Here is a 267,706-nt window from a genome sequence, read left to right as displayed (position 1 = left end):
AAGGATCTCAGTATCTAAATAAGGACATAATTCATGTATATGGATAACTTACCATAAGAAGATGTTTTTAAAACATTATGTGTAAAATTCTGAGGAAGTATAAGATTGGACAAGATTTGGCACTAGGCCTGACTACTTGATGGAGTTGGTATGTTGAATTAGGCCAAAATTATAGGTAAAATTCTGGGGATTTTTCAAGCAAAAGCAACAGCAGGGGCTGGGGGAAAGGGCAAGAAATATTTAAGGATTAGCCTTGAGAAAGTTATTGTGGAGAAAGTAAAGTAAATCTTACCCCTTTTCAACCTGCCCTACTTTGTGATAACTTTATTTCCTTTTCATTAACACTGTGAAAATATCGTTTCTGAGAACAGACTAATACGTGAAGAAATTCTAAATAGAAAGTGATTTTCTAAGGAGTACACAATAATTTTACTTCTTCAACTTGCCTAAGACAACATTGCAAATGTTCACCAGGGGCCTAAGGTTGCCCCCCAAATCATCTGGTAACACTACATTGGCCACCATTTGAAAAGCCCAGTGTACAGGAAAGATGACTGGGAAGGCATAAGAGGCCACTGGGATGGGACTTTGTCCATGGAGATAATAAGTCTAGACACAGGGTATCACTTCATACTCCAGCTGAAGCCCAAGAGGGAGAAGAAGTAGGAGTTTCAGATAAAAACATTGAATAAATAATCCTAAAACAAAGTGGCTTCTCAATGATTTCTAACTCAAAATTCTCAGATGGGGATGTCTCAACATAGTATTAATCTGCCATTTGATCAAAGGACCTATTCCACTTACTATGACTATATATCGACTCATTCGAAAACCTCATGGAGTAGAATAACTTATTAAGCTCACAGACTGTAGGAACAGAGCGTAATAAGGTTGTCTTGCCTCTGCCCTGTACTGTCTAGGCTATCTAGGTATTTTGCTGGAGGACTTGAAGCTTTTGACTGCATTCATCTGTCACATGTCTTGCAGCTGGATTCTGTTTGTTAGATGGAGACCTCAATTCCTCTCTACTTGGGCTTCACCTTGTGGTCTCTTTGCAAAAATCTAGTTTGACTTTATTACAATATGTTGGCAGAATTCAAAGGGCAAGTAAGCATCCTAAGGGAGAGAGACAAATGTAGGCTGTTACTTTTCTGTAACCTAGCTTTGGAAGTCATATAGTGCTCCTTCTGTCATGTTGTTACTGGGGAGTGTTTACAATTCCAGATTCAAGATGAGAAGGCGCATACCTCACTAAGAATAACAAGGTTCTAAAGAGTATGTGAAACCAGAAATATTGCCATGACCATATTTGTAGCATATACTACAGGGTCCTAAAGAATTCAGAGTCACTCTTGCTGTGACTCTGTTTCTTCCTTTTTTTCCCCTTTCCTTTATTCATTGTAGCTCTGTTTCCTTGAAAGAGGAAAAGAGGGAAGCAAAGGATTTAACAAGAAGCTTGGTTTATGATTAGTGAAATCATTTATAAAGTATATTACGAATTTTCAAAATTCAAATTCATTATAGATTAATATTCCTGGAGCATGGAAAGGACAAGTGACAAATGTCTTTGGAGATGTGATTTGTAATAAGTCATTGAGAGCTTTAACTGCCATGCTGAGAATTTAGGTCTATGCTGGCCTTGGGACTTTGTTCTGTTGGCAGTAGAGAAAGAGCAGCATGTCTTTGAACAGTGAATGACATAATCACTTAGGAAAATGCCTCATTTTGAAGGCTCTGGGCAATATGAATCACAGTGGGAAGTTCTGGGACAGAGAAAACAGGAGCACCTCTCTTAACTGACCTTCTCTTAACTGAAATGCTTATTAACCCCTGCTTTCAATGTCACAGGGCATTCTGGGTGCTGAGATGGTAAGATACACTCTAACCTTCTGTGTCTTCTGCTTTCCGAGAGTCAGGATGTTTGCTTCCAAATCTGTTTACGAACTTTAATTGTAATTACATAATTTAATTAAATATTTTAATAGTTGTTTTGTGAAAAGCAAACTACCTGATTTGGAAAGACTAAATAAGGGTTTAATAATTGCTGTAGAATTAAAAATGAGGGAGACAATGGTTAAAAATTGTGGGAAACGTGAAAATTGAGTGATAGTCTGTGGTCAGGTTTCTTTGTGAGAATCTTGCACTTTCAGAGTAGATAATAGCCAATAGCAGTGTGAGTCTACAGAGCTCTAATCCTTAATGGATTCAATTCCAATTCTGCCATTTGCTATTCTTTCTTTCTTTATTATTTATTTTATTGATGCATTATAATTATATATAATAGTGGGTTAATTATGCCATATTTGTTTATGCACATAATAAAATTTGATTAATCTCATTTCCCAGTACCTTGCCTTTCCCTCCCCTTCTCCCTCCCCCATTCACTTGCTCTTCCAAACTTATCTCCCATTCTATTATAGTTACTGTTGTTTTAATTAGTGCATTTTACACACACACACATACACACATGACTCACTGTGATATATTCATACATATATAAATAATAATTGGTAGACTTCATCTCCCAGCAATTCCCATGGCCTCTCTGTCCTCTCTCCTTCTTGATCCCCTTCCTCTATTGGTCTCCCTTCTATTTTTGAAGATTCTCCACCACTTTTCCTTTCTTTAAAAAAAAACAATTGTTTTTTAGTTGTAGGTGGACACACTACATTCATTTTATTTTTATGTTCTGCTGAGGATCAAACCCAGTTCCTCATGCATGCTAGGCCAGTACTGTATCTCTGAGCCACAACCCCAGCCCCTCTATCACCTTTTTTTTGGTACTGAGAATTGAACTCAGGGGCACTAGACCACTGAGCCATATCCCCAGCCCAATTTTGTATTTTATGAAGAGACAGGGTCTCCCTGAGTTGCTTAGCACCTCCCTAAATTGCTGAGGCTGGCTTTGAACTCACGATCCTCCTGCCTCTACCTCCTGAGCCACTGGGATTACAGGCATGTGCCACTGTGCCAGCTCTACTACCTTTCTTTCTTTTTTTTTAAATAGGGTATTTTAAAAATTTTAACTTGTTATATATGACAGCAGAATGCATTTCAATTCATAGTGCACCTATAGAGCACAAGTTTTCATGTCTCTGGTTGTACACAAATAGAGTAACACCATTGTGTCTTCATACATGTACTTAAGGTAATGATGTCCATCTCATTCCACCATCTTTTCAATCCCCATGCCTCCTCCCTTCCCCTCCCACCCCTTTGCCCTATCTATAGTTCATCTAATCCTTCCATGCTCCCTCTCCCAAACCCACTATGAATCAGCCTCCTTATATCAGAGAAAACATTCAGCATTTGGTTTTTGAGGATTGGCTAATTTAGCATTATATTCTCCAACTCTATCAATTTACCTGCAAATGCCATGATTTTATTCTCTTTTTATTGCTGAGTAATATTCCATTGTGTATATATATATATATATATATATATATATATATATATATATACCACATTTTCTTTATCAATTCATCTACTGAGGGGAATCTAGTTTGGTTCCACAGTTTAGCTATTGTGAATTGTGCTGCTGAACATTGATGTGTCTGTGTTCCTGTTGTATGCTGTTGTTAAGTCCTTTGAGTATAGACCAAGGAGAAGGATAGCTGGGGCAAATGGTGGTTGCATTCTCAGTTTTCCAGGGAATCTCCATACTGCTTTCCATATTGACTGCACCAATTTGCAGTCCCACCAGCAATGTATGAGTGTGCCTTTTTACCCCACATCCTTGCCAGCACTTACTGTTGTTTGTATACTTGATAGCTGCCATTTTGACTGGAGTAAGATGAAATCTTTGAATAGTTTTCATCTGCATTTCTCTAATTGCTAGAGATGTTGAACATTTTTTCATATACTTATTGATTGAGTGTATATCCTCTTCTGAGAAGTGTCTGTTCAGTTCCTTGGCCCATTTACTGATTGGGTTATTTAGTTTTTGTTTTGTGTGTGTGTGTGTGTGTTTGTGTGTTTAGTTTTTTGAGTTCTTTATATACCCTAGACCCTAAAGAGTATGCTCTATCTGATGTGCGAGTGGTAAAAATTTGCTCCCAAGCTGTAGGCTCTCTATTCACCTCACTGATTATTTCTTTTGCTGAGAAGAAGCTTGTTAGTTTGAAGCCATCCCATTTATTGATTCTTGATTTTAATTCATGTGTTATAGGAGTCTTATTAAGGAAGTAGGGGCCTAATCCGACATGATGGAGATTTGGGCCTACCTTTTCTTCTCTTAGATACAGGGTCTCTGGTTTAATTCCTAGGTTTTTGATCCACTTTGAGTTGAGTTTTGTGCATGGTGAGAAATAGGGGATTAATTTCATTTTGTTGCATATGGATTCCCAATTTTCCCAGCACCATTTGTTGAAGAGGCTATCTATTCTCCAATGTATGTTTTTGGTGCCTTTGTCTAATATAATATAATTGTAATTATGTGGGTCAGTCTCTGTGTCCTCTAATCTGTACCATTGGTCTACCAGTCTATTTTGGGGCCAATATCATGCTGTTTTTGTTACTATTGCTCTGTAGTATAGTTTAAGGTCTGATATAGTGATGCCACTTGCTTCACTCTTCTTGCTAAGGATTGCTTTAGCTATTATGGGTCTCTTATTTGAAACACTGGCCAGAGCAATTAGAACGACAAAAGAAATTAAAGGGATATGGATAGGAAAAGAAGAACTAAAATTAGCACTATTTGCTGACGATATGATTCTATACCCAGAAAACCCAAAAAAAGTCCATCAGAAAACTTTTAGAACTAGTAAATGAATTTAGCAAAGTAGCAGGATATAAAATCAATACACATAAATCAAAGGCATTTCTGCATATCAGTGACAAATCCTCTGAAAGGGAAACAAGGAAAACTACCTCATTTACAATAGCCTCAAAAAAAAAAAATACTTGGGAATCAACCTAACAAAGGAGATGAAAGACCACTATAATGAAAACTACAGAATGCTAAAGAAAGAAACCAAAGAAGAGCTTAGAAGATGGAAAGATCTACCTTGCTCTTGGATAGGCAGAATTAATATTGTCAAAATGACCATATTACCAAAAGCACTATACAGATTTAATGCAATTCCAATCAAAATCCCAATGGCATTTCTCATAGAAATAGAAAAAGTAATCATGAAATTCATCTGGAAAAATAAAAGATTCATTACTTTTCTTGATATTCCTTTTCTTTTCTCTCTCTTTCCCCTTCCCTCACCCTACCCCCCTTACTTCCCTATATGAGAGAAAACATTCAACTCTTGACTTTCTGAGCTAGCTTATCACTTAGCATGATATTCTCCAATTCCATCCATTTACCAACAAATGAAATAATTTCATTCTTTTTGGCTGGGTAAAACTCCATTGTGTTTATATACCACATTTTCTTGATCCATTCATCTGTCGATGGACACCTAGGCTGGTTCCATAATTTGGTTACTGTAAATTGCACTGTTATAAATATTGGTATGCATATATTGCTACCAATATTTACAACAGTGCAATTTTATGCTGATTTTAGATCTTTTTAGATCAAGTATTGGTATTGCTAGGTCATATGGTGGTCCATTCCTAGTCTTTTGAGAAATCTCCATACTACTTTCCAAAGTGGTTGTACTAATTTTCAGTCCCACCAATAATGTGTAAGTTCCGCCCCCCCCACATCCTTACCAGCAGTTATTGTTCTTTGCATTCTTGATGATTGCCATTCTAACTGGAGTGAGATGAAATCTCAGAGTAGCTTTGTTTTGCACTTCAGAACAGAAACCAAGGGGCAGAGGTGAAATAATTGTTGAAAAAGACTCAATGACATTTTTTAAATGTGTAAGAATAGGAGGGCAAGAATTTGAATTGACCCTGAAGTTTAAAGCTGATTTCTTTAAAAAAAAATTATCAGAAGAGAGGACCCAGTTTGAAAACGGGATGATGAAATCATCTTTATTTAAATATAATTGCTTTTAAACTTCAGTGTTCTCAGACTTGGTCCTAGACGCTTATCCTATCTTTCCCAAAACTCTCTCTAGGCAAATTCATTTCATAAATAATCATGTCAAAGTGTCTAACCACTGAACTTTAGTATTTGCAGCTAACTTTCACACTTTTCTTGAATGTTCTATAAAATATACATTGAATATAAAATTCAATATGTGCAAAGTTATTTATCATCTTCCTACTAACAGCTATTCCTTCTCCAAATTGTCTTAATTAATGATGCCACAGTTCACCCTAACATTCAGGCCACTTGTGATCTATAAATCAATCTAAGTATCTCTCCTTACTTTATTCTTCACATTCAGTTGATCTCTAAAACTTATACCATTTTTCCTTTTCATTATTATTTGAATTTGATCCTCCTGGCAATCTCATAGCTCATTTCTCTGCTATCATAACTGATCACTGTTTCCTTGCTTACATGCTTTCTCTCTTCTGATCCATGCCTTATGTTGCTTCCACAGTTGTATATATAATATGCAATATGCTGCTGATTACACAGTTGATTAAAACCCTTCAATAACTTCCCATCATCTACAGTCTCTGGTCCAAAATTCTATAGATGGTACAAAAGTGTACATGACACACTGAGCTCTTCTTCTTGCCTCTGTCTCCAGATTCACCTCTACCCCTTGAACTTATGATCAACATATGGAATTAGCATAAAAATAACCAAACCATCTAGAATTTATCATTTAGTAACTGTGCATGGTGAAATTTTTCAAGGCAGAATGTCTTTGCTAGATCAGTAAAGAACACCTTTATTTGCTTCAAGGAATCCTTCAAGAGAACAAACAAATGACTTTGATCAAACTATGTAAGTTCATTTTGACAAAGCTTACCTAGTGTAATTCCACAGAGAAAAATGCTTCATTAGGAATGTTTGAAGTATATATTTTATTCTAAGTATTTTGTTCATGCATTTATAAATATTTGTTTCTAGTTAACAAGTATATTTTACATTTTCTTTGAACCTAATTCTGTGATTATTATTATTTTCAATATAGTATGGATAGGAGCAAAGCTGTAATTTGGAATATTTTATCTATCAGGTAAAAAGAATTTGCCTAAGCATGATCTCTTGATTGCCCAAGCATCAAATTTTCATACAAACAAATAATGCTGCCAGAAGTGCCTTATACACAAAATTAGAAATGAAAAGGGAACAGAGAGGATATTAAAGAACTCCAAGAAAGTACTGTTCATCGCTCTATATTAATAAAATATGAAATAAGTGAATAGTAGTCTAAGAAAATATAAATTACCAAAGCTGGCCCTTGAAGAGGTAGAAAAACCTACTGTAAGTAAATCAATTTTCACGAATAAAAAAAAAGGTTGTCATAGAAGTATTCCTCAACAATGTGCAGGATCCAGATGGTTCTGCAAATGAATTATTTCAAACTTTCCAGGAACAAATTGTTTCTATGCTATATAAACTTGTTCCGAACATAGATAAAGAAAGAAACTGTCTTTATTCCTTATATGAAGTCAGCATCCATCTAACAAAGTGAGCATAAACTTCAGACCCATCGCTCTCAAAAAAAAAAAAAGTGCCATAAAGCTCTGAAATAAAAGAAAAGTTCAGTTACTTTAAATATTTTTAAGTGTTAAGGAAGACCTGGCAGATTAATTTCAGAAATCCAAATAGTTCAATAGTAGAAAACTTATTAATAGATCTGAAGAGGAAAGTCAAAAGAGGAAAACCCATATTAACAATTCTGTGAAAAGGAGGAGAAGGAGAAGAAGGCGGGGGGCAGAGGAGGCAGATAAACAAAGAAAATAAAATCATTTTGATAAAATGAACTAGGAAAATGTATAAATATTCCATGTTTGGCATAACCATCACCTTCTTTTGGAATGGGTATGAGATAGTTAAATAATACAATGCTGAGTCGACACAAGTTATCAAAACTCCATACATTATGTATAGTGGAGATTCCTGTTTCCACCCAATTCTACCCCCTCCTTTCCTCCTTCTAGAAATTCAGAGTGAGATGCAAAATGCTTCCCACAGTACTTCCCCAGAGCAGAGAGGTTATAGATACAGTACAAAGAGAGAAGGCAGGGAGCTCACACTACACAGATGGAAAAACCCCTTTTCTAGGAAGGGAGGCATCCACAAGAGGCATTTTGCCCAACATGTTGTCAGGGAGAAATACAACTGATGAAGAAGCAAATGCTGGTAGAAAGGCTGCTCATGCTCTTGAATTGACATTAACAGTTCTGGTGTTAAGAGGTGATCACAAAACAGACCATAGGGAATCAGAAGAGCGTGGGACAAAGGAAACCAGTCTTTGATCCAGTGAAATACAAGACAAGCAACCATCAGGAGCAGGACAGAAATCATTACTAAAACTGCCTGAATTCGATCTTAAATTGGTGAGTCTGAGTCCTAGTGAAAGAATCCATTTGATTTTAGGAAAAGAACCTACTCCTGGTTCCTTTAGAACTAGATAACTTTGGAGAAAATGTTTTTCAAGGTTGAGATGTTACCCTGCAGAATGAAGCACATGATCTGGACTAGCAATGCTCCATCTCCCTCCTCACCAGGATGGTTGGGTCTAGAGCACAGAGAGTAGAGGTGAGAATAATATCATTTCTTATGACACTCAAGGACCACTCTCAACATTTCAGCTTAAAACAAGGCCAGATCAGGAAAAATAATGCATGCTACATTAGTTAGTTTTTCATTGGTATGACCATGATACCTGACAAGAACAACTTAGAAAATAAAAAGTTTATTTTGGTTCCTGGTTTCAGAGATTCAATCCATTCTGGGCCAACTCCATTATTCTGGACCCATATGAGGCAGAACATTATGGTGAAAAGTTGTGCTGGAGGAGCCCTGCTCTGCTCATGAGAGTCAGGAAGCAGAAGGAGATGGGGGAAGGGGCCACAGGTAAAATGCACACTTCCAGAGCATGCCCCAGAGACCCACCTCCTCCAGGCATGCCCCACCTGCCTACAGCTACCACCCAGGTAGCTCATTCAATCTAGGGTGAACTGATTATATAAAAGCTGGTATATTCTATCTATCAGCTTTTACAATCTGATCATTTCACATCTTAATATCCTGCATTAACACAGGAGCTTTGGTGGTGGGGGGGAACACCTCATATACAAACCATAACACATGCCATGTTAAAGAAGTTGAACTTTATCCTGGAGGTAACGGGAAACTGTTGAGAGAATTTTCATGAGCTAAGGCAAACTCAGAATTACATTTTAAAAACATGCTCATGAAACAACAAGAACTGAGGGGGACAATAATAAATTCCAATTTAGGAGGTTACTGGATTCATTAAGGAAAAACACTGATCTAAGACAGTATCAATATAAATGGAAAGGAATTTAGATAAAAAATATTCAGAAAGTAAAACTGACATGTGCTGGGAAAAAAATCTAGTATGACACCCATATTCTGGGCTAGATGAGAGAAGAACAGAGAATTCATTGTTGAGACTTCTAGCAGGGAATGCAGAGGAAGGAGTAATACCTCATGTGGTGTTACTATACCATGGTATTATTATAATATGGTATTACTACAGTATACTACAGCTATTACTATAGTATACTATATAATACATATGTATGCACAGTATACTATATATATGCAGCAGACTATATACTATATATTACCACAGTATGCTATAGTAATACCTGCTACACATACAAGGGGTTAATACATCTTTATTGCATGAAGTATTAAAAGAGGAATTTTAGAAAGATTATTCTGGGAGCAGTGAGTTATGGGCCTTGGGTAACAAAGGAAAAAAAGAAAAACAAAAAGAATTCTATGGGGATATGACAATGAAAATAGAAAAAGCATGAATACTAGTGAATTTTCAAAAGACAAATTCCATAAACTCTAATGATTAATAGACTTAAAATGCATAAAGTCAAGAAAAATGAGTTAAGATGACTCCTACAGTCTGACTTTTAATACCTAGCTAAAGTGCTAAAGTCAAATGACTGGAGTCTGTAGATAAACAATATTATTAATTCTAATACGAAACTTCTATTTGAATTTTTAGTGTATGGCTAAATTATCTCCATTTGGCACAAAAATCTCATTATGCTTAGAACCATTATCCCCATTGGGAAAAAGAGTTTTCTTGCCCAGAATTAATCTGATTGCCAAATTACTATTTGTGCTGTCAATGTCTAAGTGCCATAGCTTTTGTTTCTAAGTTACTCTTCCTTCCTTATGGTGATTTAGTTTGTGTAGCTGCTCAATGCATAGAGATTTAAAGCCTGATGGTAACTTTTAGTTCAAGATGTTTGACCTTTTATCCACATTTAAATATCTGAAAAACACTTGGAAACCTCAACTGAAAGATCAAACAATATTCTATCACATAGGTTCCTGACCTTTCCACATTTCTGAGAAAAGGAATTAAGACTTCAGATTTTCTTAATACACATTTGAAACCAGGCTCATTGATTGAGGGCTTTCTGTTCTGCATTTTTCTCCTCTGCTTCAGCCAACACCAGTGTGAGATCTGTGGCTCTCCATCCATTACTTTCTCTTTTTTCCTTTAACCCCTATAAAGTTCAAGTGACTTTCAGTTGAAGTAAATGAATGAAAAATACAAGTTCAGATTCTGTTTAGGTTTAAGGCTGCATGACCAAAATGATCAGAATCTCAAGCTGGGAAACTAAAACATCAATAATCCTAACACTAGTTAGGAGAGTGTTCTCTTAAAATTTGGAAAGTCACTCTTGTTTTCATGTTAGTAAAATTGAAAATTTTCTATTTCTTCATTTATTCATTGAATGGTTGCTTATGGAGGTCTACTACATGCCATCTGTTTAGGATATATCAGTGAACAAAACTAAGACTTTTCACTCATGAAGCTTACACTAGAGTGGTGATATAAAATAATACGCATAACAGAGGAGGTGATTAGTGCTCTGAGAAAAAAAAGCATGTTGAGGGAGTAATACAGTGTGTGTGGGGGGGGTGAGGGTCAGGGGTTGAGGGGGAAGGGGGGTGGAAAAAACTGCTACATTAAATGTGAAGATCAAGCCGGTCTCACGGAGAAGCTGAGATAGGAGCATATACTTGAAGGGTGAAAGAAAGATACCCAGGGAAAGAGCACACCAAGCAGATGAAACAGCAAAGACTCCAGACTATTCCAGAAATAGTAAGGAGGCCAGTGTGAATGGAGTGGGGAAGGGCCAGTGGATAGGGAGAGGAAAGGAGGTCAGGGAAGTATCATGAAGGTGTAGATCAGCAGGCTTTGTGAGCCATTGTAAGGACTTTGGCCTTACTCTTTACCTGTTTTGTTTTTAATGTGGGTTTTGTTTGTCCTGGGTTTAGCAGAGGATATAGGCTATTACAAGCACAGGTATTTATAGGCACGCACACATACATTTTCACAAACTTGAGGCCCCTTTTAATCGGACTATGACTATGCAATCATCTGCTTTTCATTCCCAGAATAATTTTCTGCTAGTTAAGCTTCCTTTCACCATCTCTTCAAGGCATTCGTCTATTTCCCTCTCTTGGCAGTTGCAATATAGATCCTCTCTTTTGCCGAGGCCTACCTTGGCACATCTTTTCTCCATGATGTTCTCCCCAATTTCACCTACCCATTTTTGTCACTCAAGGTCTCATATTTGTTCACTTAAGGATTTTCTGTCTTGTATCATTTCTTTATTATATCACACATTACTCACTTAGAGTACATGCATCCCAAAGTCTGAGACCACATCTACTTCATCTGTATTTAATAACTTTGTGGAGTGTTTCTGCCCTCTCAGGCACTGTTTATACAGAGATGAGTAAGATTCCATCCTTGTCCTAGAAAAGTTCAATCTAGGGAGAGAATGACTGTCAAATCATCAATGATGATTCTATGTGATCAATGAATGTACAGCTATGATTCTGATAGTGTAGCACCCTGGACAGAGAGGGAAAGAGGAACCAAAATGCATTAGATGCCAGTTACTGAGCATATTCACACACATCTCAGTTAATCCCTAAAATAGTGTAGCAGACAGAAGTTATGAACCTCATTGTAGAAGATGAGGAAATTGAGATAGAGAGAGGTGAAGTGAATTGACCATGGTTCTTCAGCTCAATGTGGCCAGTCCTGAGATGGGAAGAAGGTATTTGATGGTTGTATAACTACCACAATTCTGCTTTCCTATGTTCCTTTACTAGTCCAAAAATCACAGCAACTAAGAAATACTTTTTATGTTGGCTAAATAAAATGGTGATTTCTTTCATTTGTCTTTATGTTGCTTTTCAAATATCAAAGGATACCCATAGCAAGCAAACTTTATTTTACAGACTTCAATTTTGTCTCTCTTCAGACTTTAATTTTTTTAAAAAATGAAGTTTAGTTGTAGTCATATTTTTTCTCACAGTTCCTATTATATATTTGTTTGAAGATCAGTTGTGAAAGGACAGTATCAATTTGGCATTCTAACTCTGCCTTCATTCATTATAAGTCACTCAGTTTAGTTGCTTTAGATTACTTCATTTGTAAAATTGAGAAACCAATATGAGGAACTAATTAATGGTAGAACTAATTAATATTTTTTAAACGTCTAGGCTGGGAGTGTAGCTTGGTGGTAGAGCACTTACCAAGTTTGTGTGAGGGAATCCCTGAGTTTGATCCCCAGCACTGAAAAATAAACAAACATCTGATAACATGAAACTAAAAATACTACTTTAGCAAATAGAATTCGGTTTTCATTCATAGAAAAAGATATAGAACACATTCATTAGACAATTGGGTGACATCTCAAGTAACTGTTATGGGAATAAATAAAGACCATCCATATGAAAACAAGCAAAGGCTATTTATTCAGGGGTTCTTTTAATATAGCAAGAGAGCCAATCACTCTTGTTTTGGAAGAGTGGGAAAGATTTAGGGTAGAAAAAGGGAAGATTCAGATGGGTCCTGATTGGAGGCTCTCAGCATAGAGAAGTTGTGAGTGAGCTAACCAGAAGTAGGCATCCTATGTGCTTGAGTAAGGGCACACATTTGGCTTTCTCTGGTTGGTCCTAAGCTGAGGGCAGGAGCAAGCATTAAGGAAGCTGTCAGGTATTAATCAAACCCTGGCTATTTGGGGTCAGTTGTTACAGAGGTGATTGTTTGGCTTCCTGGATCAATTGCTAGCGAGAATGATTTGACTTTCTGGGGCCTGACTTGGCTTCCTGGGCTGGTTACCTCAAATAGTGGACTGATTTCCTGGGTTAGTTGCTGCAGATTATGGATCAAATTTCTACTTTTATATATACCTTGACCATTGTTCATTTGTATATTAAATCTCTCATTCTATATCTATCAATAGTTGATTTATCAGTCTCTATGGTTTATAGAACTTTTCACATGCTTTAATGAATTGTTATTTTTAAATTCAGTTCCAGAATTATTTAGACCACTTTTTCTGAGCATTCACCTCATTAAAACTGACATAATTAATCCCAGAGGCTTGGGAGGCTGAGGCAGGAGGATACTAAGTTCAAAGCCAGCCTCAACAAGGCGAGCTCTAAGCAACTCAGTGAGACCCTGTCTCTAAATAAAATACAAAATAGGGCTGGAGATGTGGCTCAGTGGTTGAGTGCCCCTGAGTTCAACCTCTGGTTCCCCCCTCCCCCCAATAAAGAGAAAAACTGATATATTAATATTTTTTCTTTCTATTGTCAACTTTTTAGTTAAATATTCCAAATGTAACTTTAAATTTCTATCTTGAATTATTGGATGACATACACAAGTTAGAAAAGTCATTGTTGAGCTGATACTATGGTGCACACCTGTAAATTCCAGTAATTCAGGAGACTGATGCAGGAGGATTGCCAGTTGGAGGCCAGCCTGAGCAACTTAGCAAGGCTCTGTCTCAAAAAAATTTTTTTAAAAAAGGGATGGGATGTAACTCAGTGGCAGAAAGCCCCTGGGTCCAATTCCTAGAAACACACACACACACGCACACACACACACAGAGTTATTGTTGGATTCTTAAGAGTTAACATAGTTAATTATCATTTTCTTACCATTGTTTACTTGCAAATTAAACTTGCTATATATGTGTCATATTCTTTTTTGTTTTGTTTTGACTTTGAGATGGAGTTTTATTATGTTGCCCAGGCTGATTTCTAATTCATGACTCAAGTGGTCTTCCTGTAACAGGTTTCTCAGTAGCTAGAACTCTAGGCCACATGCTATCTTGCCTAGTTTGTGTTCATATCCTTTAAAGACTAACAGAAAAAATTAAAAACTATAACTGGAACTCAATGTTCTATGCATAAAACAATATAAAATTTCTGGGAAAGGAAACCACTTTTAAAATCTCCATGACAAAAGTCATAGCAGCCAATACAGAAAAGGTGATCCAGGAATGTGTGAAGAGAGTTGTAAGACTATCAATGTCCTGGCTTTAGTTCATTCTTCACTTGGTCACTGTCACAAAGCTGCCCCAAAAGACAGTGTGGACGGTGTTGTTTCCCTGCCTGGATAATTTTTATTAGTGACACACTGCTCCCTCATTCTCAGTTCTCGTTGTCAGGGGTGAGATGAGGCCCCCTCCTATCTTAGACAGTAGACAGAAGTCCAACCAATCAATGCATCAAATTTCATGACCCCAATAATTGGTTCAAATGGGCTCATGACCTAACTTCATCCAACTGAAATAAATTTCAGGGCCTTTAATAAGAATTCTGGAATCAAATACTCTCATATTTGGATGTGTGCCACAAAGGCTATAACCCCAAGGGCAGTTGAAAGCCATCAGAGGTGTGCAAGGCTGAGACTAAGCTCAATGAAGATGAAGCATAGACCAGCAGTTAAGGGAGAGAACCCAGACGTCTAATCCTAACAGCCTTTGAATCTGAGAATTTTCTATTTACAATTTTATAGTCTTTTTCTAATTGTAAAACAAACCTGGCAAAGCATAAAGACAATGGAAATAAGGCTGAAGAAGCAAATAATCCCATTGCCCATAATCCTTTCATTCAAATATGATGAAACTGAAATTTCAGAGGACAGAATTTCAATAAGCAGAGTTAACTGCATGAAAACATGCTCATAGCTTGAAAATGAGGGGTACATGTGAGGAGCAAACCAAAGGAGTAACACTATTTCATACTTAGCATCAATATCAATAGACAGAAATCACATGGAAAAAGGAACAATTTCTTTAGCAGAAGCACTCTGACCAAGATTGTTATTTCTTCCAGAAGCAGCAATATCTACACACCAAAAGGCAGATTTGGACTACAGACAGCATCAGACTGTGGCTAGCCCAAGTTTGAGTAGACAAATTTGCATATGGAATCTCATTGTCATTGGAAAACTGTGAAGCTGATAGCTAAAGGCAAAAAAGAGGTCACTGTTCTGAAGGGCAATGATCTTGGGAAGTTGTCTATTAGGAAATATACTTTTCAGCCTATGCAGACTACAAGTTTTCTTTTGATCAGAAAACTACTTTCACTTTGGGCCTTTGATATGCTCTCTTATTTAAATTAAAACTCCTGCCCCAGATAAATTTCAGAGTTTTAGAGACCAGAGCCTGATGTATTAGTTTGTGTGGGCATGTGTTTGTGTGTGTGTTAACCTGTAAAAGAAAAGAAATTTGTGTGTGTGTGTGTGTTTTACTGGATTAAAGAAATGAAAGTGAAGGGCATCTAGGTTGGTTCCACAACCTAGATGTGGTATATGGATATACCTGTGGTATATATTTATAGCTACTGTGAATTGTGCTGCTATAAACATTGATGTGTCTGCATCACTACAGTATGCTGTCTCTAAGTCCTTTGGGTATAAACTGAGGAGTGGGATAGCTGGATCAAATGGTGGTTCCATTCCCAGTTTTCCAAAGAATCTCCAGATTGGTTGCACCAATTTGCAGTGCCACCAGCAATGTTTGAGTGTGCCTTCCTCCCCACATCCTCTCCAACACTTATTGTTGTTTTTATTCTTAATAGCTGTCATTTTGACAGAAGTGAGATGAAATCTTAGAGTAGTTTTGATTTGTATTCTCTAATTGCTAGAGATATTGGACATTTTTTCATATATTTGTTTATTGATTATATATCATCTTCTGAGAAGTGTCTGTTCAGTTCCTTGGCCCATTTATTGATTGGGTTATTTGTTTCTTGGTGTTAAGATTTTTGAGTTTTTTATATATCCTAGAAATTAGTGTTCTATCTGATGTGCATGTGGATAAAGAAACTGTGGTATATATGTATATATATATATATATATATACACACACACACACACACACACACACACACATATACAATGGAATATTACTCAGCATTAAAAGAGAATAAAATCATGGCATTTGCAGGTAAATGGATGGAGTTGGAGAACATTATGTAAGTGAAGCAAGCTGATCCCCCAAAACCAAATGCCAAATGTTTTCTGTAATATCAGGATGCTGATCCATAATGGGAATGGGAGGGAACATGGGAGGAATGGAGGAACTTTATATAGGGAAAAGGGGAGGGAGATGAAGGGAGGGGGCAAGAAGGTAGGAAAGATGGTGGAATGAGATGGACATCATTACGCTGAGTACATGTATGAAGACATGAATGGTGTGACTCTACTTTGTGTACAACCAGAGACATGAAAAATTGTGCTCTATATGTGTACTATGAATTGAAATGCATTCTGCTGTCATGTATAACAAATTAGAATAAATAAATAAATTTTTTTAAAAGGGATAATATCCAATTTTGTACTGAGTTGGGTTAGGGTTAGGGAATTAAGATTAATATGGGGAAATATGAATATTCATAAGAATGTACTTGTGAAAATATGAGTGAAAACACATATAAATCTATAGGATCTGACACAGGGTAAAGTGTGAGTATATATGTTTAGTATATATGGGGGCACATCGACGAATCCAATATGTGATATAATGTTATATGTATGCAAATTTAACATTGAAAATAGAAAGTAAATGTCAAAATACACATTAAAATTCAGAAAAAAAGAAAAAAATGAAAGTGGACTGGACCAGTGTTATATAAATGAGCCAGAGACAGTTCCTGTGTAATTACCTAAAATTGCCCGTCTTATTTACTCTTTGCAGAAGGCTGGAACTATTAACCTAAAGCCTATCCATACCAAACTTAAATTTTCACAAGACTAATTGCTTTAAATATAATCCAAATAAACATAGTTTTAATTTATATCTTGCCTACTTTACATACTCCATGAAAATGCACCCAACGTCTGCTTATCATAGATAAGACAAAGCCTGTAGCTAAAAGATACCAAAACATTATTGCCTTTCAGAGTTCTCTGACCCAGAAACTCCCACCTTGCTGCTGAGCAACATCATCTAGACACAAAAGCCAGCCCCACCCCAAATACCTCTTCTTCTCTCCTGGGATTTCTGTTGCATTTTTCCTATTATGAATGATGGCCTCATGCTGGTGTTTCTGGAAGGGTTTTTTTTTTTCTTTTTCTTTGTGGGAAGAGACTTTTCTGTCATATATACTTGTCCAAGTACTGCCCAATAAAGTTTATTCTCCATTAATGCTTCTCATGGTCCTGATTATTTTTTGTTTAACCCTAAAATTTCTAAACTTACCAGAGCCAGCTGAGCCCCGACTTTCTTAATGCATTTGTACCATCTTACACGGAAGAAATGTGTTCTCAAAATCGTATTAATGAAAAAATTCCCGTTGCATGTTAATTCTAATATACTTTCCCTGCTCATGCAAGTTTTGAACCTACTGAGAGACAAAGGAGTCAAGTGGGTAGTGACCAAATTTCTGATGGAACTACTGAAAACTGTGGCATTCATATTTAGCAACAATGGCTTTTCCCAATGCAACACCCAGAGTCAGGGAGACAGATTTGTTCACTCAGACTCAGGAGGAGGTGGAGACCCACACTTCTCATTCTGGGGACAGATCCGAGCTGATGTATACTCCAGGCAGATGCACATAAAAAGGGGTTCAGTCTTTGTCCAAGTGCATCTGTCAAAGAAGCTACTGGGTGCTGAGAAGATGTAGGCCAAGAATTTCTGAATGGATGTCTCTCCAAGTGGAAGTCAATAGGAGCATTGGAAATAAGTGTTCTCTCCTAAGATTCACATCCTCTTGTGATTGTAACTTATCACAAAAATGGAAATGTTTTTGCAGAGAAAGTCTAGATCCAAGAGGATAGGATTTTACTTAAGAACCACCAAATGCTTATAATTATATGCATGAGGGAGTGTTATTATTCCTTCTGATAAAATGCATATTCAAGTGCTCAACTATATCAATGAAAATGAATAAATTTATCTCTATATGTTGGATAATAACATCCAAACCTAAAAGTATGTCAGCTTAACTGAATGAAACATAATGGACTGATAAAACCCTTAGTTTCTATGAAAAACTCATGTTGCATGCTAAGCTAGGAAAACAAACCAGTGTTTTTGATGAAAAATCACTTCTAGTGATTGCAGTTACTTTTGGCTCTTCAAATGAACAGTTCCATCTCAGTTCTAAGAAGAAGAAAAACTAGACTCCAGAAGTAGTGTCTGCCTAACACATAGAAAAAAGATGTCAGGGACACATTACCCTGAAAGTCTCCAAGGCAAGCTGTGTTATAACACTGGTTAAGTCTCAACCTTGATTACAAATTCTGTACACTTACATATCTGCCTGCCATGCTTCTATATTTTGAAGTATACTTGTAACTGCTTTTTCTGCAGAGCTGGGGGTTGAACCCATGGCTTCGCATATACTAGGCAAGCACTCCACCACTTAGCCACATTCCCAGTCCAGTCTACTTGTAAATATTAATCAGACTGAAACGAAGCACAGAAAACTTAAGTCATAAGAAATCAGAAGGAAAAGTTTTCAGCACATGAGAACAAGGGGTTATGTAAGGGTACTGTGGCTTTAACTGTAAGCCCTGAAACCCAGAGCATGTTGTGACACTGTTGTGACATTTATGAAGAGTTACACCAGACAATTTAGATTTCACTGTGACATATGCTGTATAAATTCTTTAATGTTTAGCTTATCTTGCACTAAACAGCAGAAGAATACTTAGTAAGTGCAAGTAGGTCAACATCACTTTAATTTGCATTATCAGTTCAGAAGAACATTTTACACTATATGTGTTGTGATAAAACACTGTGTCATTTCTGTCACCCAATGCAGAGTATTTTTAGGTCTTTGCACATTATGTGTAGAGATATTTGGTATTGCCTTTAATGTAACTTGCCATCTGTGTTCTAGTTTCTAAGCATTGGCAGAAGTGAGCTAAAAGCATTGGCCAAACTTCAAGGGGTTAAGATTTTTGCTAACAAATATGGACTATTTGATATGAAAACCATCATTGTTTGATATGTCAAATAAAACATTTGTCAATCAAAAGTCTTTAAGCACTGGGCTATGTGACATTTACTCTTTTATAAACCAACAAAGTCCCTGGTGGCATGCCTTTTTTCCTCTCATTTAAATAGTGGTAGGAGAACAAATCATACTTCAGGGCAAGTTGATAACTGCCAGTCACGATTCCTGCCTTGTTTACTATAATGAGGAGGGTAATAAATGCATCTGACCATTTCGGCTGGCATTTGCATAGATGAATGATTTGTCCAGTCAGTCGCTCTCCAGTGATTTGGGTCTTTTTGTCAGCACAAAGAGCATTCAGTCTCTCTGGAATTTACAGCAGCCAAGCTCTCATTAGCAAACATCCTTTACCATGAATGATTCAAATAATTACCACTGAAATAATAAACTGTTTCACAAAAACATTTTATTTGATGGCTCCAAACATCAACTTTTCTGAATTGTTGACATTCAAATAAGCCAGAGAGCTTCATTGTTAAGGAACAATAGTGCTCTTGTTAAAGGGTGGGCATTGTTTTACCTCCAATAGACCTTTAAACTTGGCTAGCTATCAAATGAGTCCCTCAAACTGCCAGCCAACATTCTGGGTAATCAGAGGGCATGTACCAGATGGAGCAGTTAAAACTTTACATATTCAAACTCTGGGAAATATTCTTTAGATTTTCTTTTTGAGGTTGCAAACCTAGAACTCCAAATTAATTAGCAGCTGCTACTTTGTATCTTTTTTCACCTTTTAGAGCCAAATAATATTAAATGTCCTCACTTATGCTGAACTATTCAAGTGCAAGTTCTTTGCTGTAATGGCATTCTATGTGTATAATTAAGTGTTATTTGATATAGTTTTGGAGTTCAAACAAATGAGCAAGCAACAATTATACCTTATTATGATCTACTCTCGTGCATAGCCATAGGGTTGCTCTCAGTGCATTACCAAATTCATAGCACCAGGCAGGCAGCAGTTCCTGTTATCAACTTTTTTCACCCTCTGCGCCATGCATAATTTAGAGAGTTTTATTAATTTTGAAATGGTTTAATGTATGCGCATGTTCTAAAGATCTAGGTAGATTGTATGACTAAGTTTAGCTTTCATAGAGCAATTGTTTATGCATGTAAATGTCTGAAAAATATTTTCTCTCAAATCTTAAAAAGCTATGGTTTCATTTAAATAGATTAACTTGCACATTGCACCTTCTTCCTTACCTGCAAGGAAAAATTCAGTAAGGGAATGAGTGGAATACATTTCTGTGCTTTGCAAATTTCCTCATTACTTTGCGTTCACTTTCAAATTTAGACACGTTATATATAGCAAGAATGGAAAACTGTCAACAATACTGAAATACCTTGATGTTCATACAAGATTACAACACGATATAGGAAAATCATGACCATCGGTAAGTACAATTTTAAAATGTTAACTCTGCAGATGATCTTAAAGATATTAATAATATCAACTAGATTGCATAGACCCTAAAGCCACACTCTCATAGAAGTTAAGGATGTCAAAATTACCCTTCAAGATGTGCCTGATACAGACGGCCACTTAAAATGGCATGCAATTTCTTAAGCTTCCATTTCTATCTCACAAAGATAGATGCAAATTGGAAACATAACTTGTCATACTTAAAATAATTTGCTTTATTGGGACGTTGTGTCCAAAATCTCAAGTTTCTCCTTTGCCACTAACTCAGAAGCTTTTGCTCTGAATGGTGTGGCTTTTTTGTTTCCCGTCCTGATGCTGCCTGTTCTGGTTGGTAATCATGGTCAAGACTACAGAGCCCATTTTTCATTTTGTTATTTGCCTTGTCAAATCAAAGGTCAAGAGATGATGAAGAAACCCCAAAATAGCCCAGGATTGGCAGATTCCCCCCCCCCAAGTTTTCTAATGGAATTTGGTGCTTATGAAAGTGAGAGAATAAAAAAATGGCTATAGCCATAAATCATGCAGGCAAGAGCCTTCCAAGCTTTGCATGATTTCACTGCCTGGTGCCCAGAGGCCCAGAAAAGAAAAGCAGGCGTCCTACCATTAATAGTGTCATTCTCACGATCTCAGGTCTAGGGGCACATGAGGACAGCCCCTGACATCGACTCATTTTTTACGATTGGAGATGTTGACAAAGAGTAAGTTCAGCCTTAACTCTTTAGCTGTGATCCCTTTCAGGCATGACTTGATGGACGAGGGGTAAAGAATCATAGAATGTTAGGGCCAAAGCAATATCAGGATCACAGTAAGCTTCAGAACTTGTACTTGAATCCAAGTCTCTTGACAGCTCAGACAGAGGTCATTCTCTTATTGAGACCATCAGATGTGCCTCAAAGGCCCAAACCTTATTTGTAACTTTTTCATTACAAATTTACACAGGTACATGCCCTAAACATACACGTACTTTCATGTTAATAAAAGTAACACATTGTATCATCAAGTGACAAAAGTGACTCTTGGTCAACAGTTCTTTCAGTGATAATGTCACTTCAGGTGCTTGGATAAGAATCATAGATGATAATGTTGTCAGTTCTTCCCCAGAGACCTGAATACGTATTGTGCTTTAAAAAACAGGGACTTTGTTATTTAATAATATTCCAGGGACTGCCTCTATCAAGTTTCTGAGATGCTTTTAGCCAATATCTTCAACTCATGTGGGCAAAGCATTATTTTCAGTGCCATTTGGAAGGGAAAGAAGATAGACCTGTAGTTCCTTTTGAACCAGTTAATGCAGTCTCTTGAGTTGTCTCAAAATACTGATGTATTTGATGTTGTGGTTTGGTTATAAGATCTAGGCAAATATTTGGTCTTTATTCAATGCCCTGATAAAAATAAATTTTGCTTTAAACTCTATTATGGGCTAAATTGCTTAATTCCCTCCTTAAATGCATATATTGAACCCCCAGTATTTGAGAATGTGACTGTATTTGGAGATAGTCTTTAAAGAAATTATTATGTTTAAATGATGATATTGGGTGGGTCTTAATTCAGTCTGACTGGTATCCTTAAAGTAGAGGAAATTTAGACACTAAAAGAGACATTGGGGATATGTATGCACAGGGGAAAAAAAAAACGTGTAGAGGCAGCAAGAGGACAGCCATCTGTAAGCCTGGAGGAGAGCCTCTGAGGACACCAGTACACTGCTGAACCCTCAAGCTGGGACATTAACTCTTTGGTGCAGTGAGGGGAAAGATTTCTGTTGTTCAGACTGTCCAGACTGGCATTTTGTTCTGGCAGCCCTAACAAGCAAATGTAGCTCCTCACATGTATAACTCCCTTGCTGGTTTCTCTATTTGAAATCTGTTTCCTCCCCCTCTACCTATTTTGCCTGGCTAGCTCCTACACACCCTTCACTCCTAATCTTAGACAGCACCTTCTCCAGGAAGACCACCTTCCTTGTGTATATGCAGGTCCAGTGCTTCTTCTATAGGTTTAATAGCATAATACGATTCTACTTCATGTGTGAAACTCAGCTCACACTCTGGGAAACTGCAGCCAAGGGCTACTGTTTGTCATTTGACCCTGCTTTGCCCACTATTAATGGGAAATTGCACTATATGACACTGTGGGCTTGTCTCTCTGTAAGGAAAGTTAGAAAGGTCCAAGTCATGTGCCCTACACTATGTTGGTGAAACATTTCTTAGAGTTGTTTTTTTTTTAAGACTTAACAGAGTTAAAGTAAGTTTAGGCAAGAAAAGTTGCAACCAAAATGTTGGCATAATGAAAAGCAAGATGTAACAACACACAAAGGGGAACAACAAAAGTCAGAAAAAAATTTTGGGACGTTCTACTATTAGATTACAAATGTAATATACACTTATCGCCAACTTTTAAAATAGAATAAATAATAATGTAAAAGTAGGATTGTCAAGTCCTATTAATGCTGTATTGACTATTGATCTATGAGGTGCACATACGTGAACACACATGTATACGTGTGCAATTCTCTGGCAGATTTTCTAGAAGCATTGGCAGGTTGTACTCTTGTTCAATTCAGTTCTGAGGCTGTCTATGTGAAGATAGTCAAATCTCCCAGGTCAACAGCTCAATCCCATAAAATGTTCCCACTTCAAATGTTAATCCAAAATTCTGGGCCACATATAGTTCTGACCAACAGCTTACAAATTGGGGTACCTATACCATTTCCTTGGGCTCAATTAATTTACTCACAGAACTCAGGGAAATGCTTTCTTGAGTTCCTTTTTTTTAAGGATAGAGATGAACACCAGATGAAGAGATGGAGGGGCTTCCACATCCTCTCTGTGCATACCACCCTCCTGGCACCTCCAGAAGCTCATCAAATCTTATAATCTAAGCATTTTTAATAGAGCTTGATTTCCTGCTCCTGTTCCAGTCACGAATCCTCTAATCAATTGGTCTTTCTAGCTGCTGACCCAATCCTGAGTCTATCTAAGGAACCCACCCTAAGTTACCTCATTAACAAACTCAGGAGTTATCAAAGGGGATCATTATGAATAATAAAAAAATATTCCTGCTCTCCAGGAAATTGCAGGGGTTTAGGCAAGCACCAGGGGCAAAGGTCAAACGTATTTGATATTATAACACACACATATGCTTGCACACACCTTTACATATACATGAATGACTATGCATACACATGTACACATGCATTTGAGGATGAGGCTAGTTGTAAAATTCCTAGAAAGCACTATCATCCATGAACATTTACCCAGTAAAGTAGCCTATATTAGCTGCTTTGAGATTGCTTTTTCTTATCCACTCTGATGTGGAAGCCTTCCAGTTGGGCTAAATTTAACAATAGTAAGGAATATACCTAACAGAGCCACATGCCTATGTTGAGTTCCCTGAGTGTAGAAAATGCTTCAACTGTATTTGCAGTGCCTGTCGGCACAGGGCATGGAACTTACGCCCAATAAATGTTGTACTTGAAGTGGAATGAGCTACGTCAGGGAGCAAAAGAGTATAGTGAGGTGAGAGAAGAAGATGACAACAGACTTTTTATGGGGGATTTACTGGGGATTGAACACAAGTGTGCTTTGTCACTAAGCTACATTCCCATTCCTTTTTTAAAATTTTTTTATTTTGAGATAGGTCTCATTACGTTGCTAAGCTAGCCTTAAAACTGTGATCCTCCTGCCTCAGTCTCACAAGTCTCTAGGACCACAGGCATACACACACCAGGCCCAGCTACCCTTTCTTATTCTTATGCATGCCTCCATTACATGCCTCAAACCCTACAGGTTTTTGTATTTGAACTTTTCTTAAATGATTGTGTTCATATTTATTTTTCATTTTGAAAGATATGGGTTTGAGCCCAACATTTCACTTAGGATGAAAAATTCTGGGTAAATATACAACCACAATCCTTAGGACAACTTCTGTTTGACTCCAAATAGTTATCATGAAATAATTACAGATGCTTTCTCCTGTTATGTGGAATAATTGCCTTTCCCACCCCCACCCTTGAACTTATTCACTAAGCTTTAATCATCACTAGAAATTTATTTATGCAAGGAAATAGCAAGTTATTCACTCAGCTCATTTTATTCACCATTGTCTTCTGATTTCTTCACACTACTTAATTTAGCACGTCAAGGTGAACCGATTAGTTTATCTCACCTTGACGGGGCTACAGTCCACTGGCAAAACATGTTTGTGACATTCTTGTTGGATACCTCCTTTCTAGTAATAACTATCTCCTGAATTATCATTGGTTGGTATTTCCAAGTCAGAATAAGTATGTGACCAGCAGGTAAACTGGGTTGATAATGAATCAGAACAAATAAGGGCATCAAAGAAAATGCCATCTCTTAGGACCACTGTGCACGATAAGGCATTGTTTCAGATCAACATCTGCTTTTACTCTTCACGATGATAAGAAAAGCCCAATTAGCACCCACGGTTTAAAAAGATGCAACTTTTTTATTTATCTAAGATTCTACTGCTAAAAACCTTGCCAGATTTACAATTCTAAAGACAACAGCTTTTTGTAAATGTGTTTTATTTGCAGTTATAATATCTATAGTTAAATCAGTTCATTAAAAATAGAGTTGTAAACTATCTCCCAAACTGCCATATTTGAGAGTTTAAAACAAAAATTATTTAAATTAAATTCTTACAATGCATTTGGGTAGAACTGTGAAGTCATCTAGTATATAAAGTAATGTCCCTAAATAGGAAATTCTTTCTTAATTAAGATAGAGGTTAGGACCATGTAATTTTACATTACATAACTAGTCACTCAGCCCAGGATTAAACACACGTTGTCCCTAAGTGCTTTGCCATGGTGGTATTTGCTATACTTCTCAAAGATTTTTTGCCTGTCTGGGTCTCAGGGCAAATGAACAACAGTATACAGTCAAATGAAGTCACACCTTCTTAAGCCCAGAAATAACCACATAACACCTTCCAGCTGCAAAACCTTCTGTCTGGGAGAAAGCTGGCTAAGTTTGCCTTTTGAATTATATTATTTCTTACAGCCCTACCCAGCTTCATCCTTTTCACAAGAAGTCTAAGGGGCATTTTTCTTTTAATAAGAGCTGAAAATATCCTAGAGTTTCCATGAGGCTGTGCTGTAGAAAAAGTTCTGTGAGTGAGGGTGTATGGGCAAGGTAGGAACTGGATTGAGAGCCAGACCTGGGTCCTACTCAGTTAATTGTGAGATTGCGGTTTGTCTCTTAATCGCTCTCTGCCTTTATGTCTTCATCGTTAAAATAGAAATGCTAATAGCCACCCTGCCTGCATAGTTGTTATAAAGATCAAATGAATTAATAAATGGGAGAGTGCTTTGGAAAAGTTAAAAGTGCCCCTCCAGCATTAGTTATTCCTATTTGCCTTTTATATTCTTTGGAAACCCCATTTATAATAAGGCTCTCCCGGAAAAGTCGCTATTTCTTGAAATCCCATGAAAGCTTTGTCTTTGTGTTATCTCTTATGAGTTCCTTTGGAAGTTCAGCAAGTTTCTCTGTTTCCTACTGTGCTGCACATATACTACTGCCCAAAGTGATTCCAGGGCCTGCCTGGCAATGGACCGCCTGCTCAGCACATAGACTCCTCTGTAAGGATTGGTTTAACTGTGATGAGATTTAAAATACAGTCATACCTTGCAGGCTGGGGTGGATGGTTCCAGGACCCCCAATGATACCAAAATCTGTGGATGCTCAAGTCCCTTTTATAAAATGGCAAAATATTTGCATATGACATACATACATCCTCGCATACACTTTGAATAATCTTTAGATTATTTGCAATAGTAATAGAATAGAATAAAAATGTAAACAGTTGTTCTACTGTGTTGTTTAGTGGATGACAAAGGAAAAATGATCTGTATATATTTAGTACAGATGTAATATTTTCCTGAGTATTTTCAATCTACAGTGGGTTGAATCCATGGATGTGGAACCCACAGACACAAAGAGCCAAATGTGCATAAACTATAGCATTTTTCTGATGTACATACATTCTTAAGTCACTCACATTCTTAATAGAAAATTCTAAAATGACAGTATTGCACAAAGAAAGGAGAAATATAAACTACCCCTAATACTACAACCTAAACATATTCAGTGTTAATATTTTGGTGTATATCATGCATACCCTTCAGGCCTCTTTTCTATGTATATAAAATACACATTGTATATATTTCTAAAATGTATGTTGTTATGGTCTGAATGTTTGTATCCCCAATGTGAGTGTATTTGGAACTAGGGCTTTTAGGAAGTAATTAACATTAAGTGAAGTCTTAGGTCTTTATAAGAAGAGACATCAGACAGCTCTCCCTACCATTCCATCCATGAGGGGTGAGAATACAGTGAGAGGACAGCCATCTGTGAGCAGGAGGAGAGCCCTTTCCAGGAAGCAAACCAGTGGGCACCTAGAACTTGGACTCCTCAGCCCCCAGAATTGTGAGAAATAATTTATATTGTTGAAGCCATCCAATCTATGATATTTTGTTATGATAGCTCAAGAAAATTAATACACATACATTAAACACATCTATATTATTTGGGTTATTTTTTTCACCCAACATTTTAAATGTTTTTCATGCATTCACTATTCTACAATGTTGTTGTTGTTGTTGTTGTTCTTCTTCTTCTTCTTCTTCTTCTTCTTCTTCTTCTTCTTCTTCTTCTTCTTCTTCTTCTTCCTCTTCCTCTTCCTCTTCTTCTTTTTCTTCTTATGTCCACAGATTTTTAACTGGTGCATTGTAGTTTCACAAAATGATGGGCTTTCTTGTTATGTATTCATCTATGCCCACAATATAACAATATAATTTGGCCAATATCACTCCCCAGAACTTCCCCCCTCCCTACCTTCTACCCCTTGGTTCTTTTCCTGATCCCCCTTTGATTTTCATGAGATACACCCCAACTTTCTTTTCCATTTCCCTAACTTCCACCTATGAGAGAGAACACAGGACCCTTAACCTTCTGAGTTTGACTTATTTCATTTAACATAATGGTCTCTAGTTCCATCCATTTTCCTGCAAATGACATTTCATTTTTCTTTATGGCTGAATAAAACTCCATTGTGTATATATATGACATTATTTTATCCATTCATCCATTGATAGCACCTAGGCTGGTTCCATAGTTAGGCTACTACAATGTAATTTCAAAGACTTTAAAATATGCCAAAATATGGATATGACCCAAATTCTTTAACAAGTCCCTATTATTGGGTATTGAAATGGTTGTGATTTTTGGCTATTATAAATAATACTGTGATAAATGTCCTTGGATATTTATCTTTTGGTGTAGTCTTCATTCCTCAAAGTAGGAATTCTAGGTCAGAAACTATGATATTTTTAAAGCTTTTCATATATTAAATTAAATATCCTCTAAAAAGTCTGTATTAATTTCTATTTCTACTGATGGTCAGTTCAGGTTGCCTATTTTCAAGAACTTTCACCATAGTAGGCACTATCGATTTAGTAGCTGACAATTTGAAGGTAAAAACAATTCATTGCTATTTTAATTTGTATTTTTAATTACTAAACTACTGAATTATTCATGTTCGTTTGTTTTGGATTTATTCTATAGGGACAAAAAGGAAAGAATCTCCTTCTTAACATATATTATTAGAACTATAAGCAATTATATTATTAAAACTAAAATTTCCCAATATATTAAATACTTTGTTTTACAATACGCATTTTTATGACATGCACATATCAGATATACTTAATGCAATCACCAATACTAAAGTTTTGACATCATTAGTACAATCTCACTGCTTTGCCTTTCATGATTCTTAGAAAACTGTAGAAACAGGGGATTTTTTATAGATTTTATGGAATTTGGAATTTTAGTTTCAATTAGCTTTAAAAATATCCCATAGAAATTCTTAAAATAGAACATCAAGGAATGCTTTAACATAGATCATATGCTGATAATATAAGATATTCAAAACAAATAAATTTAATTTTATTACCTGGGTTTTAAAAATATCTTTCTATTCATAAAAGAAGAGATACAAAGTAAGTATTTGTTAAAAGACTGAATAGATTTATGGCAAAATAATTTACTATCTTCTTTTTTTAAAATTTTTTTTAGTTGTCAATGGACCTTTATTTTTTATTTATTTATATGCAGGGCTGAGAGTCTAACCCAGTGCCTCACACACGCTAGGCAAGCACTCTACCACTGAACCACCAGCCCAGCCCCATAATTTACTATTGTTTAATTTTGAATAGAAGTAAGTAACATAATTTTACTCCAAATTAATGGCTATCATTCCATCCCTTCCTACCCCCAATGTAATATTCTTTTACATTTTCCTCTGTAATGATAATTTGATTCTTTTTCCTTCTGAGATCTGAAAGATCATCTTACTAGAAATTGAGTGGCTAATTGTTCAAGGAATTATTCTTGCAATTCTTTAACTCAGTGACCAAATCTTTGACTTAATTTCAAAGTAACAAGGGAGAAAATTAGGGAAATTATAGTTCACATAAATACCATATAAAGCTCCCTATTTGTTTCTTTGGTTAATCAGCAATTGCCATAGAAAATATGCCATACAAAATGTTTTCTTTGACTGAGACTAACCTTGATCTACCCTTCACTTTAGTCCATTCCCAGTGAAAATATTTTTTATAAAATTATTATCTATTTTGTGGTCTTTGTGAAGAGGAAATTGTTAAGAGATCTGTCATAACATTTTTAATACAGTTTAAAAAGAGTTAAAAGAAAATTTCTTCAAAAAGACCAGTACAAAAGTACTCCTACATGTACTAGGCTTTTGGATGCCTCAAATATTTTCATGAATGAAAGCCCTTTTGGTTATTTTCATTATAGGAGAAATTCTTCTATGGAAAATTCAAACCAACAAAGGAAGCTTAGATTGCAGTTCTAACATTTTTGAGAAGAGTTGACCAAACATGAGTCCTAAATTGACGTATTATGAAACACAATAAATAAGGTTTCAAAGGCTGGCTAACACTGCAAAGTTTTTTGAAACAGACCTCCCCATTATGCATCTATCTTTCTGGGAGTTCACAGATCATGAAAGGACATGGAATTTGAAGGCTTCTGGTTATTCTTACAATAGTCACAGCTAACAGGGAGGCAGGCAGTGAGAGCCAGTTACTTCCTGCAGAATTATCTATGATAAATTGTCCCTGTTGCCAACTTTTTTAAAAATGGAGAAGTCCTTATGTTGCCTGAATAGGCAGAGTTATTAAAATACTGCAACCAATTGTGAAAGGTTAATTGCTAATGGATAAACAATTCAGCTCAAACAATTTCTGTTGAATTCCTACTTTGTCCAAGGCACAAAGATGCTAGTGTTGGCAGTTGTGGCATGGGTGGTGGTGGTGGTGGTGATAGAGGTGGAGGTAGTGGTATGTGTGTGTCTGTGAGGGGGAGAGAGTTACAAAGAGACATGACCTAGTCCCTGTCCTCAAGTGTGGTAAATACTACAATGAAAGCATAGCCATGGACTGTGGGAGCAAAAAGGTGATAAACATACATTGCAAGGAGATATGGCTCATCTAGGAGGAGCCCAGTGGTTCTGGAATCAGGGTACAAGGTTCAAAATTAAGCATGGTGGAATGCATCAACAGGAAAAGGACAGTTTCAGAAAGAAAGAGACCTAATAGGTTGCCAAAGAGGCATAGCTAAGACAGACCAGATTAATTAATGAGAAAGAGAGACAAACAGAAAAAGAACAATAATCTGGACCAGCCCAAGGCATCCAGTGAGACCTAACTCCTCTCAGGTTTTTATCTGCAATGATCTACCCACTTAAGAGAACATTCTCTAGAGTATAAACTCTAAGGAGGTAGCCACTTGTGTGTGTGTGTGTGTGTGTGTGTGTGTGTTCATTACCCCACAAAATACATTTGGTATCAGTAAGCACACAAAAATATCAGCAGAAATAGTATGTGAACATACAGAATGGCTGACTTATGGACTCATAAGGGAACACTATGTTCAAGAAATTTAGGTTTGAGAAATATGTACCCTCTATGCAAGATGTCAGATGGTAGCATACATTAGTAAATAGTGTGAACATCAAGAAATGTGTAGGATATATTAAGATATTAGAATTTTTATTCCCCTGGGATTGTCATCTAGGACCCAACACTGAAACTAAAACCAAATCAATTATAGTAGCAACCCCCTTTTCGGGGGGCGGGGGGGGGTGCTACTATAAGAAACTTGCTTCTCACAGTTTCAATTATCCATTATCAACTGCAGTCCAAAAAATAATAATTGGAAAATTCCAGAAATAAACAATTCACTTTAAACTACATGCCATTCTGATTAGGGATTTCATGATGAAATCCTGCACTGTCCCACTCTGTCACTCTTGGGATATGGATTCTCCCTTTGTCCAGTGTGTCTGTGCTGGCTATGCTTCCTTCCTATTAGTCACGTGGAAGCTAAGTTGTAAGATGGATTGTTATGGTATTGAAATGCTTGTGTTCAAGTGACCTTTATTTTACTAAATTGTGGCCCCAAAGCATAAATGTAGTGATGCTGGCAATTCAGATAGGCCAAAAGAGAAGCCACAAAATGTTTCCTTTAAGGGAAAAAGTGAAAATACATTAAGATATTTTGAGAGAAGGCGAGAGAGAGACCACATTCATAGAGCTTTTACTACTGTAAAATTATTATAATTGTTCTATTTTATTATTAAGTATTAAAGTTAATCTTATTGTACACAATTTGTAAATTATATGTCTGCACATACAGAAAAAACATAGTTTTCACAGGATTCAGTATTATCCACAGTTTCAGGTATTCGTTGGGGAACATGTAATGTATCCCATGAATAAGAGGGGACAAATGAACTCCATATTATAAGAGATCAGAAAGTGATTCTAAACAAATACCTCATCAGAGCATATTAAACATTAGCCAAACTGCTTCTACTACTACAGAGGAGAATCACTGAAAAAGAATCACTGAAGTCATAAATCATCAGCTCAGTGGGGAGTGCTATGTGGGTATTTTTATTTTATTTCCTTCTTCCTGACAACTCTCAACTCCTCTGCCAAGTTAGGAAGGGGGTTTTAAGAGAATTGCTTGAGGAGACTGAGGTTGAATATAAGAAGAGATGACTTTGATTGTTTAGTTGGACATGTACATGTGAAATGAACTACCCTGGTTCCTTTCTAGGTAGAAAGCAAAAAGGGGGACATAAGGGTGAGGACAGAGGACTAAAGACCAGTGGCCTCACTCCCACACTTGGTGTGGTGAAAATGGCTGGGTTCTCCAGTGATCAAAAAGACACAACAGAAGGGAGTGGAGATTACATCTGGAATAAGAGAACATCAATGTCAATAAATAGTGGGATGTATTTTTAGAGATGAAAGCGAGGGTATTGGAAGATGAGCCAGGTGGGTCTCCAAGGTCAAGGCACTGTGCAGTAGGGAGGTGCAATATCCCTACAGAACAGCAAGAACCCTCCTTACAGAGAACCTAAAACACCTTTGTGAGATGAGAGGCACTCAGTGGATACTTGTCCCCCAGAGATCCCATGGCCCATTATCACCCTCTAGGCCAGATAAGCAGAGAGAGCATGAGAGGACCTTGACAACAACAAGAGATTCTCTTGCCTTCCTACTGTCTTCCACCCTGGGCCCACTCATGTGAAGGGAGAAGTCAGAGAAGCCAAGCCTCCTTATCAAAGCCAGGCCAGTGCTGGAGAGGGAAAAAGAGATGAACATTAAATTGGATCTGAGACTTATGTTTCCAATTAGAAGGGACTTTTCTTTTTAATTAAAAGAGACTATTGAAGACATTATTAGGAATCACGAGAAAGGAGGATCTAGCAGAATGCAGTTAAAGACTGTCAATCCCAAACTGCAACTGATTAATAAGTAGAAAGAATCATGGCCTTTCCTCTCTGGGGAATCAGTGAGGTTTTCAGCAAGCTAAGGTGGTGGTAGGGTGCTGTTATTCTAATTCTAGCCCAAATCTATATCATTCGTTATCCTGACCCTGCCATACCTGTTCAAAATGGCAATGATCATTCAATAAATGTTTATTGAACACAAACTATTAATCTGTTCTAGGCACTAGGTATGCAAGGATGAATAAGACAGCCATTAACTGTGCCTTGTATCACAAAACTACACTAAATGGTGCTGGGCTGGTCTTCTCCTTGTATAGGAGATTATACACTAGTCACATTGAGTTTGCCCTCATGTGTCTTCAGTGGTTCAAAGCTCAGGATTTAAAATGGAAAGACTTGTTGCCTTATATTCTATAGACATTGGGGCATTTGTAATTCTTTTCTGACCTCCTTTTTGTATCTATACAGTTCCAAGCAAGGCTGATAGGCTACAGCAGGGCTTACTTTAGGGCTTTTGGGCCATCTAGCCTCCGTCACAACTTCTCAGCTCTGCTTGTATAGCATGCAGGTGGCCAGTCAGTAAGAAATGGATATAGCTATGATGCACCAAAAAAAATTCACTTTTGAACCCTGAAATGTAAATTGTGTATGATTTCCCTGCGTTGTAAAGTTTTATTTCCCTTTGGAGTTATTTCCAACCATTAAAAAGCGTGCAAACTATTCTTAGCTATGGGCTATAAAATAAAAGTGGATGGTCACGTTTGGCTCACATCCATGATCTGCTGACCTTTAGGTAGAGGCATGACCCTTTATAAGCAAATTCACTTGCGAATACCTCACACAAAGCACCTGCCTCTTGTTGGATTTGTGAATTTCTCTTGTATTAAATGCCTGTGATGCTCATGATGAGAATGAAATTATAAATCCATAGGCTTTAGGTTTTATGTATTTTCTGGGTTGAATTATTATTTGGAAGAGTCTCTTTCCCACTTATTCAGAAGTTCTTCTTTGGTATATCTTCCTAGATTGTGGGGTTGCCATTTGATTAAAAAGTGTTCTGCTCACTTTGATGTTCTGTTGCATCAAGCCAACATAGCATTTCCAGGAAGGGACCATGTTCCTTCCCATTCAGGGACTTCCCTCATGCTGTCTTTTGGACTGGACTGTCCTCCCAGGGACCATCACCCATCCTTACTGAGTTAACTCCTTTTGGATCTATCATCAGTTCAAAACCAATTCCTTAGGGAAGCAACCGGTCATAACTATTTTTGTAATGGTGGTATGGTATGAATGTGTCCACCAGTGTTGATATGTTGAAAATGTAATCCCCAATGCAACAGTGTTAAGAGGTGAGACCTTTAGGAAGCGATGAAACGAAAGCCCTCATGGATGAATGCCAGTATGCTCCCCTTTCTTGACAGTCCCCACTTACTTTCTCATTCTCTTGACTTTCAACTTCTGCCATGGAGTGATGCAGCAGGGAGGTCCCCCCAGGATTCTGGCATTTTTATATTGGACTTCCCCCAAACTGTGAGAAATTAATTTCTTTTCTTTATAAATTAGCCAGCTCTGTGGTATTCTGTTATAGCAACAGAAAAATGGACTAAGATAAATGGCTTGACAAATAACTATCTTCTCATCTAGGCTGTAGGCTTCCCAAGGGTCAAGAGATCCAGGCTCTTCAGCTCACCATGGCTTCTAGTGCTACTGGTAGAACACTGATGTCAGCCTCTTCTAGCTGTGTCACCTCTCTAAGCCTGTCTTCTCTTCTGTTAAATGGGATAAAAAGTGTACTGCCTCCATAGGTGATTGTGAAGACTTAGTGAGATATTATATGTAAAGTGTACGGCTTAGTGTTTGACACACAAGTTATTCACAAAATGGTCAGCATTGTTGTTGTGATTGGCATTCAGTATTTGCTGAATTGAATTAATAACAAAAGACAATAGCATGGGGTGCCGACTATGCACCAAGTTTTATTAAAACAGTTTTACATTTATTATTTCATTTCATCACACTAAGAGGAGGGTACCATTCCTTGTCTCCTCTAGTGATAAGAATGCTGAAATACAGAAGCTAAGTAGCTTGTTTGGAGTTGTACTATAATTAAAGTGGGGAAAACAAGTTAAGGAACTTCTCAGATCCCAACATACATTATTAGTTTTCAATAGGTTTTTTGTAACTGTTTTCTTATCTTAAGCACTCTTTTTTCTGATTAAAACAAATTGGTGAGTAAACAGTATATAAGTATATACATCTTATATTAAAACATTAATTTTAAACATTTATTTACTTATTTTAGTTGTAGTTGGACACAATACCTTTATTTTACTTATTTATTTTTATGCGGTGCTCAGGATTGAACCCAGGGACTTGCATGTGCTAGGCAAGCACTCTACTGCTTAGCCACAACCCAGGCCAGAACATTAATTTTATATAGCTTTCTACTGAAAACAGTTCTTGAGAGCATTATCAAGTAATGAGGGGCCCTTATAATCATAGATATTATTAACTATAATTCAGTAAAGTTTGTCATTTGTTATTTGCTTTAAATTGTTAAGTTTTAAATTGACACAATATTGTACACATTTATGGAGCAAAGTATGATAATTTGATACATGTATGCAATGTGTAAAGATCAAATCAGAGTAATCAGCATTTCTATCTCCTCAAACATTATCATTTTATGAGTGGAATCTATGGACTCTTCTAGTTATTTTGAAATATGTCTCGGATTTTTGTATACTAGGGATACTCCACTGTGCTATAGAACACCAGAACTAATCCCTCCTATCTAACTATAGTTTAGTGTCCCTTATCTATCCTCTCTCTGTCCCCCTCCCCACTATCTTTCCAGTCTCTAGTGACTACTATTCTTCTCTCTTCTACCATGAGATCAATTCTTTAAGTTTTGCAAATGTTATTTGCTTGTATTGGACACATACAAATTTAGAAGATACCTTAAAATCTGCCAATCTTGAAGTGCATAAACACCATAGCATTGATGTAAATAAACCAAAATAGAAATTCTAGGAAAAGTTTGATTGAGAAAAAAATAGACATCTATATTTGGCTATATTCACATCTACCTACATAAACCAATAATTGTTTACTCATAAATATTTAATTCAGTAATACATATAAATTTGGATTCTTACTTTTGAACAGAGCTTACACATTGCTTGCTTACTCACTAATTTGACTTTAAAAATCTTTAGGCAAGTGTCCCACTTAAAGCATTTACCCAGAAAGCTAACAATTGTTTAAACAATTTCACTGGACAGTGTTAAAAGGTGTTTTCTTCTAAGGTTCATTTTTATTCATTAAATGCACAGAGAAATTCAGTAAGCAGAGAGGGCAGGAGCTTAGGTTCTTCAGTTGTACTGACATGGACTGAAATCCTGACATGGCCCAGTCAAGATATTTAAGATGCTGAAACCTCAGTGTCTCCATCTGTAAAATGGCATAAAAATTGTATCAACTTCCTAGGGTTATTATACCCGTTAATAGAAAAACACTTGTGAAAGGATTAATACAGTTAATTAATTTAATTTTCTTTTTATGGTGCTAGGGATTGAACCCATGGCCTCATGCTTGCTAGGCAAGTGTTCTACCACTTACTTATATTCCCAGTTCCCTAATACATGTTAAACTACATTAAAAAATAATTTTCAATCATGTTTATTGATGGCTCCTGAATAGTACTTTAGATAATTCTCATTGCTGAACCAAAACTCAGTAGGTGAACTGTTTTAAGTTAAATAACATAGTCAGTCTGGGTTTGCCATTTTGTCTTTCCCAAGCACATTCCAAATATGGATCACATAAGGCTTAGCCCAGGAAACTTAAAAAATTAGGAGGATGGTACTTGGAGGATTCTGAATCAGTAAGTAGGTCTGGTACTGGGCCAAGAATGCATGGCTTTAAATCCCAACTCACATCCCCAGGGACTCTGATAGACAGGTATTAGAACATTGCCCCAAATGCACTTTCAACTCTATAAAAATTTTCCCAGATTTTTTATTGATCAGATGAGCCTCCAGTAGATAGAAATGCAATTCCAAGAGCTCCTAAGTGAAAGAATAGTCATATTACAATGTCTGCAGCCTCATTCCAGAAAAATCCTTTTCAACTCTCTCAAGTTTTGGCCAATGTGAGAAAGTCCCGAAATGGCATGACAGAAACCATAGCACAGAGTACCTTACCCTAAGCATTTTCCAAGGGGGTCAGTTCCTCCAACCCAGGTGTTAACAGATCCTCCCACCCAGGTGTTAACAGATCCTCCCTATCAGATAATGGAGTTAAAATAAAGCAATACTCTATCCTCCTTGCATTTAGTTCTTTTGTATCTCTGTGTGTCATCTACTAAATACTCACTGCTAATTATCATAATCATAGGGTCAACCTCCCATGATATCAGCCTGTAATACATATAACTGTGGGACATAAATTTAGTCATAGAGTTTTAATTAATATGGCTCTTCAACACGTCCTGTGAAAAATGGCATATATGTTTTCTCCACCTTCATGTCTCTTTTGTGTGTAGTCATGTGTTTTGATCCCCTCTCAGGAGTTTTCCTTGGTGAAAGGGCCCAACTTTTCCCTTCTCTCCAGCACCTTCAGGCATGCCAGAGAATCACATGATATCAGATATAAATAACCAGACGACATTCATCTCTGTGGTGGCAGAGACGCTGCTGCCACATTCCTATTTCCTGGAAACCTGCCTTTGGTGTGACAGTACACTACAGCAGTTTGAAACGTGTTCGCAAAAACATTTCTGAGTGGAGCAGGGAGAGGAGATGGGGAAGTTAAGATGCTGCTGTGGCCTTCACACATCAGTTTATAACTTGCCTAAATATTTATTTATCATCATGTCAACAGGGCTGAAACATGAGCCAATAATTCATTTCAATTCAGATCAGTATTTTCTGAAGTGTTCTTTACAGGGAAAAAAAAAGTTGTTTTGTGATTCCTAACTTTTACTCCCAAAACACTGGGGAAAATACCTATTATTTACTGATTTAGTGGATTTTTTTTTAAAGGAAACTGTAGTAAATACGGAAATTCCCATTAAGCAAGCAGTGTATGTTTTGCCCACTGTTATATCCTCCAACTTCTGGCAATAGTAGGATATCTGCTCCCGACCCTCCCTATATGTAAAATAGTGAAGACACCCTTTTGAAAGAAGGACTGTAAGGCTAAACAAGACAGACAGGTCTTTGGAAGGTATTTGAAAGACCATTTTGGGTGAGAGAGTTTGGGGGAGATGGAAAATTCTTTTCAGCTAGAACACACATGAACAAAAACACAAAAACATGTGAGAGAGAAGTAGAGAGAAAGCACGTAACTATGTGAAGAGAACAATATGGGATTTGCCATGAGAGGAATTATGTTTTTCTTTCCCTTCCTTGTCTATGTCAACAAGGGGAAAATACATAACATATAAGGCTTAAAATAGAAATTTCTGGAGTGATTCCTTCGTTGCTTTTAACTTAGCATGGTCTCTAAGGTCCCATATGCTCCAGCCTCCACCTATCTTTCCAGCATCTGTCTTATCGCCACCGCTCCCTCCTTATTCATTTACCTGTGGGCCTTGGCATATACGGCACCATCTGCCAGAACACATTCCACTTCTCACTGCCCAATTCCTTTTCATCCCTTTCATGTCTGCTTAAGTGCCATATCCTCCTGGAAGTCTTCCAGACCTTTGAGCTGGGTTCCCTTCCTAAGTGTTCCCATTATGGTAGGTCCCATTTTTCACTGTATAACTGTGCAGTTGCCTCTATTGGCTGTAAGCTCCAGTGGCCAGAGACCACACCAATGCTGTCCACTGCTTCTGTGGCATTGAGCTCCTTGCAGCACAGAGCCAGTACATTCTTATTAAATGAATACTGAAAAAATGGGGGAAGGGAGGAAATCTGCAGCCTGAGCAAACAGAAAGGGACCATGTCAGCAAAGAGATGGTGGGTACATTGCGTCAATGTTGTCTTGGTGTTCCTAGTTCCTATAAGATCCTTTCTGTGGAGTACAAAATGGGAAGGCAAAACACTGAGGCAACTGAGTCTAAAATTATGTTTACAAAAGAAAAGAAAAAAGAATAAATGAGGTTATAGGTTTTTAAAACCAATGAGTATCTGTAGTTAATTACTTCTTACTATATGTTATGAAGAAATTCTTATTAAAGAACTGTCATTTAACATCAGATAAAAGTTCTTGTCCCATTTTTCAGTTTTATCCTAACTTATGAAGAAGAATGTGCTGGCCAACATAATTTCACACAATAATTTCTTTGGAAATTCATAATTCAGATCACTTGATTTGGGTTTACAGAGATAATCAAAAAGAGTTGTTAATTAATTTTAAGACGAGTGTTTGATCATGGAGCTCATTCCATTCAGGAACTATCTCTTCTGGTTTCTGATATTGTAATTCTGTCTTGAATCCCTTCTGCTCAGGGTGGTGTCCTAACAGACCATATGCTATCCTATTTAAAAAAAAAAAAAAGCAGGGCAAGCTGGGCACAGTGGCACATGCCTACAATTGCAGCACCTCAGGAGGCTGAGGCAGGAAGATCAAGAGTTCAAAGCCAGCCTTAGCAAAAGCGAGGTGCCAAGCAATTCAGTAAGACCCTGTTTCTAAATAAAATATAAAATAGGGCTGGGGGTGTGGCTCAGTGGTCAAGTGCTCTTGAGTTCAATCCCTAGTACCAAAAAAAAAAAAAAAAATGCAAGGCAGGAGTCTAGTTTAGTTAGTAGGGTAACCCAGCTCACTGTCTATTTACTGACTGACTCAACATTCTCAGTCCCATACAATGTTCACACTGTGGCTCTCCTACAAACAGGCTTTCAGTTCTATTAAGTGAACGCAATGGTCGTGAGAGATCTGACAAGAGTTCTGGCTGCCTTAAACTTGTAAAAATGCCACCTGATTCGTATATTCCCTTGCTCCCTAACATTATCTATTTGAATTTTGTTCCCTCATTTTTTTCATCTATAGTTAGAAATTTTCTTATAATTTTTTGCAATTTGTCCATCTTACCTAAAACCCTTATGGGTTATAACCATTATGTGTTTTCCTTCCATAAAATTGACCAAAGTCTTTGCAAATGAAAACTGATTATTCTGAGACTCAAGAAATAAAACTGGTAATAAGCATTAATTAGCTAAAGAAATTCATTTTCTAAAATCACCTATTTTATATTATCAACTGCTTCAGTGGGAAAAGATTGTGTCCAATAATTGTTTTGACTTCCACCAAGGAACCTAGCACATAGATATCCAACAAATACCCATTGGAACATTAGTCTAAGCATACTAGACACTAATTAAATATCCTTTATCAATTTATGATAATTTTCATCTAGGGAATAAGAGGTTGGCCAAAAAAGATTTAACTGATTTAGAAGTCACAAAGTTAAACTTCAAAAAATATATGGAGTTTTAAGAAATTAAAAGATAGAATAAAATCATTACACTAAAAAGATGCTAGTAATACATTAAATGACGTACCTTTGAAATTACCTTGTTTCTTAATTAGAATTCTTCAAGCATATCAACTGAACTTGTCCTCACTGTGAACCACACCCTAGGCAAATTCAGAGCATGGAAGGGAATTATTTTCTAGTTAATGGAGCATGTAAGTTTATTTTAATATTCAAGGTTATGATGGGTGAAATGTAAACTGAGAAGTTTTCTTTTTTATCATGGGTCATGGTAAAATAGCAGCACTTACTTTTATGAAATAAATGTCCAATTACCATAAAACAAATGGAAGGTCATTATATTTTACTTGGCTTTTGTATGCAGTCTGTGAAATGTGTTTCCTTACAAATTGGCATGCTGTAATACTTTGTATATGTGGGTAATCCAGGGAACTCAGCCTTATCTCTTCCTCATTATGAAATTTCTAGGCTCCATTCTAGCAGTGATAAGTCTTTCTCATCTCTGAACCCTTGCATAAACTATTCTCTATGCTTAAAATGACTTCTTTTCTTCCACCATCAATGAATCATTCCTTCTTCAAGACATTTCAAAAACTCATCTGTACATCTGCCTTCCCTCTCACTTTCTTCAATCATTTACATTTATGCATACATGAAGGCTGATGTCTGCAATGGCTTGGGAGTGGTTTAAGTGTCCCCAAGTATCCACCGTGTTTGAAGGCTTGGTCCACAGAGTATCAGTATTGGGAGCTGATAAGGCTTCCAAGAGTGGGTCCCAGTGGGAGGTACTCAATTCATTGAGGGTGTGCCCCTGGAACACAGTTCTTAAGGGACTCCTTGACAGTTCTTATGGGAGGGTTGTTATAAAGCCCTGAGTTTTCCTACCCACTCCTCTCTTCTTTCTGACTCAGGATGTGACCATTGGCTTCCATATGCATTTCCATTGTTGCCATATGCTTTTCATTGTGAAGTCTTCACTAGAACTAAGTCCATTCAGGCAACATGTCCTGAACCTCCCAATGAGATATATAAGCACTTTCTCTTTATAAAGTTAGCTGCCTCAGGCATGTCATTGTAGTAACACAAAGCAGATACATCTTGTCTTAGTTCATTTTGTGCTGCTATACCAAAATATCTAGAACTGGGTAATCTATGATGAACAGAAATGTATTGGCTTACACTTCTGGAGTCCAACATCCAGGTATCAGTGTCCAGCAAGGACTTTCTTGCTGCAACATCCTGGGAGAGAGTGAGAAAGGACAAGTTGTGGTAAAATTCACCTTTCTTTAATAGCACCAACCCACTCAGTAGCCTTCATAGCCTAATCAGCTCTTAAAGGTTCCACCTCTTAATATTATTATAATGGAAATTAGATTTCAATATGAGCTTTGTAGGAGACAAACATTTAAACCATGGCATTTGAGTTAGTATCTTAATTGGGTAGATAACCAAGTGGATCATTTTGCCTGAGATGTGATTGCTATTCTCAGGTCTCTACCATGTGTTTATTGAAAATCAGGTGGTAGGGAAGAAGGGGAAGAACTACTGAAGGTGGTTGCAGTGTGTGTGGCTCAATGCTAATTTATCACCCTTGCAACAGAATTTGTGTTATGTCAATATTAACTTTATACTTTAGCTATTCTTTGTAATTGTCTATTTCATTCGTATTTGCCTTTATCTGCCATAAATTGTATTTATTCATCCCATTTATGGGGCTCCTTTTGAAAACAATGCTACAATTATTATGTGCTTCTGTGAGGAGTTATTGAGAATACATTGGTTGATGATTCTACAGTCACAAACTCAATTGCCTTCAGGGTCCAGGCAAGTTACATAAATGTGCAAAGAGACACAGTGTTAGACAGAGAGCAGAGGCTATATAAACTGGAGGGTGCCTGCCCAGCCTAGGGGCATTCAAATGCAAAAATTCACAACACTTCTGCCAGTCCAATTTGGCCTTCCAGTCACTAGTTTGCAACCCCTGGTGCCCTTATTTCTTGCTCTGAGCCTGTGAGGGATGTTGGTGGTGACAGGGTGATTAGCTGCATTTTATTGGTGAAGGAATTGAAATACAGAATAGTAACTTTACAAAAGTCACATAGGAAATCAGTTTCATGCACACATCTTGTTCAAAGAGAATGGATTGCAAAAAGGTAAAATAAAAAGTATGACCAGAACCTGGCTATGAGCAAGACTAATTTTTTTAAAGAAAAATATTTTCTAATATTTAGAAGATTTTTGTGGATTTAATAATATTTTAGAACATTAATGCTGTAATGCTGTAATGAAAAACCGTGATTGCATGCTTTATATCCCTTTATGATCACACTCTCTCTCGCGCGCGCACACACACACACACGCACTTACAAAAATGCATTTTTTTTTTGTTTAAACTGTAATTACATTGGGAAATTTGGTATCTCATCCTTCCTGAGAGATTTTGACTAACGCAGGAGTTACCTTCCTTTATAGAAAACCTAATGTTAAGGGAAACATTTTCTCTTCCCTGATGTCCTACAGTTTCCCCCTCCCAGGATTATGCTTTATTTACTATTTATTATGATTAGCTTTGGGGGAGAAAGAAGGTTGGGTAACAGATCCTAGAATTCACTTTTAATGTGGAATGCTTTGAAATTTTTATTCACTTCTACTACAAGCTGAGAAGTAGGCAAAGCATATTCTGCAAATCAAGCCCGTTAAAATTCCACTGCAAAGCATGGACTTGACTGACTGCAAGTGGAGCTGTCAGCTCATACAGGCGTCACTGTCAGAGGGCCGTGTCATCTGTCAGTGTCGGTTCCAGCTCACTGTTCCACATAGAGGGAATGCACTGTTGCCTCCCAATTGATAACATGCTGCCAGAAGCATGTTACTTTCTCATCCGTCTTCTTGTAGCTGTCAAAAATGGAATCCATTAATTAGTTTGTTCTTGTGAATTTTAGTTGTTCTGAAGACATGTAAATTTCAAAGTAAGACAAATAAAAATCCCAACCCAAACCACGATGCCAATAAGGGCTCAAAATCCCAAAGTGGCAGCTATTACTGACAGTGGCAAAAACTGACCAGCTAAACTCTGCCTTAAGTGAATATAATGATGTGGCTAGTTTCCCATCCCTTTTAATGAGAGCAAGCTTCCCAAGGCAGCAAAGGGAGAGAGGAAGAGTTAGCGACTCAGGCAGGGGAGCCGCCCTGAACAGGGCTCTCTAACTAGTCAGGCAGTTTGACACAACTTAGGGAGTCTGGTTGCTGCTACTACTGCATGATTACCTTTTTGTATTTTATTCCTCTCCTGTGGCTTTCAAAAAAATGTTTGATGGGCTTTATTTTCCTCATTTTGGGGGTCCCACAAAGCATGGGCAATTCTGTAAACTCCATATACTTTAGACAGGGTGCCTCCTATGTAAGTTACGTCTGCACTCTAATATACAGAGCACCTATGAGTTGAAGCAATGTTCTATAAAATCTTGAAACAGATGTATTTGACAATCTTTATGTCTGCTACAGTATATTGAAAACATGAATATGGTTCAGCTTAACTGAAGTTTTTCCTTTTCCTTCTCTTCAAGTAAGCATTTATTAAGTGACTACTGAGTGTAATTCACTCTGCTAGTTACTCTGGGAAATTAAAAAAAAAAAAAAAGATGAAATACAGCTTATGTCCTCTAGAAGCTCACACTTTAGAGAAAGAGACGAACACGTACACAAAGAACCCAAAATGAAGATGGGCTATGTAGGAAATACTAAATAACAAACCACAGGAGTCTGAAAAGAAAGATGAGGTACATCCCAGGGAATCTGAGAAGGGCTCTTGAGTAAGCAATGCTTGAACAGAACTTGGAAGGAAGAGTCGATCTGCACAGGACTACTGCTACACTTTGAGTGTTTGTCTACCTCCCAACCAATATGATGGCATTAGGAGGCAGTGGTTTGGGGAGCTGATGGAATCATGAGGGCAGATCCCTTACAAAAGAAGCCCCAGAAAGCTGACCAGTCCCTACCACCACGTGAGGACACAGCAAGAAGGTGCTGACTCTGAGGAAGAGGGCACTCGCCAATCAGCATGTACCAGCACCTTGATCTTGGACTTCCCTGCCAGAGCTGGGAGAAATCAATTTCTGTTGTTTCTAGGTCATCCAACCTATGATATTTTGCTATAGCTCCTGAGTGAGCTAAGCCATAACATCCTCAATTTCCTTTCCTTCATATCCTATGTGGAGGAGAAAGGATACATGAAAGAAGTTGGTCTACAAATGACTGTAGGGTAGAACTTGCACAAATAGATATATGGAGGGAGCCGTTTTCCATCCAGAGGGGCCAGGAGGAGGCTGGCTCAGCACAGTGCGGGGTGGGGGGGGGGCCTGAGGGATGCATCCTCCCAAGCGTCTGACCAAAGCAATGGTGTTCTTTTTGAGAAATATGTGAGGAAATAGTTCATTAGCATCATTCCAGGATTGCATCTATAATTTGTAGTATAAATAAACAAACGATACAACTAGAACTATTTTTCTGAGATTTTTTTTCCCCTCTCTTCAGGTTCACTCATTGACAGCCAGGATATAATATATAATGGGAGAGTGTGGTCACCAGAAGGAATAAAAAATAAGAATGAATAAAAATAATTTAGCAGGATCTTTTTTTAAAGGATTCTTAAACATTTAAGAAATATGATTTTTTTTTTACAGTAAACAGCGTACTACTTCAGGATGATTTTAAGATCTAAGAAGGAAAGAAAGAACTTTGTGTGCTCATTGCTGAACTGGCACAAACAGAAAGAGTGTGTGGTTCATAACAGGAATTTAATCACTGTGTGTTGAATGCATTTTTTTTTTCTTGGTTTCTTAAAACCTATCCTCTGTACCTCAGTTGAGTCCCAGTAGTGAAACAAAGACTACTGCTCAGCCTCATGGGCAAACATGGGGGATAACTTAATAGTTTGAGATGAAGTTTTACTAGAAGAATAAGGGTTTTTTAAATTATGGATTTAAAATATGGAAATTAGTCAATTAGTTTGATTAAAATTGACTTAAAGGAAAGAAAATTTAAATCAATAGCTTAGAAAAATGAACAAATGCAAAAGAATCTTCCTGATGTTAAGAATGTTTCAAATGCTTGTGTTTCTTGCTATATAATGCTAATAATAAGGTTGTCCCTTAAAAAAGTGAGATGGCCAACTGTCTGGTTAATTCAGTCCCCTTTCTTGACAATCCAAATAATTCAGTCAGCAAGATATATTTTATATGAAGAAAATCAGTAATGGTATAATAAGCCAGGTAACTTTAACCTCTAAACTTCATCTTGGAAGATGAATATATATATATATATATATATATATATATATATATATGAATATATATATATATATATATATATATATATATATACACACGTGTGTGTGTGTGTGTGTGTGTGTGTATCTCACAGGCTTAGTGTATATAGGCCCAAAATGTTAACCTACTACATCACTAATAGCTGCAAGTGGCTTACTGACATGGGTCCAATAAACAGGAGTCAATATGGCAACCTCTCTGGACTAGATCAATAAGGAGAAAACTATATCCATGTGTGGAGTAAAGTTCAAAAGGCATGACACAGGTGTAAATTGAAGCACTATTCACACTATGCAACAATGCACCCCAAAGAATGGACACTGGTGGTTCAGAGTCCTGGAAGTCTCCTTCTAAATCATACATTAGTCATTTATCTGCTAGATAAAGAGGGAGAGGCCAAGGCAGCAAGGAGGGGAACACAGGGTATGAGGGAAGGGGTACTTTGGAAGCAGTAATTTCTCCCTGATACGAAAACATTTGAACAGTCTGTCATACTACTGCAATCAATGAAGAACTACCCATGGATATAGGCATGAAATCTGTTTTCCATCAAATAAGAGCTTCCATTGAGTGCTCAGTACCATTTGGAAAAAACATCCTAGATAGAAGGAACATGGAACCAACAGCCAAGTTGGAGTCTTCAGGAAATTGTGCTCTGGGTGTCTGTTGATAGATCCAGTAAAATCTGTGGTTGGCTTGGTTAGGATCAAATGGTGCCTGATGGGAGCAGTTGATATATATCAGAAAGAGAGATTAGCAAGTGTCCTTTAACCCACTGAGGTGTCATACTCTGCAAATCTTTCACATATCTCTGACACAGTTACTCTTCACATCAAAACCTAGTTCACTGTTAAGAATGATAAATTCACCCTGATAAGAATGGGCCACTGGTCATGCAAATGCCACCTGGAGAACTGATCTCAGTTGTCTCCACAGGTCAGAGGTCAAATCATTAACTTGACATTGATTTCATCAGAGTTAAGGGTCACTCAAAATTAGGCTGGATTTACCTGCTTAGAATTGTTCTTAAACATGAATACAGTTGTAGGTGTTGGCAACCATCTAAGCCCTTTCTGTTAGAGGAATCTCTTAGAAGCAGGTTATTGCTCATTTAATTTTTTAAATAATGAACATATTTATCCTTGGCTATGAACTCCAGTCATGACATAAGACAGCAATTTTATTAGTTGCCTATAAATAACATAGCAAGATCTATTAACCTAATTTCTACATGTAAGTTTCCTCCTCCTAATTGAATGCTTTTCTCTTTCATTAAAGTCAGCTTCCCGTGACCTTTAAATTCAGTTAGAAAAGTTAATCCTCTGGTTAATCTGGACCAATTGGTTTCTGAAACACCACTCAGTGACAAACCATTATTTCTAGCTCAGTTTTTAATTGGTTAGAATGTTATTGCTGCAAGATCCAGTAGCTGTCAGATTTGCCTGCTAGCCAGTCTGAGCTTTCTGGACATATTCCAAGTCATTAAAGCAACATCTCCTGTTCAAGCCAGGGATATTTATCCTGAACCCAAGTCCGATGCTCTCTCCTGCTCTTATTTAATTAAGGCCTAAGGAATGTTGGAGAGTCCTGCTGCAGACTGGGGACAAGCACACTTTTGAAAAAAAAAGAAAATCTGAAGTTCTGCTTTCTCATGTTAAATGCTATTTTTGAACAATTAGATGAAATTGTCATGCAAATCACAACTTAGTACTGATGTGAAATATGTATTTTCTTAGATACTTTATGACTCTTACTCCAGTTTGAAATTTTTACTTGTACTAAAGAGTCCTAAAGAGCACAGTCATATCACAGAGTTAGAATAACATAAATCAAAGTCAAATACACAACCTAGTGCAATTATTTTATTCTTACAAAGAATAGGTCTTGCATTTTCTTCCTGGTTGTCATATTAGTATTTAAAAAGATAACTAACAACAAACACATTACCATTTCAGTCATCCTTCTTTTAAACAACAACAAAATAAAGAGAGCTCATCCACATACATTTTTCCAGCTACGTATGTAAAGATAGTGTTGCCTGTGGGGTTGTCATCAGAATCCTGGATTTAGATCTAAGCTTTCTCCTGACTAAGCTGAGAGATTTTGAGTAAATTACTCAAGTTCTCTGTCTCCCAATTGCACTCTCTAAAAGATAATAGTAAATTACTATTTATATTACAGTTTTCTAAGTGGTGAGTATTAATCATAAAATGTAAACAAACTGTTCTGAAAACACTGATATTCGTGAAGTCAACTTTTTAATTGTATTTTTTTTCAATATATATATTTATTTATTTTCTTGTGGTACTGAGGATCAAACCCAGTGCCTCACATGTGTGAGGCAGGCACTCTACCACTGAGTCCCAGCCACAGCCCATGAAGTCATTTTTTTTTTTTTTTACAATGATGCCATACACTACAGGAACTCTTGGATTTATAGTAAGAATCATCTGTATTCACTGACATGGGAGAATCTTGCGGTAGTAGAGATTGAACCCAGGGCTTTGCACATGCCAGGCAAAGCTACATCCCCAGCCCAAAAGTCTTATTCTTCTTCATGTCTTAGCCCAATTCCCTGATGGGATTAACTGAGTGGTAACTAAATTCAGGTGGGATGTGGCTGGAGGAGGTAAGGCATTAAGGGGCGTAGCTTTGGGGTATATATTTGTATCTGGCAAGTAGAGATTTCTCTCTGCTTTCTTATGGTCATATGAGCTGCTTCCCTCTGCCACACTCTTCTGCCATATGTGCAGCCTCACCTTGAGCCCTGAGGAATGTAGTCTGCCATCTATGGATTGAGACCTCTGAAACCATGAGCCTCGAAATAAACGTTTCCTTCCTGCAATTGTTATGTTTGGGTCCTTTTTGTCACAGCAGTGAAGAAGCTGACTAAAACATCATTTTCCCAGCCGCTTTCCTCTATCACACTCTTCCACCATGATGTTCACTTGAGACCAGAGAAGTGGAACTGGGCATCTATGGGCTAAGACCTCTGAAACTGTGAGCTCCCAAATGGAAACTTCTTCTCCTCTAATTGTTCTTGTCAGGTTCTTTGGTCACAGCAGTGAAAAAGTTGACTAAAACACACAAAAGACAAAGTGAGCAAAGCTTACCTTAAAAATTCACCTTAAGAACCATTTCCTATTTTGGTACTTCTACCCAGAATGGGGAGAAGGTGATGTCATTGAACACAGAGGGAAAAAATTAGAGTTGAAATACCAGTTAGGTAGTAAATCTATACAAGAATAGATTCAACTGATAAAAACTAAAAATTGAGGAATTTGGGGGGGATTAAATGTATGTATTTACCTATATATAGTAGATGGATGGATAGATACAGTTTTGGTAAGAAATAACATTGTGCTGTTTTTTCTGTATCTTCTAATTTTATCACTTATGGAAGGAATTGTGTTAAGATTGAGACAGAAAGGATGGATCCTTATTAACCCTTTGCCTAAAGAGGAAAATTTCTAAGCATAAATTACCTGACAATTTAAATCAATTAAGGACAAAGAGAGTCATAAACCAGCACATGGCTGGAATTTATTGTAAAATTGCCTGGAAAACCAGAACAAAGAAAAAATGCTGATTTCTCATAGTAGAAGGAAAACATTCTTTTAATTGGATTAGATTATTTTTTCATCTCTTTGGATTTTAAAGACTGACCAGAACAATAAGTACCTCCAATAAATTTTAACCCAATCAATGTGACTTGAAAATTAGAGAAGAGTGCCATTCTCTACCAGACAGCAGGGATCAGTGAACTAACAGAGGCTGGTGTCAGGAGTACTGAATAGTGTTCATGGGGCAATATCTACTGGGAAGCCTCACAAATATTACAGAACTTCACAAATATTATTTTTAGGAAATAATATGCTGTATAGATAGATTTTATATGATGACTTTGACATGTCTATAACACACATAAACACATACAGAAATATATGTATAGCTACACATGTGTGTATATATATATATATATATATTTTATATATATATATTATATATATATATATATGAGAAACAATTGCAATAATTACAGTTCTTACCATTCTGATGTGAGGAAATGCATTTCACCACTAACTATAACATATGATATGGTAAAATATTATTTTTAGGAAAAGCTTTAGTCATCTGAATAGGATTAGTGGGTGGTGTGAAGAATACCTCGGGGCCAGGAATATTGGTTCTTAAATATCCCAAATCCCTTATGTCTATCACATGTTGCTGTTCAATAAATACTTTCTATAGGAATGAGTGGTGGTTCTGTTAAACACATAGCACAGCACCCCCGGAAAATAAGCCTTTCAAAAACTGTTAGCTACTTTATATATAATGAGATAATACTAAGACTGGAAATAATGTGTTCAATGAATAGCTTGATTTCTCTCCTGTCTTAGTGATTGGTATGTATTCTCCCTAGCATAGGGCACAGAAGAAGCCACAATTCAGTACCTGTCATTGGAAAGGGATAATAAAGTTGTGATCTCTGCAACCCAAATTTTAAAAGAATGACCAAGAACTCTGGACAAGGCTAGTGATCTGTGGCATGACCAGTGCCTGATCTGATTATAACTCTTTCCACTGAAGCAAAAATATCCTGATTAGTTGATTAAATGGAGGCTTGCATAGCCATTGGTTAGAATAGAAGTTGGAAAATCCCATTCCCCACATTTCTCTGGATTCTTGGAATCTGTTCTTGGGAGGATTTCCCTTATTTCTAGTTTTCTGTGGGTCAGGCAGTAAATATTCCAAAGAAGGATGGAAATTGAGAGGCCAACTATATTTGAAGATTACTAATTCAAAGAGAAGGAGCATCATGTCAGTACAGCTTTGTCTTAAGGAATAATAAACCTTGATCATAAACTCATTAGAAGCTTCCTTGTGACATTAGTTTAAAGGAGTTTTAAAACCACCTGGAAAGATGACTATTTGATTTTATGATAGAAATCTTAAATACTTAACGAGCATTGCATATCACAGAGAAATTTGGCAAAGTGATTAGTTCAAATGTACTCAAAGTGACTTATTTTATTTTCTGACTGGGGAGCCACAGGTGAAGTAGTGGACATTGTTGGGTCACTGACAATACTGTTGGTGCCATATAAGGCTCACTTGCATCTGCATACAAGAAACTGAGCAAAAACATACTTTATAATTCTTCATTGCAAACAACATCTCTGAGTCACTAGCTCCATAAGGAAGGGCAACGATGTGAATTATTCCCCAGAGTCTAGCTTTCTCTGGTTCAGGGAAAGGTGAGGGGGTGGCCCCCTGGGAATGTGCTGGTGAAATGTTCTGTCCTTCAGTTCTCATGGGGACTTCCACACAGGATACAAATGCTTTTCCTTTTACCCCTGTTGTCCAAGATTCATGAAGGTTTTCCTTTCTTCTTTCTCTTTTATTTTTCATGCAAACTTCATTTATTTTTATTTTCCTATTCTATCTCTTCCAGTGGAGTTAAAAAAGAAAACAAACAAACAAAAAAACCCTCACAACTAGCCAACATTGAAATAGTGGCTACTTTTTATTTCTTTGATTTGCCTTAGTCAATTGTAGAATGTAGGTAGGATTCTCCTACTCCTCAATAAGAGACTGAAAATTTCTGAAAACAATATTTAGCTTCACAATGTAACCCCAAATCTGCTATTCCTAGTCACCAAGATGCTGGTGGGGATGAAGATATGCCAGAAATTCCTGATTATCTTCACATCAAGAGCCCTAGAATAGAAAAAGTAAAGTATGGGAAAGATGTGCAGATTATTTGCTCAGGTGTTCACAGACTGAGTGTCCTGTTGGGGTAAAAAGGAGAGATTTTGAGTCTTCCAGAAATCCAATCCTTAGGTAGAAAGAGGGCCTGAAATCCCAGCTTCTAGTGCCCAGTCCTGGCATTAGTCCTTGCTATAAAACATTCCAGTTGAGCTTGTATTTGGTATTTTCTTGAATGACACAAGAGAAATTTGGCAAAGTGATTTATTCTGGATTTCCCTCTGATACATCTACAGAGGCCCTCAGAAGGCTTGGAGGAACAGGTGGTATGGCCCAGCTAAAATTCAAAAAATAAAGTCTCTTTTCTCTAAATGAATTTTCACAAATATGGTCAAAGGAAGAAAAACAAGCAAAAGATAGTTATCATCATATGATTTAACATCAGTCTAGCAAAAGCCATGCTGAGCTAATTGCATGTATATTTAAAAACTAATCATCTTAATTACATATTCTGTTGATGGAAGGATTTAAAAATTGATCTTTAAGGTCGGTCTTTTTTTTTCTTTTTCTTTTACCCTAAATATGAAAATATAAGAATGAATATACTTAAAGTTTAAAATATATAGCATTCATATCTGTCATATAGAGAAAGAAACCTACTTGAATAAGTTTTATAGGGACATCAACAGTTTATTTACTATATGCTTGGTACTGGCCTAAGAAACTTCTATGAATTGTTTCAGTTAATCTCTACAGTAAAGCTTCAGGCTTTATGTCCTCATTTTACAGATGAGAAAACTAAACCTTAGAGGTATTTAAAGGTATTTGATAACTGGCACAGGTGTTACAACACTTAATAGGATCAGGATTCAAATCTAAGTGCTAGAATTAATTGCTCAGGAATTCACACTTCCACATTGTCTCTTGAACCTCTAGTGCACTACAGGATCCTTACACCTTCAAGACCAGCCACACTGGCATTGTACTTATTTCTGGAACATATCCTAAGGGTATTTACATTATTGGCTGTTCCCTCTGCCTAAAATGATCCCTCTGCCTCGTTCTAATGCTAACTCCCTCACCTCTTTCTAGTCATTGCTCAAATGTCAACTTCTCAATGACACATACTCTGGCCTTCCTTTCTGAAACTGCAATCAACCCCCCTTTATTTTTCAATTTCTTTTTCCCCACTGTCTTTCTCATCCCCGATGCCTTTAAACATTCTATATAATGTAGTTATTTATTTATTGCATGTTTCTACCTGCTATCCCATAAGCACCTGGTAGGTATCTTTGCATTGTTCACTGCTTCATTCCAAGTGTGTTATCATCGTGCTGTAGAGCCTGTCTAGCTCAACTCAATACCTTATCTCCATTGCACACCTTTGTAATCAGTCACGATCTGAATTCTTTATACCTGTGTAGATTTCACTTGCCTAAAATTGTATGAAGTTCAAATATAGAGCAGAAAATCACATAAACCATATAACTGATCAACCAGTAGGGACAATTTGGAGAGTAAGAGGAGAAGCTATTAGTAATATGTCACAACCACAGTTAATAGACACCACTCTGGGAAAGCCAAGACTTAGGGTCACCCTACTTATAGGCAAGTGTGATCCAGGGAGCAAGAGCAAAAGGACTGGGCAGAAAAACAGGAAAAGAGGGAGAACACACACAATGACATGTCATTGAGCTGCCTCTTGCTCTGGGAAGCTGCTGCTGGGTTCTTGAGGTGAACTGGGGGACCCCTGTGTATCTCAGAAACGATGTGAAAAGAAGAAAGAAGGTAGTATTTAAGCCTGGGACCTTCCTTGCTGATCAACGCTTCTCCAAAAGGGTATTTCTAGGATGTATATATGAATGTGGTGAGTGGATCTTGTAGGACCCCTGCCAAAGGCCTCCTACAAGAAAGCCCTGGTCCTGCTAAGTAGTGAGAAGCATGTGGCCCAGACCTGATGCTGATTGCTGTCAGGCTGCACTGTGTGAACCTGGCAAGTCCCACTAAGAAGAGGAAAAAGAAAGGGTAAAGGTCACTGAAGAAATGACTGCACAAAGAGACCAGCCAGGCTGAAAGAATACAAGTGGTGAATAACAGGAACTCAATACAGTGCTTTAAGCTTTGAAATACAGGGTACTGCATGGACCACTGCCAGAGGAAAACAAAAAAGAGCCAAGAAAACAAGGAATCTGTCCAATTTGATAACTATGTTGGCTGTCACTTAATTTAATTGATCTCTAGATTTCTTTATACATTATACCAATCTTAAAAAATAAATTAAGAAAAAAAACAACTTTCTCAAATCCATGCACAGTCTCCCAGTATGGTATGTGGGGAATAATTTTGCTTTAAAGAGTTCCTTTCTTTTGACAGATTTTTTTCTCTCCATGGATAACATGGCTTCTTAATGGGGACAACAGCATAAAACCAGTATTTTCATGTCTGAGATACTGTATCTTTCTGCTGTGCCCCCACCTCCCTTTCTCTAGTTTGCCCTCCCTTTCTCCTACCCACTTCCAGGCTGCATATGATGAAGAGATGCCGCTGTGGTAGTCATAAAGGGTTCGAGCATGCTGCCTGGGCAAGAGCTATGATGCAGATTTTCCCCAAGGAGGAGAAATGAATCCCAAGTTTCCCATAGCATTTGGATTCTCAAGATTTCAAAAATGCTGCATCAGCATGGGCCAGAAACAACAAAGAGTTTCTCTATTTAGTAAACATAAAGTAAGTTTCAGGAAATCCATTGTGATAAAATTAAAATATGGAACCCAAGGGCGTTCTAAAGTGCTACCTAGAGGTTTGCTGTGGAAACTCTATGAGATATTGTTCCCCGAGCTTTAATATTATCAGAAAAATAGTGGGTCCTTGCAAGTAGCTGCATTTCTGCTTCTGAAAGGGTTATGGGAGGACTGAGGTGGAAGTCAGGTATGCAGTTTGAAAAGAGTTTTAGAGAAGTAGATGGATTTGGGACTTACACAAATCCCACAAAGATCTATTATTTATGAATCATCTGCATGTATCTGAACATGAGTGCCAGCTAGGAAGACTATAACCTCAATTTGGCAGAGTAAGGCTCCCAGGGCCCATGGAATGTGGCTGAGGATGAGTCCTGAGGGCAGAGACCTCTCATATGATGACCTCAGTCTTCCTAGGGCTGCCTAGGTGAGGGGACCTAGGCACACACGAGGATCACATTTTGGAAAGAGGCTTTACTGCCGCCCTGAAAGATCCATGAAAAGAGGGGAGATGAAGGTGGTGTTTGAATTAGGAGTTTTTCCCACTCCTTTGATATTTACCATCAACTTGCAAATAGTAGCAGGTGAGGAACCATAGTAGAGCTGATCTATGATAAATTCTCCTTATGCCTTTTCTTGACAATTGTATTAGTCATCTTTATATTACCATAACAAAATACCTGAGTCGTTGAGCTCATGGTTTTGGAGGTCCCAGTTCGTGATCAGGTGGCCCCATTGCTTTGGATTTCTGGTTGGAATGCCAGATGCCAATGGCAGAAAATATGTGATAGAGTAAAACCTCTTGCTTCACTAGCCGGGAGATCAACGTCCCACAATTCCCTTTGAGGGCACGCTGCCAACAACCTCAGGACTTTCTCCAAGATCCTTCTTCCTAGAGGTACACAACATCTTCCAATAGCATCAAACTGGACCAAATCTTTAACGTATGGGACATCTAGAGTACACTTATCCTAATTCAAACCAAAGCAACAGTTATAACCTAATCTTTTTTCAATCTTATGCCTACTTCATATTTTTTAAGTTCCATGCAACCCATCATACAAAGAATACAATTAGCTCAACATTACTCTGTGATTGACCTTTCTGAAACCCAATCAGCTGTGGTTCTCCTCATTTACCCTTATCCCTCTTACAACTTTCAGAATAAAGTTCAAACCCCTTAGGGTGGTATGTAGGTTCCTGATGATATGAATCCCACTTAACCTGTCCAACCATTTCATCTCAGACCACCCTGACTGAGCTCTCCTTTCCAAGCCATGAGCCCACACTTGTTTCTTCCACAACCAGTGTCTTGGCCAGTGCTGTTCTCCCTATATAGAAAGTTTTTCCTCCATATTTCTGCCTGAAGAAACTGTCAGGTTTCCAGTTCTGTCCAAGCTTACCTTCTCTCTATGGCATGCAATGGGCATGTGCTTGCAAGTCACAGGAGCTATAGAGACAAAGAAGGCTCACTTCCTGCCTTCAGGAAGCTCATAGCCTGGAAGGGCAGGCAGCAACCATGCAAAACCTAGATTTTATTTTAATATTTATGAAAGCATGGAAGAAGACAAATTTTCAATTGATTTCTTCTGTAGTGATGGCTGGGAAAGAATTCAAGAAAGTTAAGAAGAAGGAGATATTTCAGTTGAACCTTAATGTATGAGTAAATTTTTCCCAGTGGAAAAAGTATTATGGTGTAGTTATGGGGGGAGGGTGAATAAGCATTCTGTGAAATATGAAAATGAAACAAGAAGTTTTGCAGACTATTTGGGAATAATGAGAAGTGAACTTTGGCTGCTTGTAGACTGGTTAAGAGGAACACTGCAGTAGGGTATAAATAAATGAATAAATTATATATTTAACCATATCTTTTAGTGATAATTTCAGTGGAAAAAGAAAAGAATCAAGAGTGTGGAGAAGATGGCCAGAGAATTTCTCTCTGAGAAGGTGATAAAGGAGCAAGGGCTGGAATTAAGTACGGGAGTTGCATGGTGAATGGACTTTCTGGGCAGAGGGCACAGCAAGGGCAAAGGTCAGGCAGTAGGATCGAATTTTCAATGAGACCTGGATGTCTGAAGCTGAGTGAGCAAGAAGTGTGGAGGGAAATGAGGTCCAAAGAGTCTGATTATCGAGTCCACCTGACACTTTGCACCAGTCAGAATACATTTTCACCTTTGCTGGCAAAATCCCACATACCTATCCCCTTAAGCAAGTCTAGACCAATTTTAGCCAAGAAAAAAAATGTATTCACAATGTTAACACATTTCCCCCCCACAATCCTGAGGATCTGAAGTGATAGTATTTAAAATAGGACACTAAGAGAAATGGTTTGGAAATAACCACATCATGGGCTCTTGATCCAAAATCCTTTGGGAATGCTTTAGCAGAACTTGGGATTCCCATACTTATACGTAAAATTATATTTTTAGTTATCTGTTTACACCTTCCTCTGTGGAGAAGCACTGAAACTTCATCAAATTTCCCAAGTAGTCTGTGACATTCCCAGGATTAAGAACCCTTGAAATATAGTTTCAATAACTACTTCTCTTATATTCATATATTCTTTTTATATTCAATAAAGTAGGAATCAAAATGAACAGCTACCTTGGTCCTTCAAACGAGACCATCTTTTCTGAAGAGTAACAATTTAGCAAATAAGGAAAGAGAAAAAATCTATTTTTTCCCATTAATAAAGACATTATCATAGACGATAACAAGCTCCTGAGTGACTTTGGTGTACAGGGTCCTGAGATGATTACCAAGACTGAGAACCCTGTGACCCTCTTGTTAGTGTTGCATCCTCTTTCTATGCTTTTTCCTTTATAAAAATAAAATTAAATAAATAAAAATAAAAACATTTTGCTCTGATGGCACCAGCAAATAAATCCAAGTCTGCATAGGTAAGAAACTTCCTCCCCGGGTATGGCTACGTCTTCTTTCCCACACTGTGAACCATTACACTTTTTGGTTTTGTGTTCATAGTTTCCAATTCATAAGTCAGAGACAACCAGTAAATGACTACTTCAATAGACATGTTATAACAATCCCATCAGCAATATCAATATTGTAAACAAATGGCATATACTACTGAGTACATGTTTCTAAATAAATGCTTTTTATGCCTTATGTCATTTAATCACCAAACAGTCCTATAACTAGGTATTGCTATCAATTCCACTGCATGGATGGAAAAACACTGAGATTAAGAAAGGTTAATTTATATGTCCAATTTACACAACTGGCATGACAAACCTGGAATAGAAACCCAGTTCTGTCTGATCCCAAAGCCTGTGCTCTAAACCACAAATCTAGATGCCTACCCTAAGACAACTAAACCAGAGTGGAGTCTCCTCACGTTGCAAAGCAATTTTTCCAAAGTATAAATTTCACAGGTGTGTTGCTAAAGATGCTAACATGATCAATACTTGAAAATGCAAATGCAATCATTATATTATATTCACCTCAGAACACAAAAGCTTGATTGCATAAAAATGCTGCTTTTATTAGTAAACAGGAGAAGGTTGAAAGTCTCTGCAGTTTCTATATTGCTTTATCACTACTGGTTTAGTGTATGAAAATTTGATCAACGCAGCTTCTTAAGAATTCAGTTTCATTTATATTTCCAACCCCTACACATATGGCAATGTACATATCAGAGACATTAAGGACAATTGTATAAAAATGGAATAAAATGTTGTGCTGTAATTGTCATTTTTTATCCCACAGAATTTTGGGGGGAAATATATTTATGTGACTCTAGAAGCCATAGCTCAGCAAAATGCCATCAAATGAAATTTTTAAATCTGATATCTGATATCAAGTATCAGGAATTACCTTTTCAATGAAAAGCATCTCTCCTGGGTTTGCAGCACCAAAACAAAAAAAAAGTACAAGTCTATAATTTTATGATGTACGTCACTTAGGAGAAAAGGAGTAACTTTGTTCTTCACTTTCTTTGATGTTATCAAAACAAATCATCACCCTATTTGCCGCTCCCTTCTCCTTCGTGAAGGAGGAGACTGGGTCCATGATGGAAGATGTGCCTGTCTCAGCAATGGTCTCCCAATTTTTGCTGGCAATAGGAAGAATACATGTAAGTTATTAACTAATCTCCTTGTCAAACTCTTGCTGGAAAGCTCCCCAATTTTCCTTTTAAAGAATCTAGTGATTGGCCCAGGAATGTTTAAAAAATGAGACCCCTGGGCTGTGCTAGACCTGAGAGCATGCAGACAGAGGTGAGCCTTTGATCTCCTCCATGCTCATTCTCAGCTCAGACCACCAATGCCAGGAGTCAAGCAGATAATTTGCAACTTAGCACTGGAAGTATTTGGAAGGATTTTTCTGAAAGCTGCTCTAATCAAGGACCATGGAAATCAGGTGCAGACACATCAGTCAGGAAAACAGCTCTGAAAACTTCTGTGTATTTTTAATTTAGAAGCAGTCTTTGTCTATTGACTGCTTATGTGTTCACCTGATCTGTGGCAGTCCTCCCCACTCTAACCCAGCCCAGTGGGAAATTACTATCATCTTGGCTTGAAATCAGTCAAATCCGTGGAAATCACCATATGGTGTGGCTCCTGGTTTGTCAGGAGGTGTATGGAGAGCACCCTTCTCGTGTTTGCCTGCTGATGGAGCAGTATCTTATTGAGTCACAGCTGGAGATCAGAAGCACACTGCTCATGGTTAGTATATGGACTGCATTTTATAAAAGGCCTCCTATTGAACTCTCTTAATTTTTTAAGAAACCTAAGTTCCTTCAAATACCAAAGAACAAAGCTATATTCAGATATACCTCCATTTGTGCTCCTTAGAAGGAAAAAACCCACAATTTATCTTATGTTTTAAGATTAGAAGTTACCTAAAAAAATTACAGGTGAAGAAAGGATCCGTTAACTCATGGTGTCAATCAAAGAATGTCATCTTTCATGAATTATAGATTTTTACAGCACGGTTTCATCTTAGCTGCCCACCTGAAGTGGCAGGGAAGTTAAAAAAGAAATTTCTCTTTAGTGTATCTTTTTTTTTTTTTTCCTTTCCTATGATGGATGACTTTAATCACATTTCATCATTTCTTAGACTTTCAATTTTTTTAAAACAATTTAACATCTCAAATTTAGATGTGTCTTAAAATTTATAGGATACCTCAATTTAATTAACAGTTTTTTTTCTGTCTTAGTTTTAATGAAACATGGTTATTTCTGTGCTTGTCTTCTTTATCTAAACCCTTGGATATGCCCCAAACTTTCTTTTTTATCAATATGCTCAGAGCTATTTTGACAGCTAGCCCTGGGCATATTGATGAGGTAGAAATCTCCCACAGGGCTGTGGCTGAAGTGGCCAGTCAGCTACTTTCCCCAGGACTTTCTCTGAGTGGCCTTCCCTCTTTGCTCCTCATCTGGGGTCCCAGATAGTGACAGACACCTGCTCTCACCTGACCTTATTTCACTCCAGGCTACAGATGAACAGTTCTCACTATCTCATCTACTATTGATCACCATCACCAGCCCTTCCTTATTCTCAATGTATCAAATTGGCCTTTCCAGGACTTTGATAAATGGAATTAAAGTACATAATATAAGAACTAAAAGAACTGATGGAAAAATCTGTGTATGAAACCTGGTACAAGAATCCTCAAATAAAGACTATTTTTAAATAAATACCCCAGGGAATGATATTGACCAAATTATATTGTTATATTGTGTGCATGTACAAATATGTAACAATGAATTCCACTATTCTGTACATATACCATAAAAATATGGGGAAAATACACCAATAAAAAATATGGGGGAAAGTTTTACTACTAAAAACAAAACACAAACAGAAAACAGGCCCTAAAAACTTGCATATCAATCAAAATTTCTGGGATCTTCCTTGGAATTGTGGAGACTTTGTAGAGGATGGTTTAATGCCTGAAGACTAGATTAGGATTGACCTAGTACTTATACAATAACAGAAATAAAATAAGCAAAAATTTTTTTCTTCCCTAAATCTATAATGCAAACTGCTAGTACCCAGGCTTTATATCATAGCTTCCATATTTATTTGGCTATTTCATCTGCTCATATGATATTTCAAAATGCAAACTAGGCCTTTGGTCCTCCTGATTATAGTACAAGCTGCTTAAGTAGAACCACTGGTAAAAACAAGGGAGCCACTGGATGCGGTGGCATATGTCTGTCATGCCAGCTCTGCAGAAGGCTGAGACAAGAGGATCATAGTTTGAGGCCTGACTGGGAAACTTAGTGAGAAATTGTATCAAAATAAAAAATAAAAAGGGATGGAGATATAAGTCAGTGGTAGAGCACTGCTGAGTTCCATCCTTTGTACCAAAAAGAAAAAGGAAAAACAGAAGAATCAAGTGTAGAGCAGGTGATTAGGGAGGGAAAATGTTGATATTTTGATATGTGAATAGGACATTTAACTTGAGAGGGAAAAAGTAAAACTAAAGTAGGACACCAATAACAGGACAGGAGGCCTGTCCAAGCAAAGGGGTCTGGCCAGCATTGGTGCTGGAGGATGTGGCAGGAGCTTAGGAAGCTGGAGACCCAGACACAAGCCACCTTCACTGTTGTGTTGCCATAGCCACTGGAGATGATGAAAATAGAGAGGTAGAATATACAGAGAAAAAAGAGGACCAAGTATAGAACCTGGTTGGACAGCCACAGTTAGGAGCTCTGAAATGGAAAAGAAATTCGTGGAAGAAACTGAGGTGTAACTGAGGGCCTGAAATAGCAGGGTATCACATCATGCAAACTGAAGCAAGAGACACTCAAAAAAGGAGTGTTAAACATTATCAAATGACGCTGAGCAGTCAAGGAGAACAGCAGAAAAAAAAAGAGGTGGAATATGACATTTAGAAGGTAACTCAAGAGGATACTGTCAATAGAACAGTAGGGCAGAAGCCAGATTTTAAAGGTTAGGAAGTGAGTGGCTAATGAAGAAGACAGAGCATACAGACTATTCTTTCAGAAAGTTAAATTTTCTAGAAAAAACTATAGAGAACACAAACCATGTTTATGACATACACACTAACACCTAGTTGCAATTGTTACACCTTTAGTAAAATAACAGGTTCACTTGGTTTTTGTTTCAAGACATTTTAGGAGCTTCCTAGCTAGGTATTTCAATATACTCAGAGCTATTTTGACAGCTAGCCCTGGGCATATTGATGAAGTAGAAATGATCCCTTCTCTCACCAAATTAATCTGTTCACTATCTGTGCAGCAACTCTTCCTCATGGTCAGACCATCAGGGCTTGGAAATCAACCCTTTTCTAAGGTCAATGGGAGCACTCTGGTTTTGGCTTCCATCTTGCCCCTCAGCAGCTGCCCTCTAGAATTTACTGAAAACAATTCCCCTGCCAGGAATATTTGCCAGTGCTATATTTGTTGATTTAGGAAAGCTGTGGCAAACAACCATGATGCCATGTGTAGCAAATTGTCAGAATATAATGTGTCACCTAAAGCTCTCAACTGACTCAGGATGACAGAGTGGAGTCACCAAAAGCAGGGGCTTTAGAACATACCTGTCTCTGAGTGGCTCCTTTGGAGGCCCATCAAGCTTAAATTTTAAACTCATGTTCATTGTTCTCTGTGTTCATAGTTGACTTTATGTGTGTGCTCTGTGTAACACAACAATAAAATAAGCCCAAGGACCACTCAGCTGAGCTTACACCTCTTCTGAAGCCAGAAATTTACTTCACTGAAAAGGCTGTTATACATCGGACTAGCAACCTCATCCTCTGTTATCCATGTTATGTTTCCTCTGCGATGTATTTTCACCTTTAGAAATATTAATTAATGGAAAGCTTTGTCATAAAAACATGCAAAATGGATGTTTATAGAAGCTTTATTAGCAATGGCCCAAACTAGGAAGCAACCAAGATGTCCTTCAGCAGGTGGATGGCTAAATAAACAATGGTATAACCAGGAAACAGGATACTATTCAGCGCGAGTGCGTGCGCGCACACACACACACACATACACACACACACACACACACAAACCTCCTAAACAAAAAACAAACAAAACAAAAAACAAGCCATCATGTGACAAAAAGATAGGAGTAAACTCAAATGCATATTATTAAGTGAAAGAAGCCAATCTTGTGTGATTCCAATGATATAATATTCTGTAAAAGATAAAACTGTAAATAGAGTACAAAGATCAGTAGTGCCAGGGGCTAGAAGAGATGGAAGTAAGAGTGTGCAGAGCACACAGAATTTTTAGGGGAGTAAAACTCTTCTGTATGTGACTATTATGGTGTGTCTGTGTCATTTTGTATTTTTCCAAACTCATGAATGTGCAATACCAAGAGTGAACTCTAATGTAAACTACAAACTTCAAGTGACAATGATGTGTCAATGTAGGTTCAATATATGCACCATTATGCTGGGGTGTCACTGGTGTGGGAGGCTATGCACATGTAGGGTCTAGGGGCATATGGGAAATCCGATTTTGGTGTGAACCTAAAATTATTCTAAAATATAGACTATATAATATATGTATATATATCTTATATATAGACTATATAAAATATAGTCTATTTTTAAAAATAAAGTAGTGAATAGTGTTTTTAAAAAATGGAAAAGGTGATGTAAAGTTGTCAACAAGAGAGGCAAAAATCATGATTCAAGGCCATAGAGTCCTGGATCTCTCCATACTGAGTGCTGAGCCCACCTGTACAAGCTCAGAGCATTAGTTCTGTGCACTCGGTGTTGGTGGAGCTTAGGAGTTGAGCTCATGTTGACTGAGCTTAAGGAAACAATAAAGGAAATGCTAGTTTCTTAATTTGTCACAAGAAATCTACCTTTGCAGTGGATCAGGTAGGTGTTCAGCACAGTTTTTCACACATTATTCTATAGGAAAATTGACCTTGAGCAGAAGAGCAGGAGACCTAGCCTTGGATCTGCCTGGTTTTCACCTCATCTGCTGCTCACTGGCTGCAGGATCCCTATCAATTAAACTCTTCAAGTAACAGTGTCCAGATCAGTGCTGTTGGTGCTAGAGTATTTTCCATGAGGCGATTGTGAGAATTAAATGAAGAAATTCACCTAAAATGTTTACCACAATGAAAATTACATGCTCAATAGATAATATAGAAACAGGAATCATAGTGAGATTATTTGGTGACAATGAAATCAGAGAAACAGTGATTTGACAGAGATCCTTACTCCATCAGTATTTTCTTTTGGGTTATTTGTCATGCATAGAAAGAACCTCCTCTACCCATGGCTATAAAATTATTCTTCTATATTTTAATGTAGTATTTTATGGTTCTTTTTCTTTTTTTTTAAATTTTTTATTGTTGGCTGTTCAAAACATTACATAGTTCTTGATATATCATATTTCACACTTTGATTCAAGTGGGTTATGAGCTCCCATTTTTACCCCATATACAGATTGCAGAATCACATCAGTCACACATCCATTGATTTACATATTGCCATACTAGTGTCTGTTGTGTTCTGCTGCCTTTCCTATCCTCTACTATCCCCCCTCCCCTCCCCTCCCCTCCCCTCTTCTCTCTCTGCCCCCTCTACTGACATTCATTTGTCCCCCTTGTATTATTTTTCCCTTTCCCCTCACTTCCTCTTGTATGTACTTTTGTATAACTCTGAGGGTCTCCTTCCATTTCCATGCAATTTCCCTTCTCTCTCCCTTTCCCTCCCACCTCTCATCCCTGTTAAATGTTAATCTTCTTCTCCTGCTCTTCGTCCCTACTCTGTTCTTAGTTACTCTCCTTATATCAAAGAAGACATTTGGCATTTGTTTTTTAGGGATTGGCTAGCTTCACTTAGCATAATCTGCTCTAATGCCATCCATTTCCCTGTAAATTCTATGATTTTGTCATTTTTTAATGCAGAGTAATACTCCATTGTGTATAAATGCCACATTTTTTTTAACCATTCGTCTATTGAAGGGCATCTAGGTTGGTTCCACAGTCTTGCTATTGTGAACTGTGCTGCTATGAACATCGATGTAGCAGTGTCCCTGTAGCATGCTCTTTTTAGGTCTTTAGGGAATAGACCAAGAAGGGGAATAGCTGGGTCAAATGGTGGCTCCATTCCCAGCTTTCCAAGAAATCTCCATACTGCTTTCCAAATTGGCTGCACCAATTTGCAGTCCCACCAGCAATGTACAAGTGTACCCTGTTCCCCACATCCTCGCCAGCACTTGTTGTTGTTTGACTTCCTAATGGCTGCCAATCTTACTGGAGTGAGATGGTATCTTAGGGTGGTTTTGATTTGCATTTCTCTGACAGCTAGAGATGTTGAGCATTTTTTCATGTACTTGTTGATTGACTGTATGTCCTCCTCTGAGAAGTGTCTGTTCAGGTCCTTGGCCCATTTGTTGATTGGGTTGTTTGTTCTCTTATTGTCTAATTTTTTGAGTTCTTTGTATACTCGGGATATTAGGGCTCTATCTGAAGTGTGAGGAGTAAAGATTTGTTCCCAGGGTGTAGGCTCCCTATTTACCTCTCTTATTGTTTCTTTTGCTGAGAAAAAACTTTTTAGTTTGAGTAAGTCCCATTTGTTGATTCTAGTTATTAACTTTTGTGCTATGGGTGTCCTATTGAGGAATTTGGAGCCCGACCCCACAGTATGTAGATCGTAGCCAACTTTTTCTTCTATCAGACGGCACGTCTCTGATTTGATATCAAGCTCCTTGATCCATTTTGAATTCATTTTTGTGCATGGCGAGAGAAAGGGATTCAGTTTCATTTTGTTGCATATGGATTTCCAGTTTTCCCAGCACCATTTGTTGAAGATGCTATCCTTCCTCCATTGCATGCTTTTAGCCCCTTTATCAAATATAAGATAGTTGTAGTTTTGTGGATTGGTTTCTGTGTCCTCTATTCTGTACCATTGGTCCACCCGCCTGTTTTGGTACCAGTACCATGCTGTTTTTGTTACTATTGCTCTGTAGTATAGTTTGAAGTCTGGTATCGCTATACCGCCTGATTCACACTTACTGCTTAGCATTGTTTTTGCTATTCTGGGTCTTTTATTTTTCCATATGAATTTCATGATTGCTTTCTCTATTTCTACAAGAAATGCCATTGGGATTTTGATTGGCATTGCATTAAACCTATAGAGAACTTTTGGTAATATCGCCATTTTGATGATGTTAGTTCTGCCTATCCATGAACAGGGTATATTTTTCCATCTTCTAAGATCTTCTTCTATTTCTCTCTTTAGGGTTCTGTAGTTTTCATTGTATAAGTCTTTCACCTCTTTTGTTAGGTTGATTCCCAAGTATTTTATTTTTTTTGAAGATATTTTGAATGGAGTGGTTGTCCTCATTTCCATTTCAGAGGATTTGTCGCTGATATACAGGAATACCTTTGATTTATGCGTGTTGATTTTATATCCTGCCACTTTGCTGAATTCATTTATTAGCTCTAATAGTTTCTTTGTAGACCCTTTTGGGTCTGCTAGGTATAGAATCATATCATCTGCAAATAGTGATAATTTAAGTTCTTCTTTTCCTATTTTGATGCCTTTAATTTCTTTCGTCTGTCTAATTGCTCTGGCCAGTGTTTCGAGAACTATGTTGAACAGAAGTGGAGAGAGAGGGCATCCCTGTCTTGTTCCAGATTTTAGAGGGAATGCCTTCAGTTTTTCTCCATTCAGAATGATGCTAGCCTGAGGCTTAGCATAGATTGCTTTTACAATATTGAGGTATGTTCCTGTTATCCCTAGTTTTTCTAGAGTTTTGAACATAAAGGGATGCTGTACTTTGTCGAATGCTTTTTCCGCATCTATCGAGATGATCATATGGTTCTTATTTTTAAGTCTATTGATGTGGTGAATAACATTTATTGATTTCCGTATATTGAACCAGCCTTGCATCCCAGGGATGAATCCTACTTGATCATGGTGTACAATTTTTTTGATATGTTTTTGTATCCGATTCGCCAGAATTTTATTGAGGATTTTTGCATCTAGGTTCATTAGAGATATTGGTCTGTAGTTTTCTTTCTTTGAAGTGTCTTTGTCTGGTTTAGGTATCAGGGTGATGTTGGCCTCATAGAATGAATTTGGAAGTTCTCCCTCCTTTTCTATTTCCTGAAGTAGCTTGAAAAGTATTGGTATTAGTTCTTCTTTAAAGGTTTTGTAAAATTCTGCTGTATACCCATCCGGACCTGGGCTTTTCTTAGTTGGTAGTCTTTTTATGGTTTCTTCTATTTCCTCAATTGATATTGGTCTGTTTAGGTTTTCTATATCCTCCTGACTCAATCTGGGCAGATCATATGACTTAAGAAATTTATCTATGCCTTCACTATCTTCTAATTTATTGGAGTATAAGGATTCAAAATAGTTTTTAATTATCTTCTGTATTTCTGAAGTGTCTGTTGTGATATTGCCTTTTTCATCCCGTATGCTAGTAATTTGAGTTCTCTCTCTTCTTCTCTTTGCTAGCATCGCTAAGGGTCTGTCGATTTTGTTTATTTTTTCAAAGAAGCAACTTTTAGTTTTGTCAATTTTTTCAATTGTTTCTTTTGTTTCGATTTCATTAATTTCAGCTCTGATTTTCATTATTTCTTGCCTTCTACTTCTTTTGCTGTTGTTTTGCTCTTCTTTTTCAAGGATTTTGAGATGAAGTATGAGATCATTTATTTGTTGGTTTTTTCTTTTTTTAAGGAATGAACTCCAAGCAATGAATTTTCCTCTTAGAACTGCTTTCAATGTGTCCCATAGATTCCGATATGTTGTGTCTGTGTTTTCATTTATCTCTAAGAATTTTTTAATTTCCTTCTTGATGTCTTCTATAACCCATTGATCATTCAGTAACCTATTGTTCATTCTCCAAGTGATGTATGCTTTTTCCTTCCTTCTTTTATCGTTGATTTTCAGTTTCATTCCATTATGATCAGATAAGATGCATGGTATTATCTCTACTCCTTTATATTGTCTAAGAGTTGCCCTGTGACATAATATATGATCTATTTTTGAGAAGGATCCATGTGCTGCAGAGAAAAAAGTGTAACTGCTTGATGTTGGGTGGTATACTCTATATATGTCAATTAGGTCTAGGTTATTAATAGTGTTATTGAGTTCTATAGTTTCCTTATTCAACTTTTGTTTGGAAGATCTGTCCAGTGGCGAGAGAGGTGTGTTGAAGTCTCCCATGATTATGGTGTGGTGGTCTATTAGACTCTTGAACTTGAGAAGAGTTTGTTTGACGAACATAGCTGCACCATTGTTTGGGGCAAAAATATTTATGATTGTTATGTCTTGTTGGTGTATGGTTCCCTTAAGCAGTATGTAGTGTCCCTCTTTATCTCTTTTGATTAACTTTGGCTTGAAATCTATTTTATTTGATATGAGTATGGACACGCCTGCTTGTTTCCGAAGTCCACATGAGTGATATGATTTTTCCCAACCTTTCACCTTCAGCCTATGTATGTCTTTTCCTATCAAATGCGTCTCCTGTAGGCAGCATATTGTTGGGTCTTGTTTTGTGATCCATTCTACTAGCCTGTGTCTCTTAATTGGTGAGTTTAAGCCATTAACATTTAGGGTTATTATTGAGATATGGGTTGTTCTTCCAGCCATATTTGTTTATTTCTGTTACTAAACATGGTTTGTTTTCCTCTTTGATTATTCCCCCCCCCTTTACTGTCCTACCTCCCACTGTTGGTTTTCATTGTTATTTTCCATTTCCTCTTCCTGTAATGCTTTGGCGAGGATGTTTTGAAGAGATGGTTTTCTAGCTGCGAATTCTTTAAGCTTTTGTTTATCGTGGAAGGTTTTAATTTCATCCTCCATCCTGAAGCTTAATTTCGCTGGATACACAATTCTTGGTTGGAACCCATTTTCTTTCAGTGTTTGAAATATGTTATTCCAGGATCTTCTAGCTTTCAGAGTCTGTGTTGAAAGATCAGCTGTTATCCTGATTGGCTTACCCCTAAATGTAATCTGCTTCCTTTCTCTTGTAGCTTTTAAAATTCTCTCCTTATTCTGTATGTTGGGCATCTTCATTATAATGTGTCTAGGTGTGGATCTCTTATGATTTTGCACATTCGGCGTCCTGTAGGCTTCTAGGATTTGGGATTCTGTCTCATTCTTCAAGTCTGGGAAGTTTTCTTGTATTATTTCATTGAATAGACTGCTCATTCCTTTGGTTTGGAGCTCTGTACCTTCCTGTATCCCAATGACTCTTAAGTTTGGTCTCTTAATGTTATCCCATATTTCTTGGATGTTCTGCTCATGGTTTCTTAACAGTCTTGCTGAGCTGTCTATGTTCTTTTCCAGTTGAAATACTTTGTCTTCATTGTCTGATGTTCTATCTTCTAAGTGTTCTACTCTGCTGGTAGTATTCTCCATTGAGTTTTTAAGTTGGTTTATTGCTTCCTGCATTTCTAGGATTTCTGATTGCTTGTTTTTTATAACCTCTATCTCCCTGTATAGTTGATCCTTTGCTTCCTGGATTTGTTTGCGTAATTCATTGTCGAAGTGATCTTTCATTGTCTGATTTTGCTGTTTAATGTCTTCCTTGATACTCCAGATCATCTGAAGCATGTATATCCTGAATTCTTTATCTGACATTCCATCTGCTGCAGCTGTTACCTCTTCTAAAGTTGCGTTGACCTGCATTGCTTGTGGTCCTTTCTTTCCTTGTCTTTTCATACTGCTTGCGTATCTTTCCTGCAGGTGCGGGCGGCGGCTCTGCTCTCTCCTTATTCCAATTGGGGTGTCGTGGCTACCACGCCGGCAGGTCACTGGGCCTGTTCTGGGAGCTGGCGGCGGCTCTGTTCTGCCCCTACTCCAATTGGGGTGACGAGTGTACCACGCCGGCAGGCCACCGGGCCTGATCTGCCGGTCGGTTGCAGGTTTGCCTACCCTGCAGGCGCGGGCGGCGGCTCTACTCTGCCCCTACTCCAAATGGGGTGACGTGTCTGTCGTACTGGGAGGCCACTGGGCCTGTCCCGCTGGTCGGTCGCAGATCTGCCCACCTTTCGGGCACGGGTGGAGGCTCTGCTCTGCCCCTACTCCAATTGGGGTGTCGTGACTACCCCGCCTGCAGGACGCTGGGCCTGTTCCTGGCACGGGCGGCAACTCTGCTCTGTCACTACTCCAATTAGGGTGGTGTTTGTACCACGCCGGCAGGCTCCTGGGCCTGATCCGCTGGTCTGTTGTAGGTCTGCCTACCTTGGAGGCACGGGCGGCGGATCTGCCCTGCCCCTCCTACCACGCCTGCGGACCCCTGGGCCTGATCTGCAGGTTGATCACTGGTCTGCTCACCCTGCGGGCACGGGTGGCGGTTCCACTCCGCCCCCACTCCAATTGGGGTCACGTGACCACCACAACGGCAGGGCCTGATCCGGGCATGGGAGAAGGATCTGCTCTGCCCCTACTCCAGTTGGGGTGACGTGTGTACCACACTGGCAGGCCACTGGGCCTTACCCGCCAGGCTGTCACAGGTCTGTTTACCTTGCAAGCGCGAAGGGCGGCTCTGCCCTGCCCCTCCTACCATGCCCATGTACCACTGGGTCACGGGTCTGCCCACCTTGCGGGTGTGGGTGGCGGCTCCACTCCGCCCCCTCTCCAATTGGGGTCACGCGGTCACCACGCTGGCGAGCCGCTGGGCCTGCTCCGGGCGCTGGCGGTGGCCCGGCTCCTCCCCTCTGGCTCGAGGACAAATTGAGGAGACTCGGGTGACTGTGCCTCACCCCCCCTACCAGGAGACCAACTGCTTATGTCACCGCTGGTATTGATGAAGTTCTCTCCTCCGCCGCTTTCTGCTGACATCAGATCTCTGCCATGTTGGTATCCTATGCAAATGGCAGCATTTCGTTCCCCTTGCCGGGCAACCAAAACAACGGGTGAGTCCTGACCGGCCCTCAGCAGGACCCGGACCGAGACGCAGTTTCCGCGGGCTCCTAGCCCCGGTCCAGGGAAGTTCCGGGAGCCGGAACTCGGCCGCTCCGTGCTCGGTGTAAGCTCCTATAAGTGTAAGCTCCAAGAAGCAGTCCCCGCGGGCTCAGTTCCGGGAGCCGGAATTCGGCTGCTTAGTGCTTGGTGTATGCTCTGATAGTAGCAGGGTCCAAGAAGCAGCCTCCGCAGGCTCCGCAGCCCTGGGCCAGGGCGGTTCCGGGACGGTTCCAGGAGCCGGAACTCGGCCGCCCCGCGCTCGGTGTTCGCTCCGATAAGATCAGATTCTAAGAAGCACCCAGGCGCTGAACCCTAGCAATCTGTCTGCAAGCCGCAGGCGAATTGCAGCCTGAAATTACCTGTTCTATGGCTGAATGAGCTGCGGTCAGTCGAAAACAGGGAAGGTGACGTCAGTTTACCAACATGGTGGCTGCTGGCCTCCTCTGTGGTCTGACCGGTGTGGAGAACCGAGATGGACCGCTTCCTTCCCCCGTCTCGAACCCAGAATTCATCCCTGAGTACGGTGCTTGCGCGGCTGGCAGAAACTGCAGCGCTGTAACCCTGCGTCTCTATCCCAGCGCACGCTGCAGACTCTAGCCGCGGGGCGATTTGCTGAATAAGCAGTGTTACCCTCCGTGCGACAAACCTCTCGCGTTTGAGTCCCCGTAGCCGATCCTCGTGCGATGGAAATCCTTCCTCCAGGTTCCGGAGCACCCCACTATTGCTGGAAATTCCTAACAAGATATCCTTTAGCCATCCTGACTTGTCATACTCCCACACAGTGAAGCAGCACACGGGGGCAATGCACTCCCCTCGCCGCCATCTTCCTCTCCCTCGGAAAAGATTCTTTCCACGCGTAAGAAGATATGGCCAAAGACTCATTCCCAAGCTGAGGACTAGTAGGTGGCTTCTTAATCACATAAAAGGAGCAAAGGGACAGAAGCCAAACACTGAGTTCTGACTCTGGAAAAAAAAAATTTAATCATTGAGCCTTAGAGACCTCATCTGTAGAATGAGTAAACCAATACCTATTCTTTTATACCTCAGATTAAAACTCATATTGTAGAAATGCCTGAGATTTCAAACAGTATTGCTCTCCATTGTACGGTGGTACCATGGACAGTGTGAGGCTTAAAGGGCCCTTGTTTCCTGATTGGTCCAAGGGAGGTACCTCTTAATAACCTCAAAGGAACTTTAGAAGTTGTGTGAAAAGAATTTTATCTAGGAAATCAAAGATTGGTCTTGGAAAATTGGGAATAGTACTGGACTAATTAGGGACTTTACAGAAAGCATGGATGACCTTATCAGTACTTCCTGATTAGGAATGACTACAACCATTAGATCCTCCTGGATATTGGTGTAGGAAGGCACTGTACCATGACTGCAGATGAGAAACTATTTGCAGACTAATGCATCCAGGGTGGTTGCACACTTTGCATCTCTTGCTTACAATCAAAACTTCTCTTCCAGTTTCCACTCACTGCATGCATATGTGCACACACACACTTCATTTGCAATTATTGTGACAGCTATGGAATCAAGCTACTCAGAGGTCCTTCCAGAAAATCCCTGCCCTGTGGAATGTATACAGCCTCCAGTTGCAAAACTGGATTACCTTTGGAACTTTGAATCCTGTGTGATGTTCATGCCCAGGTCTAATTCTAGAGCTGGATCACAAGATGACCAGTTTGGGAGGGAGTGAGAAGAACTCATTATAATGCACTCCTTGTCAAGATTACAACTGAATTCTCTGCCTCACTGGCATCAAAAACCTAGAAGATGTTGCCTACTAGTTTCTTGAAAAACTCTGAAGGTTTTAAAGGTATCTTACCTGAATTATTACACTCAGAGTGAAAGTCATAGTTTATGTCTTGAGATGATTCCTTTCTAAACAGCCCTGTGTATACACAACCTTCTGCAGATTAAGAAATGCTCTGCCATTGTGTGTCCAACCTTGAAATTCTTTGTTTTGCTTTGTTTTGTTTGAGGTTTTTTGGGGGAAAAGAAAAAAAAATATATATATATATATATATAGTGTATAAACATATTTTACATATATAATTTTATGTAAATATATGTGAATATATATAAATTTATTTATATATAAACTTACTTATATATAAATTTATGAAAATATATACAAATTTAGTTTTTAAACGATACCGAAAAACTGATTTTAAAAAAGCCCATTAACTTCCCACCACATGCTTTTGAATTAGTTACCGCTATGAAAATGTAATATTCCGTATTGTTTGTTTGTTCACACAGTTCTCTGATGCCATATCTAGCTTTTCCAGCCTGACCTTTCCTAAGATTCTGCTGGCTCTTTCATTGGGATTTAAATGAAAGGGCAAAGCATTTTGCATGAATATAGAACAGAATAGGAATGCTATAAAATCCACTAAAGCAAAAGAAACTCAGGACAACTAATGGCATTGGTTGAGTCTACCTGCTCTCAGGGAACTTCCTGTCATACATCACACAGTAAATCTCTGGAGAATAGACTGTTTATCATTTGCTGAAGAAAAGAGGCTACAAAGAATCAAAGGAAACACAATTATTTGCATATCAAAATTAAAGATTTATGCACCACTGTTTGGGGCTTTTCTATTCAAAAGTAAGAGTTGAATTGTTAGTAAACTTGTATTTAAATGTGAACTAACCCCTCCTTCAAAAAATGTTCTTCTCTGTGAAAAATAATCCCCATACCCTATGCAAACAACATTCCTACCTTTTTAACGTCTAAAGCAATCTGGCATACACCTTAGAGTTTTCATAGCTATGTAAGTCCAGATTAGAGTCAGCTCCATATAATTAAAAGGACCAATCATCAGACCCAGACCAGGGCTCCATGTCCTATCTTTCTTTTGAAGTTCTCAGTGACTTTGTTACCTTTCTTTTCCTCTATTTTTTGTTTCCTTTTGTTCTTAAAAGTTATTTTGCTTTGCCAGCCCAGTGGCACACACCTGTAATCCCAGTGTCTGGGGAGGCTGAAGCAGGAGGATCCCATGTTCAAAGCCAGCCTCAGCACCAGTGAGGCACTAAGCAACTCAGTGAGAGCTTGTCTCTAAATAAAATACAAAATAGGCTGGGAATGTGGCTCAGTGGTCAAGTGCACCTGAATTCAATCCCCAGTAATGCCCCCCCACACACACCAAAAAAAGGTATTTTGCTTTGATAAGCTTTTAAGTTTCTGAAAAGTTCAAAAAACATACCATCACATTCCACCATCCAAAATATTTTTCTATTCCTTCTACTAGAATAAATAAAATATTTCAATGATAATTAAAGTCCCCTTTGTAGTTGCATATCTTTCCATTTTTTGTTGTTGTTTCTACTATACATATATGAATCCACAAATGCTATATGGTGTTATTTGATAGACTTATATTTGCAAAGATGGTTTCATATTGCATGTATCATTCCTGCATCTTGCTTTTTTAAAACAATACTATTTTTTAATCTTTTCACTAATTGTCATATATAGTCCCTTCTTTAAAACTGCTAAAGAGGAAGCTTTGGGGTTCATCTTTCAGCAAGACGAACTGAAAAATAAAACCCTATGTTCCCAGAGCCCTAGTTTCCTGATGCCTCCAAATAACAATACACAGGACATTTTAATTTGAATGAGTTTTTCTATCAATAATCATGGGAGATCCGGAAACTAAAAGTCAGAAACATGGAAAATCATAAAATTTCAAAAATGCTAGAAAATTCAGAAAATATAGTCCATGCTATGGTTCATAATATCCTGGCTAAACTGAATTGGTAGTTGAAAACCTTACTGGTATCCTTTTCTGCCTTATTTTTAGAAAGTAGAACTAAAAAAACTATCCCCCACATTGTGACCCAAAGAGAAAGATCCTGCTCACTCTGCTTCCTGGAAGGAGGCTCGGCCCAGACTCCTGTATGAAGGACACAAAATAAATGCTACTTTAAGTGGATGAGTTGCTCTTTGAGGACCTCTGGACAGGACAGTGGCCATTTCACAGAGGAGTTTGCTGTTAAGGAGACAGTAGTTGAAAGCATGGACCCTGGAATCTAAATGCCTAAGTTTAAATGCGGGGCCTGCCTCTGACAAGTTCTTTGAACTTGGACAAGTTTCTCTATTTCCATGAGTGTTATTTTCTTATCTGTAAAATCAGAATAATAGTATAGCCTAACTCAGATGGTTGTTTGAGTATTAAGAGCCAGCCTATAACATGCCCTAGGTAAATGTTAGCAGCTATTATTACTGTTATTGTTATTCAAGGTCCTGCGTTCTCATAGTCCCCACTTCGATTCACAGTCAATGAAGAGAAATGAGCCTTATACCTCTTCCTGAGAACTTGTCATTTAGATTCAGTCAATACTCTGGGTTATCTAGTGATATTCAGTTTTAAGGGCAAGCTGAGCTAAAAATCCATACATGAATATAGGTTCAAAAGTTGATATCTCACTTACATGCAGTCCCATATATTTTCAGGATTAAAAAATCAGCATCATTACCTTCAAGAAGTTTCGTGGATTCACACCAGAATGCCAACTAGGGAATCAATATTTTAGCAATAATGAAGCCTGAAAAGGTGGCCCCCAAGGAGCACCCTGACACCTGGAGGAGGCAGTTATTTGAGCCAGTTATTTACTGGCTATGAAGACAATGGTCAACAAAGAAAATGTTTATTAGAGGCTCCCTTAGTCTTACCAAACCAAGCCCACCTGTGTGGAATTGTGGTGACACTCCCAGAAGTAAGATGGTTAAAATAACAGTTGGGTCACTTGACAAATTATGGAAATGTATTCACCATGATTTTTCTTTATAGGAAGAGATTCCTATGATAATATCATGGTGAAAAACTTTTACAAATTCTTAGAAGTTTGGACTTCTTTGGAGTTTTCAAGTGGAGAAGCTACCTCTGCCCATCATGGACATCTTCGACAATAACCATTTCCTGTAACTCTGAAACTCATAAACAATCAAAGTCAATATGCAGAAGAAAACAAAAGACATGAGTTCTTGCCAGGCATAGTGGTACAAGCCTGTAATCCCAGCAGCTTGAGAGGCTGAGGCAGGAGGATCTCAACTTCAAAGACAGCCTCAGCAAAAGGGAGGTGCTAAGCAACTCAGTGAGACTCTGTCTCTAAAATACAAAATAGGGCTGGGGATGTGGCTTAGTGGTCAAGTACCCACCCCTGAGTTCAATCCCCAGTTCAAAAAAAAAAAAAAAGACATGAGTTCTAAAACAGAAAGGAATTTACAAGGCCATTTGCAATTTGAGAAATTATACAAATGGAAAAACAGAAGAAATTCTTGTTGTAGCAGCACATAAGTTAGGATTCAGGGAGCCACTTAAAAACAAAAAATAAATCTGCACCTGCCCTAAGCATATACTTTGAGAGTCAAAAGTTTTCTTAACTGAGTTCAATACACATCCTAGAACTTGAACTTTATGGCTATGATAACACAGAGATAGTGAAGTGTTAGGTATCATGTTGGATGCCTCTTCAGCCAGCTGTTTGATAATGGGTGGGGGGATGAGGGTCTGGGGGGCCTAAACCTACTTGAAGAGGTTGTTGACCACATTTGTGGTCCCACCTGCTGGTTAAAATTTTTATGGGAGGTAATGTTGTCGTGTGACTTGGGTTATAAACTGATTATTCATGAGGCATGTTCCTCAGATTAAGGGAAGTTTCAATCTTTAAGTTGCTTCCTGGAAAGTTTTGTTCTCTGTTAATAATTGGTCTCTCTGTTAACAGAGTTGATTCACTGTAATTAATCCCTCAACATCACCACATCTATCCTTCATAGCGTAGGTGTCAATGTCCAGCTGGACTTGAAACAGACTGAGAAAGATCACTTTATTATTATTATTTGAAGAGACACATGGTATAACCATGATAGGAATTTTCAATACTGATAAAATTAGGGTCTAGATTCTTTTAAGTCTTTTAAAAAATGTTGGTGTGATTTCAGATCACCATTTCCATATTTGCCAGTCTCATTGTATTTTAGAACATCAAACTCATTTAAGTAGATCAAATTTCTCATAGCCCAAGACTCATCTTCTTCCCTTAGCTGCTAAAACATTCCATTTTCATGTGACTTAACTTTGAAAGAAAAGTTACAGCCCATAAAAAAGGATTTTACTACAATGTGGAGTAAAATACATACTAATTATAAAATTCATAATAAACATAAATCCTGTGTATGAAGGACTTGGGTGAATTTGAGCCATAAGACAAAAAAAGAAGCTGATTTCATATTTGCTAAATATTAATTCTCTACTGAGCCATGAAATGGATTAAAGTTCTAAAAATAAATATTAATGGGGAGTTTCTGCCAATACTATCCAAGAGAATACATTTTAATAGTAAACATATCAAGTGAGATTTTTTTTCCTCTGGCATTAATATAAGCTAAAACTCCCTTTTAAAAAGAAATCCTTTACTAGTTTGAATTATTATAACCTCTACATTTGTTATCCTTCAAACATTGATTATTTGGGACCCAGAAAGTCTTCCTAACCTTTCAGTGTTTTGCAAAAGCTCTATGCACATCCCTGTCAAATTTCTGCATGTTGACTTAGTTTTGATGAACATCTTGGTAGCTTTAATAGAAAATTTTGTACGCTAGATTTTTCTCTGCCACTTCATGACATCATTTTAGATAAATTCATAAAAAGAACAATGGCCGAAATGCTTAAGATTCTACCACTTTAACAGAATTGTCATTCTCATTCTTGATTTACCCAAACAAAAAAAATTAATTCTAACTTCTAGAGGTAATTACAGAATTTATATATTCATAGAAAACCAGTGTACAAGTAGATGATATCACAATTTGATATTTATGAAATGCCAGTTTTCCATAAATATAGAAAATCAGCAATTATCACTGGAGCTGTTTATTAACATTTGGAAGAAAATAAATAACAAATGGGTTCCTTATTCATTAAAATTCTTCAATAATATAACAACTGTACCCGCCTTAAAATAGTCCTATGTGATATACATGTTTTGACTTCACAGCCTCTTACACTAGTCAGATTACATTTAAAGTAATACTTCCCAAAATATTCTCATTACCTTTTCCTTATATTTTCTTAGATAGCTACCAATTCTAACTTTTCTTTATTTGCATGTGTGTACGGGTGTGGGTGATTTCCAAACACAATTGTGTGCTGTCTTAGCCAGAATTGTGGGTGAGGTACTAAGATGGAAGAGCACAGATTTTCCCATAACTGAGATGTAGGTAGACATAAGCTGAGCTGGTCATTTTGTTCTTGTGTCAAGAGGACAAGGAGATGAGAGTGCTCAGGTGGACTGCTCTGCTGTCCTGAGGAAGCAACCTTCCAGGGCATAAGAATGGGTATGTTTACTTATTCACCATTTGAGCAAATAAGTGGTACCTTTTTTAATCATCACAAACCACTGAATGTTCTGAAAGAGCACTGTAGTATCCCAAATTGCCCCTTTGGTCCAACCTCCAGAAGTTTTGTGGGGTTTTGGCTTGTGGTTATTTCTATTTCGCCCCTCTGAAAGTCAAGGGGGTTTTAGGTGGCCATCCCTCTTGTTAGGATTCCTTTCAACTCTAACTCAGGAGCGATTGTAAGATACTGGTTTCTAGCCAGTATGTTTTAAGTGCGGGGTTGTAGTTTTTGAAGGAAGAAAGGAAGAAACAATGCACAAATAAAAAAAGATTAGGTATGTTGTCTAGAATATCACAGTTGTTGGCCATCTACTACTTTTTTGAGGGATTTAGGGTGAATGTAGAATGCTGAAAGGCAAGCCACTAGATCACAGGTTGTCACCGATTTAGAGCTCAGGTGCTGAACCCTTCTGAGCTCCACCAGGGCCACACACAGGATCTCTCCTTTATCATTTGTGGCTACCTGGATTATTTGGGTTGCAAACATACATTTTGGCATCATCAGATCTTAGAGTTGGAAGAAAATGTAAAGGTCTGTCAGATTGACCTTCCCAATCTCTTCTATCTTGTATCTGATGCATGATTATTCAGGATTTTTTTCTCCTTAAAAAATCAGCTATTACAATCGTTGCCAAATATCTAGATAATTTCCATATTTGTTTACATGTTTTTAAAGAAGAAAAAATGTCCTCATCATCTAGATTAATTTTTACTGCACAGCTGTTTTATAGATACATGTAAATCATACTTATAAGGTTTATTCTGTAACTCATTTGTTTAATCTGCTATCTTATGAATGCCTTTCTCTGTCAATAAATACTTACATAGTCGCCTTAAAGACTGTGCAGTGTGTGGATTTGCCAACATCTATTCGAGCAATGATGCTGGGTAAATGTGATGTTTCATATTGTCTTATATTTTAAACAATGGAAATATGAACACATTTCTTTGTAAAATTTTCCATTTATTTCTCTGAAAAAGCAGCTCAGCTTCTTTTTTTCAACTTTTCTATTGATAGGAAATTTTGTATATCCTGAGGCAAACTTTTCATTGTTGGACAGTTCCAATTCAAATAAAAGCTACTCTTGATTCTGGAGAACAAATCTAATTCCTCTTTCAGTGAACAGCTTTTTTTTAATACTCTGCACATTATATAGGCCCTCATTATCCAGACTTAGGAAGCTGGCATGGAATAAATATTTATGGATCTCCCAGAAAGTGAAAGGGACTATTTTTGGTTTGGTTTTGGGTTTTCTCCCCAGCTATATTGAAGTACAATTGACAAATTAAAAATTGTATATATTTAAGACTTACAATGTGATGTTTTATTATGTAGACTGTGAAATAGTTAAATCAAGCTAATAAACATATCCATTACCTCACATACTATCCTCTGTGTATGTGTGTGTGTAGGGGTGGGTGTGTGGTGAGAACATGTATGATCTACTATCCTAACAGATTTCAATATACAGTACAATATCATGAACTATAGTCACTACTCTGCACTTTAAGAACTCTAGATGTGCTTTCATCATGTAAAACTGCAACTTTTTTACTCTTTGTCTGGGTACTCCTCACTCCTGTCTCCCACCAGCTCCAGGTAATCACCATTCTACTTTCTCCTTCTGTAACTTTGTAGATTCTACATATAAGTAAGATCACGTAGTATTCTCCTTTCTGTGCCTGACTTACATAACGTCACATAATGTATTATAGGTTCATACACGTTTTCACAAATGACAAGGTTTCCTTCTTTTTTTAAGGTTGTATAATATTCCATTATATATAAATAGATACATTTTTTTCACCCATCATTTGTTGATGGACAATTAGGTTGCTTCGTTATCTTGGCTATTATGAATAATGCTACATGGAAGTGCAGATATTTTAGAACACTTTTTAATGAAATAAATTTTATTTTTAATTTTCAGAAGTAAAAAAATTACAACACTTTATATAAACTGTTAGCATGACAGTTGATATCTAGTTAACCTCATACAACATTAATATTTTTTTTCCTTTTTTAAAAATACTCAAATACACTTGCATCACACACTTTAAAGGACATTCTAAAGATTGCTTGCATTTAACAGTTTCTGTGAATAACAAAATCTAGTGTATCCATGTTTTTCATGAGACTTGCAGAATTGTTATATGTCAATTTTTAACGTCTTAGTAGAAACCTTATTTTTCACAATGAGAAAGCAGAAAACAATATATAATCAAAAGCAACAAATCTGAATCATTTGTTCTCTTTGTCAAAAGACAGCAGATTAAGTATGGGGATCAACATAACCATAAACACAGACTATTTGTTTCTAAATTTTAGCTCTGGCTCAGGAGATAATAAACAATAATGTATAATTTATTGGTGAATATAAATTCCCTATGAAACTCCCCCCTATTTTATAGGGAAAGGAATTAGATTCAATGTTTAAGAGAAGAATCAGTGTAACACAATTTTTCTTTTATCACAACTCGAGAAATATCCACAGGAACCTCTTAGAAAACAGGTTATTGTCCATTCACCCCCTTTGCCAGGGTAGGCAATCCTAAATCCACATAAAGAAAATAATTCAAAACATTGTTTTATTGTTGTTCTCACACATGTTGCTTTTTTTCTGTGCAAAATTCAGATTAGATTCCTTTGGAAGATCATTTCTGCTACAGTTTGGATGTGGTTTAAGTGTATCCTTCAAGGGCTCACCTACTAGAAGCCTGGTCCCCAGTGTGTAGGTGTTAAGAGGTGATGGTACTTTTAAGAGGTGGGCCTTGTGAGAGGTCATTACAGGCCCCTCCCACTCTGTGGTGTCCTGTCTCACCATCACATGGTCTCTCCCTCCCACCACCATCCCCCACATGGATTTTCATTTCATCTGCTATAAAGTGATATAGCTAGAGGGGCCCTTGCCAGAACCAGTGGTATGCTACTTGTAGACTTTCAGCCTCCAAAAACATAAGCTAAATAAATGCCTTTTTTAAAGTAAGTAACCTAGCCTCAAGTATTTCATTATAGTAATTGAAAACAGACTAATAAAACTTCTATTTTATCAATTTAATGTAAAAGCAACCTTCAATTTTAAATAAAAATCATAACATCATTTTTTAAACTGCAAATGGTTCTCTGTGACAAAATAAGTTAAATAGCAAATTCTTGTATCTAGACAGTTATTTGCCACAATTAATGAGTGTGACTTAAAGCTCTCAAGTTATTCATTTTCAATTCAAGTAAAAACAATGATGCTATTGGAGTCATTCCTTCTTCTGAGTCTTTAATTCACCTTTAGTTCCAATTCCCCTTTTTCTTTGTCTATAGTTAAAAACAGTTTTCCTCTTGCTATTCTTAGAAATTGCCTCCATTAGCACAAAGTTTTCTCATTTGAATGGTTGGCAATTTCTTCAGATCAAAATTCCACTCCCTAAATTTTTTTTTAAATAATGATTTTTCCTGAATCATTTCTTTTTTTTTTATTGGTTGTTCAAAACATTACAAAACACTCCCTAAATTTTTCAGATTATTTGCATTGAAAATGTCTGGGATCTCAAGGCCATAGCCTTCTTACCGCTCTGGCTCACGCTCCATCATCTGCTTGATGACTGTTTCCCCGGAATAGTTTGCCTTCCCTGCCCATCCTTGATGCTGTTATGTAACTCAATCTTCTCCAGCTCACTGCTGAATCTATTTAAGTGCCTTTCAGTTAATTCATGAACATCTTTCTTTGAATATCCCATTTAGAGGGATACAGATGATTTTGAAATCACTACAGTTTTTCACTGATAAGGTTGAAATGCAAGGTCTTTTCATTCTTCAATTCTTTTTTTTTTCCTCTCATAATCTGAGCTGCTTTTCTACTATATGGATGGATGACTTTTTCCCCCCAGCCTATATTTCTTCCCTTTTGTACTTCAGGGAGAAGGGTTCAGGAAAGCTGGCGAGGGTCACCACTATGGTGACCTCCAGGAGGCTGCAGAGAATCTCTGCACTTCAAACCTGACATTAACGGACCTGGCTTCAGCAACTAATACCGGTATTCTGGTCTGAGCACATGTGGACCCAATTTCTACAACACATTGATTTCATATCCTTTGTTTATATACCTAGAAATTAAATACTGGTTCATATGGTAGTTCTGTTTTTTAATTCTTTGAGGAAACTTCATACTGTTTTCCTCAATGGCTACACCAATTTACATTCCCACTAACAGTGTACAAGTGTTCCCTTTTCTCCACATCCTTACCAACACTTGCTTTTTGTCTTTTTGGCAGTTGTTTTAAGCCATAGCTTTTATGTACATGATGATAGCTAAGAATTACCATTACTCAGAAGTTAAGCTTTCTATATACCCTACCTCCTGTTAGATGATTCCCTAATAGTTCCATCTGTCTTTAAATGTTTTAACATAGAACTAGAGTTACATAGGTGTTGTATATGGTAAAATGTCATAATTTCAACTGATGTCTAAAATGATGCAAAAGATCATCTTTTTTTTTATACTTTAGTGGAAATGGCAGAGATTGACAATTTTTCTCCACTGTTCATTGTCTCTTCTCTTTTAGTAACAGAAGAGAGCATTACAAACAGAAAACTGCATTTTCCCCAACCTTCTTTGCAGCTATGTTGGGTATATACCAATGTTTCTGAAAATGGGATATCATTGAAAGTTTTCTGTGGATCTTCCAACTTAGTGGGAATTGACTCAACTGGCATGAGCATCTCTTCTGTTCTTTCCCTTATTTCTACTACATGATGGCTGGTACCTCAGCAGCCCTCTTGGACAATGAGATAATCTTGCAGTTGGAAGTCATGCTTTAGGATGGCAAACCAAAAAGCTAAGAGAATCCTGGTGTCTAATAACCATAAACCTTGCACATCAGGGATCAGTTCCCTATTTCTAGACTTCTTTTGGGTGCAAGAGAAATAACATCTGTATCATTTAAGCCACTGATTTTTAAACTAGTCTTTTCTTTTACTGGCTACTAAGTGCATCATGCAATGCCTAACAGATACAGGAGGAAAAGCCCTGGTGCTAATAGAGAGTAATAATCATTTTTTGCTCTCCCTGGTTCTCATCTGAATTTATGACAAATTCATAACAGACAAAAAGAAAAACTCTGTCAAAGAAAGCCACATATCAAAAGTACATATCATCATTTTGGAGTGACATTTCTTGATTTGTGTACTAATTCTTATAACATGTATTCAACATGTGCCCTAGCCTAGTGTAAGCAAGACATTCACAATATCCCTCATACATTTAATAGTCTACTTAGAAATTGGTGACTGTGATTACATTTTTAGTAACTCAAATTCCTTTCGATGCTTCCTATAAGTGCCAGAGGCAAGACAGTTTGGTTACAACAAAGACAAAGGTTGAAGTAAAATGTGAGAGAGATGAGGGGGGGAGAAAGCTGCTGATGTCTAGGACTCCATCAGTCTCACGTAGATGTCTGTTTCTTAGAAGGAATAAGTACGAAAAATACAAGGGAAAAGAAAGATTTAGATGAGGAAAATAGAAGAGAATAAAGAAAGGAAAATAAAAGAGATTTTTAAAATTCACCAGTTATGCCCTGACTCCTAATATAATGTGGCTGCAAAGCCCCTTGGGTCCCCTTTCTTAATTATTCTTTTTGCTTCTTCCTTGGGACCAATGAGGCAAGGACTATAGAAAATCTAAGGGGATGATGGCAAGCACTATTCAACAATCAGAAGGGACACAGACGGAAGGAAAAGGAAGAGGGGTTCCAGTCTCCTTCTCATGGTCAGAGAGAACTCATGAAGTTTGCTGTTTGCAGTGACTGTCATTAATATATATATTCCTCTGTTTGATTTCCATTTTAAATTCCTTTTCCTATTATGCAGAAAATTGAATGATATTAACATAAATAGTCAATTTAAATGTAAGATAACAATGATGAGAATGATTCAAACAGCAATGTCATGAATCTATTTTAAATTAACTTTGTAAAAATAGGTTTAAATTTCATTCAATGTATATTTTAACAGGGTTATAAATTCAGAAAATAACAATGGAAGTTCCAAATTTAAGAGTACCTCTAATCATAGCTTAACAAGTTGCCAAGAGAGCAATTATACATGAATTTTAATGCCATTAATAGTAGTCGTTTCCAGCTGGAAAACTTAAGGGAAGAAAAATGTTTATCTTTTTCTCCAAATGTCAAGAAGAAATTAAAGCCTTCTGATGGTCATGGGAGATGGTGTTGGAGTGAAGTTCTGTCTTGTGTGTAATGCTTGCTTCTGTTATATAGAAAATGCAAAGAAGGGTGGGGCTGGGGCTCAGTGGTCCAGTGCTCACCTAGCATGTGCAAGGCCCTGGGTTCCATTATCAGCACCACATAAAAATAAATAAAATAAAGGTATTGCGTCCAACACTAAAAAAATAAATGTTTAAAAAAAGAAAATGCAAAGAAATAATGTTAAGGGGGAACAAAACCCAAGGGGATTTTTTCCCAGGACAACTGTTAAGAAGGTATTCCCCAAAATTACCCCAATAGAGTACCATCCAACACCTACAAAATCAACAATGACCATAGTCACCCAGTGTAGCTCAAAAGACTTAATATGCCTCTAAAAAGATTTCAACTGTAAACTACATTTATTCAAAAACTTTGCTAATATGAATTGCTTATGTTACAGTTAAATGTGCTCTAGGTTTTCCTATTTTTTAATAAAAAGTATATATATATATATATATATATATATATAAATTAAATGTTTATTTTTTAGGTGTAGATGGATACAACACAATGCCTTTATTTTTATGTGGTGCTGAGGATTGAACCCAGGTCCCGCCCGTGCTAGGGGAACGCTCCACCGCTCAGCCACACTCCCAGCCCCCTATATATTTTATGATTATTTACAATGGTGAGGATGAGGAAGGAAGCAAAACACCTTTGTTCTCATTGTAATATAACAACAAAACTCTAAAAACAATTAAAATACTTGTCCCTTGGGCTAATGAAGAACAGAGAATACAAGGAAGCCTTGATTAACAGCACTCTAGAGAAAGAAACACCTCATAGGTGATAAGAGTTCTAGAAGTTTCCATCTCCAGGGCTGTTGCCTGTCTGTAGGGGATAGAGGGAGAAGTTGCCATAGATGAGGAAACTTTGCAGGAACAAAGACAGTCTGGGCAGACAGAATGGATTAGAATACAGAAGAGACCTAAATGCAAACTGCCTGAACACCCTTCTCTTTCCATCCTTAACCCTACCTTGAATTTTGCAAAGAAATTCAATGAAGAAAGGACTGGAAATTGGGGGTTCTTGCACGTACATTCTTGAGTCCTGAAAGAGATGAACCTAAAAGTCAACCAAAAATATCAGAAACCACAGGCTAACCCCTCCCTGCTTAAGTCCTGATAAGACCAAAACCAGAGGTGACACAGTAGTTTGGGGGTTGGGCTAATCATGAGCGATTTTAATCTAATTAAAACTGAAGCCCGATTTCAGAACTACACTGCTTTAGGAGAAATCTGAGTGAACTGGCTCAGCCTCACTGCCAGATAAAGGAAAAGGTTTAAACATTCTGGAAAATCAGTAAAATGAAATAAAAAGTGTCTCCTCAGCCCTCACTATTTATTATACAGTGTTCAGAGGACAGTACAAAATGACAAGGCACGAGAACAAGAAGGAGAATGTAAGACATATTAAAGGAAAGCATATTTAATAAAAACATTGGAATTAGCAGAAGACTTTAAAATAATTATTTTGAATATGCTAAGGAATTTACAGGAAATGATGGCCATAATAATAAAGAGGAGAGATATTTCGGGAAAATAAAACTATTTTTAAAGCACCAAAGCCACATTCTAGAAATGAATAATGCAGTATCTGAAATTAAAACAAAAACAACAAGCAAACAGACAAACATTGGATAGTCTTAAAAGCAGATGAGGCATTTCTAAAGGAAGAATCATGACCTTGAAAACAAGTCAACAGAAATTATTCAAACTGAGTCAGGAAGAGAAAAAAAGACTTTAAGAAAAACAAACAGAGCACCGGTCACAAGATATGAAGAGGACAAACTTATTTGTGCTTAAATAACAGCTATATCCATGCAGATACCATTCAGAAATGGAGACGCATTGGGGAGAGTGAGTGGTGCATCTCATGGTGGTATTCTTTTGTTTTTTATTTTTTAATCTGCCAAAAATCTATAATCAATTCAGAAGAAAAAGTGGGAAGAAATGAAGGTGATATAAAGACATTTTCAGATAAATGAAAGCTGAAAGAATTATGCAGCAGCAGATCCACACTATATCAGAAATGTTTCAGGGAAAGGAAACAATATCTGATGGAAATACGAGTATACACAAAGAAGAGGGCCAGACGGCAAATATTTGAATAAATATAAGTATTAATTTGCTTATTAGTTTTTAAAAAGCAGTTTACTATTACAAGCAGATATTAATAAAGCTTATGGAGTTTATTACATATGTAAAAGTCAAATTATTGACCACCATAGTGTGTGATGGTTAATTTCACATGTCAACTCACTTATCTGGACTAAAAGGTGCCCAGATGGCTGGTAAAACATTATTTCTGGGTGTCTATGAGGATGTCTTTGGAAGAAATGAGCATTTGAATAGTGGTCTGAATAAAGAAGATACTTTCACCCATATAGTTAGCACCATCCAGTCCATCAAGGACCCCCACCCCCCAAAAGAAAGTAGGGAGGAAAAAAATTCACTATTCTCCTTATTTGAGCTAAGATATCTATCTTCTCTTGCCCCTTTAGACATTAGTAGTCCTAATTCTCAGGCTTTTGAACTCAGAGAAAACTTACACCATCAATGCTCATCCCCCATTCTCAGGCCTTGGGATTTAGACTGAATTACACCCCTGGTTTTCCTAGTTCTCCAGATTACAGGTGGCAGACTATGGAACTTCTTGCCTCCCTAATGAAGTAAGCCAAGTGCCATAATAAATATAAATGTGTGCACACACACACATTCACACACACACACACACCCATTGTTTCTCTTCCTCTGGAGAAACCCTATTAATACAAACAGCCAAAACAGAAGAAGTAGCAAATATGTTCAGTAAGACTGCAGGCCTACTGCATGGCAGTGTCCGAGACAGTACTAAAAACTGTCAGATTCCTGTAGCGATAAGAGTAGTGAGTTAGGAGGACTGCAAGGATCTGAACATCATGTTAGGTTAGAACAAGAGAATTTGATGAATTTTGACATAGTTGCTAAGTGTCCCGCCTCTTAGATGGCAGAATAAGCAATAAAGGGAATTATGATTCTGAACTTAATTATGGCCAATAAGGCAACACTTGTTCATGAATTGAAAGTGACACAAATCTTGGAAGACAGTGACATTTGTGATAATAACAGAAGTGGACAGGTCTGGATGGTCAGAATCATCAATGCCATCAAACTGTGGGCTTCAGATCTCCAGCAACGGTGAGACCTGTGAGAATGGCAGAATCCAGACCCCCAATACAGAATTGTGGAGTCAGACTCTGCATTTTAACAAAATCCTAAATGATTCCTCTTCAAATTAAAGTTCAGAATCCCTGCTCTAGGATGCTTTTTAAATTTGGATTCCTGAGTTCCCTGAAAGATTTGTTGAATTACTCACTGTGAAGATGACTCCTAAAATCTGAATATTTGCTGCGCTCACCAGGTTCATCTCTATGCACTAATAGTTGCCTATCATTGTCATAAGATTAAGATTTTCCTAAGTCAAGTCCTTAAAATGTAGTCCTTAGAGATGCTCCTTGAATAAAAAAAGGTTCTCAAGCAAAATGGGTGCTAGAAACTGTTTTATTCACTGTCTTTGAAATTGATGTTCTGAGAAGTCTTTTAGGAAAACATGCTGCAAGGTGAACCAGAGTTTCAGAGGTATTCAGTAACGGAAGTCCATTTTCTACTTACTTTCACCCCTCTTAACAGCAAAAGCTCATGAAATATTTCCATGCATGTTCTTTATGTATGTAACTTGGAAATTTTGAAACCTTCCAAGGTTTCAAAATTCTTGACTCCTAAAAGTTCAGAGGAAGTTCAGGAAGGATTCCCATGACTCAAGAATCCAAAGGAAAAACTGGTTCAGAATAGAATTTTTAAAATATACAGTAGTTCTCCACTATCCATAAGTAAGGGAGGTCTTAGGCATATGTTTCAAGACCCCCAATGGACACCTTAATCTATGGATAGTACAATATATATACACACACATACACACACATAGTATATATATATATATATATAGTATGTGTGTGTATGTTTATATATAGTATACATACATAGTTTATATATATATATATATATACACACATAGTATACATATATATGTATATATATATATATATATATATAAACATACACACACATACTATGTGTGTATGTGTGTGTATATATATTGTAATATATATATATATATAGTACCTACACACACATACTATGTGTGTGTATGTGTGTGTATATATATTATACATATATGTATGTGTGTGTATCTACACATATATACACTATGCTTTTTCCTCAACAGGTACATCTATGATAAAGTTTGTTTACAAATTAAGCACAGTAAGAGATTAACAATAACTAATTACAAAATAGAGAAATTTGAATAACATACTATAATAAAATTCTAGCATTATTACCTTCATGTTTGGGGGCCATTATCTTTAAAAAATAAGGGTTACTTGTATACAAGCACAGTATAGTACAACAATTGATCTGATAATGGAGACTGATACTAAATGACTAACAAATGGTTAGAGTAACTGCATGGAAAAACTGAACAAAGGCATGATTTGTGTCCCAGCCAGGCTGGAGCAGGATGGCAAAAGATTTCATCACACCATTCAGAATGACACACAATTTAAAAGTTGTGAGTTAATCTGGAATTTTCCATTTAATATTTCTAGTCTCTGGTTGACTACTTGTAACAGGAACTGTAAAAAGTCAAACTATGTAAGAGAGGTCACTTCTATATGTCATTCGATGGATACTGCAAACTGTGGCAATGCACAGGCAGGGAGAGGGAAACTCACAGGACCACACAAGCTTCTCCTTGGAGGTCACTTTTAGATGGGCCTAGGACCAAGAATTTTAAGGATGACATTATAATAATGGACACTTAAGAACCAGAAAAAATCAAAGTTTGAAGCCTTGGTTAAGGAAAACTGTTGTTTGTTGATTAACCTGGAATAGTAGAGAGATGTGTGCTCTCATATTGGTTCTGGCACTAGCCATATGTGGGGTGTCCAAGGGTCCCCTGTCCAGTGAGGGCCACACCTCTAAACAAGAGAGATAGTGTCCTTTATTTCTGAGCTTCCTGTTCTTGATTCCCAATGTTACTCATCTCACACTCAGATTAAATGAAATCCCTATTAAAAAACCAATGACACTCTTCACAGAACTAGAAAAAAAATAGTCCTAAAATTTATTTGGAAGAAAACCTAGAATATCAATACAATATTGAACAAGAAGAGTAATACTGAAGGCATCATATATCTGATCTCAAATTATACTACAGAGTTATAGTAATAAAAACAGCCATGATTTTGTGACATGAAGATCAATGGAATAAAAGACACAGAGACAAATTCACATAGATACAGTCAAATGATCCTCAACAAAGGTGCCAAAAACTATATTGGAGAAAAGACAGTCTTTTTAATACATAATCCTGAGAAAAACTCTATGTTCATATGTAGAAGAATGAAAATAGATCCTTTTTAATATTTTTTTTTTTTTTTTTTAGTTTTCGGCGAACACAACATCTTTGTTTGTATGTGGTGCTGAGGATCGAACCCGGGCCTCACGCATGCCAGGCGAGTGTGCTACCGCTTGAGCCACAACCCCAGGCCCCTAAAAATAGATCCTTATCTTGTACCTTGTACAAAGTGGATCAATGTCCTGGGAATTAGATAAGAAACACTGCAAATTCTAGAAGAAAACATAGGGTCAATGTTCCCATATATTAGCACAGGCACCAACTTCTTTAATAAGATTCCCAAAGCTCAAGAAATATAAAAGCTTCTACAGGGAAAGGAAACAATTAAGAACATAAAAAGAGGGCTTACAGGATGGGACAAGATATTTACAGAATGAGACAAGATATTTACTCCTCTGGCAGGGAATTAATATCCAGAATATATAAAGAACTCAAAACTCTTAACACCAAAAAAAAAAAAAAAAAAAAAAAACCAAATAACCCAATCAACAAATAGGCAAAAGAGCTAAAAAGATATTTCTCAAAAGAAGAAATTCAAATGATCAACAATAAATAAATTAAAAAAAAATTTGTTCAACACTCTTAGCAATCAGAGAATTGCAAATTAACACTAAGATTTCATCTCACTCTGGCTAGAATGGCTATCATCAAGAATACAAATAATAATAAATGCTAGTGAGGATGTGCAAAAAAAAAGAAAAAGAAGCTACTCTCATGTACCTTTTTGTTGGTGGGACTGCAAAGTAATATCACCTCTTTGGAAAGTAGTGTGGAGATTCCTCAAGAGACTAGGAATGAACACACTATTTGACCCAGCTATCCCACTCTTTGAAATCTATCCCAAAGAACTAAAATAAACATACTATAGTGATATATGCAAAACAATGTTTATAGCAGCACAATTCACAATAGTCAAGTTATGGAACCAGCTGTGTTCCTGTCAACAGGTAAATTGGTAAAGAAATTGTATACACACGCACACACACACACACAAAATGCAGTTTTACTCAGCCATAAAGAAGAATGAAATTATGTCATTTGCTGGTAAATGGATGGGACTGGAGAACATACTAAGTGAAGTAAACCAGACACAGAAAGTTGAGGGTCTAGTGTCTTCTCTTATAGGTAGAAGCTAGAGAGAAATAAGGATTTTTTTTTTTTTAAAGAGAAAGTCTCATGAAAATAGAAGGGAGAACAGTGGAGTAGAGGAAGAGGATCCAGGAGGAGGGAGGAGGGAGAGAAGAAGGTAGTTCTGGGGAATTAAATGAAGCAAATTATGTTACATGCATTCAGAAATATGTCAAAATGAACCCACAATTATGTAAAACTATAATGCAATAATAAAACATAAAAAGAATAACTATACTCAAACTTATCACACTTCTTTTTCTGCCTTATTAGAATTTTGTGGGAATCAACACGAAGGGCATTGAATGCTTGTCATGTCTGGAAGCTATGCTTTGTAGCCCATCTACAATCATATATCAAAACAAAGATTTAGGTAGATTGATGATGTGCCTTCTCATTCTACATACCTCCAGGAGATGACTTCTTTTTTAGCTGCTTCTCTTCTTTCCCCTGAGTAAAGAAGATGGATTAAAGTTACATTGGAGAAGGAGGATACTTTCCAATAGTTCATAAAGTTGAAAAATCCACAAAAATAGAAATTTTGGGAAAATACTAAAAAGCCTGCACTTGCTATTCCTTGACTTAGAAAAATGTAATATTAGCACCAGTGTTTGCATTTGAGGTTTTATAAAGCAGCTGATGGGCAAACCGCTTATTTCTCTAATTTTGTGGGAACACAAGCACATATTCATCAATTAACAATACAATAAAAATTTAAGGAATGAGACCTAGTAGAAATTCTGCTGTTGAATCACATGCTGTGACATAATCAATACACACGTTCAACATGTTTTTTCATATACTTTAAACATGGTTTTACTCCACATTTTTGACCCAAGCAAAAACCCTGCATTTTAATAGCATTTAATACATAAGTGCTATGTTTGTTAATCTCCATAATGATATGAAACTTATAAGCCACATCACAAATATGATTTTATTGCCATAATAACTAATGGCTAAAATTACAAAAATAACAATGTGCTACAATATTTTGGTGGTGATTAAAAACAGAAAGCCAGACTGTTAGGACTGCAGGAAAACTGTCAGAAAATAATAAAGCAGAGTTGACAAAACAGAGGCCAGCAGCCACATGCTGGACATTCACACCTTTACTTGATTTCTATTTGAAGTGAGCAGTGTATTTTAAATGGTACTGCTATTAGTAAATGTTAGGTTGATTGATACAAACAGCTTGGAGTCTTGCCCCCCATTTTATTCAATATTGACGTACTTGACCAAATACTTCAAACATTTAACTTCGCAACTCTCCTCTTATCAAAACTTTTAAAACTAGAAAGGATATTGAGAATAATATAATTCAATGAATTCACAGGTTTTGGGGGACCAACAAAGGTCGTGAACTTTTTATGATAAGACAAGACAATTTTTTCCTTCAAAAATAACTACTATCCATATACTATGATATCATAAAGCAAAGTTTATTTTTACAATAAAAAAGAGAACATCTTTTTCCAAGAAAGGCCACTTAGCAATCTTCCAGTAATAAATATATAATGATGTTAGATGTAACATTATCTTTTCCATTTTTTTAATTTGCCACTGACCAGTGAAAATTTCCTCATAGACTGACGCAGGCTCTCAGACTGGCGTCTGGAAGCCACTGACCTGGTTCAACTTTTCATTCTAGAAATGAGGATATGGCTTTGTGATGTTCCCAAAGTTGAGTGGCTGGTAACAGCCAAAGTCCATCTCCCACTTTCCAAGCCAAAACCAGGGTTCTACTTTATCAATTGCCAGAAGATGCTGTGTCAGAAGGCTTTTCTGGGGCCAGGAAAATTCTGGCTTGGGGTATAACCTTGCTAACAAACTTCTCCAAACTCCTATCCTAGTGCCTTCCACATTAGAAAATGTGACTAGAGTTCTTTGGTTCTGTCTTCTCCTTCTTTCAGCATGCAAGTTGCTGCATTGGCATGCAATGCCCCACTTAAGAATATGGAAATGTCACATGGAAGATGGTCAGATGTTGGCTGATGACACTCACAATTCCCTTTATAGCCCTCACAAAGCCAGGCCCACTGATTCTCTCTTTGAGGCCAGGCCTAGAAAAGGGGATGCGAGTTTGCAGTATAGAAAACAACTTAGAGCCAAAAAATTAATTGAAAAACAAATTAAGTCTTTATTGTCATCTCTTGGAAATGCCAAAAAATTCATAAACCACAATAAATCTTTTCCAAAAAAAATTTATTTGCAGTCCTGGGCCCCCCTATTGCATGCACAGGTCCTCCAGGCCACAGCAGATCCTACTGCTCTTTCCTATTATTATTTGTATTTTGCATAGTAAGGAACCAAATAAAGAATGGATATAATTGATTGCTTACAGTCACATAAGTTATTTTAACACGACATATATAAATAGTTCCTTTATCCTTGTCCACGGCAGACTAGTCTGTGAAAACATTTTTAAGAGTAAGTTTTTGTCAACAGTATGCACTTACTACAAAGAAGGCATGGTTTTAGATGCCAGGAAAATAAGGATAAATAAGAGATAAGATCCTTGCCCTTGTATAGACCTTCCATGTAGGCTGGGTAGGGAGGAGAAGAAGTGTTCTTATACAGAGGTGAGAAGCAAACAGATAAATTGATGAGATAATGAATGAGAAGTGCTATAAAGAAAATGGAATAGAAAGATGTGATGTTCAGAGGCAGGAGTGGGTGTGCTTGTGGCTTCATAAGTCTGTTTGGACAGGGAGGCCTTCCTGAAAAGAAGATCTGGAGTCAGATCATTATAGAAGAAGAACGCAAGTATGAAAATTTCCTAAGATGTGAGATAAGGGGACATACTGATGGGGGTAGTGATCTTAATGTATTTATAAAACAAAAAGAAAGCCAATGATGGTAGAGCTATGAAGTGAGGTCAGTGGGGAATGCAGTGAGAAAGATATTCAGCATATAGTTCACATGGAAAGGTATTTGCCAAGGCAAGGAGTTGAATTTATTCTATGTATACTGGGAAGCATTGGAAGAATTTAAGCAAGGGAGAAAAGTATGAGCTGATTATTTTCTATAAAGATCACTTTGCTTGCTATACTGAAAATAAGGGAATTTTGGGGCTACTAAAGGTATGTATAGCTAGGACCTAAGAAAACAACAACAAAATGCAGATTTCTTAGATAAGGGAAATACCAATAGAGAAAGGGATAAGTGAACAAATTCAGAAAATATGCTTAGATAGGGCAGACAAAATTTTCCAAGGAACTAGATGTGAAGGTGAGAAAAAGTGAAAGATAAATGGTGATGCCTGGTATTTGCATTAAGCAACAAGGTATAGTTGTACCATTTCCTAAGCTAGGAAAAATTGATTCAAAATAGAAAAAGATGGATGGAATCGTAGTTCAGATTTACCTGTGCTAAGTTTGAGATGCCTAGTGGACAGGTACGTAAAGATGTCAAAACTGGCATCTGGCATCTGCTGTGTTAAGAATCAGTTTGCTGCTTTCTTAGCTCAGAATATCTTCCTTCCCTTCTTCAGCAATTTCCTGTTCACCCTTCAAGTGTCAGTTCATATGCCCTTCTCTGACCAGTTAGCTTCTCTCTTCTCATATGTCTATTTCAGCATTGATCATGAGGAAGAGGCAGAACATGAATGGTTTCAAGAGCTATTTGAGGAGGTAGACATCAGCAGGAGGTAGTGATTGTTTGATGCAAGGTGTGGAGGGTGAGCAGGTGTCAACAGGGATTCCCTGGATTCTGGCTTGTCCATCAGTATAAATGATGGTACTATTCACTGAGATACAGAATGCTAGAATGGAATGAGGCTTAGGAGGACAAAGAAAGAATCAGAGACCATTTTTAATAGCATTTAATTTGAGGTGCATATTAGGCAGCCATATAAAGATGTGGAGAGGACAGCTGGCTATTAGGGTCTGCAATGATTTTCAGAGACAATAATTATGTGAAGAACAATAGGGGTAAAGAGAGAGCTTAGAGCAATAAAATAGAGATTAGGAGCAAGTATTAAGAAGATCCAACATGTAAAGTTTGGTTAAAAGAAGATAGGTCTGAAAAGTAGATTGGGAAAAGAACATCCAAACAAATAAGAGAAGAATTAGGAAAATATTAGATCATGGAAACCAAGAGGAAATAGATTTTTGGGAAAGAGGGATTGGTCAACAGTGTTAAATGCTGCATAGAAGTATCTACTAATAAGCCAAACCTATTATTCTGCCAGTGAATAATGTATGCTAGTGACAGATGACACCAGCTTCCCTACATTCTGTGATGTCATGGATCCAGCTTGAATTGGCACAGTCTAAGTATTCTCATCATGGAAATCAGCAAGTGCTACAAATTAGGACTTCTTCTACCTATGCTCTACCCACTGACTGAGGCTGGACACTGGAGTCATTAGGGAGCTAATAAATATACCAGTTCTGGGTCCCATTTCCATACAGGGTAATTTATTTACTCTGGGGTGGGCCCTACACACATGGTATTCTTACATGATCCCTGGAAATTCAATTCAATTATACAAGTAAGATCAAGAACCGCAGATCCATGAGGAATTAAAGACCCATGCATTTGGTGTGCAGAGAACATAATATTGATGTCCAGGAAGCAATAAAATATATTAGTCCATAGGATATAGTTCAGGATTCCAGTTATGAAAGACTGGAAGTGACACACTCTGAGCAGGCGTAGTGTGAAGTCACAAGTTAGGTCAAGGAAGAAAGAAAACAACTATATGTCTAGGTAGGCACGGTTCAGAATCTTCTCACCAGCCTTCTTGTCACAGAATACAGCCTAAAAATTGTCCAACTCACAAAGGAGAGTAGAGTTTAGCCAAGTTATAAATAGAAACTTCCATCTGTAAATATTGTCCAGCTGTACCTAAAAACTGGCTTTACCCCTGAGCTTTATAGGAGCCAATAAATCCTCCTCATACACTGGGGTCCTCTGTTACTTGTACCTGAAAGTTTTGGGTTTTTTTTTTTTTTTTGTCATTAGAGGGGTATGAACAGTGATCTCCTTTTTTATCTTGTCTTATATTCAGAAAAAAATTTATTACAAATAAAAACGATGCCTACTCATGGCATAGGTGAGCAGTACAAACTGCAGTCATTGATCTGCCATATCAGTGAAGACCCAAAATGTTCAATATTCTCCTCTCTTCTGTTATTGAATCACACTTTTTTTGTTTTATGCTGGCAACATTTCCTATTGATTTATAAATAAATATCTGTGACATTTATATTACCTAATATGGAGGAGTACACACAGGACTCTGATTTTATCTTACAATGAAGTAGTTTTATAGAAAAGTTAGTCAAGTATTTTTATTTTGGATAAGTGGGGGTGAGTCAAGAAATATACCCACTGTTAGGGTTCCTACTGTGTTGCCTATAAAATTCAAAATAGCCCATATTCTGGGTTTCTTTTAGGTAAATAATTTTAGTTCGTTTCAAGAGGAGTGAGCAAGGCAACTTGAAAGATCACTTGTCCTGCTTTCAGAACTCATGGCAATTTTATAAGAGGTAAGTGGAGGGGGAAAGAGCCTCTTAACCAATTAGCCACAAGGCCACACAATAGCTTAGAATTAAAATTACCCAGACATGAGGATCCAAGAAGGGTCTCATTTATGTCATCAAAGAGGTTCTATTGCTATTGAAATGAGTAAGAGGGTAACAGTTTTAATGGTCCTATAATAAAGTGATTAAGATTATATGAAAGTAGGTAGGACCAAAGTCTCTACAAGTAGTGGAGACTTAATGAGGCTTTTTACCTGGTCTATTTTCCAATTCAAATTATTCTGTGGGTAGTATTATAATGTAAGAAGAGAATTTTTCATCTGTCTGAGTTTTCTTTTGTCTTCTTCAGAGGTAATATATGTTTAGTTTGGTTTTATAAAAGGCTATGTGAGCTTAAATCAATACACTAACAGAACCTCCTAATGTCCTCCAGATATTTTTTAGAATTCAGAAGAAAGTGAAATAGAAAAATGATGGCAACACAGGGAAAATTAAGTTCCTTTTTCTAAAGCTGTATCAGTATTTGGACTAACAAAATTACTTTACTAACCAAAAAAATTTTAAAAGCTATAAAACAGTTCTGTGATTGGTTCGTTATTTTTATAGCCAAAGTTTGCTCTTCTGATATTTTAGGTCAAACCAAAGAAGTAGAGATCATTGTTGAGTAAGTTAAATCTACACAAGATTTCTCCTGATTATCAGTCATAAAACTATTCTAATATCTTTCTTTGATGGGTTGATAAGAATGTATGTTTCTTCCTTCAGCTCCAAGAATGGACTGTATTCATAGAATTTAAAACTCATTTTATGGACATTACTAGAGACTCATGAACTCTGAGGAAAAGAATTGCTTTGCTTCACTTTGGCATGTTACTTTTGTTTTGGAAATATTTAAGGAAAAATGTCTATGTCTCGGATTTTGTTGGATGTTTCTCAACCTTTGTTTTTTCATTACCTTCTTCCTAAGGAGAAATTTTTTCTTTTAATCAGTGAATTTAAATTACAAAATTTATTTAATGAATTAAATTTTAAATTAAATTAAATGTCTCCCTACTGAGAGCAATTAAAGTCTAATCAAGAAGACTTGTTGGGTAGAGTTGCACATCAGAGGCCTACAAACCACTGTAGTATCTAAGATTCTTTTCACTCCCTCTTTAAAGAGTCAATTTTCACCTCTTTGCAGGATTAAAGCTGAGATACACATTCTAACTAAAAATGAGCAAAGTAGGCTCCTTGTAAGAATCCTAAAGAATCTCCCACAACCCAATTATAGTAAGTACAACTAGGCTCCAAGCTCCAACCAAAATGCAAAGCCATTCAGCCAAAAGCTGGCTTCACCATTTCTTATCTCAGTTTTCTATTTTTTGTTTGTTTCTTTGCTTTTTCAGGTACTGGGAATTGAACCTATGGAAATTCTACCACTGAGATACATCCCTAGCCCTTTTCACTTTTTATTTTGAGGCAGGGTCTCACTAAGTTGCTCATTTCGGTCTTGAACTTGCAACCCTCCTGCTTTAGTCTCCAGAGTAGCTGGGATTACAGGTATGCACTGCCATGTTAAGCTAAGTTTTATCTATATCATCTTTTCCTTTCTGCTTCTACTGATCTGAACAAGCAGCCACCCAAATGACACATTCACATATACTCTGGAATAGAGAATACGTCGTGTTATTCATCTCTTATTAATCTGATGGGAAGGGAAACCCTATCAACAGGAGGGTCATCTCAAATTTAGGTGTCCAAGGGAATCCCCTAAAGAACTTACTAAAATTCAGATACATGTGGATTTTTTTTATGTAAGAACACATACAGTATAGATTATTCATTCTATTTCTCTACTTTCTTCCCTAATTTCTCATTCATAGAATTGTTTTTAGTACTGCCTCTTTGCAGAGATGATATAAATAATTAACTAAAGGTGCCCTATTGTGCTGTTCTATCTTGCTGCCAACAGGACTTTCCTCCACCTGGATTTTAAGCAGAAAGTGCATAGATTGCTGAGAAGACAGCTCATAGTTGAAAAAAAAAATGATGTTTCATTTTTGAGATTCTCAGCTCAAGCAGGCACACTCTCAAATACATGCCATTCACAACATCGAGGCTGTCATGGTGGTGTGAGAGAGCAGGAGGGGGCAGGAGAATGAGGGGAACCCTATCTGAGAAGGAGGGAGGGACACTGTGTTATCCCTTCTTCAAAGGAGCTTTGCAGCCGGAATAGGGGCAGTGGTGGGGAGAAGAAAGTGGGGAAGAGAGGTACCCAAGAGCATTTCTTCTGAAGTTTTTTAGATGATTCTGAATAATAAAGAAAATGAATTTTGTATCTCATTTGGTGGTTGCTTTCTGGTAAAACCTGCACCACATCTGCTAGTGCAAGATATGTGCTATTGCAAGAATAAAGAACAGCAGTGACATGGAGTGGCTAACCTTAGAAAGCCTGAGCAAAGTCTGCTCCTGACAGGTAAAAGTGTATTGAACAATGTCACAGAAATTAGACTGGAGCACCAAATACTAGGTGTCACCAAGAACTATCCAATGGGGATGTGGAGACCCCAACAGAGGTCAGCAATAGACCTCACTGAGAGAGGTGGAACAAAATGGCTGTGCCTTCCTAGGATTGCTTACACCGAGGAACCTCTCATGTGCTACAACAGTGAGCCAATATTGTTCACAGTCCTGGACTTAGTTGCTACTGCAAGCCCTAGCAGCTGTACAAACCAGTCAAAGCTGGGAGAGGAGGCCACCTGATTACATTCACCCTGCTTCCAACCCACCTCACACTTTGAGGTGAGGGCCAGACCCATTGGATTTCTAAGGGAAAAGAAAACAAAAAAATTCAGCTCTGAACTTGACAGAGACTGAAATAATACTGTTAATAATACCTGTACTAGAATGGAATGATTTCACGGATCATACTGACCATCCAAAAAATACTGAATCTTAACACAAAAATGTCCAACTATAACGGGATTAAGTTCTCTGAGTCTAAGCAAGAAAGAAAACAGATAAAAGAAGTTCAAAACAAAGATAAATTTATTCTTATACAATTTTATTTGCAACTGCCCAAATCACACTTGTTATACTCTCTTGACTTCCAGCAGTAATGTTCATAGAAGATATGAAAGCACTAGATTGATTTATAATAAAAGTCCTTAAAATGCAGATTTTCTACAAAAAAAATTTCAATGAATCTCAATTCTATTAGCTTTAGTTTCTCTGAGAAACAAATTATGAAAAGAAAATCCTTCTCTCTCTACAGTTTTGGATTAAATGGAGAATGAATTGTAAGGAAAAATTACATCAGGAAATGTTATGGGCCTTTGTTCCTGGACTTTATAGAAACAAGCTGGCTATGGGGAGTAAAGCTGGCTTGTCATAGTGATGGGACTCTGCAGAGTCAAGCCACAAACAACAGGCAAAATACAGGAGACAAAGAGCAAGCTTTAAAACCCACCACCCCAGTGTTTTCTACCTCCTTTTTAAATATCACATTGTTTTTCCCCCCTGAGGATTTATACAAACTGCCATTTTTAATTTTTTTACAACTATATCCTATTTCACAGTACAAATACATCATCATTTTTTAAACCTAGTTCTCTGTTTTTAACATTTCAATTGCTCTTTCCTTTCCACCCTCTATTCTAACCTCTCTCCCTCCCTCCCTCCCTCTTTTCTTTTCTTCCTTTCTTCCTTTTCTCTTACATTTAATGTGGCAATGAATATTCTCCACTGAAGTTGCATGCATATTTCTCTGTATTAGATACCAAAAGGAATACTTTCTTTCTAAAAAATCTCTGAATTTTAAGTTTAGATAAATATGCCAAGTTCCCTTTCTAAAAGCATTTCCATTTCACACACTCAGAAACACTGTTTCTTTTCTCCATTCTCAAACTTTTAAATGCTTGTCTGAAGAACACATTCATATTGCATTGTTGTTTAAACTTCCTTTTCCCTATTAACAGTAATGTTGAAGCCTTCTTAAATTTATATACCAATGGTTATACCTAGTAATTACTTTTTGGGGCCATATCCATCCAATATATGCAAACAATAATGGTAAATGTGTGAAAACATATTATCCTGACTATTAATACAGTGTTTAGCTTTTAAACTATCAAAGTACTAAATTCTATTAACAAACATCTTGCTATTGAATTCTTTGCTCAGTTACTTCACTAGGATATGACTAATGGTCTTTTTCCCATTCACTTTTCTTACCATTCAACTGACCCTTTCAAGCTGAAGCTTTGTGTTTTAGATTGGAGGGTTTTTTTTTTTCCTATGATTTGTATCACTTCTCCACATTTCCTTGACTCTCTACTATACCAAACAAACAAACAAAAAACCCAGTTGGATGGATTTTGGACCTCAGATATTGAGCCTCTATGCCTCACACAACTTTAAAGTCTAAACTTTTTTTTTTTTTTACCAGATTAGTAATGTTTCTACTTCTGTCCTTTTTATTATATAGCCCTTCTGTTAATTTTTAAATTTAAGAAAGTGAAATTTTAGTTTCCATTAATTCTGCATTTTCTGATTACTGTTTTTTTTTCATAGATGTGTGCTGTGCTTTTATGAATCCATAGTCTTTTGAATTTTACTGATGATATCAATTGGGACTGATATACTGTTTTCTTCAGTTTTCTGTGTTATCTCTGTTGCCAACCATTATGTGAGTTCCCTGGGTTCTTCCTTTTATACTGTTAGTTTTTATCCAACGCCCAGTGATCCTTTGTTGCCCATTTATTTTATGAATAATGTACCACGATTAACATATAGAACAGAGTGGGTGTTCTCAATTTCTCCATAGTGCTTCTCTACTGCCTAGAGGAGAAGAGGATTCCCCAGTCAGCCTGCCTGCTTTACACCCACATCCTCCAAACCCTCTCTCTTGATAAAATAAAAAGTACTTGAGCTACTCAAGAATGTTGGTGTATTTGCCTCTTACCCCACATCTATCATGAGATTTAGCAATTTGTCAGATCCCATGCCTTTACTTTCCTTAGAGGGCAGGTATTCTGTTTTGCCTGTGGCAAAAGTACCTCCAGTCACCTTTTGTAAAGGGTGAGAGAACAAAGGAAGAGGTCTAGCCTGCATATTCTAAAGCAGGTTAAAGATTCTCCCAAAGAGGTCTCCCACAACTTTTACCCTCTTCTTATCAGGTCTGCTGAGAAGCTGATCCGGAGAAATGTAAGTTCAGAGGGAATTTCTTCTTCATTTGTATTGGGCTGTGGAGTCCTGTGCTCTTGACAATCCTATCACTTCAATTTTCAATAGTCCAGGAATTTCTTAGTTTCTGGCAGAAGAGGATGTTCTTTCTTATTTACCAGCTCTGTGACATGTTCATAACTTTTCAGTAATTTTAATATCTTTTTGTGCATAAAGGAAGAAAGTATATATGTGCTGTACATGTCCATTATCCTGATCAGTTCCCTAGGACTCTTGGTAGAACCTCTTCTTAGCCCTTTCTTTGCCCAAGCTGTTGGATTTAAACATCACCTAACCCTACCTGTTATGTGTGGACTCTCCTGCAATTTCTTTTTCAAATGTATGGTAGTTGCATAATAAGATATTACTTTGGCATTTCTTCCCTAACGTTCTCATCTGAATAAACACAAACAAGAACCTGAGTCCTCTGAGTCTCATGGGTCCAAACCGCAGATCCCAACCAAAAATGAGATGTGCACATTTGGGAAGTTGCCTTGTTGGATTATGTGATTGCTTCCTCCATTCCAGTCATTGCATAAAATAGGTTAATTAACAAGCCGACTTCAGCCTTACTAAATTTATTATGAATTATATGTTCAGGGATGTTGGTAAAAGGCCAACACTGGCATCTCTTTAACTAGTAATTATTGTGTTTTATTGTTGTGGACCTATAATGCATTAACGAGCCAGGACTCGGCTTTATTAGAATGCACGTGGCTCCTCAGTTCCATGCATATTTATTATGTGAGAGAATGGGATTCTTCTTCTCTAGCCTTCACTAATTTAAAAGAAGATATCCTCAATGAAATGTATTCAAATATTTTGACATTTTGCTTCACCTCACTTACAGAGCAGAAATTGTTTCTGACAGTTATTATACAGAGCTGGAATCCTGCTGCTTCCACTGTTGAAGAACAGGTTGAAAAGACACAGCGCTTGCATTTTGTTCAAAGAGTGATTCTGTGGCTTAGAAATAGCAGCACTGTCAGCTGTGATTCACTGAGAGTTTAGATAATATCCAGTCTGTAGTCACTGCTAACATGGGCTTAGAGTGAAAGAAAATGAATGGAAGTTAGTGCCCTGAGGTTACCCAGGAGGATGAGTACAAAACACGAAGCTGGCATTTGGACACCTAAAATTTGGTAGAAATCTTCCTCCTCTTTCACATTGTCAGTCCCCCATTATACCAGGCTTAAATTTCCAATGCACTTATTTACACAAGGCATACAACAGTAAATGTTAAATTGAAATACTGGGGCATTAGAGAAGCTTGAACTGTTGAAAGTGATTAGAAACAGCAGTTGATGAGCATTTCTTTGATTCTATTGCATTAAAAGTAAAAAAAAAAAAATCACTCTAAATCATCTGGAAGTAGGTGTAGGATGGTACGCTACAGAACAATTACAAACCCAAAAAGTAACCTGATGTGATTTATTTGGGGTATCCCTGGTTTATTCAGCATGTTGCTTCTCTGAATGCAAAGGTATTCTTCTGAAGTAAGGGGATAAAATACTTACTTAAAAAGGGCCTGCTGCTACTAGTGGCAGAATGTGGCACTAGCAGCAGAATTTCACAGAGCTACCGAGACAACCAGAAACAAGGAGAAAGTCATTCATCAGTCTAGCTGTCATTATTTATCGATTTTTATTCCCACTTGACATCCAACCCAAAGCTCTATCTAAAAGCAGAAGAGTAGCTCAGAGTCACAACTGACCACCAGCTTTCTGATAGGCAACATGTCAGTCAATCACAATACATGTATGGAGTCATATATTTTAGCTCCATTGGGCATAAGATAAAGCAAATAAGCAACTCATATGGGTATTGAACATGTTCTTTCAGGCCAACAAACAATTAAATCACAGATTGAGGACATGAGATATTAAAAGGAGACTCACTCTGCCTACAGCAGACCAAAGTATCTAGAAAACTGGCTACTATGGTCATGCATCTGAGGGGCTGAAGACACTTGGGGGTGGACATCTGGATTGGTTGAGTCAAAGGCAGTCTAGCTAAGGCTTCAGGAAAGAGCCCCAAGAAGGGCTTCAGTAGGAAAAAAAGAATCCTGCAGGAGGTCAGGGGATTTATTTGCTGGTAATGTCCCCAGGGACCTGTGAGTAAATCTGAAGGACACTGAGGGGTGACCAGGCCCATTATTCATCAGAATGAGACATGGCCAATTCAGACCTCATCAGGGGTCTCTGCTGGGTAGTCAGAGGTCATACCCTGGGAGCAACCTGGGAATAGATGAGTAAAAGCTTTTGCCACTTTGGAATGATGAAAAGAAATATAAGTAGATTAAAAAAAAAGGTAAAGTCAGCCCTGAAGGAAGTACAAAAATATGTCTACATTAGAGACCAAGTAAATTGCACCAGGCAACTTTCTTAGTAATAAAAACTGGTTAAGCTGGGGGAAAAAAAAAAAAAAAGGAAAGAAGGCATTAGCCACACTGAATTAGTTTATCTGCTCCTTATTCACTTTTATATCTCTAGTTAGTACCTTACAAAATGCTTAGCACACAGTAAGTGCTAAATTAATGTTAAGGAATTAATGTCAGATTCTTTCATCTCCAATGTAATCACAATGGGAAATCAGGTAGGAAGCCATAGATTGCAATTTTTCTGAAGGCAGCATTTGCTGTGGGTAACCAGGTAACTGCCTAGGAAGTATGACTTGTGGGGGCTAAAAATGTTTCATTTCTTCACAATATCTCCAAAATCCAAAATTTGAATATCTGAAATGCATACATCTTCTACTGATGATGATAAGTTAATAGGTTCTACATGAATTATCTCACTTTTAGATCCCATAACTACTCCTTTTTACAATTGAGGAACCTAAGGCAAAATGACTTATTCAAGTTAGTCTTCAGCTCTCATAAGAATTTGACATGCCAGAGTTTCAGCTTTTGACTACCATCCTATTCTGTCGCCTACACTATTACTCACTATTGCTCAGTAACAAAAAATAAATAAATAACAGATATTACGTAGGAAAGGGGAAAAATAAATTGTCAATCTTTTGCATGTTAGTTTGAATTTATTCCTCAGATAAAAGAGCGGGCACTGAGTTGGAACCTAAATAGAAGTGAAAATCTGATGAGAAGGATAACTTTTGGAAATTCCAGTCCCAGGGCTCTGACACATTTATTAAGCCCTTCCCGTGTGCCAAACATTCTTAAGGTACTAACTAGGGATAAAAAGAATTATGTGTCTGTCTCTATCAGGCCAGTTTTACTTTCTGTTGGGGAAAATCATCTTTTCCACATAGATATACAACAAAAGATGTACTATTTATTTAAGTCTTTTAAGAAAATCTTAATTACCCAAAGAATTGTGTGATTTTTTTTTTCTTTGCACTAGTGTATCACCAGAGTTGGAAATCAATTTGAATGAGGGGATTCTCCAAAGAAACCTTCAAAGAATAGTTTAATAAAAATGTTCTATTGTTCTATTAACTGGAGAGTGAGGTCATAATGCAGTTATAAACTTTATGGCAGGGAAATCTCTACAAGAAAGCACCATTCAAATGGCCTTCTATTAAGGAATAATTGAAGGCTTTGGAAATTACCTTTAGTAAATATTTGATGGAATATTGAAGCAGTTACCTATGTATTTCTTGTTATACTTGAGGCCAAGTCTTTTTCCCTTTAACTATCCAGAGATTTTTGTGAGGATAAACATAGCCTGTGGCTTACACTTTGATATAAACAGAGTTTGCTTAGTTTTTTCCTGATAGAAGCTTTAAACAACCTGAATAGTTACAGTGAAAGGTAATATTTGCACATCTAGTTTTTTGCACTCCCTGGAAAATTGAGTTTTCTATAGTAGAAATTTCCAGGAATTTGAAGTTAATAGTGTAAGTAACCATTGGAATAAATCTTTCCTCAAATCGAGCATGCAAAACTTGGAAAGTAAGAGGTTGTCAGATGTGGATATTCTTTTAATTATTCATATTTTTGCTGTGAAATAAAAGCATCTGGATATATAATCTCATCTAATATATAACTAATCAGATATAGTATATATCAAATGTATCATTATATATTAGGTATATAATATACTGAATATTAGGTATTATATAATACAATGTAACATGAAATATGTTTCATCTATGACTGTATATATATATATATATATATATATATATATATATATATATATAGATGTGTATTTAATGTTCTAGTTTATGCCAGATATTTACAATAATAATGAACTAACACTTACTGAACATTTAATAAGTGCCAGACACTTTGCTTTAGAAATCTTGATCCCAGAACCCTAATTAAGGAAACTTTTTTGGTTACTATGTACCTGTTTCATAGGTAAGGAAACCAAGGTCCAGGTTAAACAACTTGTTCAAGCCCACCAGCAAATAACAGCTGGATTTTGCAGGCAGGCAGCTTGACTTAGAAGCCTGTACTCTTAGTCACTGTATTTATGTGGACTTATCCAATTAAGAAATTCTAAAGCTTTGGTGACAAAGCTCCATTTCTGACTTGTTTGTGTTTCTTATTGCAAATGAAGTCCTGGCATAAGCATTTGTGCCTTTGCCCATTTTACATAACTGAAGGCTGACAGAAAATAGTCTCATTCAAGGTTAATCAATGTGTAAAATGTGCCAATATCACTGTGCCTAGCAAAATACTTTCAAGCTGAAGGTCATCTTAAGTTAACGCTGATCTGTCTTAATCATATTCATTAACCTTCTTTCACTCTTGAAATGAATTCTAAAATACTAACACTAATCACTTAATCACTATATAAGGTAAATGACACCATGTTTCCTTATAATAGTTGGTTAAAAAAACAGGAAATTTTGAAGCAATTGTTATTTCCTAGCCAATTAGATTAACTATTGTTTTTTTTTATTAAAGTAATAGATGGTCTAAATCTAGTTTATTCAAAGCTTTCCAAAACTTTTTTCTGCTTTCTAAATCAATGTGAAGTTTGACTATACATAACATTATAATTGAAATTTTAAAAGTTCTTTGGGAAACATCATATAACATATTTTACATTTTTCTTTATTTGTATACTAGGACATTTAAATCATTAAACTCTCTCACAAATCATCAAGATTTGAACATATTCCATTCAAAGTCGAATGTCATTTAGTAGCATTATCAATATTTACTCAAAGTAATTCTATGCCTCAAGCCATGACCTTTTATTTAGATAATCCATGAAAGCAATTTTTAATTTTTTTTAAACATTTTGGCAGGTTGGCTTTAGGAAACCTTTTTCTTCGAACTCTTCCTAAGTCCATAGATTTAAATAATGTCTATTAAGCAATAAGTTATTGTTGTAAGCATTTTGATTATTAAATTTAATGTTGACACTCAAAGTGTCATCATGCCCTCTCTGTTACTTTAGAGATATATAGACCAGATAACTCTGTTGACTCAACTCAGACCCAGTGCCCCATTTGGACTACAGATCCACCAAATAGTCATTTCCTAGATATACACTGAGTAGCTGAAGTAAACCCACACACTGAATCTTTGACTTGTGTAGTGGGAGCTATTATAGTGAAATATTTGAGATTGTAACCACCTCAGCCAAGATCAGTAAAAAACAACATCTCATTTAAGGAAGAATGATAGGAGATTAGTGTTAACATTGAAGAACTAAAGGATGCAGGTTAATGGTTCTTATCTTATGTCCATTTATTCCACCAGCCTAGCCAATGCAGAAGCCAAATGCATATTGTAGAATGACTAAAGACTACTGCTAGCTCAGCCAGGTAGATTTCCTGACTTCATCTGCTGGGCCATAGTAGGACTGTGGCTAAAGTCAGAGGAGCAAGGTCTCAGATATACAATCTGCTGTCATTGATCTGATAAATGCATTCTTTTGCATTCCAGCTAGAAAAGAGCAGCAGAGACAGTTCACATTAACTTGGATGGGCAACAGTATTTGTGTACAGTTCAGCCACAGGGCTGTGTTAATTCTCCTGCCCTCTGTCATAATATTGTCTGAAGAGATCTGAGCTGCCTGGTCATCCAACAGAATATCATGCTGACCAATTATATCAATGACATCATACTAATTGAACAGGATGAGAAAGAGATGGTAAACACACTTGAGGACTTGGTAGGTTACCTGTACTCATTAAGTGTTTGAAAAAAAAAAACTTTAGGCAAAATAAACTTATAAACTTAACAGAGTTCATTTGAACAAAGAACGATTTATGATTGGGTAACACTCAGAATCAGAAGAGGTTCGAAGAGCTTTATTACAACAGTCTGGGTTGCAAGCATTTATAGGCTAATGTAAAAAGTAAGTCAAAGAAAACATATTTGACTGGTTGGAATGGAAATAATCCGGATGAGTTTAGTTGGTGGTAACTGATTGGGAAAGTCTCCATTTTCATTTTAATGTTTACTTTGGGCTTTGATTTAATTATGTAGGAACTAAAAGTGCTACAGCTTAGTAGCCCCATAATTTTTTTAAAAAAATCATTTTTTTCTTAACATAAGACACTAAGCTCTAGAGAAATTCACGGAATTGCCATTTCAGTGAAGATTTTAGGGACATGGTTTTATAGGGATTCAGAGGTAAACCAGAAAATCATCTGCAAAATCATCTGCATTCCCTACCACATATAAGGAAACACAGGACACAGTGGGACTTTGTGGGTTCTGGAGACAAGACATTCGATATCTAGGAAGACAGCTCTTGGGCTGAGACAGAATACTTCACAATGAGGTAAAAAATGACCGTGTGTCTAAATTGCTCATTATAAGCTAGTAACGTTCTGTCAGACCCATCAAGCTATAAATTTGGATGGATCCAGCAGCACTCTATCATAAAATGAAAATAGAATAAACAAAATTGAACCCCAGATTAAAGCAGAGTAAGCTGGGAAAGCAGGTTGCTCAGATCCTCATGTCAGCCACCGTCCATCCCTCAGCTCATAGAGCCATATGAGAATCCCTGTGTGACCAGATAAAGGAGGAAGAGAAGATCCAAACTTTGTTTATGCATGGTTCTGTTTTCTATTTGAAAACATACAGTAACTGCATTAGCAACACATTCAGAGGTACTTTGAGAGACAGCCGAGAGGGAAAATCTTCATACTGGAAGCAGATGTGATCCATGTGTCTGGTCATTCACCTTGTGTGGAAGGAGAAATGACCCCAGGTAAAAACAGAAGTAGATTCTTGGGCCTGGTGTGGTGCCACACACTTATAATCCCAGTGGTTTAGGAGGCCGAGGCAGGAGGATTATAAATTCAAAGCCAACCTCAACAACTTAGTGAGACCCCATCTCAAAAAAATAAGGAGTTGTGGCTCAGTGGTAGAGTGCTTGCCTAGCATGTGTGAGGCACTGGATTTGATTCTCGGCACCACATTTAAATATATAAAATACAGGTCCATTGACAACTAAAAAAAATATTGAAAAATTAAAATAAATTTAAAGAGGACTAGGGATGTAGCTCAGTGATTAAGTACCCCTGGGTAGAGAAAGTAGAGAAGAGAAATAGATTCCTGGATAGAGCATGAGGCCTGTCTATCCAGAGGCCTAGAAAGAAACAACAGCTTGGAGACAAAAAATGTCTGGGGTTGAGGCATATAAGTGGACATAGGTATGTGGGCATGAAGTGTGAAAATTTTGCATCACACATTAATGCTGACCAGAAAGCATTTACCTCACAAGAATTACTGAACAACAAAAGGACCCTAGTCAACCTCATCACAACCAACCCACAACTGACATAGTGGGCTTATGGATGAAGTGAACTAAATGAAACAGATAGAGACTATGTGGCCACCAGGACTAGCCATGGGGATAGCTCAGTGGGAGGGTAAGTTTTAGAATGGATGTGGTGGAAGGGTAGGATAAGTATACTTAGACCCCAAGAACAACTGAAGCAACTAGTCTGCAGTGTATCCTGCTATCCTATATTTCTAATTTTTTATTCAAGAAAAGAGGTTCCTGGGACCATAGAGGAGCTTCTCCCTGAACCTGTATGGAAGGGTAAGTCTGTGCGGCACAAAAGGTATACTACAGATCAGATCATGGGACTGCTGTTGGCTTATGGCTTCAGCTGAAGCTGATGCTACTCCTCCTGATCCAGCCCAGTGTTCTCTCAGAAGCCACATTTCCAGTAGGTAACACCAGTCTGTGATTGAGCCCAGAGGGTACAATAAAGCAGGCTAGTTCCAGCAAAATTCAGCACCTCCCCATTTAATTTGAAGACATCCCATCATCCTGACCAATATTTCCAAAGAGAAATATTCTCACATCCCTTACTAGATCAAACTCCCTCAAAGGCTTTCAGCTTGCCTCGTCTACCTTCACTTTATAGCCCTTATTGGTATAATTCTATGTTTTTATTATTTTATTTTTATTATTATAATTATTTGTGGTACTGGGGATTGAACTCAGGGGTACTTTGCCTCTGATTTATGTCCCCAGCCCTTTTTATTTTTTATTTTGAGACAGGCTGTCACTAAATTGCTGAGGGCCTAAGTTGCTGAGGCTGACCTTTAACTTGCAATCCTTCTACCTCAGCTTCCTGAGTGGCTGGGATTATAGGTGTGTGCCACCACAGCTGGCTAATTCCATATTTTTAGTATAAATTATTGGATTAAGTTCTCTCTCTCCTATTATATTATGAAGTTAGTGTGAGTATTTATCATGTCTGGTCAACATTATTTCCCCAACAAGTACCTGACACATAGGAAGTACTCAATAGATATCTGTTGAATGAATATGGTGCTACCATCACCTTTAAAAATAGTTTATCCATTATATTGGAATATGAACATGTGGATTAAGAGTCTATCAATAAGTGAATGAAGTCAATAGACCACAGCTGAATAGTGTTCTTCTCACTAGTAATTACACCACAGGTGTATGATTGTGTGTGTGTGTATGTGTGTGTGTGTGTGTGTGTAGATGCATGCACGCACGTATGTAATTGGAATTGAACTATAAGGCAAAGAGGCCAAAAATGTAAACTACTCAGCAGTGGGAAAGAGACTTCTTGGACAAGTACTTGAATATTCATTGAAGCTAGGAAACTACAAAGATCTCCAGGGATATAATTTCAGACTCTGATAAGAGCAGTTATGCAGTAATTCATTGAGCAACGGTACCAAAATGAAATGCTGACAAAAAGAAGAAAGATCAAAGAGTGCTTTCAAGGACAGAGCAGGAATCGGGCATTGCAAAAGAGAGGTGTGATGTGTTTGGCAGAAAGGCTTAGTGGAAGAGAGAAACAGCAGAAAGAACGAACTGCTGGAGAAAGCAGAAAGTTCAAAGTGTCATGTTACCTGTCTTCAACATAGATCAAAAAATAGTCCAACATTCCCACCTGCTGACTTTGTAAGATAAAACAGAGGTGAAGGGTGGCAGATTAATTCCAAATAGCCTCATCATTCTGTTGAAATATCCCAGCAGGCCCAAAAGGATACCAGGAACTAGTTAAAGTTTACTATAGTTACCTGATACCAAAATATTAATCTGGTCAGTTTGTCCCCCCCCCCCCAAATTAATCAATTCACCAAAATGAGTAGTGTCCATGACAATTGAGTCACACTTGGACTGAGAAGTTCTACAGAGAAATCCCCAAATCCAGTCTGCAGGCCTTGCCCAAAATAAGACTCCACCACACTGTCTGTACATTTCACTCATTGGTGACATTCCAAATAAGGCTCAGCAAAAGAAAAAGATTTATATTCCCATTTCTTTGAGTGAGAGACACCCACCCAATGGTAACAAAATGGCCTACCTACCAAGTGCCAGGCACTGTGCTAGAGGCTGGGGATGCCATGGAACTCTGAGCCACAGACTCACTCCTGGCCTCGTGATGCTTACAGTGTGCTGGGGAAAAGATGCCTTAAGCAAATAAACACTCAGCAGGTTGCAAAATCGCTGCTGTGGCTAGTGCCACCAAGGAGAAATACATGGTGCCATAGGAACTTGAAATCAGGGGATTTGGCCTGGATAAGGGCAGCATTCCTGATAAATTAGAATTGAATCAAGAGCTGGAGAATAAGGAAAACAAAGAAGCTCATTGCAGGCAAAAGGACCAAGTTTGTGTGCAGTATTCACTGGGAGTAACTAACTAAATTTTTAGATTTTTTCTTACAACACCCCAAACTTCCCTTCTCCCGGCAATATGTTTTGTTTGATCTGAGTATACACAGAGAGCCATGCCAATGGTTTGGTGAGTACAGTCCTTCTCTCACCATGTACCAGTTGGAGATACCAACAACACTCCTCATCTGTTCCATACCCCTCACCCCACCCCCAGTGGCCCTCAGGGGAAAAGAAAGCAGCAGAAAATAGGGATAGAGCTTAGATAGGGTGGGGGCTATGGAAAGAATGTGTCCCCTTGCAGGTCCCATTCCCTGGAGGGACCAACTTCAAGACCACACATTGTTCTCTATGCAGGTGTCAGATGCCCACCAGCCTTTTTCCTGCCTGGAAATGCAAGGAAAATAGTGACAAGATCAAAGGAATGCCAACAGCCCTCCAAGTCAGCTCTTAGAAACTCTTTAAATGAGTAGAGACTTGGAATGACTGCTTATTCTTATGTCTGGGATCTTTCAGGAAATGTATGAAAGACAAGGGAGACAAAGACCCAGGGTAGAAGGGTTTGCAACCTCAAAAGACAACAGGAGATCAAACACTTCAGAAATATTGCTGTAATTGGAACAAAAATAAGAAGTGAAATCACTGTGAATTCCTCTTTATGAGTTCAAAACACAGAATTTCTTTCTCCTTGGTGTCATTTAGCTGTCATTATCTGGCCCACAAGGCAAAAGCAAACCAGGTAGCAGCTTTGGATAGGCTCTTGTTTACTGTACCTATGTCTTTACAGCACCAAACTTATATTAAAATACCCCCAAATGAAAGCACCCAAAAGCCCTATTGCTAGATGTTTTCCACTGGTACAATGATCTTCACTGGTTGCTTAGGCCTGTGTTGATGCTAATATATTTAACAATACCCATGAAGAAACTACAAGTCTCCACACACAATGATATGTGCTTTCATATACAGGTGCACAGCTGTGTTAATGATGATTACAAACAAATGAAACATAAATTGTGGAGGTTACAGGATGTGGGGAAAGAGTATGCCAGCATCAAAGTGTTTCAAGTCCAGGCATAGGAAAAGAGAAAATTTATATGCAGGATTTGTAACTCATGCAATGAGCCAGGACTGCCTAAGAGAGTGAAGTGGAGGATAAAAGTTTGGAGGATGGAAGGAGTCAGCCTGGGTAGCAAGAGTCAGGTATAGATTACAATGAATATAATAGAGAAGCTGAAATAGACAAAATCCAGGATGCAAAGTAAACTCACAGCAAGCATTAAGAGAGACTACAGAGCCCATACTGGGCCAGGGAAGGAGTAGACAGTAAGCTGAACAGAGTTTCCCTAGAAACTAGACACAAACATATTCCATTGTGGTGTGCTGATAGCTGCAGAGTTGGAACATTTCTTCTATTGAGTCATGAGGCACTGCCACATCATTTTCCTTCCCAGGTTCTAGGAACCAGGCTGAACTTCTCATGCCCAAGGCCGTGATCTAAAGCCAAAAGTATACGTCTGACACGGAAAGAATTTTCCCAGAAAAACCTGATGGTAGCTCTAGGACTGGGAGTATAGTAGGGATAGAAAAAATTGCAAGATTTACTACTTAAGATAAACCAGGTGTGCTATATTCACGTCTACTTGAATGTAGCTGGAGGCCCCCAATAGGTCTGAGTTACAGAGGAGGGAATCTTCAGATTTCAATAGTCATGCTGCTTCAGGGTGCCCTTCCAAAAGCAGAAGTGTGTGAAGTGTATGAAGGTCCTTGAGGCAAAAGTATCATGCATCTGTAAAGCAGTTTTATATCAAGCACCCTCAACAACACAGCTCAATAAGAAAATGTCTCATTCTGGGTGTGTATCAGCTCCACAGAAAAAAATGGTAGAGCCTTCCCCTGGGTCCTAGGAATAAGACTATGCAGACTTGTGGTTCATTTAAAAGGAAATACAAATGATGCATGGAAGTAAGTTTTTCTCAAACCACTCTAGCCAACCACCTGACTGTGCCTAGAGTGATTGGTCCTGGGCCTATGTGAAAGAGCAGGGTTGGCCTCACTGGTGTTTCTGAAACTATCTAGTATCCACCTTAGCCACACACACTGGCTTGACCTAGAGGATTTCTGTATCTTCCACTTTCTGCAATCTCCTCACTTCTTTAGATCACAGATGGAGCAAATAATCCTAGCTTGGATGATTTATTCATCATCTTTCATCAGAAGTCCCTCATTCTTCATGCTTCCTTTGCTTTAAACTGTCAGATGCAGTCTTTAGCTGAGATGATTCTTATTCCCTGTGAATAGTAAAGGAGTAAATTTATGTAACAAGTATTCAGCATTGATACAGAGGAATGCAGAGGGTGTGAAGGACCTCAGGCACAGGGCAGGGTAAAGAGGAGCAAATTTGGAAACAGAAGAAATCAGAACCCAGAGTACAGCCTCAAAAGCAGACAGTACCTCTTTGGGTCTCAAGGTGGTGATGGTGGGATAAAAAATCCTGGTAATTCAGGAAGAGAGGCATGAAGACATGGGAGGCAGAGATCTAGCATACCTTCTCCTTCTCCCAATCTTGTTTTCATCACAACAGCCACACAAATGCCTCTTACATTAAACTACAGCTGAGAACGGGAGATTGACAGAATTTTCACTTTTCATCTGGATGATTCAACATCATGTAGAAACAGCCACTGTGAGCCTCCTAAGGAGGGGAAGGGTGGAAAGCAACCTGCTCGAAAGACTGATTTAAAAAAAAAGTTTAGAAGCCACTAGGTGTTTGGTACTTATTTTCAAGGCTATAAATCCCACAGCAGGTGCACCCAGGCAATCAGGATAGGCAAGAACTCTGATAAATTCAATGGTGATACTTAGGGCCACAGAAACCCTGGGAGGCTATAAATAGTCATTAGGAATGAGATGTTGCTGAACACAGAGGGAGAAATCCACCAATAGAGCAGAAATGTAAATCAGGAACTACTATGAGGAAATTGTGTTTTCATATTAAGTATAAAGGAAGAAAAAAGAGAAAAAGTAAAACTAGATATTTTTTTCCCAATGGTTGGTCAGAATTTGAGTCGTTTCAGAACATTTCAATGGAAGGAAGGAAGGAAAAGGAGAGAAAAGGGGAGGAAGGGAGGGAGGGAAGGAAAGAAGGAAGGGAGGAAGGGAGGGAGGGAGGGAGGGGATGGGGTAGGACATAGGACAGGGGAAGGAAGGGATGGGAGGGAAGGAAAGTATGGGAAGGGTAGAGAAAGAGGGAAGGAGGGAGGAAGTGAGGGAGGAAGGGAAGGTAAGAAGGAAGATCACCTCAGCCCCCATTAGAGAGCTCTGTACAGATTGTACAACTGTGTCCATAGTCAGTGACCTTATAGAGATTGTCACAACACCTTCAGCTGACAAGGTTGGATTTCTCTTTTTGCAAGAGACCAAAACTTATTGATAAACACTGCTTACCTCGCACATATTCTCTGTGGACAATGTGAGGATTAATACATGTTTGTTAAGTCATTCTTGAAGTATGTGAAGGTCCTTGCGGCAAAGGCGTCATGCATATGTAAAGCTGTTATAATCATTTTCAAAATTCACTCCTTACCTGTTTCTGCTTCCAACAAAACACACATTTTAATCACTAAGGGGCTTTAGTTTATTGGATAGCATCTCACAAATATCAGAGAACAATAAAAATGTATTTCATTATATTGTCGTTAACAGCCTAGTTTTTAGGATATTTCTGTCTGTAGTTTTGATCATCTCTTCCATGGATGATATTTACAATGCTGGGATAGGTCACCTTGAAATGTAAGTTTGCTCTATACATAAAGAACTCTGTGGAAGCCACATTTTAAAAAATGCTCTCTCTCATTTTTTTTCCTCTCTCAAATTTTACATATGGATTTTCAGAGCAATAATTGTTGCAAATATCTAGCAATATAGAATCAGAGTGGTGAAAGAGTTGGTAATGATATTGTTATACCACTTAATATGTTCTTGGCTGACCCACACTGACCCTATTTCAGAAAATGCTTTCATAGACCCAGAATATAATTGATTTATTTCCTCAGTCAGGGAAGCATGGTCATTTACTAGCAATTGAAAAATGAGTTTCGGCATCAAATAATGTTTTATTAAGCCCTATAAGCATGATAAGACTAATAGAAAAAAAGACTAGGATTTCTGGAAATAAATAGAGAAGATAAAAAGTAGTGATAAATAGCATCCACTTTGAAGGTGAATCACCTGGGTTCGAATCCTGGCTCCACTGCTCATCAGTGGTACAGCTTTGAAGATCATCTTCTTTACCTCCACTGCTTCTGTAAAATAGCAAAATCAAGAATACCTACCTCCAAGATTATTGCAAGGATTAATAAAAAGTTCCTGTATAAAACACTTAGCACATATGACTCACCTGCACAGATACTGAATTGTAGGGACAATTCTATCTTCTGAAGAGGTTTAATGCTGGGTCTCTTCACCACCATGCCTGCCCCATCTATTAGTGAAAGTGACCATGAATTCTCTCAGTCCTTCTTCTTGATATCCCTTACATCTGTACCTTCCTGCCTCTCCCACTGAGAGTTCTTCCTGCAGATTCCCTTCACCTTTCTCTTGATATGCCAACTACTACAGTAATCTCCTAGCCACCATCTTGTTAGAATCCACCTTACCAGCACCCAGCTTCCACATCTACTTTTTTATAATGCTATTTCCTATGTTTAAAAAATGTTGATGTTTTCCCACCACCCACAGGATGAAGCTGAAATATTTTAGTCTAGCATTCCAGATCCTTCACATCTTGGCCTCAGCCTACCTAGACATCTTGACTTCCCTCTGTTCACCGTCACTGATACTTGGCCAAATCAACTCTTCTATCCACAGGAATGACATGCTCCATGTAAGCTGAAGTAAGCACATGAATTCATAGAAACTTTCCTAAAGGTTTTTGCCATCAGAATCAAGGGAAAGTCAGACAAAAATTTATGCAATCTTCCCTATGCCAACACCCCTCCTTTTTTCATTCAAATAGCCTGAAATGGAAAGCCAAAATTGCTCATCACTAAAGTGAATGACTTTGAGAACACAAAAGACTGGTTAAATTCATTCACATTTGAGAGACCCTCCAGGCTGTTCTGAATAAGGATCTCAGCAAGTATGCAGTTCTGTAGTCAGAGTTAGTATAAGGCCCTTGGATGAGAGACTGCCATTCCCCAGGTTACAGGACCAGCTCTAATGCAAGTAATTCACTATTCTGGTTACTACCACTGTATTACAAAGTACTCTAAAACTTAATGGCTTAAAATAACCATGTTCTTTTGTTAACGGTATTGGAGGTCAGAAAATTAGGAAGGACTCAGCTTTTCAGATTTTACAAGGGCTAAAAATACAGATTGGGGGTGGGGGCAAGACGAATAGTTTTCAGTTGAAATCACAGGGAAGTGTGAGATTTTCCAAGAAGAATGTGCAGGAAAAGAAGGCAACCAAGCCAGAACCTCAGGAAAATCAGCCTGTCTGAGGGAAGTCAAAGAAGGTCTGTCTTATTCACTTCTAACTTACATGCATTCCTTAAATATATAAATGACAACTTTATAGAAATTTTCATTACCACCGAGAAAAACAGGTGATTGAAAACTCTGCTTTCCCTCTTAGTTCTCCCTTGGAATCCCTTTTGGGGCTGCAAAATATCCAGATATCGGCTGGGATTAAAGTCATCTGGAGACTGGACTAAATATCAATACACATTTTAAAGTGAATTAAATTAAAAGAGACATCAACATCATGTACAGGTATGATTAGTCAGAATAAACCAGGATTTGCCACAATAACAAACAGCTTTACAATCTCAAAGACTTAAACAATGAAGGTTTATTTCTTGCTCATATTACACATTTATCAAAGATTGACTAGGAGCTCAATTCCACGTCATCATCATCATTCTCACTGTGCAGTTGAGATCAACAGAGCAGCCATTATCTGGAATATCATGGGCCACCTAGCAAAGGGAAAGGAGAATATGGCACAGCATATACTGACCCTTAAATCTTCTACATGGAAGTAATACATGTACTTCCATTCACTTTTTGTCAGATAAAAGTGTGCTATGACCATACCTGAGCTCAGGCACAAGGAAGAATTTCTTACTACATGCCTAAATTGAGCCTGAGAGTCAAATATAGTAAACAGCATTATTAACTAATCCAACAAACATTTGCACCAAAACAAATTTGCTTTCAGTTGAGAAATCAGAGCAGACTTATTGGAAGTAATCAGGAAGTCAGCATTTGTGTGGAACATAAAGAGTTGGGAGGATTTAAATGACTGGAAATGGAGAGAAAAGAGGAGAGAGAAAAAGCAGGGAGGTAGGAAAGCACCAGGCAATATTACAAGGAATAGTCCCACTTAACTGGGACATGAGGTGCTAGTTCATTCTAAAAAATTTTATGCTAGATAAAAAGATGAATTTGCTCTACATCAAAACCTGTAAGATTGATAAGCTTGAGAGGAAAACGATATGCTAAGTTACAGAATGGATAATGGAGTTGCACCATAGGCCACAAAACTAGGTTCACAGAGTAAATGAAAGAATAAGCCCTGAGGATGAGATTTAAGAAATAACTTTTTGCTTAAATCAGAGAGACAGGATGCATCCTGTTAGAATTAGAAAATAATAATGGAAAAAAAAAAAGTGCCTGGCAAGAGGGACATGCATATTCTCAGGTAAATTTTCAGTGCTCTCTCATGAATAAAAGAAGAGGCTGAATGGTTTTTGGTTTTAGATGCTGTTGTGCTATTAACATCTCCCGTGTTCTTTGGGCAGAAGAAATTAATAACAATAGAAGTATCTTCCTCTATCATGATCACCATATGATAGAAACTTAGTAGTTTCATTGCTGATCAAAGAACTAATTTTTATTTAAAACAATAAATTGTTTACTGTCAAATACCAGTTAATGTTCTCATTATTATAAGCTTCTGGAAGGCAGGGCCCAGATCCCACTTAAATTTTTGTCATCATTGCCAACATGAGATGATATTTTGTACAATACATTGAATTGACTTGCTACAGCTAAAAAAAAAAAAAATCCTACTCCATTTGTGTTGTTCATCCTTTTCTTTCAAAACAAATATTTTGCTTAAGTAAGATTTTTGCCTTCATTAAAGCTTTTATGCTCAGAATACATGTGGTCTAGATACTTAATGTAGTGAATCCCAATTTTGTTTAAAATTTTATTCTATGCTTAGGCTCCCCTCTCTATTTGTGTTTTTATAATACCTATCAACTTCCCATTTGGATGTGCTGAGGGAAACAATTTAGTCAGAAACCCCTACTGCCTGCTAAAAGTTTATCCAAGAACATTCCTGAAACAGCCAGCTTCTCTCAACCCCAGCTCACTGAGTCTACCTTCAACATACCTCCCCAAAGCTATGAGAAAGAAAAGGAGGAAGGTTCTTTAGTGCTGGCTACCAATGTAGTCCTCCAGGGATTCCTAGATTATAATTCTTCTGTGCCACATACCAGAGTTCCTGCTCATGGTCCTTGGTCCACAGACTTTAGGAGGTCTCAAATCTGCCCTAAGTGGGAGCAGCCTGCAACTCCCAGGGGAGAATAGATTTTACTTTTCGGGGGGATGGGGTACCAGGGATTGAACTCAGGGTCACACAACCAGTGAGCCACATCCCCAGCCCTATTTTGTATTTTATTTAGAGACAGGGTCTCATTGAGTTGCTTAGTGCCTCCCTATTGCTGAGGCTGGCTTTGAACTCACGATCCTCCTGCCTCAGCCTCCCGAATCACTGGGATTACAGGTGTGCACCACCTCACCTGGCTAGACTTTACTTTTTTAAACATGTGTATAACAACTTTTGGTGACATAGCCATGGTATTTATGTTCCTGACAGGATCTCCTTTCAGAAGAGGCTAAATTCACTTCTGTATAGAGGGGTGAGGTAGGAGCAGGAACAATAAGAATGAAAATGAAGGGAAGGGCCAGGCTAGATGGGCTTCAAAAAAGAAAGGGTGAAAGCCATGAATTTATATATAAATATAAATATATGTATGTATATATATATATAGTGGTTTACATAATACCTTTATTTCATTTATTTTATGTGGTACTAAGGATCGAACCCAGAACCTCATACATGCTAGGCAAGTGCTCCACCACCTATGGAGCTGCAACCCCAGGCCCATGAATTTTTTTTTTTTTTTTTTTTTTAAGGCAGGCTCTGATTGTGTCACCCAGCCTGGCCTAGAACTCCTGGGCTCAAGTGGTCCTCCCACCTAAGCCTCCCAAGTAGAAAGAATATGGGTGCACACCACCACACTCAACTATAAGATTATTTTTATGTGAGTAATACATTTAATATAGTGTAAAACAGAGAGAAACATTTATTGCTCTTTAAAAGAAAAAGACATTTATAAAGTCCCTCTATTTCATAAGGACTTAGGAACAACTTCCTTTAAAAAGCCAGAATACAATAGACAGGGAAATCTGGATCCTGACTAGGCTTAGTTCAGTGGGGAGCAGGTCTCTGCACACTTAGAAGCTAGGTGGGAAGATGTTTGAGTAAAAGGGCATTAATGGGAACTGACACACTCCAGATCATCTAGCCGAGTGTACCATAGCATATCTAGTTAGAACAGAGCAGTCTTCAGTGAGCAGTTTTTACCAAATAGACCATATTAAAGCAGAAAAAGATGTTAAATCATTTAGACATTTTATCAAACTATATTTGCCTAATAGAAAATCTCTCAATGATTCCAGTGTCAACGTGGGACTCCTCTATCCTCAGTTTGGACTGTGGCACTAATACAACAGGTCCTAAGGTGAGTGTGAAAGAGGTCTCTGTACACAGGATATAGAAGGGTTGGGGTTGGAAAAAAGGAGAATGGACTATATAATGAGATTTATTTGGGGGGAATTCCCCTGCACTAGAGGTAGGGCCTCTTCACCTCAAGTGCAGTGAGGGTTCTCTCTACAATGGAGCCACTGAGAGTTATGTGTGGCACTCCTGAGAACCATGATGGTAAGGTAAGCAGCTCCCAAAGTCAACGTGAACCTAGAGACTTAGTGTTTCTCCTGAACCAAGAGGCCATGAGGGAGAGAGGTACTCTTGAGCCCTAGACTGTTAAAGTCTAGGAGCATAGATATGATCCACCCCTGCCCGGGAGCCCAGGAAGAGATCATAAATCTCTCCACCCATGCAAGAGAACCTTAAGGTATAAGTCCCCACAGATGATACTCTGAGGAACCAAGAAAGAACCCAGTCCTCTCACATCTTCTCCCTCCCTTGATGTTGACCCTGGTAAAGATGAAAAGCATCTAGCAAGTAGGAATGAAGTAAGTCAAGTAAAGGTCTTAGCATGGGGGCAAAAGCTTGGAAAGAACTCTTACCTCTTTTCCGAGACTTTTAAAATAATAGTTCAACATTTGAGCAATCATTTGTAATATTTTGTTGCATTTTTATTATACTTAAAAATAAGATTGGTCATTGCAGATTAACACATGGCCACAATAGAACAATATGATTTGGTCAATTTAATTTCTAGCACCTCCTCTTTCCCTTCTTTCCTCTCTCCTCCTGGTCTCCTTCCTCTACTCTACTGGTCTCCCTCTGTTTTTATGAGATACCCCTTTTTTCCCTTTTTCTCTCTAGCTTCCACATATGAAAGAAAGAATATGGCCCTTACCTTGCTAAGCTTCGCTTATTTTGCTTAATATAATGCTCTCCAGTTCCATCATTTCCCTGCAAATGGCATAATTTCATTCTTCTTTAAGGCTAAGTAAAACTCCATCATGTATATATACCACATTTTCTTTATCCATTGACAGACACCTAAGCTGGTTCCATAATTTGGCTATTGTGAACTGTGTTGCTATAAACATCCATATCCATGTATCACTGCAGTATGCTGACTTTAATTCTCTATGATAAATATTAAGGAGTGTTATACCTGGGTCATATTCCTGGTCTTTTGAGAAACCACCATACTGATTTCCATAGTAATTATAATTACAATCCTACCAATATTATATAGTGTTCTTTTTCGACACTTTCTCACCAGCATTTATTGTTATTTGTATTCTTGGTAATCTCACTCTAACTGAACTAAGATGAAATCTCAGTGCAGTTCTGGTTTGCATTTCCCTGATTGCTAAGGATGCTGAATATTTTTTCATATATTCAATGACCATTTGCATTTCTTCTTTTGAGAAGTGTATGTTTAATTCATTGGCCCAGGTATTGATTTGGTTTGTTTTTGGTGTTTTTTTTTTCCTTTTTTTTTTTTTTTTTTTAGTTCTTTTTCTGTTTTCTGGTTATTAGCCCTCAGAAGAGTAGCTGGCAAAGATTTTCTCTCATTCTGTAGGCTGTTCCCTCATGCTCTAAATGCTGATTCGAAGCTTTAAAATTTGATGCAATCTTAATTGTATTATTTCCTGAGCTTCATGAATCCTTTTGAAGAAGTCATCACCTGCACCTATGTGTTGAAGTTTTGACCCTATGCTTTTTTTCCTAACAGTTGCAGTATTTCTGGTTCAAATAATAGGGCTTTGATTCACTTTGAGTTGATTTTTATGCATGGTAAGAGATAGGGATTTAGTTCCATTCTTATACATATGGATATCAGTTTTTCCAAGACCATTTATTTAAAAGGCTATCTTTCCTCCTGCATACATTTTTGTCATCTTTGTCAAGTATCAAATGATTATATCTGTATGGGTTTGTCTCTATATCTTCTATTCTGTTCCATTTTTCTATGTGCCTGTTTTTATGCCAGTGCCATGCTCTGTAGCACAATTTTAAGTTGGTTATTGTGATGCCTCCAGCATTGTTCTTTTAGCTCAGGACTGCTTTGGTTATTCTGGATATTTTATTCTTCTGTGTGAATTTTATGATTTTTCTTGTTCTGTGAAGAATGTGATTGGCATTTTGATGGGGATTACATGGAACCTGTAAATTGCTTTTGGTAATATGACCACGTTAGCAATATTAATTCTGCCTATCCATGAACATGGGAGGTCTAACTTATAAAATTTTATTATTTATTTTTATTAGCATAACAAAGTCTCATTTTTAATATGCTTTGATTTCAGCATAACATGATGAAATAATTATCTCAAACCAACATTGAATAATTATCCAAACTCTTAAAGTGGTCCTCAACTTATATACCAATCTCTTACCTTAGAGTGTGAAAATTGGGGGATCTTCCATCCAGGGGAAGTCTCTCTCCAAAGCCTAAATCTTAAAGAAGCAATAAGAAACAAATATAGGTTGCACTTTATTATAACCTAGAAGCCAGGCATTGAACATAGTGGTTACATTTATGACAAATTCTCAGCCTTGACTATGACATCGTTATGTCTAGATACACACAAAAATTGCCACCATTTTTCATGATGTTAAAATCTATAATTTTCTAAATTTGAAGCCTCAAACTACTATTCTTGGTTTTTTAAAACTTCTGTAATTATTAAGGGAAAGCATTGTTTTCAGAGACCTTGTCTTCTAATCCATGACCAAAATATAGCTAACTCTTCCTTACATGTAACAGGTCATTGAGGCTTAGAATTTTAAACTAAAGTAGCACTATAAAAGAGAAGTGTTCTGGTCTATCCCCCAAATTTTCTAACTATTCTTTTATACTGCAGCTATTAGCTCCCATTTCTTTAGATGTTTGGCTATGAAAATTTCCTAGAGAATCAAATTCTTATTCTCCTGCTAAAAGGAATGCTTTAGAAACTTTAAGTGCCAGGGGTGTGAAAATGGGCTATTGTTTTCCCAGAGTTAAAGATAAGAGGGGGATGGTGCCCTCAGTTGCAATGTGGTTACCTAAAGTGGGCTGTACTATATGAAAGGGCAGTGGGATCTTTGATTGTCAAAGTGAGCATTCAAAATGACTTTTTTTATTAACAAAAAATATGATTAAATATAATTCTTTATCTTCAAAGTGATCCTTTTGAAAAATTGTGATATTTCTACAAAAGATGACAATCTGCCAACACAGAATAACTTGTGAATGCAAATATTGCTCACTTCATTGTCCCCGAGTTCCTTCAGAAGCTACATAATCTTACTTTCTAAAAAATGTAGACTGCAAAGTTAATAGAATTCAAAAGGACTACCTTTCAATCTGAAAAGTTATAAAGATGTTAGTTCTCTGAGTCTTTAAGGAAATCCAATTATAGATCTTTTTTATTATTATTATTATTCAAGCAAAGACCAAAAGAGGAGCTTTTCTTCCCTGGTGTCATTTGCTCAGCAGGAATTCACCTTGACATTGGAGCGGATTTCCCTGCATTTCTCATTAAGAAGTTGCTACAGACACCCAAATTCAGAAACTAAGAGCAGTCACAGGTTACTCTGTGTACCTTCAATGTACACTTTTCACACTGGTGTATGTGTGGAACTCAGGGACAGAACTAGGGAAATGAGCCAAGTGCCAAGGGCACAAAATTTAAGGAAGAACTCTAAGTGTTGGACAGGTACAGGGTGAAAGTAAATGAGTCCTTACATTTTATACCTTTAGCACCTCATCCCTTCATATAGTCCTGGCCCTGGTGAAACTTGTCATTTCTAGGTATCCCCAAACTTTAAAAGAAGAAATCAAAATAAAATTTTAGGAGTCTATTAAAATCAGTACTGTGTTGCTTTGGAAATGTTCAAAGAACAAGGATTTAATATTTAATCTTCTTTACACAAAGAGTTGAGTGAAGCAGTCATTGCGTGATGAAGCTTTCTTGTAAACCAAACACATGGAAAAGTTCATCTCAGAGAGGGAGTAGGATGTTTTGAGGTGTTTAGAACACAAATGAATCTAGAAATATTCACCTCTGCCCTAAGAGGGAGGTTCTTATTAGTTTTGCCCAAAGTATGTACTATGTTCCGTATAGCGACATAACAATCCTGACTGTAACTGCCTTTTTCTTCATCTTTTCATCACACAAGTTGAACTGTTTTGCCACACAGTGATCAATTTCCCCATGCCCAGTTTGGTTATTGTCATTTTCAATGAGTTTTTATAATGGCACTATTTCTATAACTTTATAAGAATATAGGGTTCTGTGTCTTTAAGACTGCATGACAGTGTTTATCCATTGTTTTTATTTTAGCTCAGTTCTTAAAGAGTATACTAACCATAATCAACTACAACGAACATGGATTACTAACAAAAAAAGAGAACATTGTATAGTGGGAAATTTCTTTGACCAGCAGAGGTATCTATTGCATGTGTCATTTGGTCCACTGTGTTTTATAATGCTAGCCATAAACAGAAAACATGATGTGGCTATTGGCAGTCAAATCCCATGGTTTGTTTTTAGTTTCATAGAGTGAGTATAAAAATGAATGGAATTTTCTGCTATTTCCCCAGAGTCCTAATAATCTTTTCTCCCACTACATACAAATTACACTTTTCCCCTTCTATCAATATGACCAAACAAATGCCAGAAACTTGTATTTTTCTCTGGGATCAGGCTGGCAATTATCAAGAAGCAACTCTTTGATGTTTGACTATCTGAAGTATAATATCTCACTTTGACTAAGATGAGAAGAAAGATGGAAGACTCTAGTTGTTTTACAGAATTTAACATCATGGAAAGGGTTTATTGATTCCTCTTTATTCATAGCTTTAGGACAGGATATGTCAAGGTTTCCAATGAGCTCCATCATCCATAAATCAGAGTATATGTGTTTCTCTCTAATGAACTAATTCTCCGTCCTATACAAGACTAAGGGAATTTAGTGCTTACATCAATTAGATAACTATGATAACAAATCTCCAAAAGTTCAGTAGTTTATTTCTTGTTCATTTAACAAGACTATGTGAGGTTTATGGAAGACTGACAGATTTCTTTCAAGTGAGAGAGATCCAGGTTTCATTTATCCTGAGGTTCTGCCATCCCCTAGGGCTGTTGAGTCCTCTGCATCCAGCCAAGAGTGCAAACAAAGACTGTGATGAAGACATAATATATTATTAACACCCAATGCCAAGACATTATGTACTTCACTTCCACTAATAGTCTATTTGCAAGAATAGTCACATGACCCTACCAAGAGGAAAAGGATTTGGCAATGACATCCACGATGTCACAACCTCTTTCCAGTGACACCCTGTGGTTGGAAAGTATGTGTGGATTTTACTGAACCTCTCCCTCATCCAAATGTCAAGATTTCCAATGAGCTCCATCTGAATATAACAATTTTTCAGAAACCCATGACATGCACTGGTTTTTTCATTTTGAAACAGATTCTTTTAATACCAAACTATATCATGACTATAAGTTATTGCACCTTCCTAAAATTTTCTGCTCTTTGAAATTTGGGAGATACTCATTAGTTCAACAAAGAAGTGGTGTACCTAAAGATTTCTCAATATAGGGCTGGGGATGTGGCTCAAGCGGTAGAGTGCTCGCCTGGCATGCGTGCCACCCGGGTTCGATCCTCAGCACCACATACAAACAAAGATGTTGTGTCCACCGAGAACTAAAAAAATAAATAAATAAATAAATATTAAAAATTATCTCTTTCTTTAAAAAAAAGATTTCTCAATATTCTAGAATTTAATGAACTTTCCACAAGCTCATTCACAGAGAAAACAGCATATGGGCTGAAGTATCAGTTTGTGGTGTGACACTTCTTTTACTTATTTTCTCTTTATTTTTGTCTGTAATCATTATTTTTTATCTTAAAAAAATGCCCTGGGATTTTTTTTAAGCATTATAAGAAAGGCATAAGAAGATTTAATAAATAAGCCAGGAGTTCACTCTATTGCTTGTCTATACCTGACTGGATCCATAGGTCCACAACATGTCAAAGCTGGTAAGAATCTTGGATTCATTCCAGCCTCAAACCCTTCATTTTACAGATGAACAAACATGCTAGCTAACCTTATTGATTCTCCTTCTTCTTTACATGAGTTTTCCCTTTACTTTCCAATCCTTCATCGTTTCTTTTTACCACTGTGGATGCTACCCATTACCTGAACCAACTTCCCTGAGACTCAAATAACCTTGTCTTTGTTTACTGATGAAAATGTTAGCCAAGCAATTTCCTAAGTAACACTGTGGGTCCCATATCAATGTTATTAATAAAAGAGATCTACATATTTTTATTTAATTCTTGGCATTGTTCTCCTTTGATGGATATTAGTCAGTTTAAAATTAAGTGTGCACACTCTGTCTCTCTCTCTCTCTCTCTCTCTCTCTTAGAAACTATGAAGAAGTGCCCAACACAACACGCTTACCTTAATGAATTCCTGCCATCAGAAACTGGAATTGTAGTTAGTCATGAAATACTCATTTTCTCTCATCACTCTTCTTTACAAATCTCATTGACCTTCCAGTAGAATAGTCTCAGAACCAGATTACTTGTAAAAGTTCAGGGGCTTCATAATAGGGAAGCTTAGCCAGGATATATCTTTGTTTATATTTTGCAAGGTTGAATACTGAGTCTACTTCCTTATCCTAAGATTCCCTTCCCTTTGCAACAGAATACACCTCATTGTATGTTTAATCTGTCCACAGACATTCTTTCTCATAGTCTACTCAGTCATTGAATGTCAGATGCCACCATCTCTAGAAAATCTTCCCTGGTCCCACCCCCCACCCCAGCCTCCCACAGTTTAGAAGGTGGATGAAACTCTCTTCCTTTGTATTAACATAACAGTTTCTATTTATCTGCCTGAACACTTTCATAGTGTATTGTTCTAGTCTATTCTATCCTCTTTCAGATCGTGAAGGTAAAGACTAAACCACAGCACTTAGTGAAATGGGGAAGATTCAAAGTAACTATTGGTTAAAATAAATGAATAAGAAGCACTTGACATGGTGTAAGTTAACCAAGGTATGCAAATTAACACAGATTCCCAGACTTCAGGTATGAAAAAGAATGACGTAGACAATAGATTTATTATTTATTTATTTTTTAATTGAAAGCAGAAACAAAGTTGTGATCAGATTGGTGGAGCTGGCAGTAAAATTGTTTTGGCTATTATGATCATTGAGCTCACAGATAGGTCTGTAACACTAATATTTGCTTATATAACAGGTATTCATAAAGTCTTACTGCTTGATAGGAACTGTATTTAGGAAGAATAATGTAGACAATTTTGCTGATGGCTAAAAACCAAGAGTGACTTTTAAGTCCTTTATCACTTGGTCTTTAAAATATCTCTTTTCAATGGATGTTCCATAGTGTTCCCAAGGGATTATATCCCAAGAAACTCCTTACTCTACAATACTTTATAATAACAGGTTACTAACACTAATCTGAGGCTTACTATGTGCCAGCCTCTGTGCTAAGCACTTCATATGGATTATCATAATCAATCCTCATAACAACCCATTATGAAGATGAAGCACTAAACTCACAGAAAGGTGAAGTCATTTTGCCCAAGACCATACTACTACAGAACTGAGCTGCAAGCCCAGGCTGTTAATCATGCTGCTTGCTTCTTACTTGTGGTTTCCAAATAGCTCTCCTGTCACCTCCCCTTTCTGTAAGAGACCGTCATTCTCCACATCACGATTTTGCAAAACCTGGTTCAGAATCAAGATTAGACCTTATGTCTTCCTACCACAAACTCACTCACCCCTCTGTGCTCAGATATTCTGATGTCTCCCACAGTTCCACCATTGGACATCCAGCGATGCTGTGCACAGTGCTAAACTCCTGCTCTATAGCTAAGAAGGTGCACAAACAACATTTTAGGATCCTGAAAGAAAGAACAAGACAGTTCTAACAGAGCATACCAAGGTGAGAGGCCTGGCATATTGGGCCCACGTGAAACCTGTGAGATTGTAGTGCCCTTCGGAGCCTGTAGGGGATTGGAAACAGCTCCTCACTCTGCAGAAGCAGAACCCCCCAGCAGATGGATGGATGCTTCACTTGACTCCACAGTCTCCCTTTCGATAGCAGACCATTGACTCTGGCAGGCTTCAGAGGAAACTTTCTCCAGCCTGCCTCATCAAAGCGAAGCCTGCTACAGTGCAGAGAGGCTTTGAGGCTTGAAGAGGAGAAAGAATATAAAGTGAGGAGCTGAGGGGTCTCAAAGGACATCTCTCCCAACAAAAGCAAAAGAACACAAGTATAAAAGACCCATGATTTCTCTAACAGTACGTAAAAAATACAGGTTGCTAGTTTGTCACATCGTAAATGTTTTCCCCACTGACTCTGAAGCCATCATGAGCTGAACCAAATCTGAATTAAAAGAGGCTTCAAAGGAAGCTTAACAGTTGGTCACAAGGGGTAAATTTCCCTGTACTGCAAAAGGGAAGGCTCCCTGGAGGGTGCTAAGTGGCAGAGTCCCTTCAGTAGCTTAATACAGTAGAAAATCATAACTCTTCACAGGCCAGAGCTGGATGCCACTGCCACCTTCACCAACTTGCTCAAAGTCGCAGTAAAACAAGGATGCAAACCCACAGCTGTCATCTCTGATGACGGATTTACTGACTTCGGATGGCCGCTTCTCTTTTGAATAGTTCCCTCCTCCCAGCCAGCACACAAATGACAGAGACACACACCACTGAGGTTCAGAAAACTCTTCCCACAGCTGCCGAGCTTCCGAATAAAAAGTCACCTTCTCAGAGAGTGGGGCACCTTTGAACAAGCCCACGTTTGTAGTCAAGGTGAGAGGAGACCTTTGCATCTCCCTGGGGTGTTTGCTCATGACCCAGCTGCCCATCTGCCTTTGAGTACTTCCAGGAATGAACTGCATCCACAAAAGGGGAAAATACCCACACTATTCTCATAAACTGGGACTTTTGATTCCCACCAGGGACATTGTATGCATAGATTTAAATTATTTAAATAAACATTTCAATAGTAGTATGGCCAAACTGTATTTTAAATGCCTTACAACTGTATATTCCCTTCATCACAGTAATAATCCCATTAAGCCAACAAAGAAACTGGGACATAGGTAAGTGCAGTGATTTGCACCAAATCACATGGATGATAAATAGCAGAGCCAGGCACAAGCCCAGGCTCAGGCTCCACAGTCCAGGATCTTCACCACCCTGCCACACCACCTCTCTGTTAATTCTCTTATCTCCATGCAAAAACAAATTCATGCCCCCTGTCACATAAGATCATCCTCTAGGTATGATATGCTCAGCAATGCTCCTAAATTATTGCTTCCAGGTACAATCCTGCAAGCTGGCTCAAGATGATGGAGGAAAAGAGGAAGAGCAGGAGGTGGAGGGCCACGGAGATTACCCTCCTGTTGGCAGAGAACTGGGTGGCTTTGTTTTCCTTTGCTGTTTTTCCAGTTGCTCTTAGGAAACCAGGGAGCTTCTGATTCATCTGCTGCTTAGGAGAGACCTGTTACATCCTTCCTTTGCAGGTGCCCCCTGGCTCTTTTATGTCCCCACTGATTGTTGCTTGGTCTCCCTCCTTCTGAAAAGTCTCTGGAAGCTGTTTTATTATGTAGAGTCGGGCAAAAGACAGACGGGTGTGTGTGCGAATGGTGATGAAGCTGGCACCAGGTCTGCGGTGTCTGTGGTAGTTTATTACTGCTGCCAGCAGAAGAGAAATCTGATCCTGGCAGATGCAGCCTGCTGTGAATCAATATTTTACAGGTAGTATACTTTGAAGAGATGACATCAAGACAGAATCAAAAGAGAGGAAGGAGAGAGAGAGAGAGGGAAAAAAAGAAAAGGCACAAGTAAGAGCAGAGAATTTATCCTGACATCCTTTGACAGTCCTTCCCACAAGGAGTGAGGGGAACAAGCCCAGGCAAGGAGAGCTGACACTGATGTGGCAGAGGACAGACTCCTTGACAAAAGCCATTACTCCCCACTTGCCTCCACCACACATGCACTATCACAAAAGGGGAAACACAGCTGTGATGCCTTTTGGATTAAAGAAGCCTGTTCTGAGGTGTGGGCTGAGAAAACACACAGGAAGCAGACCTTTCCTTCCCTGGCTCACCTAGTGGGAAACTGAGAAAGCACTATGCAGAGAAATGAGCCCACCTTTCACTGCCTTTCTTGTTCTGAACTCTGGAATGTCTGAACTCCTTCCCTCTTTGGGGGAGAGACGTGGGGTGGGTGAGAAGAGTCTGCCAGAGCTTTTAGGGTCCCAATGAACAAAGTACAGAGAGCGCTCTCCTCAGCTGCTGTGTCTTCCCTGCAGCGTGCCTGCAGGCATGGTGCTATGGATGACACTGGAAGAGTCTGAGAGGATTGCAGTTCAGCCCAATAGACAAAGGAGCTGTATCATATGTGACCTAAAATAGTGGAGGGTGGTTCTCAAGGGGTGAGAATTAATTAAACACCAATCAAGCTCCTCCTTTGAAGGAGGCCCTTTCCTAACACCAGGAAAAGATTGTGAGGGTGTGAGGCAGATGCAGAAACTAATCCCCTACAATCCCAGTCCAGACAGGGGAACTAAGACAAATGCACATCCTGTTCTAATACAATACAAGGTAGATTGATGAATGCACAAAACTTATCAATGATGCTGCAGCAGAGTTCAAAAGAGACAGAAGTCTCTGATATCCTATACTTGCAATTTTAGATCTGAAAGGAACCTTGGTTTAAGGGATAAGGAAAGTTGATTTGGTTTGATGGTGGGATCTGGGCAAACCTCCTGACATTTCAGACAGTTCGTCCAAAGATGAATTGGATCTGGGTTTGGAAAAATGGGCTGGATTTCAACAGGAAAAAGAGATGTTATATGAAATGGCTTATTAAAAAAAATAGCCCTTAGTATTCTCAAGTCACATGGAGATAAAAATTAACATAGGTTTAAAGACTTTAGTGAAGAAAGTCTTAGGGAAAAAGAGGTTATCAATAGTTAATGCCTATATCAGCTAGAGCAGTTGCCTTTTCAAAGCCAATCTTTTCACATCCTGGCTTAAACGCTTTTATAGTTTTCCACTGCCCTTAAAGTTAAGTCCCACCTTCTTAAGATAGTTGCCTTGTGCCTTCTCTACTATCATCTCAGCTTTTGCACTTGGTTTGTAATTCAGCCACTTACTTGCTTATCTTCTAGGCAAGACAAGGATGAACCACATTCTAATGTCTTAGGACTTCCTGTCTAATTCCTAAAAAAAAATTCTTAGGGATCAGCTTCATTAGAACCTTGCATCAAGTTAAAGCCCCTTTCCATGTCTGCCAGTGACCTTGCTTTTCCCTTTGTAGTCTCTAATAAATTGGGGCTGCACTCTCAGGATCTAGCACAGTGCCCCATGAGCAGAGAGCTCAAGAAAACTGGGTAGAGGATAAGCCTTAAAGCATCTATTAGAGCCAGATCATGAAGGGACCGGAATACCAGAAAGGAGCTAGTCAAAGAATAGACATTGAAGATTTGAGGGAGGGAAGGAAGGCTTGAAGCTGTTTCTTAAGATGACTTGGCAGTGACATGCAATGTGCTTTGGAGCACAGAGGGGCTGTTCAAAGGAGACACACTAAGAGACTTTAAAGCCTGGCCAGAAGCAATGAGTCTGAACTAGCTGGTTGCTAAGGAATGTGAATATATATGAGAGGCTAAAAGAAAGTCCAAAGAAATAGACTGTATAGGATTTCCCAAGAGATGGGACATAGAAGAAAGGAAGTAAAGGTGACTCCAGGTTTAGAGCCCAGGCAACTGTTAGAATGGTGATCCTTTCACAGAATGGCAGGCAGGAGGAGGAGTTGGAGATGAGCAGAGGGACTAGAAGAGAAGATGGAACTGACTCATGTTAGATGTGCTGACTTTAGCTTCTATGTGCTGAGGAGACATCCAGGTGGATTTGGTCCTCTCTGGAGTCCCGTTGCTGGAGCCTGGGATTCAGCATAAACTATTCCCTCTCTCACATTCCACATCCTGTCATTGATTCCCTCTTACCTCTCAATCTGATCCTTTCCCCTTCTCTCCACTATCTCACCACTGCCTCTATGCAGGCTCCATCACCTCTCATCTGAAGTCCATACATGCTGCTCCTCTTCCTGCTGACCATCCTGTGGTCAGACACCTTTCCTGCATTAACTCACTTTCAACAAGCTAATCCCTGGCCAAAGTGAATTAGAAGGTGGGAGGAAGATGGAGATATTAACTAAGAGAACCAATAATCAACAGTATTTTAGAAGAAAAGAAGTGGCCATCCTTTTATATATCATGAAACAGTGGGAAGATAAGAAGCAGAGTAGAGCCACAGGTACACAAAAGATGTGCTAGTGACTTGCAAGGGATCTATTTCTGCAGATTTCCCTGCTAACCTAAGGTTCAGAAGTACAGCGCAGGGGGGATGGAAGATCTAGCCCAGGACTTCCCAACCTATCTTTGAGAAAGAGTCAGCTTCCCCATTCAAATGCAGACTAATACTCTGTCACATTCAGTAAGAACAGATATTTAAATGATCCCATGCTTGAATATCACGACAATATCAAATTGCTATCAACATTTTTAAACACTTCCTCTAAATTCCTGAACTTATCTCATTATGGACCTATGCCAAACAGCTCATGGGGTGGTATCTATCATGGACTACATTGAGAGTAACAAAGGTTTAAATCTAAATTCTGCACTGTCTTGTCCAGGGCAGTAATCACAGCCACATGTGGCTCTTGAAGATGTGAAATGTGACTTGTCTGGATTGAAATACACTCCAGATTTCAAATACTTACTACAGAAAAATATGTAAATATCTCATTAATACTTTTCACATTGATTAAATGTTGAGATAATATTTTGCATAAATTGGGCTAAATTAAATAAATTATTAAAAGTCATTTCACTTTTTTAATGAGAAAATTTCACATCACATATGGAGCTCACATTGTATGTTATTGAGGCAGCACTGGTCTAGGTAGCAAAACACCTATAGGGTAGAGTTTCTTCAAATCTTCATCCCTCAGATTCACACTGGGTAATTTGTTATTTTTTCCACAGAATGAAACTGCAATTAGATCCCTAGATAATTTATTTGTTTCCTAGGAATATTTACTTCTAGATTGAGCTGCACTGAAATGAATATAGAGTCTGGACTTTGTGGAAATAGCTCTAAAAATAACAGAGAAGGCTTATTTTCATTGCAGGTGTAATGGGAAAGACTAGGAACCATCAGCAGGCTGGAGCCAGGCAGGAGGAGAGGGGTCATTGAAGGATTAGGTGAGCTTCCCTGTAAATGTCAACAACATAGCATGTTGACATGGCTTGTTAAAACCCTCCTGGGGGATTGTAGTATAAGATACTTTGTTAATCTAAATCATCTAACTAAATATTTTTCTCACAGCATGCCTCAGTCAGTTTCTCACATTAAAGAAATGATATACCATCAGGTCCTGTTTAGGATTAATTTGCATCTCTAAGATCCTCAACCTAATTTAAAAACTCTCTTATTGGGCTGGGGCAGTAGCTCAGTGGCAGAGCTCTTGTCTTACACATGTGAGGCACTGGGTTCAATCCTCAGCACCACATAAAAATAAACAAATAAAATAAAGGCATGCTGTCCATCTATAACTACAAAAAAAAAAAAGGTTTTTTTTAACTGTCTTATTGAAGATTCATTGGGGATTCGGTGTCTAAAAAGGGTTATTTTTGGTTTTGATTTTTTGTTTTTTTGTGTTTTTTGTGTTTTTTTTTTAATGATAAGGAATAAAGTAACATTCTCAAGGTCACCTAAATAATAAATGGTTGGGCTGAAATTAAACATGCACAAACTGACTTCAGAGCTCATGTATGGCATATTATCTTTTCTCACTATTTTATTTATTTATTTATTTACTTATTTATTTATTTTGGTGCTGTATTTTTGTTGAGGTTTTTTGGTGCTTTTTGCTTGTTTGTTTTGTTTTGTGCTGAAGTTTGAATCCAGGGTTTCCCACATGGAAAGCCTGTCCTCTACTACTGAGCTACACTCTAGTCCTGAAGGACATCTTTAACTGGCCTGATCAAGTTTGGCTTAAATATGAGTTGGTTCAGGAGGACAAAATACAAAGTTAAATTTATCCAAAGGTGTTGTACTCTTTAACCAAGTAGGCAAAAAATATTCAGCCAAGGCTTTATAAAGATCTTCCAGAAAGAATTATTCTTGCCAATTGAGGATATATTTTTCTTTCCAACAATGTCAACAGCAATAAAATGGGTTCATCTCCTTCTTCCAATTCCTGCAAGACTGTCTATTTCTTATTAGCACATACAACAGGTTCTCACTTGGCAAATTATTTTCTGTCTTGAAAATAACTTCCTCTCTGCCTTCATTGTTACTAGTAGGTGGTCTTCTCAGAGATTATCAGGAAAATTATCTCCATTCCACCACACCCCTTTCAAAGGTGTTTTACTTATGAAATGGGGTGACTATGGAGCAAGGGAAACATACAGATTTAAGAAATCTCTGTCACTTTTCTGATCAGAGAGAGCCTCTGGGTTGTATTGAGGTTTTCAGTTTTGGCCTAGGTCCAGAAGCTGGGCATAAACACATGTAAAAGTCATCTTGGGAAGATCATTTTGTATCTTTATCTTTAGGTCTATAAGATGATGGAATTACTGTAGCTGATCATAATATAAGGGGGTTTGTTATATGATGACCAAATATAGAAAATATAATAATATAAATAATATAGAAATATAATAGCTGCATGATATAAAAAAACTGAAGACCTAGGATTACCTCCTAGTTCATGTCTGTTTCATGCCATAATTATTAATAGAGCTCTCTCCAATCTCAAAAGCAACCCCATTTGAACAATAAAGTATATAGCCACCCTACATAAAGTACAAAATAAAGTGAGCAAAGCAATTGGGCATACAACCCACTCTGTCCTATTGCCTCACTTCTATCAATCACGCTCATAAAAGCCATGTATGCTAACCAAATGCTGCATAACCATAATTATGATTTCCATTGGGAAGTGACCATTGATTAGGAAATGGAGCTCTTTTTATTGGAGAAGTGTAGGGCTAGCCAGAGGTTAATGGGGACAAAAACAGTCTGGCCTAGAATTCTTGATAGATTAATACTAATTTGTATGGTGGAAGTTAAGTGCTGTGTGGACTGCCAAAGGAAATGCAGAATGATTCTGGATAAACAGGAAGGTCAGAACAAGAACAGGGACAAACTATGCACAACTCCAGCTCACATTCTCAGGGGTGAAATGGCCCAAGTTCTTCAGCTCTTGACATCTCACCTGGGGTCATCCCCTGAGATGATGTGAAAAACATGTTTTTACACTACCATTGTCCTTGCTGTAACCTGGAAACAGAGTGAGAGTAAAAATATCTAGCATGAGGCATTGAGCAATGGAATGGATACTCGCTATAAACAGCTGGTGTAACTGTACCAGTGTATTCTGACCAAGAGTGGCAGCCAACAAAGCCCAAGCCAGCCCCATCACTCACACACACTATTCACTTTGCTCCAGCTACTCTGGTTCTTTTCCAACCCAAGCCAAGCTTGCCCCACCTCTGAGAATGTTCCTGTTCCACAGCCTGTGCAGTCTTTTTCCAGGACCTGGAACACTTAAGACCTAACCTTTGTTAGGTCTCAGCACAAAAGTCAACACCTTAGAGTGGCCTTCCCAGACAACACTATGTAGAGAACCATCTTCCGGGGATACTCTGTCAAGTACATCCCCATTCATTTCCCTTGTGTTCCACTGAACAACTATATGTTTCCTTGGCCATCCTCTCCTCTCTTTCTCCATGAGCACAGACTTGTTCTTGTTGGCCATTGTATCATCAGTGCTTAAAAGAGTGCCTGACACATAGAGTCTTAGTAGAGTGAGGAAGTGAGTGAATGTGTGTACAGAGGAATGGGAACCAAAACCCTCAGGGGAGGATACTTGCCCCCAAACTACCATATTAACATCACCCTAATGGAGACAAAAAGACATGAGCAAATGAGAAAGAGCTGAAAGTGCTCTCTGCTGGCTACTCAGCACAAGTCCAGTGCTGGGAAATGAAAAAGGGTCAACTTCTTCCCAAGACACTCGGGCCATGGATAATAAACTGCATAAGGTCCAGCATAGACTTGTCCCCAGTCCCCAGCTCTCTTAGTCTCCATTCCTATAACAAAGTAAGATGTTGAGGAGGGGCAGGTTGAGTCAATTGCCAAGCAATGAATGGAAAAGGACTTAGAGAGGAAAGGGGAGGGGGGGAAAGATTTTAAGAGGTTGGGAGGTGGAGAGGGCAGTGTCCTGAATCCTGCTCTGTCATCTATTCTGAACACATTTGCTATTCTACTCATCCTGCACACCACGCTGCGTGGGCAGACATTGTCTATAACTGAGGAAGTTACTTAATCCCTTCGAACTTCAGTTTTCTCATCTGGAAAATGATAATAGGGAAAGCCCTCTCTAGATACTGGGAAATGCAAAGGGCTTAAAACATGAGCAAGCACATTAAAAAAGAAAAAATTACTACCAAGCACAATAGTTTGGTGGCTTCAAGTAGTGCAAATAATGATGAAGAAAACTTTCAAAAGACAAAAGCTGTGATTCATCAAGTCACACTAAGACTCCCTCGCAGCTTCAGAAGTTGAATACCTACAGAAATGAGAAACAGCTATCATCTCTTTCCCTTGAGATTAAAAAAAATAGATATTCTATCTTTTTTCAAGGATTTACAAAGGAAAAATTAAAGTGATAATACCTCAGCAAGGCTGGGTAACAGAACTAGGGTTAATGTCAATTAATGAGGGTTAATGGCGTATCACCCACTCATGTTTTCAGAATGAATCACCAAATAGTTGTGATATTGGAGGTCAATAAGGCAGGAGTTTCCAACTATCCAGTTTACTTAGAAACTTATTTCTTAATGAACCCAGGCCCTGGGTTCAATCACCAGTACCCTCCAACACCCCCGCCCCCAAAAAAAGAAACTTATTTCTTAAAAACTGACGGAACTTTTCAGGGATACTGTTTGAAATACCCCTTAAGCTCTACCTTTTAATGTCAAGCCACAATAGTGAATGCTCCAAGTACCAGAGTCACACCTGATGATAATTATTATAAACAGCCTATGAAATCTACAGTGCAATTTTGATCTTTGATTTGGAGGTAGTATTAAGAACTGAATTGTTTCTAATACAGGAGATAGTATGAGAGAACTTCATGACCTTTCCAACACATTTGAATTTTAGTTCTTAAATGTGAGTAATAGAAGATGAAACTTTCCCCAAATTTTAACACAATCTACTTATGTATACCTAGAGAATTCCTAAGATGGGTTTATTTTTAATCTATGCTTTCAGATGTGCTCGTTCATGAATTAGCATGCAATGGAGTAAACAAAATTTCAAACATTTAATCTGGTACCTTAATTATATGGGAACTGCATCCTAGAAATATATACCATCTTAATATGACAGTATGATAAATTTGTGAGTTACATGTGTTTGAAAAATATTGTGGCATAAACATAAAGCCACTAACAATGTGGCTATTGCCTGTGGGGGTTTATGAGTACATTCAGCATTGTGTGTGTGCATGAGCATAACCCCTGGTTCAGAACCCCATGCCCCCAAGGTTCCTGTAAGCTTGTGGCTACAGGTTCATACAGTTTCTCAGGGCTGGGAACCCCAGGTTAGAATCACCAATGCTTTCACTTTTAGCGCTTACCTTATTTAGCTCATAATGGTAGGTTCTGCGTTTGAGTCTTTGGGCATAACTTTGCCTATAGGTAAATGTAACACTTGACTAACCAATCCCTGAATTCTCACTCAACTGTGGTCACTGGTGAGCCCTGTGACCAGTGAGCCCCGTGACTGATGTCTGGGCCGGAAAATGCTTCTACAGGCTCCCTTGCCAGGGTGTGTGCAGAAAGCACCTTTCCTGAGTCTGAGGGATAAGGATTTTCCGCCTTTTGCTTCTGGAAAGCTTTTCATGTGCATTCCTTCTGTAGGATACAGAGGACATGTTTATAAGGACAGAGGAAAAAGCAAACTGAATACAGGAACACACTCTAGAGTTAACATTAGGCCAAACCAATGTTTGCAATCCCAGTATTCATTCCAACCATCCTAATGTTTCAACATCATTATGTAACTTTCAAAAAGTTAGAGGGAGGCTACTTTGTTTCCTAGTTACCCATATTTTATGTAGAATCTTAAAACTGACTAATATGTTTAGTCTAATACACTTGAAGGTTTTAACTTTGTAGTAAATGATAACTAGTCTGACATCTTTTTCATTTTATTTTACTGTTTCAAACAGTTACTAATATCTATTTTTCCATTGTAAAAATAAAAATATATACCCATATAGGAAATGTAGAAAATAATACAAAAGCATTATTTTGAGTCAGTATTTTAGCCACTGTGACCAAAAGACCCTACAAGAACAAATTTAGAGGTGGAAAATTTATTTGGGGGCTCACGGTTTTAGAGGTCTCAGTCCATAGACAGCAGGCTCCATTGTTCTGGACCTGAGATGAGGCAGCACATCATGGAGGAAGAGTGTGGCACAGGAAAGCAGGTTAGGACATAGCATCAGGAAGCAGAGATTGCAGTCTTCACTACAGCAAAATATAAATCCCAAAGACATACCACCAGGCAACTACCTCCTTCAGCCACATCCTGCCAGCCTACCCTACCACCTAGCTAATCCCTATCAGGATCAATGCACTGATTGGGTTATGAGAACATCACCTAATCAGTGCACCTCTAAACCTTCTTGGGTTGTCTCACATGTGAGTTTTTGGGGGACACCTCATATCTAAATCATAACAAGCATAAAAGTTAAAAAAAACCAGAATTCCACTAACCTGAATTGCATGCATTGTATAATAATGCATTCTTCCCTTTTTTTTCCCATCCCTTTTATTTGAAATTAGACAAGAAGTCACTTACCCTCTTGTGCTGATGAAGAAGTCACAAGAGCAAACCTCACAGGACTCTGCCTCTGGAAAAAGGGGGAAATTCTTATAATAAATATATTTTGAACATCTCCTGTGCACTTGGAATTATGCTGTGTGCTGAGAACACAGAGATAAAGAACCCAGTTCCTGTTCCATTGACTGGAGGAGGTGAGAACTAAATGAGTGCTACATAACATAAAGAGCCCTCTACAGAGGGAAGCCCAGGAAAGGAGATCTGGGAAACCGCTCTGGAGGGGATGGCGTTGGCCTTGAGTCACCAACAACTAGGAGAATCTGGTTAGGCAGTTAACAATGTGATTCCACACAGCAGGCAACAAACCTCAAAGTCATGGTATGAGGCAGCTTAAGGGGATATTCAGCTAAAGACATAGTCAACTCAGTAACTTTCTCCTAAGGTTTTGAGATATCAGATTTTTCTGATCTGGAACACTCTGTATCAAAAGTTGAAGTTCAGGTATCAACGTTGACCTTGTGGATCTGAAGCTATGACCTATGGATTTTCTTTATCTTTGGCTTGAACCAATGGTCTTTCACAATAGCCATTGTCCAGTTTGCTTGAAGACATATAATAAATGCCAACTTAGAAAGCAATCTTGATCAAGTTTCTTTTCTTTTTCATTGTCTTTTTTTTTCTTTTAGTTGAAATTTACCAGCGTAATCATCCAAAGAGGTAATATTCACCTAGTGAGAAAGCACAGGTTCCTAAATCACCACTCTAATCAAAGGTCATATTCAGTCAAGAGAATAGTGAACATGCCCTCTAACATATTGTGGATTTATTCCTTTATTTATGTCTGTATAATCTCTTTGCCACTAGCCTCCTGATCAGGACTGTATTGAATACTAATACTGCTAATGAAAACTATAATAGATGGCTACCAGGATGTGTTAGAGCAGGGAAGGCAAACAGGTTCCATTTCACATGCCAGATCCTACTATTTGAAGCAACCACCTGCCCCAATGCTCAGCAAACTTTTCCATAAAGGGTAAGATAGTAAATATTTTGAGATTTGCATGCCATATGATCTCTATGACAACTACTCAACTCTGGCTATTATAGTAAAAAAGCAACCATAGATAATATACAAACAAATACGTGTGTCTCAATAAAACTTTATTTACAAAAACAGACTGTGGGTCAGATGTGGTTTGCTGACTCCTGGCCTAACAGTACTGAGTAGAGAAGGACTTAAGGCTGCATCTCAGCTAAGTGGGAAGGTTAAGGGCACAAACTTGGAATCTCTGTGTTAGATTAACTCAATCCCACAAAGTGGGAAGTGAATTAGCTGCCATGAGAGCAGGTTGTTATCATGAAAGCAACTGAGGCTGGCAACTCCCCTCACTCTTTCTCCCATTCATGTTCCATCTGCGAATGCCTGCTTCCCCTTTTTTCTTCTCTCCCATGATATGACACAACACATGACCCTCCACCAGAAGCCAAGACACCATCACCTTCCCAGACTCCAGAACCATTAGCCAAAATAAACCTCTTTTCTTCAAAAATTACCTATTCCCAGGTGTTTTGTTATAGCAGCAACCGAAAATGGACTATGACACTGTTCTTGGTGACAAACAGCATAATTTGCTTGGGTTAGTTTATGCCTCAAAGACAAAAATTGCAGAATTGGGCTCAACATTCTAACTGAGGAGCTAGGAGCTCCATTACAGACCCCTTAGGAACTAGATCCCTTCACCACGACACCATCTCCTGTTGCTTATTTCTGTGTTCAAATTTCAATCCTGTGCATCTGAATGATAAAGTTTAGTTTATATATCTGTTCGCCCAGCTGAAAGAGAGCCTGACATATCTAGGTCTTGGACTCTACCTTCAGAAAACAATATTCAATGTGTGGGAAATCATCAAAATTTAGATATGGCACACAAATGATGCTGGACAGCCATGCATGACACAAGTCCACATAGCCCAATCTGGATTTCTTCCTCATATAATCAGTGATCCTACTGTTCTGCCCAACTACTTGATGTATAACGTGATGTTTGGTAATGGTAACTTACGTGTTTAACTCCTAAAGTAGGAGGAAATATTTTACTTTGACATAATTCATTATTTAAAAACTCCCCAGGATTCTAACCTACCTGCAAGCAGCTGCTGAAATACATAATAAATGTATGGCTTAAAACCTAATTTAGCAGTGAATTCTTTACTCATAATTCATTACTTAATTTTCATCTCACCTTTAAAACAAAAGTATCACCCTAAACTAAGGGGTAGGGAAAATATAATTATGTTAGTAACAACATTATACTTTTCCTATATACAGAAAACCAACTGATGACATTTTGTCCTTCTTTCAATTGCTTATTTTTCTTTATTTTCTAAAACAAAGCAGGCCAGGGGCCCTGGCCCTTGGTGTGTCCCCTTGACCAGTCTTGGAAAGTGTCCTTTACACCTTGACACCTTTATCCCCTGCAGTCAGCCTTTTCCGCAAACCAGGCGGGCACATGATTGGCAGCTAGTGTGTCGGGTCCTTGCACGACTTTATTGCTGTTCTCATCTTTGTCTACAAAGGAGGAGGCTCTTTTATGGTTGTGGAGATAATTGATTCACTAGACTTTCCTCGAGTCTTTCAAAAAGCTTCTCACCTTATAGCTTATTACAACGGTAGGCTTCCCTTGCAATTCAAGCAGTAGGGTAATTTTCCAGGCTTGCTGAAGGCTTCCCTTCTCTCGCTTTTCAATATGGACTTCTCTCGGTATTCCCTGCACAGAGGAATCTCCATTCCTGACTACTGCAGGAATTACAACTTTTGCTATTAAAATCCATCATATTTGCCTCCTTCTGAGTGTTCTTCTGTAGCACATCTCCTCCGATCCAGAAATCCACTACTGACATTGTTTAAAGGAAAGAAAAATGTAAAACACATATCTGCTCTTCCCAGTCAACTTTTCATATCCATAAATATTGTTCCTTTTTAAAAAAAAAGACCTACAAAGTTGATTCCTAATCATATCTGTCTTGTTCATTACTATTTCTCAAGCCAGAGCTTGACCAGTCCCATAGGGATCCACAATAAATACTTGTTGGATTAATAAATAATTGAAATAATAAATCCTAAATATATATGTTCATTGTATCAGATTGTTCTTCTGAGTCTTTGTGTTTATGGCTTAAACACCCATAATATGTAGCATAAAATAAAAATATCATGGCAACACAAATGGAAATTGTCATCAATATCTTTCTTAAATCAAGAGCAACAGAAAATTGTTCACCAAAGCTCTAATTACTTTGGTTAGAACATTATATTTATAATATATCCATTACCTGTACCATATCCATATAAGTGAATGAAACAAAAAAAGTCAATAATGCTTAGGCAGGTTCCTCCTCTCCTTTAGTCCATTAAGCTAAGGTAGCCAGAAGTCTTAGATAATAAATCACTCTCTGGTCACATTTGAGCCATTGGATATGGGATATGGATTGTTCATTTCATTTCACAATTTACAATATGATATCTATGCCTAGATTATTGATGGGAGTTCGTAGATAAGTTCCAGAGTGTTAATACACAAATTTTGTCTGTATGTGCAAAATACACCAACCGGGAAAGAATCCATAGCTTTAATAGCACTTCTCAAATAAGTTAGTGACCAAAACAGTCCCAGCCTAAATATGGTGGAATATAACTTTCCCTGGTTTTTCTGTTTCATGTGACCTAATCCAGATAGTTGAAAGAAATTGCTAGTAGATTTCTACCTTGACAGCTTTCTGGGAATTCTCTGCAGCATCACAGACTCAAAATGTTAATTAATTTAAAGTACTCACCAAAAACTGCCCTATGGAAAACCATGGGCAAGAAATAATGAATCCAAGTTGGCCAGATGTTTTAAAAAGAAAAGGTCATACTGAGGTTTAATGTTTAATCTATACATAAAATTTCTGCCCAAAGTGCCAAACTTTTTTGGGTGGTCCACGCCCTACCCAAGCTGTGGGATCATGAAAGTTAAAAAACTACATCAGGAGGGTCTACAGCAAGAGACATAATATGGCATTCATGGGGCCTATATTGTAATTCATGCAGATGGTACAGAACGTTGCTAAAGAAACTGCTGAAAATCAAATGACTCTCCAAAGACAAGAAAAAAAATTATGCCTTTGTGAAAACCCAAGTGACATAGGAGAACTGATCTCCAGAAAACAAAAGCAAGTAGGCCATAGTAAGAAATGACAGTCCTAAGTAATATAGGTCAACTCTTCTGCTAACACACACACACACACAGAAACTGAACCCTTTCTGGTTTATGAGTGATGCAAAGTTCTCTTTTTGCAATCCACACGTGTTGCAGATTGTCCTTGTCTTACTATTTTCTGACCAAGGATAAGAGGAAATGCTTCTCCCATCCCTCACCAAACACACAGCTTCCGAGGAAGGCATTTGCTTGGGCTGGAATTGGAAGCTATTTCTTTCATAATGTGCCAGGCCACAAGGTGTTTCTAAGAAATATACTATATATATAAAGATTGGAGAATTCAGAACCAGCTTCTAATTTTTTTACACTAAAACAATAGGAAAGAAATCACCCATGATTTTTACTGTCAGTATATATATAACATGATTCCTTCAAACACTAAAATAATAATAATAATAATAATAATAATGTCTTTTTCTTCCTAAAAATTCTGAAAGCTAAATACAAAACCTAGTATCTCTATTAGCAAAAAACCTAGGTGTCACCTTGGAACGTAGACAGCAAGGTCTGAAGAGAATAGGTTGTAATGCAGTTACATTTTGATTTATAGGAGAGAAGGAATCTAGGGAAAAAAATGGAGAAGGTAGATATTTTAGTCAGATTTTTCACTGCTGTGACTAAAAGATCTGCCCAGAACAACTTTAGGGGAGAAAAGTTTATTTGAGGGCTCACAGTTTCAGAGGTCTTAGTCCATAGAAGCTGGCTGCATTCCTGGGGGCTCTAGGTGAGGCAGAACATCATGGCAGAAGAGCAGAGGGAACCAGCTCACATAAGGTTCAGAAAGCAGAGAGAAAGAAAGAGAGAGGGAAACTCTACTTGCCAGATACAAATATATACCCCATAGCCACACCCCTAATGCGACGCCTCCTCCAGCCACACCCCACCTGCCTTCAGTTACCACTCAATTAATCCCATCAGAGGATTAATTTACTGCTTGGGTTAAGGTTCTGGTAACCCAGAGGGTCTTAACTAGGGAGGTGCAAAGTAGTATTTGGATAATTAGCTCAAAGCATGCATTGGGTAAAATAACTTTTTGCATTTTTAATTAGCCAGAATATTGCCTCAAATTTCTATTTCAGGATACAAGGATAGACCTGGGTGAAGCTATTTACTGGTGAGAGTTGAGGTTGGGAGAAAGTAGCAGGTGGGGCAAGTGCATCGAGAGTGAACTGAGAATAGGAAAGTTTATAATAACTTTAAACAATCATTCTGCATAACAACACCAGGAATATAATTTTATAAATGGAAAATTTCTTAACAGCCATAAAATTCAGGAAAAATAATAAAGATGAGTATTAAAAAATAAAGCTAACCAGATATCATTTCATTTTACATAAAATAGAAATTGCATTCCCAGCTGGTCTGAAGTTAAGACAGCTATTTCCATTTACTATGCCCCTTAAAGCAGTTTTAAAAGTATCAGCTTCTCTGCTCAATTGTAAAATGCCTGCTAGTTTTTGAAGGAGTGCTTTGGAGGGTGAGAAAGATTCAACTCTAAAATGGCTAAAAGACAGTTTTATGAATCTCACTGTGTCTACAAGATGAAGTATTCAAGCCGTTATCATGCGCTTATATTTCCAAGATGTGAACAGACAGCTTCTGACTCTGTATTGATGACTGCTTACTATGCTGGCACCTTTTGTGCTGCACAATAGGTAACACATCTGCAAAACTGTTCTCAGAAGCAGGAAAAGCAGCTGTTAAAATTACACTCTTCCTGCATTAAAACCACCCCCCGGTTGTGAGCCTTGTGAGTACTGTTAAGAAGTCATCTTACCTGATCCCTGTTGATGAGCTTTATATATATGTAGTCTTCTGAAAATATCATCAAGGCGTGTTGTCGGTCTCCTATTATTAGCAAGAATTTCACCTCTTGTGAAGCAACAGAAGCCAAACCATTACAGTTTATAGACCCCCTAATTCTCATCTATTATTAGGTAACCAATCTCCCATTGGGTTGAAAAAGACTGAAATTTGCATGGATATAGAGTTTAACCAGAAACATTCATTTCCATAGAAGAGGACATCTCAAGGTGGGACAAATCAGAAGTTTCTCATTATGTACTACTCCCCAGCCCCCCACCCAGCAGTCCACCAGAATCATGAGGGGTTCCATCCAGACTGCTCAACACTACCCTGGAGGAACTGGGAACCTTGTAAGAGTTTTCCTGTAATATAGAGTTTGGACAGAACACTTCACAGAAATTTCTGGCATTTCTAGGAAGGTGGATGCCTGGCCAGTAATATTAAAGAAACGGTGGCCCAGGATCCTCTCACATTTTTCATTTTTATATTTTTTTCTTAGGGCTGCTACAACAGATTACCACAAACTAGATGGCTTAAAACAACAGAAACTTATACTCTCACAGTTCTAGAGGCCAGAAGTCTGGAATCAAAATGTCAGCAGGGCGATGCTTCCTGCTACTCTTGGGCTTTTCTAGGCTGTGGCCTTCCTTGACTTGGGACCACACCGCTCCTAAGTCTGCCCCCAGGATCACATTGCCTCTCTTGTCCATCCTATCTCCTTCCACTCTCTTATAAGGGCACATTTAAAGATCACCCAGATAATACATGATAATCTTCTCAAGATTCTTAACAATTGCATCTGCAAAGACTTTTTTTTTTTTACAAATAAGGTAATATTTACAAATCCCAGTGATCAGTACATGATCTTTTTTTGTTTGGTTTGATTTTGGTTTTGGTTTGTTTGCTAGATACTTTTAATTTCTTTTAATTTTTGCATTAGAGGTGATGCATGCAGTTTTTGTACTTGATATCTTTCAGTACCCATTATTCAACCTACTATAATATCCAAGACCCTAAGCCTTGAGTAGTTAAAGGTGTTTAAGCAATGATCCATAGCCAACTGCTGCAATTCTTGACTGACCAAAAGCTGTTAGTTTATTTAACATTTTCCTATAATCCATGCTGAAAGTTCTCTTTCTTGATGCTTGAAGACTTGCATGAGTCTGGCCTTGCCTCCTCTTCCTTTAATCCTGATACACGTCTTGATCATCTCTCCCATCACCTTCCCTTTGCCCAGTGCATTGACATTGCTGCTGTTAGTAAGAAGGGGAACCTATAAAACGCTTTACCTCTTTATCTGACTTGAATTCTCTTAAGGTGAGTCTGCAAGAAAATAAAGCACCATTGACTGTCTTTATGCCAAAATGACTCTCAGTTTTACTCCGTCTGACTGTCTTCAGCACCAAAACCATGTGTCACAGTCTGTTTCATATTCATTTGTTTCTGTGCTTCCCTAGTCCTAAATGAACTAGGCAAAGAGAATGTGGATGCCCATTTGCTCTGAGCCTACTGCTCAGCCAACTCCAGGCCAAGGTTAAAGACTGGCCAGTACAAGGATCAGGCGAGGATTTAAGTCCATACCTCCCCACAAAATACCCTTCCAAGAAATAAGCACCAAAGGATATTGTCCAAATTTGCTGGTCTCCCTAAACCTGTGGTCACTTTGGTTCAAGATCTGGGCTTGCCTTTTAACACTCACACCGCAAGGAAGAAAGGAAGTCCAGTGCAACTGCACTGTGGAATGGCACCTGTAACTTAGGTGAATGTAACACACAGGGTCAGAGTGGGGAGAAAAAGAGACAATTTAAAGCACAGGGTCTCTACCCCCGCTCCACTCAGAGAACTTAAGCCCCCAATCAACATGAAATGGGAGACACCAATTTCAATTTTCTTTCAGTCATTGTGGCCTCAGTTTCCTGGTAATAATCACAATATGCACATCTTCCTACTACAGATATAATTCTAGAATTTAAATATGTATTGTCATGCAATGTGATCCTTAAAAATAAAATCCAATTACTTCATTATAATTGTACATGTTTTTATGGATGTTTTTCATTATTTTCAAGAGTAACTTTGACAATTCATGATTCGTGGTGTGTGTATTTGTGTTTGTGTGTGTGTGTGTGTGTGTGTACTGGGGATCAAACCAGGGCTTCCTGCATACGAGGCAAGCACTCTACCACTGAGTTACACTTCCAACCCAACAATTCATGATTTTTCATTGACTCTATAAACTTTGACAATTAAAGCTCAATTACAAGGAAGAAATAAAGGAAGTAAACAACAAAAAATACACAGATGGTATCACAACCTGAAAACTTCAGGTATGGAAGTGGTTTTAGAGGTCACCTAAATCAAGAAGAGTCTGTGTCAGTCAGGATAGGGTCTGTTATGCTGCAGTAATATGCAATCCCCAAATCCTGATGGTTCAAAAAACATCAAGGGTTTGTTTCTGCTCATGCTAATGTCTAGCATAGGTCAGTGGAGGTTCTGCACCATATTGTATTCATTTGTTGACTAGGTTGATCACACATGGAGAGCTTTTTGTGGTAAAGGAAAAAGAGACACAGAAAACTGCATCATTTCTCTTGAATCTTCTGCCCAGAAATGGCATATATCACTTCTGCTTACATCCATTGGTCAGAGAAAATATTACCCTCACTCCTAAATTCCACACGTTTCATTTACTGCAGAGAGAGGGGAACAGGATATTTAGCAAACTTCCAAATATTCTCTCTTCAGTATTTCCCAAAATAGTCATTCAGTCAGTGCTTAGGACTCCACCATTCTCTCAAAGAAACCCATTCTACATCCAGTCAGTACTAAGCATTGGGAAATGCTCTTAGGTCGATGATAAATCTATCCCCCTGAAGCTCCTACCTATTGATCCTCATTTTGGGCTCTTAATGACAGTGAGAACATATCTGCTTATTTTCTATGGGACAGCTCCTCAACTCTGAAACACTCCAGCCCTTTAATTATTTCTCTTATAAAAGAGCACTTGGTCTTTTCTCAATACTTTTATTTTTTCTAAATCCCTATTCTGGTAATAAATTTTCTTAGCATTCTCTCTGCCTCATAGAACTTTCTACACATTTGGCTTCTAGCAATGTGGTTTTTTTTACCATCACATTTACTCCACAAGGCTTAAATGTCTGTGACTGTGCCTCTGGTCTCTCTCCCAAGATCCAACGAACAAGATTCAGCAGGAAGATACACGGTTATGGCACCCTAGGTATCCGTGTTCCATGGCACTGTTTGTACCTCATTAGTAAACATTTTCTTTAAATTATCTTGGATACTCATTAAATATTATCAGCTACTTAGAACCAAAGGATAATTATGAGTTTAATGAAGCGTGCACCAGCTTGCTCAAGTCTAACGTTTGTTTCTCTGCTGGGACCCCATTTTACTTTGCACTTATCCTTCAGCAAAGCTACTCTACAAAGTCACTTTGGCAATAAGAAGTATTTAATTAGATTAATGAATTTTTATCGCCTCTCCTAGGGATTAGGCTTGTTAAATCCTGGCGACCAAAGAACAACAGATTTTTTATTACTAAATGTTTAGGGATGCGCTGGTTGTGCTGCAGTGGCAGTCCTCATAAGTCAGCCTGCTCTGGGCAGTTCTACCTTGGATCCCTTGATAGGCCAGGGATATTTGGCAGAGACAACCTGTGCCTTCAGTTAAATCACAGAAATCAAAATGCAAATGAAATCATGTGCATCCCATACAGGGCTTTCGGCAGCTGTCTTTTTGTCAGAGGCTTGTTGCCTTATTGTGCCCTGAGAAAATGTGTCCCCTCTTCCTCTATCTGGAGGTGTTTTGGAAGAAAGGGAAGACCCTACAACCAGAGCTTCTAGCTTTGCATGACAGCATGGTATCCACTGATATCTTCCCAATACTGTGGCATGGTGATTCATAAAAAGGCATGAGGGGTGGGTTTTTTCAGGAGTGCTGTGCCACTCATCTAAAGATGCTAAGTGATATACATATGTAAAGCAATTTGGCATCTTTCTTAGCTAATGCTTTGAATTATGGCAATATCTTTCATCTAGAAACTTCAAAGTCCTTTAAAAAACCAAACCACACTTCTCCCCATTACATTCCTATGAGGCAGTTTTCAAGCATGGATGTCCCCACTTAATAAATGGAACCACTAAGGCACAAAGGCTCAGAATCAGTCAGAATTGTGAAACAAATTGCAAAAGGAGTTTTGTGATGACAAGAAGTGTATAAACCCAATGTGATCATGAAAACATCTCCCAGAATTTTAAGATGATTCCCCAGTAAGGGACAGAAATGGGAATGGGGTCCACAAGGAGACAGGAGATTTCCTGGAGTGATAAATTTTTCAACAGAGTAGAAAGAAAGCAAAGAACTGGAGATCTTGAAAGCAGCTTTGAGCAATTCAGAAGGAAATGCAGACTAAAATATTAACAAGGAGAGTATCTCTAAATTTAGTCAATTTGTAAACATTTAGGATTTATTACACAGTTTAAATAGTGACCATATAATTTATCACTCAAACTGGGACAGTTTTGAGAATGCAAAGCGGTATCATTAATAATTACACTAATTGTACCTCTCTGTTCTCTTGCATTTAGACTAGAAAGCAATGTTTTACAGCCTTTTGAATAAGTGTTCTCATCTAAACACTGTTCACCTGTTAGCAAAACCTCATATTTTAATAAAGGAACTGAGAGAAACATTTTTTTAAAAAAAGTATTGAGAAGAACTTTCCATAACTGCAGGAATGTAAACTGGGTCTACATCCCTTTTCTACTTAAAATCAGTCTTTATCTAATACTTTAGGTGGAAGAAATGCTACCTGCAAATAGATTGTACAAGGATAATTATAATTCAATTTCCCCCTTCTTTCCAATTTTTTCAGAACAGTGTTCTCTGCAGCCCATGTTTAGCTGATCTGACTAAAGCAGTCACAAAGAAGGAAGCATTTGGAAGTGTAGTTACCTGTACACATGTACATTTATCACCATGCCAACGCTGTCAATAGTTACATCCTTAACAGCAAGGTTCAGACAGAATGACCCTACGAAAGGAGGAGTCCCCCTTCCCACTCATCCTACCGAGCTAACTAATGAAAACAGTAGCATGGAGGAGGCTTTTTTGGAAAGTTTCACTTAGGGACCAGAATAAGAACTGTCTACTTGCCTCTAGAGCAGTTCTGTTTTGCAGAATACTCTGATATTATGTTCTGTAACTGCATAGTCTCACACAGTAGCCACTTCTCACATGTGACTATGAAGCATTGGAATGAGTCTAGACACTGGAGAAGTGTTTAATTTTATTTAATTTAAATTTAATAGTCATGTGTGGCTAGTGGCTCCCATAGTGGATCAGGTCAGTGTTTGCTTCAATTTTTCAAGTTTTTAACACTGAGGAACAGTTTTGCATATTAAGAATTACCTTTAACTAGAAAAGAGGTTCAAACTGTAAGTTCAGCCTAACAAGACAGGAGCAAGAGTGGGAAGGCTTTAGTTGTTGATGATGGCATCCACCATCAGGGCAATGATTTAGCTGTAGAGGCTCAGGGGCAATGTCGCAGCTTTAAAGGATAGACTCTCAAGAGAGAGAGAAAGCAGTGCACCTACATACATATAGCCAGAAAGTAGAAACATATGTGAATCTGCCAAAACGTGAGATCTCTTGCACATGATTAGATGCATCTTTAATTTCTTTTATCTGTAGTTTAGGTGCAGTTTAAAGTAGCTGAATGGTTGCCTTTGTGCTAATATCATTTAACACTAAGTTTGAGTGGCAGGTCTGATTCATCAAGATAGCAAGATCTATCCTGGTTTGGATGACTCTTCCTCCAATGGAAGACAGCTAAGAGACTACAGATTCCAGAGCTCTTCGGTCAATGCCTTTTCTAAAAAACTCTGATGTCAGACTACCCCCTGCTGGAAAGAGGAGGAAGAAAAAATAGGAACCTTAAAAAAAGAACCCCTGCCCTCCTATTTCCTACATGGGTGTTCTATTTTACTCACAATTCAGGAGTCTATCACAATGCACAAGTTGGATAAAAATGTGAGGCATCTGCCTTGGTCATGTCATTCTGTTTCTTCTGGATCTCAGGGAGCTGACAATTTAGAGGCTGACCCACGATGGGTAATGTGAACTAGATTCTGAGCCTCTTTACCACAGGCTTGCCACTCATTACAGGATCTCTGCAGTTTTATAAAGAATAGCATATTTTATGAAAAAAAACCTAAGCTAGATAAACCAGAGAGGAGTTCAAATTAATGCAGTTCACACACACAAATCAATTCAGCATGTGGATATCAGTCAGCTAACCACCTGACATAATGTCCTTCAGTCACCAAACACTGTTCAACTGTTAGCTATGAATTCAGTTATTGAAACAATTTGGCACTCACCCATATTTGCAACATCAATACACCTGTTTGCTATTAAGGCATAACAAAAGGACAAATTTCCTTTGCTATAAAGATATTTCCTAAAGTCCAAAGCAAAATCAACTGTATTTCAGCACATCTCTGACCTATAGAGTCATGATGTACACTATTTCCTATGCAAATTCAGAAATAAGCATTTATTTCTGGATTCAACTTATTTAACTCTAACCTCATTTAACTATTCTACTTTTTTAGAATTATAGAATTTTCTGTATCTATTTATCCCATTTCCAAGACAGAGTAAGATATAAAATTTATATAAAATTGATTCAGTTAAAAAAAATTCAATTCATTATATTCTTAATAAAGGGGAGTGTCATAGGTAGGACTTCATCAAAATAGTCAAGTAGCATGTGAGCAACACTGATGTACCAGATGCCATTCAACTTCATTTAAATGGACCCTGCCCCGGGGCCTTGAAGTTGTAAGCCAGACAATACTAAAGACAGGTTACACTGAAAAAAAAAAAAAAAAGCAGTGGTCTAGATATTGTTAGAAACAAACTATCACCTATTAATAAAAATTGGTTGGATTACCTATTTATTCATTTTCCTTCACTTCATGACAATTATGCTTTGACAAAATCCTGGAGCACCACTACTGAAATCTTAGAGCCCCATTTAAACCAAATTTAGTTTCTGAGAAAATGATACATTGTAAAAGCAAAGACACATTCAGTCATTAAATCTGCTGCAAGGTCTGAACTGGACAGACTAGAAATGAAGTAATGCTGTCACTTGCAAAACTGTTTATCTGCTAATAGGCACCAGCCAGCAATAACCAAGCCTGATCCCTATAGGGCATGCAGGGCTTTAGGTTGTTCTGGCATAGTGGTGATTTACGTCATCTCAAGGGCCTGAAATCACAGGAGGAGAAGGGAGGGAGAAGGCAGAGTGGAGATAATGGCAGTAAGGCAAACAAGAAGATCAATGCTGCCAGGTGTGGTGGCACATGCCTGTAATCCCAGTTGCTCAGGAGGCTGAGATAGGAGGCTCACAAGTTCAAAGCCAAGCCTCGGAGCAAAAGGGAGGCACTAAGCAACTCAGTGAGACCCTGTCTCTAAATAAAATACAAAAAATAGGGCTGGGGATATGGCTCAATGGTTGAGTGCCCCTGAGTTCAATCCCCAGTATCCCCCTCCCCCACCAAAAAAAAAAAGAAGACCAATGCTGACTTTACCATCATTTCCACTTGAAAGAACAAAAGAAGTCACCATAGGTGAATGACCAAGTTAGAGTGTCATCTAATTTCAGGAAATTCAGGAATTTCATAAAAGATAATCTGTCTTCAACTTGTCCTTGCCCCTCTCTGTTCCTCTCTTGTTTGGAACTTCACAGATGGAAGTTGCCACCCTACAAGGGTTGCATGCCCATGGATGTGCAAGTGCACACGTCTGTCTGGAAACCCTCAGAGATCCTGGAGATTCAGGACTCCACAGACATATGAGAAGATTTTGGGACATGCTCGTTCTGTCACTTGGTTAGAAGAAAGGCGTAGGCAACCAGCTGGGGAAAGTGCAGTGACCAGCTTTTCCACATCCAGAAATGAGCTCCTCCACCAGGGCTTGCACAGGCACATCTGGTGAGGATGAGACAGATCTCTTCCTTTCAGCCACCTTTATCTCCCATTGTACGAAATGAAAACAGGACTATCTATTTTCCCTACAAAGGTGTTTTGCTAAAGCTTGAAAAATGCCTTGACATAGCCGTGATCGGTGTTTCTGGAGGGAGGTTCTTCAGGCACAAAGAGGCTGCACAGGGCAGGCTGCTGGCTCCCCAGGGATCAAAGGTGCCCTGGGAGGGTCTGTTTGGACCCATGCATCGGATCTAACCCCATTCCCTTCTCCCTTCTTCACAGTTATTCTTTCTCAAAAGTGAGCAAGTGCTGACAGCCAGTAGGAACGGGGCCAAAGCTGCCCATGCACTGGGACGGCCCCTGAGAAGAGAGCTGTGGCCCGTTCCTACTGGGGCCGTCCCAGTGCATGGGCAGCTTTACTGTCAGGCTTCTGAAAGCCTAGGAAGATGGAAAGACGAAAACAGTAGTGAGCTGCAACTTAGTTCCCATCACGAACTTGACGTTGATGAAGACTTCACATCTTTTCAGATACATTAACAAAGGCTTTCACTTGTTAAAAAGGAGCCATCCGAAGGGAGAAGCATGTGGAAGAAAAATCTCTTTAAAATTTGCCTATGTCTCTAAAATTTTGGAGTGATCATAAAAAGAAATAAATTTAGGAGGTATTTTGATAAAAATTTCAAGATGCTTTTAAATTCATTAAATAAATAGATCACACCTAACCAACCACTTCATTATCTTGGCCACTTTTATGATCAATGTAAATCAATCTCAGCTAGAATATTCAATGTGGTTTTTTTTTTCAAGACAGTGGTTTCTGATCAAGACCATATGAGTCACAGATCAATTAATCTATTACGTACTAAACCTCCTCTCTGGTATTGACAATTAATGCTTATTGCACACTCAATATGTGCCAGGTACTATGTTGGCACTTTACATGCATTATCTTTAAGTCCTCAGGACAGCCTTCCAAGGGAGGTTCATGATTTTATCCCATTTACAGAAGGGGTAATGAGGAACTTAGCGAAGGTCACCTAGCAAGTAAGGCAGAGTCAGGACTGGAACCCAGTGTATACCAGAAACTGACCTCTTAACCACCATGACAATCCCCATACAACACATGGAATCTCCCATCAATTCATACACACATCTAGAGTATATATGTAAGCAATACACACATGTGTTTGTAAAAGAGCTGTGGTACTCAAGAAACGTGGGTAACCATTTCTAAACCTTGAACAGGAAAAGGTAGTCAGTCTATGCAAGTTGATCTTAGCAGCCAATGCAAATCTGTTCCATTTGGCTTTACTGACCTATCTCTGGAATAATGAAAATTTAACAACCTGAATATTCTTGGTACAAGCCTTAGATGTATTTGTCTGCATATTGCATAATACTAGGTATGTAAACTAAAAGGTCTTACTGTCTCCTACCAATCTTTCACAAACTGCATCCTTGAAGTTTGATTTAGTGTTACTGGTTTCTGATTTAATATCAAAAATAATTCCAACCCAATAAATCTCCTTACAGAGGAAGACTAAGGAAAAGGGACAGATGTGAGTGCATCTTCACGTACTGATATTACAGGTGTGAGTTTAATCAGACATAAAATTTTCACTCCATTTGCTGAAATGTACTGTGTCGATGGAGCCATCTCTTTCTCAGTGACAGGCATGATGTTAATTTCTCATGAGTCACATGTGAAGTGACCAGGGGAAGAAATACAATCAATCCATCCAGAAATTGGATCTGCAAAGGTACCCTAGTAATGGAATGGAAATACCATAGAATCTGCTTAGCGCTAAGGTCTTGACAACATCTATTCTGCTTGGCACTGAGAAGAAATTTTTTAAAAGAGAAGAAAGGGGAGAAGGATAAAGTGGAAATCTAATTTTGAGAAATAAGGATTAAAGGTTCCATTATTCATGCTGTTTTCACTGTATATATTGAGTTAACAACATGTGATTTTACTGGATGAAAATGTGGGCCCCATGCAAGGAGAGTGTGGTGCAGATAAATCCCCACAGCGACAGTAATAAGTGAGGGTTAGTGTCTTGTCTGCGTGCGGCTGTAAACAGTACTGTGTTTGGAGCTGGTGTAATAAGTGGAGATTGTTCCTGGACTTACTGGGGAGCACAGATAGTTTCTGCTGCTGGGAAAGCAACCCCCCCTGAGGCACACCACCGCTATCTTCCTGCTTATCCTGTTGTAATGTGTGAATTGTGGGCCCCAAAGTGCAAAGTCCCTGCAGGAGGCAGGTCTGAAAGCTCCTCTGAGTTGGCTGCCTGCCTTCTTTTATTTATTTATTTATTCTTTCTACACATGGTTTTGTCAATACTTGAGAGGTATATGTCCACCCCCCACCATCAACAACTCACTCCCTTCCTATCCTAAGGTTTAGGGGTCAGGAGAAGAAAAAAAAATGTTGAACCAGTTAAGTAAAGGAAACCCTGAGGAGCCCAAGTGTGGATCAATCCATTGTGATCGGGCAAGAAGGAGAAAAACAGATAATAAATTGATTTCAGAGCCCTGTCATGAGTTCCAATCTACGGCCCCCTCACCAGGCTCCAAGGTCACATGGCTAAAGACAGGTCATGACACCAGGGGAGGACAGCAACAGCTCTTCCAAATCTCATAATGTGCTAGCTAGCTAAGAAAAACGGGGACTTAACCTCAGCCCTTCCTGATGTCCAGGATTAAAAAGAAAAGGTACTTATGCCTTCAAACTGATGCCGGTGGTAAGCTGCATACCTTCTAAAACTTGTCACCTTACAACTGCCTAGTGTATTCACTGTTACAAAGCCTGCACATTACAGTGAAGACTGGATCAGGCGAGAGTCATCAATAGATGATAAATCCAGAGGAAATTTCAGTGTAGGGAAAGATATTTCTGTGATTTTAAAGTGCCTTCTCACAAGGAGAAATGCAGTAATTATGTAACAGAGAACCCCGGCAGCATCTAGACAGAGTGATCAAAACACCATCTGAGAATACAACAGACACTAGTATGGCAATATGTAAATCAATGGATGTGTAACTGATGTGATTCTGCAATCTGTATATGGGGTAAAAATGGGAGCTCATAACCCACTTGAATCAAAGTGTGAAATATGATATATCAAGAACTATGTAATGTTTTGAACAGCCAACAATAAAAAATTAAAAAAAAAAAAAAACACCATCTGAGATGCCCGTCATTTCCCTCTGGATGTGCCAGGAGATCAACAGTGGAGCACATTGGCACAGAACACGTCCAGGTGAGCCAGCATCCAACCACACGAAAGCCTCTGACAAGATGAGAAATGTTCTAATGAAAAAAAGATGGGGGCCTGTATTCTTCAAAAATGCCAAAGTCACTGGGGATGTAGCTCAGTGAGAGAGCTCTTGCCTAGTGTGTGCAAGGCCCTGGGTTCAAACCCACTACCACCAAAAAAAAAAAAAAAAATCTGTATATTCCACATTAAAGAAGGCTAAAGACACGACAACTCATTGGAATACCTGACACTAGACTGAATCCTGTGTTGAGAGAGCAAAAGGCCATACAGGCCACTCACAAAATCAAAATATGGACACTAGCCTAGATAAAAAGTATGTATCAATGATAAATTTTCTGAAGCTGATTATTGGATACTGAGCTTAGATATGAAAGTATACCTGTATTAAGAATATGCTCTAAAATATTAAAGGATAAGGACCATAACATATGTAAATGGCACTTAAAAAATATAGTGTGAGTGTATATGTGTGTCTGTGTGTATGTATGTATATATACATACATATATAAAATCTTACAGAGGTATAGACACTGTATACATGGAAAGAAATTACAAAGAAAGCAAATGGAATAAAATGATGTTGATACTGTTCTAATTCTTGCAAGTTTTCTGTAAGTTTGAAATTACTTTCAAGTAAAAAGATTTTTATAAGAATTGTAAGCCTTCCGGTCAACACTGCATCTTTCCTAACTTATTTCATTTGAATAGATGCAGGAAACAAGGACAGGACCCAGAGATGTACTGGCACACTTCATCCTGTACCTGTTCTACCAGAGCCATGACATCTTGTACTCAAACCACCCCCCAATTTCTAACCAAGAAGTGGGTTGTTGAGGGCAGCTGTGTACTATGCTGACAAATTTTCATGCATAAAAGAAAATCAGTTTTGTTTTTTTTAAAAAAACTGCCTGCCACCTCCTAAAGTCATGAACTCTTCAACACTGGAATTCTAAAGAAATTTTATGTTGTTAGAAATTTCCAATTATGATCATATGTGCCATACTCTAATTTTCCAACACAAAAATAGATAGATGGCACTCTAAAATAATTCAAACTAAGACCTATGATATAATTTGACTAAAAAAACCATATTGTTGTAGGTTACATTATCACTACCTTTTTATTTAACTAACAATGTTTTCACCATGTCTTCACTGATAGCCCACAGATATCCAAGTGGTTGGCAACTCAGTCTCAACTCTTAGTTAACTGAGACTCATGGTCTTGCATTTCTATTCAACCTCTTTCTGATTCTGCAATTTAATAAAGAGATTGTGACCTTTTTTATTTTTAAGTAGAAGGTCTTACTAAGTTGCTGAGGCTGGTCTTGAACTTGTGATCTACCTTCCTCAGCCTCCCAAGTCACTGCAATTACAGGCATCTGAACCCAGTAAGATTTTTGACATTCTCTAGGCCAAGAACAGGTTGATTTGTCCCTGGGAAACATCAGCATTGATAGTTTTTTTCCAGCTCTGTATTCATTGCTCAGAATGGTGAGGTAACTGGGGTACCCTGTTACACATGTCTATATATTCATCAGCAACTTGAGTGGCAAGAAGAGAAATGATTGGAAAGATTACCTCTGGAGGATCCAGCTGATATTTGGAGTGACGTCCTCCTCCTTGGTAGGTCTTGAACACCAGATACCCACCTAGACCTGTAAGAGACGGTTCATATTTTGCTAAGCTGCTCATTCTCTTTCCACTTAGCCTGGCAGCCTCCTGACAGCCACTTTTCAAGAAGCAAATGTCTGACACTCAACGTCAGCTCACCCTCTCTGGACTTCTCAGGATCCTGAATATCTCTAGTCCTTGCTGCCTCAGTGTTCTTCATTGCTTTCAGACAAATGGTTTTTAATATTTGTCCACATGTTCTAATTATTCTCACCTGGAAAGCAAGGCCAAAATAAAATACTATAGCATAGCTGGATGTGTCAGTATGATTATTGAGCAAACACAGGAAGATGTGAAATTTGACCAGAGAGAAACTTGAATCAAGTGAGGAGGATGGTTATGAAACAGTATCAAAGATGAGAAGGATGTGGCTCTCACGGACATGGAAACAAACAGCAGAAAAAATGTGGATGAGTGTATCTCATCATTCAGCAAGTGACCAAAGCTTACTCTCTCATACTTTTCCTCCTTTAAAAACTAAGTGATGCTTTTTGTCCCTATTTAGCTTTACCTGCACAGGGACAGAAAGAGGACTTCAGTGAATTAAACCAGTCTTCTCAACTGCAAAATGTAAATAATAACAGGAGCCACTTCACAGCACAGGAGGCTACAGGAGAGCCTTTACTGAGCACTTACTATATGACAGGCCCTGGAGACACTCCACATTTAAACCTCACCACCACCCTTTGCCACAGTCTGGCTGGGCACAATCAGGAGCCACTTGTCAAAAGAAACTAACTTTATTTTTAGAACCACACACGCCAAACAAAACAGCCTCTCAGGAAAAACCCTCAGAGCCTCAACTGCCACCACCGGCTTTCCACAAGCCTCTCTCTCCCACACAAGCTTCTCTCCACCTCCCACAATCCTCCTGCTCTTGAGGCCGATTGGCTGGGTCACGTGGGCGGAGCCAAAAAAGTCCCCCAATGAGCAGCTCCGTGGTCTGAAAGAGCAGGGAAACAGCCCAATGAGCATCACCGCAGAGGAGCCAATCAGCTAGATGTTGCTGGGGCCACTGTGAGCCAATCATCAGCCGGCAGCTGGAAGTTTGCTGGGGCCCCTTCGGCTGTGGCTCTCAACAACCCTTGACAGGGACACCACTATTTTCTCCACTTTACAGAGGAAAAAATTGAGAAAATAACTGGCCCAAAGTCTCATAACTATGAAGTGGGCAAAGCTAGGGTGCAAACCCAAGCAGTCAACTGTGGGTTTGATGGAGCTTTACGTATATAAAGCATTCTTTAATGATAGCCACCACGTGGCTGGGAAGCTTGGAGTCAAAGAAGCAGGATCGCAAGTTACTTCTTGTAAGTCAAAATATATATATTGGCCTGTCAGCTGCCCCCTTCCCTGTTCCTGGCATTTTGTCAAAGTTACCACTTGCTGGAGATTCCCAGCCTATAGCCCCTGCCTCTCTTCCACCTTCCAAAAAGCAAGGAAGGACCTGACAATTGACTCCTTCCTTGTACCCGATGTTGAGACTAACCCTATAGCCTCTTTATCTCATTTAATCCACAGCCTGTCTGGGAGCTTGCTTTTATTATCTTAGTTTTAACTGTTTTTATTATTTTATAATTTAATAGTTGAGGAAACAGGAGCCCACACCATTTCATAGCTTGCTGTTGTCTGCCCTCAGAATCTAAAACCTGTTCACTGAATTGTGCAATTCCATTTCAGATCCAAAAGACAATGCTGGAGGTTGGGTTTCACAAAGAAGCATTTCTTCTTTCTTTTTTATTTATTTTAATTATGTACATATGACAGCAGAATGCATTTTGATTCATTGTACACAGTTGCAGCACAACTTTTTATTTCTCTGGTTGTATACAATGTACATCGCACCATATGTGCAGTCATACATATACCTAGGGTAATGATGTCCATCTCACTCCACCATCCTTCCTGCCCCCATGCCCCCTTCCCTCCCCTCTCTCCTGTTTGCCCAAAGTTCCTCCATTCTTCTCATGCCCCCCCCCACCATTATAGATCAGCATCCACTTATCAGAAGAACATTCAGCCTTTGGTTTTGTGGGATTGGCTTGCTTCACTTAGCATGATGTTCTCCAGCTCCATCCCTTTGCCTGCAAATCCATAATTTTATTCCTTTTAATGCTGAGTAATATTCCATTGTATATATACACCACAGTTTCTTTATCCATTCATCTATTGAAGGGCATCTAGGTTTGGTTCCACAGTTTAGCTATTGTGAATTGAGCTACTATAAACATTGAAGTGGCTGCATCCTTATAGTATGCTGATTTTAATTCCTTTGGGTAGAGACTAAGGAGTTTCTGAGATGCTCTAAAACCAGTATCTCAAAAACTAGAGGCTGGGTCCTTGACTAGCAAGGAATCCTCGTGGGAAAAACCTCTTCAAGAGCTTTTCTTTATAGGTTAAAATCTTCTAGAAAAATAATGAATACTGCCAAACTTAATTTGTCCCCAAATTTACCAAAGAAGAGATTTCATTTCTATAAACAATGGAAAATCCAATATTTAGTATAATACATGAATCACACTGCCAAAATTTAAGGACAGTGAAATTTGAATTGCTCTGCATACGGGGGGAATTCTTCCCTCTCTCCCCAGTTCCCAGAGTGGCCCCCCGGAAAAGGTTGGCTGCAAGAAGTGTACAGCGATCAGCTTATGCAGTTCCATAGCTGGCAGACATCAGGCTCCCCATCAGGAGGTTAAGAGGAGTCTGAACAAATGTTATAAACTGGGAATTGAACTCTTTTTCTGCATGCCTGGTTATAATGAATGATATCTGGAGACTCTTTGACCAGGAAATTAAAAAATCTACATTTCATGATTTAGTGGAAAGAATAGTAATTTTTGATCAAGTTAAGGGGGCCTCAGGGAATGGCTCTGCCCCATTCTAACACTTCTCACTGTGTGTCCTTGAACAATTTGCTTAACCTCTCTGTGCTTCTACTTCCTCATTAGTATTATTCTCACTTGAGAATACTAGGAGGATGCTGGTGAATGGATCATGGGATCATGGAACCACAGCAGGTTAGGTTTCTTATCCTAGCCTTTCAGAATAGGGACCCTGAGGTAATATTAAGCAATATTTCTCTTGCTTAATCCCTAAGCAACCTTTCTTCAATTTCAGTATACAGAGAATTATCAGGACACTTTTTGAAACAAGAATTTTCTTGCCCTAATGCAGCAGTGAGATGACAGGCAGCCTCTATAGCCCCCACTTTGAATAACACTGCCCAAGGTCTTTCTAACAATGCCCCTGTTGGGACCAAAACCACACCTTTATTGTACCTCTCTAAACTAAACCCAGGAACCCACATTTTCTCCTTTTCTTGTTTTCTATTTGCACTGGTCAGGGTGCCAACGGTCCCTGTTTGCCTCCTTCCTGAGTTTCCTGGGACATTTGGGCACAGAGTGTACTGCCAGTTCCATAGCACCCTCTCTGCCTGCCAGATTTATGCCACCATCAGCTGCTTCCAAAAACCTAAATCATGCCTAAGACAGTCTGTGCAGAGGGGACCTTGAGGCAAAAAGTTAAGTGAGAAGTGGAATCACTCCACGGCAATTAGAGTCCTTTGAAATGACTTTCACTTCTCCTAAGTATTTTAAAGAAATATGATTTCCCACCACAAAGCCTGTGAAGCTTTCCTGATATTGTTATTTAGGAAATGTACAAATAGAGGGTAGTGGCAGCCCGGGTTTCTCTGGATCACCGAATTCTACAAACAGTACCTAGGTTTTGTTTTAGCCAAAGATTTTTGTTATTGTTGTTTATCTGCTTACCAAAAACAGCTGGTAAGTTAACATATTCAACCTCATTTACTTATGCTCTCTTCCATTTCGTCCTAACTGATGAGAATGAAAACGAACAGCCACTGATCCTCTACGTGCACAGGAAGACGCAGGCGAGGAAGGGGAAGATGCCAGCGTCTGGATTCTCCCACAACGACAACGCGGCTCGCAGGGCATTCCCGTGTGTGCAGCTGCAGGGCAGCTACAGAGCCTACTCCTATCTCCAGATCCTCATCCCGACCGGGGATGAAATCAGTGTGTGGAAGCCAGGCGTGAACTGAAAAGAGCCCCCACGAAACCTTGGCTATGGATGCAATCCCTGCTACCACTCATTGTCAGCGTGAAAGGTGCACGAAAACCATCCACTGTTCTGAAGTTAATCCTGTCTGATCTATTAGTGTTCAGCTACTATAGGATGATTAACCTACCAAGACTATAATCGGTGTCTAGGAGAAGAAAATATACAGTGGTCGTGGCAATGGGGGGGGGGAGGTCTTTGATTAAGACTCCCATAAGTCCCATGTATACATAGTCCTTATCATAATTAAGAATTTCTCTTCCTCTCTCATCCTCCGTCTTCCCTCTTGTGTTCACAATATGCGACTTCCAACAGAAATTCCTCTTGTTCCAAAGTACAAAAATCAACACCTACCAGCTCTCTTTTTATTCAACCCTGGTGCCTTCTCATACCCATTCCTGAAATAATATCCTAAAGCAATCACTTGTTGCTGCAGGGTAACGGGACAGCATGAAAAAGAATATCAAATGAGAACTGTGCAGTCTCTGAAAATTTCAAATGTGGCCGAACGAAGCCATCTCTGTTTCTTACTCAAGCGCAGAGCTCCCCCTAATGACCAGCCTCTGAGGGGAAAAAAGAAGAGAGCCACTAGTTTTATATTGTCCTACATTTCCATTTATAAAACAAAGTAAGCCACTTGTCAAGTGCTAATTGCATTGGAGATAATAATGCCCTCCTTGTTACCCTCTTGCTGGCCACCCACAATTTTCCCTACCACTCCCAGCAGGCTCTGTTAAAACCCCACTCATCAAGGTCACCCGTGGGGGTTCCCATGTCCCCCACTAGGACCCAGCCTATGGCACGGTGAGATCTTTCACACCGAACCTGGTTTAGATGGCATCTCCTCATCACAAGTGCCAGACTGTCACAGGGGACTCCCGGGACCCGTTTGAAAAATTATATTTTGGGTCCTGAATTAAAGGATTGTGTTTTTCCTGCAGGCCAGCTGCTGGCTGACTGCAGTGCCAAGAAGACTCTCTTCGAAGTGCACTCCCATGTTTCTTCCCAGCGTTGCTAATCCTCTGGCTGAGTACCAGCCGAGAAGTCTCAATGGGGGCTTGTTTACTTACTGATAGGGCAGGACCCTGGTATCTGCTCTGCTCTAGAGTACCTCAAAAACTCAAAACAGCAGCAGCTCCCTCATTGAAAGGAAATGGGTGTCGTTTTCTGAGGCCGGCAAAAGCCTCCTGTCACTCAGAGCCTCATGGCAGGCAGAACACATGAGATATGCTCCCCTCTAGCCATCCTCTGCCCCTCATCCTCTTTCAGGTTTGACTCCAGTCAAGTTTATATGATGCAGGTCCTGCCCCTGGGCTCATATCGTGTACCCTAGTGTTATGGTTTGGATCTTAAATGTCCCTCAAAAGTCCACATGCTAAGGCTGGTTGGCCAGCCTCCAGAGCTACCGGGAGGTGGTGGAGCCTTTAGGAGGTGAGGCCTCGTGGAAGGAGGTTAGGTCACTACAGGTGTGCTCTTGAAGGACACATTGGGACCCTGTCCCTCTTTTCTCTTTCTTCACTTCCTAGTTGCCATGAAGTTAGCAGCTTTGCTTGGTTAACTGCTTCCAGTCATGATGTAATGCCTCACCACAGGCCCAAAGCAATAGGGCCAATGAACTATGGACTCAAATCTCTGAAACCATGAGCCAAAGCAAAGCTTTCCTCCTTTAAAGTTGATTTTCCTCAGGTATTTTGTCATAGCAATAGGAACCTAACTAACAATGCCCAGGTATTAGATGTTGACCTCAGACTTCTTCTCCACTTCAAACCTTATTCAATGAGCTCTCAAAAGAGTCACTGGCTCCAAGACCTTCCATTAGGATACAACATGACTAAAACACTTAATCCAGGGGTGGCAAATTGCAGGTCCACAAGTCCAGCCAATTCAGGGTAGCCAGAGATTTTTTTTTAAGACCATGAAGTGTTTTCCAAAATTCTGAATTAATTACTGACATTTTAAAATCAGAATATTCATATATTAATATTTTTTAAATAAATGAAACAGGCTGTCTGGACCCTGATCCTCCAAATCATAGGGGCTAAGCCATACACAGCTGGCCCTCAGAGGAGCCTGGGGATCGCCCTCCTGTCTGTCCCACCCTAGCAGCCCTTCCACAAGCCACTGGCCTGGCCCCTGAGGCACTGTGTTTGCAACCATGAATTAATCAGATATATAACACATTAACACAGATTAGTTTATTTGGCATCTCTCCCAGGTAACATCTTAACCCAGTTAAAATGCCTGTCTACCGAAGATTCCTAAGAAGTGACTCTAATGAAATCTGATAATAGGAGGGTCAACATGGGGAAATACTCTGACTTTTGAAGGCTTTTCAGCGCCTCCCTAATGTCCCACAGACAGTTGGTTGCTTGCCATATTTTCAACATAGGACCCACTTTGTACTATCTGGTTGATTTGTTCAAATTAGTTCCACTTAAAAACTAAAAATAGACAATGTAGAATAACCTTATATCCTTTTTTGAACAAAGCAGACTATGCATAAAATAAATACAGAATTTTGAGATGGGCCTGAAAATAAACTCAAGACCAGAGCCTAAAAGAAATCACACTATTTTATTTGTGTCTTTTCTGGGTTGTCTTTTCCTTCTGATTGTTTTTTTAAGGAATCTGTATTCATAAGATAACTCAAAGAGGTTGTCTTCAGGCAAATGCTGTGTTATCTTCAGCTAAGGAAAAAAAAATAATCTGGGCAGGCCAAGAGCTATCAGAACGTCAATCACTAAGTTCAAAGTGCAGACAGCCAGTGAAAAATTCCCAGGGTGGGCAGAACTTTAAAAATTATTTTGGTAAAGGACTTGCAAGACTGTCTGTGCTGGGGATCGAACCCAGGGCCTTGTACATGCAAGGCAAGCACTCTATCAACTGAGCTATATCCCCAGTACTTTTTAAAATATGAGTTAGATGGGTGGGTTTATTGATTCAACTGATAAAGAGAAATATATAGAGAGATTATGCTGTTTAGAGAATACGAGTTCTCCATCAGAATGTGAATGTTCAGAAGACAGAATGTACCCAATTTTTATTGTCTCCCTGCAAGTTCCCATCCTTGATACACACAGTCTAGGAGCACTCTTAAATACTTGTCGCCTGACTGTGTACATGAAGCCCTGCTTCTCAGCCTATTATAACATAGCTTGTCCTCTTTTACCCAAAGGACTTTTGCAATTAGAATGTTATAATCAGAAGTTAATCAGGCAGAACATTCATAATACTGCCTATAATTTTACCAGGAAAAAAAATATACTTATACGAGACATTACTTTCTTTCTTAGTCTCTCTACCTTTTACAGCCCTATAACATTGAATTTTTTAAAATTATAGATGAAATCTTAAAACATCATTATACAAATTCTACAAAATATTTTTCTTAAAGTTAATTAGAGGGGTGTTCTTCATTATTTAAAAATCTTTTATTAAAATCCTCAACAAAAAAGAATTACACCAAAGCATTGGTAGGGCAAAGTGTCACAGGATTAGCCAAAGAGCAAGATGCCCTTCAGAAAAGATAATGACTGAAATAGAGTCAGTTAAAATGCTAAGAGGAGGGGGAAGGACAGGAGAGGGAAGGAGAAGTTAGATGGAGAATAGCCATACTGCAATACTATATTTCTGAGCATTCTGCTTTTCTCCTTGAATTCATTACTATTAACAACTGCAGGCCCTCAAAAGAACCAAAAGTCACCCTTAACCCTGGACTCTAGAAGTTACTGTCAGTCCTGACTCTCTCCCTGCTGTGCATGCCCAAGAAAGCAGAATCTTTGTAGGGCTTTTTAGCACTGGGCCTCTTTATTATACTTTAGACCTATGAGAAGGCTTCATGGTGTGTCTCTGCTAAGATTGTCTCTAGATGAAAACTAACATCCACAATTATAGAGCAATGTCCAGTGCCCTCAGCTGAAGGAGGAGAGAGATTTGCAGACGATCACTTCCCCTGAAAAACCTATTGCCCCCTCTGCACAGGTACAGGATCTGGTATCAGGACAATTTTAAGCTGACTGCCCAGTCCATAGCCAAGGAAAATAGGTCAGGTAACTTAGTGTTACCTGACCATGTGACAGGCCACTGTATATACACAAGCTCACTCAATCCTCAAAGCAATGCTACATGGTGGATGTCAGCATCCTATTTTACAAATTAAATAACGTGTCCAGTTTCTTGCTGGGAAGTTAGTGTTGGCTAGAATGTAAAGTTGTGTGCACTTGGGCACAAGTCCCTGACTCCCTGGGGGATCACTCAGAGTTAAAATGAAGCATTTTTTTTAAGCTCCCGTCAAATTTGCCAAAAATTTTTACATTTCAAATTTGCTAAAATTTGACTTACAGATCATTGTCAGAAAAGGACATATCTAACAAGGTATATGTTGTAAACAAGGGATGCCTGAAAATACCTGGTACAGTGTAGGCCGGCAGAGGTCATTTATAGTCTGTTCTAAACAAAATGTTCTTTCCTTGGCATGGATCTTTGAATTTAATATAAATTCTGTTTCAGGCTTTTCTGGCCATGCCCAATATTCATCAGGCAGACTGATGGACACCAGAGAATGTTCTGATATGAGACCAACAACATCCTAGAAAGAGAGTATTGCCATCACAACAGAATTTTGCTGCTTCTACGTGTCTTTAGATTATCCTTTTCCTTTCTCTAAGCTTATCAGAAAGAAATGAAAATCCAAATTATCACTAAAGGGATAATACAATATTCTTCCAGATTAAAAAATATTTTTTTAAAAACAACAAAGCACTATTTACAGCTTAACTTTCCACACATTTATAAACATGTTAAAACTTACAAAGGCCATAATACTGAATTCTGGATGTAAACTGTGCTCCCTTTAGTGTTTTTAATATTCTGCTCATAAAATCTCTGACTACTGAGACCCCATGTAGGAACAGTTACTGCTATTTCAAATACAACCTATAATAAAGTTAATCGGGCACACATTTAACAACATACATGTGGTAATTGTTATGGCACTGCATAGTAATTGGACATTAAGACTAAATTGTTCACATAAATTACAGGAAAATGGAAAAGTCACATTATCCCTTCCTCTATACCATTGGTTCCCAAATGCCTGTCTGCAGACCACCTCTATCTGAATCATCTGGAGAGCTTTCTGAACTTTTTAAAGTTTCTGTATCCGCCCCCAACTCTCACTGCCAAGTTAGTCAGTAGCTCTGGTATATGAGGAAGCTTTGCAATATGCCCAACTGTCTCAAGTTCAAATGCCTTCACAAGTGAGCAAGAAAGTTTGTGTATATGATAATGAAGTCTGTATATAAGAAAAGAAGCATTCCATCCAAAGACATTTAGAATGAGAATATCTTTAATACTATGAGCTACAATCTACCACCCTTTTCCCCACCTTGTACATCTGCAAATTGTTACTGAACTGAGGCTGATAGTCTGAAACCCCAGTGGACTGTATCATATTGCCCCCACCTAAAAGTTTACTTTTGTTGATGTATGAAGCATAAAGAGCACACAAAGGTGTTTCCTACTGGATACAGTCATGCCCATTACATATTATAGCTAGTCTTAGTTCCATGTTGACTCTATACATTCACTCATCTCTTTATCCACTAGGGCACCTAATATGTGCCAGCTACTGGCTTCAACACTGAAAACACAAAATTGAATGAGACGTGTAGCTCACAGTTTGGAGGGATATGTTTCAAAATCATTTTAATGGCCAGAGTAGCATCAGAATAATCTTTTAATCTAAGTAGAAAAAAAATGGATATCTCACTGTGAAAGTGCTGGGGAAATAGATCTCTAGAACATATTTTGAAACACTACTCCCCCATCTCCCACATTCCAAGACCCATATAGAGGGCAGGCCGACATCAGAAGCTCTGGAACTCTCTGAAGCAGACGTTACCTCATGCTACATGGCTTTCTTGTTCAGGGTGGCTCCAAGAGGAATGGGGCTTCCAGGTCATTCCATCCCGTCAGCAGTTGGTGATGTATTTGAATTGGCCCATTTATGGGGCTCTCTAATGAGTGACATTTATAAGGTGTCCTTCTCTTCCTTGAATCAAATGATATTGAGATTTCTTTTATCTTAAACTCCACCAGCCCTTGCTTAGTGTTTATATGGCCAAAATCTTGAGCAAGTCACTCAATTCCATTCCTGCACTCACTATTTCGCTACCGAAATGCAAACTCCCCTGGGTAATTCCAGGCAATTTCTTTACCCAGAGATCATCTCTGGCCACAGAGCAGCTCAGCTGCAACCCACGCTGTGTGCGCTGCATAATACTGTAACATTTTCAGAGTCAGGGAAGATTTATTCAGTGATCAACTGCTTCAGCATCCTGAATCACTCCAGAGACAGTCTGTTAAAGAGGGGACCTTGAGGGAACTGAAAATGTAAGCAAGAAGTGAAATAATCCTCTCTTTCCCTTTTAACCCCTTAAGGCCCCATAAGAAAATAGCATTAGCTTTTTATATGCATAGGGGAAAATGTCTGGAAGTAATTCCCTCAAAATATTGAAAGTGCTTATCAGTAGGAGGTGAAATTAAAGGTGGTTTTTCATTTATTGTCCTTGCTCATTTATATTTCCCACAATAAACCTTAATTCTGTAATAAGAAAAATATTTTAAGATGCATAGTTACACACTATCCTTCAAAAAGAAACTTATTGGGGCTGGGGATGTGGCTTAAGCGGTAGGGCGCTCACCTGGCATGTGTGCAGCCTGGGTTCGATCCTCAGCACCACATACAAACAAAGATGTTGTGTCCGCCGAAAACTAAAAAATAAGTATTAAAAAAAATTCTCTCTCTCTCCTCTCTCTCTCTCTCTCTCTCCTCTCTCTCTCTCTCTCTCTCTCTCTCTCTTTAAAAAAAAAGAAAAAGAAACTTATTGGGGGAAAAATATGTCATTGGTTATCTCAGGAACTAGGTCAGTATTTTGAAGACTAGCATACTACTCACACAAAAGATAGAAGGGTTAAATATAACCAGGGAATAAAGGCAAGAGTTTTTATTATTTGAAATCAATATAAGCCCGGGATTGCTAATAATTTTCATTTAACACTACACACTATGTAAATCTATAAAACTTATCCCACTTTGCTTTGAAACTCTTAACTTGGATTGGGTGGAGTACTTGCCTGGCTTGCATGAGTTTGACACTTAGCACCAAAAAAAAAAAAAAAAAAAAAATTAGAGGCAAATACATCCACATAGTGTGAAAAAACTAGAGTGTCATGTGCAACTCAATAAGACCCTCCAAAGTGGATATCTACTCTTCTCCATGACATCCACAATAGAAATGTGCATATTCAGCCTCATTGCTAATTGAATGAAAACCTAAGGGGCAGATCACAGAATTCCCTGCCTATTCCACTCTGGAATACCATCAGCTTCATGAGGAAGGAAAGGCAAGCCACAATAAGAATAATCATTGAGCTGGGGTTGTGACTCAGTGGTTGAGAGCTTGCCTAGCATGTGTGAGGCACTGGGTTCGAACCCCTGGCACCACATAAAAATAAACAAATAAAGGTATTGTGTCCATCTACAACTAAAAAATATATATTAAAAAAATAATGATCATAGAACTGGAGATACAAAGTAAGTTATATCCCAGGCACAGATATATCTTTCCTTTGCAGTCCTAGAGTCAGGCTGTGTCCATGCACACAACCACTTGGATATAATTCAGCTTTTTAGAGAAAATAAATTTACTTAGTAAGCCAGCTGAGGCATTTGTTTACTTTGTGGCAAGATTTTTAACCTTTTTGTCATTTGACCTCACATGTACACAGCCAAGAGCAAAATGCCTGAGAAAGTGTAGCTCAGATTGAATACCAGGAAAATAATCACTAATAGACCAGGTGGGTCCATGACAAGCGGAAGACATTCTAAACAGAGGTCACCCAGTTGACTGAGGAGGTATGGGATGGTTGTAGATCTAGGTTGTAGATCCTAGTAGTGAACAGAGAGATACAAACAAGCATACATAAAACCACTAGATGCTAAAAAACCTCCATGTCAGGAAACAACCATTCAAAAATTGTGCATTTTATTTAAACTTTTAATATGAAGGATGATCATTTGCTATTTTAAGAAAAAAATAAATAAAAGAGTCTCATCATAAGAAAAGACTGAGCCCAGGTCTACGTTGTGAACTGCTATAGGTATTAAATTTTAACCTACTTACGGAAATTCAAATGCATTATCATTTCACTGATGTAATAAAAGCAGAAATAACTAACTAGCTTTGATTACCAGAATAAAAGGCACTCTGCTTAATTAATTTGCTAATCATTTTTTCCAGGTGGACTTTAGCCAGTGTTTGGTCTTTAATTACAACATATATACAATCAACTCACCCAGAAAGTTAAAAATATCAATGTCAAACTTTAATCTTGTTCTGTCAGTACTTGTAAGAAAGCAAAATAAAAGACTGGAAATTTTTAAAGAAGATTAAAAAAAAAAAAAAAGAAAGAAAGAAACCAGACACACAGACAAGGCGAGACAAGGGGAGGGATCACCATTTCCATAGAATTATTTTACTTTGACAGAATATACACTTTCTTCCTGCAATTTGCTTACCTATCCCATGAACCCCCCTTCCTATGATAAGCATACTGCACTGTATCTTCTGATCTCAACAGATGCATCAAGAATGACACTCAAAAAAATCAATGTGCCCTCTGAAATAGGATGAAATGAAGATTTTAAAGCTAGATATTTACGTTTATGTGGTTTTAGTTTTTTTTTAATCTGTTTAAAGGAGTGTTTCAGCAACGTTATCAGATTGGACATTATTTTCTATTTTTCTAATCAGGTCCCACAATGAATTTGAATACCAATTCAAGATTATCTTTTTAATAAAGAAAAGAAAAACAGAAAAAAAGAAGGGAGGTGTTACTTAAGAAAAATGCCAGACCGTTACCACTTATGTATTCCAACTTCTATCAAAACATTGGAGTATCTGCCAGAATAAGCCCCACTCTTCTGAGTCACTGAAACCATCACTGATGAGAATAATCTTCCTCTCTCTCTCTCATATGCGTGCACACACATGCACAAATAATTAAGAGATGTCACCATGAACAACCCCAAAGGCCATGCATTTATTAATAAATTCTATATAATTTCATTTTAAGGGCAATTAAATATGTATTTGCATTAATGAATACATACTGGTGTATGAACTGTACAAGCCAGAGAAATTCTGCCAAAGGTTTCTAGCTAAAAGATTTTATTCTAACAAGTCAAATCTACCTCTGAAATTATTTTCTAGGACTTCCTTGACAATTTCCTACCTCATCAGGATGTTTGTTTGTTTCTTAATCCTTGTCCCAAAGAAGCTATTTTGGATATACTTTTTTTCTTAGATGTACTAAGTTGTGATTCTACCTTCCATATAAGCCTGTTAATAAATAATATGTTGTCTCATTGGCTTTAACAAACATCTGTGTGTCACGATGTCTCCTCTTCTTTCTTTGGTCCATTTGCCAACCATTTCATCTAGCAGAGACACACAGTCACATGAAACTATTCTAAGCATTTTGCTTAACCAATATGCACTGCAGCATTTTATTGTTAGGGTAGCAGCACTGGGTGACCCGTGGCATAGCCCTCAGTGAAGTAAAAACCATTTCACTAGCTGTCTTTTCAACTGTGACAGGCCTTAGTCAAAAAACCAGGGAGTGTGACCTGCCAATCACAGGAGTGAGAGGCCCGAGGGCCATATGTCACACGACTCTGCAGCCCCTTCTGACTTTCGGTGAAGTAATTCCCAGTCAGCAGTCTAGAACCGAGTCTTTCCGTCCCCACATGTAACTTGTCTGGTCATGAAGTTAGATGACTTAAATGGAAAAATTATTTCCCTTGTGGTATCTGTCACTGGTTGAGATATGTGATTATTGGTCTGTTGGATCCACAATTCCCCAGAAAAGATCATTGATCCAAATCTGAGAGAGCAGCACAATCTGTGTGTGGCCCTGGCAGGGTTTTATTCATCACCACACTCTAGGAAATGTGGCCTTGGAGCAGGGACCACATTTCCCCTAGAATGGAAATGGGTCTGTGACGTTGCTAAGCCACACTCAGAGCATCACAGACTTTCATCATCATGCCAGCTCCAAGCCTCAAGTGAGAAAAAGTGGTAAAAATAGTCAAATGCCAGAAGTACTACATGTTATGGCCACCACTACTACTAATAATATTGGACTCTTCACTTTTGACAAAGGTATGCTTTTTGCAACCTGGCCTAAGGGCTAAAGGTGCTCAGGTTGAGAGAAAACTTTGGCCTTGACAGTTCAAGGGATTTGAGACAGCTCTTCCCTGAATGACCCAAACTTTTCTCTAAAACAATGCATAAAAATTGCCTAGAAAAATTTGTCAAACCCAGATTGCTGGTTCCCACCTAAGGAGTTTCTGATTCAGTAGATCCAGAGTCATGTAACAAGTTATTAAGTTAAATTAGTCTATTTAACTTAGACTAATTGATGGGATAGTTCATGACACTAGTCCAATGACCTCAACATCAGAGAGCCTCAGTTAACTCACCTTTAAGTGAGATTTAAACTAGATGAACTATATATATATATATAATAGTTTGCAATTCTTTAATACAATCATTTGGTGTCCCTTCTAATTTCACCACCCATATTTCCCCCATATTATGAACTTATTTTTGCTTCTCCAAAATTACTTTTAATATTCTAGGTGAAGGTCCCTTTCTCTATAGCCATGATCCTCAAAGAGTGCTTCCTAGACCGTTGTCACTGCCGTGATTTGGACACGATTAGTCTATTTTCTGTTGCTATAATAAAATACTTAAGATTGGATGCTCTATAAAGAAATAGGTTTATTTAACTCTCAGTTTTCAAGTTTCAAGAGCATAGCACCAGGGGATGAGGGCTTTCTTGGTTGTGTCATATGATATATGGTATCATGACAGGAGCAAATGTTAGAGGGAAATGTCACATGGTAAGACAGGAAGCCAGAGAGCAAGAAGTGGGTCAGTCTCTCTTTTTTTCATAACCTTCTTGAGAGAACCAACAGGATCCAACAGGAACTGCCTTAAACCCTTTCAAGGGCAGCACCCTCAATAATCTGACCACTTCCCACTAGGCCCCACCTCTTGAAGATTCTACCACCTCAATTCCACAACACTGACGACAGAGCTTCCAGCACATGAGTTCTTGGGGGCAAATTGTGTCCAAATCATAGCAGTGACAACAGTCTAGGAAGCACTCTTTGAGGATCATGGCTACAGAGAAAGGGACCTTCACCTAGAATATTAAAAGTAATTTTGGAGAAGCAAAAATAAGTTCATAATATGGGAGAAATATGAGTAGTGAAATTAGAGGGGACACCAAATGATTGTATTAAAGAATTGCCAGATTATATATATATATAGTTCATCTAGTTTAAATCTCACTTAAAGGTGAGTTAACTGTGGCTCTGATGATGAGGTCATTGGACTAGTGTCATAAACTATCCCATCAACATAGAAGAGAAATAAAATTTAATTTCCTATTGTAATTGGATGCTTTCCAGTGCAAAATATTGTCAGCAGTTAGAACATGGATACTTTCTGTTTAGGGGAAAGAATTTGCACTATTTTTGACAGGGAAAGAGATCTCATATGTGATCTCCTTAAGGAAGAGTAATGCTCAGCTAATCCTCTCTATTCACCTGCACTGAAAAGGAGGGACAGAAGAGGAGGTATCATGAGATAAAATATGTCCAGCAATGCACATATAGGTTTTCAAGGAACAGCAAATTTACTAAGCAGGTTTGGTGACTTAGTAGCTGACCTAACATTGATTTTTAACTTTCTCTTTAATGTCTTGACTTCACTATCCAGGAGGTTCTGGAGTAGCAAAACTTCCCATTTGATTTTCAACAGCATCTGCTTTCAGCAGGCATTCCAGTTTCACTTGTGCCTGGCAGAGATTGAGACTGCTCTTGCCCTGGAAGCATGGGCCAGCTCCCAGGACAGAATGGAAAATCTCTACTCTCTTTTTAGGAACATCTCCACATTAGAACTGTCTGGTAAACTGACCAGCTGCCACTCACTGCTGTTTAATCCTCTCAATACCAGCTTGAGAGCACTGAGTCTTCCCTCTCTTATTGTGAAGATTCTGAAGTCCTCTTCAGAAATGAGAGCTTGTGAATGGATAGCCAACATGCTCAGCCCTCACTGCAGAGCAAATCAACATGAGTGAGTTTTGAATTTGGAAAAAAAAATTTAGAAAGCATGAGATTACTCCAAGTATTGTTCACTTAGGTGGGCAATTGTAGTCCAGTGCCACAGACATAATAATAGGCCTTTGATAAGTGTATTTTGAATTGGTTGAATGCTAATAACATACTCAGTTGACGTATTCCTTTTCCTAAGAACTAAATACAGTTCTTCATTTCTTCTGAAAGCAAGAAATAGCAATAATCCTCAGATGTTATATATGGAGATATAATAATTTTTTTCTTTCATTTGTTTTTAGAGAGGGAAAAAGTTTATTTTGGCTCACAATCTCAGAGGATCAGTCCATGGTTGGCCAACAGCAATGCATTGCTCTGGGCATGATGTGAGGGAGAGCATCATGGTGGAGGAAAGCTGCTCACCTCATGGTAGCCAGAAAGTAGAAATGGTGGATTTATTCAGTACCTTCAATGAATTCTTCCTGCCTGGTAGCATACATATATTTTAGGTATGATAAAATATTATCTATAATAGTAGTAAGACAGTTCTAGAAAGGCCTAGAAATAAGCATTTCTACACATCTCCAGTTTAGTTACCCCTAATAGTAATGAAAACAATAATGCTGTCAGACTATTGTTTGGTTAGCATAGATTTGCTATAGAGTTGTTTATCTTTGTTTTGCTGGGCATTCCCCAGTAGTAAAAGTGCCAAACCCTAACCTTTCTTTTAATTCACCTATTGGTCTTAGGAAAACAAGAATGGGAGCAGTCATGTATTGGTGAATGTTGAACAACTAGCACTCTGGGGAGTGGGTGCTCTGACTAGTAATGTTTGTCAATTTCGTCGGTGTAAATAGTCCACCATGGTGGATTTAACGCTGCCAACAATTTAACAACTGATTTTCAAAACTCCTGACAAAAATTGGCTCTCCTGAGCTGCTACAGGCTGGCGCCAGCATAACACTAGATGGGGAAGAAATCACATGTGGCCAAATTTATCCCATACTGACAGGGTTTTCCCCACCATGTAGGAGAAAATGTTGGACCAGTGGGATTTAAAAAAAAACAACTGTTCTAGAAGCTAGATAGCATAAACCATAGTTATTTGCCAACAACCAGATAGGTAAATAGGTCAGTAACATATAGAATCAACTGAACTGTTATCAACTGAGCATAACTAGTGCTATAATGCTTGAGTAATTATTTCACAAAGTCAAAAGAGAAGTCTTAGATGTCTGCTGAGACACTTAGCAGGCTTTTGATTCTGTGATTCTACAGCCTGGTACCAGACACAGTAAGATTCAGTGAGCTAAGGCACCAAGATCTGATGGGATGGGTGTGATGTGACAAGAAGAGACCTGACACTGACCTAGGATCCAAAAGACTAAAACAGTATTGGTTCCTCTACTGGATGACTTTGGAAAAACCATGCAACTTTTGTAGCAGTCTCAGCTTGTCTTATCCATGAAGTGATCCCCCTAAATTTTTCTTTTGGCTCTAAAATGAGAGTCTTCTAAGTGGATTTCCTTCAGTTCTTTAAGTTTAAAACTACACTTTATCCAAGGTACTGGTGAAACAAACAGACAAAAAAAAAAAAAAACCTTCTTGAATGACAACATACATGTCATTAGGCTTTCACACAAACACACACATCACTTTGGCAGAATTGTCAGTAAGAACTAAAGTGGGTTCAGGGAAAGACCACATATCAGATCCTTGCCATTTAATAATTTCAGTAATGGAGGACTGAAATTTGTTTCTCAACTTCACACCCACCTCACTACACACTGTATTAGTGATCCAAATGGCAATGTACACAAATACCACCACTCCCCAGAGTCCAGACAGCATGTCTCAAATGGTCTTATTATCCAGGGCCCACATGGGTTCCTTATCAGAGTGGACAAGTGTCCTCCTTGGCGTGAAGTGTTAATTTTACAAGATGAACTACAAGAAATCTTAGTTCAACTAGAAATTAAACTTATTGAAGGTTAATTATATGATCCCTTCTCAAACCTGCCAGGAAGCCTTTTGGAGACTACTTCTGACCAATGAATCATGTGTGTGTGTATGAAAGAGAGAGACAGACAGACAAAGAGAGATTGAGAGGAACTGGGGGAGGGGGCACAGATAGGATACGCACACGCAGTACCCCCGTCTGAACATGTGAGCCTATGTGTGTAGAGATGGAGTTCACAGAAAAGTGACTACCAAATAATTTTAGAAGAGACTATGTCAGAATTTTAGATTGCTCTGAACATTTAAAAAACAACAGCTTTAATCTAGAGTTCCTCAGGTATTACTCATTTGTAAATTAAAACTATAATTATTACAGATGGATGTGATAATATCGTGGCCTCCCTGATTCAACAGCAAACAATCAAAGCCCAAATTCATTGCTCTAAAATGATGAAAATAAACAACACACTGAACAAAATTAAAAATATTATGCTCCAACAGGCTCTTCGAAACCACAAAATGAGGCCGTACCTAACAACACACGAGCAAGGGTAGATTGGGGGTGAGACACTGCCACTGAAAAAGAGGAAAGGTTACAAACAAGAAAGTAAGTTTTCAGAACTATTTGCAATGTAAGAGTTTCCTGGAACAAGAAAAGCGTAGCTTTGAGTCTTTGTGATTATTAATTTTTTTTAAGAAAAAAAAAAAGAACTTTATTTAAATCAGGCCCTTAGCAGGTTGGCTGAGCTCACGGAAGCCTTGCTCAGCCTGCAGATGTCTGTTTGAGCTGCCACATGGCAGGAACTGGCCCTGGGGGTCTCAGGAGCCCAGCACAGGACCCAAAACTTCTTATTTTGGTGCTGGTTCCAAAACTCCTCATCCCTTTCCAGTTCATTACAAACGCCCATTGTCTGCCATATTTATCTGCCATCACTGCTGTTTGTTAGCAAATGGAAAGAGAACTGCCAGGACTAAATTTCAGCCTGCCCTCAGAATAGCGCAAAGGCGCTACAGGAATTGCACGACAGATGGTCTTTGAATGATATACAGAACCTCTGCCCTTGGGCCCGCTTTGGAGGAGCTGTTTTGGATTGTTGCTCGTAAGAGTGGGAGGTTGTTGTGTGATATGTGATTATTCCATAATAATTTTAATTATTTTGCCTGTTTTCAAACAATAGTCTCAGCCTTTTTTAATTTTTACACTCACTGAGTTGTGACACGAGCATTCTTTTCTCTATGTTAGCAGGGATTAAAATCAAGCCCTGTATCCCTTCCCATTTTTCAAATAATCCATGTTTAAATAAATTACCTCGGTCTGGAAAACCAAGTTATGTGGCGTCCTCCTGGCACATACACTAGCAAGGAAAAAAAATTCCTTATTGTGATGTCTGGTTTGAGATTGTCGCAGTCACAAGTTTCAAGAAAAGCCTGCTCTTTGCCTCTTTGGAGCAAGGCACTGGCGAAGGGAGCTTCATTTACATGCATGTGGGGTTCCCATCGGATCTGCTCAAAGGTACAGTCCGAGGCAGTCAGACGGCATCTGATGTGCATGTAAATGAAGCTCCCAAAGTGGGGTGTAGGCTTCTGGAGAGACAGAAAATATGCCGTCCCTGTCTCATCCAAATCCAACAGAAACTTCCGAATGTTTTCTAAAGCAGCAGGAGCCAAGGAGAAGCAGATGCTAAACTTTCAAGGCATTCAAATACATTTCTCTTTACCAGATAGATTTGTTAGCAGAGCACTGGCAGAAGAAGTTTAAGGTCAGAACCTTAAACTTTGGTTTCTTGGCCCAGTGAGCTAGCAGATGCCCCCTGCGTGGCCCAGGAGTCCCAACCCAGAATGTCTCTGGAGGCCAGTGGTGGCCCCCCAGCTCTCACTTGGTAAGTCCCAAGGCCACTAGGTGATATATAAAAATACAAAATCTACAGTGCATATAGACCACAGGAGAATCTGGAAGTGAATATTCATAAGACGGCCTTTTTACTGAACATAAGAATGTGTGACTTTTACCTAGAGTTTCTCATGAAATTGTCCCTTACAGCTGAGTTCTGAACTCCCAAATAGACTTGTGGTTCCAGTTGCAAGTGAAATCAAACTCTGGCTAACTTCCAAGCTGACTGGTCCAGCACCCTGGTAGTAAGAAAAATTCTTTTTCCCTTTGGTCTCTAGCTAAGTGATATAGTTACCTGGAAAACAGGTCTCTCTGATAAGTGGGTTTACTAGAGAAGAGTAAAAACAAAACTCTGACCCTGTTATTTGATAGAGAAATCCCCCATGGAGTCTTAAGTGCTTTGCAACAACTGTGGTTTTAATCCAATAACAGCAGCTCCTCTAACAGAGAGAAACCCAACTCACACAGCAGTTAATACCCAAATGAAATTCAGATAACTCTCACTGTGTTGACAAAAAGGATCGGGGAAATGTCCTCTCCTCCTTCCCAAGGAAGATGTGCCTTTGGTGAGATACAGCCGCCTACAGAAAATAGCCATCCTGCTTCTTCCTGGCAAGGGCTGGTGAGCAGAGATTTCTGGTTACAGAGAGCACATCTCAGAGAGAACATATAAATTACTGCTCAGTGCCTTGAGGAGCCACAACTACTTGTCTTTCAAGGCATGGAGGATGCAGCAAAAGAGCGCTTCCCAGCTTACTGTGCTTCGGTGACTTTTGTAAGAATGCAGTTGCTGAAAATTTTCATTAAAGTGTATAATAGAAACAATGGCTCGACTCTGTCAGCTATCATTAAAAAAAGGAGAACCATGTTCTCAACCTCTCTGAAATAGTGAGATCCCATTTTAAGTGTATTCATATATTAAAATCAGGTTCCATATAGATCTTCAAATGCCATAAATGTCAGGCCATATACACACCTGGCATTTTACATATATCATCTTTGTTCTTTCCAACAACCAAAACTATTTATTGTCCTCATTATATAATTCAAATGAGAAAATAAGAGGCTCATGCTGATCAAATGACCTAAAATAAATAGACATACAATAAATAGAGGAGTCAGGATTGCAACCTCATTTGTTTAATTCCAAGGACCTTATTCTTCTCAATGATGAATGTATGTATGTATGGGGCAGAGGGAAGGGGACAGAGGGAATACATTCACAGAGGGCATATAGCCTTAGGAAAGTAGCTAAACAAATTTCAGCATATTTTGGATTCATAAGGAAGGAGACTATATATGTTCTCAGTGCCTCACATGTGAATTCTCACCAATGCTTATTAACTGGAATAAGTATATTTAATAAGGAATACTTATTCGTTTATAGATGTGTAATTGACAAGTAATCATTAGTCTTAATCATGTAAGCTTTACCTGCTACTTCCTTTTGGTTATTTCATGTTTATCCTGAAAATTAAATTGTAAATTTTGGAAAGTCTCCCAAGTTGAGAAAAAAGAATTCAGTCAATCCAAACTCACAAGGACCAATTCTAGGTGAGAGGTACTATTACTATCTTCTCCAGAGATGAACCCATCAAGTATCTAATAAGCACCCTCTGAATATTCACAGCTGATGCTACCCAACCTCATTTCTTCTGATGAAGAAATATGGAAAAATTAATTAAATAAACAAAAGAAAAATGACTTCTCTTAAACATAGAGTTCTGATAACCTGACTGATGGGTTGACCATCAGGAGGATAAGGGGCAAAGGGTTCTACATTCCAAAACCAACTGCATCTTGTATTTTAAAAATAAATTCTCCCTGCCTTTTAAATCTAATTTACATGATTTCAAAAAAGTGCTGTTTTAATATAAGACACACAAAAACATGATTATTTGCTTCAAGACCACCACAGAAAGATTTTATTCAGGATCAAAACATGAATATCCCAGTCAATAGAAAGGTGAGTATCATTGAAATAGGCACACCTTTAAAAAAATCTATATTCAAATGTTAGCCATTTTGCCACATGTTCTGAGAGCTGGGTGTTTTGTTTTGTTTTGTTTTGTTTTGTTTCTTTTTAACATCAGCAGTCACAAGAGTAGCACTCTGTCGGGACCCCAAGACCTCGATGGATGGCAATCTTTACAGTTAAAAGATTGCACAAAGTGCTTTCATTCTGACCCACATGTGAATTAGGCTCAAGCATAAAGGAAAAATAAATGGGAATTAGAGGGCAACTCACAGAGGCATTCCAGTTGGGGAGAAAATACCACCATTAAGTCCCAGATGCAATTTATGAGTACAGCATTTGAATTTTCTAATTGTTTTTACAAAAAATGAGGCTAATGGAATTACATTGGAACCAGCCATTTAATCATATACAAATTTGCCAACCAATGTCTCTGTACATTCAGTCCTGAGCTCCTGATCACATTTGTAACATTGCCAAACTTTGAATCCAATATGAGAAAACTTCTTACTTTATTTTTTTCCCTTTTTTCTTTTTTACCTGTGGGTAGGAATGTAAGAAGCTGCTAATTCCAAGATTCCAAGTATTCCATGTTTCATGATCAAATCAAATCAATTTGACATAACTGTCAGGGACACATGAAGCTAGAAGGGGACCCTAGAGATTATCTGTACCAGTAGTTTTCAAATCATGAACCACTTTGAAACTACTCCCTACCCTGCTCACCTCAAGGGTCTAACACGCACTCTGCAGAGAATAGGAGAAAAGGAATGATCCACAGGATGAACTCCAAGACAGGTGATGTTAGTATCTCTGAAACAAATGCAAATTACTATTTTATAACAAGAACCAATGAATATACACTTTTTAAAAAATTTTTCACTGGCAATCCTGCAAACCTCCCAAAGGTGTTTACCTAACATTACATACATAGGCCCAATATGTTCTCAAAGTTCCTCACACGCACTGCTCCTGTGAGTGAAAGAGCTCAGTTCTGTGTGGTGAGGAAAGGAATCAGTCATTCTTTTCATTCCTGTGATTAAATTTCAGAGGTACCAAGGAGTGGGGATTCAGTGTCTGCCCTAAGAAAGCGAGCTGTCTACTGAAGAGACAAGCATGGTAACAATGACAGCTCAAGATAAGAACTAACTACAAGCTCCCCAGCTTCACCAGTCAGTGTACATCATCACAGAGGGTCCTCACACTAGGGCCTTATTGGTTATTTCATGGGGCCTCCTGAGAGCTTCCCTTCTGGCAGGCCCAGCTGCTACCACTGCCAGTCTTCTGAGAGTCAGAGTTTTTCCTGTGGTTTTCCCAGAGCTGCTTTGGTGGCCAAATCAAGCCATGCCACTCCTCTACGGGGCTGTCACCCTCCCTGCTCCTCCCCCCACCACAAAATCTTCTTGGCACCAAGGCCAGCCTATAGTCTGTAGCAGAATAGGGAGACACAACCTTCTCCTGTTTGTGCTTTTCCATGTTTTGAGTCCTACAGAAATTCAACAGAATTTAGTAAAGTAACATGCAGTCTTTCCTCACACGACCATAGGATTCCGATTCCTAGGAATGAAGCAGCATGAGCGTAGCCCAAGCCTGTCCTCCTTGGGAAGCCTTTGAGCCAGCCCATTTGCCAGCTGTGCAGACATCACCAGTTCTGCCTGAATCTTGAAAGAGGACAGAGCTTGGCTTTCCTAGGAGGCTCCTTAGCTTCAGTGTCCACACATTTGTGTGAGTCTCTCTCCCACCAGAGCACAGACACCCTGATGAGTGTGACTTCCTCTTCAGCCTGGAGGCAGCACCAGTGGTTTTAAGGGAGTGCAGCAGGAGCCCAGGAAAAACAGCCAGGTCTGTACAACATCACCACAGGAAATAAGCTCTAGAAGATGAGTTGCACTTTATTAGTCAGGCAATCAGTATGCATGATGGAGGGTGAGATGCCAAGAAAGTAGAAGAAGAATCAGTTCAAAGATTTAGAATTAAAAAATAAAATGTACTGCATGTTCAGGGAAATACATGTTCTACTTGCTGAAGCATAGTTGGTATTGGGAGGGGAGAAGCAATAAGTGGCACATAAGAGTTTCTATGGGACATAAAAGAATGTTCTACTTTTTTTTATATGGCAAACCTTTATGAGTTGAGCTGAGTAATCACTTGGTCACATTTAACCATCAGAAAGGCCATTGTACTAAGAGTGATGGGCTTGAGGCTGGATGGACTAGGATAGAAAGAGGCAAGAAGATCTGAATGAAAAAGGTTACCACATTCAGGCAGGAGACAATGTGGCAGGAAGAGTTCCCAGGTGTCCCCAAGATTCCTGACCCCTGGTATGCAGGTCTTTTATAAGCCCCTCCCCTTGAGTATAAGCAGAGCCTGTGAATATGATGGATTTCACTTTTATGATATAGCAAAAGTGATAAAATTTTGCAGATGTAATTGAAGTCCTTAGCTGGTTGATTTTGAATTCATCAAAAGCAAAATTATCCTGGATGAACTCAACTGAATCTTTTAGTGAAGATTCTTCTACCTGCCTTGAAGAATAAGATACAAAGTTATGAGAGAGCCTGGGAGGGAGGGGCCACACAATGAGGACCTTCAGAGGCCTCTGGAGACAAGGACCCAGCAACCCTGCCTGAACTCCAGACACATCTAAGCTGTGAGATAATAAACGTATGTCAGTTTAAGCCTCCAAAGTTATGATAATTTGCTATGGAGCAATAGAAAATAAGTATAGCTTTAGACATGAGACAAATAAGTAGTATATTCAGCAAAGAAAACTGACAAGAAGTAGAGTTTGGAAAAGGGTCTCTGTGGTTACTGGCTTGGGACGCTAGATAAACAGTTTTAATTTGGACCTCTTGAGTTTGCTATATCTGTAGGGTATGCAGATGGCCACATCTAGAAGGCAGTTGGATATAAGAGTCTAATACCTAAAGGAAACCAAGGTTCAAGCCAGGGTGAACAGGCCAACTTCCAATGTGCAGATCTGAGAGGCCAGACAGAAAGCGAGAACCAACAACTGAGTCCAAGCACGCAAAGTAGTCACAGGGGCAGTCAGCATGGGAGAGCAGGCTGAGGATGTCCCCTGAAGGTCTCCAGGTACTTGTGGAACTGCTCTGGAGCATTTTGTTCTCTGTGTTGTTGTTGTTGTTGTTGTTAAGAAGCAAATCAAATCAGGCAAGTGTGTGGTTAGGAAGTCATCTCAAGGATATGTAGGGAGAAAGGGAACAAGGGTAAGGTTGAAACTCAAGGACACATTCATGTTCAGATGACAAGAAGGGACTTGAGATTGAGGAAGAGAAGCCCAAGAGGCAGGAGGAGAATGAGGAGAGGTGAGTGTCCCCTTAAAGCCCAGGAAACAGGATGTGCTCCCCGTCTGAATGCCATCAGATGAGAGGAGGCCTGGAAATGATGGTGGGATTATAACATGAATAGAATTTAATGTCAGCAAAAGTATAAAGTAGAGTCCCAGTGTCCACATTATAGCAAATGCTTTACTGTCTTTGTCTCTAAAGTGAGAGTGATAAATGAGGGTAAAACACCTGCCTTACTTTCCTCATGGGATTAGAAATGCTCCCCGGGCTTCTACCCCACGTCATGAAGGCTCAATGTGCAGGGACAAGCCTTTTTACCTTCATGGGTCTAGGGCTCCCAAACTTGCTCTGAGCGACTTTATCAGGTTTCCAGTGACTTGAAACTAATTCCTTTCTAAGAGGAAAAGCCTGAAGACAAGAAGTCTTGCTGACCATTCTTAATCGCCAAGAAGTATACGAAATTGGAATGCAGAAAAAGGGAACCTTGCTTCTCTTTAAAGACGCATTGGCACTCTGTTTATTTGGCACTTGCTTTATTGGAAAACAGCTGAGAACCAAGAAACAAACAAAAGAGACCTCCAAGCAGCCAATTTCTACAGCACCGAGCCCGCCCTTCTTAATGAACTTCACGGAAAAGGATTTCCTGGGGTCCTTTCTCTCAGCCTAGTTTTCCTCTTCAGGAATTCTAACAGGCTCGGGGATGTGGTTTCCAACCGAACAGGCCAATAAGAGCAGCAAATTAAAAGAAGAGGACTAGGAGGGGGGAAAAAAGAAAGCAAGGAGAGGACTAAAAGAGGCACATCAATAACAGTAACGAGGGACAGCTGATGACTTAGCAGCAAGGGTGGAACCAGGGGGAAATAACTATAGAAGACAAACAAAAGGAGTAAAAATCACAGCAGCTTAAGATCGTTTAGTGCAGAATAAAAACATTCTACATACTAGAACAGACCCCGGAGGGCACTAGAGCTCAGCATGATGGCCTAAGCTATCATTAAAAACAGTTAAATTACATTTGGTATAGTCTAAAAAGGCAGAGACATTCACAATATACAATAACAGAACAAGGAGACATACAGCTTGATCCATTTAGCCCCTAAAAGGCAATTCTTGTGGAGTAGCTATGTGCCAGGAAATGTGCCAGGCAATAGACAGACAGGAGCAAGAACGTGGTGCTATCTGTCTTAAGCTACCATCAGTCATCCGGGAAGCTCAGCTGGTCAGAGAGATGGATTCTCTGCAAGGTGTCCTTTGGAGAGCCCTTGGAAAGGAAACTGTTCAAATATCAAGGTTCTTGGAAAATCTAAAAGATTCAGACTTCCCTCACTGGCAAAATCAGGTTGATTTTGGCTAGAGAAGACTGGCTACTTTTGTTGAAAAACAACAAAAAGAACATTTAAACATGATTTTCTCAGTGTAATGGCTACCTACCTTTTTGCCTTTATATGTGTATAAAATCAATTTCAAGAACTGCAATGATGTTTAACAACAACCAGGTGAGAGTACTTTTGTTTACTTAGGGTACATACTGGTCTCAAATTATTAGTGTAAGTCCTAAAATGGCTAGTTAAAACCAAGAGTAACTTAGATCTGGAGAAAATCTTAACTCCTTCTAATCAATATCTTGTGCTTCTTTGTTCAGCACCACAAAATAAATTTTAAACCAATGATTCCAAGCTGCAGTTGACCAGTTCTATCAGAATCTCTCATTCGTAGGTCCTGTGTACACCTACTAGGACAGAATCTCTGGGGATGGGTCTCTGGGATTCTTATTTCTTAAAACTGCTCCAGATGATGCTGATGTGTGGCCAGAATTCCTTACAGCTCTTAAATTCCATTGTTTTTAATGTGTCTAATGATAATTAAGTAAAAGAACACCCCCAAAACACTATAGTTGAAATTCTATGAAAGGAAAAGAAAACCATAAATTTTTCATATTGTATTTGATCTTATAATGAACAAGGAAAAACTAATACTAACCAGAGAAATTAAATTCATGTTCTTTTTTTCATAATTTTGAGGTCTACACATTAGAAAAAAAATGAAAAAGTAAGCTAAAATATTTCCATTATATTTTGTCTCTACCATCTTTACATCATCATCAACAAGCCTTCTGAGTAATAATAATAAAGTCATAGAGGACCTAAAACTTTGATCATAAAATTAAATTCTCTCAGAAAGCTTGTCAGACTTGGAAATAATGCCAAGTTTCCCCCTCTCCTCTCTTCTCTTCTCTCTGCTCTTGGTTTTCTGCTTTTGCAAACCCAGATATGATGTGATGTGAGGATGAAAGAAGAAAGATGTAGAAGCCAGCCTCATTAAATAGGGTTTAGGGACTCTGTGGAACATAATGGGTTAGAGAGAGTGACATTAAATGTAATTAAGATGTCTTGTGTTTATTTCAGTCCCTGGAGGAAAGATATAAAATACCTAGCTATTAATAATAATAGTCAAATAACAATAATCCAGTTTCTTCTTAGAGCCCAAAGTAGTTAGGATTTGTTCTCTTTTATGTTGAGGGGCTATTGCTTGGGAAATTGTGAGAGTCAAGTGAAGGAATGTTGCCTGCTTGGTGCCAAGTGTTGATTTCCAAGCTGGAAGGTCAGATGATTCCACACATGCTTTCTGCCTCTTCCCTACTCTCCTTTCTCATCAGGAATAAAGTGAAGAACGTACAGATTTAGGGTGCAGCAGCAATTCCCAGTACATATTGGTCTTTGGAAAGCCAAATAATCTTCTACATGCTTTTCTTGCCTGGTATAAATTCTGTATAGATTTCCCTGTGCATTTGGTGTAAGGAACAAATTGGTGAGCCAACCCCCTATCCACAGAGCACTGTGTAAGGAGCTGCAGGAGATGGATTTTTTTTTTTTTTTAACACAATAAGGGCATGGCTTCTGTCTTCAAGGAAATTAAAATCTGGCTGGGAGAAAAACCCACAAACATCAATTAGGGAATTGTATGTCATAATTCATGATTAAGTAATAAATTAAGGTCATAATTGTTCAAAGATGGAAAAATTAAATGAGAATAATTGAGAAAGACTGTAAGGAATTCATGCCCTCGGGGTGTGAAGGATGGTACCAAAACTTGTCCCATATATGCAAGGGGAAAGATGGACATTCCTTCATAAAGTTACATACGTGTAAAAGAACCTTTAAGTCTTCCTCCCCACTTTTATTTTTCTTCTTTAATAAAAGAAGGAGCACTTTTGTCCATGGCAATTACTTAGAACTGTATATAAAATATGTTAACTGATTAAATAAATTTGGTGTGTTTCTTCTCTATATAATGTTCAACTCTTTCTACATTTCACGAAGCAGTGAATTGGAGGTAAATTATAGGAGAAAAGTAGGGATTCTGTAATTAACCAAACTGTTCTTAAAAAATGGTAACTACAAATAATAATGGATAAAACAAACAGTAAATGTTCAGCAATCTGGGTCCGTTTAATGTTGGGAGACTATAACCATACTCTTCCCACCTGCCCCCAACAGCCCCAGAAGGCATCAAAGCTCCCTGGAATGTGCTGTCTTCACTGATTTAAATCTCCTTTAATAAAAAGAGAGAGAGAGAGAGAGAGAGAGAGAGAGAGAGAGAGAGAAAAGAGACTCATAAAGGTTATTTTCTTCATTCAGTCATTTGTTTGTTCAAGAATTTTTTAATTGAGCACCTACTATTGTTTTAGATGCTAGGGACACAGCTACGAATAAGAGAGAAAAGGTTCCTATAATTTCAGAAATTTTATTCCAATTCAAAGAAAATCCTCCAGCTTAGATTTTTTTAAAACAAATGAGATAAAGAAAGCTTTGGATCTACCTTGGCTGCAATTCCCCAAGAGTTAATGAAAGTCAACCTAGATTTTAAAAAAATAAAAAAATCTATCCTACAGGGAAATTTATCGAAGACTGAGTCTAGGTACATAGCCTTTCTTGCTAGTTGCCTCTCAAGAATTAACTCCCTTCTTACCCTTCCCCCCTAGTATTCAAATTCTCTTCTGCATTACAGAGTTGGCCTTCCTTGTCTCTTTCTTCATCTCTCTTAGCTTGGTTCACTTTTTCCTCCTCTCTACGATTTTATTTATTTTCCCCAAACTCCAAAAGGTCACAGACCCAGTACATTGTGAAACCCCAAATTAAGTTACATGATTCTTTCCTCCCGACACAGTGTCTGATGAGCTAAGAACTGAGGTTCTCATCTGCCTCTCAGGGCTGACCCTGCCCTCCAGAGGAACCACAAGGACTTTGCTTACACAAAGCTCTTGAGGGATGGAAAGCCAGTGTCCTGGTTTGTGAGCTTGTTCTTCTAAAAGGGAAACCTAAAACTCTTTTCTTCTCTTTAATGAATTATTCTAGTTTTGCTTTGAGACCATAGCTCCTGTTTTATTTTCAGTTGTCTTTTTTCCATAACTCCTTTTAGAAATAAAAATGGAAAGCGTTATCTAGCCCCTAGGAAGAAATATGTACATACATTCAAAAAGCATTTTCATGCAACCTTAATAACCCGAATTCTATTTCCCTTTCTGTACATGATGGATGAAATTACTTTGATTATGCTGGCTTTCCAATTACTCATTCATGCCAAGAAAGCCAGCCCCGGAAACCCAGTCACCTTGCTTATTTCTTCCCACCTTGCCCTTCACAATCACAAAAATCAAAGAGCGCTGGAGCCGGAAGGAGCTTCCGTGATCCCCAAAGGAGGGATTAAACTTAAAAGTCATACATATTGATTGACCCCAGTTTTCTAAAATTAAACCTGAGTAACTATTTCAATACCAATTTTTAAGCTGTAAAAACTGATCTGTAGGTACAGAGTTCTGAGTGATGGAAGGTTCGGTGAGTGTGTGACTGGTGGTCACGGCACTTCTACTTAATACACCAGGAAAAGATTTATTCCCATGTGTTCACTTATTTATTCCTTAACCCATGCCAGTGGTTTTCAAATCGTGCTCCTTGGAGTCTGAGGCTGTAATACCCCAGAAGGTAAAGAGGGACCAATTCTAAAGACTTCACATCTCCTACCCCTGTTTCCATCAGAGATGCTGTGCTCTTTCTCGCCCTTACAGATGGGCTCTCAAATATGATTTCATATAAATAAAGCTCTTCATTACAATCCAAAAGGAAAAAAGATACTTAGGGAAAAATGAACTTAAAGATATAGAATATACACAAATAATCATTGTTTTCTCACAAACAATGCTGACTGGGGATCCTAATTAATTGATCCTGGAATTGACATTGGACTAGCTGTCTGGTGTATAATTCCCCCTGCCTGGCTCCTCACCACCCAGCCCCAAGGCTCTCCATAAACTTCCCTAGGAACTAACACATTAAGTCACAAATACTTCTGGTTACTTAGATACAACCTGGCTAATAGGCTCACCATTTATAGCCACTAGTTTACTTATTCATTCAATGAACAATACAGGGCTCAAAGATAAAGACATGATGCCCAAGGCAACAAACTTTTAGTCTAGTGGGGAGACAAACAAGAAAGCAAATTAAATTAGAGGATCTGAAAAATGACCATTATTTTAATGGAGTACGTATAGCTTTAACAGGAGCCCAGAAAGGCCAGATCCAGGAGGAGTCAGGAAAACTCCTCAGAAGCAGACTCTGCAACCTCCTGGGTCAACACCAAGTGTGAGACGCAGAAGGGAGAGAGATTTGGCTGGACAGGCAGGCAAGCAAGGACCAGATAATGAAGAGCCATGTCACATAAAAGATTTCAGAGTGTCTATCCCATAGGAAGTGGGTAACCAGCAAGCCATGAGCCTAGCATCATGGATTATTTCCCCAGTGGATACTTTTCTTTAGCTCATTCATGTGTCCCACACATATTTCTTGAATAACAACCCAGGGCTAATCATTGCTCTACTAAGAAAGAAACCTTGAAGTCATCTAAAATCGTCTGGTGCCACAGATATGCTGCCTTCCCATCCCCATCCAGCCTTTTGGGGTAAAAAATCACCCCTTAGACATTTGGTTCAACCATTCAATATCCCTGAGCAAATAGTCTCACCCATGATTTCAGTTGGTATCTGTTGTTGGGATTTTCCACCAAGAATCAGCAATGGAATTTTTTTAAACAGCAGAAATAGATAACACAAGTAAGGAAAAGAGTTAAAAAGGAGGCTCTTGAAAACATTTAAAATAGCTGCTCAGCACTGAAAATCAGCTTAAGGGATGGCAAATGCAAATGTGAGCTCAGACAGGCCCCGCTCAGTTTTGCAAATCCTTTGGTAATGAAAATAGATCCACACTTTAATTTTTCAAACCATAAACCTCCCTGAAGCAAGTAAGAAAAGAGAAGAAACAGAAGGGAAATGTTCTACAAAGAAAGTGGATTTTGCATTTGATGTTTTGATGGAACTCAGTCAGGACAATGTTCCCAAAAACTATGAAGTAGACTGGGTCATGGCTGGTACCCCAGGCTCCTATTCTCCACTGTCGGCTCAGGTCGGGAGCATTCCTTCCCAAAGTCCTCAACTGTCCAGGGCACTCTCATGTCCCTCCCACTTCCAAGCACCACATCAAACCCCACTGTATGGAAAGGAGCAACACCTTCATGACACTAAGGTATGAATGATTGATAACAGCTTTAAATGCCATTTCTTCTATAAGGTATTTGCATTTTAACAGAGTACAAAACCTCCAGCAAAAGCAAGACTCCTACAGACGTGCAAACATATGAAAACAGTTTACAATGATTTCTGCTGTTTCCCCACAGACTCAAAAGTTACCTGGCAAAAAGTAGATGCTTGGTTGTTTAGCAAGGAAGAAGGAGAGATTTACAAACCACTGAGTTTGTGCCTAGAGTACTTTCTTGGCGTAAACATCAAAGGAGTGGCAGGCATGTGGCAGGCATGTGGCTTCTCCTGTGCAGACTCCCCAGGCACCCCTTCTAGGGGCTTCATAGCAAGTTTGGAGGAGCTGCATCTTCCCGTGGAGGCCTTTCCATGCTTCCAAAGGGAGGATTTCCAGCAACTTCTGGTTGCCTAGCATCTCCGAAACTCCTCTGCCATCCACACAACCACAGACAGGTTCTCTCCAACCAGTCTGGGATCCCCACCTGGGACTGGGATGGGGCATCTTCGTGGGGCACTGGGTGCTCTGGGTGCTCCTCTGGGGAGGAGCCATACTGCTCCTCTTATCTGCTATTCCTGTATTTGTAATTCTCTTTTTGTTTCATTAGCTAATCCCACTTTATTCTGGTCTCCATTAACATTAATTCTTTATTTTAAACTTCCCCTGTTCAAATTAAGTAAAACAAAATGAAGAGCTTTTTTGTGTGTGCCTTGACCCTGATAAGCTATCAAATGCTGCCCCCCTCCCAATCATGTACCTCCCCACTCCCCCCTCCCAGGATGAGCTGCGATCGCTTTTGCCAAATAATTCAGATGAAGCAGAACATCTACTTCTAAGGTCACCAAAGACACTGCCCCAGGCAACACTTCTCCAGAGAAACCTGAAGGGTGACTTCTGTACTGAAACAGCTTTGAATATCCGAATTTTCCAGGAGTTAATAATCTTACTTTCTGGGATGGTCCCTGGCCTTTCTATGGTGTACATATTCCAGAAAAATAAACCATGGGGAAAGGAAACAAAACAATAGGCCTAAGTCTACCTGCCTGATGATGTGCTAATGCAATCAGGAAGCAAGTAAGCCAGGAAAACAGACTGCCAGGGGTATTGGAGAACGTTATAAAGAAGACATTTCGAAAATAATAGACCCTGGAAAAGAGAGGCCAGGAAGTGGATAAGTAGGACTGTAAGCTATGAACTGAATCTTTGTTTAATTTTTCATGAGGAACAAGCAAAGTCTGATGTTGCTTTTTCTTATGGTTACTGGAATATTCCTTTACATATAGGGCAAGTCACACAGGGTCTTGCCATCTTCAATAGCCTAGCCAAGGTGGTTAGCACTTCGGTGAACATTCTTGCAAATAACCCTACAAAATCTAGTCACGGATCTGGAGAGTAGATTTCCTAATGGTGATCATATTGAATCCTCAGAAGGTGAGCCCCAACACCTGTAGCCCCTCTCGAGGATGCACCCGATTTCCAATATTATCTGTGCACACCAGTTATGTTCACCAGTTTCAAACATTAGCCTGTAAACCTCTGGACAGTTTTGGTGGGGTTCCTTCAATACACCACATGTGTTTTCAACTGATAAGAATTATCCCTACATAACTAAGACCATCCTACCTGTAAGTCATCCTATATGATTCACCCTATATGAATCATCCGTATATGGAGCATCTTGCCATTGGCCCAGATTGACTTCAAATAATTATGCCTTAAAGTAGTGTAAATCCAACTCTACTAAGAGGATAATGCCATCCACCCACTTACCATGTTCCTGCAGGCACCTTGGGAGGGAGCCCCACACACCCTCTGGTGTCTCCCGTTCTTTTCCTTCCATATTTGCTTCCTGCCTGATGCCCAAGCAGGTATCAGTCCAAGACTTCCAATGAAGTGGCTGGACCCCCTCCCCTCCTGCTTCATTCCCACCAGCCCATAAAAAGCAAAACTTCTCGGCTTCAACCCAGCATTCATAGTCTTTCAACTCTTTCCCATACTGGATCCATATCAGATCTCTCTGATCATCCAGAACCTATTGTCATATTTGAACTGACTCTGCTGCCTCATATCTAGACTTGGCCTTAGGAGTATACTACCCACACCCCACTCTTCCTGCCAAGAATTAGCAATTTGTCTTGTTTCTTACAATCCCATTAATCCACTGTCTTCCCTACCCCAAACATGGAGCCAGGTCATTATTGTCAATTCTTTGTTTCTGTTTCTTTTCTTTTCTCTTCTCTCCTCTCCTCTTTTCTCCCCTCCTACTCCTCTTCTTCTTCTTCTCCTCCTCCTTCTTCTCTTTCCCTCTTCCTCTCTCTCTCTCTCTCTCTCTCTCTCTCTCTCTCATTTTAAGGCTCTTTATCAAAATAAGTACATACCCACCCTGAGCCTATTGCTGCCAAGATGCTTCTGCTTTTTCCCAAAGAGGAGATAATGGTAGCATCTAAAAATGGAGTGAATGCAGGAAGGGCCTTGAAAACAAATCAATGCATTTTATGTTCCTGATTCTAAGATCCCTATCCCTGTGGCAACCCCTGCCGAGTGGCTCATGTGGCACCCACACCCAATTCCTTACTCCCTTGATTCTGTCCACTATAAAACATGGAGCAGCTAAGTAGGACCTTCCCCAGGCTCCCTTACAAACTGGGATAGATATGGCACAGATCTGTCCAATAAGAGGTAGCAGAAGTCTTGAGATAGGAATAGTCCTGGGGGAACTTTTGGTTTCCCAATAAGAGAGAACAATGTAGCTGGCCTTGTCCTGTTCCTATCTTTCTGCTTTTTGAACGATGGGCGATTCCTAAAGCTGAAGCAGCCATTTTGTGATTACGAGGCAGCTCAAGTTGCTAAGCAAAAGCATTCCTACTGAATATTGCCAGGGCTATCTAATGTCTTTCTACAGCAACCTTTAGAAAATTCTTTATCCCCTAAGCACTTTTCAAAAGAACCTTTATTTAATAGTCTTTATTTTTCTAAAGAATAAATTATCCTTTTTTTCCCATTTTAGCATGATGCCACAAAAGAATAAAATTGTAGACTTTGTGAACTTAGGAACTTTGCTATATCTATCACTGATCTGACATTATGCTATGTAATTACTATAATTATTTTAATTGTTAATAAATACATAAAAGTTGTTATTAATGATTTTTACCATATGTAGTAAGTGAATTTTAGTTAATGTAATTAATGTCATTATATATAATTTATATTTTGTTGATAATATATCATTTATTATCATATTATATAATGCATTAATTATTTATTATTTTTCTGCCTCACTGGAAAGAAGATAGTGCCTGAAACAGTACCTGGAAATATTCATTGAATAAATAAATGAATCTTATGCCCCCCAAAATGATTATTTAAAATTAGTTTATTTCAGGCAAAAAAAAAAATATTTCAATGAGTATGTTACTGAGAGGTCAACTTAAATGAGGGGTTTATCGTGACCTCCTACAGAATCAGCCTTTCAAATGCTGGTAATTGGTTTTAAAAATAAATTACATTATTTTGTTATTTCAATTCCCCATAGGCAATTAGACTTCTGTTTTTAAAATGGGAGTCTGGAAAAATAAGGCACTTTAGTAGACTTCTGTCTTGCCATGGTCCCTCTTAAATACCATGTCTGGGGCATGGAGTCAAAAACAAGGAGCTCTCTTCAGCCTGAGGGACCAGGAGCAAGATGCTGACCCACAATATTGGCCAGTTAGTTTCCAAATCCCATTCAGAGCTCTCTTTATGATTAGCACCATCTCAAAGTGTGTTCCCCTGTTTTCCTCTGTGCTATGTAATTTGTGAAAAGAAAATATTCATGAAACTTTCTTAATCTTCTCTGCTGAAAAGAAAAAGAAGAGTGTCTGGCATCATGTAGTCCCTTCTCAAGTCAAGTAATTAAGAGTAGAAATCATCCTGTTTCTCCTGAGGGCCCTTCCCACTTGTAGAAAGTGAGCAGATCTTGAGACACTAATCTTGGCTCACCACACAGGTCATCCTCTCAGAAGGACCATGGTTTGTTTAGAGAATGTTTCACGACAATGCTAGACCAATGATGGGGCCTGAGACCTGAGTGCAAGAGCAGCACTCACATCAGCTGCATCTGTGCCCAATCACCTTCCAGCAGCCCAAGGGTTCACAGTCCACTCAGGAAGCAGCAAAGTGCATCATGGGAGCCTTGAACAACTCACCTGTCACCAGAGGGTCAAGACTCAACCACAGCTTCAGCTGCTGAATGCTGCTCACTAGGCAGGACAGCCAAGCTCCAGCTAACTCAACCCCAAAGCATAAAGGTATTGCTTGGAGCTGTGCAGTAATAGACAGGGGTTGTGGTGGCACACATCTATAATCCCAGTGACTCAGGAGACTGAGGCAGGGGTTAACAAGTTTGAGAACATTTTGGGCAATTTAGAGTGCACCCTAGTATAGTACATCCCTAGAACAGCAGCAACAAAGTTTTTTAATTAAAAAAAATCAATTATTAGGACTTGTATTTATTATCGATAGCTGCAGAACAAATTACACAAACTTAGCACTTTAAAACAACACACCTGTACTATCTCATGGTTTGGGTGGATCTGGAATTTGGGCATAAGTGAGCTGAGTCCTCTACTTCTGGGTCTTCTAAGAGGCTGCCACCAAGGCTCAGCCAGAGCTGGAGTCTAACACAAAGGCTCCGTGGAGGAAGGATTTGCTTCCACGCTCACATGGATGGTGGCAGGATCCAGCACCTTGCAGGCTGGTGGACTGGGGCCTCTGCTCTTTGCTGGCTGTCAGCCAGAAGTAATCTTCAGTTCCTGGCCATGAGGGTCTCCAGTCCACTACCACCACCACCCCCAGCTGCTCACAGTATCACCGTTTGCTTCAGCAAAGGCAGCAAAGAGAGCTGCTCAAGCCGGAGACCTTCTTTTCAGGCTCAATCTTTATCTTCTTTTCCTTCACATTCAGTCACTGTGCCCTACCAATCCTAACATTAAAGTGTCTCCCAAATCTGTCTCCTCCTCTCCACTCCCTCTAAGTGCTAAGATTCGGTACTCATCTTCTCTCTGGTGTCAGTCTCTAAGGGATCTCTCTCTCTCTGGCCTGGGGGTGTGCCTATAGAGATTCCACAATCGAGGTGGGGAAAGCCCTGATTTGTAGTATCTCCTGATTTCCACAGGGCAAATACCCCTACCCTGGTTCATGTCAAGCTACCAATGACATCACTGGCCATGGTGTTGTGCAGCGACACTCAGTGGCTCACCAGTACATAGAGTTTCCATCACTCAGATACAGTAGATTGAAAAAAATCCTCAGAAATTTTGATAATAGTAAAATGGAGTAAGATAATTAAAAAGTGATAAACTTTCATCTTATTAATTATCTTCTATCTTAATATAAGTTAGTTTTAACAATGGCTGTGTTTATGAACCCACTCTGAAAATTCCCGAAGACTCTCACAAGTAGTGATATGTGTTCATTGCTGCATATCACGGCCCTGGCACTGGTCTCTACATTCTAGCTGTTCCCCGAATCACCACAGCCATTTCAGCACAAATAAGGCTCTATCACTGCCCCTGCTCTTTCTGGTAGTATCCCATGTTCCAAAATCCTTTATGTATGTATGCAAGACCCTTCATCTCCTACCACACTATGGCTCCAACTGTATTTTGAGTGGAAATTAAACATGAATAATACTGACAGTTCACAAAACCTAACACTGTGTTATATTGTTTAATCTTTCCAACAATCATATGAGCTATCTACTTTTATCATCTCCAGGGCAGGAATTGGAGAGAACCGAAGCGGAGATTCTGATAATCCTGCAAAGAATTCGGGGAAGTTTATTATACATATGTAAATGAGGTAGGTTGGGCTAGAGACAGAAAGATTCCTGGGGTGAGTTGATGGTGGATTTTAGATTTTGTTGTTAACTCCTTGTCTTTAGTGCATCAAGTACAAGATTTGGAAATTTTGAAAAACTGGGATTTAAGCTAGAATTGGATCATATTAAACTTCCCCATTGTTGGGCTGGGATTGTGGTTCAGCAGTAGAGAGCACTTGCCTAGTGCGTTCGGGACCCTGGTTCGACTCTCAGCACCACATAAAAAATAAATAAATAAAAATACATTGTGTTGTGTCCATCTACCAAAAAAAAAAAAAATTCTCTCTCTCTCTTAAAAAAAAAAAAAAAAACAAACGTCCCCATTGCTATGACCCTGAAACAGATGTTAACAGTGCATATTTGAATAGTAGAAATCCACATGCTTGTTAAAAAAAAGAATCTAGATTAATTTCATCACATCAAAGCATGAGCAACAAGGAAAAACAAGTGGCCACAATCGTATCTACCCTAAAAATTATAAGTACCCATAAAGGAAGACTAGAACAACTTGTTCAGAAAGCAATGAACAAAAGTATAATCGAAAAAAAAAATATTGAGCTGAAAAACACCTGAATAACAAATTAAAAGAGATCAAAATAACTACCCCAAATAAATAAAAAGACCACATCTCAACACATCATAGCAATTTTTTTCTAACTATTGGGATTAAGAAAAATGAATTTTTTAAAAAGGAAGATATAGAATAATATCTCTAATATACCACTTACACAAATAAAGAAAACATACTTATTCAGAACAATACTAGATATTATTCATGAAGATAAAAACATATGTGTTAAATTATGAAGAAATGTCCTGAAATTTAAATTCCAAATTCCTAATAATGGTTGTTCTTAAGCAGCCATGGAGGGGACTGGTGAGCAAAATGTGACGTGGACTCTAGTTAAAGGACTGTATTTGTAAAGTCTGCTAAGGAAGGAGAGAAAGGAAAGGGAAGGAAGGGGAACACAGAATAAACTTGAAGCAAGTATGATGGAATATAAATATGTTCACTTTAGATATTGAGAATATTAAGGCCTTTTTCGATTCTTTTTATTATTTTTTTTAGTACCTTTTAAACTTACCAAAAAGGAGAAGTTTTACAGACAACCAAATAGGGTAGGGGGAGATTCCTATAAATGAAAAATAAAATCAATCTAAGTTTAGATGTTTCCTCCATATACCAAATTCAAAATGATAGTTTTGACCCAAAAAAACTAAAATTATATGCCCAGCCAAGTTGGCATTCACTGGCTAAGGAAATAGAAAAACATCTTCAGACATACAGGACCATCAAGAAAACACACACCAAGTGTGTGTTTTTCCCTTTTTTGGAAATAAGCAAAAATAAAAAACTGAGTATCATTTACTGTCAAATGAGTGATAAATTAGAACAAGAGTTGAGAGTTGTGGTATAAAAGTATGAGCAATAAATATTGCAAGCAAAGGCAAAAATGATAACAAATCAAATACATAAATCTAGAAATTTTCTTTGAGGGAAAAATGGAAAAGTAAAAGAATAATAGTTTAATAACTATAATCTGACTTCCCAAACTCAGTAAGGAGAGCCAAAGTGGGCGAAGGGGTTGGTGAAAAATAGGAAAGAATGCAGAACAAAGTAAAATAATGCTAAAAGCCCATCTTATACGGAAAAGGAGCAGGGCAAAAGACAGCTCTAAGTTCTTTGATCCTCAGTGAAACGTAGACTAAAGAAAGATATTGAAAAAAAAAAAAAAAACAAAGAGATACACAATACTGAATTTCAAGCAGAATGTGAGCAGAAGAAGGAGACTAACAAAATATGACCCATGTAGCAAAATACTGAAAGCAAAGCATTAGTAATAACTTAAAGCTGGAAGTCTAATACAAGATGATACCATAAACATAAACATATTGGCAATCAGGGAAATAAAAATTTAAATAATAATAATGAGGGAGTATTTTTAATGATCAGATTGACCAAATTTTAAGAGATTGTCAGTGTCCAATATGGACAAGGATGTAAAGAGATGGGCACTCAACTCTAATCACAGAAATGTCTAATTAGTCCAGGCACAGAGGCCCACACCTGTAATCCCAGAGAGTTGGGAGACTGAGACAGGAAGATTGCAAGTTCAAAGCCAGCCTCAGCAAAAGTGAGGCACTAAGCAACTCATTGAGACCCTCTCTAAATAAAATACAAAATAGGGCTGGGGATGTGGCTCAGTAGTTGAGTGCCCTATAATTCAATCCCCAGTACCCAAAGATAAAGAAATGTTGAATTAGAACAGCCTCCATAGAGGGTATGGAGGCTAATTTATTAGTGAATTGAAACTGAAGAGTGTAAAAACTACAGAAATGATACATATTTGCAACAATATATATGCCAAACACAAAGTGACAATAATATATATGCCAACTTTTTAATGGTAGTGTTACTTATGATTTTAAAAATGGAAATAACCTAAGTGTCCATCAGGAGCATGAGGGAGAAATAAATTATGCTATATGTATGTAATCAATTATTATTCAATAATTAAAACAATGAGAAAGACCTGTATGACATGACATAGAAAAAAATCTTCAAGATATTAATCTAATATATTAAATACTAATACATTGGGGGACAATATGAATAGTATTATAATATACAGTCATTTTTTTGTCCTACATTCTGCATTAGTATAGGTGTATGTAAATACATAGAAAAAAGTCTAGGGGAATACATTGTAAACTTTTAATAGACATCTTTGGAAGGGAGTAGTTTTTCGCTTCTATTTTGCACACTCTGTACATTTTGTATGTTTATACAGCAAATGCATCACTTGAGTGATTGTGTTTTGTCTTCTTACTAGGCCATGCTGAAATGTCAGTTCTGAAATCTTCTCCTTCCAGGGAAGTCATAAATGCACCTGAACACTCAGTGAATTACTTCCTGGCATGGATGGAAATTTCCCTGCAAGTCAATCTTATAGAACAAGGGGAATTCAGAAAAGAGGGAGAGATGGGGCTATTTTTCACAAGGGGCTATGGTGGGGACAGAGACTCATTGTGAGAGCATGTCCACCTGAACCCATACCCACCCCTTGAATCACTTCCATATTTTGTCTGATCTTCCCAGGCACTTTTTGCCCACTGCAACCTGAATAAATAAATGCAGTCTAAATGTAGATGGTAGGTAAAAACCTACTGGACATCTTGGAATTTCACAAAAGCTCAGAAGCTAAATAACAATTTGTTGGATTTCTTTCTTTTAAATATTATCACTGTCGATTTATTTTAGTTTTCATTTATTTGATTACAAATGACCTTTTATATTTCTGGTTTACTTCATGTTTGTTGATTCTTTTGGATATTGTTCAAATAGATTTCTATTTTAACCCTGCAGGGGTACCATTTAATATAAACCAAAAACTTCCAAATACCTAAAACAAGCAGGACTGTAACTAAAAAGTTATTATGCTGTTTAGGGATGAGAAGACCTGATTCAATATTGAGTGGGAAGAAGAATCAAACAGTTTTCTATCAACTCAGATTTGGAAAATTATCTTTGAATTTGTTTCTATATCTTCTGAGATTGACTTGATAAACTAAATTATTCATGGACTAGGACTCAGGGGAACAATTCCTTGGATTTCTAAAGAGGCCAATACAGGCCAACACCCTCAATGGCCAGTGCAGAGAGGGCAGGCTAAACATAGGACACCGTAGTGGGCAGTGGACTGTGCACCTATGACCTGGGGGGAACTAAGCTCAACTACACCAGTGAAAGTCAGAAAACTTTTCAATACTTGTGCAGAAGGGCAGTGAGCCATTTCTTTCACTGTAGAAAGCCCCCTTTCTGGGCTCGGTGTCTCAGGCCCAGAGACAGCTCCAGGTGGAATTCAGTTTTCAAGTGTCCCTACACATATCCAGCCTGAGAAAGTAACTTTGAAAGTCCACATCCCTGTGTTTCAAAGATTCTCTCCCAAAGATCTGCACTGCCACGGGGGTCTCCACTCAACTGGCGACATGTCACATTTCTAAAAGGGAAACTAATGAAATCCTTTTCTCTGCCAGGTTTGGATCTCTCGTCTGGGGCAAATTCTGAAGTCCTAGACCAGGTGCCATCAAATCCTCTTCTGGAAGACATGGACTGACCAACATGGAAGGTGGTAGTTGGGGACTTGAGTTCTAAGTCGTGAGTCCTGGTGATGTAACTTGATGGTCTGAATCCATATAATAAGGAATCTTGTTTTATATAATTTAGACAGACTGTTCATAAGAGAAATAAGACTGAGCCCTTAAAGGGGGAGGAGGAGGTACATATGTAGACTGGGAGGTCTTCAGCCAGGGAGTCTCAAGCTGATCCCAAGCTGACAAGCCATGTGGGTGTGTGTGACCATGAAAACGGTGAATTAGTTGCCAGAGTAAATGCCCTAAAACCAAGATATGATTTTAAATGCTTTTATTCCAAATATTTATTCATAGGTCAAGCCTCATATTTCATTTCATTAATGCATTCATATTGCACCTGTTTTCCTGTCCCCGAGCTGCTTTACATATCCAAATGAACAAATACCGATTCTCTCCAGGTTCCCTGGCTGTCTCTTAACTCTCGGCCTCTGACACTCTCCTTCCCTCCTGACGGGGAATTCTGCTCTTTTGATCCTATTCAATCCCCAACTACAGTCCCATGTTCCCACCCTCAGAGTTGCCCACACCTCTCCCTTTGTTTTGCTCCCAAAGATGCCAGGCTGCAGGTAGTTTTTCTCTGATTTAAAATCTCAACATTAAAAAAAAAGCTTTATCAAGTCAATCTTGACCCCTTGGTTCTAAAAAGGAGGTAATGCGAGAAGAATTTGCTGATCCCAAGTGTGGCTTTTGTCAAAATTCTTTAAATAAACCTTTGTCATTGAATCAGACTCAACTGATCAATTTTAACAGTTTAACAAAAAAATCGACCCTCATTTAGCATAACAATCTAATCACCAGGCCAATTCCACTGAACAAGAATCAGGGGAATTGGGGGGCTCTTCCCTTTCAGAATGCTGCACTTAGAAACCTAAAATAATTCAGCTCCACTGGAAGCTCCACCCTGGAAAAGCAACCTTGTAGTTTGTCTCCAGGTTACTGGATAGTAATTATTTTTCTAAACTTTCAATTGAGGTATAAATATATTACTGTGCACAAACTTCAACACGTACACCTCATGAATTTTTACAAGCTAAACACCCTTGTGTAACTAGCAGTAGATCAAGATTTAGGACATTACCCATATCCCAGAAACCTCCCTTATGTCCCCTCCCAGTCATTAATTCAGTCAAATATAACTGCAATTCTAACATCTTTTACTATAGATGAGTTTGGTCTGGTTTTGAACTTTATATAAGTGAAATCATACCACATTTGCTCTTTTATGGCTGGCTTCTTTTGTGCATATAATATGTCTGTGAGGTGAATCTGCACTATAGTGGGTATCATTAATTCCTTCTTTTTCATTGCTGTATAGTAGTCTGTTATGTGAATATTTCATGGTGTGTTATATGAATATATCATATTATATGAATATTATATGGTAGATTTTATTAATATACCATTCTATTGTTGATATACATCTGCATTAATTTCTGTTTTAGGAATGATGAGTAATGCTTTTACAAACTTTGTAGTAATTATCTTATGGTACACACATTTATAAAAGTTCTTTAGGTTTATATCTAAGAATGGAAATGTTAGATCATAGGTTACATATATGTTCAGTTTTATAAAATATTGCCAAGGTTTGGCAAAGTGATATTACCAACTTATGCTTCCACCTACAATGTACGAGAATCCTAGTTCTCTATGTCTTCTACAACACTCAGTGTGGTGAGCGTGTAAATTGCAAACATGCTCATGTTGGTCAGTAACAGCTCATTGTAGTATTACTCTGAATTTCCCTGATATAAATACCTTTCTCCTTTGCTTACTACTTTACTCTCCTTAATGATAATAAGAGAGTCATTATTTTATTGAAGTCAGTTTATCTGACTTTCAGTTTTGTTTATTCTTTGTATGCTAGTTAGGAAATTTTTGTGTATTCCAAGGTCTTAAATACATTGTGTAATACATTGTTATCATCAATAAAATATATTTCAGGTAGATCTGACATCCACTGAGAATTGATTTTTGTGTATGACCTGAGATAGAGGATAAAGTTCTTCTTTCCCCCATATTCATATACAACTGATCCATCCCTGTTGATTGACGAAAGAGAGAAAAAAAATCCATTAGCACTGTACTGCTATGGCACCTTCATCATAAATAAAACAGCCTGGGACACATGTGGTTTCTGGACTTCCTATTCTGTTCCTTTAGTCAATTTGTCTATCCTGCGGTCAAGAAAATAGTGTTAACCCCTGTGGACTTATAAGAAGTCTTGACATCTGAAAGTCTGCATCTTCCCATCTCCCATCTTCTTCAGGCTTATCTTCACTCCTCTTGACCCCTTTGAATTTGTGTATAAATTTTACAATCCATTTGTCAATTTCTACCTTCAAAACTGCCAGAAAAAAATTTTTCAGTAATAGGAATCAAACCCAGGATCTTGTTCAGACTAGGGAAACAAGCACTCTACCACTGAGCTACATTCCCAGCCATTGGATCTACAGATCCATCTGGGGAGAGTTATCAAATTTTCAATATTGAATCTTCCAATTGGTGAACATGTGATAGCCCTCTACTTATTTAGATATTTTATTTCTCTCAGTAATATTTTATAATTATCTGTCTATAAGCTTTGCATATCTTGTATTTCATTTCCTAGCTAATATGCTTGATGCTAGTACAAGTGGCACCTTTTTAAAAATTGGTTTTCTATTATCTGTTCCTGATCTACATCAATACTATTGAATTATATATTTTGATTTTGTCATATAGAGTGGCCTTGCTAAATTAACTATTATCAATCCTAATAGTTCACTTTTTGTTGATTCTTTTGAAGTTTCCAAGTGTACAATCCTGTCATCTGCAAACAAAAGTGGTTCCATTTCTTCCTATATAGTGCTTGTGTCTTTTATTTCATTTTCTTTACGTATTACACAAGCTAAGAGTTTCAATAAAATGACGAATAAAAAAGAGTCAGTAGAAGACCTCTTTACCTCATTTCTGATACTGTGGCAAGATTCTTAACTATTTAATCATTAAGAATGATGTTTTCTATTAGGGTTTTTTTTTTAAATATCCTTTACCAAATTATTTACTTTCTATTCCTAGTTTAATAAGGAGTTTTTCATGAAATGATATAAAATTTTATCAAATGCTATTTCTTATTGAAGTGATCGTATTTTTCTTCTTTTATCCCATTAAAATTTCTGCATATTTATACTGTGGTCAGAGCATATATTATGTGTGGATTTGAATTTTTGAAGTCTATTGAGACATGCTGTATGAGCCAGCATATAGTCTATTTTGGAAATGTTTCACATGCACTTAAAAAGAAAGTACATATCTGCAACCATTAAGTACAGTGTTCTATATATATAGTTTGGTAAATTTTGTGGGTTGTGTTATTCACATTTTGTATATTCTTACCAATTTTTATTCTTTATAATCAATAACAGAAATATAATTAGAAAAATCACTAAATGACCAGTAATTAAGCAATGCTACTTCAATTAACTCATGCATAAAGAAATACAATGATTAAGTAAAGCAATGTTTAAAGAAGACATATAGAATTAATGCTTCTGCAGGAAGAGGAGTAAAGCTTCAATTGATTTATCTTCCTTTTAAACTGAGTCTTTGAATATTGTGAACTGTCTCTTTCTCTGTGTAATAGTGCTTTTCAACCGGGTACAGTTGGTGATGTCTGGAGCCATTTTGGGTGGTTGCAAATCAAGTAGAGGATATCCTGACATTGAGTGAGTAAAGAACAGGGGTGCTGATGAGCATCACCAAGCACAGGACAGTCCCTGCCTGAAATGTCAACAGGGCTGAGTTGAAAGAGCCCTGCTCTATAATAACAGATTACAACATATATTCTTAATAGTCTACCACATATGAATACCTTTAACCACATCTCAGAAAATGCAAAGGTCACTCTGACACTTTATATAGTCCCCTACTCTATATTTATGGTTTTTCAAATCATATATTTATTTTCTAAAAATATTTTACATCTCACATTATTGTCATTGTTGCTCTATGCATGCAGTATTGATTCATGTTTTTCACATACTTATCCCCCATTCCTTCCTGAATTTTCACAGTTCCATTTGGGAACATTTTCCTCTGCCTGAAGAATGCCTTTAACTCTTTGTTTCAGTGATCATCTGCTATAGATGATTCCCTGAGTTTTTGTTTGTCTCAAAATATCATTTTGTTTGTTTGTTTGTTTTATCATCGTTTTGAAGACTGTTTTCCTTGGTACAAAATTGTAAGTAGACAGTTACAACACTTTACATGTGCTATGCTGTTGTTCCCTAGCTTCCATCCATTTTCTTAAAAATCAGGTGTTGATCATATTGTTGCCTCTGTGAACGTATTTACTTTCTGTCTTCTTTTGAGATTGTTTTTGTCTTTCATCTGTTTCACTGCAATGTGTCTAGGTGTAGTTTTCTTTGCATTGTGCTACCTATGACACCTAAAGCTTCTGCATCTGTGATTGATGTCCCATGAGTTTATGAAAATTCTGGGTTAATATATCTTCAAATATTCCATTTTGCATCTTTCCCCTCTGGATCTCTAATAACATAGGTTAGGCCTTTTTACCATTTTCCATATGTATCTTATATTTTATACTTTCCTCCTTCTCTCTATGTGTCAGTCTGAATATTTCCTGTTGGCCTCTTTCACTTCAACTATCACTTTCCTAAACCCATTCATTGAATAATTAAATTAAAGATAATTTTAGTTGCAGAAATTTAATTTCATTTATTTTTATACATTCCTGTTCTCTACTGAAGTCTTTCATTATTTCTCTATTTTATTGAGTATATTAATAACAGTTATTTTTATTTAGGCCTGAGCCTGAGAGCCCCAATATCTGAGTCACCCATGAGTCTGCTTGGTTGGCTGTTTAGTTGTATTTCTTTGGTTTTTTTGTTTTGTTTTATTTAACTGTTTCTGGAGGTTTGTTATTGTTTGGATTTGGTTTGTTTGGGTTCTTTTTATTCCTGATCATTTGGTCTAATTTCCTATTACATCTACTAATTTTTTTTATTTTAATGTGTAAGAAATCCTCTCTATGGATTCCGGAAGACAGATGGAAAAACTAGAAGATTATTTTGACCCAGGTAAGTTAAGTCTACTTCTAGTTCTCCCTTGTTGCTTCTGCTTGGCCCTTCAGGAATCTCAGTTGAAAACTTGGACTCTTTAACAAAGCCCCTCCTCCTGAATTCATTTGTCACAGTCCTCAGCACGGTGACACTACTCTCTCTGCTTCAGGTTTTAGCCTCTTGCAGCTGTTTTCTGCTTAATTTATCAGCCTCTATTTCCACATGTTTAGAATGTGACAAGTTACTCAAGGGAAAACTGCAAGCAGAATATAGGGCTCAGCTAAAGTCACCTCTCCCCTAGTCCTTGGCTCCTCTCCTGGTCCTGGCTCCTCCAGTTCTGGTTGCCTTGGGAGCCCTGAGCACTGGTATTTGGCTCTGGGCCCAATGAATATCCTGCTACAAGTTTTATGTTTAGATTCAAAGCCCTAAAAAGAAAAATTAACAGTTAATGTAGGGCTTACCTTAATGAATTTTAATTCTCTTAAGGATCTTGACCTATGGTCCTGACTGCCTTGATTTCCCTTCATTGTTGCAAACATCTGTTTTATAGTTATCCTTAGCAGGAGGGTTAGTCCAATACTAGCTACTCAATATTAATCAAAAGCAGAAGTGGTAATTACTTTTTTAAAAACAGAGATTCCTTTTTTTTAATGGTCTTTTATTTTGTTAATTTATTTATATTCCATGCTAAGAATCAAATCCAGTATCTCACATATGCCAGGCAAGTGCTCTACCACTGAGCCACAACCCCAGCTCCAGTAATTACTTTTTAATAGGCTACAAGCAATACAAAGTTAAGAACTAATTGGATTCATTAAATTATTTGGTTAATTAGACTAATAACTACCTTGAATTTCCATAGCCCCACTCTTTCAAGAATTTCAAAGCATTTTCAAACATTATCAAAATACCACTACTAGTTCTCTCACTTTAATTTATAAATCTTAAATTGTCACAAGTAATAAAGTATCTCAAGTTCTTAAGTATGAAGGTATTCAAGAGAAATCAGGAATAGCAGGCACTAGACATGCTGATTACCAAAATAATCAGAGTGGTTTGAAATCCTAAGAAATGACTTCCCCATAAAGACACCACGATTTCTATTAAGCATGTAACTCCCCATAACCTCTTGTGCCCTAAGTGCTGGTTTGGGTACTTCATCAAGTAAAGTAAATATATCAGTTTCAAAACCACTCAACAGCTTTTTAAAACATAATTATAGTGAAATAATTCTGTAAGACCTTCAGGACAACAAATACTGCAGTTTGAGTCAAACTAAGATTCTCATGTAAGTAAAGTCAGAACATTATTACAAAATATATTCTGGTTCTTCATTTAGGTTTACTGCAGCAGTAACCTTTGAAGTAATACGGAGCTCTGTGGAGATTTCCCCATGTCTTCTCTCCAGAATTGGCATTAAACCTGTATTTCTTACAAAATTTCTTACAAATTCCTTCCAGAGAAACATATTCAGTTTATAAAAGGAATCTAAAGAGCTTGTTTTTAACTGAATAGGGAGAAAAGTTACTAAATAAGCAGTAAAAGGCCTAGACCTTAACTCTAAATCATAGGAAATAGTTACAAATGAAACACAGGCACCCAATAGACACCCAATAAATATTTGATGATATTGATTTCTTGCATCCTACAATGAGTTTTTAGTGGGACTTTGATAGTAATTGGGTACCTCATCTTAATACCTTGACACAAATGCATTTGGAATAATCCATCATTGTGTTTCTCTGGGATTCCAAATAACAAGCACCACAAACAGTAAGAACAGGTTGACCTCACAAGGGCCCTTACAGTCCTGTGACTTAAGTGGAAGATTACATTTTTATAGATAATTTCTGTCCAGAACTGGAAGTATCTCACAGACAGTGACTGGACTTTCTACTTTTTTTTTTTTTTTGAAAGACTACAAAGAAATATAATTATGCTGTTTCCAAATTGGCAAGCACACAGAAATCAAATAATTCAATAAGGATCCCACAATGTGCCCACCTAAGTTAGAAAGAGTGTCTGGGTGTCCCCACTACCAATTCAATGTGTTATTGATCCATATTGACTTTCTACTTACTGTTATTCCCTACACTGTCTGCTTTATAGACCAAATCCCAAGCACTGGAGTATTTCTAATATATTTGTCTAATATAGTTGTACCATTCTTATGTTTGCAGATTGGCCACCTCCAGTGTAATTCTTGTATTGCACAGCTCACTTGTCATATTTAGTAATAATCAATAAAGCAAAATAATGTAATTGAGGAATAGGAGGAGACTTGACAGCTCTTTTCATTCATGCATTTACAAGCCAAAGAATAGTTTTTTGTTGTTGTTGTTGAATGTTTCTAGTTATCATGCAGGTGATAAAACTCAAGAAAGGATGGGCAATAGGGTATTTAGCACAATAAGAGTAATCTAGACCCTAAACAATTACTCCATGAAGCTGAAAATCCAAAGGAGTTTTAGAAAGTGTTTACCATTTGAGTTTATGCAAGGAACAAATCAAACGTTTGTCATAATTCACTAACGTATTTCAATTGCCCTTACTTCATAGTAAGAGAGGACCCATTGAAGATGTTGTAAACCAGTTCCTACTCTTTTCATCTGTCTCTAAATTCAGTTGTGCTTTTGGTTAACAGTATGCAATATGCTGAACTTCCCTCAAAACCTTGAAACTGTCTCACCAGCCTCAGGGTAAAAGAGAAATTGTGTCAGTAGCAACCAAACTGCCAGAAGGAGCAGCTCAAATGTTTCCCAACATCCAGTCAACACCTGGCACACGTCTAGTGGCTGGAAGAGCTAGCGTGCCCAGTGGAACAGATGTGGAAGATGGATAAGGTGAACACACGTCCCGTATTGGAATGTTGCTTGCTCTATTTTGTTTTGCTTGTGTGAGCAGACTGCTAACTCTTTATCTCTCTACATCCCTTTTCTACATGAAGGTTGGCAGAACACATGGCACCAACTACCCTCCAAGGAAAGCCAAGGGTGCAGTAGGGCAAGCAATGTGATCAGGCCAGGCAGACTGGGCAGACCACCTGCAGAGCTCCTGACCTCCCCAGCACCCTGCTGAGAAGTAGACTTTCAGGTACCTCTGGCTCTTTTTTGTGTTTGGCTTACTCATTCCCCCTAAAGAGGACTTTGCTCTAGATTACACTGCTCATCTCCCTCTACCATTTCTCAGGTTGCATTCAGAATCAGAAAATCCAAGAAATATATTCACAGATGTTCCCTTGTTTATTTGTTGACTCTGTGTAATTTGTTTGCCCTAATTTGTTTTTGTCTACCTTGGGACTTCCCTTTTTAATTTCCCTTTCTCTGTTTACCCCTCTTTGTGGAGCAGCGGTCTGTTAAGCTGTGAGAGGCACACGCCAAATTAAAAAAAAAAAAAGAAAAAAAAAACAGCACTGCAGATTGTTTTAAGCATGGGCTGCCCCTTTGGGCCTGAAGGCCTTGCTTGAAGCCTGCACCTGCTCCTCCTCCTGAGACGTGGGGCTCCTGATCTTTATCCCTTGCCTTTAAGCTGCCTGATTCCTATTATCCAAAGTCAAACAGCGTTCTCTACATTCACGCCTCCAGCACTTGGCATGAAATTAATAAGCCTGGCTGATATATTTCCCTGGAAGCCTGCCACTCTTTAACAGTGGTGTTAGATTAAAAATTTTGGCATGGTTAATGAACAGGGAAAAGCTGAAGCCAAAAGTTTCATGCAGCAATGCAAAGATTTGGGGGTTATGAAAAGAATACCAACTTTCTTCATATTTTCTGAATGCCATCCTAATTACAGGGTTAGATAACAAACACAACTAGACAGTCAGCACTAGAAGAAAGGGTATATTCTCGGGCTCCACTTGTATTTAGATTTTATCATCTGCCTTTTCAATCACATGGCCTTCTGTTACACTGGGTTATCTAAAATTGTAATAATAGCTATTTGTGCTCTAAACAGGCCTCCTCTCATCCCAGGTCACTATTTTTCTCATTAAAAGAGCACTATGAATGAGTTTCAGGCCAAAAACTGATCTTCCCAAAGTGAAAGTCAATTCAGTAAGAGGTTATTCTGAGCTTATTAAAGACCATTGTCTCCCTGTTAGAGATCTCATAGTCAGTGCTTGAGTCTACAGCCATGGTCTCTAAATCACAAAGCACCTCCTCCCCACTGCAGGAGAAATGCTGGTTACCAAGTCAACCCATGCTCCCCATCCCCTTCTAAGCACAGCATCAACTCTAGAGAATGAGATCCACCCAGAAAATGCAAAATCCAGAGGTCCTCGTGACCTATCCCACTGGATGGGGTGTTATAGAAGGTCTGACAACGGTTAGCAAAATCTAGGCAAATCCTTATCTCCCATTCCACCTCATTGTAGTAAGGCACCATAGCCATACAGACACAAGTCCTCTCTTCCCAGTAACCTGTCTCTGCTTCTGAAGTATTAATGCCACACAACCAGCAGAAGCCTGGGAATATGTAAGAACCAAAACATGGCAAGAGCAGGAAAGAAGTAGAACAAAAAGAAAAGTTATGTCTGCTTAGTGAAAACAGATATGCTCTACAACCTTGTTCTGGACCCTGAAGAATGGGACTAGGAGATACAGTGATCAACAGGTACATACCACCACTCTTTAGGAACTCCTAGCAATTAGTCCCAAGACCCGGCAAAGGTGGAATCATAGGGTCTACAGAGTTACCCAATTCTTTGGCACAGTTAGAAAAGCCTAAACAAAGAGCTCAGAAAGGGATATTCAACTGATAAAATGCAAGGTTTATTTTTCATGTGCTCTAAAGCATTAGGCAAAATCCAACTCAACTGTCTATGGTGTATGGATTATATAAATCTAACAGTCTATTGTTTTTAGTTTGTGTTTTCATTTCAAAAGATAAGTGTCATGTCAAAATTGCCAGTATCACTCAAAAATTCATTTCCAACCAAAAGAAATTAACCAGATGTAGATGCATGGGAACCATATCATCCCCATTTTGTATTGGCCAATGTGACAGCCAATCATCTAATCAATGATTGGAAGAACAAATATAAATGGGAAATACCACTCCCTGGGCTGAAAATAGGAAGTATGACTAACATTATTCTCTTAGGTTACTGGGAAAGAAAAGGCTTTTAAAGCACATGCAGATTTCTTCAGGAGACAAGAGTTGACCCTTGGTAGAGTCAAATCAATTTCATAGCAACCTATTACAACAGGCGTCTACTGTATTCATAATTGCAGGATACTTCAAAGCTTTTTCTCAATATAAAGTAAGCATAAAGAGATCAAAGCTCCCAGACCACACATAATGCAGTTGAAAGTTGTCCCAACATGTTCTCTGCCTGCAAGACAAATAAGTTAAATATATTTGCAAATGTCAACTTCTTCCCTTTTAATGCCTCTTAAATCAGGTCGGTGAGTCTGTTTTGGAAACAGAAGTAGGATGACTCATAGATACTTCTTTGGCTCATTACCCAAGCTTAGATAGCAAAGCAACTCAATTTTAAGCACTCTAGAATTGCCCTACAGTCCAGATCCTTAGGACATTGTTACACTCTGACCATTTACATTCATAGCCCTGGTCCTTTGTTCAATATACTTCCATTATACACTTCCTGTTATCATGTTATCTGAGAAAAATAAGCCCATTTTTAAAAACCATTTAGCTTTTCTGATTCTAAGACTAAATGCTGGCTTGCTCCTGTGAATGCACTGAAAGTTTTGACTCTCAAACCAAATTTGCCCTGATCACTAAATTCCTTTCAAGGTAAGATGAATCTTTGTAATAGATAATCTGTCCCATTCTAAAGATTCCAATATCTCAACATGCATATTTTATCTTTTATCCATATTTTTCCAGGAAATACTGTTGGGAGAATAGGTATTGGCTATAAAAACTGGCATGATGACTCCTAAACAGAATTCTCTCTCTTCCTTCAAAATGTGACCAACCAGAATTTATTCTAGCTCTCATCTTTCCCCAAGATTCTCATGTCCTAGGCTAGGTTAGACACTTCTCATGGCCCCTACTTGCTCCATGCACTCCAGCATGACCTCCCATTATATCCTTTAAGATACTCCATGTTCCAGTCAAATTATCCACTACTAAACAGGGATCAGGTACATGCTGTCATAGCACCCAGTACTTAATGCCCATGGAACTCACCATCATAAAATCACTTGCATGAAGTCTAACAACCCTGTATCCCTGAGCCCAGCCCCTCTGTCTAGCACACACTGGTGTCCACCTCAGAGTTAATAAGGAAAAGAATAAATTAATGGACCCATGACCTGTCCTGCTTCTGTAAACTCATTTACTGACCTTTGTTTGGATTGAATTATAAGCTCCACCTGTGTATGTTCTATTTTCCTTTGAAGCACAGATCCAAACATGTCCAAATGTACTCGTTTATGATTTCTCCAACTTCCCTCAAATATTTATTCAGCATCTAACCCACAACAAGGCTGTTTCCCTCCTCTGAATTCCCATCGTCCTCTCCTCATACCTGTCCTAGGAAACTTGCCACAATTTCTCTTGTCATCAAGTTAGTTTTATGTTACCTCAGCATCTCTACAAGAGGGTAAACACCTTCGGGGAATATCTCATGTCCACACTCTCAACCTTCCCACATTTCCTGAGCAGGGGGAATGCATCCTCATGCCAGCGTACCTAGAAAAATTCTGAAATTAATATGCTTTGGATAAATAAGTGAATGGGTAGTTATTTATAGTCAGCCCAATGCGTTGAAGACAAAAATCTTTTTCTATGCTGCTTCTTATTCCAAATAGCACAAACTTCCAGAAGCAACTGCCTAGAATGAATAAGAACACAAGGAGGATTTCAAGTGTAAGAAAGATCTTAATGATTTGGGGGTGAGGGTACAGTAAGAGTAGTTCTCATAAATTGAAAAAGGCTTCAGGCCCCATTTTTCCCCATTCTCTCACCAACCTAGTTGATCCAGTTTAGAAATATCCTGTGGCATCTTCCCAGATATCCCATTTCTGGCAATTATAAGCTCCACTAAATAATATACAACTCAGAGACTAAGCACAACCTTGAGCTTGTGGGAGGGGAGGCTCAGACAATGTCCCTACTGTGTTCCCAGAATCACAGGCAGACAGCTTGGGCATTATATTAGTTTCCTGTTGCTGTTATAACAACTTTCTATAAACTTAAAAGTTTAAAACAACACAGACTTATTATATTAAAGTTCTGGCCTTTGGAGGTTTAAAATTGGTCTCACAAAGCTAAAAATCAAGGTGTAAGTGGGAGTGTGTTCCTTCTGGAAGCTCTAGGGCAGAATTCTTCTTACCTTTACCCACTCCTGAAGGCCACCAGTTTTCCTTGGCTCATGGTCCTATTTTTCCATCTTCAAAGCCAATAATGTCAAGCCAATTTCTTCTCATACTGCCATCTCCCTGGTTCTCCCTTTTATGCTTCTCTCTTCAGCTTTTAATGACTCTTATGATTGCACTAAACTCACTTGTATAAACCTCCCATCGTAAATATGGTCTTTCCATTTTAAAGTCAGCTAATTAGCAAACTTAACTCATTCACTACCTTAATTGTCTTTGTCCATGTAAACTAACATATTCATAGGTTCCAGGGATTAGGACATGGACATCATCGTGGGCCTTATTCTGACTACAACAGGCATATTGAGTAAGAGAATCAAAGTCTCAAAGTCCTGGGAGGCACCGGCCCAGGATGGAGCTGGCTAAAGAACATTGTCAACAGACAGCCATTGATTGTGTACCAGCACTGCTCTTCATCCACGTGAATCTTACCAGTCTGCCCTGCCTCTAAGGTGGTTCCATTGCTCCTTTCAGGAAATGCTGTGAATTGATGAACTCATTTATAAGAAGGAACTTCACCTGTCTTTTCCATGACATAGGAGGTCCCCAAAGAAGGGATGACATGGAGATGCAGAGGGACAATTTACAATTGGTAAAATTTTAGACTTCATTTGGGATGTTATTTGAATGGTTTTCAAAATACATCATGTACGTGTTCCTCAAAATACCTTTGTAATTAAGCTGAACTTATTACAAAGCAAAAACAGTCTGATCATAAGATCATCCATGTGAGTGAGGAGAATGAGGCAAAACACAAACACACACACACACACACACACTTACTTTCTTGTATTGTTCTTCAATGTTAAAAGGACCTTTTTCTCAAAAAGAAACTTAAATAGGAAAACAGTAACTTTTCCATTACAATTTGCTGCTGCCACCCCCTTAGGGGTGCCAGTGAGGGTCAGTTAATGTCCTGTGACAAGCAAGGGTGAGATTCTTTATGGGGTAGTGTTTATCCTCACCATATGTTTTCTAGTGTTGACTAGAGTGTTAATTGATGTTTCAGGAATCAGGAGGAGGAAGATCAAGGGCATCTAGGGAGACCTCATCATCTAGTGTCCCCCTACCCTCAATTAGTAGGTTAACACATGTCTAAATGCTCATAATTTGTGCTGATCTACTGCTTAGCCAGCAAATGGGTCCCACTTGGAATGTGCTATATGTCAGCCTTCTGACTTCTATTTTACTTAGGAAAAAAAGAAGGAGGTTCTTTTCTTAATATGGTGGCTGCAAAAATAAAAGAGACTGTGACTACACTAGGATCATGAATGGTTGAAGCTTTAAATGGCAGCCGGCTGTCCCCTTCTCCAGGAAGACCCCACCCCACTGTCCAGCACCAGCTCATTTCCCATTCTTTATCCCACAGTCTCACCTATTCTCTGGGCATGAACAGCTCATTCCTTAGTCTGACAAAGCCCTTCTCCTCTTCCATTTTTTCTTTCCAAGTCCACACAAGATCTACTTCAGCAAGCTCCCTAAATACTTCTTAAATATTCAACCCCACTACAAATAAAGTCATTCAACTTAAAACTACATTGGAAGTGAGAAACTCTAAATGGAAAAGATCCATAACTGATGATGCTCAATCTAAAAAGGTTGCTAACAACATGAACAAGCAGGTGCCACAGTTTGGAGTGTTCGGAACAATTTATCTGAAGGGCAATTTGGACACAATTATCAAGAGTTCTTTAAATGTTCATGTTCTTTGACTCAGTAACTCCTCCTCAGAAGTTCATGTTGAGGAAATGAAGAGAAATGCCAAAGATTTATGTTCGATGTTTTTCATCCCTAAGTTATTTGATATTGGAACAAAATCTTGGAAAAAATGAATTTCAACAATAGAAATGTAATGATATCAAGTGTTAGAAAAATATTTAACAAAAAGGAAAATGGTAAAAATACAATTTTAAGCAAAAAGCAGGATATATTTTTATTCCCGAATTTGTTTCATATATTGAATTATTCAACATTTTTCCTCATATTTTTTTATTATTGCTATTCTCCCATGTGGGGTATTAATTATGTTAGGGAAGAGATGACATAGCACAAAGTAGAAAACATAGGAGTCAATTTTTGGCTTCAAAAGCCTCAGCCCTGACACAGACAAAATACGAATGGGAAGAGGCACCGAGAAGAAGAGCAGAGGTTCCCCCACATAGCCTGCCCCAAGCTCAGATGGAGTCTCTTGCCTGGAATAAAAGGGGATGTAGGGGATGTGGAGGAGCAGTATATATAACAGGTATGGGTGTGCGTGGGTGTGCGTGCATGTGTGTGTGTGTGTTCGTGTGTGTGTGTGTTTGTGTGTGTGTGTTCGGGAGAAAGCACAAAGTATAATGATAGGTTGGCAATACTAAGTGCAAAGAGATCCTAAGCCCTTCCTGGGCAGAGCCCTGGGAAATCAACAAAGTGGCACAGAGGAAGAAATGGCCATGTGCTATGTGTAGACAGGTTAATCCTCCAACACACACACACACACACACACACACACACAACTCCCAGTAAAGTATTGAAAGTATTGAATCAGTGTGTCCAGCAATGGCACAGAGTGAGTGTCGCAGCCCAGGGGCCACCAAAACAGCTAAACAATCCTTATATGACTCCTAGAGGAGGAAAGGGGCTGAGAGACCAAAGTCCCAGTGAAGCCTATGATCAGGAATGAGGGGGTCAGGAACGAGGCAAGGTGCAGCAGAAAACTGCATGATGTCTCAGCAGTAGCAACACAGGAACATGACACTCAGAGGACCAGGGCTTACTCTCCTGTAAAGCCTTAACAGCCTGAGATCAGAGTTTCCCCCCATTTTGCATATCATTGTCACTGACTCCACCAGAAAATCAGGTTTGAAGCCTCTGACCTATGTCCAATCAGCTTTCAAATCCCATGCCTGGCCCATTCCATTGACTCTGACTGCCCCACTCAGAGGAAACCCTCTTCCAGTACCACTACTGGATGACGGGGCCCAGGCGTAGGCTCTCCCCATCCAGGCTCTCCACTCCCCCAGGCTGCAGGTAAAGTCATCCTTCTGAAACATCCCACTGCCATGCTCAGAAACCTCCTAGTCCTCAGCCCAGAGCCCAGACTTCGCTCAGCCCTGAGTTCACATGAGAACCAGACCTGCCCAATGCATCGACATAAGTCCCGATTCTCTGCAAAAGAAATTCCATTTTGGCTTCTCTCTTTTCTTGCCTGGAGCATCTTTGTAACTCTAACTTACTCCTCAAAATCCCAAGTCAAGTCCCATTGTATCTAGCGATACATCGCCATCCTTTCAGTTTCTTTCAGCTCTCCCTTCCCTTTGATTCCTATCACATTTGTTATCTAAGCCATCACTTTATCATATGTGGCTGCATAACTGAAGCCTGTTGTGTCTCTACAGCTTAATTGCCCAACGAGGCCAAGCTCCCAGTGGTCAGGAAAAGGTCTCCCCCTTCCAACACTCAGTGATGAAAGCACAGTATGTTCTCTTTAATGCACTCGTGGAACATCAACTCTTTTCATTATCATCATGCAGATAGAAAGTTGGGCAGACTGCATAACAGCCATGCGCAGAGTGAGGACCAAGAAAGGATGCCTAACAGAGGGGAGAGTGCTGAATTCTAAACACAAAGCTGAAACCAGTTCAGTGAAAGAATTCACTTAAACTCCACATGTGAGACAACACTGTGGTGAGGCTTACATACCTGAATAGTCCTTGTACCACTAATATGTACCTCAGATCTAAGATGGGAGAGAGGCAAAGTTTTAAAGAAAAAAAATATGAGACCAGGGCTGCTTCATTGAAGCAGTTTAAACTCAATTTACCAAATTACAATGCAAACCAGAAGTCACAGAACAGCTGTGTCTCCAGATCTATCCGTGTGTTGTTGTGGCCAAGAGAGCAAGAGCTGGCCCACTACATTTACAACAAAGTATTTAACAAGCAAATATTGAGACCAAGAGAGTAAAAGTACACCTGCCACATCAGAAACATAGATAAGGGACACAAACAGGAAATCCATTCCCTCTCACATATACAAGATCAATAAATAGGAAAATACTCTACCTCATTAGTCGTCAATCAAAAGTCCCCTCTTCCTTAAGCCTTTCCTTTGACCTACGAGTATAAATTTAGCTAATTTTTTTGCGTATGTCTAGTATATGTCAGACATTGGATATGAACCCACCATGAAAAACGCTCTTCTAGAATGCTATCCTCATCACCTACTAGAAATGTCGAGGACGGTGGCAGTAGAATGGCTACAATTGCTTCAAACACAAGTCACTCTCTTCTTCCTTCAGGCCTTTCTCTTTTTCTAATTTAAATTCACTACAGCTACCAATACTACAAGGACTGCAGAAGGGATGTTTTTATGAAAGACTAAAAAATTCTCACAAAAACTGTATTTGGCTTTTACTTTTCACCAAAGTGTTAAATTCTAAAAATTGGGACTTGGATACAAATGTACTCAAATTCAGAAGTGAAAATGAGCCATTTATTTTTGCTGCCTGAGTTAAGTGAACCAGAGAGCAATAGACAAACACTCCACAGATGAAAAGTCAATTCACTTAAAAGAATTATTTCCTCTTTAATAAATCATAAAGCTCGACTGTAAGTCACTTTGCACACCCTAGTGCTGCGTGGCCGATAGATGCATAGTAATCATAGCGATGGCGGTCACCCACCAACTCAGGCTGCTGTGCGCACAGAAATGAGGAGGAAGACATGGGGCCAGAGTCTGATCTCAGGTCTCCAATTACAAAAATGTTTCACTTTAATTATATGTTGTTTTACTTGGTTTTTGCTTTTTCCTCTCTCTCTCTCTCTCTCTCTCTCTCTCTCTCTCTCTCCCCCATCAAATAAAACAAATGCTCAGTGTTATTTTATGAGAAGCCCTGAATCTTCTCATAAGGGAAGAACGCATAAGTTCGGCTCCCAGGAGCACTTGCTCACCTCAGATGCTTCTCTCAGTTGCTGGAGAACATGACTGGAATCAAAAGGCCAGCCTGAGGTCTGTGGAGATGGGCTCCCAGCTCCGGCTGTCTTCCAAAAAGAGCAATGTCAACATCAGAAGGTGGGATTTGGCTCTGAAAGAACACCACATTCTGCTAAAGATGTGCACATTTGTGTCTTGGCTGTATGTGATTCCAGGTCTGTTGTTTCTGCTTGGAAAGGGTATTTGGTCAAAAAGAATAATGCAACACATTGAACCAACTCAACTGGGAAATATTCTGGAAAGGGCTCTGGCCTCAGTTTACATAACTGAAGAGAAACTGGAGCCCTCTGCCATTCTCTTCGAATGAGCAGCATACAACAGGCCAATTCAGGGAAAGTAGAAATCAGCTAATCCAATTGCTTGGCATCAAGGAACCTTGGTGTTCAAAGGTAGATGCACCCGGGGCCCTGAACTGACCAAGAACCTGCCATGGTTTGCTATTTTTCAAGCAGCTGAAGCAGTAGAAGCTCATTTCACTTTTCAAAATTGCTTTTTGGTAGTCCTGTTCCAAACAGCATTCACTCCCACCCCACTATCATTCTGCTCCATTTCTACAACCACTGTTTGAACCCTTACCAGGTGGCAGACACTATGCTAGCCATGGCAGAGGCAAAAAGGACAGAGGGCTGCCTTTATGGAGCTCAGTAGGAGAGACAGTTTTACTATTAGGGACCACCTCTCAGTCTGAAGATTTCTCTATACAGTCATCCCTTTGTCTCATGGGGGATAGTTTCCAGGACTCCTGACAAATACCTACCAAAATCTGAGGATGCTCAAGTCCCATATATAAAATGGCTTAATATTCACATATAACCAGTGTGCATCTTCTTGTATACTTTGAATCATCTCTACATTACTTATTCAACCTAATACAATGTAAGTGCTGTGTAAATAGTTGTTCTATTGTATCGTTTAGGGGAGAAACGACAAGGGGGAAGTCTGAATGTGTGCAGTATGGATGCAATTTTTTAAAAATAACTTCAACGTTAGGTTGGTTGAATCAATGAATACAGAACCCATGAATACCGATGGCCAGCTATAATCCTTTTGTCAGAGAGGGAGAAAAAAACCGACTCTACCACATATGATCTCTTTGGGTGACCAATGAGAATGTTTTATAACCAAGAATGCTGAAGGAAGATCCTTTGTAGGACCTTGCTCCTCTAGTAAAAGGACCACTCCAGGCATTTCCAAGTGAAAAGGAAGATGATCTAATTATGGAAATGACAAGAACATCCAGAGAAAAGTTAAGAGGAAACATATTTAAGGATATTATGGCAAAGGCCCCATCAGAATCAAGTGCCTGTTCACCAGACTGCAGAGTTACTTGCAGGCATCCATACCATCTGGTGAGGGGCAACTTCCAGAACCCCTGTAGAGTCCCAGGTGCAAAAGACCTCAGCTCAAACCATCCAAGCGGTGTGTCTCTTTGAGTTAGAGAACTGAACTATCAAACCTTCCCTTCCCCAGGCCCTCTTTCACGAAAATGAAATCATGAGAAAAATGACTCATCGTGCCAGGAAAACTTAAGAGAGACCAGAAACTGAAATGAAAGCTGTTTTCTTATAATATATTGTTTTCTATACTTTGTATCCCACAAAATGTACTCAACCCAGGATATGGTGGTCTTGGTGACCCTAGACTTTGAAGTAGATTCTCACCCCCTGCTAACGACCTGCTCAAACTCAGGATACAACTGTCTAGTACCTGTTTGAACCCAGGAATGTGGTCAACTGAATTGTGGTCAACTGAATTGCAAAGCTGATTGCCTTTTTGCTAGCTTCTGTACATGCAAAGATAATAAATGTTTAATACACATTGTGATCCTGCACATCCTTCCCTGGGCTTTCTCAACACCATCCACATCCCTGCCTTTAGCCCCTGCCAGTCTATCTGTCACCACTTCTATGGACGCTTCCATCTTCACCTTTCAGAGTGTGAGCTCCCCACGGCAAAAGATGAGCTGAATTCACCTTTGTGAACCCCCCAAAATAGAACCAGAGGTGCTGACTCACAAGTGGATTTTAACCAGCCTTAGCATTTTACCAGGAATCTTGGTAGAATCCACAGAAAGAGAGGCAGCCCTTCCTCTGAGAAGGGCCTCAAGAAAGGGTAGGATGCCACAAGCTCTGAGTCAGAGGGGAGCAAGGGACAGAAGGAACAGGATGCCCCCAAACAACTTTAGTCTGTTACCATGACCAGTGCATAGTTCCCAAAAACCTAGTATAAAATGAAAATACAGGGTTCCTTGTTCAAAAATTATTACAAATTTCAAGACAGCATTAACAGAAACCAAATGCAGAACCCTCTGAATACGGAGCCTGTGCAGCTTCACTACTCCACGTGCGGGTCCACGAGGCCAGCCTGCTGTCAAATCCTTTGCTTCCCCTGCACAATGCCGTCTGATTGCACCACCACTCATGCCTGAGCAATTGTGGCTCCAATAAGTGAAAAATAAGAAAGAAAATGAGGTTAATATCCATGACATTTTGTGACCTAGACAAAATCATAGCAATAGAACAGAGCTGCCATCAGGTCCCTGAAGGATCATATTCAGGCAATAACAAAAGTAATAGATACTAGATAGCTCCTAGATAGCAACCAATATGCAAAGCATTGATTCATTTCCTCCTCAGAATAGCCCCATAAGGAAAGCACTATCCACATCTCCATTCTACAGAAAAGGAAACTGAGGCTTTAAAAGATTAAGTAACTTCTAAAGGTCACACAGGAAGTTGGTAGTAAGACTCACAGGTAGGCCCTTCTGGAAACAAAGTCCATAATTGATATATTTACTATCCCCAAGCCCCTGATGCTGTTGTGGTATAAACTAATCAATAAAATCTGTAAGAATGTAAGTTATAGATTAGTAAAAAATATAAATTATAGATATGATAAGTGAGATAAGACAATTATAAAGCAAGAACTGTCATAGACCTAAGACTCCATTTTGCTGCCTTCTATATATAAAAAAAAAAAATTACAAGAGCTGTTTCTGAGAAACTGAAATGAAAGCTTATAATATATTGTTTTCTGTACTTTGTACCCCACAAAATGTACTCAACCCAGGATATGGTGGTCTTGGTGACCCGAGACTTTGAAGTAGATTCTCGCCTCTGCTAAGGACCTGCTCGAACTCAGATTACAACTGTCTAGCACCTGCTTGAACCCAGGAACGTGGTCAACTGAATTGCAAAGCTGATTGCCTTTTTGCTAGCTTCTGTAGTTGCTTATTTGCTCACTGGAAAATTCCAGTCCTGCTTAGGGCTTGCAGGTCCCGCTTACTATTGTTTTAATTTATGTGTTTGGCTTACTTGCATGATGCTAAGGAAAGCCCCTGAGTTGTGGTTTTCGTTTTTTAAGTTCCCAGGATACAGGCCAGGAAGCTGCTGTGCTCTCACAGAGCTTCAGTCTCTGGATGGGTGGCAATGTACTCTGAAGGGCTTCAGTCAGCCATTCACAGGTGAGAGGAAAATCCCTTACAGAGTCGCTTCCTCTGCCTACCAAAGTCTTTTTTCCTTGCCCCTTGTTAACAGAAACCTTCTTGAAGACATGGTCTCCTCCAGGGAGCCTTCCTGGAGATTTTCCTTGTCACCTTGATTCATCCCTCCTCCTCTTCTTCCTGTATAATTTGTTGACCCCTATTGTAGAACTAACCCCTCAACTAAACTATGCATGTTTTTCCCAATCAACAGTGAATCCCTTGAGAGTAAAAACTCTATCTTATTGATTTGTTTTCTCAAGTTTTGATACAAAGACTGACTCACAATAGGTGCTAGATTGAGTACAAATTTAACTCAGTGGAAAGGAATAAAATGAAATGTAACAATATGCCCTGAATTTATTAGTCTAAGTACTTTCTAGAGTCCCAGTGAAAGAGATCTAGGGTGAAGAGTGATTTGAAAAAACTCACATTTCAGTGGCTCTGACCCCTCCCCTCCACATGCACACACACCCCTGTTGGAAAGCAGTAATTTGTTTTTATGTTAGAAAAGTGGATCGAAATCTGCACTTTCTCTTCCTTTCTTAGCTGCAAACAGTTTAAATAAGAACACTATGGGAAGGGAAAGAATAGACCCAATAACCTTTCCAAAATCTTTTAGTTTTTTGAATAAAAATATTCATTTTAATTCTTAAAAACAACAATTTTAAGATGTTTTGTCTCATGACTGCTTTTAAAGGGAAATCCTTTCATAGAGCAACCCTGCAGGGTTGGCAGTGAAGTAATACCTAGGTCAATAGGGCTCTGCTGCATTCCCTGAGTTCTCTCCCTTTGATAACTGATCACCATCACTGCCGTCCTGAACCCTCTTCAGCCAGTGCTGGGTTGTTCTGGGTATCACACTGGTGTATTGCCATTCAAGCTGTAATTAAATCTCATCTGTTAAAGAGTCAGTGACCCATCTTGGCAGCCAAAAGGTAACACAGGAAAGTTAATTTCCTAAGGTCCTAGGTTATAAAACCCTGACAATGTGCAGGGGATGCATATCTGAACTGATTTCAAGTGTGTCTGAAATTATACTGGGTGAACAGGAAAAAAAATATGATGTCTTTGATCATTGAGAAAATGTTTAGAAAAATCAAGATAAGTCAACTCATTAAGTCAATTTATCTTGACTTAAATGTTCTATGCTGTTACATTGTCTGGAAGTATGTGAAGTTAATGGGGAAATTATTCATAGGGGAGGAAGTATTTAATAACTAGTCTGGATCTAGGAATAGCAGAACTAGAAGCAAGCAAAGACAGCTATAGTCATTTAATACAGTTCTATACTACTGTATTAGTTTCCTATTGCTGATTGTGGTAACAAATTATCACAAACTTGGTGTCTTTAAATAACATGGTGTTGTTTACAGCTCTGCAGGTCAGAAGCCCAACATTGAACTCGCTGGCTAAAATCAAGGTGTTGACAGGGCTGCTTTCCCTTCTGGAGGCTCTGTTGCAGAATCCATTTTCTTGCCCCTTCCAGCTGCTAAAGGAATCCTGTGTTCCTGGTTTGTGGCCCCCATCTTCAATATTTAAAGCCAGCAATTTTGCATTGCTTTGAACATTTTCGGTAGTTACACATTCATCTGACCAAAGCCTGAAATGACCCTGTGTCCCTGAGACTCCATGTGATTAGATTGGACCCACCTGGGTAATCCAGGATAACTTCCCACCTTAGTGTCCTTACCCCAACCCAAGATCTGCAAAGCCCATCTTGCCATGTAAGGTTAACACATCCATGGGGTCTGGGTATGAGAACATGGACATCTTTGGGGCCATTTTTCTACCTCCTTCAAGTCCCAAGGAAGGTGCTCCAGTGATGTGAGGGTAGGATGGGCATCCTCACCATAACTCAGCTTCAGGGACTAAAACTTATTAACATAAGGACTTTTTTCATCATCTAATCTAAATCTCTCTTACTACCATACTTCCAAATTATATCCATCTCATTCTCCAGTCCTACAAATCCCTAGACCAACATTTCATCCCTGAACTCATCAGATTTCAGGACCTTTTTTGCTCTTTTCTGTCTGAGTCTATGACTGATGGGAACTAGGTTGTGCCAAGATATCTGGCCTCTCTTTTCTTTCATTTTTCCCCTTCTGCAAACCACATGCTTCCCATACCTCCCCCTACATACACCTCCTCCTACGTGAGGCTTCACTGCCCTTTGGTTTCTTGTATCAATACAGACATAAACTCCCTCATCTTGGCTTCCCCCTCCAGGCCCCCCCCACCAGAGGCAGTGTCCCCTCTGCTCCTGCCCCTGCCCATCTGCATGCCCACACCAGCCTTCCATGCCATTCCCCACAAGGCCAACACCACCTCTTATGGCAACCACAGGTACACAGCCACATCATTGAGTGTACCCTCACTCTAGGTGGTGGGTAGCTTTAAGCACCCAGCTCCACATGCAGCCCTGAGCTGGACAAGTTGGGATAACCTCTTATTCTCACAATTTTTTCATATATATGCATTTTAAGGTCATTCCATTGTCCAAAAGAAAGAAAGAGCATTTAGTATATTAACATAATTATCTTCATTGGAAGTTTACAATAATAAAAGACACAAATCCAACCCATAACACTTGATTGATAGATTTTTTTAATACCAAGATAGAGCTACAACACTATAAATCTGTACATCAAAATGTATTTACCTCACTATAATTGACAGAAATCAATAGAAACACACAAAGCCCTTTGTTGCTCTGCTGAAACATGATCCATTAGAAAAGGTATGTAGATAAATACGTTAATAAAGTAATAGTATAGCTGTCAACAAAGCTCTGACAGAAGAGAGTCCTCACTTATCTGTAATAAGAGATTTTCAAACTTATTTTTTCTCCTTAACAAAGCAGATTTGATTTGCAAATTTTCATTTTCTCCTCATCATTTGCAGCTCCCCAATAAAATATAAGTATTAAAGCTCATTATCTACATAACATTTCTGTTTCTCTGTTAACATGTATATACATAAATTATAAGCTTTTTTTAAACCAAAAAATATAATCTTTAATTACTTATACTTATGTGGGATGCTCCCCAAACAATTCATTCTCTCTCTCTCTCTCTCTCTCTCTCTCTCTCTCTCTCTATTTCCCTCTGCTTCCTTTCTGGAGACAGAAATATACAATGCCATCTCCATCAACAAATTGTCTCTGACTTTTTCCACTGTCTAAAACTGCCAAGTGGCCAAAGTTCCTACCTAGGAGACTCCTCAGGATCTAGGGTCTGGAATGAGAACAGGCCCAGCCAAGGCACAAAGGTAAGAAGAGTGCAGCCCCCAAAGCCCGGGCCTAGGCTGGCCCTGGAGCAGAATTGGAAGTAAATCGATAAAGCGCTCTCTACCTGTGGCTGCTCCCAACAAGGACCTCGAGAACCTGTGTATTCCTACACATGTCTTTGTAGTATTCAAGAAAGGAACAAGTCAGTGATTAGTTTATTATTGATAAATAATGAATACTAGATGCTTCAGGAATAGCTTCTATCAAGGTTTAATGGAGATTTAAAAGAAACAAAAAAATAGGAGAGAAGAAAGCATGGAAAAGAAAAGACATATGTTTTGGGTATCTGCTGTGCCCAGGCTCTCTCTCATAATCCTACTAAGTGTCCTATATTGCCATTGTTATTCTCAACATCACGGAAGGCAAATGAGGGTTGTTTTCAGCATCATGGAAGGCAACTGAGGCTGAGGATGTTCATGCAACTTGCTCATGGTTCAGGGCAATACCTACTCAAAAGTCTACTCCTTTTCAGCAGTTCAAATGGGTAACCATTTAATGTATGTTATTAGCCTTTTCCACACACATCATTTTTGGTGAAGTCTTATCCCAATATACTACCAGTTTCCTGACACAAGAAGTAAGTGTTAATTCTACTACCGGCCTGGACCCTAGAGAATCAACACAGTCCACCAGCATGAAAATATATCACACAGCTGAAAGTCTAAATTGGGCCCTCACCAACTCCTCAAAACTTTTGCAATTCAAAGAATTATCTGCTCACCCATCCCAGTGGAGTCCAGCCAAGTCCCAGCCCCCCAGGGGTTTCTACAGGCTGAGTTCAGCCCCTAGGGCATCATCTGAGGGATTTTAAGGCTTTCTTTCAAAGGTTCAGAGTAGTCTGAATTTTATAGGCTGCAACTTGAGTTGGTTTCCTACATCCATGAGCAGCTGACAGCTGTCAGAGGCAGGTCTCTCCCTCTTGCCACTGGCCAGTCCTGAGGCTCATTCACAGAGACAGGGACAGAGTCCAGACTGACACACTGTTTGGGCCTTTTCCATGAGGTCCTCGCAAACTGGTTTGGCCGCAAACAGCCTCTAAAGTCAACAGAACATGCAGGCTTCTTGAATACCTTTGGATCAACTGACCATGAACCAGACACAAGTCTTGTTAAAAACTCTGCTGTCCCCTTCTGCCGATTGTCTTCTTTCAGTCAAATATAATTTTCTTTATCCACTAACATCTTTTGAGCTCCTCCCTTGTGCTAACACCTGGGGATGCAGCCCTCTAGGTTAAGTTTCACCTAAACCTGTACTGGTAAAGCAAAAGATGGAAGGAAATATTGTGATTCATTCATTTATTCATTCACTTATTCAATAAAACAGATATTGAATATCTAGTATGAAAAATACAGTGCCAGGCAATGTGGAAAATAAAAGGAGACTCACCAGGTATCCTACCTTCAAAAGGTTATACTTTAATGCCAGAGATAAGCCACAGATCTAATTTTCTCTAAAATGAAGTAAAATGTAATAGATGTAATGAGAAAAGTTCATGTGAAATCACAGGAGCACAGGAGTACAAAGATATTATTTGCATCTGGAATATCAGAGAAACTGTCCAGAGTTTGGGTTTTCTAAAAACAGATCCTGAGACAAGAATTTTGGTGCAAGTAGTTTTGGGGGGGAAGAAGGGGATCTCGGGACACGACAAGAATGAAAGTCAAGACCTCAAAGGGAGAAAAACCAATGAAGGATCCTTTAGTGAGCAAGTTACTGCGATCAGCAACTGCAAATCAACCACATCAGGCTGAACATGCTTCAGATTCATTGTGAGGACATATGAGGAAGCTGAAGTATTGATCCCACAACTCCACCCCTCAAAATCAAGGATTTCTCCTGGAGCAGGGGCTTAACCACTTACTGTCTCCTCTTGAGAACAGTGCAGGGACTTTCTGTCCCCCAGAACTAATGCTCCACCACATTTCCAAGGCCAGTGAAATGGTATAGAGTCTCTATAGTTGGTAATTTGAAGAGGATTTGAAATTCTAGTTTTAGGAATATAGGTTTTAGGTCCACGGCAGAACAACAGCCAGGGAGTCATACAGTTTCTTATGCCTCAATGAAAAATCAAGCTTTCCCCACCATTCTACTTACTGGCTTTAATAGAAAAAAAAAAAAAAGTATCTATGTTCCTTAGTATATAGAACTTACACATTCCCCAAAATGGATGCAAAGATGAATTTTCCAATACTGGATCTTATTTTTAATTCAGTATGAGGAAATTCCTCTTTAAAGTCATTTTTACTCTATACAATAAGTAGTCATTTGGAGTGTGAATTCTTTATATCCAAACTTCCACTACCATCTTATGTATCTCTTGGAAAAATCTTGATATTCTTAGAGTAGAGCATATCCATTTAAAAATGTGTTTATCATTCAGTTCAATTCAATAGTCCTTTATTGAGGGCCTTCAAGGAGAAAAAGTCAGGGACACAGAGGTGAATGAAGCACAGCCTTGTGGTCTTCAAGGAGATGGCGCTTTTTTTTTTTCTGAATGTTGTAGCAAGGTTTACATAGTGATTATAGAAAAATGGGAACTTTTCAAAGCAATGCTGAAAGGGTCATGAGATAGTAGATTTATGAACTAATGAAAAAATATTGACCTTGATCAATAATTTTAGATGATTTACAAACAATATAAAATCATAAGAACAGGTCCATACTTGTTTTCTTTCATTAAAATTGAAAAAACAGTGTGTCAGATGCACAATCTACTTTTCCCTGTCTCTTTAAACAAATGTTCATAATTTTATTTCTTTGTAAGAATTTCTACTGCCTCTTGAAATTGACTCCACAACTCAAACTTCAGTTGCCCTTCAGATCACCCCATATATTTTTCTAATTATCTCTGAATTTGATCAAATCAAATAGATCAAAATCCATGAGTTCCCAAAGAGAAGTCATTAGAAAAGAAAATAGGAAAACTCAATGGGAATACTTGGTAAAATCCCTATCAACACTAGAGAGTCGACCTGGCTGGGGCTCAGCCTCAGCACAGCAAGTTCCCTTGCTGGAACCACTGGCACTCCATTGCAAGCTCCACCCTGCTCCCTGTTCTGAACCTGAGCTGGGTGGAAGAGAGAAGGTCTCTTTGTTTATCTTCTCTGCCCTGCATGCATCATTATACAACTTATTTCCCAGAACTAGGTAGTGTTAGCCCTACAGACAGGTGAAACACCTGAGGATTTTACCAAACCACACACAGCAAATCAGTGGTCAAGCCAATACTAATCCTAGGTCCATCTGACTCAGACATAGAAGCCTATGTCTCACACGGCACCATGGTCAGCTGTACACCCTTACTCTGCTCTGATGCTAAGCATTCATCTTTTCTGAGCCCTCACCTGGTGGTGGCGCCCTGCTGCCTACAGAATGACTATTTATGGGAAATTCAGAACACTGCTACCCAGGACTCCCCTCTTGGGATCTACCTTTCTGCTACTTTATCTGGGATCCCCCTTTCTGACTACATGGCTGGGCTGTCACAGGCTATTTCCTTACTCCATGAATCTCTGATGCACTGGCCAGACCAAACCTCTCCTGATCCCTTGTCGTGAGCAGCACTGTTAATAATTAGTCAGAGGTGGATTATCTTTAAATGCAAGCATATATTCAACCACACCAATCATCAAACATAAATAATTAATGCAAAAAAGTGTTGGGTGTGCTGGATGGAGCATCCCAACTAGCATTCAGTGCACACAAATTAAACACTACAAGCAAATCATACGACAAGCCCCAAAACACCTCCCATGCCACACAACTTCTAAGATGCTCCAAAGACTAAGACTCTAAGATACTCCTAAGACTAAGATGTTCCTTATACCCCTAAAGGTTGAGAGGGAGCAGTTCTCTGACTCTTCTCAGTTCTCCTCAAACTGCCCCATCAGTCTGTAAGACTCTGATCCAGGGCAGCATGAATCTCAAGAAAGAAAAGAAAGCATCCAGACACTAGGATTATCAGGCAATTGTGATAGAACCATGTCCAGGGCTGGGAATATAGCTCAGTTGGTAGAGTGCTTGCCTCACAAGCACATGGCTTTGGGTTCAATCCCCAGCACCACCAAAAAAAAAAAAAAAAAAAAATCATGTCCAAGAGGCCAAGCTAACTTACAAACAAAATAAACATGCTTTTACCCAGAACATTCTAGACCTCTAGTCTTAGATGTTAGAAAAGAATTCAACTTTCTCCAAACTTTGCTTAGAGATTCATGTACTCTGAACAACCAGAGCTACACCAGAACTAGAGAACCAAAGCAATTTCCTTGAATAACACTGAATGACCTATCTAAAGGAATGCCCCACTCCAGGCAGATCCCCCCTGATGTTCAGGCATGCCTAAGCTGAAATGAGGACGCTCCAGAGTCTTGGGGGGTGGGGAAGTGTGCCGACTCTCGATGAAAACCACATGCTGTAGGTTCTTGCCCCAATTTAAAAGATGGTTTCTGCTGAAAGCTGGATCATTCCATCTTGGAAAGCACTGTGGCCTCCAATTGTCTTTAAGCCATAGCAAACGTAAGAAAATGGTCTGTTGAGCTGAAGCAATTCTCTAAATACCTCAGAGCATCCGAGTAAAATGTTTCTCTTTAATAGTCAGGTACGAGAGACCAAAGCAGGATGTTCCTTCTCCAGTGTAGTCAGGAATCACACACTTTTTAGTGAGTCAAGGAAAACAAAAAGATTCACCCAAAAAGTAGTTCACAGATGATTTTCTCAAAATTGAAGGAAATGATGAGGAAGCTTATGTGGTGCCCAGTCTAGTCATGAACATACTTTAAGTATAAAGTTTCTGCAGTTCAAATAAGTTTATATGCTTTTCCTGATTACCAAAGTAATACATGTCTATCACAGAAAATTAGAAAGGTGTAGGAAGGCACAAAGGTAGAAATTTAAATTGATCATAATCCAGTAATTCAGAGATAACCATTATTACCATTTTAGTGAAAATATTCCAAACATAATTATTTATGTTTGATGATTGGTGTGGTTGAATATATGCTTGCATTTAAAGATAATCCACCTCTGACTAATTATTAACAGCGCTGCTCACGACAAGGGATCAGGAGAGGTTTGGTCTGACCAGTGCATAAGAGATTCATATACATTAGCCTCTTGTATTTGGGAGAGGGGAGGTTATTTTCCTTCTTTTATTTATTTTTTGTTACAAAAATGGTAGCATATTGTAAATACTATTGGTGTCCTGTTTATCTACTTAGTGATGTCTTTAACAGTTTCCCAAGGCATCAATTTTTCTTTTACAACATAATTTTAATGGTTATATAAAATTTACTGTTGGATAATTAAGTTGCTTCTAATTTTCTCCATTAAAAATAACATCAGTAGTAGAAGTTCTTGTGCATAAACCAATTTATGTATCTCTACTTACTATGTCCTTAAAACTGATTCCTTGAGGAAGACAAAGAACATATGAGTGTTTTTAAGCTTTTGATTTATATTAACAAGCTGCCTACCAAAAATTGTTCACACTTTTAAAGTGTGTCCTCTTCCCTGCACCTTTGCCAATGGTGAGCATTTCCTTGTTTTTGTCAACTATATAATTGAAATAGAGAGCTCACCATTTTAATTGGCATTGCTTTGTTTACTAGTTAGAGTGAACATTTTGTCACATATTTTTTGGATATTTGTTAAATATTTGAAATCTCTATCCATTTTTATTTGCAATATTTAGCTTTTCCCTATTAATTTATAAGAGTTCTTTGTGCATTACCAATACCTATCTTTGGTCTACCATATCTTTCTCCAATATTTCCCCCAGGCTATCATTGCTTTTTAGTTTTATTTAGGGTATTTGTTGTTTGTGTTGCTTACAATTTATATACTATTTGAAATGCTCCAAGTCAGAGGTAAGGAAACCATCCATATGCAGACACTAATATACACTAGTGCACTGCAGTCACATTGGAAGTGATTTGCGCAAGACCTCGTGGTATACACAACAATGGCAGTGGCCCTGAAGTCCAAACACATTGTCCTCAGAGACTGGAGAAGGAAAAAAAGCAGCTGGGTCTACCCACCTGGCCAAGTTGATTTCTGATTAGTGACATGGATGGGGTGCAGCATAATTTTTGTAAAGAGAGTATTTTAACTTTAAGAACTTAAGTATCACCATGACTCAAATCTGCCACTGTAACATGAAAGCAGCCATAGATATTACATAAACAAAGTATTGCTTTACCCAAGTATAATGTTACTTACAGAAAGGATGCAATTTGAATTTTATATAATTTTCAAGTACCACAAAAGATTTTACTTCTTGGATTGTTTTCAAACTTTTTTTTTTATTATGGCAGAGAATTTTAGTGTATCTTTCTCAGCAAAGTTTTTTTTAATAACAGTTTATTGAGTTAATTCTTTGAACAGTTCAATTATTCAAAGTGTACCCTGAAGTAGTTTTTAGTATATACAGAGATGTGCAACCATTCCCACAGCTGATTTTATAACATATCCATCATCTCCAAAATCACCTCATCCTGTTGAATTGTCTATCCCTCCCTTTATTCACAATAGTTTTTACTTTAGGTGTTTTGGTGCTGTGTTGTTAAGTGCAGATATGTTCATAATATATTTCTTTCTGGTGGATCCACCCTTTTATCATTATTAAAGTTATCTCATTTATAGTAGTATGATTTCAAACTTTTAAAATATAAACACCAGAGACTGGTATCTGTTCATTAACACCAGAGCTGGGGTTGTGGCTCAGCAGTAGAGCACTCGCCTAGCATGTGCAAAGCCCTGGGTTCTATCCTCAGCACCACATAAAAATAAATAAATAAATAAATAAATAAATAAATAAAGGTATTCAAATATATATATACATACACACACACACACACACACACACACACACACACACATACACACCAGGTTTTTCTCACAGGTAATATAAAATGAGGCAGTAGCTCAAATTTAGCCCATAAGCATTAGTTGGTCTTAATGCCAGATGAATATTTGGTTCATATAGATCTACTAAAGAAGCCCAAGGAAAAGAACATTTTTGATTTGTGAGCAGAAAAAATACATACCACTTCCAAGTAGAGTTTTTAGAAGCCATTAACACTACTGTATTATCACTTGACTCACCACTAATAATTCCTGTACTGGTCAACCTGGATCCCAGAGTGGACATAGGTACCAAGGCCACAGCCAACCTATAAGAAACATGAAATAGTCTATAATGAACAGGACTGGAAAATAAACTTATATTGATACAAGTCACCAAGCTTTAGGAATCATATTGTTACTGTACATACCTTACCTTCTACAGTCTGATACAGATTGCACAAAAAACATGTTCTGCATTTGTACTTGCTTGATTCCTGTAGGCACTTCAGTTTAAAAGACCTTTATAAATCATCTAAGTTTCAGTTTCTTCATCAATAAATTTGCAACACTATGCATCTTTGGGAGGTTTTAGGAGGATCAAAGTGAGATAATACATATAAAAATGCTTTAAAGAGTATAGAGCACCATAGAAAGGTTTTTATTACTTTTAATATCAAATAGCTATAAAATAAGATAAATTTCACAATGTTCCAGTATAGAAGTAAAAAGTCTTATGGGGAGGGAGAGTCTCAATATTACTAAGATCACAGAAGTCTTCAAAAGATAGTGGCATTCAAACAGATTGCAAGACTGGTAGAGTCTAGCAGAAATGCACATGTAGGTGAAGACAGCCCTGCTTTGGCACGGTCTTGAATTCCCTTTGTCCCTAGTTTGAGGTTCTGAGACTGGTATCTGTTCATTAAATTCACGGAAAGATAAAAAAAAAAGTTCTATTACAGGTAGAAGATCATTCTGAAATGTTCATTCTGAAATCTGATGTTGTATTTCAAATTATTTCATTTTAACTCAGACTGAAGGCAGCCCAGAGGAGCTAGCTGCATAATTGCTCTTTTAACAGTCCTGGCCACCCCTTCGCACATTTAATTATTCCATAATTACTCATACTTACGGCCCAGTGTGGAAATCATGTGGATTATCGATCTTTATGATGAATGTTAAAGAAAAGCAGTCATTACTCTCTGTCCCCAGAAGGTATCCTCCCCCTTGGAGTGAGGACAAACAGCTCTCTCTGGGCAGTGAGGGAAGTTGAGGACAAACCTGGAGGCCAGAAGAACCATGGTTGTGAGCGTGGAGACCTCACAAAGGTCATTTTGTAAAGGTACAAAATTTTTACCCATTTTCAGAAACATTTTTTCTCTGATTTATCTCACTGAGATTCACAAATCACAAAGGCTCCTTAAGACATCAAATTGCTCAGTTAGGAAGGTCTTACAAAAATCAAATTTTATGAAAGTCAAAAAACACCCCATCATGCTTTTCTGTTCCTGTCAGTCTCACCTTGAAGCTCACTCTCACATTAGAAAAATAAGCATGAACTCTGAATCTATTAAACCACCCATGACTAGACTCAAAGTCAATGTTGGCATGACTGTACTTGACCCTAAAATCCTCAGTCAGCCTTTTAGTTTCTCCTGCATTATTGCTCTGCGATGAGTGGAAAGACAATCAATGACAATTAATGGGAAAATCACACAAACAGCACTGACATACCACAGGCTTATTCGTCTTGAATTCTATGGTGGACAAAATAGTATCAGGATAAAAAGGCAAAGCCTACTCATGCTTCTTCTGCCACTCCCAACAGTTGGTTTTGTGTTCCTGTAAGAACACAAACTTTCTACGACTCTTAACGTTTTATCATCTACTTCAACAAATAACTCTGGGAGAGCAAAATTTGTGTAAGACCAATATGTTCTAAATGAGGGAGCTCTCTGCTTAATTTCAGAATTACATCTCAGACCCGGCCTGCTCCAGGAGACACAATGAGCATCCCAATTGCCCATGAAGGGCACCACTTTCCTCCTTCAGTGATTCTTTTAAGAATAGGCAAGTGTAAAATAAAGCTCTCAGCCCCTTATTCTTTGAGCATCTCTGACTGAGAGACCATTATGCTTATACAAAGGCTCTTCCCGGCTGAAGCTTATCATTCAGTTAGGAAACAAGACAGACAGATGAGTCATTTAAAAAGAGCACAAGACTTGAGTGGCAGTAAAAGCAACTTCAAGACTGTTCAGGCTTAAAAAAAAAAAAAAAACTAAGGAGCAATTCTTCAATAAGTCAGAGTAATAGAGAAGTCTCTATGGCCATGGGGCTGCCTAAGTAGGAGGAGGGACCAGATCCAATGCTTCCCGTCTGAAGTGAGCAGACAACATTCCCAACATGCCTGCTTTAGTTGACATTTTCATTGCCGTGACCAAAAGACCTGACAACAACAACAGAGAAGATGTAAAGTTTATTTTGACTCAGGGTTTTAGAGGGTCAGTCCACAGTCTGTCGACTCCATATCTCTGGATCCACAGCGAGGCAGAACATCATGGTGGAAGGGCATAGCAGAGGAAAGCAATCAGCACATGGTGATCAGGAAACAAAGGAAGAACTCCACTCACCAAGAACAAAATATAAACCCCCAAAGGCATGCCCCCAGTGACCTACTGCCTCTGGCCACATCCTGCCTGCCTATAGTTACCACCCCTTTAGTCCATACCAGTGGATTAATCCACTGATTGAATCATACCTGTCATAATCTAATCATTTCACCTCTGTAAATCCTTGCATTGTCTCACACATGAGCTTTTTGGGAACACCTCATATCTAAACCATAACAATGCCCAATATACCCAGAGTCACAGAGGAGGGCTATGTCTCAGGACCACAGGAATGGTGAGACCTGTTGCATCTGCATTGTTTCCAAAGATGTGCTGTGCAAGATGAGATTGAAAAGGCAGCCTAGGGACAAACTGTGAAGGGTCTGGAATGATGGCCTATGGGATTTGAATGCCAACCTAGGTATAAGCAGTTAGCATGATCCTCTGCGAGGATCTGTAACAGAGAAAAGTGGTTAAAATCTCAGCCTCAGTTTCTCTGCTTTCAAAATGGGAATTATAAAAGCATCTACCTCATAGTTTGCTTATTTTACACACACACTCACACACACACGTATAGGGCCTGGCAAATAAGTACTAGGTATGAGTTGGTTACAATTAGTCATAATTCTGGGCTTTTTCTTTTCTTCTCTTTATTTTTGGTAATATTTAATCATCCCTGTTGAGACCTTTGGACATAGCTTAACAGACGTATTTTATCCATTCTCTGGATCTTATAGACTAACATAAGAATGATTCCTCTTTGCCCACAACAGCTACAGACCTGTTTCCTGATGGCACTCCAAACAGAAAGAAGGTGTAGGATAGGATAAAGAGTCCCAAATGTGAGTTCCTGTGACCCCTCCCCTAGCACGAAACCTGTTTCTTCCACAGCCTTCCCCTGGCACCAGGAATGGAGAGTCTTGCCTGTTGGAGCCCAGAAACAGTGATTGAGATGGACATCTTCTGAAACAAATCGGAAACTTTTTCTAAAGGGGAAAAAGGCTGAACTTCCACAGTATAAATATTACTAGATGGCCTCAGGCTCAGATGCCATTCACAAACTCCTCAAACTGTGCGCTTGCAATTTATGACATTTAACAGAGCCCCTGGAGAGAGCTTCAGTCCTGCCTGCACTCCAGAGCCAAATATTAGCCTCCTTGTGTTAATGAGGCCAAGTCAGGGAAGAGGATGAAGGGAGATCATTTGAGTGATTGTGCTTGTTAACTCTCAGCCCTCATCTTTCTCCCCTTCTCCCCTCCTCCCCTCCCTCCCTGCTACAGAGAGAGAACCAGAAGTTTTTAGGACAAGGATTCAGGATACCACTTCTCCAAGTATCAGCACCAGGGCCAGAATATGGCTCATCACACCCAAAAGTCCTCAGCTGCATAGTCCCCCCCGGGCACAGTGGAGAGGGAAGGACCCAAACATACACAGGGAGGTGGCAGCATGATGTGGAGGCCAGCAGGGCCAATAGCCTCACCCAGACCTTCCTCCACAAACCACTCTTACTCTAGCCCCCAATCAGGCTCTGCTGGAAACAATTTCCAGACTCCCAGAAAGGAAGGATCTGTTCTTCTGTACAAGGTAATCCATCCAAGGCCTGCTCTGGACAGGAGGTAGTTTATTTGAATCAGCCCCATCTCTGCCTTCTTTACATGCTTTGCATCCTTTGTCCTGACCTTCTCTTTGGCAGGGCTGCTGTGCTTTCTAGAGCCGCTGGATTGAGCAAAAATAAATAATTTTTAATATAAGATGTCCCATGCACAATTTGAGACCTACTTATACTACTAATACTAAAAAGTTACTGTGTTTATTTTAAATTCAAATTTGATTAGGTATTTGATTGGGTAGTTTTTTAATATTTATTTTTTAGTTTTAAATGGACACAATATCTTTATTTTATTTTTATGTGGTGCTGAGAATCAAGCCCAGTGCCTCGCGCATGACAGGCTAGCGCGCTACCACTTGAGCCACATCCTCAGCCCCTTGACTGGGTATTTTATCGGGCAATCCTATGCACCTCAGTTTCCTCATTCAAAAATGGACTATTAAACAAGATCAGTGATTTCCAAAATGCCATTTAAGACAAAGGTCTTCTATCAAAAGAAAACTTATGCAGAAGCTCAACCAATGGAATAAATCAGAATAGAGGTGGGAAGCCAGAGCCTTCCTCTGAGCTGTGGCAGAGCCCAGGTCTACCCTGACTTCCATTTCAGAACCAAGGGAGCGTACAGTGTCTGCAGTCCCTCTGTCTCCACGAGGCTTCCAGAGGCCTTCACAAATGAAGACACTACAAAACTTGAGGCCATTCATGTCTGTTTGATCTGCCACTAGAATTCTTCACATGTGTTGTCACGGGAGAGGTAAACAGTTCATCTCAGATTCCCAAGGTCATAATCCCAGTCCCCAAAACCACAAGACATAGGCAAGGCTTTTCCTCTGTCCACTCACATCATAGAGGGTGCCCATCACAGCTGTGTGGCAGTGGAGGAAGGAAGGTCTGTGAGGCCCATGCTACAGTTGTTCAGGTGGATGACCTTGGGACTGAGCCTCTCTGAATAGCAGTGTTTTATAATAGGGCTATTGTTATAATAATTAAGAAAATGTTCATTAAAAAGCTTCATGGATGAACATAGACAAATACCTCTGCCCCCAAAGAGAATACAATATTGTGTGACTCCATTTATATAAAAATCTAAACAATGCAAACTAATCTATGGTAACAAAAACAGATCAGTGGTTGTTGAGATGGGGCCTGGAGGTAGAAAGCATAAAGAGGCACAAGGAGACTCTAGGGAGTGACGGATAGTTCACTGTCTTGGCTGGGATGATGGAGTTGTGGCTGTACTCATATGTCAAGACTTATCAAATCATAGTCTTTAAATTTGGAAGCTTACTTAATGTCATTTGTAGCTTCATAAAACCATTGAGAAATAAATTGAATAGGCTTCAAATACTGAAAAGTAATACACAATTATTATTATCATTGTTATGATTATTTTTGTCCTGGCAAAAAGATGCTGAAGCTAACAATCATCCCTGGGTTTACCAATTGTCATTTTCCCCCTAGAGCCAAGTGTATTTCTTTAAAACAGAAAAAAATTTTTTTTAAATTTGTTTAGCCCTATATATGCTCAAGGCTCATGCAAATGTTACGACCTCAGAGGCGCAAAGGGCTTTTAACTGTTATCTTTTAAAGGTATGCTTTACTCCTTTCCTATCTCCACATCCAAGTCCTCTTGATTCTCTCTCCTTCACATCTCCCACCTCTCCACCCAATTCTCTACCTCCACTGTCCTCACCCAGTCCTGGCATTACCATGTCTTGCCCAGACCACTGCAGAAGCCTCCTGCTGGATTCTACATAACTCTAGTCTTGCTCATCCCTAATCCATTATCCACACTTCATCTAGAGTGATCATTTTAAATGCAAATGTGATCATGTCACTCAGCTATCTAAAACCTTAAGTTGATGCTCCATTAGAAAAAAGATCCAAAATATCTATCATGGCCTACAAGTCTCATGAAAGCTGGCCCCTCGCCATCTGTCCAGCCACAGTCTGTACCACTTTGATTTTCTCTGTTCCAGATTTTCTCTGGATTTCTTTAAATGTGCCACAGTACTCGTCAGCTCCAGGCCCTCCCATGTTTCCCACAAGCTATTTCTTCTATCTGGAATATTCTCTAGCCTCACTGCCAAGCCAACCATTCTTTGGGTTTCAAAGAGAAACATTACTTTCTCAGAGCAGCTCAATTATATCCACAAAATCTAGTCCCCCTGTTTCAAATCCCCAGTGTGTCATATTTTCCCTTTTGGTAATTAATTGTGCAGTGTCCATTTTTCTTCCTTAAAGAAGAGGACAGAAATTGTATCTATTTTATTCACTTCTGTATCTTCACCACCAGGATCTTACCCTTAGTAGGTGCTCAATGAATTGTTGCAGAAAGAATTAATGAATGCTGAGCTTTCTGCTGCATCATATATTGCTCTGTTGTTGCCCATGTACAAACTTCAAAAGCCTTAAAATTTTAATCACATTGATCCAAATGTACATGAAATTACAGAAGAGACTATGGACTGTATAAACGAGGATTGCCTTATGGCAAGCCCTTAAAACATGTTAAAGAACTTGCAGGTCAATGGCATCTGTAATTAGAAAACAAAAATGTATCTCTTAGATTAGAACACACTGCTTTATGTTGATGGAGTATGGGGAAGAAGGGCTCTAAATCATTGTCAGTGGAAATATAAATTGACATAATATTTTGGAGAATCACTTCACATTATATGCTTTTATTTAAAATGCACTTGCCTTAAATTAAAAAGAAAGAAAGAAAGAAAGAAAGAAAGAAAGAATCATGCACATGCCTTTTGCTCTACCAACTTCACTTGCCAGAATTTATCCTTAAGATATGCCTTGTGCAGGGGCTGAGGTCATAATTCAGTGGTAGAGTGCTTGCCTAGCATGTGCAAGGCACTGGGTTCGATTCTCAGCACCACATATAAATAAATGAATAAAATAAAGATCCATCAATATACAAAAAAATTTTTTTTAAAAAAATGTCTTGTGCAAAATACAAAATGTATTACTGAATTGTTTATAATAGCAAAAAGTTACAAACAAGTCATATAGCCATCAAAAGGAGATAGGTTAAAAAAAAAGTATACCAATTAAATCTTAATGTATTTTTAAAAGAATAAAGTGGATTTATAGATACTAAAAAAGATAAAAATCAAATATATATTATCAAACATAAATATAATAAGCCAAATAATAGATAAATTTTTATTAAAAAATATATTGGTTATGTATGGAAGTAGTCCAACAGACACGTACTAAATTGGAGGAAATAAATGGCTTTACTCTTGTACATTATTAATTGAGGGGGGTTGTTTTGCTTTGCTTTGTTGTTTTTTGTGGTGCTGTGGATAAAACTCAGGGTCTCATGCACGCTAAGCAAGTAACTTACCACTGAGCTATCTCCCCAGTCCCATTGTCTTTTTTTAAAAGGGGGTCTTAAATGTTTCTCAGGATGGCCCTGAACTCCTGGGCTCAAAATGATCCTCCTATCTCAGTCTCTGGAGTAGCTGAGACTACTGATTTGTGTCGTGGTGCCCAGTTCTGCTGTTTACCAATGTATATTTGTTTTAGAATTATATAAATCAACAAAGTTTATAAAAAAGAATTTGAAGACTATCTTATCCAATATCTTTTATTTTATTGTTGAAGAAACTGGAGTCCAGAGAATCAAAAGGAATGATTTCTGTCTCTCACATTTACTTTTTTGTTTGACGATCAACATTTTTGGATAGTTACCCTTCTGTCTGGTGGGGCTTTCAAACACAGAAATGGACACATGCTTCTGGCTGGCCAATCAGAATCTACATCCCCCAGGACATATGACCTGGTCCAGGTAGGGATGGATATTGACATTAATACAGTCAATTCAAATAGTTTTCAGGAATTAGTATGGGTACCAGGGAAAGGACTTCATACTTTATACCCTAGATTGCTATTTATGAGGAGTATTTCAGTTTGAAGCTACCCAGATGTATCTTTTTCCACCTGAAAATGAACCCAAAGTGGGGAAGAAGAACTGAGAGAGAAGACAATGTCATGTTGCCATCAATAGACCCACTCCATCTGGTTGTGCCTATGGCTTGGTTCATCCTTTTGGAATTCCTGGGTGGTTGGTTGGTTGGTTTTTCCCTGTTAGCTTCAGATTTTTCCCCCCAGAAAACATTATCTTTATAATTGTGAACATCAGAGATCAGAGGAGGCAGAGCTAAGGCTCACTCCCAGTTCAACTTCGTCCCATTTTGACAATTGTCCTGGCACACTGATGCTCTAGCATGAGAACCGCAGTGGAAGTTGGTGTTCAAATGCTACCTCTTTGGTGCAAATGCACATTTGTACAAACTTTCTGAAAGGCCACTTTACCACGTGTATCATAAGCCCTCAAAATGTATGCACTCTTCTGTGATGTGGAGGAATGTGTTAATGAATGGCCTTTTTTATCATTTTATTTCTCATTGTAAATGAATACATTTCTAATGTATTTAATGTTCATACTCTTGACTCACTATCTCCACTTAGGAAATAGATTAGAAGAAAAGTTTCTAAATTGTGAGCAAATGTTTATGGAGAAACATGGTCATATAAGATAGAAAAAAGGCATGGGTCCGAAAGTATAATGATGATGAAGCAAATTATGATGTATCTATAGGAAAGACTATTAAGCAGTAATTTTAAAAAGCTTTTGCATATTCATGTTTTTAGTGACAGGAAAAATACTTGGTTAAATGAAAAGGTAGGGTTTGTTTCACCTGTATTAGTTTATTACTCTAATATATCTTAGAAATGTCCCACTAAAACTATCTCTAATTTGGGAAAGAAACTGACATAAGATTTGGATTTGTGGAAGAGAACTACAGTGCCATGTTATTATTATTATTTAGCTGAAATAATATTGGTACATACAATATACATTGCTGAGCACATTGCCAGTCATTTCAAATATCCCTCACAACCTAGCTATCACAATCCCTGTGAATCGCTTACACAAAATCTTCTAACAAGTAGCCCCAGAATGATGCCCTTAAGGCAAAACAACTGAACGAGATGACAAGAATGTATGTGGAATTATGTGAAGCTACCCTACAGGCAACTGTGCTTCTTCCAGACTTTCCCCAAAGTCAGACAAACTAGAGCCCCCACATAACTGAGGACATTTCCTCCTTAAAATGAATATTCATTGTGTCACACAGAGCACACTCATAATCAAAGGGGATATTCTTTGTCCCATCTTCTGCCTTCTGCATCAGTAAATGAAAAACCACTCTTCATCTTACTGGAGTCTCTGCCAAGAACTGCCTGTGTCACCAGGTAATCCTACCTTGATTCCATTCTTGATAAATATATTTATTAATAGGATAAATATTTATGGAGTATTGTTTATTTGATTTACTATAGAAAATATATATATCGTACACATCATATATATACAGGGAAGCAGTTTGGTGCTGTGGGAAGGATTGTGTTTTGGAGTAAAGGAGACCAGGGTTCAAATCCTGACTGAGCCTGTTTTGAGATATGTAACCCAGCCAAGTTTCAATTTCCTTCTAAAACAATGCTGAAATGCTGCTCTGCTGGGTAGTGCTAAATTCAAGCTTTGCACAGTATCCAGCACACGTGGGAGCTTAAATTGTTTATGAATGAATGATTTTAAAATGCTCAGCAAATGCCCTTCAGCATCCATTTGTGCTTCACAAATTTAAAGCACATATGGAAATATCTTGGGATCTTGAGAAAATGAAGATTCTAATTCAGCAAGAGTTAGATGGGACTCAAGCGGTCCAAAAAGCTCCCAGGTACTACCAACACTGCTGGTGTACAGACCAAGCTCAGAGCAGCAAAGCTTTGTATAACAGGTTCTTACACTTTATACCATAGATTCACCAAGGAATTTCAAAAATTCCTGGATGTGACATGAACATTGGGATTTTTAGAAACTCCCTAGGTGATTCTGAGGTACAGCACCCAAGTTTGAAAAACACAGTTCCATATAGGATAGACTTAATAAATAGAACTTATTGTAATTATAAACTGGCTGAAGATGGTTGTGATTATAATTAACACATAAAAAGCAATACTATTCCAGAATAGATAATACATACCATGCATTAATAAAGAGCAGAGAGAACTGTATCACTTAGCAGGTAGGTCTTAACTAATGATTTTTTAAAGCACAAGAGAACAAATCAGAGCCTGTACAAAATTTAGAGTTTTCTGAACTTTATATGTAACTACTTTAAATGAATGTATATGCAATGCTTTAAAGTGTGTGTGTGTGTGTGTGTGTGTGTGTGTAGTGTGTGGTGTAGGTGTGCACATGCACTTTGCTCACATGCATACCTACAGGTGTCTTTTCAGGTGTATCCCAATGCATGGTACACATAGGAGATTTCTATCCTATCTTTTAGTGAAAGTGTGTGGGGTTCTTTTATCTGTGCACTCTCATTTCCTACAGAGAGTGGGAGCACAAGACACATGATTCAATAGGGAAAATGTCGAGACAGCGTTTTTCAAACATAATCATCGATATGTGAAGGGACATGCAGCTCAGAAGACACAGTAAGACGTTATAGCAAGGAGAGAAAAGAGCAGGTGACGCAATCTGATGTGACGCTGACAAGCCAGATCAAAGACTCTGATGGGAGAGAAACATTTCATTTGGGAATCAAGTGAATTGTTATAAAGTTAAGAAAGAGAAGGAGGATTGTGGAGATAATAGGACTGGCTTTCAGCCACCACATCTAAGGACTTTGCCCAGAGGAACTATTCAAAAGCTCATTCAGAACACTGACTGGAAGCTCAATGAAAAGTGTCCAGAATTCCAGCTGGATCTGCCTGTCTTTAAGTGTCTGTACCCTAACCCAGGGACCTCTGACCTTCCCCAGAATGTCATCCTTACTCCAATAATCTTTTTCAAAAAAGATGGATCGTCCCTTCCTGAAATATTTTTATATTCTACCATTCACTAAGTTTAGCACTTGATTCGCATTTAGCACTTGCATTTAGACTAATTTGTGATACTTGTCATTATTAAGTAAAAAAATTCCTTTATCATATTTCCAAATTATTAAATATCTTTTGTACTTCTTTAAATCAAAAACATTTTGTTGTCTTCTTAATTTTTTGACTTTTCCATAATGCTACTGTTTTGCAGAACAAACCCACCACTTCAACAGAAACAGATTTAAATAATTTATTTGCAAATGCAACAGTAATTACCCATTAAATAGTCTGAAGAAAGAGCCCTTATGTTGGTTCTTTTCTAGTTCTATAATTTTCTGAGGTAGTCTGAGTTCAACAAGACATTTATTTTTCTTCACTTTATATTTTTAATTTTGGGGGTCTTGAAATTATGAAATATTTTAGCAAAATAATACAAAATTTCTCCGACACATTAAAAATTTTAGACAGTTGATTGGAAAAGGGAGAATGGGTGAGGGAGACAGAGGAGAAAGTGAAGCAGGAGGAGGGGGGATTGAAATCAAATTCCATGCATGTATGATTTTGTCAAAATGAACCCAACTACTGTGTATAACTATAATTCTCTAAAACTAATAATAAAATTTATCAAGACAAATGTAGGAATGGGATTAATACAAACTATTTGTTCAACTTAGAAGGAATTTGAACAAATCTGAAACAATGCAATCATGTTTTATTGACCAGATTCTAAGTTTTCATACATAAATTTAAAGGAATACTATGGAGCTAGTAATGATAATTGAATTTAAAATACTAAGTATTTCGTGATGGTGATCAGAGTCATAAGAGAAAGAATGAAAGCTGAACTGAGGTCTCTTTCATATGTAGGCAAACACGAAGTCTCAGCAAAGTAGTAGACAGAGCAACAGGAAGGGCCTGACGGTGGGAAAGAAGGTCCCATGCCTGGATCCACTCAATGGAGCTGAAGGGTAGACCTATTTGTAAGTGCCTGTAAGTGCAACATAGTCTTTGGAAGAACACAGTCATAGAAGAGGATGCCTGGCACAGAGTGGATGCTCAGTAACTCCTGAATGGATTGGGGGATGGATATTTGAGTCCAAATCCAAAAAGAGATATAATGTTACCTATCAAGAAAACAAATCAGGGAAAGACACAGGAGAAACTCAGCATCCTGGACAGGCAAGCAGCATCAGAGATCTCCATCAGCAGGTAGAAGGTATTCAGAGAGAAGAGAAGAAACCTTTAAGAGTAAAACCCCTACCTCAGCAGAATCAAAATAATGGAAGATGGTTGAAACCATAGTTTATACACAGGCAAATAACACAAAAACTAAAGAGAGAATAACAACAACAAATGGATCTTTAGTTCCAGATAAAATCTCACTTCTCAGACCTAAAGCAGAAAGTGGAGTACCTCAGAAGTAGTATACAACCTCAGTTATCAGAACTAGAGCATGAGGTCAGGGATGGACTAGCACCAAAAACCAACCAATAGTGAAACCTGCAAGTAGGGAAGCAGCCCCGAGCCCAGGGCAGTACTGAGACTACTGGTTTATTCAGGAAGACCCAGCCTGGGGCAAGAGAAGACAACAGAAACTGGGAACCCAACAACTTGGAAGCAAACAGGACCCCAATAACTCCAGTAAAAAGAGAACTGAAACAGAGTTCAAACAAAGCAAACACCAAATCTTAATGGCCATTCCAATGGTCATCTAAAAATACATTCACTATCCAAAAAGCCTTATGGTAGAGAAGCTTGAATCCTCCTGAGGTCCCTCTTCTACAAGCTCCAATTACACTCATAGCCGGGCGTGCTAGTAACCTAGTGACACAAGTGCCACTAGCCATCAACTTTCCCGACTTCCTCTCCATGCAAAGAGAGCTGCCCCAGGCTTTGCCCTGGAAAGAGCATTCCTGTGATTTAGAATGTACTGCTGACAGGAACGCTAAGACCAAGCAAGGACAGCGTAAAACACATCCAAGAATTTCATTTTCCAAAATCAAGATCAGTCATTTTACCCTAGTATCCAAGACTTCTGCCATCCATTGGAAGGATGGAATATGACCTTTGGGCTCATAGGAATATTACTTACTAGAATCAAAGAGCCAGAGTAGGCAGAGGGCACTTCCCTTTCCAACTCAGGTCCACATTTTTAATACCATCATCCAGGTCAGCCTTAGTGGCTGAGCTGCTCCCAGCTAGACAGACAAAGAAGAGAGCTAAAGTCATGACTCAGTGCTCCAGAATGTGAGCAGTGTGCCCACATAGAAAGAAGCCCCTCTCCCCCTGCATCGTCTGGCTGCTCCAAGAAGCCTCCCCGACATCAGTATTCTGAAGGCGCCCTCAGAAGCTCTGTGGCACTGAGGTTGAGCAGTTGTTTTGGTTTTAGTCCATTCTGTATTTTTAGCCCCCAGCATTGCCTCCAGCCACTTGCACTTGCTTAAGAGGATCATTTGCTACTGATGTTTGCTCCGAGCATAAGCAAGATGTGATGGTGCTGCTTTTGCTTAGCAAATAAACTCAGTTTCAAAGAAGAGAGACAAGCTGCCTTGCAAACCAGAGTCATTGTGGAAGATTCCAGAAGGAAGGCTTAGGTTTCCAGAACCAGGGTCTGCAGTGCCTCTTCCCACAGCTTTGTGAAGCTCCTTGCAGCAGCATCTTCCCCCTGAGGCAGAGTGTTGGACTAAAAGAAGTGCTTCCCCCAAAGTCCGGTTCCTGGTACTAAAAAAAAAAGAAGAAAGAAAAGAAAAGAAAACTATCCGAACTCTGAATGTTAAGACGGAAGACCTGGACCTGTCTTTAGAGATAGGATATTGCCCCAAGATTGAAGGAAGATCCCTGCTTCGTCCACACCATAGCACCCTGATCATAGTAATGATGCCAAGGAGCTTGCCTAGGGAGCCTCTCCCCGATCCTGGCCCTTGTTCTACTCCATCAGCCAAAGAAGAATGTGGCCAGGCCACTCATGTCTCCTCCTCAAAAAATGCTCGTGTGTCAGGCCTGTAGTATCAAGATGGAGCACCCTTGCACCATTTGCTTCCACCTCTTGAATCCGTACAGTCCTTTTCTTAGCCTGAACCCTTAATATCCTCTTCTTTTTCTGCTCCTCCTCCTTTCACCCCTTCTCACCCTTTCTGGATCTCCAAAGGAGAAAGAAAAGATTGGAACACAGGACAAAAAAAGCAAAAGATATCAATGAGGTTGGGGGTAGAGGCCTATCTAGTCAATTGTTTTTCCACTTTAAAAAAAGAGCAATATTGACAAATCTTCCCACTGTCACACTGGCAGAAAGTTAAAACCCTCTGTTCTTTGAGCCTTGGTTTCCTCCACTAGGAAATGAGAAATGAGAAGGCCTAGCTTCTAGGACTGCTAAGGGGATTAAATGATACAGAGAGTCCAGCATGCAGTAGGCATTCAATAAATGGTAGCAATTTTCATTATTCTCTCCCTGGACAAGTCATGCACATCAGCAACCTGTCTGTGATTGTTGCTTTCTCTACAACTGGCTACAAATACCACACACAGCCCAACTTCACCTCATAGGGTAGATACAGCAAAACCACAATCAGGCTGCTTCACTTATGGCCCCCGGTGAACAGGAAAACTCTTATTACAGTTGGCTGAGTCCCAGAGGACAAACTAAGCTTTGTCCTAGTGAGGATTGACTTTTTTTTTTCCCCGCAGTGCTAAAGATTGAACCCAGGGCCTTACTCATGCTGGGCAAGGGCTCTACCACTGAGTTACATCCCCAGCCTAAGGATTAACCTTTAAACACAAATGGAAATGAGACAGAAGTTCATTTTAGAGTTCAAAATATCCAGGTACCCCTCCTTTCCATTTCATAAGACTTCCTAGTATTTGCAATTATAGGCTGGCTTCAGAGAACAATGTTGTAATTCTAAAGGCCAGATCATCTCAATATTTCTTGACTCACCTGAAACCATGTAAGTGCCCAAGAAAATCCCGGACCCTGTAAGATTTACAGACCAATTTTCTAAACCGAAGTGGTTTGCATAGGCTTTGGATAAGATCTGAAATCATGTTTCCTTATCTAAGCTAGACCACTTTAAAGGAAGAAGATACAGTATTAGCTTTCCAGGGAGTGGTTTGCAGCAATATAAGACCAAGGAAAACAATTATCTGGAAAATGAGTGTTACAAATCAAGAGTTCCTATACAAAAAAAGACATGATAAAACATTTCATAGAGCTTAGAAGTGTATACCTGAAATAACTACTCTGAAACAAAAAATCACAAATTCAGCCTGAGTTGTATCCTTTATTTGGACCCCGACTGCTATCTCCCTGATTATGATGGAAGGCATGTGATAAAAGGAGATATTATCTGAAAAAGTGACTGGGGCTGGTTGGGGGTCCTAAATCTGCAGAAGTGTTAACCTCCCATTACACCTATACCCACTCCCCACCACCGTGGAAGTAATGGTGGCCATGGGGCCCATCCATCTCCAATGGAATAGAGACACAGAATTCCATTTAGTATAGTAGAGACCAGTGATTTCTTGTCCCCATTTCTGAATCAGTATCATGTGCCTCTAGGACGAACTGTTTTATTAAGAAGCCTAGAAGCATATTCTTGGAAGTGAGAGTAACCACACACTGGTTATAATGATTATCATATTGAACTGGGAAAATGAAAGCCACAGCATTTCAGAAAAATGAGAGTAAGTAACAGTTTTTAAATGGGAAATAAGTCCTTAGATAAATTTTTCAAGTGTTTCTCATCTTGGTTGACCATTTGAGGACTTCAGACATCATTTTGATCTTCAAATAAATTTTGGACAATTGTAACATCCATCTATAATCTCAAAGTAGTTTCAAAAATTAGCAAGTTCCCTACTTCTCTCAGAAATGAATGTCTGAGACTAGTGAAATGGAATCCCAAAGGACAATGGGGAGAGGGTTGAATGGGGATGATTTAAGGAAATGTCTCAATTTAACTTGCTAACATTGTACAAAATAAATAGACAAGAATCTGGAACCCTTCACTTCCCTCTCACATGACTGTCTTCTGGAGGGAACAGCCTCATGATTTTTCACAGTCTTGCTAGAGACACCTTCCTCGGGTGGGAGCTATCCACAGAAAAGTGACCCCATTCGTAGTGTTCTTGGGCACCACATCCAAGCTTCTCAGACTTTTCTCCACCCCAAAAACTTACCTCATCCTTGCCCTTTCTGCTAGATTCTTTTCAGTCAGGAAGCATCTGCAATACCTAAGAGCTCATTAGAAATACAGACTCTCAGACCCCACCCCAAACTACTAAATAAAAATCTGCATTTTATCAGGATCCCAGGTGACTTCCTTGCACATAAATGTTTGAGAGTCCAGTGCCATGGTACAGGTCCCTATTCCCAAGCCCTTTCCACCTAGTCCCCTGAGCTCCCCCTCTTCTTTAATTTATACCCCTAAAGGTTTTCCTAGTGAGCTTGTTATGGTTTCAATCACAAGTTTTTCCCCTTTGAAGCTAACTTTCTCTTGTGCTTTTTATTCTCTGGACTTACCCAGGTTTATCCATTCTCTTTCATTGCATTTGTAGTTCAGTTCAAACTGCGTTAATCACTTGTCCACCCTGTGCCAGGCACTCCTGTTTCAAAGGAGCCAAGACACAGGACTTGACCTCCAGAGGTGCAGTCAAGAAGGTGAGAGTCAGCCACTCTTTTGTCATTTATTCCAACAGTGAGTTCTGCCGTGCACTCTCCAAGGGCACCACACTTGACACAATAGCTTCACCTGCCAAAGTGGAGCAACACATGACAACAAACACATTGTAGCTACTGTGAGAAAAATGTCCTTTTTAGTTAGGAAAAATGCTTCACTCTCCTTTCTATTCTTGGATTATATAGTCAATGCCCAAAGCAGAAAAGAACACCAAGCACCGTCTTTGGTCTTGTATACTTCCCAGTTTCCTCCTGGTAAAACTCTTGCTCATGCATAGAAGACCCAGCCAGCATTTTACCAAATCAACAGTAGGAAAGTACATGGGTTCCCTAAAATCCTTGGGGTCAGATCTATTTCTTAGCCTATTTCACCAATATGACTACCCAAAGTATAAATATATGCTGTCTACTGAAGATGGCCATAAGATGTTATTCTCCCCATAAAACTGTAGTTTATTATTCCTGACTTTAAATTTTAGCTGGCACTGTGGCTCCCTGTGTTGTTTAGCTTTCTGTCACTATAATAAAATACCTGAGATACTTGACATATAAAGAGAAAGGTTTATTTTGACTCACTTTCATGTATTCTGTTGCTTTGGGCCTCTGATAAAGCAGCACACCATGGCAGGAGCACACATTGAAGCAAAACCATTTAACCTCATTGGCAGGAAACAAAAGAAACAAACATAGGGCCAGGCAGGTGTGGTGGCACACACCTGTAATACCAGTGCTTCCAGAAGCTGAGGTAAGAAGGTCACAAGTTCAAAATCAACCTCAGCAACTGAGCAAGGCCCTAAGTAACTTAGCAAGACCTTCTCTCAAAAAGAAAAAGGGCTGGAAATGTGTCTCAGAGGTTGAGCACCCTGGGTTCAACCCATGGTACTAAAAACAAGGAAGGAAGGAAGGGAGGGAGGGAGGGAGGGAGGAGGGAAGGGAAGGGAGGGAAGGGAAGGAGGAGGGGGAGGGGGAGAGAGAGAAGAAGAAGAAGAAGAAGAAGAAGAAGAAGAAGAAGAAGAAGAGGAGGAGGAGGAGAAGAAGAAGAAGAGGAGGAGGAGGAGGAGGAGGAGGAGGAGGAAGAGGAGGAGGGGGAGGGGGAGGAGGAAGGGGCCAGGGTCCCATAATCCCCTTAAAAGTCATGCCCCTGGTGATCTAAAGTCTTCCCACTAGGGTGGGGAGGATTCTCAGGAAAAGAGAAGGGAGACCAGTACAATAGAGGAAAGAGACCAGGACAGGGACCAATGGGAGGAAAGATATTAGGGAATGAAATTGACCCAATGATATAGTTATATGGTGTACATGTACAAATAAGTAATAATGAATCCCAATATTATATACAATTATAATGCACTAATTTAAAAAAGAACACAACTTCCTACTAGGTCCCACCTCTTAAAGGCCTTTAAAAAATGGGATTTTGAGAGAAGTTCACTCCATAGACATAGATAACTGAAACAATATACTTCTGAAAAATCAAACATGGTCTTGGAATCTCCAAAAGCTAATCCTATCAAAATCTATCTCATGTGAAAGAAAATAAACAATACTACTGGATAACCAGCCTGCAGTGTCAATTGATAGATCAGCTACAATTCCAGTACTGTAGAATAAACACAGTAACACTTAACCAAAAGAGGGTGATCAATAAAGGACAGGTGAGCCAGGTCCAGCTATGCTTCCTTCACAATGAGACGTGAATGCTTTCAATTGTGATCAGCAAATTCTCAGCCAGCTGCGATAATTGCCACCTTCCTCCATAAACTCACATGACATTTTCATCAAGGCTGAACTCCAACTGTGTCACACTGCTGAAGAGAAATAAAGACCCTACAAGAAACTGGTTCGGCTTCTTGTGGACATTCTTGAGAGGAAACTCCACAGACAATTGTAGCAAGGAGAGCTAGATCTTCAAGAATGAAAAAGCCCCAGCACCTTCCTCCTGAACAAGTAGGCTCACTCTTCAGGTCATACTCATTCACTCCCTTCCCAGGGATGAAGGAATAATAATGCACTCAAGACCTGATTAACCATGGGATGATTTATCTGAATTACTGACTGCAAAACAGTACCTAATCCACAGTTGGCAATGCCCCGGGAAAAGACACAAATAAAAACTTATGTCAAGATATAATCAGCCAAAATTAGGGGAGCAATTAAAGTAATTAGGGTATATTTATATGAAATTTAATGTTGCTGTTAAAAATTATGTTTAGGGAGAATATTGATGACATGGTATAAAGCTTCCTAGTTGAGTGATCCTGGACACATGATGTAAGCTTTGTGCACCTGTTTCCTGATCTATAAGGGGAAAAAACAGCTCTATATTTCATTAACTTTAAGATGCATGTTTCTTCACTCATACATTGCTGGTGGGACTGCAAATTGATGCAGCCATCAAAGCATTATAGAGATTCCTTGGAAAACTTGGAATGGAACCACCATTTGACCCAGCTATCCCACTCCTCAGTTTTTACCCAAAGAACTTAAAAACAGCATACTACACAGCCATATCAATGTTTATATCAGCACAATTCACAATAGCTAAATTGTGGAACCAACCCAGATGCCCTTCAGTGGATGAATGGATAAAGAAAATGTGGTATATATACACAATGGAACATTACTCAGCATTAAAAGAGAATAAATCATAGCACTTGCAGGTAAATAGATGGAATTGGAGAATATAATACTAAGTGAAGTAAGCCAATCCCAAAATACCAAATGCCGAATGTTTTCTTTGCTATGAGGAGGCTGACTCATAATGGCGATGGGGGTGGGGAGCTGGGAGGAATGGAGGAACTTTAGATAGGGCAAAACGGAGGGAAGGAAGGGAGAGGGCAAGGGGGTAGGAATGATGGTGAAATGAGTTAGAAGACATGAATGGTGTGAAAATACTTTGTGTACAACCAGTGACTTGAAAAATTGTGCTCTATATGTATAATATGAAATGAATTGTGTTCTGCCATCATGTATAATAAATTAGAATAAATAAATAATTTAATAAAAAATGCATGTTTCTTTACATTTTAACAACTATGAAAAAAGTCATAATTTATGATGACTTACAATTAGTTGGTAGTGTTTTTTCTCTCTCTCGGTGTATGTAAAATGGTGCATCCTAGAACCCAGGGCATCTTAGATCTGATGACAAGCTACTGTGCTAGGTTGCTACAAAGATTAAAAGAATTGAAACAGGTGAGTAAACTTAGAACTGTGCCTCACAAGGGCAAGCACTCAAAGAATTAGCTATTTTAACTGTTACAAATGGTAGCACTATTGCATACAGGTGCTTTCCATAATAGGAATCATCAACTGCCTGCAGGAGAGGGCCGAGCATCAGCGACAAGCAGTCCCAACCAAAATACTTCTGTCATTATTTAACTGTCTGGAATTCATATCACCTATCCCTTCCCATCCACAAAAGCAGAGCTTCTCAGTGCTGGTTACAGAGGAATCAACTGTGTTTTTTTTTTTTTCACAATGCCAGTGCCTGGGATCTAGAATACCACCTCCCTCATCTCCCCCCTCCATCATACACACACACACACACACACACGCACACACACATGTGCGCACACGCACACACTCACTCACAAATTCTCTCGTTTGACTGGCCTGGATATGGCTCTGTAATTGGGATTTTTAAAAGCTCCTTAGATGATTCTGACATGTACACAAGTCACAAAGCCACCGAATTAAATCATAAGATCATTGAGAGTCAAGGCTTTTCTGAAAGCAAACAAATACACCAGTGCAGTTAGGAGCCTGGAGTCAGTCAGGCCTAGGCGCAAGTCCCTGTTCGTCCTTGTGAAGCTCGTAGTCTCTATTTCTTTGTGCTTTAGAAATCATACTTACTGGAGCAGGGGATATAGCTCAGGGGAAGAGGGTCTGTTTACCACGCTGGAGGCCCTGGGTTCAATTCCCAGTACCACAAGAAAATAAATAAAAATAGGAATAATACCTACTGTATATGTTTGGGAGACAATGAAATGACACCAAACAAGCTGAACATAAACATAAATAAGTAAGTGTTTAATGGTGCATTGTTTTGGCCTTTTGGGCATCTACCCAGTGATTTGTCAGTGGAAGTGCTTAACAAACATTCACTGATTTGAATTTGAAGACTATAGAAAGACCCTCTCATGAGACAGAAAGCATGCAGAAGGTTTTTTAAGGAAAGGACGCCAGTGATAGGACACCACCTCTCTCATTCTCTCAGCCTAGACCTGATATGCCCCACATGGTGGGAACAGGAATAATGACACACCACACACTAGCAGGGCAGCATTCAACTCAATAATCACTGAGGAAAAGACCTTCAACCCCAAGACATCCCCACCATGTTCAGCATCCTGGAGAGGTAAACTGACAACTGACGTGCATCCAGTATGTTGGTTAGAGGCATAGCTTAAAGAATCTTTATGAACAAGTGGTGTTGAAACAAGAAAATATATGTGTTCTGCTACATGCATGGATATGACGTTCCTTTCCTTGGGAATAAACCCTGACCTCAAAAGCTGAGCAGAGAGATAAGGCACCCCCCCACACACACATACCCCGCCAGACCTCTCCATCCTGCGTGCCTGGGCCAGGAGACCAGCAGCCAGGAGTTGCCACGCTCCAGCAGTAAGCTATGCTATTGAGGGTATTCAGGGAAGTGAAACCTAGGTCCCATTTCTCCCGTCAGCCTCAAATTTTTATTTCTTGACTAAATAGAAGCTCTGCAGAAGAAAAGCAAACGACTTTAAAAAAAGGAAACAAAACTAGATTGGAAATCATTTGCTGCCCTCTTGTGGGCAACTTGGTCTTCCTTCTGCTGCTTTTCAAGACTAGAGACTAAATAGGCGAGATATAAATGGTGTCCAAAAGTGCTGCTCACCCCTGCAAAGGACCTGGAAAAATAGCCTTTCCTTCTGTTATCTCTTATCCCATGTGTGCCTGGAATTGGTCTAGTTCTGGTCTGAACTTGGGGTACTCAAAGAAGTCTCAATTATGTCCTTAGCGTTATAGGAAAGTGGGAAGGAGAAGAAGCAACACAAACTGACTTGTCTTAGTGTTTATAGTTTTCCTATGGTACAAATTTGGATTTGGGCTCCTGGCAAACCCTAGGCCAACCAAAGGTGGTGTAAGGCGAGAGATAACTAGTAAGATGCAATAATTCAGGAGCAATCCTTAGGTTTACATCTTCTTTAGGGTAGTGGTGGTCAGGGACTTAGACCCATTATGAAATCCTGGAACTGTGAAATCAACCAGACTCCAAGGAGAAGCAGAGAGGCACACACAAGCTTGGAGAAGAGGCTTTACCCTCTGCACTCCACTGTAGCCCAAGTCCTGTGCCCAAACAAGACTTTTAGCCCATCAGGAACTAAGAGAATTGTTTTCAGAAATGCTGAAAGCTATTCTCCCTGACTTGGAATGTATCCAAAGTGTGCATAGAAGTTGCGGTCCCTCTAGATATCACCCTATGCTAATGAAAGACTTAAGATTTCCCTGTTAGCCACCACACAATTTGCAACTTAACTAGTGACAGATAAATAAACCCAAACAGATTTTTTTTTCAAATTATTACATTCTTAATATATACATGAAATTTCAGATCTTACAAAAAAAATGCAACAGCAGAGAAAGACCTTAATGAAACAGTACTTTATTTACTATTATCTTTTTATTGATATATTACAGCACAAAGGCTACTAATACTTTTACAGAAATAGTGGTTTTAAAATAGCACTCATTCTGATCCCATGAGCATCTGCAACACAAAAACCTGCTTTATGAGCATCCTTCATCCCAAAATCATTCTTTTCACTGCACGTCTGGTAAGTGTAGAAATTCATCAATAAATTTATTTTTGCCTTACTTGATTGACTGTCTTCACATTGCATAGATATCACTTCATCTTGATGATTCTTTAAATGGAGGATTCATTAAACTCACACCTGATTGTATCCACACCTGGAAACTCATTTGATTGCCATATTTCACAGATGCACTGTTCAATATGGTAGTCACCTGCCATGTTTGTCTTTTTAAATTGATGTTTTAAAGCATTCAAAATTAAAGTTCCTTTACTGCACTAGCCACTTTTTAAGTGCTCAGTAGAGACACGTGACTACCATATTGGACAGTGCAAATATTGAATAATTCCAAGATTGAAGAAAGTGCTCTTGAATATAGAACATTGTTGAAATCTTTGGCAAGGCAAACAAAATCCATTACAGCCTGATCTCATCTGCCTTTATACTCCAAATATCCCCACTACATGGCCCCAATCCCACGACTCCTACTGACTTCCCTGGGATGTCTCCCTCTATGTTCCACTTGCACTACCTGTAATCTACTTACCGATCCTTTAAGACCCAGGTTAAACATCACCTCCTTCCTCTCTACAGCTTTCCATGATCCACCTTCTCCCACTACACAACTATGATGTACTCTTCAACTTGCAATGAAATTTCATCTTGATAAACCCATCGTAATTTGAAAATATTTTAAGTTGAAAATATGCTATATACAAATACACCTAACCTACAAAACACCATAGCTTGGCAACCCAGTACACTGTAGAGAATCTCATGATCACATGGCTGGATAGGAGCTCTGGCTCACTGCCAAACTCAGAATCTTGAGAGAGTATCACACTGATACCCCATGAAAAGATCAGACTTCAAAATATGATTTCTATTCAGTGCGCATCATTTTTGCACTATCATAAATCTGAAAAATCCTAAGTTGAACCATGATAAGTTGAGAATCATCTATAGTCTTTTTTAAAATATTTCTTTTTTATTATTTACTCCTTGTGTGATGCTTTGCCCATCATTTGTCTCCCAAAATTTCATGTGCTATAAGCTCGGTTCCCAGTGTGAGACTAAGTAGTGAGGTAATGGATCCTTTAAGCAGTGGGTCTTAGTGGAAGGCAATTAGGTCAGAGCACTCCATCCTCATGAATGAATTAATAATAGTCTCCTGGAATGGGTTGAGTCTCACGAGAGTGAATTAGTTCTCCTGAGAGTGACTTGTTGTAATGTGAGTCCCCCCTGCATGCTTGGCCCTTCTGCACATGACCATTCCCTTTTTGCTTCTCTGCCATGTTGTGGTGCAGGCAGGAAGTCCTAGCCTGGATGCCAGCACCATGTTATTTGAACCCTCCAGCCAAACAGCTAAGTTAACGTCTTCATTTATAATTTACCTAATATTACGTCCTGTGTTATAGCACAAGATGGACTAATACAACTTGTTAATTTTTCTTAATATTTTACCAATATATGATATATCTTACTATAAAATCTTTTCTTATTTGATCATATTAATTTTATGAATGTCAATTTAAATTTTGGACAACTATTATTTTTAAAATAAAGATGATCTTTAATTCCATCCTAGAAATAGAGCTCTCCAAAAAAACTTTTGCATCCTCTATCTTCAGGGTCAGTACTCTAAAAGGAAAAAAAAAAGTGACCTGGGAAACAGGAAGCCTGAGATCAAATACTGGCTCTTCCCAAACTAGGTGTGTGATCTCTAGCAAGACATTAAACATCTCATTTTTCTCATTTATCAAGTGAGGGGTTGGGTCTGGTGATCTCTGAGTTCTTCTAGAGCCTTCGCCTAAGCAGGGGGCCATTGGGAGATGAAGGGTGAAACTAGAAGACATAAATACCCACTGTTCATAAGGAGACCTCAAGAGACTAAACCTAAATCTCTGCTTATTCTCCCCCCAATTCACCCAAGCTGGATAGCTTCAGGAGCTGTTGCCTCAGTCAAACCCCCAGACCCACCAGACTCATTGCCAAGTCAAGATTCACTGCTGGATAGCAATCTAACTCAGGCTAGGTTCTCAGACTTCAGCATCTGTAGTTAAGTTTCAAATACTAGAATTATTGGAGGCTCTTAAAGATGCTGAAAGAATCAAAGTAAGAAAAAAGAAATCAAATACTTTTAGTCCACCAACTCTATTGATTTGGCTGTCTTCTGAGATGTTTAGGTAAGGACTCCACTCAAATGTCATTTTCTAGAAAGGCTCTAGTCCCAGTCATCCCCCTTCATACCACCCCATGACTGTTCTTTGGAACTTTTATCATTATCTGAAATTATCTATCTTGTCTGTTTCCAGGTCTGTTATGCCCATACACACGCTAAAGTACAAGCTCCATCAGAGCAAAACTATATCTAAGGATTCCCTGGCACCTAGAATAACGACTGGTATGTGGCAAACCCATAATAAATATTTCATGAATGAAATGAATTGCATTCTGCCATCATGTGTAACAAATTAGAATAAATAAATAATTAAAATATATTTCATGAATCGATGAGCAAAGGAGATCAGTTAAATTATGGTAGAATCACTCCTACAGTATGACCAAGTTTTGTAGTATCTCTAAACTTCTTACTGATCCCTTGGTTACTGTTCAGCATTGTAGAGCAATTTGAGAAAATCTCTTCACTTCCCTGACCTTGCTCTCTTATGTACTAATAAGGCTACATTCTCACACATTCCATAAACACACTCTCTGTATATTATGCTGTACCTTATGTAGGCATCCTTGGGGGTGACTCACTTACAAAGCTTACCCTTCACTGAGAAGTCCAGGACATAGGAGCTGGGTGCTAGGGGCTCTGCATATGCATAGCAAAACATTGCCTTTCTGCCCGTTTGACCCAGAGCAAAGTGGGACAAATAGTAGTGGGGAGGACAGTAACCAAGGCAGCCCCAGAGACCTCCATGCCACCCAAGTCGCATCCGATTATTTCATTAAGAATTTTGAGGTAGAATAGGAAAAGCAAAGATTAGGAGTCACATTATCTCTAGAAAATATCACAACACTTATCACTGAATTGCCCACTCTCAGGTTTGGTTGTCCCATTCTTTTGTAGCTTTGTGAGATATAATGGAGTTCTTTCAATTGTTGTCTAGTCCTTATAATCAAATGGACTTTAACTGATCTTAGATGAGGTATACTCCTTTCCACTTTGCAGCACTTGATTCTGTCATGTGACATTTTATCTAACAGGTATTATTTTAACAGTATTGAAAATTATAGCAAAAATAAAATAAAACACTGATCAAAATTGACTGTTCACCTGTAGGAAACGGTCAGTGCACGGTGAAGTACAGGAACCCATCAAATGCAGGAATCTTGAAAGAGCTTCAATTGCTGGAGAAAATGGTAAATAAAAACCAAAAATAATCACATTATATAGGAACATCTGTAAGATTCAAATTCATGTTGTAATCATCTACATAATCAGATAAGAGGAGCCAGAAGGATCTGGCTACTTGGTGGTTTACAGAAAGAAACCTGAGAAAGTCAGCTGAACCTGCCTCGCTACAAATCCACATGAGCACAACATGAGGAAAATAATAAATTGATAAAATTTCCAGACCATCACAGATAATAGTGCTTCTGCAGACTGTGTGGATTAAATATTATCTCAAGCCTCATGCCCAAATCTCTTGTGGATGACAGCAAGTAGAGATCATCCAAGCGAGGCTCTACAACGATGACAGAGATAGAAGAATGTGACATAAAGAACCATTAACAGATGGGGTGGAGGGTGGCTTAGGGAAGGAAAGGCTTTGAGTGCCTAACTGCTTCATCACATGTTTAAAGAGCAAGCACATGAAAGTCATTCATTAGAACTCTAGTGGACACAGCAGGCTTTGTGAGAGAAAAATCACAGGAAGATAGAATTAAATCTAAAAAATACTTTCTTCCAGATCTAACCAAGAAGTGGGCTACTCTCCCTGGAAATATTTTCAAATATCTCAGGATGTTTAAAAAGTGCTTTTGTGTTGGTTGGATGGGTGGATGGATGGAGCAGACGGCATCCAGTCTCTGAATGCTAACATGCAGTTCTTTTTGTGGGGTCCTATCACTTACTGTCCATGTGACTTGAGGAAGTAAGTTGTTTTCTCTCAAGGTTTTCAGCATCACCTGTATGAAGAGACCAGTGAAATGGCTCCAAGATCCCTCACATTGCAAGACTCTGTGACTTAGAATGGAAAGGGGACAGGACATCTAAGTTGGAAGAAGGGTAGATCACAGAGAGCAGAAAAGAGGAGGTAGGGCACAAGGGGCCATCTCCAGCCTCTTTATTGTTCAGCTATTTTGATAAATTTCAACTGGTATTAATGTAAAGCATGTGGTTAATACCATAGTTTTAACTTCCAATTCAATTTTATTACTAAAGGCATCTTTTTCCAAACAAGGATTTCTCTGAGACTCATTGCATTTCCCCATTGTATTCATCACATATTAAAGGTTTCCAGGAGCCCCTAAATTTCCCATTTATGCAGATGCTCCCATTTGGTATGCTAAAGGTACTTCATTGCCATTCGTTATGAATGAGCTACAACAGTACTGCAACAGCGCTCGGCAAACAGCTCCTGACTTTCAGGTGTCGTTACATGCAAGTTAAACTAAATGGATGAATTTTTAGCAGGAATAATGTAGTTCATGTTGACATTATTCACAGCTTTCCCAAGAAGACAAGTATTAATCAGACAACACTCGTGTAGGTCTTAGTATATAAATATTTGGGCGTCTGGCTAAACAGTGCCCTAACCTTTAAAAGGCATATAGACCTTATGCTTTAAATAGGATCATCAGTATAAAGGGCAATTTAGGACAAATAAAAGGAAGAATTCTTTGCACAGGAGTATGGATATATATGAAACCCATTATCTTAAAAGTTTGAACAGCATAAAAATAAAAATAAACCCAAGAAGTATTTAAATAAGTCAGTAATCAATCACAAAGTGCTCTGAATTGGTCTTCAAAACCATTCAGGCAGTGCTACATGGTGGTACACACTGTAGTCCACTGACATGGACGGGTGGGGAAAGAGTAAGGCTTGAGCCCAAGAGGTTGAGCCAGCCTGGGCAACATAATGAGAACCCATCTAAAAAAAAAAAAAAAACATCACCCATGTGTCTATATTCCTTCTATCCCTTCTGTCCCAACTTAGACACATATATTTCTTGAATCCCCTGAAGAAAGTATACAATATAGCAATATAATTTGGCTAATATTGAGCCCCAGTTCTCCACCTCCTTCCCTCCACCCTCTGGTCCCCATCCTTTTCTACTAATCTCCCTTTCCTTTTCATGCAATCACCCCCTACCTTTCTTTTCCTTATTTCTTTCTAGCTTCCATATATGAGAAGAAAAAATACTACACTTGACCTTCTGGGTCTGGCTTATTTCACTTCACATATTGTCCAAGTTCCATACATTTTCCTACAAATGACAGAGTTTCATTTTTCTTTAGAGTTGAATAAAACTTCATTATGTATATGTACCACATTTTCTTTATCCATTTATCTGTTGATGGATAACTAGGCTAGTTCCATAGTTTGGCTATTGTGAATTGTGCTATTATAAATATGGGGGTGCATGGATTGCTATAGTATGCTGACCTTAATTCTTTTTTTAAAATATTTTTTATATGTATAGACCTTTATTTTATTCATTTACTTATATGTGGTACTGTTAATCGAACCCAGTGCCTCACACATGCTAAACAAGCACTCTACCACTGAGCCAGAGCCTCAACCCCTGACTTTAATTCTTTAGGATAAATATCAAGGAGTAGTACAAGCTGAGTCATAAGGTACTTCCATGCCTCTACTAGTCAATTTCTAAGCTAGGCTTCTTGGCAGTCTCCTTGTCCATTTGCCAGATATCTTTTCACATATACATATTTTTAAAAAATTATCTTAGGGAGCTGGGGACATGGCTCAGTGGTAGAGCACTTGCCTAGCATATGCAAGGCCCTAAGCTTAGTCTCCAGCACTATCAAAAGCAGACAAACAGAAAATGATCTTATTTAGTTCCTTCAAATCACTAACACAGAATAGAACACAAAGCCAGACACAGTGGCAAATGCCTATAATTCCAGTGAGTTGCAAGCCTGAGGCAAGAGGATCACAAGGTCAGGGTCAGCATTGGCAACTTAGTGAGCTCCTGTCTCAAAAAAAAAAAAAAAAGTTTTTAAGGTTAGGACTGTAACTCAGTGGAAAAGCACCCTTGGGTTCAATTCTCAGTATCACAACAAAACAAAAACAAATAAAAAATATAACATGAGGTGAGCAATAAATATCTATTGATTGGTTGACTATATGATTGATTGTGATTTTTATATGTGGATGTTAGTTTCATTCCAGGTTATTAAAAGAAAAGAACATTTGGAAATACCTCTACATGTTAAAGAAATATCTTCAGGATACCTCAGAATCTCACTTCTGAGACAAATTGCATGACCACATTAACCAGTTAGTAGACTAATTTTCATTATCTTATTTTTCAATGATAAAGGAGGAAACAGGAGCCTGTGAGAAGGAAGAGAAAAGATGGAGCTGATTGGAGCAGAGCCCTTAGTTCCTCTCACATGGATCCTGAAAAAAGATACCAGAGTCCTCCCGTTTAAGTGAGACAATCAGTGATCTTACAACCATTAGTCCACTTAGAAAATTATTTGGCTTTCTTTCACAGGTACATGCTACATTTTATAGGATGTAAAATTAGGTCTGTGACCTCACCTTCAACTAAGGCCCTAAGTCAATAAGGCACCAGTGAATCCCAGTCTCCCTGGAGAGAGCATGGATCACCTAAGCAGGTCTAGCAGAGGTGGGTGAGGGCTGGGGTGGGATCAGGGGGTTCCAATCATCTCAAATTTAGTAAGTGAGGCTTAATGAAGCAATCAAAATTTTGGCTAAGCTTATATTTTAACATAAAGAGAGACAGAGATAATGGCACCATCTTAAAGAGAATTTTCCAAAGAGAGAACTTTGGAAGAGTGGTAGAGTCATAAAAGATCAGCTAGAGGAGATGCATTTGTATGATTTACAAGCACTACTGGGTGACAAATCTCTAGTACTAGGGAGACTCCCAAAGGCCCATTAAAGTACCCACAAGAGTGTCACCTGTAAGTATCTATAGTCATTTTGGTGATAGGTAATTTAGACATGCCATTCAAGTTCCTCTTCCTTCCTCTTCCAACTCTAAAAGTGTCAAAAACACTGGTTAATTAATACATATGTGGGGTGCGATAGGGGTAGGAGATAGTTGATAGAAGAAAGAAAAGTACCATTCTCTTCTTCTGATGGAGATCCAAGCAAAGCAGGAACCAGGTTCAATACGAATGCAATTCAGAGTTTTGATGACTACACTTGACTGGACGTATAATAGTGGAACCACAACATTTAGAGGAACTAAAAGATATCCCTCCAGCTTTTCATTTTCTAAGAGTAAGCTTCCCTGAAATGTTATCTATCATCAGAGGGGAAAACAGCCCCCATAGATTTACTTAATAATTGTACTTGATATGTCTGCTTTTATGCTACTAATTACATATATAAGACAGCATAGGGAGAAAACTAAAAACAATAATATATCCCTATGAATTCAAATTTCTAATATCAGGAAAGAGTCATGGAAGGCAAAAGAAAAAGTAAAAGAAAGTGAGTTATCTCCTATCAACCAGGAATTTTACCCTCCATCTTTGTATGCAGAGATCAGTCTAAGTTCTTTAGTGCTACTAATGAAGGAAAGAATCCATCACTAATTTACTCCGCTTCCTATAGGTTGCAAAAACTGATAGCTAAAAGGAATAAAAGATTTCAAAAGAAATCCATAAACAGCTTAATGTATATAGTCTCATTATTTCCATCCAACACAAAGAAATAGTTGATTGTGCTGTGTTTTGGTAATCAGAGGTGAAGACACCTAACACCAAACCTGCCAACAAAAGAATGTATTGGGCAACGTAAGGGTATGGGGGTGAAGAAAAACATGGTGGCAACCATGGGCAAAATTTGGAATTCAGAACCATGGTGTATGTATGCCAAAAAAAACAGGAGCTATTTGAATTATGAAGCTATAATTCCATCAAGGGATGCTGAGGACTGCATAAACCACTTGAGCCTACAGAAATTATTACCCATATTTCAGGCACCTGTAGTTTGTTTTGAGTCATTTACTAGCTGCCTTTGCACAGTGTGTTGTATCAAACTTTAAACTTTGGATATTTCTTTGCAATTTGATTTGTCTTTAACCTGAGAATCTATCCATTCCTGTAACAAACCTTTATTGAGCGTTTACCACATGTATCGTGCTGTGGGGAGAAGTGGATTGTACAGTCCTCCTTGGACCTCCAGCTGCTGCAGTCTTTAAACCTTGAAAATTATCCAACACCAGAAGTCAGATATTCCTATATCCAGTGAGGAACTCCTGCCTGGAGAATAATACCTATCCTCAATAACAGAAAATAAAGCAAACATTTAATCAGGACAGAACCACAAAAGTCTGGGGGTGGAGCTCCCAGAGTGTTTCATCCCTGGGGATCTGTCTATGCAGTTTTCCAGGACTCCACTCATAGGGGAAAGCTGCTGAGTGAATGGGAACGTTGCTTTTAAGAGGGAATCCCTCAGTTGATGCTAAGACATAAGGTACATACACACAACCAACCCATACTTCCTGCCCCCAAGCAGCATAATGCCATGGAACAAAACAAGGTCCTTCTTTACCTCAGATGGCTCCCATGCCCACTCTGACACTTTAAAGACACCTTGTTGCTTCCTTCAGCTCTTCAGTGCTAATACTACTTATCTAAGATGCTGGTGGTGGAGAGAAAGTTCTTGACAGTGTGAGCTGTCTCAGTAGGATGAAACTGTAGCAGGACCTTACACTTACTAATTAGAATTCAGGTCATGTGGTGTGTAGACCACCATGTCTTAGACATTCTGTCTTCTGAAAATATTTTTAATCAAAGAAAGACATGTTTTCTTTTTTCAATGCTAGAGATAAGGCAGATCTGAGGTGCTATGATTTGGAAAAACAAGTTAACTGCCAGTACTATATGGGTAGGAGAGCAAGGCAGAGGAGCACAGAGCCTAAAAGGACACTGCCAAGAGCCCTCTCTATTTCCAGGACGGAAAGTCTGTATCCACTATGGTGTCCAAAGCATTTTGTTTTGTTTTGTTTTGTTTCCATTAAGTGGAGATCTTTTTTTTTTTTAATTGGTTCTTTTTACTTATACATGACAGTAGAATCCATTTTGACATAAATATAAAAGCATGAAATATATCTTGTTCTAATTCAGTCCTCATTACCTCTCCTTCCCTTTCCCTTCCCCTACCCTCTTCTCCCTTCCCTCTATTGATCTTTCTGCCATTTACCTATATTTTTTGATTAATTTCTTATAGATGTACATGATAGTGAGATATATATTCATATATGTACATAAGAAATTAATGTCAGATTCATACCACTCTTTTCTTTTCCCATCCCCCCTCCCTTTCCTTCATTCCCCTTTATCTACTCCAAATCTTATTATCAGCAAGTACTTTTGCTGCTGTGACCAAAACATCTGACAAGAACAACTTAGATGAGGAGATGTTCATTTGGGGCTCACAGTTTCAGAGGTATCAGTCCATCGTCTGCTAACTCCATTGCTCTAGGCCCAAGGTAAGGCAAAACATCATGAAAGAAAATCATGGTAAAGAAAAGCTGCTCAACTCAGGACAGCCAGAAACAGAGAGAGAAAGCGAGGAGCCAGGGACAAAATAAATAATAATCAAGGCATATCCATGGCGGCCCACTTCCAGTGGGTCACCCCACCTGCTTATAGTTACCACCCACTGGGTCCATTCAAATTAGTAAACTATCAAATGGATCAATCCACTGATTAGGTTACAGCTCTCATAATCTAATCATATTACCTCTGAACATTCCTGCATTAATACAGGAACTTTCAGGGGACACTTCATATCCAAACCATACAATATTTAATCTGAATTTTCTGTTCATATCTTACCTCATATTTGATTTATCTTTATATACACGAGTGCTTTTCAGAGAAACTTGACCAAAAGAAATTAAAGCTGGAGACCCAAGAGGGCCAGTGGTGGAATTCAGTCTGAGTCCAGAAAGAAGCTTGAGAACCAGGGGAGCTGATACATGAATCCCAGTCTGAAGGCAGCAAAAGATGACATTAAATGTCCCAGTTCAAGTAACAAGGCAGAAGAAAGAAAGTGGGGAGACTCCTCCTTCCTCTACCTTTTGTTGTATTCAGATGCTTATGGATTGGATGATTTCCAACCACAATCTACTTTGGGCCATCTGTTTTTTCTGATTTAATCAATTTCTTCATAAACATGTGGAGAAATTCCTTTAGGCTACATATCTAGGAATAGTGTTGGGTGTGCATGTCTTCAGCTTACCTAGATATTGCTGAATTGTTCTTCAAAGGCCTTGGACCAGTTCAAACTCCTTCTACAGTACACCAGTTCCTGTAGTGCTAATCTTTCTCAGAAACAGCCTCACAGTCATACTCAAGAACAATTTTTAATCTAGGCACACCATGGTCTATTCATGGTCTATTCAACACAAAATTAGCCATCACTAACCATCAATAATTCACTGTCAAAGAAATGAATACCCACAGTGACAATAATAGTAGTCGGGATTACAATGGTAGTGTCTGTCTCACAGGGTTGTTGTGAGGATTGAGCAAGTTAATATATGTAAGTTTCCAAGAACACTGTGATTGGTACATAGTAAGAAATATGTAAATGGTAGCTATAATTGCTTGATTTTGGCCAATAAACTGTTTCCAGTGCTGCAAGAAATGTCAAAGCAGGAACTGAAATCCGAATCCAGAGCAGCAATATTCGACTTCAGGGAAGGATGGAAGAAAGTTTGAGCTTGAAGATATCAAAGATCAACCTGCAACCCCCTCATTTTATATACGAGGGTACCAGAGACATGTCTCAGGAGTAACTTTGACATTATCTTAAAAGACATTTCAACATTATGAAAATGTAAGTTGCTAATAATTGTTATTCTCTTTCCATCCCATTTGCTTCAACTCTCCTTTCAGAGTGGTAGTTTTGCTTTTATCCCCATCATAAATTCCAGTCCTACATCTCCTACTGAATCCTCAAATTCAGTGTGCCTAAAACTAAATCCCTCTTTCCCCGCAAGCCCATTCCCCCTTTTCCACATGTCCCATAACCCACAGCAGCATCTGTGGGCAGCAGCGTCACCAGCATCATCTCCCTCCCCTAGGGCTCAGCACATCCAAGGAGTCCCAGTATTTCCCTGTGCACGGTGGCTGTTCTGTCCTCCTCCCATTCTCTCCACCCTACCTTACCCTATTTCATGCCTCAGGCCTCACTCAGAGTCACTGAAATTCAATCCAGTTGCTTTGCCACAGCCTCTTCTCTGACTAGGCTACATCAGAGCCTTCCTTGGATAAATCTTATTTGCATAAATACTCTTTCATCTTTTAGTCCCCTGCTCAAAAAAACCTCCTCACATTCACTAGGATGGCTTCCAAACAGTCTGGTCCCCCGAGTCCTTCCTCCCCACTTACCCCCTACCCATGCTTGTGCCACCAGCCAATCTGGACTCTCCAACATTGCTGGACTAGAATTTCTCCTTTCTTCCTGTGAATGCAACAACTAAAATTGGAGGGCAGCCAGCAAGGACAGAAAAGGAAGGCACAGGGCTCCCATGCAATAAAACCACACCAAGAGGCAGGGTCGAGAAGGGCCTGGGACTGCTGGCTCCACACGCTGTCCTCTTCTGACTCTCCTCCCCTTTTTTGAGGCTGCCTTCGATGTCTGTTTGAACCAGGATAGGATACATTGCTAAGCATGAGTTACCCAGTGTGTTTCCCCTGGTCACTCACTCCCATCCTAACAGTCCCTCCACTGGGGACAACTCCCCTACACCTTCATAATAAGCACACTGACACCAAAATAGAACAGGTACCTTTTAGGCACACAGAGCAGGGAAGTCCTTTTTTTCCCATGAAGGGAAAAAAGCTGCTTCTCTTTCCTCTTTGTTTTCCAAAGTCCCCTTTCATCCAAGGGATAAGCTGCTTTCACCTTGGCAGTTTTTAAAAGAAAAGTCTGTTGCTAAAAGGCAACAGCCCAGTTGGGAAGTGTTTAACGTGGGATGACAGTGGCATCATCTACAAACAAAATGGGCAGCTCCTGAGAGGGCAGGAAGACTAGCTCTTCTGCCTCTCCTAATGGAGAATAGATGGACGAAAATATGAAAATAAATTCAAGATATTCAATACAAGTGGCAGCAAAGCTTTCATCCTGACGCTTCTAAGAGCGAAGCCCCAAGCAAAGGCAACCACCCCTTCCCTCCAGTGACTTCTAAAGGCCAGGAGAGCGGGCTCCTCCCTAAGACCAGGACCCCCAAGCAAATTCGAGGAGAAACTGGAGCCAACTAAAGTTGAAGTAGGTGTGTATTTGTCCCAAGCCATTTCTGATTAGGGCCCACATTACTAAACAGAGCTGAATGGCTAGGATTTCTAGGTCAAGAGAGATAAGAGGTCTACAAGGATAAAAACCATATCACCTCTGGAATGTGGGGTTAGGAGTTTCTCTCATTTTCTACTTAATAGGCATTCTTATAACTGGAGTGGGGGAGGAATTTTGGACGTTATCTGATTGTAATTTGCTCTAAATGCTAAGAAGTTAATATTTTAATATTAGTTGATCAAATTTTAAGATGCAGAGACTGACTTCAGCACTCCACTGCCATCTATCGCTGAGCATACGACCATGAAGAAAATGAGTCCTCTGGACTCTGGAGCCTGAATTCATATGACTGCAGCCCGTCTGGTGTCACCTCCTGCCTGCCTGGCTGCTCTACCAGCCTGATGGAGGGCCACTGCTGTGGCTGGATTCCCCCACCCACTAGTTTTAAGAACACCAGAAAATGTTTTCTGGTGTTCTTAAAAACCCCTTGTTCCCCACCCAGGTCCCTGAGCAATCGCCCTCATCCACTTCACCTACTGCCAACCCTACCACCTCCTCCCGATCAAGACTGAGTTGTGTCAGACATTCTCAGTGAGCGGGTGCTGCCGCTATGGAGCTAACTGCCAATTTGACCATGGCCTGGGTGAACTGTGCCAGGCCAATCACCACCCCAAGCACAAGACAGAATCTGCCACAAATTCTACCTCCGGGGCTGCTGTCCCTACAGCTCACAGTGCCACTTTATTCACAACCCTAACCAGGACCTGGCAGCCCTTGGTCACCCCCCTGTGCTGCTCCAGAGCATCAGCTTCTCTGGCCTCCAAACCTCTCCACCACCTGGCAGGCCCTTCCCAGTCCTCATGTTCCTTCTTGCCCTCCAGCTCCCCATCACCACCTGGGGACCTTCCTCTTTCACCTTCTGCCTTCTCTGCCTACCCTGGGATCCCTGTGGCTAAAAGGGACTCCCACTCGAGCCTGTTGCTCCTCTTGCCAAAGGGCCACTCCTGGCAGCATCTGGGGGCCCTTGGGTGGCCTGGCTCAGAGCCCTTCTGCACACTATCTGGGATCCGACTCTGATGAATATGCGGACAGCAGCAGAAGCCTGGGGGGATCTGACTCACTGTCTTTGAAGCTGAGGTTTTTGAGCCACCTCAGTCACCTGCAGCCCCAGGACAACTCCTATCTCCAATTGTATCTCTGTTTCTGAGTGACAAATGTCTGCCTAGTACACATCAGCTGGATCTGATGTGCTGTGGGAACTTGGGGGATTCCTAATTTAATCAGGCAGCCCTCCATCCTCATTTCATAATGCACTAACCCACTCCCCTGTGCCACCCTGGGCAGGCCCCCAGTGTGCAAGCTCAGTGTTCATGGTGTTGGGGAACAGTGTTTTCTGGTGTTCTTAAAAACATGTAGCATATTTGAGGGAACCAGTGAGTCCTCTCCCTTGTCCAACTCTCTCTTGGAATCATTTGTGCTGTGAATAGTAGGCTCCTATGGTCTATTCCCATTTTTTTCCTAGACCTGAGGTTCCAGTATTTGGTGATTGGAGCCTCCGGGAGGGAGAATCCTGGTGCTCAAATTTCCCTCCACAAGCACGTAGCCAAAGTCATTGCCAAACCACTCCTCCCAAGCCAGTGGGTCCTTTATTTATGACAACTTTATTTATTCTAATAAGATTTTATAGTTATTTATATATAATGAGTCATCTGCTTCCCTTGTATTTTCCTTTTTTTTGTAGTATTGGAAACATTGGTATAATTATTGTAAGTATGCTATAATAATACATTAAGTAATATATATTGGGCTGGGGATGTGGCTCAAGCGGTAGTGTGCTCGCCTGGCATGCCTCGGTCCAGGTTCGATCCTCAGCACCACATACAAACAAAGATGTTGTGTCTGCCGATAACTAAAAAATAAATATTAAAAAAATTTTTTAAAAAGTAATATATATCATCTTAAAAGTCTATTTTTGTAGGGTTTTTTTTCCAAAATGTTTAAATAAAAGTAATCTCTGTGAAAAAAAAAATTAAGATACAATTTCAAAAATCATTTATGTCTCTATAGACCCGGACCTGCCAAACTATCCATGGAGGTTCCTTGCCAAACATTTATGTGTGGGACACTTAAATATAAGATTTGTATTTCCAAAGCCTCTCTGTGCCTCTCTGACCCCAAGATGTGTTTTGT

General features: G+C 38.7%; 2 pseudogenes; one reads left to right on the top strand and one right to left on the bottom strand.

Annotated features, from left to right (window-relative positions):
- Positions 1-38,317: 38,317 nt before the first annotated feature.
- LOC124083225 (translation machinery-associated protein 16-like) lies at positions 38,318-80,993 on the bottom strand (annotated as a pseudogene).
- A 12,339-nt stretch (positions 80,994-93,332) lies between these two features.
- Positions 93,333-266,727, top strand: LOC124083220 (mRNA decay activator protein ZFP36-like; annotated as a pseudogene).
- Positions 266,728-267,706: the final 979 nt, after the last annotated feature.

Source organism: Marmota monax, unplaced genomic scaffold (genome assembly GCF_021218885.2).
Source record: "Marmota monax isolate L192 unplaced genomic scaffold, Marmota_monax_Labrador192_F-V1.1 WCK01_AAM20220418_F8-fsc00013, whole genome shotgun sequence".
NCBI classification, from domain to species: domain Eukaryota; kingdom Metazoa; phylum Chordata; class Mammalia; order Rodentia; family Sciuridae; genus Marmota; species Marmota monax.
The sequence above is the reverse complement of the archived record's forward strand: the minus strand, read 5'-3'. Positions and strand labels throughout refer to the sequence as shown.